We start from the raw sequence: 260,920 nt of genomic DNA on the forward strand, positions 1-260,920 counted from the left end.
AGAATTCTGGGTTCATGGTTCTTTTCTTTCAGTACTTGAAAAATGTGCTATTTCTTTCTGGACTCCATGATTCCTGATGAGAAATCAGGAATTTTTTAGCCCTACTCTATTGTTTTTTCTTTTTTTCAGTTTGTCTTTATTTTTTTTTTTCTTGAGGTCATATTGGCTTTTAACATTGTGTAAATTTCGGGTGTACATTATTATAGTTCAGTTTCTGTATATATTGCATCGTGTTCACCACCAATAGTCTGGTTTTTATCTGTCACCATATACATATGCCCCTTTATCCCTTTCACTCTCCCTCCACCCCCTTTTCCTTTAGTAACCACTTATCTGTTCTACTTATCTATGTGCTTATCTTCCACATATGAGTGAAATCATACAGTATTTGCCTTTCTCTGTCTGATTTATTACACTTAGCATAACACCCTCAAGGTCCATCAACGTTGTTGCAAATGGCATGATTTTGTCTTTTTTATGGCTGAGTAGTATTCCATTATATATATACCACAACATCTTTGTCTATCCATCCATTGATGGGCACTTGGGTTGCTTCCACACTTTGGCTATTATGAATAATGGTGCAATGAACACAGGGGGGCATAACTGTTTTTAAATTGTTGATTTCATGTTCTTTGGATAAATACCCAATAGTAGAATAGCTGGGTCATATGGCATTTCTATTTTTTAGTTTTTTGAGAAATCTCCACACTGTTTTTATAGTGGCTGCACCAGTTTGCATTCCCACCAGCAATGTATAAGGGTTCCCTTTTCTCCACTCTCCTTTTCTCTCCTCTCCAACACTTGTTACTTTTCTTGTCTTGTTAATTATATTCATTATGACTATAACTAATAGAGTGTGAAGTGATGTCTCATTGTAGTTTTGATTTGCATTTCCCTAATAATTAGTGATGTTGAACATCTTTTCATGTGCCTGTTGGCCATTTGTATATCTTCTTTGGAAAAGTGTCTGTTCATATCACTTGCCCATTTTTTGACTGGGTTGTTCATTTTTTTGTTGTTGAGTCATATGAGTTCTTTATATATTTTGGAAATTAACCCCTTGATGGATATATGATTTGCAAATATCCAGTTGGTGGGTTGTCTTTTCATTTTGTTCATGGTTTCCTTTGATTTGCAGAAGGTTTTTAGTCTGATGTAGTCCAATTTGTTGTTTTTTCTTTTGTTTCCCTTGCCTGAGTAGACATGGTATTTGAAAAGATACTGCTAAGACTGACGTCAAAGAGTGTACTGCCTATATTTTCTTCTAAGAATTTTATGGTTTCAGGTCTTACATTCAAGTGGGACTTATTCCAGAGATGCAGGGATGGTTCAACATCCACAAATTAATCAATGTGTTACACCATATTAAAAAAATGAAGAATAAAAATCACGTGATCATCTCAATAGATGCAGAGAAAGCATTTGATAAGATCCAACATCCATTTTTGAGAAAAACTCTAAATAAAATGGGTACATAAGGACAGTACCTCAACATAATAAAGGCCACATATGACAAACCCACAGCCAACATCATACTCAACAGAGAAAAACTGAAAGCCATTCCTCTGAAAACAGCAACAAGACAAGGATACCCACTCTCACCACTCTTATTCAACATAGTACTGGAAGTTTTAGCCAGACCGATTTGGCAAGAAAAAGAAATAAAAGGGATCTAAACTGGAAAGGAAGAAATGCAACTCTCACTATTTGTGGATGACATGATTCTATATATGGAAAACCCTAAAAAAATCTACCAAAAAACTCTTAGAAATAATCAACAAATACTGTAAAGTTGCAGGACACAAAGTCAACATACAAAAATCAGTTGCATTTCTATACACCCATAACAAACTAGCAGAAAGAGAACTCAAGAACGCAATCCCACTTACAATCACAACATAAAGAATAAAATACCTAGGAATAAACTTAACCAAGGAGGTGAAAGACCTACACACAGAAAACTATAAGACATTATTGAAAGAAATTGAAGAAGGCATAAAGAAATGGAAAGATATTCCATGCTCATGGATTGGAAGAATAAACATAGTTAAAATGTCCATATTACCTAAAGCCATCTACAGATTCAATGCAATCCCAATGATATTCTTCACAGAAATAGAACAAAGAATCCTAAAATTTATATGGAACAACAAAAGACCCCAAATAGCCAAAACAATCCTGAAAAAAAAGAACAAAGCTGGAGGTATCACACTCCCTGAATTCAAATTATACTACAAAGCTATAGTAATCAAAACAGCAGAAAAACAGAAACACAGATCAATGGAATAGAATTGAAAGCCCAGAAATAAAACCCCACATCTATGGACAGTTCATCTTTGATGAAGGAGCCAAGAACATACAATGGAGAAAGGAAAGTCTCTTCAATAAATGGTGTCGGAAAAATCAGACAGCCACATGCAAAAGAATGATAGTAGAGCATTATCTTACATCATACACAAAAATTAACTCAAAATGGATTAAAGACTTGAATGTAAGACCTGAAACAGTAAAACTCTTAGCCTCACTCTATTTCTCCTCTCCTTCTAGGACTCTGATGATGTGAATGTTAATCTTTTGTTACAGTCCCATAGGTCCCTGAGGCTCTGTTCATTTTTTTTGCATTTATTTTCTCTCAGTTGTTCAGATTGGGTAATTTCTATTGTTGTAGCTTCCATTTCACTGATTCTTTCCTCTCTTCCCTTAGTACTGCTATTGAATCCATCCATGGAGCTTTTTATTCATTTTTTGTATCTTGATACAAAAGATACCTTATAAATCCAAAATTTCCATTTGCTTCTTCTTTATGTTTTTGCTTGCTGAGACTTTCTATTTCTATATGAGGCTTTCTGTTTTTCATTATTTCAAACATGTTTGTAATTAGTGATTGAAGCATTTTTATCATGCCACTTTAAAATCTTTGTCAGGTAATTCTAACATCTCTGTCATATCAGTGTTGGTATCTATTGATTGTCTTTTTTCATTTAGTTTGATATCTTACAGTTTCTTGATATGATGAGTAATTTTCTATTGAAACCTGGACATATTTCTATTATGTTATGAGACTCTGAATCTTATTTTATTTAAACTTTCTCTTCTAGCTGGCTTTCTCTGACAGTGTTCCTGCAGAGGAAAGGGAGGAGCACCACCTTGTAATTGCCAAATGGAAATTGAAGTTTGGATCCCCCAGGGGAGGTTGGCTCTTTGTTATTGTTGGGTGGGGGTGGAAGTTCCACTCTCCCATGTGGTCTTCACTGACACCACAAGGGGGCCTTATTATCAGCTGATGAGAATTAAAGTCCAAGCTCCCTACTTTGTTTTCTGACACCCCCCAACAGGGATGTTGGGGCGCCTCTTTATACTCCGGTAGGAGAGGAAATCTCCGCTTGGCCTATGCTGGCATGGGTGTGGGTGGAGTCTCAGTTTTTCTGTGGTATTGGCTGGAGTAGAGCAGTCACTGTCTAAAAGTTTTCTGTTTTGCTGGGTTGACTCTTTCTTGGTCCTTTGGCTGGAGAGAGCAGCCTTTTGTTGGCACTATTTTTTTTTTCTGTTCCCATTGGCATTTCTGGTTTGCAAGCTTCTTCACCTCCAAGTCTGGAATATATGAGGCAAAAAAAAATCCAAGGAACTCACCACTGTGTCATCCCTTGGGTCCTGAAATCCCAAGCCAGTCTGCCTCCATCTCTCCACCTTTCAGAGTGTTCTTATCTTCATTTTAAACATAACATTCAGAGTTTTTAGTTGTCCTTAGTGGGAGGACCAGGGAAAAGTGCATCTTCTCCGTCTTCTCACAGGTGGAAGATTACTCACTTTTATTTGGATTGTTTATGTGCCACTTACAAAATTTTTAGGTAAATGTTTTATTGAAACAAGATATATCTACAGAAAAACACACAAATTGTTAATGTATAGCTCAAGGAGTCACCACCACTAAAGGTGAGGCAGTGGAACTCTCCTGGCACCCTAGAAAGCCATAGTGCTTCTTCCCAGTCATACACTGTCCTTCTTCCCCAAAGATAACCATTGTCTGAGAACTTTATATAAATTACATAATATAATATGTACTCTTCTGCATCTGGCTTCTTTTACTCTATGTTTGTGACAGTATCCAAATGTCCAATAAACATATGATAAGGTGCTCAACTTTATTAGTCATCAGGGAGATGCAAATAAAGCCAACAATGATAAAATTAAAAATAATGCAGTATCCACGTTGGAGAAAACAACTAGAGCCCATAATTCATGCTTCTGCATTAGCACTAAAAGTCATATACAAGAATGTTCAAAGCAGCACTATTCACGATAGGCAAAAAATGAAAACAACCTAACAGTCCATCAACAGATAATGGATTAAATAAACTACGGCAGATTCATACAATTGAATTCTATACAACAATACAAGAGAATACACTCAACAACATGAATCTTCATCCATTTTCAATTATCTTTGCATATTTTACTTTTAATATAGTTAAAAAAATCAAACTATGTTTCCTGGAATAAGTTAGAGAGAGGAAATATGCTATAGTGCAATATGTTTTATGCAATTTAAAACACTTATACACACAAATTAACTCCACATATTTTTCAAATATGCACACATGCCTAAGATATATATTTTAAAAACATTATAGTGGGTGTCATTGAGGGAAGGGAATTTTGAGTGAGAATTGGGTTATATTTGGGACAATTACTAAAACAAATTAAAATGAGAAGAGGGAATTGCAAAGATTGATGATAACAATTCTAGGTCCCTTCACTACCCCCAAAGTAACAATAATAAGATAAATAGCTACAGAAAACATAAGTAGAGAAGTATACTCATCTTAAGATGCCAAGAATGACCTTCCTCTTCTCCTTTTGGAAAACTGCTACTTACCTTTCTATATTAACTTTTTTTCTTTGGTGAATCTTCCCCTAGCTCCTCAGTGGAATTAACTCTTCCCTCTGCTGGTTCCTACGGCTCTCTCTTCATACGCGTGGTTATTATTTGTCCCAGTTCTGCCTTCCTCATTACACTGAATTTCCTTTGAGTCAGGGAATATGCATATACCTTTCTATATCCCTGGAACTAATAAAGTACCTGGTACAAAGCAGGTCTAAGCAACTATTGATAAATAAATCAGTGAGTAAAATAAGGACTCCATTTATTTAGACATGTCTATCTAATTTTGTAATGATCTTAAATATCTTAAGCTGGATAATAACTCCTTACCCCCACGACTACACAAGAGGTTGAAGCAAGAAGACATGGTGACTCACTAAATAAGGGGGGTTGAGGAAAAGCAAATGGTGAAATAGAGAAAATTTTATTTAAAATCTGGGTGTTTATCTCATTACATACATTAGCAGTTTTACCTGCATTCTAAGGAACTCAGTGATTCCATGAAGCACAAAGTTACTAGCCAGGCTGGGCTTCCTCAAAGTACTGGGCCAGTGCTTGGTAGTCTTTGGAATTTCGGCAGCTTGCATTTCAGGGAGGAAACAGGAGACTAAGGTGCAGTCAACAACCACCCTCAAAGGCTTGTCTGAATAACAACTCCATAGCGACTGTCTCCCACTGTACCCTGCATATGACATTATTATTAACTAAGGAGACAAAAATCCCCATTTTTATGGCCAACTGCAAGAATAAAGACAGAGGAAACATAGGTATGTTTCCTAAATCCAGGCTCTATGGGTGAGTCTGCATCAGCCATGGAGAGAAGAAAGTGGCATTTAAGGCTGAGTCATCTTTTCCAGGCCAATTGTCAAGTGCCTGATGGATGGCCCAGGGCTGCCAAGTGAGTTACTGGAGGAACATAGAGGGTTACAGAAGGCAGAAGGACAAGGCGGTAATATAACCCCTCCCTGAAAAACATTGTAAAGAGGATTTTTGAGATTCATTTGCCCCCAGTGTGACTCTACAAGCTTTTGGAACATATTTCAAAGTAAGTGCAAAGCTTTATGGATAAAGAGCAAGAACTATTATCCACTCTTGCTGGAGTTTCTGTTCTTTGTTTTGAATGTCAGTCCTACCACTCACTTCTAGGCATGTCATTTAAGATATATAATGATTAGCAGAACATAAGTTGAATATTCATAGTCCTTTAGAGGTTGTTAATGTGTAAGCTACACATGTGTTTGAATTTTAAGGCCCCACATACGGAGTGGGGTTTCTGCCTCTGAGGGAGCCAGAGCTCTCTGTGTCTGGCTTCCAGGCATGAAGATTGTGTGTGTGTCTCTCAGAACCCTGAATGCTGCTGTTTCTCACTCTGTGACCCATTTAACCCTCCAGAAAGCCTTATGATGCTTTTTTCCCTCCCTCTCATACTAACCAATACTGTTCCTCCTAGGTTGACTGAGATCCAACTTCTTCATGGGCCATTTGTAAAAGTACTTAAAACTATTATTCAAAGAATTTTTCCAGCCTTTCCCTTTTTTGAGCATTGTTTACGTGATCAGTAAATGTTACTCACAAAGAGAAAAAGCTGTGGTTTTTTTTAAGAACCAAATCTGAACAACCCCTGCACAAGCAGACTTCCATGTCTGTATTGATCCTGTACATTCTGCTCAAGATTCCTTCCAGAAAAATTGTAGTTACTTTTCAAATTCCAGTGGAATCTTCCAGAACATCCTTTCCCCTTGGTGGACATCATTCTTCCCCTCTTGCGCTCTCAAATCATGTTGTACAGGCCTCTCACACAGCAGTGATGACACAGAGTTTTAGTGTTTGCTTACATGTTGAGAGGAGCCTCAGGTTTAGAGTCGGAAGATATGGGTTGGAATCTCTACTCTGCACTTACCATATCCCATTAGAGAAGTCATAAAGCCTCTCAGGCTTCCAATTACCTCATCCACAAAATGGGCCTAATAGTACCTACCTTGCCAGGTTGATGTTTAGGAATAAAAGAGACAACGAGTTTTTAATTGCCCTCTAACAGTTCCAAGCAAGAAGCATAAAAAATCCTTCATAAATAAATTATGGTGCATCTATACAGCAGAATACACACTTATTGAAAAAGGATAATATATACTTATATTTACTGACACAGAACTATCCCTATAACGTATTATCGAAGGGAAAGGAAGTTACAAAAACAATCAGTGTCCTGAGATCATTTTTATGTAAATATAGATAAATTTAGAATATACCCATACATGCATGTGCCTCTAGAAGGAGGCTCACCTGCTGATAGTTATTACCAATAGGTGGTGGAATTTTGGAAGATTTTTAATTTCTTCAGTGTTCTTTTTGAACAATGGTAAACCTATTGTTCTGGAAAAGAGTTTTTAGAAATACTATGCATAATGTCATAATAAATTTGAAAACTCAGAAAAGAAATTTGTGCAGCTTGTGTAGTTAGGTCATATATTCCAAAGATGAATAAAGCAATGACCACTGGGATTGGTGAGCAAATAAACAGACATTGGTTCATTGTGTCACATATTAACTGACTTTGCACAAGTTTTTAACCTATGTGAGTTTCAATTTTCCCCTCTACAAAATAGTTTCTCATTAGACCTACCAGTTCCTCTCCCGCACTGACATCTCATCTTCCATTCATTTAACAAATATTCACTGAGCACCTATGATGTGGGCCGTGATGGTGCTCAGGGCAAGCTACCCCAGGAGGCACCACTCTGGTATGCAGATTATTTCGAGCTGAAGACAATAACGACTCAGAGAACTCAGGAAGAATATTTGAGTTTCCCCTCCCAAACTGCCTAAAGAATTTAAAACAAAAGATCTGTTTCAAGAAGGAGTTATTATCATGATAGCTGTAAAGATAATGTAGGATAGAGGTTACAATAGGAAAGGCACCAAGCCTCTTTTATCAAAAACTCTGTCTCTCCCTGACCACATTATCTATAGATGACCCTGAAAAGAATTGTCTTCCTGCCCTCTGAAGTCCCAGTCCACTACCCACCCCCAACACGCTCCTTGCCTTTAGCTGCAATACTTAAGCAAGCAGCTTAGACAGTTGCTCATTTCTGAGTTTCTCCCATGTATACATGTTATTAAACTTGGTATTATTTTCTCCTGCTAACCTGTCTTGTTGTTTATTTGGCCAGCCATAAGAACCTTAAGGAAAAGGGCAGAGGGAGATTCTCCCTCTTCCCCCGACAGCCCCTAAGCACCAGAGATATATGAGGAAGAGGAGAGACAAGCTCCTCAACCTCATGGAGGTTACCTCCCAAAGGACACTGAAATAGAAAAGAAAGAAACAGGATGTCTTCAAATGGTAGGCACTGAGGTCTGAAGTGCAAGGAGAGCTGCCATGGGGAGTAACGGTGCGGGATTCTCAGAGGCAAGGAACGGGGACAGCACCAAAGCTGGGAGAGGGAACAGACCAGGCATTTGTGAGGAGCAAAAAGGCCAAGGTCAGCTGGATCACGTGCCTCTTAAACTGTTACCCTAACTCATAGAAGGGGATGTGTCAATTTAAATGCTAATTACTAGTCAAAGGACCAAAATCTATAAGAAATTTTAGATATTTGCTGCATCTGAACTCTCCAGATAGAAGCTACTAACAATTTTAGAAATGCAGACAAGATCCACTTTTGATATGGTATGTGCATTTGGCTGTAACGAACAGAAAACCCAACTTAAAGCAAATATATTTGACCAAAATCATATGACTAATGATAATAACAATAATAGTAATAATAATAATATTATTAGGCACATTTTGACCAGGCATTTAATCCTCTAATCTTTGTAAAAACCCTGTGAAGTAAGAATTATCATCTCATTTTAGACTTGAGGAATCTGAGGCTGAGAAAGATCAAATCAATTGTCTAAGATCTTGTTGCTTCTAAAAGGAAGAGCTGGGATATTTGGACTTGAGATTCATGGCCCTTCTACTAAACGTAGAATAAAGATTCAAGTCCCCCTCTATCTCGCAGAGCTTATGGCCAACTAGAAGCAGCCCATGCATCCTCTCTTTAGAGAAGAGAGGTAGATCTTAACCAGAAAGCAGCTCTATGAGGCTTGGGCCTTGCCACCCTTTTCTAGGAATCTCTAGTGGGAGATCGTTCCAATGCAGTCAAACAGTGCTATCCAAATACGATCTACTATTGCTGTTGCTGTTATTCCTATTAATTGGCACTTAGAAAAACAAGTTAAGGATGCTTAAGCTGGATCTCATTTGTCCTGACAATACGAGTCTCCAAACTAAATGATTAGCTTTGATGCTGAGGAGAGACCAGTCATGAGTTCCTATGAGCATTGCAGTCTGGCATTAACAGTTGTTCAAAGTAGGGGCTGATGTTGTTGACTGTAAGACTTCGGGCAAAGCATTTGGTTTCTCTGGGCTTGAAGGCAGGTCCATCAGGCAAGGTAGGCAGAGGTGACAACTAATGCTGGGATTCCCAGCACTCCTTTAAAGGCTAAATGGCAATGGTTGGTGCCTCCTGTCTAGTTCATCTTGACTTCTTGGCTATCACCTTCTAAGTGTAGATCTGGTGATTATTTACTTTTAAGGTAAAAGAATGGAGTAAACAACTCTTCATTCTCTGAGGACTCTCCCTGTGTCTTCTATTATGCTTCTGGCTCTCAAATTTGCATCACTCCTTCCCTTTAAGGCCTGCTGACTCTTCATCAGATCTGGGTTCTGCCATTGTCTAGGGGGCAGCCATTGTCCAGAGTGGCCAAAACTTGGTGCAGGAGCAGGATATAGCTGAGTCTGAGTCCTCGTTCCCACATTCACTGTGGAACCCAGCACAATTATCTTGTTAAGGTTTTGTAAAGATTAAATGAAATAACATATAGAAAATGTCTATAACATAGTAGAAGCCCAATACATGTTAGATATTATTATTATCAACAATCTAAGTGTCAAACTCCATGTGCATCTCATGTATCACATTGCCCATGATGACTCTGATGCATCAGACATTGAGAACCAATCTTTTACCGAGACCCTCTCTCCTTTCTCCTTATCAGTGCTCCAGCCCCTGGTCATTCTGATTATTTTCTTTCTTCTTTTTCTTGCTATTCTCTTTTCTACCCCTCATAAATATGGTTGTTTTATCTAAATAACCTTGATTAGTAAATAGTACCTTTAAATAAATAAATAAATAGTGCCTTTTTACCAAATGGTTCTAGAAGAAGCCAAAGTGTATAGCATGAAAGTCCAGTCTCTTTCTCCAAACTTGGAGCAGAGCAATGGGAGAAGGTAGAAAGCATTACACACTCTGCTACTTAGCAGTGTTACTGCAAAAGGCAGTTGTATGCAATCAGGAAGAGGGCTTTGCCCCCTTTACAAATTAATGAATGAGTAAACGAACCAAGAGTGGGAGGTTCCAGTTCAAGTTTGTGGAGATAAATTTCTGCACATCTCACATTTCTGCTGGCTTGATATTTAACCAGAAACCAGAGTGAAATGGACCATGAAGGGAATCTACAAAAATCACTGGGTCCTGCTACAATTATTTGCAACCTGAATTTCCCCAGACTTCACCAGCCTTCAGTAGAAATGAGGTCATCTTGACAGCCATAGCTAAATGTCACTGCAGCTTCTAATGCAGGACCTTCAGTCTTCTGTGAGGTCTCACCCCAGTATAACTGGGAGTCCCAAGGGGGTATCTCACACAGGGCCATGAACAAGTACACTTCTGCTCAGGAATCATTGCTTTGCCAGGTGTCCTCAGGGAATCACTTTGCTGGTCTCCTATGCACTGACCTCCAGGACATGGAGGCCATCAGTCCTCTCCACTGTCCTCTGGGCATCACTATCAATAAATCAATGTCCCCTCAGTACCAGGTCAGGGCTGGCTGTCATGACAACGTGGGAGGACTCTCATGACTCCAGGACTTGGAATCAGGCATAGTCATCTAGTCCCAAAGCAGCAGCGCCTGTGACCCAAACCTCAAGGCATCCTACATGAATACGGTGCCATGCATTTCTGCCAGCAGCCCTCTCCCCACAGACTCAGACAAAGCAGCATCTGTCCACCTCCATGCCTGTTCCCAGAGACGAGCTATGAACCTAATTTCCTTTTTGCATACCGCTTACCTCCATGCAAACCAATGAATCCCACATTCACAGACAGCCATGGCACTCAGTTTAAGATCCTCTCTTGAGCCAATAAAGACAGAATCCTCAATGTCAAGGAGCTTATTTGATTTTAAATCCCACTGTTTTCTATAAGCATCCAGGGTCTTTCTCCATTCACTGTGTGGAGGGCACTTGGAGTAACTAATGTCTAGGCCATCTTAGAGCTCAGGGGGCAACAAGGGCAGTAGCCTTTCCTTCTTTAACCGTCTTGTTAATGAACACTGTGCCAGGGGCTGAGGAAACAAGACGAACATGACCTGGTCCCTGACCTAGTAGAGCTTATAGCCCTGTGGGAAGACAGGCAGCTTTGTCATTGATTACTTAGGGAAGGATGCTGTGAGAACATGGCATTGGTTTGGGAATCTAAACCAGACTAAAGAGGCCAAGGAAGGAGATTTCAAGAGTAATAAATGTTTGGAGATGTTTTTTGAAGAATAAGAGAAGTTAGCTAGATTATAAAAAAACGGGATGGAAAGGGATTTATGGGAAAGAAACACATGAGGAAAGGCTTGATTAGTTTTGGCAATTACAGGTAATTCTACAATTTCCCGGGAAAGATAGCTATTATTTGTCAGACCAAGGATTTCTGTTACTAGGACGGGGTGGAGTGAGGAGGAAGGATGCAAAGCTTCTTTAAAATTTCCTTCGGGGGGACAACATTGAACTTACACTATTGGAGAATTACTATTGTTACTCAGAGCTAAGCATTTTCTAAAATGAAGGATGACATCTTATAGCTGCTCTTCAATTCTTAAAAAAGCAAAATCAAAAGATGAAAAATTTTTTGTTGTAAACCACAATTTGCTTGCCCACTGGGATTGGAATTGTCCATAGACCCTGGGGGTCTTTACTTCCTCAGAAAACCCTTCGCTGGCCCCTCACTAGTTCAGACCTCACATTTGTGCACATTCATTTGAATGAATGTACATTTCCTTATCACAGTTCATGAAAAATGTGTGCGTGTGTATGTGTATGTTTTAATTAATCTCTATTTCTCTAACCAGGCTATCAATTCCAGGAGAACAGACTTAACCTATGTTTTCTCTCTGCTGTATCATTAGTTTCCAGCAGAATGTCTGGTACGCAATAGATGCTTGATAAAGCATCTGTGTCGATACTGCTGCTCCTGTCATTGTGTGCGGTGGTTGCTACTGTTATGACTTTGGCTGTTAGAATTTTGTCTCTATTGAGCAATCAGGAATTGTGTTTTGAGGAAGAAAAAGCTGTAGTCATTTGAGTTAGCCAATCTGCCTGGTCATATGGGAGGCTAAGGGTCACTATGGTATTTAGAGCACTCTGAGAGCCAAATGCCAAGTAAGACAAATGCCTGTCACTTAGAACAGGAGCTTTCAATTGATGTCTGGGATGGAAAGACTGATAGGTTCTTTCCAAAGGACATGAGCTAGGGCAAACATGCAGGACCAAATACATAATTCACAGGGTCCAGTGCAAAATGAAAATGAAGGGCCTCTTCTTCAAAAATTATTAAGAATTTCAAGATAGAGACAGAAGATTATTAAACCAAGTGCAGGGCCTTACGTGAATGCACAAGTTGCATACCCATGAAGCTGGCCTTGCAAACATTTACAGTTAAAGAAAATCTGACCATAAGTTTATAATTTTCTGTTAGAAAATTAAGGGAGAAGTTTTGTATTCATGAAAAAAAAAGCCCGTTAAATTTCCGAATGTATTTGCTTTCCCTGCACACTAAGGTTGTAACCTCAAAAGATACTGGATCCTTCTTTCTCTTTCTCCAGTGGGGCCATCTCTATGTATCCAAAAGACTTAAGGCAGATTGGTTTGCCCCGCTGTGAAGAGCCCTGAACTCCTTGCTATACGGCAACCCCTAGTTGCTCTTCAGCTAGCCATGAAGATCTGGCCCAGATTTGAGACTCCACAGTCCAAAAAGCATGGATTTTGAAGCCAAAATGGGTTCAAATACCACCTCCACCATTTACAGTTCAGTGACTTAAAGCAAATTACTCAGCCTCCCTAAAACCTCAGTTTTCTCATCTATAATGGAAGTGACAGTGCCTGGCCCAATAGGGTAGCTCTGGGGCTTAAATAAGGGAAAAGGTGTAAAAGGCGTAGCACATAAATGCACAACACAATGAGGACAGACACACTGCATTCTCTCTCTGTTTTAGTCCACTGCTGAATAGGGGAGAGGGGAGTGCCCTCCAGCCAGGGAACCCCAGCTCTGGTCCCTGCTCTCCGTCACTGAACACTATAAATAACTTAGCTAAGTCACTGTGTCCCTTAGAGTCGCTGTTTCTTGGGGTGAAGAATGAGGGAGTTGTTGCAGGTGGTCCCTCCTGATTGTATCATTCACGGGTTTTCTATTCATTCCGGGTTTGGTCTGAAGTGTCACTATCCCTTCCAAAGAATCACCCCCGACCGGCTACGGCGCGCGCCCAGCCTCCCAGCGGAGCCTCTCGTGGGCGCGGCCCCCCGCCTGCCCTCGCTACTCCCTGCGTTGGTCGCGCAGCCCCGCCCAGGAGCCGCCTCCCGCCCCACCCCCCACCCCTTCTCCCGCGGGCTAGCGAGCCCGAGCCCGAGCCCGCTCGCCCACTGCCGGGTGGCAGTCACGACTGTGCGGTGGCCGGCGAGGTGGCCGTGAGCGCGGCGGGGCGGGGCGCGCTCTCCCCCTGCCCGCGGGAGTGCGGGGGAGGTGGGCAGGGCCGGGGCGGGGGCGAGGCCGGAGGAGGGCCGTCGGCGCCTCGGTGAGGATGGGAGTCCCCAGGACCCGGAGCTGAGCGACGTAGCGCACGGCGGGAGGGCGAGCCCGAGGAAGGCGAGCCTCGCTGTTCCTCCAGGAGCCCAACACCGTTCCCGCGCCGCCACGATGATCCCTCCGAGCGGCGCCCGCGAGGACGGCGTGGACGGGCTGCCCAAGGAGGCGGCGAGCGCCGAGCAGCCGCCCTCTCCTGCATCCACCAGCAGCCAGGAATCCAAGGTACCGCGCACACTTGCCCCAAGAGAAAACAAACTCCCTCTCCTTCTCTCGCTCTCTGTCCACCTTTGTTTCCTCCGAACTAGCGCTGGCCCCAGAGGCTGAGACGCGTCCCTAGTTCCACCAGGGCTCAAGGACTGTACCTCTCTTGAGTCTCGAATGTCCGGCAGGACTCGCTGCTAACGATGCTGGACCACGTCCCTGTGGACCCAGCCTCCTCGCCCACACAGACCCGAGGCTTTGCGCTGGGCTTTACCTGCAAGTACGCGCAATTCACATTGACTCCGGGTTCAGAGATCGCTTTCTTGGGGGGTGGGGAGGGTGGCGGCTTGGTGGTTCTCTGCTTTGAACCTACTTGTGCCCGCAGCGCGTGTGGGTATTAGGCGGCTTCTGGTGGCTGAAGGATAGACCGCCCAGGGATACTCCAGAAAAGCTAGGGTACTTGCGGGCCAGCAAAGAGTTGTCTGTATTCCAAGGGTCTCAGAGACCCTTTGCTTAACAGGGCGCATCCCTAACTTCAGATACCGCTCATTTCAGGAAAACCAGGCAAAGGGAAATGCCGCGTTCGCGGGAAAGTTGATGCTCCTCTTGTGGAAGTTAATACTGGAAGAACTTACACTTGCTTTTATGAGAGTTACACTAACACACATACACAAAACCAACCCCACAGCACTTCTGTCGCTGTTACACTTCTTGTGAAACTCTCGTGGGTGCCAGGCACATGTTTGGAAATCTTGGAAGAGGATCAAGTAAAATGGGGCTGCTAGCAGTGAGATGCCAAATGGCATCTCAGCCAGGAGTGAAAATCGTAAGATGGAGTTTGTAGTTGTATGGGGTTTTTTTAAGTGCAGGGTTCCTGGCTCTTTATACACATCTCCTTGTGAGTTCCCCAGGCATCTTTGGAATGCCGGGCAGTCCCTGTGTAGGAGTGAAGGAAAGGGGATGCCAGTTTGGAGGGCAGGTCAGATGGGGCAAAGAAAAGTCTAGTCCCTGTCTCCCTTCACACACATACCTGAAAGCCATTGACAAACCAGCAGGATCCAAGTCACAGCTAAGTGGCCGGCTGTCAGTTTCCATGTTGCTGGACACTCTACATATCCCAGCCTCTGGAAGTTAACCATCAAAGATGGTAATCCAAGACAGAGAGCTTTGCATTATTTTTATTTTAATTTTTTTTCTGATAAGTGTCTGACTTGGGCATGTGGGTCAGTTTTTCATAAACTCAGTTGAAAATGGAGGCAAAAGCCCCGCCTTCCAGAATCCTTGTGAGAAATACATGAGATGACCTAAAGTCCATTCCGGTACAGTGGAAGACTCAATCAATGTTTATCCTTTTCTTCCTGAGATAAGGGGATGGGACCCATCTCACCACAGATGATCCACTCCAAAGCAGTCTCACAGCCCACACCCAGGTACCACCTCTCCTCTGACTGGAAGTTTCTGGGTGTCTCATGATTGTCCATCGTTGACCATCAGTCAGCTTAGTGGCCATTTCACAGGTGATCTAGAATACTGTAAATGGATGTGTCTAAACTCAACAGTGAAACTGGTATTAAACTTTATGAGTTGGGCCTGTTGCTCTGCAGTAGATGTGTTCTGGGAAGGGCTTAGTGTTTGGGTATACAGCAATATGATTCAAACACTCTCTATGGGTTTGCTATTTATAGATATCCTAATGTAAATTCTTTGGCAAAGCAAAAACTACATATGTAATACCCATAATTATCCACCGATTTGTCTGGCTTATGGTTTTGAATTTGTACATGTGAATTTTTCACCAAGTAGTCTACACACCTGAAGTGTGTTTGTATATTCCTAAATTTGTTGTCATGGCTTAGGTGTTCTTAATCAGTGCTGATGGGCTATGGGGGGGCCTAAGAACCCCAGGAAATTGAAGGCAAAAGAGTGTGCCTGAGTGTGAATCTTTCTTGGCATAGCATTTGTAACATTCTCAAAGTGGTCCAGGCTCCTCAAAAAGGCTAAACTGCTGGTATGGAGGATTGTGTGGTAAGGGGGCAGTATGGCATGATACAGGAGCAGAGGAAGGCTCTATTCGTTCTACACCAGGAATGCCACATTTGAAAGCTCACTGGCATTTACAAGAATCTTCCACCCTGATGATGAGAGCCTACTGAGGAAAATGTGAACAAGGCATTACTAGTCATTCCATCTTACTCTCCTCTCAAGTGGTCTGTTTGTCGAATATCATGTGGGGCAAGCATGATTTAGGCCCCTATGGGCATTAAACTTTCTCCAGAAGGACTTTTAAAATTACTTTTTCAAAGAACTTTTTTCTGGGGCTGCCCAGTGGCATAGTGGTTAAGTGCACACGCTCTGTTTCAGTGGCCCAGCGGTTCGCAGGTTCAGATCCCAGGCACGGACATACGCACCACTTATCAAGCCATGCTGTGGCAGGCGTCCCACATATAAAGTAGAGGAAGATGGGCACGGATGTTAGCTCAGGGCCAATCTTCCTCAGCAAAAAGAGGAGGATTGGCAACAGATGTTAGCTCAGGGCCAATCTTCCTCAGCAAAAAAAAAAAACAAAAACACTTTTTTCTCTGATTATAAGAGTAACAAATACTCTTTGTAGAAATTTAGAAATCCAGACAAAAATAAAGAAAAGACAATAATCACCCATTGGTCACAGTCCAGAGGCAAGCTAATAGCATTTTAATCTGTCTTGCATCTTTTTAAATCTATTTTTATATTTACGCAATTGAGAGAACAAAGGTGAGCGTCTGCTGAATGCTTCCTATGTTCAGGCACAGCTTGACTCTTCACAATAACCCTATGGGGGGGATTATGCTGTTATTTCCATTTTGTGGATAGGGAAGCGGAAGCTCAGAAAGGTTAGGTGACTTACCCAAGCTCACAGAGCTAGTCGAGTGAAACAGCCAGGACAGGGACCCAGGCGACATGGCTCTGGAATGCAAGCTCTCAAGCCCCGTGCGACGCCCTCAGGTTTGCGTACTCTTTCACGTCCTCAAATTTGACCCAGCATCCTGACCAAGTGTTTTGTATGCCATAAAAGTCATTTGCAACAGTAATTGGGTCTTTTCGCCTTAAAAAATCTTTGTAAATAAATTGAGCCACATTATCATGTGACGTGATTAAAGACCAATTCTTGTCCAGCTCCTTTGTGCTTGGTTTTGCAACTCTTTCCCCCAAAAATATATTTCAGTAAGTAATTAAATGGGATATCACAGAATCATCTGGAAAACGGGGCCACAACAAACTCTCTAGCCCAGAGGGTCTATTAGGAGAGGAAGGATGATGATTCAACACCCTGAGCACATACAATGTTTCCAGAAGTCCATTTTCTTTGCAAATTCTTTGGAATGCTAGAATCATAGAATATTAGAATTGGAAACAGAGATCATCTATTCAAGGTATTTTTTAAAATCATGGGTAACTTTTATTATGTCAATTTATTTTATTATGGAAAATTTCAATATACGCAAAAGTAGAGAAAACAATATTAAAGAACCATAGTGTACCTAATTGCCTGGCTTCACCAATTATCAGTTCATGGATGATCTTGTTTCATCTGTTACCTCCCACCAGCACTCCTCCCCACACACTGGATCATTTTAAAGCAAATTTCAGACATCAAATCATTTCATCCATAAATATTTCAGATTGCATCTCTAAAAGATGAGGACTTTTTTTGGTAAACATGACTACAGTCCCATTATCTCATATTCTCATTGTTTGAAGATCCGTGAACAACCAGAACCAGCATTCAAAATTGTGCATGTACATGCATATGTGCATTGTCTGGGGAAAGAATCCATAGCTTATATCAGATTAATAAGGTATCTATAGGCTTCAAAGGTTATTTAAATGTCCTCTTTTTTTTCTCTTGAGGAAATCAAGGCCCAAAGAGAGGCAGTGAATTGCCTGAAATCACACAGATAGTTACTGGCAATACCCCTGTGTAAGAACCCTGTCTGGGACCTTGGGTACCCAGTACAATTTCCTCAGAGCAAATTCCTGTGAGCACAGTGGTAATGCAGTCTATGTGGTTTTCTTTTTCATAAAATTAGTTGGGTTGATAGAGTTTGAAAGCCACTGATGAACCTCACCCATCTATCTTTCCACCAACTATTCCAGAAAGACCACAACCTAGTTTATTTTATAAAAAACCATTTGAATACGAAGAAAGACCATTGAATACTGAGAAAAATGTCGTATATTTTAGCATCTCTTATTTCAGTGAATGTCTTTTCTCCTACTGACTTATTGACAACCTAGAAATTTTACTAGGGTCTAATATGAAGGTTTGGTTTGGATGCCCTTTGCCATCATTTAGATGACCCAAGGTTACATTTTGATGATGTGGAGAGATAATAGGTTTTGAGGTCAAATAGACCAGAGTTCAGATCTCTTCTCCTCAATTGCCACCTCTGTGATTGTGGGCAAGTTGCCTAACCTCTCTGAGCCTCAGTTTCCTAATCTCTGAATGGGGATGCTAATACCTAGTTGGAGTGGTTTTTTCTAAGGCCTGAGAATATATAAAACACCTAATATGTTGTAAGCATTGTAAGCGTAAAATATTGTTTATTTCTCTTCCTGCTTCATATTAGATGACTTCTCTCACTAGCCAACCCCAAATGTCATCACTGGAACAATTTCAGTAATCAAAACTGACATTCGGATAATATAACTGAGTTTTCCTCCCTTTGGACTCTTTGTTGTGCTATTGACTGCAGTGAGATTTCACCTTAGCTATTTTGCATCCCCAAGAAAATAATCCATAGACTCATCAGCATGTGACTTCAATTTTGAAAGGCTGTCATAAGCACCTAGTGCCCCAGTGGAGCCATGGATCAAGATGCCCCCTCATTCCTGGATGGCCTTCTCTGAATCTGGACCACCATCCAACCTAGGGAGAAGAAATCCCTAACCATGAGGACGTGCCATGCATCTCCCAAAAAGGTTTCTGTGGCATCAATCAGCAACTATCTATTGAATGCCTATTTTGTGCCCGGGGCATCCCATACATATATATGAAGCTATTATTGATAAAGAATTTAACTTCTACAGGGGAGAACATGAAAGAAAATGTAACTTTGGCTTTGCATTCACATCCCCTAGGGAGTCCAGGCCACAGGCTAAACCTACTAAATTGAAATCTCTGAGTGAGGGTCCCAGGTATCAGTATTTGCTTAGAGCTTCCTTAGTGATTTCATTGTGCAGCCAAGTTTGGGAAACACTGGTCTAGACTATAAGGGTTTTAGAATGTCAAAGAAGGCAAGATTCTTTCCCTTCCAACCAAGGTACTGGAAGGAATCATTTGTATTTACTCTCTCTTCTGCTTCAATTCCCATTTACATTTCAGTCCAAAGAAATGGCTCTGGCAAAGGTGACATGCTTTTGTTCTCCACATTGCCAAAGAGTCTTAAGCTTTACTCTGATGCAGCTGGATTTACAAGGTTGATTATGCCCTTATTAAGTTATTTTCAGGATTATAAAAGTAATAGGTACTTAAGGTAGAAAACTGAAAAACACAGAAAAGTATAGAGAAAAAATTCATTTAACACAACCACCTAGAGATATGAATTGTCAAAATTTTTGCTGTATTTCTTTCATGTTTCCATTTTTAAACACATGCATACTTGAAACAGAACTGGACTAGGGTGTACATAAAGGCACATTATGTTTTTTCTCCCACCAATGTTGTATATAAACAGTTTTCCCATACTCTTAGATAACCAATAACATGATTATTAAAAATGGTATAATATTCTATGTCATTATTATACCACACCTACTTCATCACTCCCTTCTGACTGCATGTTTAGGTTCTTTCTTGGCTTTCACACACTTAAAAATATTAAAATGTACATCTTGATCCATAAACATATTTATATATTTCTGCTTACTTTCATGGGAAGTAAAATTGGTAGGTCTGGGTATAAACACTTCTAAGGTCTCTTATTCTCATTGACACAGTGCCCTCCAGAAAATTTAAATCATAGCTTTTTCTTTTCTTAGTAAACTTTTAATTGAAGTATGACTTCATACTAAAAAGTGCACACATTATAGATTAGAGCTTAATGAATTTTCAAAAAATAAACTCTTGATTTGTGTGAAACCACCATGTAAATCCAGAAATAGAATATTACCAACATCCCAGAATCTCCCTCAAACCCTCTTCTGCCACTACCCTCACGAAAGGTAAACAATATCCTGACTTCTAACAACATAAATTAATTTCATTTGTTTTCAAACTTTATATAAATGGAATCATACAATGTGTATTCTTTCATTCCTGGCTTCTTTCACTTAGCATTATATTGTGAGATTCGTCTATGCCATTACACGTAGCAATAGTTTTCATTTTCGTTGCTGAGTAGCATTCCACTGTAGGAAGAGACCACAATTGATTTATCCACTCTACGGATGATGGAACTTTGGATTGTTTCTTGTTTTGGGCTGCTATAAGCAGTACTGCTATGATCATTCTTGTACATATCCTTTGTGGCGGATATGAAGCACTTCTGTTGGGTATATACTTAAGAGCAACATTGCTGGGTTGTAGGATATACATGTGTTCAGCTTTTGTAGATATTGTCAACTTTCTGAACTAGCTGTATCAATTCATGCTCCCACCAGCAATGTTTAAGAGTTCCATCTGCTCCTCATCCTACCAACACTTGGTATTGTCTGTCTTTCTCATTTTAGCCATTCTCATAGGTGATCTGTGGTATCCACTATGGTTTGAATTTGTATTTCCCCAATGACTAATGAATTTTGCAGTGTTTTATACTTATTATCATTTGAATATCCTCTTTTGTGAAGTAGTTGTTCAGATCCATTGTCTATTTTTCTGCTAGGCTGTCTTTTTCTTTTTAATTTGTAGGAATCTTTTACATGTTCTGGATACAAGTACTTTGAGAGAGAAATGTATTCAAATATCTTCTCCTACTCTGTGCTTACCTCTTCTTTCCTTAACAGAAATTCTTACTTAATGTAGTCAATTTATAAATTTTCTCCTTTATGGTTGTTAGTGCTTTTTGTGTTCTGCTTATGAAATCTTTGCTTACCCCAAAGGCATGAAGGTATTCTCCTATATTATTTCCTAGAAACATTATTGTTTTGCCTTTCACGCATAGGTCTATAATCCATTTGGAAATGCTTTTTTGGTATGGCGTGAGGTGGGGGTCAAGATTCATATTGCACTGTATTGCCGCCTTTGCCGTAAATCAGGTGACTATATTTGCAATTTATGTGGAGGTTTCTAGTCTGTCCCATTGGTCTATCTATCTATCCTTGTACCGATACAGCACCATCTTAAATGTGATGGCTTTATTAAAACAGTCTTAATATTTGGCAGAGTAAAGCTTCCAGCTTTGCTCTTCTTTTTCAAAACTATTTTTATTATTTTTAACTCTTGGCATTTCCATATGCATTTTAGAATCAGCTAATCAGTTTCCACAAAAACACTTGCTAGGATTTTGATTGGGATTACATTAAATCTACAAATCCATTTGGAGACAATGGACATGTTTATACTATTAGGATTTCCAATAATATATCCTACTCCAGAGTGTTTGCTTCTGCCAGGTCTCCCAGGGTATCATTAGCTGAGAACCAAATTTTATGTTACTTTTTCAGTTTGGGGATTCCCAGAGCACGCTGTTTTGTGTAAAACTGAGCCCCAAATCTATGTCAAGGCAGATCTGTGATTATGACTTCACAGGAAATATTGAAACTATTGATTGGTTGATTGTTCGCCTTATGTCATGTTAAGGTTTCTTTATCATCAACCTGAGTTGGTGAGAAATTTGTTTCTAGTTCATTCTTTCTTTTTCAGATCTCTACTCCATATAGGCATCAAAATTCAATCCCCTTAGGTATTTTTTATTTGTGGTAAAATGTACATAGTATAAAATTTACCATTTTAAGCATTTTTAAGTGCACGGTTCTGTGGCATTAAAATACATTCACATCGTTGTGCAATGTCACCACTGTCCATCTCCAGAACTTTTTCATCTTACCAAACTAAAACTTTGTACCCATTAAACAGTAATTCTCCATCCCAGCCCCCAGCCCTGCCAAGCACCATTCTACTTTCTATCTCTATAAATTTGACTGCTCTAGGTACCTCACAGAAGAGGAATCATAAAAGATTTGTCCCTTTGTGACTGACTTATTTCACTTACTATAAATCTTCAGTGTCCACCCATGTTGTGGTATGTGTTAGAATTTCCTTCTTTTTTAAGGCTGAATAATATTCTATCGTATGTATATACCACATTTTACTTATCCATTCATCCATCAGTGGACATTTGAGTTGCTTCTACTTTTTGGCTATCGTGAATAATGCTTCTATGAATTTGGGTGTACAAATATCTGTTCAAGTCTCTACTGTCATTTCTTTTGGATATATAATCGGAAGTGGAATTGCTCAATTATATAGTAATTCTATGTTTAATTTTTTTGAGGAATCAACTTACTGTTTTCCGTGGTGTCTGGACCATTTTAGATTCCCACCAGCAATGCACAGTGGTTCCAATTTCTCCACATCCTCACCAACGCTTGTTATTTTCTGTTTTTTTTTTTTTTATCCTAATGTGTGTGAAATGGTATCTCATTATGGTTTTGATTTGCATTTCCCTAATGATTAGTGATGTTGAGGACCATTTCATGTGCTTATTGGCCATTCGTATATCTTCTTTGGAGATATGTCTATTCAAGTCCCTTGCTCATTGGTTAATCAGGTTGTTTGGTTTTTTGTTGTTGAGGTATATAGTATCATAGCCTTTTAAATGAGCAAATTTGAAGGACAAAGATGTATTGAATTTTCTTATTGTTTTAGTTACGTTTATTCACTAGGGAATGGTTATTTTTCACATTTATTATTATTTATCTTTTTTCCTTTTGTGAATTGTCTATTCATTTCCTTACCCATTTTAATAGAGCATTCATCCATTTCTTTTTTTTTTCTTTTTTTTTTTTTTAATTTTTTGTTTATTGCAGTAACATTGGTTTATAACATTGTAAAAATTTCAGGTGTACATCATTGTACTTCTATTTCTGCATAGATCATCCATTTCTTATTGCTTTTTAAAAAATATTTTATAAATATTAAAACCATGATCTTTCGTATATGTTGCTAATATTTTCTCAGATTGAAGTTTGTTTTTTGATTTCATTACATTCTCAACAAAGTTTTCTTTTTCTATGTTTTTAAATGTCTCACATTTATTTAGCTGTGGTTTCTTCTTTCTTTTATATTTAGAAAGGTCTTCACCACGCTGGGAGCAAATAAATATTAACCTATATGTTTCTCTAGATACTTAACATATACTTTTATCACTTTGCTCCATCTGGAATTTATGTTGTTATGTGGTATGGAAGAAATCTAATTCTTTTCCAAATGATTAATAAGTATTTCTAAAACCATTTGTTGAATAATTCATTCTTTTTTCACTGATATGAAATGTTACATTTATTATGTAATAAATGGTAATATGTACTAGATTCTCTTTCAGAGTCATCTCTTACATTCTAATGATTTTGCGTTTATCACTATACTGTACGTTGGCATCACTGTTATAATGTTTTAATTATTTCAGCTTTATAATAGACTGATCAGTGATAATACAAGTACCCTCCTGGAAGTTTTATTTATTTATTTGGTTGCACTCACCTTTTTGTTTTTCCATTAAGTTATAAAAATAATATTTTGAAAGTAATTGCATGCAACTTTTAAGACCATTTTAGTGAAATCTTTACAAGTAATGGAATTTCTCATCCAGGAACGTAGTATACATCTTTAGCTATTGAAATGTCTTTTATGCCACTCTTAAATGCTTGGGAATTTTCTTCAAATATTTCCTGCCCAATTCTCTGCTAGCTATTTCCTGGATATTTTATACTCTGGGTTACTATTTTGAACCACATCTTTTATATTTTCTAACTGGTGATAGCTGGCATATGGCAAATTTGTTTTTACATTAATTTAGCAATCTAAGATCTTTTAGATTCCATTTCTTATTAATAAAGAAATACAGTGTTGCTTACTGTTCAGAGCGGGGACCCTGGAGTCAGACACAGCTGTGTTAATCCCACTGTGCCACTTTGGGATGCCACTTAGCAAGCCTCCTTGTCCTTCACTTTCCTGAGCTTCACTGTTCTTTCTGTAAAATGAGCATAATAATGCCCTTCTGCAGCATTGTGATTGGGGTTAAATTAATTACTGTATGAATTAGTATGCTAAGTGCTGAATACAGTGCCTGGCACATAGTAAGTAAATGTGATTATTAGATTATCATAATATCTACAATAATAATGTTGCCTCTCTAACTCTAATTCTCTCTTTTTGGGGGGAGGTGTGGAGGAGTGGGGTGGGTACGGACAGGAGCTTATTGCATTAGAACTCCCAAAATATGGTAAATATTACTTGAGGTGTTGGGCTAGTACCTGACTTGCTTTAAATGCCACCAGTGATTTGCTATAAGTGTACATTGTCTATAAGTGTATATTGTACAGTGTTGGCGCTAAGGGGTGGCCTTAGCTTTCTTGTATCTCAAGCCACTCTGGAAGCCACTGCAAATCTACACATTTAGCGTGAGAAACAGAAGGTGATGCTTTGCAAATTTGACTTCAAGACAAATCCATTTCCACTAAATCATTCCTTAAGACCTCCTTCTACACATATTCCAGACTTCCCAGTCATGTTCACAGTTAAACTCAGACAGTCTTTCTTGTGTTAAAGATGGGTAATGTTCTTAGTTTACTAAGAATTTCCATCAGGAATGGATGTAGAATTGTTTCAAATGACTTTTTGGCAAGAATCAAGGTAATCATGTGATTTTCTTTTTGTCCTTTGGCCTCTTTATATGATGGATTATATTAATAGATAGCCTATTATTAAACTCTTCTTACATTCCTGGAAAAGATCCTACTTGGCCATGGGGATTTTCTTTTAATAAACTGCTGGGTTTTGATTGCCAATACTTTATTCTTTTTACATCTATATACATATGGAGATTGTTCTATAACTGTCACTTTGCGTCCTTGGTCAGATTTTAGTTTTAAGGATATGCCAAGTTTTAAAAAATGATTTGGGAGATGTCTATGAGTGTTTTTGTTTGTTTCGGTTTTGTTTTTTCTGTGGAATAATTTATAGAATCCAGATCTCCTCTTTGAATGTTTGAAAAAAACTGCCAATAATATCTAAACCTAGCACCTATTTAAAATAAATTTTGAAAATATTTTTTCCACTTTTTTATTCTATTCTTTTTTTCTAAATTGGCTTGAGTCAGATTTGTTAACTTGTATTTTGCCAGAAAATTATCCATTTCATTTAAATCTTCATAACGTCTCTGGATGAGTTATTGTAGGACAGCCCTGGGACCTTCCTTCCATCTTGTCCCATCTTCACTCTCTCTAGCAGGATTGCTATGTGCTTCTATCCTGTGAACACCCCTTTTTGTAGTTCTCTATGTTTATATAACATTGGTTTCTTAGATCTGGATTGGAATCAGGAGAGTTAAATACCAGTGCTCACGCTTCCACCTTACCAAGAGAAAGTATTCCTTACTCCATCCTTAAATTTCTCATGAGCCTTTGATTCCCTTCCTACACCTGTAACAGTTCCTCTCTGGTCGTATTGGCTATGACTTCCTCCTCCTCCATCATTCAAATGTTGGTCTTCCCCAGCATTCTATTCTCAGCCCTCAGCCCTTCTCACTCTCCATAATCTCTCTAGGTCTGTACTGGCACATCTTCCCTGTTCTTTTTATTTCCTCCACCAGCTGACAACTCCTAAATCTGAATCCAACCCAGACATCTCTCTTCTGAGCTCCAGACCAATATATCCAGCTGCCTTCTGGACAACCTGTCTTAATGCCCTCCATACATTTTAAAGTCAACCTATCCTCAACTAAATTCATCATTCTTGACTCAAATGCCACCCAGTTCCTCTTGTGTGTTCTTCTTCTTGTGTTTGCATCCATAGATGAGCATCATCCATGGAGTCAATGAAGCCAGAAATCCAGAAGTCATCCTCAGTGACCCCCAGGGGACCTGAACAGAGAGGTTTTGGCAGCAAGTTGACAGGAGACAAGATGTCTGTTAGCCCCCAGAGGGTGCCTCATTTGTCTGAAAATGAAACTTGTACCTGTTGCCTGTTCCTAATGGCCCCCATAGCTGAAGTTTCAGTAAGCATGTTTTCCTCAGATATGGGAGCAGCTGTGACCACAGCATGAAGGACTGAGGTCGGACACAAGAGAAAGAGTAAAGAGGAGGTATCCAGAACACTCTGGGCTCCCAGAAATGCCACTACTCCCATGCCCTCCAAACTGACATGAGGGAAGGTGAAAAGAGGCACCAGAGTTCTGTGTGCCCCTGAGAAGATCCCTAAATTCCTTCCCCCTACCTCCAACACTCTCAGTTGTATCAGAACAAGGTAGCATGGAGACCTTGGAAAAGAATCCCATCACACCACTTTTCCCAATATGTCAATCACCAGAAGAATATTGGAGAGCCCCTTTCCTCTCTCATAATTTAATCTCCATACAGGTCTGCACATCTAATCCGACGCCATCTGCCACCCTCCCCAGCTGTCAGTATCCTCCACTCTCCCCTCTGGAATTCATTCTTCAGCAAAATTCTCTCTTTCTTCAACTTCTTCTCTGATGTGTCCTTCACTTCTTACTCTGACTCCCAGTCCTTTCCCTGCAGGCTTCTCAAATGGTGACTCTTTTCTTCTTCATCAGGCCTGATGATTGGGGAGGCACCCTCACTGCTGCTTCCAGAGTCTTGTCTCTCCTCTCCTCAACCTCATAGCTTTAAAATCCATGCACTCAGGCCCTTCTATCCACTGCTAACATCAGTAGTCACTTACCAACCCCGAGTAGGTCTCTCCATTCTCCATGATGGTAGAGCCAGGCTCATTCTCACTCATTCCAACACTACTCCTGTCATAATCCTTGGTGATTTTCATATACTGCAGATCACCCTTCCAAATACCCTGACTTCTTCAATCCCTAAAGTTTTCTCCTCCTATGATCTTGTCTTCCATTCTCTTCCACGTCACCACCCACTTCTGTGGCCATTCTCAAGACGTTGTCTGTATAATGATTGCTACATCTCCAGAATCTCCCTTCCAAGCTTCCCATTCTGTGACCACCACCTGGTATCTTTCCATCTAATTCCCTCTAACACTTCTATTCTGATACTGTTTTAACTCCACCAGAGCATAAAATCCATTAAACTGGTAAGCTTATCCTCTTTTCTCCATCTCTCACCCATTTTAGGTTCTCAGATTCCTTTTTTCTGTCATTGTAATTACTCCTCTGCAAACACTCTGAACTCCCTTGCCCCTCTGGCCATTTGTTCAGAATCACCTAGAGAAACTTCAACTCTGCCTAAAGCCAATTTCCCACCTACTGCATACCTACACTTCTGAAGAAAGTAGAGAAGACAGATGATAAACAAGGTGGAAAAAAGGCATGGTATGATTTCAGGCAGTGATCAAGCTAAGTAGAAAAGTATAGTGCAGAAAGGGGTAGGGTGAGGAGCTATTTTACATAGAGTGACCAGGGAAGGATTCTATGAAAAAGTGACTTTTGAGTCAGAGACTGGAATGGAGTGAAGGCATGAACCTTTTGAAAATCTGGGGTAAGAAGTGAGGGGAAGAGGGATCTGAGCAAAGGCCCTGAGGTGGGAACAACCTTGCATTTTTGAGGAGCAGCAAGAAATTTTGGATCCTTATTGCTGAATGAACAAAAGGAAAAATGTCAGGAGGCGAGTCCAGAAAACTGTGAGTCCAAGGGCTAGATATGTACTGTCCAATTAACCACATGTAGCTAGTTAAATTTAAATTTAAATTAATTAAAATTAAAAATTCAGTCCTTTAGTCATACTAGCCACATTTCAAGTACATGGTAATCACCTGTGGCTAATGGTTACTGTATTGGACACCACAGATTATGGAACATTTCCATCACTGCAGAACATTCTAATGGACAGTGCTAGCTATATCCTATGGGCATTAACAGCCATGCTAAGGAATCTGGATTTTGTTCTAAGTTTGAGAGACCACCATTTGAGATTCAGGGAAGAAGAGGATCTGCACAGTACATGATTGACATTTTCCAAAGATTACTCTGGCTGCTATATGCAGTGGCATAGCTAGGGTGGAGAGAAGGAGGCCAGTTAGAAAGCTGTAGTCATCCAGATTAGGGAGAATGGTGTGTTAGACCAGGTATTAGTTAGTGGAAGATGAAGAAATGATGAGTTTTAGGATATAATTTGAAAGTAGAATCAGCAAGATTTGATATAAATGTGTTGTGAGGTGTGAGAGAGAAAGAGGAACCAAGGATGACTCCTAAAGCATTAATGGGAGGATCAAAATGGATGTGTATATCAAAACCTTTTATGATCCATGAGGCCCTGTGCAAACATAAATTGGTAGCAGTCATGGTAAATTTCAAGAAGATGGGACATGAACTTAATCTATGGATAGCCTTTCAAAGATGGGTACAATGATTGGCTTGACTGAAACTGTATACCAGAAAGAAATAGTCAAGAAAGTTGAAGAGGCCAGAGGAAGATCTTAGAAGCTGTGCAGAGGGATTTAGATTTGAAGAGTGAGGATGAGAGGAGTCGTTAATGTTGTAATAGTGAAGTGAAAGATGGACTGGCGTGGAGAGAACCTAAAGCCGGGGAGGTGAACAATCCGGTCTTAGGAGAATGACAGAAGGGAAATGCAAAGGGAGAGAAAAGAGCATGCATGAGACGACTTGCAAAGACAAGTAAAAGTGTCTGGTTCCTCCACAGGGAGCCATCTTCACAGAGATTGCACAAGGGGTGGAGGCTAGGTTCAACCATGAGGACCGTTATCTGACCAGAGACCACACAGAGTGAATGGCCAGAATAACTGAGTAGCAATTGCAATATCAGAGCCGGAAACATGGGGACAGGAAAAATTCCAAAGGGTGGGGTAAGAAGGCAAGAGAGCATAAGAGCTAATGTTAGCAGTGAAGAAAATAAGAAGCAGGACGGAATGAGGCTCGAACAAAGTCATCAAGAATTAAGATTGTGAATTTCACCCCTTGACTGAAGTTCTCTGCTATGTTGCTTGGTCCACGTGGGTTATCAGACGACCCTCAGTTATAAGGATTGGTTGTTAGTCGCAAAATCTACATTCACATCTCCTCATCCAACAGGAAAATACTTTGATTTTTGGCTTCCATAAGCACAGGCCATCTCTCCACAGAATTACAGACCAGGTAAGGGTCAAGAAGAAAGACTTTAAGTTGGAATAATTTCCCTTAGTCAGGGAGACTTTCTGGTAAATAATAGTTATTATCTCTATAATAGAAAAACCCCTCTGATCGTAGTTTTGGCAGAAGTCTGTTTCCTCCTCCCTTAATTAATCTTATTTTAAAGGCACAATGGAAGTCCCCACCCTGGAGTTTAACAAGCTTAGAGAAATATTCAGACTTATTTCTTTTGCTACATTTTTTTAGCAGATATTGAACCAAAGTTTCATCAAGTGGAGTATATATGACTTAGATATACATTGAAAAGGTCAATTATAAATTGGATGTCTGTTTATTGAACAATATTTTCCTACTGTGTTTCATTAAGAAATTTGAGATGTTCCTTGGAAAAATAACAATAAAAACCACATGGTACAAATGCAATAAATTGTCTAAATTAGATTTATAATTTAAAAATGCTAGGGATTATTTTCTGATAATATATTATTACTACTCAGGCAAGGATGCTCAGGAAAAGAGTCATCCCAGAGAGTCAAGCCTTCCTGATAACAGAAAACATGTCCTTTTATGTCCCAAGCATTTCCCTGTTAAGAATTTTGCTTGCAAATCTTTCTATAATCTGGTTCACATTTCCTTACTTTCAAAAGCAGAATATGTCACGTAGAATTTTATTGACGTGGCAGAGTTGCAAATGCTTTGTACATTTCAAAGCAATGTTTTTTTTTGTAATTTCCTTTTCCAAATTACCCTAAATCGCCATTTTGATCACCAGTTATTGAACTTTTTGTGTTTAAGAGAGTTGGTGCTCTCCTAGTTCTTGTTTCTAACATTTTTCACTGTCTTCCCACACAAAGACCATTCCCCTCTCCTGGCTGGTATGAGGCTTCTAACTTGCTTCTTTTAATTTGCTTTTGTATTGAAAAATAAATCATCAAACTAGTTAGAATTTCATGTTCCTTAAAACAAAATAGACACTGAATCTAATAGACATCAGAGAAGTAAATAGACGATTTTTGTTTTTTAGTGTTTTTGTTTTTTGCTTGTTTTTACGTAGTGATTGGTAAGTCAGTTGCTGAGTTTCTGATAGGTTTGATATTTCTTAATTCTTGTTTAAAAGGCAGATTGATTAAGCTGTAGTTGCTGGTATCCATTTGTTTAATTAAAACATTTTTACTGGCTGCCTAATGTGTTGATCAGTTTGCTAGTGATCATCCCCAATTGACCTGACTTTCCAGTTAACATTTGGCAAGATAAATCCCTAAATATAAAGTTTCATTATTGTCAAATTCTATGGAGTGGATTTTTTCTAACTGCTATATTGGACTCTCTCTCTTCTACTGAGGTATATAGGCAGGAAGTGAAAATGATCAAAATAAATATTCCATGAATAAATTGCATATGGCCAAAAAAAAAAAAAAAAAAAACCAGAAGGAAGAAAAATCCAGCTTACAAAATTAAAACACACAGCTTATGATTCTTCCCATGAATACAAGAAAGAACACGATGGAAAATCAGGAGGCTCATGTCAGACCACAACTCAACCCGCTGAGGCCTCTCAAATGCACAGATACCTAATCACTGTGAATGCTCTTTCTTCCAGAAGGAATAACTTCAATCTGGTTCTGATAACCCAGTTCTCTAGAATTTCGTGGATTTTATGAACTTCTCTAAGAAAGCAATATACATTGTTTCATATGTGATTTGTTTGTTCTTGTGGTTAGAATTATCTTGGGAAAGTTCCTTTCACAGACTGCCTGTAGGGTGACTTTTGCTGACAGCGGACAGTGAAAAAACCTGATACTCTAATTTGTAGTAAATCACAGGGTTGAAGATGGGAGATAGTTTAAATTTTTATATCAGGAGCCAAGAACAAAATGCCAAGCCATCTAGCTTCATGGCAGGACTCTTCCTGGTTCTTAATTGGACCTTCACTTGTGAGTTTGTCCACAGCCTGGTTGGCCAGCTGCGCAGAGATCCCGAATCTCACTCTTACAGCCTGTGCACCTGGTTCCCAGGCTCTAGACAGCAGCCGTGAGACAGACGGAGGCCCATGAGGAGGGCAACAGCTTTAACCTCATCCCCCACGGTCAGACAAAATGTCACCTGCCAGTTTATGAGCTTTGTAATAAGACTATTCTAGTACCATCTATGAAGATATGTTAAAATAAAAAAAGGAAGGGAGGGAGGGAGGGAAGGAAGGAAGAGAGAGAGAAACAGTCATACTCATCAAACCCTATAGAACCACCTTTGAGGAAGCCTGCTTCCAACATATAAAGTTGCTGTAGCTGTAGAAGGTACTGAGTTTATATATTTTATTATTCTTTTATCTCTCACCTTAGGTTGGGGTCTCTAGAAGCAGAGCCTGAGGTTCAGAAGCATGTAATTTATTGAGGGTGTGCTTGCATGAGAAACCTACCAGGAGGAAGGGAAGCAGAATAGGACAGGAGAAGGGGCCGAACCAGAACGTGGTCTCAGGTAGGGTCTTGGCCTGACCCACATGGCGGCTCTGGAGCATAGACTGTGCCACAGAATTGTCCCTGCCTGAGGCAATACGGCAGGACTGTTTTATTCTGTATCAGTCTTTGGCCCCAGAGGTGGGGAGGTGGCAGGTTTTGCATAATCTCCCACGGAAGACAGTTCCCATTAGCTAAGGGCAATTCTCTGAAGAAAGAGCAATCTGCACACCCAAACAGCTGGGTGATGAGTACAAGGGATCTGGGTGGCACCAACAGCACCCACTACCTCGGGTTTCTACCTGCGCCACATCGAACACAGCAGTCGTTTCTTTTCCGTACTCTACAATTAGGAATTTTGCTAAAATTTTTGGTCAAAAAAAGAGTGCTACATTTGAAAAAAGTTTGATAGACACCTGGGGAAAGCATATAAGAGCTGTTGGCCGTGGGAACTGGCTGCTTACCCCCCACCACACCCCGTATCCTAGAGCAGGAGAGTAAACTAGGGGTTTTGGGGGGTGGGGAGGGGCACCAATGGCGTCTTCTGCACCCCTGCCACCACAAAACACATTTTGAGGAGAGGGGTGCTACTTGGTGAGATTTCAGTTGGCCGATTTAAAGTGCAGAAATGGTTGGAGGACAGGTGGCCCAGCTGCCTTGCTTCTCCACAACGCTAGTGATCTTGTCCTCTCACGCGGCCATCCTTTAACCTCAGAACAATTGGACCCCTGAGAACCTGCTGCTATGTGGTAACTAACTCAGGACTCCTGGAAAGAGATCACCCTGGTTTGACTCAGCCTCGCTCCCCCTCCCACACTCCTGCCTCCTTCCCCAGCTGTGGACTTGGATAAAGGAGGCAAAGGACTTCGGCTTCATATGGCTGAGAGTAACGTGCTCAAACCTCCAGGTAACCTTTTGTGTCCGTCTTGAAACAACTGGGAAATCAAGCCTCTTAAAAGGTTGCTGTCCCTACGTTTTAGGGTCATATTGGCTTGTGAAAACTAGTCTGTGCCCTCTGGAAATAAAGGAACAGATGAGCAACTGAAGGTTCATGAAGGAGGCAGGGGAAGCTCCCAGCCACGCCCTGTCTTGGCAGGGCTTTCACATTGGAGGACACACTCCAGTCCATGCACAGCATGAGCCAGCCTCTCCCAGCATATTCTTAGAGGTTTTCTTGTGCTCAAAAAATGCTTATTCTTTTAAAAGTCATTAACAAAAAGGCAGTAAGTTGCATCACTTCCAAAACCTTGCAGAGAGCTACCTTAAAGACCTGGATAGAAAATAGCAAGTGTGTCAAATTGGAGCTGTATCTAGAACTGCTGCAGGGAACCCAAGGAAGCCCGCACTGGCTGTTTTAGTAACTTGGATAGAAATGACGCTGGGAGAGCTGCAGCCGCAGGATTCCGTAGCTGCTGCCTTCAGGCACCTGGGAACCTGCTTCCTCTCTGTCAGGTGGGAGGACAGAAATATGGATTCTTCCGTGCATTGTGTCACAGCAAGCAAAGCCAGCTACCTAATTTATGGGGTCTAGTGCAAAATAAAAATAGGAGTACCTTGTTCAAACATTATTAAGGATTTCAAGACAAAAACAGCAGAAAATTAAAGCAAACGCAGGACCCTTCTAAGTGCAGGGCCTTGTGCAATGACACATTGGTCAGGCACCCATGAGGCTGGCCCTGCAGTGTGATCCCCACTGCAGAGTTTGGCAGAGCAAGAGAAGGGGGAAAGGAGAGGGGACGGACATTTCTCTAGGACTTGCTGTGCGAGGTGATCTCTGTACATCATTTCATTTAATCCTCATTTTACAGATGAGGGAACTATAGAGGCCCAGACACAGGAAAGTGAAGAGGCCTGACCCGGGGTGCATGGCTGATATGGGTCTACACTCAAATCCCTCTCCATTTTTTTTGTTTGTTTGTTTTGTTTTGTTTTGTTTTTGTGAGGAAGATCAGTCCTGAGCTAACATCCATGCCAATCCTCCTCTTTTTGCTGAGGAAGACTGGCCCTGAGCTAACATCCATGCCCATCTTCCTCCACTTTATATGGGACGCCGCCACAGCACGGCCTGACAAGCAGCGCGTCGGTGTGCGCCTGGGATCCGAACCCGGGCCGCCAGCAGCAGAGCGGGCTTTAACTGCTACGCCATGGGGCTGGCCCCATCCCTCTCCATTTCTGGCTCTAAGTCCCTGTTTGTTTGCTTGTTTTGCCTCTTCCACCTCCACATTCCTAAAGCAGTAACGACTTGTAGGGAAAGCACTTACGTCTGTTTTCAAATTTTATTCCCTACAAGGCCAAAGAAAGAGTGAGCATTCAATAAAAAGTTTTTAATAAATAAAAGAATTAATAAATGGCCTAGATCCTGGTTCAATAACAACAACTACAACAATAGTAATAATAATAATAACAAAGGAAGAGAAGAGGAAGGAAAGGAGGAGATGGAGGGAGTGAGTCAGAAGAGGGGGTAAGGATGGCAGGAGGAAGGAGGAACGCCAGCGTGTACTGCCCAGTCACTACAGACATTTCCCATGCCTTATCCAAGCTTCACAACAATCTTCCCAAACAGATCTTGTCTTTATGCCCCTTTACAGAGGAGGAACCAGAAGCTCACAGCAGGTTGGTTACCTTGCCCGAGCCCCCCAAGTGTGTATGCAGCTGAGGCTGAAGGCTGCTTGCTCTTGCTCCTCTATGAGGAAAGCGATGCAGGCTGTGTGTCCCATCTCAGGACGAGTCTCACAGCCCGTCTAGGGGCACTTATGGCATTCCCCTCCAGTGAGGCACAGTGAAACAACTTTAGGGCAAATAGTAACAGCAGGTCTGTTTACTGAGTCCCTGCTTACCGATTGCCTGCTACTCACTCAGGCACTTTAAATCTCGTTTCTAGTCCTTACAACAGTCCCTTTATGGTAGGTTAATATTCGACCCAAATAACAGGTGAGCAAACTGAGGCTGAGCGGTCAGCCCTGCTTTAAAGATCATTAAAGACTCGTCATTCAGAATCCAGACCAGGTATAGGTATTTAGTTGACTTTACTCACAAAACCCCATTGATATAACTGAAAATATATGATAAAAGATTACATCAATAACAGGGTGAGAACACAAGAAAAGACACCATCAGCAAGTCAGAATTTGTGAGGAAATTGTGAAAGTTTTGAAGCAGAGAGCATTGAAGTAATGGAGAAACCAGATGAGAGAAAAGTGTTGTCCAAAGCAGGTTCCGGAGTTAGTTACTGACATGAGAGCAGATGTTTCCAGTGGAGCTCCAGAGACCCACCCACCCCACCCCAAGCTAAGAGTTAGCAGATGCAAAGAGTAAGGGTGGTCTGAGCAGTTACCCAGGTGAGTAATCAAGAGCTGCCCGCAGTACAGAGGTCCTGTCACTCCTCTTCATTCCCCAAGGATGGAAAGAGCTAGAAGCACAGGCTCCTGTCTGAGGCTAACACCCCAGGATTTCTGTCTAAACAACCTAAAGCATTAGCTTAGGAGGTCACCCAAAATGGATTCAGGGGCCAGACAGAGGAACAGAGCCCAAGATAATCCCAGCCTTCAAAAATCATAACTACAGGAAAATAATAAACAGAAGGCAGCTCTAACCAGGAATAAAATACATGAAAATACAGTCAAATCTCAAAGTAAAACCCTCCATACTTTGGCATTTGTGAGGGTCTCCATCCTGCCTGCTTGATTGCCACCTATATATCGGAAAGCACCAGCCTTCCCAACTCAGATGGATTCAGAAGTGGTCTACTCAGAGCCTCATCTGCAGAGGAGAGTCACCCCAGCTACACCTATATGATCAAGCTAGTTCTTCACGCATAAATAGGAACAGACAACTGAAGCATGAATGAGAAGGACCAGTGTGCACAAACCACACAAACTAACCCAGAAAATGAGAGAACACAAGGATTAGGACTACATTTAAAAATTTTCTAATTGGTATTTTCAGAGAGATTCAAGAAGTATTGTGACCATATCAAAAGAACTGTTTTCTATTTTTTTTAAAACAGGGACAATCAATGCATAAAAACGAATTTTTGAAAAAATGAGATTTCCAATAAAAAAAAAGTGAATGCAAGGCCTGAAAAGTATAATGAACAAATTTGAAGACTGAATCAGTAAAATGGAAGATAAAGTAAGGTAATCTCCCAAAAAATATAGCAAAGGAAAGGTAATTTATGAGAGAAAGGTCTGGAGATATTGAAAGTAGAAATAGGAGGCCAGCCAGTCATCTCCCATAGAAGACAACAGCTAAAATGGAGGTGAGGATATAAGTAAATTAAAAAAATAGAAGAAAAAAATTTAATATAAAAAGAAAATGAAAAAAATTAATAGGAAATTAAATAGAAGAAAATTGGATTTATATGTTCAAATTTAAAGGCCCCATAAGTGCTGAGCAATAAAAGTAAAATATAAATAACTGTCAAGCAGTAAAAGCAAAAATATAAAAATGATATGGAAAATGAAAAATAAAATTGAAAGAACCGTACATACAATTAGCAGAATCATGATGACATTTCTAAACTTTAAGAATAGAGAAAAATCGGTCAATATTTCCAGAAATTAAAAAACAGGTGACCTTCTCATAATGAGAATCAGAGGGGCATCAGACTAAGAGTAAAAGTCAAGGGCACCGTGGCTTCAGATTCTGAGGGAAAAGTATATCCTACCTGGAATCCAGTATCAAGTCATTAGGATGACTCTGAAAAAGAAAGCACCAACATGTCTCTCGAAAGAGCAGAGATACAAATTAAAGCCTGGATAAAGCATTCGCAAAGCCATCAGTATATTAAAGAATGAATTTCTCATAACCAAGGAGAGTGTACCCCAAAAAAGCAAAACATAATAAAATGTATGTAATCCCCTACTTTGACAGAAAATTGCTTTGACTCCACTGATGCAGAATCAATTGGAATTCTTGATTATTAAAAAGATTCCCGGTAAGCTAGGATTAGTTACTTGTTAAGAGTATCCACCAGAAAACAGCAACCACCCCTCACTGCAGTGACTCGTGAGTCCCCGTAAAGTGAGGAACAAGACAAGCACTCTCTTGTCCGTGTGACTTTGTTACATTGCTCTGGAAATTCCAGGATGGGAAAAGTAAGCAAGAGGAACAAATATTAGACATGAAGAGAAAGAATTGTCATTATTAGCGGTTGATATGAAAATTTATCTGTTTAAAATAATCAGTTGAACTCTTATGACTAATAAGAAAATTCTGTATGCCACAAGCTCGAAATGCAAAACACAAAATCCATTAATTTTCTTTACACTAGTAACAACAGCTATGGCATATCTAGGAATATCTTTATCAAGAAACATGCAAAGAATGTGAAAACATAAATAAGGAGATCTCAATAAATGGAAAGACATGATATCTTTTCAATAAGAATCACTATTGTAAAGATGTCAATCCACTCTAAATAAATATGTCAACTCAAGGTAATTGCAATCATATAACAACAGAACATTTTTAAAAAATGAAAATTCGCAAGTCCATTCCACCATCCTTCTTGGGGAATTAGTGGCAGGTCTCAAACTCTCTAAGCCATAGGCTCTTCATTTGTAGTGTTGGGATCAGAATGAAACCTACTTCAAGGGGTAATTGTGAGAATTAAATGAGTAACACATGTCAGGTACTTAGCACCATCCCCGACCCCTAGCAGCACCCACAAATGCTCGTTTTTATTATATTACTCTTATTAAATGCACTTGTGCATGCAAATATATGTATGATAGTGTTCGCTGCAGCAGTGCTTGCGATAGCAAAAATTAGGACAGCCTCAAATTTCCATCAATGTTAAAATGATTAAGTACAATACACTCTATCCATAGCATGGAAGAATATTAGTAAAACTTGTTATGTGTATGTATGTCTGTAATCTGATATGGAAAAAGCAAGTCACAGACCAAAATGTGTAGGATAATTCATTTATGTAAAAAGTATTGAAACAATAGGTAAGTAGATAGATAAGAGAAATTTTTGTAGATAGATAAGAGAAATTTTTAAGTATATGTTAGCAAATTCACAGAAATTGTTCTGGAATTATGCACAACAAACTGTTCCCAGTTGTGGTTTGTATGTAGAGTACTAAGACTCGTGATAGAAATGATATAAGGTCATTTTCTTTCTTTATTAAAAATACGTCTATATTATTTTAATTTTAAAAGATCATATATTACTTGTTTATTTTTAAAACTATGAAATAGGAAAGCCTAGACAGTGTTTTGAGAGTCTGGATGGGCTTCAGGAGATCCTGGTGCCAGAAGAGCAGCTCATGCAGGTCCTTTCCTTCCTTGTGTGTCCCTATCCACACCCCCCAATACCCACTCTCCTCCCTCTTGGCTCATAAAGCCCTCATGCATTTAACTGTGACTGCCCTGGTGGAGACACAGTGCTCACACAACAGGCCACCAACAGAGAGAATTGCAAGTTCCCCAACTCTGATTGAGACCCTGTCTGGGCCCTCACTGGAGAAGCAACCTCATCCCAAGCTGTAGGCCTCACTTCAGTGCCATCCTTGCTTAACCTCAAGTGCAAGCCCCTCCAGCCACCTATTCTCCCTTCTAGGTTCTCTCCCTTCTGATCTGAGCCTGCTATCCCTGTCTTCCTCTGCCAAACTCTCTGAGCCCCCAGCCTTCCTTCCACTGTGTCCTCTGAAACCTTGAGGCATGGTAACCATACTTTTATATTCTGAGAGCCTTCACAGTTCCTCCATCTGGTGAGTCCCTGAGGCCAGACTCTCCCCAAGACCCAAGCTCTCTGCAGCCCTCTCCAGTGGAAGGTGCTCCAGGCACTGTACCCCCTTTCTCATGGTCGGAAGGTAGAGAAGTGTTCTACCACCACCCAGAGCTTCCTCTAGGCCATTACTCCATCCTCAGATGTAAAACAGCTTGCTCTTCCAAGGCCTTGAATGATCTAGGCTTTGCCTCCCTCTCAGCCTCATATTTAGCTAATTCTTCAGCCACACATCACACTGCAGCTTCTATGAACCACATATGGTTCCCTGAATCCATCATGTGTTTTTTGCTTCCATGTCTTTGCCCTTGCCCTTCCTTCTAACCAGAAGACTCTTTCATACTTCTCCTACTTCTTGCCCCTTCCACTGGCATGGTCCTAGTAGTTCTTTGAGACACAACTTTGTTCAGAAAGCCTTCCGTCTCGACCCTCAGCCCCTCCCCACAGGCAGGCTAGGTTAAATGACCTGCTTATGTCTGCTTCGCTGCACACAGACTCTGAGATAGAGAATCACATGCAGGGAGTTTACCGTGCTCTTGAGAACTAACCCTGGAAGGGACTGAGGAAAGCAGGAGTGAGCAGAGACAGATGTTAAATTTCAGTGCAGTCACAGCAAAGTCCTCAGCCCATTCCATGGGGAGCTCTGAAGCTAGGGTGGCCCATCAGAGTTATTCCAAATTGAGGAAAGAGCATGGAACCTATACCCTCAGTCCATCAGCCATGCCTCCAGGGAGAAGGTTTGCCCTTAGATGAAATAGATCCCTTCACTGGGAGCCTGCACCCACCATCGTTCCCATCTCAGGGAGAGTGAGGCAGGTAATCTGAGCTGTGCACCACAGCTTCTGCTGTGGGGTCTTTCTCTGTGTTCCTGTGTGCATATTTCTCTGCACTTACCAGGATATGTTATATTGTGTCAGTCTTCCCTCTAGACCAGGGGTCAGCAAACTACAGCCTGCAAGCCAAATCCAGCCCACTGCCTGTTTTATAAATAAAGTTTTATTGGAACACAGCCATGCTCATTTATTTACATATTGTCTATGGCCGTTTTCACACTATATCATGGAGTTAAATAGTTGTAACAGAGACCATATGGCCCTCAAATCCTAAAATAGTTAGACTTTTTACAGAAAAAGTTTACCAACCCCTGCTTTATCATCTTATATATCATTCCATAACTGGTGCCTGGAAATGGAATTTTGGATGAATGACAAATGAATTCATATATGAATGAATGAATCACATGGACTTGGGTTTGATTCTTGCCTCTGCCATTCAAAAGCTGTGATCTTGGGCACATTGTTTAACCTCTCTAAGCCTCAAGTTCCTCATCAATAAAATGGGATTTATATTACTTTCTTTCTTTTTTTTTTTTTGTGAGGAAGATCAGCCCTGAGCTAACATCTATGCCAATCCTCCTCTTTTTTTTGCTGGCCCTGGGCGAACATCTGTGCCTATCTTCCTCCACTTTATATGGGACACCGCCACAGCGTGGCCTCACAAGTGGTGCCTCGGTGTGCACCTGGAATCCGAACCCGGGCCGCCAGTAGCGGAGCACACGCACTTAACCACTACGCCACAGGGCCGGCCCCTATATTACTTTCTTTTCGGGGTTGTAGTAAACATTGAATAAGAAAGCATATGTAGATTACTGGCACAATATGTGGTATGTACTATATGTTCACTTAAATGAGAGCCATTGGGTCTATTCAGAAAGTTATATGACATTTTAAGGCTGAAAAAGCCTGGAATCCTCCTTCCCTACTTGGGTAGACTAGACAGTAGTGTGCTTGTTTTATAAAAATCAAAACAAAAGAAAAACCCTGCCAGAAATACAAGACCTTTGCTACTGCATAAATGTGACAGACAGTCCTGATGGTTCTCAGAGGTATCATGCTTTATGTATCTGGCCCAGATTCTAATTAATTGGAGCAAGCCAGATCCCATAAATGAAAAGTGCTGTAATTTGGGGGTGACAACTAATAAGTCATAGCTGTTCAGAATTCCATTTCATTAGCAGGTACAGCCATGCTGAGGGCCAGCCCCAAGAGACCATATCCACAAGATTTCCAGAGGAGACAGTTCCCACATGTTTGATGGGCTTTTACTCCCTTTATATGAGCAAACTTGTTAATACCATTGTATTTAATTCAGGTAACACTAGCTGCTATGAATCACCAAAGTTTAATGGCTTAACACAAAGAATAAATTTATTTCTCACTCATCCAATAGTCCAAAGTGGGTGTATTAGTTTCTATTGCTGCATAACAAAATACCAGAAATTTACCAGCTTAAAATAACACATATTTGTTATCTCACAATTTCTGTGGGTCAGGAGTCCAGGTACAGTCCAGCGGGCTCCTTTGCTTAACATCTCACCAGGACAAAACTGAGGTGTCAGCCAGTGCTGAAGTCTCATCTGAGGTTTGGGGTACTCTTCTAAGCTCTCTAGTTGTTGGAAGAGTTCATTTCCTTGCAGCTGTATGGCTGGGGTCCCCATTTTCCTGCTAACTGCAGGCCAGGGATTCTCTCAGTAGCTAGAGGCCACCTCAGACCCTTGCCACATGGCACCTTCTCTCACAGCATGGAAGCTTCTTCAGGCCAGCAGGACGGTTTCACTCCAGTCTGCTAGGATGGAGTTTTATACAACATAGTGTAGTAATCCCCGCCCAGAGTGACTATCCCATCACCTTTCTCACATAATGTAACCTACCCAAGGGAGTGACAATCCCATCATCTTCACAGGTCCTGCCCACTCTCTAATTATGTACTCTTGATCCCTAAGTCCTTCTTACCTTCTTCTTCCACTTCTCCACTTCTTGCTCCTCCATCTCCTCCTTCGCCTACCGCTAGTCCAGTCATTCTCCACCAGGGGTCTCTGCATGTTTAGGAGACACAGTTGGTTGCCTACCCCATAGCCATTTACTCCTCTTTCTCCTTTGTAATGAAATGCTAATATTGTCCTGATATTCACCCTTCTCTGTATAGCCATGTTCTTCAGGAAACACTGTCCTCAGCGCATGCACCAAAGAGGTAAATCCTGGTTGATCTAAGCCAATCATGGTGGTTTCATTCTCCTGGCCAGTGATTGGTTTAGGAATCACAACAAAGTGTGTTACAGTTCTGGCCAATGAGAGGAGGGAAGTCTGGTGGTGAGCTTCTGGGAAAGGTTCTACAGGCTGATAAGAACAGACATAAGGGAGGATGCCATCTCTCTTCTGCTACATAATATTTGCAAACAGGCAGCCACTTTAGACCATGAGGGAAGCCAACTTGTAGTCTGGGATGAGGAAAGCAAAGTGTTAGAAAGAACCGAGTCCTCTGTGACATCATTCTGCTGTTGAATTAGCCATCTCTAGTGGCCTCCCTGCATTATGACTGCTTGTTTTATGAGGCAGTATCCTTATTTTTTAAGCCAGGTTGAATCTGGGTTTCCTGACACTTGCAGTTGTAGGTACCTAAATCATTGTGTGTGTGTGCGTGTGTGTGTGTGAATCTTAAATTGTGGGACCCTCCTTGGAGCACAGTGAATCAGTGAAAAATATTATGATTCCCTTACTTCACATATAGTTGGAAATATTAATAATAATGATAATGATGACAATAATGATAATGATAATAACAGCAGGAACATAGAGAGGAACTACATCTGTCCAGGGAGTGATGTCAAAGTCATTAGTATAAAATTTGCAAAATCCATTGCCCCTGATTTTACTGAATGGCATCTAGAAGGATATAAATATAGATTTGACATATTTCCTGTAGTCTTTCAGAGTCAGTGCTCCCTGGTGTGAAAATCCAGAGTAAGTGTTCCAAGACAGACTTTAGAGGAGCTGTTAATCATTTGGTATTAAGATCTTGATTGAATGCCTCTTTCTAATCCAAGTCAGGGGAGCAGGGTGATCCAAATCAGAATTTAGTTGGTTTATGCATATTAAGGTTGTAAGGAGGTAGATAGAATTCATGCTCAGGCTCTGTTAGCGTTGGGCCAATGGTGTTGATTTTCCGAATATAAAATGCATTCTTAAGTGTTGTTGTATTTTGATTTTTTTGTTTTTGTATTTGCCGTAAACATGCATCCCCAGTAGTATGCATGAGTGAACTGAGTCATCCTTGACCCAGGAAGCCAAGTGAACTCCTGGGGAATCATGTCCATCAAAAGTTTAGTTGGCTTATAGTGCTGAAGGCCACTCATCTGCTTCTGCACAGGGACTGTGACTTGAAAGCTATCTTGTATCCACTCAATCAATTCACTTGCATCTGGAGGAAGAAATAGAGAAGGCAAGTCATGCATTAAATTATCAAGATAAAATACTCCAGGTAAATAGTTCCATAAAGCCAAACAGAATGAACATTCAACTGGAAGAATATGGAGAAATCTGTCAGCCTTACATTTATATTTTATATAAATCCAATAAACACATGAAGCAAAACTAGGCCTTTTGCAAGACATGAGAGATTTGTTAATTTTCATTGAATCACTTTGCTTGAGATAGATTAGCAGTAAGTCTCTAGAAAGAATGGAATTTTTCTTTTCTTTTCAAGGTTTATGGAAATAAGAATTGAAGCTAAAGATCATCTGAGGTGGTCTATTTTTAGAGAAAGTGATTTGCTGAGGGTATTTGTCATTCATTCAGAACGACAGCCAGCCATGAGCCATGGCAGGCATTGCTGGTAACATCCAGCTTTTGGAAGAAAGAGAAAATAATCTTTCCATTCTTGAAAAGCGTTAAAAAGGAATGTTATCAAGTACAAAGGCAGGCGAGACAGGCAGTGAGGGAATGAGAAAATTTAAGGCATTTTCTGTATATATGTGTGCATGAACTATAGATGTAGGTTTATGAGTGTGTTTATCATGGGTATGAAGATATGTGTTCAATGGGTTATGTATGTCTGCATTGTAAGTAATAATAGGTAATAATTGGGTTGATATCATGTCCCAGACTCTGTGCTAAGAGCTTTATGGGGATTATCTCTTTGAATTATCTCAAAAGCCTATTTTTCCCTTCATGAAGAGGTTAATGGAGCTATTAGGAATCAAAACCAGGATTCAGACTCAGGCAGCTTGACCATTAGGGCAATCAGCTTCCTAGAGCCCTTTGCCACTGATTGCATTACCATGCTGCATAACCACCATGTTGATATGTGTGTTTGTATGTTTTTTGTTTGTTTTAGAGAAAATCTTAAAGGGAAGCAGTTCTCCCTATTGTCTGCATTAAAATAGAATCAGTGCATTTCTCAGGGTGAGACAATTAACCAAACAAACAAACATACCCATCTTCTTGGTAACATTGATGAGTTCAGCAGCAAATTGGGATTGAAAAGCTAAAATCTCAGGATGTTTTTTTGTAATTCCTGATTGATCTTTGTCTTCATCTTCAAACACATCTCATAACCCATGTGGTTCACTCTGGGGCCTTGCCACCTGGCCTCAGGCTTATAAAAAACGTTTGGTGTGATGTTTGGGACTGTAAACCTAGGGGATTTGAACTCTTTTTACACGACATCTTCACAGGGCTCTAACAGTCATCTCAAAATTAACCCATCAAAAATGATTGGCTAGTATCTGCATCTCCCCCCCGCCGAATCCGACTTCTTTTCTCTGTCCCTCATCTCAGTAAATGGCTGCTTCTCCAATGGCAGCTGCTCAAGCCAAAAACCGTGGACTCATCCTTGCTACTCTCTTTTCCTCACACCCCACATCTAACCCACTGAGAAATCCTGTCAATTCTATTTCAGAATATGTCCAGAACACACCACTTCTTACTGTTTCCACTGCCATGGAAATCACTTAAACCACCTTCTGTCTATACAAATGATGGTCCTTTTTCCACGCATAAGCCAGTGCAATCCTTTATTAATATTCAAATCACTCAAAGTCAAGCAGTGACTTTCCATAACACTGAGAATAAATCCAAAGTCCCTACCAAAGCCTCTCTAGGATCCAGCCTCCTTATCTTTATCCTTTGCCTCTTCCTCGCCCCCTCTCGGTTTGTTCCAGTCATTGATGCTCAAGCTCCTTGGCATTCCTCAAATGAAAGAAAGATTCCCATCTCAGGTTGGGAGGATGACTAGGATCAAAGGGTGCTGGTGGGGGAATGTTCTAAAATGGCTCTTAAAGAAGTATCCAGGAAAGACAGGGACTATCTTGCCAGCAAAGTGGCACCCCCATCATAGGAAGTGAGACCAAGGCAGCTAAGCCCAGGAGAGAGTGTTCCTCCTCCAGGGTGAGGTCTTTGAGGGGCAGTGATCAGCGGTCCCCACATCTCCATTAGACCAAGGTGTGTGGGCTTTGCAGGCAGCACACACACCCTGTGATGAGGCAACACAGGGGGGACACAAGCATGGATTTTGCAGTCTTGAGAGATCTGGATTTGATTCCTGATTCCACTGCTTACTATCAGCATGACTGTGGGCAGACACTTAACCTCTCCTCATATTTCAAAATTTTGCATTGATTTACTTTCCTGCAATAATATTTTTGGTTTGTCAAAAATCTGCATATACCCATGGGAGTGTAGCATATATATAATGTAGCAGTTAAAGATATCAGCTGGATGAGTTAAAGATAATTTTGGCTAAAAGTGACAAAAAAAAAAACAACACCCTAACTTACAATAATTTAAACAAGTATGGATTTGTTTTTCTCACATAGCAAGAAGTCTGGAGATAGGAAATCGCTGGCCTTGGCTCAGCTACTCAGCAAAGCTATCAGAATCTTCCTTTTCTCTGCTCTGCCACCTTGGCCTGTTGGCTTATGTTCTCTTGCTTAGTGTCTTGGGATGGCAAGAGGCTGCTGTAGCTTTAGTCGTCGTGTCTGTGTTTAACACAAGAAGGAAAGAGAGAAAGGCAGGACCAACCGAGTCTTCCATGTTTTATCAGGAAAGCAACTCTCTGGAGAAATCTACACTGGATGTACATTTCATTGGCCAGAACTGTGCCAAACGGCCATTTCCAGCTGTCGGGAAAGCTGGAGACATTGCTGTTCCAAGCACAATGGAGATATTGTAAGAAAAATAGAAATAAGGATTGGTAACTGGGTAGAGAGATAACAGAGTCTACAGTAGGGCAGGGGAGCCACAGAGTCCTACAGGGGAGAAAAGGCTGTGAACTGCCTTGAGGGAGATACAAATTTAATTGAAACCTAGTCCAATCTATGAGGAATTTATAAACTTGGAATGCGGAGACAGGCAAAAAGAGAGCTAATAGTAATATGATGCAAATTGAAATGAGAATCAAACTTGGGGTACAAGCATTATGATATGTTAGCCCCAAGGAGCAGTTAGTTCTGATTGGAATGATGGAGGCATTTCCACTGACCCAGGAAGCAATCATCTATTGAGCACTTCCTGTGTACGGGGCATTTCAACACTAGTTACCAAGGTCTCTCCAGTAAACAGACAGAAAACCTGCCCGCCCTCACAGAGTTCCTATTGTAAGAGGGACGTAGACAAAAAACAATTAAGCAAACAAAAAAATAAAATAAATGCCAATTGTAACAAGTCCTGACATTTCAGGTGGCTTTGTGAAAGGCCGAGAGTATTTCCAGGTAGAGGAACAGCATGAACAAAGGCTCAGAGGCAAGAACACGCACCCTGCAAGTCCATTATGGCTGAAATAAGGAGTGTGGGGGTGGAGGTACACAGCCAGATTGGGCTGGCTGCAGTTGTCTGGCGTGGTCAGAGTAAGCAGGACTGATTCCTGTTTTTTACCACCCTGATCCTCAGTATCATCATTTATAAATTGGAATAATAATCCCCTATAGAGTTGTAGGGTGGGTTTTATGAGAGAGTGTGTGTGAAGTGTCTGCCGCACACTAACTGCTCCATTAATGAAGTCTGCTTTCAAACAATAGTGCTCTGTTCATTGTTCCTCTTCCTTTGGAAACTGCTAAATTAGCACCCCCTCCCACTAAAGCCACCCTTTTCTCAGTTGATAGAATATTTTCTGTTATACTTCAGGATATAAGACTGAACAATAACTGGAGAAAATGAACCCACATGCTGATTAAAAGAGTCATTTGACTTATTTCACTTAGCATGATACCCTCAAGGTCCATCCATCTTGTCGCAAATGGCGAGATTTCATCTCTTTTGCGGCTGAGTAGTATTCTATTGTGTATATATACCATGTCCTCTTTATCCATTCATCCATTGATGGGCACTTCGGTTGTTTCCACATCTTGGCTATTGTGGATAATGCTGCAATGAACATAGGGGTGCAAATATCTTTTTAACTTAGTGTTTTCATGTTCTTTGGTTAAATAGCTGGAAATGGAATAGCTGGATTGTATGGTAGTTCTATTCTTATTTTTTTTGAGCGTCTCCGTACTGTTTTACTTAGTGGCTACACCAGTTTGCACTCCCACCAGCTGTGTATGAGGGTTTCCTTTTCTCCACATCCTCTCCAACACTTGTTATTTCTTGTCTTGTTAATGATAGCCATTCTGACAGGCATGAGGTGATATATCATTGTAGTTTTGATTTGCATTTCCCTAATAATTAGTGATGTACACCTGAAGTTTATGTAGTATTATAAACCAATGTTACCTCATAAAAAAATTAATGCTTTAAAAAATGTCATTGGAACTAATTCACTCATTCATTCTTTCATTCAACATCTTTCAGCACCTATAATAATCTAGTCATTACTCTAGGAAGACTCTAGACAAGCACTGTCCAATAAAAATATAATGCAAGGCACACATGTAATTTTAAGTTTTCTAGTTGCCACATCAATAAAAGTAAAAAGAAGCAGGTGATGTTAATTTTAAAGGTATATTTTATTTAACCCAATTTTTGCAAAATATTATCATTGCAATATGTAATCAATATAAAAAATCATTGTTGCAATATTTTGCTTTTTTTTTTTTTTGCACCAAGTGTTCCAAATCAATTGTGTATTTCACCTTGTAGCACAACTCAGTTCAGACCAGCCACTTCCTAAGAGCTCCACCGCCACAAGTGACAGAGGGCTCCATAATGGGCAGCACTGCTCTACACCCTGGGCAAACAGGAGTGAACAAAACAGGCAAAACTCTGCTCTCAAGGACTTTACATTCTAGTGAGAATAATCAAACTTGCTCTCTGGATTTTTTATTAATTGGGGTGCAGAATTTACGCCTGGCTTTTGGTATGGAGATGCTAAAGCTACATGACAAAGAACACTTTCATTATCTCCTACTATTTCTAGGAGAGTAACCTGCTCAATTTTAATTAAAATTCTAAATATTGATCCACCATTTCACTATTAGACATTTACAGTTCTATTGTACAAACAGAAATCCTCAGCCTCTTGCCAGACCCCCTCCAATCAACACCAGATGTAAGCCACACTAACCTTCTCCATTTCAATTTGCTAGTTGTATTGGTCAGTTGTGTAACTGCTATAACAAACAATCCCCAATTCTCAGTGGCTTATCATCACAAATGTTTCTTTCTCACTCATGTCACAGATCGGCATCAAGCACTTGCCAGAAATTCTTATTTTAATGTTTTAAAGTCCAATGTTTTCCAATATTTTTCTTTACGGTTTATGATTACTGGGTCTGTTCAAGAAATTTTCCCTACCTAGGATGCCAAGATATTCTTCTGCATTTTCATTTGTTAGCTTTATTCTTTCACATTTAGATTTTTAATTCAACTGTAAATGTGTGGGTGGTACAAGGAGAGGAAGGAATCTAATTCGTCTGTCTCTGTATAGTGATAATGTTGCCCTGACAAATCATTCTTATACTTACACAATTCTACACACATCCACACACCTGTTTCAGGGTTCTATGTTTAATTTGATTCCTTTGATCTGTATAGTTCGACATATATATCATGTATCCTTTTATTCCTATGGCTTTGTAGTGTGTCTTAAAATCTGCTTGGGATATCACCATCTTTATTCTTCTTTATAATAGTGCCTTCACTCTTTATTCTGGTCTTTTATTCTGTAAGGTAATTTTTATATTCAGACATTAATTTGTTCAAAATATCCTATTGGAATTACGTTGAATTTTTTTAGTAATTTGGAGAGAATTAACTCAGTAAAAAATGTTAGGTTATGCCATCCATAAACATGGTATATCTTTCTATTTATTCAGGTCTTTTTACATGTCCTTTAATAAAACATTTAAATTGCCTACATAAAAGTAGCCTTGCTGCCACTCAACCTTTCTCGAGTTCTTTATATCAACTCATATTTTTTATATTCAGCATTTCTGCATCTCTGGTTCTCTGTGAAAGCTTGCTTATTCCTGCATCAATCTTCTTAACGTTGTGCCTTAATTCTTGAGGATATTTATTTTGCCGGTGTTAAATTCACATTCTGTTCTGGTCCATTAATTGTCTTCTTCGTGTCATGTTATATTTCCCTGTGAGCTAATATTATGCTGAGAATATTCACTGCCTTGGCTGGTGATTTGTGCCTGATGGGAAGCAAAAGCTCAGGCTGTAGAGCATGTGCCTGGTGAATTTTAGGGTGAAGAATGCCCCGCAGAGCAGACAGCCTCTGGTATTGTTATCTGGATTCAACCTCTCCCCGTTTGCAATCCCCCTCCTCCCCACCAGGTAACCCTGCTCTTCAGGAAACTTCCCTGCATCTCCACATTGGGCACTTCTTTTATACCAAGAGCCCCCATATAGCCTACATATGGAGAACTTTGGGGCAAGTCTTTGGCCTGCCCCTGATATATCTGTCCCCCATGGTACCAGGCATCCAGAGATTCCCTGATGCTCCCCACAGCCCCAGCTTGCCCTAAGCTGGCATTGCTGCTTAAATGCTCTGCAGGGACAAGAGTTTGGGGGCGATGAGCTTCCTAAAGCCATATGGGAGAGGAAAGGGACCAACAAAAAATGTTTCTCCTTGTATCCCATGGTGCTCAACTCTCTTCTAAGTTGAAGCTGTTTTTTCCAGGAACCCCAAGACCTACTGGTTTCTCTGTGTTCCTATGTTCTGGGAGTCTTCCTCCTCCTTCCTGTGTATGTGGCATATCCAGGGATTGAGTCAAGGGAATCAGTTAGCACAGTCCATGTTTAGTCTTCATTCCGTCAGGAAGAGTATAATCTATGCACACACACAGACACACACCAACACACACAGACACTCACACATATGCCTGTAAAATTTTCTATTGTTTGCTTTACTGTTTACGGCCAGAATTTTCAGAACAATGTAAATAATAGTCTTTGTTCCTAGAATAAACCCTATTTGACCACAGAATATAATTTTTTTCAATACATAGATTTATTTGATTTCCTAGTATTTTATTTAGAACGTTTCCCTCTGTATTCAGAAATGAAATTAGTTTGTAGAATGTGGATGTTTGTACACTTTTGGGCACATTCTCTTCATCAGGTTCTAGCAATGGTATTTATATTGGGTTGAAAAAAAGAATGAATTGGAAAGTCACCCATTTGTATCTATGGAACAACTTATAAAGTATAGAATTTCTGTGTTCCTTAAATTTAGGGGGGAACTTGCCCATAAAACACTGAGTCCAGCCACCTTTTTGCAGATAATTATTTAGAAATCATTTCCCATATTTTCTGTAGTAATTGAGATAATCAGCTATTATACCATCTCTAAATTAATCTTGGTAATTTATGTTTTCTTAGAAAGTTATCTTTTTAAACCAAATTTTCAAAGATATTAGTGAAGGATCTGAAATCACTTACATTTGTGATTATACCTCCTTTCTCATTCTACATTGGGTGTATTTAGTGGAGATATTTTCCTTTCCTCTCAATTAGACTAGGCAAAGTTTTCTCAATTTTAATATGTTTTTCAATAAATTACTTTTTTTTTTTTAAATAATTTTATTTATTTATTTTTCCCCCAAAGCCCCAGTAGATAGTTGTATGTCGTATTTGCACATCCTTCTAGTTGCTGTATGTGGGACGCGGCCTCAGCATGGCCAGAGAAGCAGTGCGTCAGTGCGCGCCCGGGATCCGAACCCCAGGCCGCCAGCAGCGGAGCGCGCTCAGTTAACCGCTAAGCCATGGGGCCAGGCCTTGAATTGATCTATTCTTTGATTTTTCTTTAATTTCTGCTTTATCTATTAAACACATGTCCTGATTTCCTGTACTCACTTTGTTCCTCATTTTATACCTTTTTTAGTTACATTCTTAGTTCACTAATTTTTATTCTTTCATTTGTAACAATGAAACCTTCTATGGCTTTGGAATCACTCCTGAATACAACTGTGAATATATCTCTTAAATTTTTACAATTATTATTCTCGTCATTATTTTCCAAGTACTCTAAAACAGACCAGGTGTGTGTGAGTACTCTAAAACGTGCAAGCTAAAGAGAAGGTGGGAATTAGTTGCCAATTGGCTAAGTGTTTTCCTGTTGTTGTTTACCTTTGGTTATTAAATTTTTGTTCTGTAGCTCTGTGCTCATAGCATATGGCCTGTCTAATAGTCTAGTTTGAGGAACTCACTGAGGATTCCTTTGCGGTTGCTTATAAGGTAATTTTTTGTGGGTGTTTCATAGGCTCTGGAAAAGAAAATGTATTTACTGAAGTGTAAAGAGCTTAATGCTCTCGACTAAATCAACATTATAAATTCAACTGGTCATATATTTTCTACGTTCTCTTACAATGTTAGATTTATCATGGATTGTAGGAGATCAGTTAAAGTATTTCACTACTGATTCATTTCTTTCTATTTCTTTTTACAGTTTAAAAGTTTTATATATTCTAATGCCATGTTATTTGGTGCATAGCAGCTCACAGCTGTTTCAACTTCATTATGGATTGCACCATTCACCACTAACTTCCCACTTCTGCCCTACTAACTTCTTTTAACTTAAATTCTACTCTGTGTAATATTAAATCCTGCAAAGCCCTCTCCTTTGCCAGCATTTGTCATTCTCTTTGCTCATTCTCTTATTTAATCTCTAGGAGTTGTTTTGGTTTAGTAGGGCTCTTCTAGACTACATTTTAAATTTATTTAATGAGGAACATAACCATTAACATTTACTGTCAGCTGTTTGATTTTACCTCTGTCATTTTATTTTCTGTTTCTGGAGGTTTTCATGCTCTTTGCTCTTTTATTTTCTTTTTTTTAACTATTCTTTGCCATATCAACTTTTTTGTCTAAGAAGTTGAAGGCAATCCAATTTTTAAAATATACTAATGGCTACTTTTAAAATTTTACTAACACCTATTACAACAATGTGCTTCTAACTATTAATGTTGAGAATGGAATAGCACATCAGTTTCCTGTATCCTGAATGAGGATAATAATAATAGGACCTACCTGATAGGGTGGATTGGAGGATTAAAAGAGACCATTCATGTAAAGTTTTATGAACAGTATGTGACACATAGTAAGTATTCAAATGTCAGCTGTAACTAATACCATTGTTGTTGTCTTCCTTGTTACTTTTCCTCCATATACAATGAGGAAATTAACAAAACCCGACTTCCTCCTCCATTCCACAACCACTCCCCTCACCCCTGGCCGCCCAACCTCCACTGCTTGTGTTTTCTTAGTACAAATCATGCAATTTTTATTACTGTTAAAACACTTCTAAATTACGTGTCATCTGTTTCATTAAGCATTTATAATAGGTGAATTTTCTTTGTGAACTGTTTATACCAGTCATTTTAACTTACCCCTGTTTAAATTATTTCAAGCACAAGTCCTTTTATGCCTCGTGCTTTCCATATTTTCCAATCTTTTGTTTTCTCTGCACATGAATGGTAATTGTCCAGGTTAAGAATACTTGGGTTATAACTTTGTCTTACATTACTTCATATTGTAGAAGAGAAATGGAGTCTGAGGTTTCTTTCTTCATGGATGACCCGTTTCCTGCCTGTATGCTTGGATGTCCTTCTTCAATTTTGACACCTTAACATTCTGACAGGATACTTTAACATGCTGGCAGGAAAAGAGATATCTCTTTTCACTACGCTGACCCAACCATGGTGATTCCCTCATTGACAGATTTTGGTCTTCTTTCCTCATTTAGCCAGAGCACTCTCTCTTATCCTTGAATAACGCTTCCACTCTAGTCATTCTGAAATCTTCTTCAGGATTTAATGATTTCTTTATATCTTCTCTAATGATTTTCAACTTATTGTATCTTTACTTCACATTCTATAGGAGCTTCTCAAACATACTCCCCCACCACTGGATCACCTTTCTACAGAGCTAGTCTTTCTGGCTTTTATCTTCCCTATTGTTTTAAATCTTACCATGGTATTACTGGTTGCTACAAATTCTTTCCTTAACTCTTCCAGATCCTTCCCTCTGTTGTCTAGTTTGATCTTCTCGGCTTTCATATCTTATTTTGCAGAGATTGTATTTCTTCAAATTTATTGCAAGCACAAAGTAGAGAGTATATAAAATTTACTCTTCATTCCAATAGGAAGCATTTTCATAATTATGTTCTTCCTTTACTACCTGTGTGTTATAATCTTTACTCATTCTATGTTTTAGAAGTTTTCACAGGCACCATGTTATTGGTTTGTGTTTTATGTTCTTTCATTTCTAAATGAAAAGAATTTTTCAAGATCTGGAATTTGTGCCTAAATATAGTGAGAAAGTCTCCTGTGATCACTTTAGTGTTCATGTGGATGTTCTTAGAGTCCTTGTATTGTATCTTCATCCAGGAGGGAGGTCAGTGTACATATACAGCATTAGTTGAGTGATATGGCAGCCTTAGGGATCACACAGAATAAGCACATAGTAAGTCCTCAATAAATTTTAGCCATCAGCAGCAGCAGCACTGTTGATAAATTTGACTCCAAAAAAATTTTTAATTCATCCACTGTAAACATATTCAGTGAATAAAGTCAAAGATGAATGATGACAAGCTGATAAAAATATTTGCCACACAAACGGCAAAGTTTTTATAAATCTATAAAACATTTACGTGTCAATAAAAAGTCTATAACCTACTAGAAAAATTGATTAAAATTTGAGCGGTTACTTTCTGCCCATATAAGCCACATAAATTGGCTTACAAACGTGTAAAAAGAAAGTTAGCTCTACTGATAATTAAGAAATAGAAAGTTTTTAAATTTGTGTACCATTTTTTACCTATGAAATTGGCAAATATTTTAAACATTAATTACAACAAGTATTGACCAAGGTTTGGAGGAAAAGACTCTTATACCAACCAGTGGGACTGTGAATTTAAAAATATGTATTTGGCCAAGCAAATCCACTTCTAGCACTATAGCTCTTAGATATCTTTGCCTGTGTGTGCAAAGATGTGTATACAAAATATTCATTCCAGTATTATTCATAATAGAAAATATGTTAGTGAGGGTAAGGATTTGCTGCTGTAACAAAGAAGCCCAAAAATATTTAGTGGCTTAAAAAATGTAGACATTTCTTTCTCCCTCACATAGGTTTCGAGGTAAACTATTTAGGTTAGCAAGGCAGCTCTGCTTATTGTGGTCATTCAAGGACTCATTTCCTTCTGAGACATTGCTCTGCCATCCCCTAAAGCACTGCCGTAATCTTATGGTTGAAGCAGGATCAGCAGCACATCCATATTGCAGCTGATGTGAAAGAGGAAGAGAGGATGGAGCAGGCGTGCACACAGCCTTAAGGCCTGGTCTCAGAAATGATACATATCATTTCATTATATTCCATTAGCAAGAATGCAGTACCATTTCTGCATTTTTCTGCCAAAAGCTTTGGGAAATGTAATCTAACCGTATACCGAGGAAGAAAGTGAAAATGGATTTTGGTGAACAAATGCAGGTCTCTGCCTCAAGAAAATACTAGAAACAATCAAATGTCCATCAAAAGAGAAACAATTCATTAATCTGGAACCTGCATTCGATGGAATATTAGACTGCAGTTAAAGAATGAATTAAATCTCCATTCTGTTAGATACGTATAATAGAAAGATCCCAACATCTATTGTGAAATGGAAAAGCAAGATACAGAAAAATGTGCATAATATATTCACATTTGTGTTTTTTAAAAAAGGATATACACATATGCAAGTATATGCGCAGAACATTTCTGGAAGAAGAAGCTGTTAATGGAGGTTTAACTCTGAGTTGAACTAGGAGTCTGATGTGAGAAGTTCCCTTTTTGTATTGTATGATTCTTTTTTTACCACATGTATGTATCATTATTAATAGTATTGTAAAATGTAATTATATAAATATGAAAAGTTCTTCCCTTGCTTAATACTCTTCAGCAATTATCTGTTGCTGTGAGAGAGTGTCCAGCCTTATTGACACATCTTACAAGCTCCTTTCCTTTCAGGTCCCTGTCTACCCTCTTATGCCTTGAAGTTGAAGCTCCCTTCCTGTGCTGCTCCTCATTTTCCTTCCTTTGCTCATAAATAGTCTGTCGGCCTAAAGTACTCCTCCAAAAACCTTGGTACCCTTTATTTTACTTTATTCCCTTCTTTTTCTTCTCACAAGACTGAGTTTAGTGCCATAAAATTAGTGTCATGGATCTGTCCATGTATCTCCCCACGTGAGAAGAAAACTTGAGGACAAGGGGTGTGTTGCTCCTCCTCGTCTCTAGCAGAATGGATGACAAATAGCAAGTAAAACAAAAAGGACGTTGATGCCAACCTGAAGGAGCTCCCAATGACCAAACCTGGGACAAGTTGAGCAAAAGATAAATACTATTAGTAGTAAATTGTAATTCATAGAATAAAGCAAATATCCATCAGTCCATACTAATAGAAATGAACAATTGAATGAATAAATAAATAAATGGAGGATAATTCTACAGTAGAATGCTAATTATTCAATATAGAAGTACTAATGGAAATAGAATATTACCATTAGGCAAGCACCAGGTAATAAGTTTTGCAGGCAAGAATCATCAATGGAGGTTGAAACTAGAAGGCAAATGTATGATGAGAAACAGGATATTTGCATAGTCTCAAAGTATTTCCCCTACATGAAACTCGTTCCTTACAAAGAGAAAAATAGTACCTTTACAGTGGAGCGACCTGGCAAATATCATCTTAACCCAGTGACCAAAGTTAATATCACCAGTAATGAGGCATGTGGACATCAGGTACCTCCTAATGTGCTGCACTGAGAACAACACATCACTTTTGTCCTGTTCTTACCAAAAATGTATAACCTCAATCTAATAGTGAGAAACATCAGACAAACCCAAATTGAAGGACATTCTACAAAATACTGGCTAGTAGTTATGAAAGACAAAGAAAGGTTATGAAAGACAAAGAAAGACTGAAGACCTGATATAGATTGAAGAGACTAAGGAAAACACAACTAAATGTAATATGGAATCCTGGGTTGGATCCTGGAGAAAAAAGACATTTTGGGGACAACTGGCAAAATTCTAATAAGGTCTGTAGATTTGTTAATAGTTTTATATCAATGTTAATTTCCTGACTGTAACCAATATACTATGGTTGTGTAAGATTTAACATTAGGGAAAAGAGAGTGAAAGGTATGTGGGGACTCTTCTATTTTGCAATTTTTCTTTATGACTAAAATTATTTTCAAATAAAAAGTTGAAAAAAAATAGGTCATGCAATTTATCACTGGGTTGCTCTTTCACAGATTAGCAATCCAGAGCCCTGCTGAATTGAGAAGTTCAGAGTAATTCTCCAACACCTATTAGCTAATGTTTAAAATCAGTAGTTTTTTTCCTCATTTGGTATAATCTAACTCTGGGTTTTTTTCTGAATTATCTGGAAGAAGCAAAGTCTTCGATGTTCATTTGGCAAAGGAAACTGCCCTTATCATTAGCTAGATAGATCGTTAAAAATGGAGAAAGCAGCAGATGAGGCTTTAAACAGGGTTGGGCTTCTACCTACTGCTCTGATTCTCCAAGCTGCCTTTAAAGTTGCAAGCTGTTGAATTGAAAACCATTTACTAGGTGCCTGTAAATCTAACATGCAGCTTTAGAGGTCTTCTGCAGTGGTTTGAAAATGAAAAGTCAAGGATCATACACACTATATGAAATACACAAAGGATTCAGCATATAAATTGACTTCATCTATTAGCCACTTTTTTCAAGACATAAGTCAGTCTTTCTTGAGTTAATACAATACAAAATAGCAGAACCAGGCTGTAGGAAATGTCTCCAGATGTGGACTCAGAAGCTTGGGTTCAAGTTCTGATCCTGCCACTTTACACTATAATATATACACTATACACTATAATGTGTATGAAATAAGTTTTAAATAGCAATAGAGACACCAGATTATTGAGTGGGCTGAACCCAGTGGGGTGCGCTCAGCTATTAGCTTCGTTTTTCTCCGCTCACACTCTTCTACATCGTTGGTTGGGATTCTGTTAATTGCCTCTTGACAACATTTTGGGCGGATGTCATGATTTTTGTTGTTGGTCAAAAGGTCTCACTTTCGAGTATTAAAAGTTCAGTTCACCTAAAGCAGAATGTAAGTCTGATAGTTCATTCACTGCTCTTCCCCTCCTCTGCACCACCAAACTCTTCCTTGCCTCCATCCACAAACTCTCCAGCTACAGCCTAACACGTGGGTTGAGAACCTGCATTGGGAAAATGAGCTGTGGTTAGTTATGTCGGTCACCCTCCACCTTGCTTGTCCTCTCCACCTTTCACACTCACTCTCCCACATCTGAATAAATAGGGAATTTTACAAACAAAAGCTCTAGGAGACCTCAGTCATGTCCCACTCTGGACAGATGATGAGTAGAGCTGAACCTTCCTAATGCTCTAAGGGCTAATGTGACATGTTGAGAAGTCTGGGAGGCTGTGAAACAACTCATCCTTCCTGCACATTCCAATGAGCATCATCTGGCATGATTTCCTGCCTGTACAACCTTGAAGGTTCTCTCCCAACCAGCAATGCTGCAGGTCCCTGTTCTGCACAGCCTTCAGTTGCCTGCTGCAACATTCCCTCTGGGGCAGCCTTGGAAATATGTGCCTGAGAGTCCCAAGGAGGCATTTACAGGCCTTGTCTTGTCTGCTCAAGGTGTCTTTAGGCTGCCTGGCATGCTGTAACTGCTCAAGAGTATGTAGGATAGGGAAAATTTTCTGGAATTCTGTGGAGGATGCTTGGTGAGCAGTTTTTCTGGTGGTTAAGTGTACCTGAGCTTTAGAATCAGTCACACCTGGATTTATTCTTTCAATACTTATTGAGCACCTATTATGTGCAGGGCTTTGTTCGAAGTTCTGAGACACAAAAGTTAATAGAACAGCGAAAATTCTCTGCCCTCATGGAGACTACATTCTAGTTTGGGTGCAGATAATCAACAAGCAAATAAATGAGTATATAAGATACAAAGTCATAAATCAATGTCGTATGCCTTCCAATATGATACACTGAGAAGGCTACACCATCACTCTTGTGATATTTCTGCCAAAAATGTATAACCCGAATCTAATTATGAAGACACATCAGACAAGGCTATATTGAAGGACATTCTACAAGACAATTGTTCTATACTCTTTAAAATAAAAATTTCACAAAGACAAAAGGTGAGACGCTATTCCAGATTAAATTAGACTTAAAAATAAATGAAAACTAAAAGCAATGCATAATCCAAGATTAGATCCTGAAGCCAATTTTTTAATACTATGAAGGAAATTATTAGTATAATTTTCAAAATTTGAATGAGTTGCATATTAGATAATAATATTACACCACTGTTAATTTATTGTATTGTATTTATGTAACAAAATATCTTTGTTCTTGGGAGGTACAGGGAAGTATTTAGGGATAAAGAGTTATGATATCTGCAGCTTATTCTGAAATAGTTCAAGCATGGTAGCAATGACAACAACAATCACAGTAATACCTATATTTTAGAGAGAATAATAAAAGGCAAATATTGCAAAATGTTAATAATTGGCAAATCTGAGTGAAGAGCATTATCAGCATTCATGAAACTATTCTTGCCGATTATAAATGAGTTTAAATGTTTTCAAAATAAAAAGTTTAAAAGGATAAAATAAAATAGTAATAAGTGCTCTGAAGAGGGTAGTGGAGATAGAGCATGGGGGTCAGGGAATGTCTCTTGTGAAATGACCTTTGAGTAGAGACCTGATGGAAATGAGAAGTTAGCAAACTATGAAAAGGAAAGAGCATTACAGGGAGACAGAACAGGAGGAAAGGCCCTGACATGGCCATGTTCCTGGTGTGTTTGTGGAACAGCAAGGAGGCCAGAGAGACTGGAGCAGAGTAAGTGATGAAGGACAGTGGTAAGAATGGTCAGAGCTCAGATCATGTAGGGCCTTAGAGGCTGTTGAAAGAATGTTAGATATGTTATAAGTGTGATGAGAAACTATTATAAGGTTTTGAGCAGAGTAGCAAAATGGCCTGACTTCCATCTTAAATAATCACTTTTGTCCACTTTGTAGCAAGTAGAGTATATAATGGAGCAAGAAATTGAATATAATTGATATATTTGTCAGAGAGACCTTGAGGAAGCAGTTGTCTAGGTGAGATAAGATGTCAGATTGGACTGCAGTGATGGTGGTGGAAGTGATGTAAAGTGGGTGGATTCTGCATATATTTTGAAAGTCTTTTGACTAAAGTATTGGCTAATGGACTGGATATGAAGTATGAGGGAGAAATTGGAGTCAAGGATAATTCCAAGAATTAAGGAGTAAAATGGATAAAATTGTATGCCATTTACTGACTTGGAGTCTGGAAAATGAGACAACAAGCTGGAGGAGTGCTCCCTAGGGCCCCTCAAAGGCACAAAGGTCATCGGTTGAGGGGTCTTTTTCTATAAGTATCCAACTCTTCCATATGACCTGTCAAGGTCCACCATAAACCTAGGGTCACAGTGCCATCTCCATAGAACACGTAAGAGGAAACCAGAGCAGGAGACGGGCTCAAGATGGCAGTGTAGGAAGACCCTGAACTCACCTCCTCCCGTGGACACACCAAATGTACACCTATATATAGAGAAGTTCCTGCTGAAGAAGAACTGAGGGCTGATTGAATAGCTTCTACACATCAAATGATAGAAGGACAACGTAGAGACAGGTGAGAGAGACAGAGACAGTATTAATGAGAACCCAACACATGATGCAGCAGCCTTCAGGAGGGAGGGATATCACCGAGGGGCCTGCATGCAGGTTTACCTGCTGTGGGGCACAGCAAAAAAGCAGCAGTTTAAACGGCACCTAGACTATACAGGAAAGAAATCCATATACTAACCCTAGAGTATCTGCCAAATGGGCGGGGAAGCGCTGGAACTCTTTCCAGGGTGAGAGGCACCAGAAAGCACCATTTTTTTGCATTCTCCCTCCACCTTGATAACATAGGCAGGAGCACAGTTCAGGTGCTCTAGTCGGCCTACTAAAGCCACTCCAGTGGGCCCAAGCCCCTGGCCCGCACAGGCTCTAGCTGTCCCCCAAAGGCAGTGCCAGCATGGTACTCCCTCAGCCCCTCACCTGTACATGCCCCAGCTCCAGCCATCCCACGAGGGTGGCCCCAGTGTGGCATGCCCCAGGACCCCCCATCCCGTGCCCACTCCAGCTCCAGCCATCCCACTAGGGTGGCCCCGGCAAAGCGCACCCTGAGACTTCCCCAACCCACATTGGCTGCAGCTCCAGCTGGCCTGCCAAAGCCATCCAGCACACATAGTCTATACAGGGGGTGCTCCTATATAAGGCCATTCCTTCAAGACCAGGAGAGGTAGCTTTTTGGCCTAATTCATAGAAACAAACACAGAAATAAAATGAAGAGACAAACAAAATGAAGAGACAGAGGAATATGTTCCAAGCAAAAGAATAAGATAAAACCCCAGGAAAAAACCCTAATGAAATGGAGATAAGTAATTTACCTGATAAAGAGTTAAAAGTAGTGGTCATAAAAATACTCACTGAACTCAGGAGAAAAGGGAGGAACACAGTGAAAACTTTAACAAAGAGTTATAAAATATAACAGAGAACCAATCAGAGCTGAAGAATATAATAACTGAAATGAAAAATACATGAGAGGGAATCAACAGCAGATTAGACGACACAGAACGAATCAGTGATCTGGAAGACAAAATAATGGAAATCACCTAATCAGAACAGTAAAAAGAAAAAATAACTTTAAAAAATGAGGATAGTTTAAGGGACCTCTGGGTCAACATCAAGCTTACTAACATTCACATTATGGGGGTCCCAGAAAGAGAAGAGAGAGAGAAAGGGGCAGAAAACTTATTTGAAGAAATAATGGCTGAAAACTTCCCTAACCTGGAGAAGGGAACGGATATCCAGGTCTACGAAGAACAGAGAGTCCCAAACAAGATCAACCCAAAGAGATCCACACCAAAACATATTATAATTAAAATGACAAAAGTTAAAGATAAAGAGAGAATCTTAAAGGCAGCAAGAGAAAAACAACAAGTCACATACCCAGAGAACCCCCCCACATCCCCATAAGACTACCAGCTGATTTTTCAACTGAAATTTTGCAAGCCAGAAAGGAGTAGTATGATATATTTAAGGTACTGAAAGGAAAAAAATTACAACCAAGAATACTCTGCCTGGCAAAGTTATCATTCAGAATTGAAAGAGAGACAAAGAGTTTCCCAGGCAAGCAAAAACTAAAGGAGTTCATCATCGCTAAACCAGCCTTACAAAAAAATGTTAAAGGATCTTCTTTAAGTGAAAAAGAAAAGGCCATAACTAGAAATAAGAAAATATATGAAAGAAAAAATCTCCCTGGTAAAGGCAAATACTTAGTAAAGTCAATGGATCAGCCACTTAAAATGCTAGTATGAAGGTTAAAAGACAAAGTAGTAAAATCAACTTTAACTACAATTAGTAGTTAAGGGATACAAAAAATAAAAAGATGTATAATATGACATCAAAAACATAAAACATGAAGTGGGGAGTAAAAATGTAGTGCTTTTAGAATGCATTTGAACTTAAGCAATTATCACCTTAAAATAGACTGCTATATATATAAATCAATATATATGAACCTCATGGTAACTACAAACCAAAAACCTACAATAGATACACAAAAAATAAAGAGAAAGAAACCCAAACATAACACTAAAGAAAATCATCAAACCACAAGGGAAGAGATCAAGAAGAAAAAGAAGAAAGGAACACAGAAGAACTACAAAAACATCCAGAAAACAACTAACAAAAAGACAGTAAGTACAATCAACAATTACTTTAAATGTAAATGGACTAAATGCTCCAATCAAAAAATATAGTGTGGCTGAATGGATAAAAAAAAACAAGACCCATGTACATGCTACCTACAAGAGACTCACTTCAGATCTAAAGACAAGCACAGACTGAAAGTGAAGGTATGAAAAAAGATATTCCATGAAAGTGGAAATGAAAAGAAAGTTGGGGTTGCAATACTAATATCAGACAAAATAGAGTTTAAAACAAAGACTATAACAAAAGACAAAGAAGGGCATTACTAATGATAAAGGGGCCAATCCAAGAAGAGGATATGACATTTGTAAATACTTATACGCTCAACATAGGAGCACCTAAATATGAAAAGCAGATATTAACAGACATAAAGGGAGAAGACAGTAATACTATAATAGGAGACTTTAATACCCCCCACATACATCAATGGTTAGATCATCCAGACCGAAAATCAATAAGGAAACATTGGCCTTAAATGACGCATTAGACCAGCCGGACTCAATAGATATATACAGAACATTCCATCCCAAAACTGCAGAATACTCATTCTTTTCAAGTGCACATCGAACATTCTCCAGGATAGATCACATGTTAGGCAATAAAACAAGTCTCAATAAATTTAAGAAGATTGAAATCACCTCAAGCATCTTTTCTGACCACAATGGTATGAAACTAGAAGAAATAAATCAATTACAAGAAGAAAACTAGAAAAAACACAAACACACGGAGACTAAACATGCTACTAAACAACCAATAAGTCAATGAAGAAATCAAAGAGGAAATAAAAAAATAGCTTGAGACAAATGAAAATGGAAACACAACATTCCAAAATCTATGGGACTCAGCAAAAGCAGTTCTAAGAGGGAAGTTCATTGCAATACAGGCCTACCTCAAGAAACAAGAAAAATCTCAAATAAACGATCTAACTTTATACCTCAAAGAACTAGAAAAAGAAGAACAGGCAAAGCCCAAAGTTAGTAGAAAGAAAAAAATAATAAAGATCAGAGTGAAAATAAATAAGAGACTAAAAAAAAAAATAGAAAAGATCAATGAAATGAAAAGCTCGTTCTTTAAAAAGATAAACAAAATCAATAAACCTTTAGCTAGACTCATCAAGAAAAAAAGAGGGGGCCCAAATATATAAAATCAGAAATGAAAGAGGAGAAGTTACAACAGATACCACAGTATAATACAAAGGATCATAAGAGACTACTACAAACAATTGTACACCAACAAATTGGGAAACTTAGAAGAAATGGATAAATTCCTAGAAAAACACAAAATTCCAAGACTGAATCATGAAGAAATAGAACATCTGAATAGACTCATTACAAGTAATGAAATAGAATCAGTAATTTAAAAACTCCCCAAAAAACAAAAGTCCAGGACCAGATGGCTTCACAAGTGAATTCTACCCAACATTTAAAAGAGAGTTAATAGGGGCCAGCACCATGGCTTCGTGGTTAAGTGCGCACACTCCTCTACTAGCGGCCAAGGATCGGATCCCGGGTGCGCACCGACGCACCGCTTCTCCAGCCATGCTGAGGCCGTGTCCCACATACAGCAACTAGAAGGATGTGCAACTATGACATACAACTATCTACTGGGGCTTTGGGGAAAAAAAAAAAAGGAGGAGGATTGGCAATAGATGTTAGCTCAGAGCTGGTCTTCCTCAGCAAAAACGGGAGGATTAGCACGGATGTTAGCTCAGGGCTGATCTTCCTCACAAAAAATAAATAAATAAAATAAAAGAGAGTTAATACCTATATTTCTCAATTTATTCCAAAAAATTGAATAGGAAGGAACACTTTCAAACTCATTTTGTGAGGCCAGCATTACCCTGATATCAAAACCAGATAAAGACATCACAAAAAAAAAATTACAGGCCAATAATCTTGATGAACATAGATGCAGAAATCCTTAAAAAAATATTAGCAAACGAAATTCAACAATACATTAAAAGGAACATGCACTACAATCAAGTGGGATTTATTTCAGGGATGCAAGGATAGTTCAACCTCTGCAAATCAATCAATGTGATACACCACATTAATACAACAATGGATAAAAATCATATGATCATCTTAATAGACGCAGAAAAAGCATTTGACAAAATTCGACATCCATTTGTGATAAAAACTCTCAACAAACTGGATATAGAAGTAACATACCTCAACATAATAAAGGTCATATAAGACAGACCCACAGCTAACATCATACTCAATGGTGAAAAGCTGAAAGCTTTTCCTCTAAGATCATCCCTGTCTTTTACAGGAATGCCCACTCTTGCCACTTTTATTCATCATAGTACTGGAAGTCCTAGCCACAGCAATTAGGCAAGAAAAAGAAATAAAAGGCATCCAAATTAGAAAGGAAGAAGTAAAACTGTCACTATTTGCAGATGACATGATACCATATAGAAATCCCTAAAGACTCCACCAAAAACCTATAAAAACTAATAAATGAATTCAGTAAAGTTGCAGAATACAAAATTAATATACAGAAATCAGTTGCATTTCTATACACTAATAACAAGTTATCAGAAAGAGAAATTAAGAAAACAATCCCATTTATAATTGCTTCAAAAAGAATGCAATACCTAGGAATAAATTTAACCAAGGAGATGAAAGGTCTGTATTCTGAAAACTATAAGACATTGATGAAAGAAATTGAAGATAACACAAATAAATGGAAAGATACATACTGTGCTCATGGATAGGAAGGGTTAATAGTGTTAAAATGTCCATACCACCCAAAGCAATTTACAGATTCAGTGCAATTGCCATCAAAATACCAATACCATTTTTCATAGAACTAGAACAAAGAATCCTAAAATTTGTATAGAACCAAAAAAGACCTTGAATGGCCAAAGCAATCTTGAGAAAGAAGAACAAACCTGGAAGTATTACACTCCCTGATTTCAAACTATACTACAAAGCTATAGTAATCAAAATAGTATAGTACTGACATGAAAACAGACACATAGATCAATGGAATGGAATAAAGAGCTCAGAAATAAACCCCCTCATATATGGTCAATTAATCTATGACAAAGGAGGCAAGAATATATAATGAGGAAAAGACAGTCTCTTCAATAAATGTTGTTGGGAAAACTGGACAGCTACATGCAAAAGAATGAAACTGAACCACTATTTTACACCATACACAAAAATAAATTCAAAATAGATTAAAGACCAGAATATAAGACCCAAAACCATAAAACTCCTAGAAGAAAACATAGGCAGTCAGCTCTTTGGCATTGGTTTTAGCAATATGTTTTTGAACCAGTCTCCTCATGCAACGGCAACAAAAGCAAAAATAAACAAATGGGATAACATCAAACTAAAAAGCTTTTGCACAGCAAAGGAAACCATCAATAAAATGAAAAGGCAACCTCCTGAATGGGAGAAGATATTTGCAAATCATACACCCAATAAAGGTTAATATATAAAATAAAGAACTTCCACAACTTAGTTTCAAAAAAATAAACAACCTAATTAAAAATGGACAGAAGACTTGAATCGACATTTTTCTGAAGAAGAGATACAGGTGGCCAACAGGCACATGAAAAGATGTTCAACATCACTAATCATCATGGAAATGCAAATAAAAACCACAATGAGATACCACCTCACACCTGTCAGAATGGCTATTATCAAGAAGACAAAAAAATAACAAGTCTGGCGAGGATGTGGAGAAAAGGGAACACTTGTGCACTGTTGGTGGGAATGTAAATTGGTGCAGCCACTATGGAAAACAGTATGGAGGTTCCTCAAAAAATTAAAAATAGCACTACTATATGATCCAGCAATTCCACTTCTGGGTATTTATCCAAAGAAAACAAAAACACTAATTCAAAGAGATATATGTACCCCTATGTTAATTGCAGCATTATTTATAATAGCCAAGATGTGGAAGCAACCTAGGTGTCCATTGATAAGTGAATGGATAAAGAATATGTGGTATATGTGTGTGTGTGTGTGCATATATATATATACACACAATGGAATATTGCTCAGCTATAAAAAAGAATGAACTCTTGCCATTTGCAGCAACATGGGGGGACCCAGAGGGTATTAAGCTAAGTGAAATAAGTCAGACAGAGAAAGATAAATACCATATGATTTCACTCATGTGTGGAATCTAAAAAACAACACAATCAAACAAATAAAACAAAACAGAAACAGACTCATAGATACAGGAAACAAACTGGTGGTTACCAGAGGCAGGAGGAGTTGGGGGGCGGTGAAATAGGTAAAGGAGATTAAGAGGTACAAACTTCCAGTTATAAAATAAATAAGTCATGGGGATGTAAAGTACAGCATAGGGAATATAATCAATAATATTATAATAACTTTGTATGGTACCTAGACTTATCGTGATGATCATTTCATAATGTATATAAATATTGAACACTATGATGTACACCTGAAACTAATAGGATATTGTATGTCAATTATACTTCAGTTTAAAAAAAAAGAGATAATCAGAGCAGATAGATGCTCCTTGTGACCTGCCAAGGTCCCACCATGCACCTACTCTGGCTTCATCCACCTGCAGGGGGAAGTCTTGAAGTGGTGTAGTACATTTTAGAACCTGCTCAGAGCCTTCACATCTCCCTTTCTCTCTCTATCTGTCCCTGAGGGCCGACATATGTACTCTAGAAGATGCTCCCTCCCCTTGCATATCCTCAGGTCACATTAGGGCTGTACCCTAGTTTTATGGGTTTAACCCTCTCATCAGTCTTGCTTGACCACTATTGCAGCTCTTCAGCCTTGAATGTGTGCCCCCACCTCTCCCTGCCCCGTTTGAATTTAAGGGGTGGAACTTTTGCTTTGGTTTCAAGACTCAGGGTCAACAGGAACACATTCATCTGTTTCCCTCTGTTCCAAACCCTCACACTGCAGACTGGCCCAATACACTCATGTGCCCATTCTGGTTTCTTGAACCCAGCCCCTGCCTAACCCAGGCAGATAATCCTGCCTAACTCCTGGAAGATAAGCGTATAAGAATAGGTTATAAAGGGAGAAACTAGGAGCCTTAACACAGAGGAAAAGGGTCAAAGTTGTTATGGTTTGGAGAGGAGAGAGGAACACAGGAGACATTTTCAAAGGAAAGGGGATTGGCCTTGGTTATAGGCAGAAAATGGGGTTCAAGATTAGAAACAGGAAAACTCAGAGTCTTCTTCCAGAAGATTGTTCAAGGCCCAAAAGACTGAAAGGATGATCCTTCTTTAATTTTCTTACCACTAAATGTGGAGAATTCAAACACGTAAGGTAGGTAATCCTTCATTCAATCACTTACTCAACATAAAATGCCTAGCCCGTGCCAAGACCTATACCTGTGTGTCAGAGATACAAAGATGAAAAGAATAGTCCTTGACCTCAGTGTGAAAAATAAAAAGATGCAAAATGTTAATTGTAGTGATGTACTGCTACAGGTTATGATAGACTGATGATAACACACCTGGAAGCACAGAATATTGAACTCTATGTAGAGAAGTCAGGGAAAGCTTGGAGCAGGGCGTCAGAAGCAATATTGGAGCTGAGACTTAGATAGTGAGCAGAAGGTCTCCAGGAAAAAATGTGAGGAAGGACATTCCAGGCAAAACAGCATGGACAAGCCAATGTACCCAAGTTTCCATTCTTATTACCCAGCGTAATCCACGGCCAGGCCTTTTCATCGTGTGAGACATTAGAAACACTACAGAAATCTCCTCAGTGCAGCTCTTTCTGATTGGAATTGATAGCTCTAGGAGCACAATGTTTCACTCAGCAAGCTTTTACTGAGCGTTGTGTTAATTTGCTAGGGCTGCCATAACAAAACACTACAGACTGAGTGGCTTACACATTTATCTTCTCAGAGCTCTGGAGACTAGAAGTCCAAGATCAAGGTGCTGATTTCTCCTGCAGCTTGCAAATGGCCACCTTCTCACTGTGTCTTCACGTGGCCTTTTCTCTGGTGCGTGCATCCCTGGTGTCTCTTTATATGTCCAAATTTCCTCTTCTTATACACCAGTCAGATTGAATTAGGGCCCACTCTAAAGGCCTCATTTTACCTTAATAACCTACTTAAAGGCCCTGTCCCCAAATACAGTCACCTTCTGAGGCATTGGGGGTTAGGGCTTCAATATATGTATTTGGGGGGCACAGTGCAGCCCATAATAAGTACTTACTATTTGCAAGGCATTATGGGAGGTGGTGTTAATAAATGAAGCCTAGCATACGACTTAAGTGTAAACACTTTTGTTCCTTGGTTCATCACTTAATCAATGGAACCATTTAATATATGAATCAGAATCAAGAAGGGTCCACACTTTAAACTCCTCATTTGCCCTTGAAACAGTTTTTCCACCTTTTAGACAGCCATCATTTTTTCATTTTCCCTGTTTTTCATTGGTCTTCCTAGGGCCCAGCCCTCTCTCTGCTCATGGGAAGAAAAAACAATAATGTGGTCCCTGGGGCTGGATCCTTCCTCCCAGGCTGTCCCAACAACAACAGCAGCAACAACACGCAGAGAGGGACTGGCCACTGCTGGACATGCTGAGGAATGGCAGCCACAGCGTCAGACAGCCCGGTGTGACTTCCTCTTGATGGGCCAGATGGTTCAGTTCCAGCCTCTGTGCCTCTTGGTCAGGCAGGCCCTCAATAACAGGATTCCAAGGATGAGTAGTATACTCTGAAATGTGCCGTATAATCCAGGTGCTGAGTCCTCAAGCCCTCTTCATCATTCTCCCTGAAAAAGAACCCTCTCACCAAAAAGTTAGTGAGCAATACAGACTTTACTAAAGATTTTAAGAGGAGGTTTACAATGCACACCCCATTCAGTAGTTCTCTTACTCAAAAATCTGTTACCACCCTTAAATCCATACCCCTCCTAATTTATTTCCTCTCAGCCCTTTCCCACACAGCTCCCTATGGCAGCCTGCCCCACCCCCCATTCACCTCTACAATACATTGTAGTGCAGCTCCATCCCTCAACCTGCAAACCTTGCTCTTCTCAGTAGCCCCCAGAACAAAGGGCTCTATTTTGTTGTTATTATTATTATTATTATTATTATTATTGAGTTTGGTCCTTGAGGTACCATCTTCCCTCGCCAGGTGTCTTCTCAAAGTATTTCTTCTGAGCACGTGTAGTACTCTTTCCCAAGAGGAATCTTGACCCCTCTCTGAGGGTGATACAATCACCCCTGTATTGTTGCACTGGCATCCACACACAGGGGAAAGGATAAAATCAGTTCCTTCCAGCCTCATGCTAACCAGAAATGTCAGTGGTGTGGTGTATTTCAAGATGTTAAGAGTTGTGGAGAGGCCCCTGAGTGCCAGGACTGTGCCAGGGACTTTAGGTGCTTTATCTCACTTACTCCTGATGACAAACCTGCAAGGGAAGTGTTATTGTCCCCATTTCATAGATGGGGAAGCTAGAGCTCAGAGAAGTTAAATAACTTTCCTGTGCTCACACTGCTGGACCCCCACAAAGCTGGGAAGGGCAGCGAAGTCGTTCTGACCCATAGCCTCAAGCTCTCCACTGTGTCTCATCCTTAGGTTTGAAAGGCTCCTCTGTCCCTGTACATAAGACGATCCTTAAAATTTTTCCTCCCCATTACGCATCTCATCTTCTGTAGTCCTTGAGCATGTCACTTAACATTTTTTGTCCCATTTTCTTCAACTGTAAAATGGAGATATTTGCCCTGCTGCACTCACGGGGCTGTTTTATGGAAAGGTATATTAAATAAAAATTGTACACGGGTGTATGTATATTGCTGTACTGAGAAAGTGAAGTGTTACCATCTTGAGGGTTGCCATTGAACAAGATCTAGCCAATGTCACAACTCAAGCTTAAACAGGACTGTTTTTAGGACAAGACAAAAATCCCACAACATCTAGGATTTTCGGAAGGGAAGATGATGGTGCCTGAGGAAATTGGTGATCTTGAATTCTCTAGTGAAGAAGAATAGGTGAGAAGTAGCCAGGACTTCCATGATAGTGCATTCTTCCTGTCCCAGCAACTGTGACCTTGGGAGCTACATAGAAACTTCTTTGGAGAAAGTATGGCAGCCAGCCTTAGGGCACAGAGAGAGCAGACTGTTAATTTGTCCTTCCCAGGGTATCTCTCTGATGGTACTCTCTTCACTCTAATGCACCCAGATCCTACCCCAGCTTGATCTTCTTTATACACTGCTTTCATCAAGGCTACTGCTGCCTTATAGAAAGTCTGCACTGAGTCTTTGTGGGTTACCATACTGTCTACACTCTTTCTACCTGGCCGCCATCATTACCTGGAACACCCCCCCACACACGCCCATGCACACTTCCTTAATTGCTGCTATTTCCCCCTCTTGGCCAACATACTCAGATTACCAGTGAGGCCAGGCTTTTCAGTAAGGGTTTACTGGACAACTAGTATGTTTGCAGCCCTATTGTAAGCACCGCTGAAATCCTGTGGGGACCCCAGAACACTTGCTCATCTATACTCACTCCTGCTTCCATATCTAAATCTCCCATCTGGCTATATTTCCTCCTGTTCATTCAGTCAGTCCATCAGTCTGCCAGGCAGTCACTTAACAAATGTGTACAGAAGTTAAGAGCTTGACTCTGAAGTCAAACTGGTGCCTGGTTCTAGTCTTGACTCTACCACATTTGCTGAGTACATTTGGGCACATTACTTCACTTTTCTCTGCCTCCACCTCCTTATCCATAAAATAGAGATAGTATTCTTTCTCGTAGGGTTAGCATGAAGATCAAAAGATAGCCCATGTAAATCCTTAGGATGGAGTCTGGTGTATAATAAGAGTGCAATAATTATTTCCTGGCATAATTAATATCATTACTATGTGCCAGGCACTGTGCTACATATTGGAAGCAGTCTCGTGTTCTGGAGGAGAACCCAGAGCAGAAGGACAGTGACTCATCTCCATGCTGCACACTGGGATCACACAGGAGAGAAGGTCCCGATCTTCCTGCAGGGAAGGCCAGGCAAGATGCCAGAGACAAGTTAAGCAGTCGAGGAGAATCTGGCATTTTCCAGGTAGACTGAAAGCCCCTTCGAGACAGAACAAAGGCACTGAAGGCTTTCACATCGTTGAAAATCTTTGGGCTGCTCTTAGTGTGTCTGTGTGCCTGGGGTGAAGGAGGGGTGACTAGAGATAATGCTGGGCAGGTGAATGGCCCCCATCCATCAGGAAGGGTCTTGTATCCCACAGTAAGGATCCTGGATATAATCTAGAAGTGAGGGGGGCCACTGAAGCACTTAGTTGAATTGTATGTTTTAAAGTTGATTCATCCTTCAAGATTTGAAAGAGTGTCTGACTATTCCAGCCTCCATTGATAGCTCCTTTTCTGACATATTAGAGTAGGCCATGATCAAAATACTCTACTTATCACTTAATAATATAAATATAGGGTCTTGTGGGACCAGCCCTGTGGCGCAAGTGGTTAAGTGCGCACATTCCGCTGTGTCGGCCCGGGATCCGCCGGTTCGGATCCCGGGCGCGCACCGACGCACTGCTTGGCAAGCCATGCTGTGGCGGCATCCCATGTAAAGTGGAGGAAGATGGGCACGGATGTTAGCGCAGGGCCAGTCTTCCTCAGCAAAAAAGAGGAGGATTGGCAGATGTTAGCACAGGGCTGATCTCCTCACAAAAAAAAAAAATATATATATATATATATATAGGGTCTTGTGTCACCCTCGGATAGTTTTAAGCATTTCTACTTGTCTCCAGAGTTAGATCTTAGACTTCCTGTAAGTAGAGACTATTCAAAGTCTTTTGTATTCCCTCACTGTGCTGACTTGCCAGAGCTGGAAGGGAACTTGGCAGCCACTGAGCTCATCCCCTCCATTTATTGATAGAACCCAAGCCAAGGACCTTGAGGGACCTGCCCAAGCTACACAGCTCATTGGTGGCCGAGCATGCAATTGGTCATACTCAATAACTGCTGCTTACTGATATATTCATTAACTGGTTTTTGCAGCTGGTTGTGACAGAGTCAGGTGGATGTAAGAAGACTATTTCCGACTTTGAAGTCGCCACTCAAACTAAAGCAAATCAGGACCTAGAACATATTGTGCTTGCCTTAAAGGGAATCTGTGGATGGGTAAAAATGTGGATGCAAGTTAATCCTCATCGTGAGCATTACGTTTCTCAAGACCCCATTACTCACTCTCTACCGGTAGCGCCCTGGATAAAATGTTAGGGGCGAGTGTGGGAAGAGCTCTGACAAACTATAGCATCAGCCGAAATTGGAATAAATGTAGTGAATCTGCATGGCTGATGGAGTGTGAAGGGAGCGGAGTTTCACAGGCAACGCACAGGGGCTGCTACGCCACAGCGTGACAAATAACTTATTTCCTCAATTCTTAGATGTCATCAATTGCTTTAATAATATCTCTTCAAGAAAAAAAAGAAAAGAAAGAGCATTTCAATTGAAGACATATTCCTATTTTAGAAAAGTTAAAATGTGAAAAAGAAAAAAAGTGTTTATCTTAAAATCAAAGGTGTAGATCACATATGAGCATCAAGGATGAGACATTTGCCTGTGGAAAGTTCTCCGATGACCTCATTTCAATTCAGAAGCAAAAGCCAGTGCATGATTGGTGTGGTCTTAAATAGCGAAAGAAATGTCTGTAGAGGGAACTTTATGGTTAAATGTAAACAGGCAGGAAACTGAGCTGACGTGATGACTGTGCCTCCTGATTTATGCCTGTGTGGACAGAGACTTGTTTGCTCCAGAACCACCCCTTTCCCACATAGTGTGGACTTCAGATCCTGGCTGAAATGATCAAGCGTGTGCTGGTTAATTAACTTTTTGTGCCACTGCAGAACAGACTGGTAAATCAATACGCATGTCGCGCAGTCACCTTCAGGCTGTAATTCTGTGTTCCATTGCTCTAATGACGCCTGATTTCTGCCTTCCCTAATTAATTGCCATGGGTGTGTTGCTCGACATGGCAACCACATAGATTATTACTAAAATTCCAGCTGCACCAGGAAGATAACGCACGTTAAGCAGAGGAATTTTACTAAGAAGAGGTCAAGGGTGGGAGACATTCTCATGAAAGTCCATTTGGCTTAAGGGGCTTTGGAGTTAGAGAGACCTGTACACGGATCTTCATTCTGCAACTTAATAGCCATTTAACTTTGGGTTTTGGTTGTCTCAGCCGTAGAATAAGGTAATAACCTGAAACAGACCCTCTCTGCCGCCCTCCCGTCCTTCAGCGGTGCCTTGCTCTAGTCCTTTCACTCTCTACTCTCTGATACAGCTATTCTACATCTTCTCTCACTTCCAGCTTCCAACATCTCCTCCCTCTACCTCCCCTTTCCACTCACTCAGGAGATAGACTTGTTTCTGTCTTCACTGAGAAAATAGAAGCAATGAAAAAATAAGATCCATTTCCAACCAGCACCATCTTTACCAACCTGTCTGCATCTCTCTCTTTATGGATAAACTACTTCATTCCAATCTAAAGTCAACTCTTCCTCCAGTGTACTGCATCTCACCTCCTCTCATCTACTCCAGGACATCCCTCCAGCATTTCCCTCCTCTCTCTTCTACAGCATCAGATTAAGAACATGCTGAAATAATCTTCCGTATTGAAACAAAACAAAACAAAAAACCACCTTTGATGCTACATCCCCCTCCTCTTTTCACTGATCTCCTCTATAACAAAACTGCCCATGCTCACTACCTCCACTCACTCCCCTCCAGCCATTCTTTCCTGAAATCTTGTCAGTGGTTTTCACCCCACTAATTCACTGGATCTGCTGCTGTTAAGGCCCCCCAAAGACATTCCCTTAGCCAACCCCTAAACCTCACATTACTTAACATATAAGCATCATTTGATGCTGCTGGGTATTCTCTCTTTCTTGAATCATTTTCTTCCCTTAGCTTCAAAACATCCATCTCTTTTGTCCTTCTCTTTCCTCACCAGCCTCTCCTCAGATTTCTTTGTTTGTCCTCTTAATCTTCTTGACCTCTAAATATTAGAGCACTCCAGGTCTCTGTGCTCGCATTACTTCTCTTCACTGTCTGCACTAACAGCGTAGTGATCTTATCTAGTCTCATCGCTTTAAATACCGTATTTAATTGATATGCTCATGACTCCCAAATGTATTACTCCAGCTTGGACCTCTCCACCGAATCCTGGAATCATATATCCAGCTGCCTACTTGGTAGCTCCACTTGAATCCCAAATAACCATTTCAAACTTAACTTATCTGAAACTCAACTCTGATTCCCACCGCACTTCCTTACACCAACTTGCTTCTTCTCCAGTATCTTCCTTTCAGTAAATGGCCCCTCCATTCACCCAGTTGCTCAAGCCGAAAACCTTGAAATCATTCTTGACTCTCCTCTTTCCTTCATGCTCCATATCCAATCCCTCAACAAACCCAGTGGGTTCTACCTTCAAAATGTACCCCAAATTCAACAGAAGCCAGAGTAACCCTTTTAAAATAAAAGTCAGAACTTGTCACTTCCCTGCTCAAAACCATCATCCTTAGCAAAATTCTAAAGCCCTTGCAGTGATCTGTAAGGCCTAGCATGAAGTTGGCCCTTGACCTCTCTGCCCTTTCTCTCCCTCATCGTCTGCTCCAGACACGCTGACCTCCTGGTATTCCTCAAACACACCCACCTTGCGCTCTTGTCGGGGCCTTTGGCCTTGGTTTCCCCACTACCCAGAATGCTCTTCTCCAGAGGATCTCATACCCTCACTTCCTTCATGTCTCTGCTCCAATGTCACCTGTAGAGAAGCCTTACTTGTCACTTTCTAAATCCTGGCTCTGCTTTTATTTTCTTCACAGCCCTTATCTTTATCCAAATTTATATTATATACATCTTTGATTATTTGTTTATTTTCTATCTCCACCCACTAGACCTTAAAACCTTAAGGGGAAGGATTTTACTTTTTTGACCGCTGGATCCCCAAAGCCAAGGGCTTTGCCGGGCTCATAGTGGTGGCACAGTAAATATTCACTGAATGAATTATTTAAAGAATGAATGAATGATCTCTTACTCATAGGGTTGCTAGGATGATTACATGAAGTAAACTATATAGAGTAGTTTCTAGCACATGGTAAAGTACTCAAGAATATCTGTTCCTTCTACTATTACTATTATTTTAAAAATGGAGCTGGGCTGTGGCAGTGGTGTGTGGAAGCTAATCATTTTGTGACATCTGCTATTATCAAGGTTTGCTTCTATTTCTGCATTTCATATGTTCCCATCTGGCCTCTGCTCTTTTAGGGATAATTGGAGAAAGCATGTTCCTTTGAGCTCACTGCTCAGACTTTGTTTAACTTGTAGGCATTACTTTTAAGCTGTCCACTTGAATAAGAAATGTCACATTGGCTTCCAAGGCAAATTCTCCAGCTCTGCAGGCTGGCAAGCTCCAAAGGTCTCACACAATTTTCAGCCATATCCCACAGGCCGAGAAAAATGCTACAGATTTCTTGGCATCATACTTAACTTCTGGGGAACAAAGAATACCACATATAACGGAAGGGTTTTAAGGAAGAAATAAAGCACCTGACCACAGGAGGGAGACCAGACTGGACGTCTGTCTGTGTGTAGGCGTCACTCCGTTGCTTTCCCTATCCTGGCAGCAGAAGGCCATACAGTGACATCTGATGCTCCCCTTTGATAAACAAGGCATGCTCCTTTATTATTTTTCAGAAATTTGAAATATATAAAATAAAGGAAGCAGCTCCCAAAAAGCAGATTTGCTTTCCCACTCTTCATCCCTTCTCATCCTCGCTGACCACCAGAAGTAGTTCCATCCCCCTAGGGGTGAGGCGTAGCTCTCCTCCATCCCCCAATCCATCCTCTGTCAACTCACCACTCACCAGCATGGGGTTTAGAGGAAGGCAGATTTAATTTTGAACCCTGGTCTTGACTCTCATAAGCTGTCTGACCATGGGTAAGTTCCTTAACCTCTCTCAGCCTCCATTTCTTCAGGGGTAAAATAACAATGTCTTCAATGAATGGTTGGAAAGATGAAGAAGAATCACCTTGTGAAGCACTTGGCCCAGCTCCATACTCCCAGCTCCCTGCTCCCGTGTTCTGCCCCATCATCCTCCTTCCATTTGTACCGTGGAGAATTCTCAGCTGTCTCTGAGATGTTATCCTCTGAGACCTTCACAGCTGTGCCCTGATATAATCAGGGTAGGTGTGATTGTTCTATTTTTGAGACAAGGCTAGCCAATTTATTGAACCATCTGAACTCCATGGGGGAAAAACAGAAGGTGAATTTACTTTTTTATGTAACGGTATTTGCTTTGATAAACCTCCCTCCCCCTGGGTTGCACAGCCTGTGACCAAATGTTGGCAGATTCCTCAACTCCCTGGTCACCTTAATTTATTAAAATCAGTCTAAAATAAAACTCCAATCTCATCTCCTTTAAGTCTCCTTTCCTCCAGCACCAGTCCAGTTTATAGCTGGAAGCACTTGAAGTGAAGAACGTCTGTTCTTCTCCTTTGCTGCTTCCAGGTCCTCACCTTGGTGTGGCTCAGTCTCAATGAGTGACTGTTTCATAACCTCCTCTCACCTAGTTTTGCCAGAGATGGAGAGTCCTCTTCAAAACAAGTGCTGTGCTCCCAAGGGCTTATGGTTTCATTCCCCTATATCAGTCAGGATGTGCTAGGTTATGATACAGTAACAAACAACTCCAAAGGAAATCCAGAGCACCTCCTTCCTTCTCCTTCTTCGGCAACTCCAGCTCCTCTGGTGGGTTTGGGCTGTAGGGCAGAGGGAAGAGATAAGAGTCTTTGCTGGCCCACTGTTTCTGACCTTTCTAGGGAGGTCGTTGCTGCTTCTCTGGCTAGCCCTTTCTGGCTGATGATGCCCCGTTGTTGGCCTTAGTGGTGCTTCTCTAGAGGGTCCTGCAGTGCCTCCTGCTGCGTGGCTCCCTGAAGTGTGGAGCTGGCTTCACACGACCACTGCCAACTTCAAATGGGCAATGAAGTCCAATCCCACTTCATGCGGAGAAGGTGGGGAGAACAGCATTGTAGGCTGTGTACACATACTAGATACCCAGCTTAATGGTTTAAAACACTAGCCATCTCTAGTTGATGATTCTGTGGGTTGACAATTTGAGCGTGACTCAGCTGGACAGTTCCTCCGGTGTCATCTAGACTCCTTTATTCCCTGCAGAGAAGCGGGGTGGCTCTGTTCTGGAGTCTTATTCGAGTGATGGGAGGTAACTGGACCATGTGTCTCTCATCATGCTTCAGGTTGGGTTTGTTCATATGGCAGTTTGGCAGGTTTCCAAGAGGGACAACAGAAGCATGCAAGGTATCTTGAGTTCTGGGCTTGGAACTGGGTTAAAGTTGCTTCTGCCACCTTCTATTGGTCAAATTCTCAAAATCAACAAAACTCAAGGAGTGGGGAAACATGCTCCACCTGTGATAGGAGGAGCTGCACAGTCCATTCCAAAGGGGAATGGGGAAGGGGAAGGGTAGAGAACTGTGACATTTTTGCAGTCTACCCCAAGCATTAATGACCACCGCATATTTCTGGTCTTCTGACTGAGAGGTTAGAGGGTTGATGCAGAGGTGACTAGGCTTGGCAAAGCCAGGTCAACTCATCTTCTATGTCCGTTAAGGGTGTTTGACCACACTTGATGGATGCCTTTATTAGAAGAGTGTGTTTAGCACCTTTTTATCTGCAGCTTTGGGCCATAGACATTAATTCCAGGCAATAGGCAGAGTCCTCATGGATATTCAATTACAAAAGGAAACTAGCTTAAAGGTGAAGTGACCTATTGCAGTTCATGCAGCTACTATGTGTTTCATTTCTTTTGTCTGGGCGGAGAGAAAACTGTGTAGTAAGGGCTGGTGATAAAAAAGCAGAGTAAATACCAGAGACTTTTAAAAGGCCACTTGGCTGGGATGAACAGAGCAAGGTAGCTGGTGGTGCAAGCTGTCATCAGGATCCGGAATCTGCCAGTCCCTGGAGCGCATGACAAGGAGCTTTTCTTTAAATTTAAGAACAAAGGAGGGCCCCCCTCCGGTGGCATAGTGGTTAAGTTTGCATGCTCCACTTTGGCGGCCCAGGGTTCACCGGTTCGAATCCTGGGCGCGGACCTACTCACTGCTCATCAAGCCATGCTGAGGTGACGTCCCACATAGAAGAACTAGAAGGACCTACAACTAGGATATACAACTATGTACTGGGACTTTGGGGAGAAAAAAGAAAAGAAAAAGAGGAAAATTGGCAACAGATTTAGCTCAGGGCCAATCTTCCTCAAAAAAAATCTTTAATTAAAAAAAATAAAGAAAACAAGAAAGTTGTTTAAAAAAAAAAGAAAACAAAGGACACCGTGAAGGATCCTAAACAACAGGCTCACGTGCTCACATCTGTGTTTCCAAAAGATCTCTTTAGCTCCAGTGTGAAGACTGGATTGGAAGTGAAGACTGGACCAAACCCAGACCTTTCTTTCAGAAGTTAGTGCTTTTTCAAACCCGTTTTGGTGCCTTTTCATAAGTCCCAAAGGCAAAGGAGAAATGGTCTGGTTTGCCGTGGCCAAAAACAAGTGACAGGGCTGGGGGAAGAGCAGAGAAAGTCGAACAGATAATCGCACACTGTGTCCTCCTCAAACACTCACACACACACACACTCACACACGCACACGTTACTTATCCATATGCTTCAGACCCAAGCAGGCTTGAGAGTTTCTGGTTTGTGTTCTGTGGATAGTTTAGCCAGACTGATTCTGAGTCAGACAGTGGCTGCTAAGTGACCATAAGAGAAAAAGGCCAACAGTATCACAGACCCAGGCTTTGAGCCCAGGAAATCGTACACTTAAAATTTCCAGTGATTCAAATTCAAAAGGCAAATGATGTTAACAACCCAATGTCATGAGACATTTTGACAGCACATTGGTGGGACCTCAAAGAGGCAAGGAGGAGGAGCAGGGGCAGAAGCAAAAGCTACATGGGACCTCTTTCTGGCTTGGCAGTGAGTGGGGGCCTGCTGAATTCCCTCTAGGCAGTGACACCACCCCACCCGCACAGGGACCTATATGAGCTCCTGGGGCCTGAGGGTGTCAGTAGGAACAGTGCAGTGCATGGAACAGACCTCACCCCCACAGCGTGAGTCTGCATGATCGATCGTAAGAGAGTCTGTTCTGTCGTTGCATTGCAGCTCCAGAAACTAAAACGATCACTTTCTTTCAAGACCAAGAGTTTACGGAGCAAGAGTGCTGACAACTTCTTCCAGCGAACCAGCAGCGACGTGAAGCTGCAGCCGGACATGCTGGCTGAGGTCAGCCCCAGCTCCAGCCCACTCCCTGCTCCCGGAAGCCTGACGTCCACGCCCACCAGGGCTGGCCTGCACCCAGGCGGCGGCGGCAAGGCCCATGCCTTTCAGGAACACATCTTCAAGAAGCCCACCTTCTGTGATGTCTGCAACCATATGATCGTGGGTAAGGCCTTCCCCTGCCCCTTCCTCCAGGTCCCAGCATCCCCTGAGAGCCAAGCGACCGTGGAGTAGCGCGGTCCAGGTCCCGCGTACGGACTCTGAGCCACGGAGATTTACATGCAGGAGGATTGTACGGGAGCATTTGGGGGACAGTGTTTGTGAAAAGGTAAGAGAAGCAGGACTGGGCAGAGGAGAAGTTGGGTTGTGATATAGTCATAACAAAACCTTCAGCTGATCCCCCAGGGAGCTCTAAAGCCCTTTACAGTCACGTTGCATCGAGACTAGAGGTCTGGGACTTTGCACCCCTGCATCACCTTACTGTATATGGGCAGCCCCTGAGGAGGGGGCATAGTCTTGAACAAAGCAGCTCTTTTTAGCCAAGGGAAATTAGCAGAGAGGGAATCAGGGGAGGCAACCAAGACACTGGGCAGTTGGGGATCGGATTCTTCGGTTCCACAGGGGGATCGGAGTGAGCATCACAGCATCCACTACAGTGTGCGTGGTGATGTCTAGCTGGCGTAGCCTGGGGAGGGGTCTATTCCTTGATGAGTTTCAGGTGAATGACCCAGACAGGCGGGTGTGGGAGGGATGATTCTGGGTCTAGGGGACCTCGGGGAGGCACTGAACCAGGCAGGAAAGGTGATTCAGCCACCACTACAACTCGACCCCAAAAGGGCCCACTCATGGTACCTCAGAGAAATGGTGGTAGCCTGAGAGTCTTAGGGTTTGTTCCTAGATGAGGAGAATGACCTATAAAATGTTCCAGCTGGAAGGAAAACATAGGCCATTCAGAGCCACATGCATAGATTCCACAGTTCACACTCTTCTGCATCTCCCACATCAGAAACTCAGTGACCAAACGGATGGAGGAACTCATAAAGGGAATTTGGATGGGACTTGGAGTGGATTTAAATCAGCTGTTTAAAGAACAGCAGTATATCCAGGTAGTTGACCAGTCACGAAGAACAAGAGAAAAGGGGAAAGCAGACAGGCCCTTGTTTGCTCTCAGGGGGCATGAGGGCATGATTTACTCCCGGCTAGGAGAAGTTAAAGGGTGGAAGGCTGGAATCAAGAGAGGAAAATGAGGCTGAAAACCAAAGGTGCCAGGCTGATCCAGCTGTGGACTGTCTTCCTGAGATGGTGCTGAAACCCCAGACATGTAGCCAATCAAATGCCTGGAGTGCCTGGAGGAACACTGGGGAAAATGGGTATGGGAGAGAGGCCTTGCCCACCCTCTGGTCTGATGCCAGGCCTATGCTGTGGCTCCTAATCACTTACAGCCTGGATGCCCCAGCATCCAGCTTGGCAATGAATGCTTCAGGGAAGTACGCTTTTAAGATCAAGAGCCTCAGATTCCCCAGCTGGCAGCCAGGGCCCAGTGTGGCCCTAGGCAAAAAGCTAATATGATGCTTCATCTTACCTTCCAGCTCCTCTCCCCTGACGCATGCCCCTCCTTCCCAACCCCACCGTCAGCGCCAATTTCTGGCAGCCTGGCATCTCTTCTGAGTATGACAGTTGTCTTAGATCAGACTCCCTAGAAGCAGAGACAGGCATTCAAGTGTGCATAATTTATTGAAGGGGTGCTCTCAGGAGAAGGGAGAGGGAGTAGATGGGGCAGGGAAAGAGCTAAACAAGGAAGTGGCCTTAGGTGGATCTCTCTTCCCCCTGATCTCGAGGGAGCTCTGACACATGAATTGCATGAGTTGGTCCTACCTTGAGGCAATGAGCCGGCCTTTTGTATCCTGCTGTCAATGGGCTTCCCTCCTCCTCCCAGGACGGTGGTTTCATAACCGTCTGGGCAAAGTGACTCGTGTTCTGCTGAAGGCAATTTTCTGGAGAAAGGGGTAGCTGGGAGTCATTAGCAGCCAGCACATATACCGCCAGTGTATTAGTGGCTTTTTGCTGCTGTAGCAAATTACCACAAACTTAGTATCTTAAAACAACACAAATTTATTATCTTACAGTTCTAGAGGTCAGAAGTCTGCAATGGGCTTCTGGGCTAAAATCAAAGTGTCAGTAGGGCTGCATTCCTTTCTGGAGGCTCTAGGGGAGAATCCGTGTTCTTGCCTTTTCCGGCTTCTGGAGGCTGCCCACTCCTTGGCTTGTGGCCCCTTTCCATGTTCAAAGTTGGCGATGGTAGGTCGCATCTTTCTCACCCTGCCATCTTTTTGGTCGTGACTCTCCTCTTTCTCAAGGACCCTTGTAATTACACTGGACCCACCTGAATAAACCAGGATAATCTTCCCATCTCAAGGTCACCTAATCAACAACCTTACTTCCATCTGCAACCTTGATTTTCCCTTGCCCTATAACATAACATATTCACCAATTCTGAGGATTAGGATGTGGACATCTTTGGGAGGCCATTATTCTGCCTCTGCACACCCAGGAAAGGGTATCTGGGCAGGGCCTCAACAGTGTCCACCACAACAGTAGAAGAAAACCTTGGCTGAAGGTCACAAGACTGGCTTTTGTTGATTTTTTTTCCCTCTGGCTCTGAGGCCAATCATGTGATTGTTGTATTCCAGCTGATGGCTTTGCGATGTCACATGATGAGAGGCCATTTTCATTCAAAGTGGGCAGAGAGGTACCTTTCTGTCTGGTGCACAAAGTAGGGAGAACGCTGACCCACATTTTGCTCCTGACTATTCCCATGACATAACTAGCCCTTTCCCTTCCCAGCAAAAATGAGATGAGGAAGTGAGGATGGTAGAAAGACCATGAACATGGAATCAGACGGCCTGGATTTGAGCCCCAGGCAGCTGTGTGACCTAGTGCCAGTGACTCACCTTCTCTCAACCTGTGTCCTCATTTTATATGGAGATGATAATACCACCCTCAGGGTTTTGTATGGATTAATGAACTGGCAGAGGGGAAGTACCAGGCGTCTAATAGGCTCTCAGTAACGGGAGCCCATTGGAGTTGGTATTATTGTCATTATAAATAAAGGGGAAAGTAATCATTACTCTGCTGAGGCAGAGAAAGATATTTGGAGAGTAAACTAATTAGTTTAACAAAAAAATTTTTAAACTTAATAGACATAAATAATTGAAAAAGATAATATCCAGATAACAAGAAGTAATTAGCCCCTCATCTACGCAGCAATGTTTAGTGTACACCTTAAGGATTGTCTCTAATTCTGCATTTCATATTTTATGAGGGATATGGACAAGGAAGCAAGTGAGCAAAGAGAGTAATTGAAATGGTGAGTGGTATGTCAAAATAAAATTGTGAGGAAACTCTTTTGAGTTTGGTGTGGAAAGGACTTAGGATTTGCAGCTGTATTTTAAAATACCATGTTGGAGGAGTCAAGAGCCTCATTCTATGTGGCTTTAGAGGTAAGGGTTGAGAACAAGGGGTAAATCTGAAAGGCAAATTTCAGCGAGAATCTAACCATTTAACTGATGCACTTGACCTGTAATTGAATGGGCTGCCTTGTGAGTGGCAAGTAGTTTAACTTCTGTCAGTTATAGGTCTTCTTGAAGGTCGTTTCTTACTTAATTATCTGATATTCTTTGAAGTGAAACTTGGAATGTGTGTTGCTTTCCAAAGAGGCCAATGTCTGTCATCATTGACCTTTGACGTATCAGTGGTTTCCAATATGGCCAGGGAGGCCGGGTTCTGCAAATCACTTCACCCTTGGCCAAGACCCACTTGGGATATTCAGAATGGGTGGCAATATCAGCCCCTCTTGTGACCATATACACAAGGCCTGTCCTCATCTTCGGAAAACTGTTATCTACTCACAGTCTCATATCCTAGTCACTATTATTCATTTTCTTCATTTAAACAGGCCACATTTAGGAATAGTGCTTGTATCAGTAAAGGATTTCCACAATAATGCTGTGTAACAAGAATTCTAAAACTCCAGCGCTTAAAGTAGCTTTTCTCTCTATCAGGAGTCTTCACGTCAGCTTGGGTTTGACTGATCCAGACTCAGCTCAGTTATTGCATCTTCTCTCTATTTCTTATCTCCTTTCCTTGGACCAGTAGGCTTGCCATGTCCTCTTCTTCTCATGGCAAAGACAAATGGAAACATACAAAGCTTCTTAAGGCCTTGGACTAGAGGTGACACACTGTCACTTCTGCTTTTATTCCACCAGAATGTGGGCCAACGCCACGTCAAGGGGTGGAGAAGTGCACGCTGCCTCTAGTAGCAGAAACTGCAAAGACGCCTGGCAAAGGTCACGGGTAAAGGGAGGAACGAAGAATGGGGTCAATAATCCAGTCTACCACAGTGCTTAGGATGGCCTCTGCATTACTGAACCCTTTTTGTTTGGTAGATTCTGCTAAGTCACCCTTCCACTTCACTTCTCCATCTGGAAGTGATGCCTGGCAACTGACTGTTAGCATGGTGGGGAGGGGTCTCAGCATGTTCCATGCTCAGAATCCTTAGGCAATCAGTCCTCCAACTTAGTTTTTGTGTCTGCCTCGCTAGCTTTTGAATCTGATGCGTCATGTTCAGTTTCCACGCAAATTTCCACCAGGCTTTTTCAAGGCAGTGCTATTCATAACCCTTACTTAGGTGATGATGAGTCTCCATTTTAAATCTCATTGTGACGAGCATGAAAAGACAAACGGAACGTGTGTTTTTAAAATGAGTAACGGAAATGAGTTCACCTCTGAGGAATGTCATAATCATTATCCTGAAGAAGATTCTAGGTACACCTCAAGTACAGCAACAGTTTTGATACACTCTATTTTGAAAATAAAAAACAACATGCCCTGGGCTAAAGAGAATTGCACTATACTTTTGGCTTCTCAGAATTAAATTTATATCGTAGCTACCTTTTTATCTTAAAAAAGGAAAGAGGAAAAAAATAGTCAACAAGGCACACTGCTGTTTTCAAAGATGAAATCGAAGTAAACCAGGCAGTAGTCTCCTTCTAGGAAAGAAGAAGGGGATTAGAAAGACAATGGGAGACAGGAGGGGAAGGGGAGAGAGAAAAGGCAGGAGGTGAGGAGAGGAAGAAAAGTCAGGTGAAATAGAGGCTGATGAAGTTTTAACTTCCTGAAACAATGCATAGGGCTTTGTAATCTGTGAAAATGGAGCACAATTGATCTGCCCTCTTTTTCTTTCTTTACTCTTCAAATCTAGTCTTCTGTATTTACACATATTACCTGAAGACGTGTTTCCTGTAAGCCATAGATCGTCTTCATAGTCTAAATTCTAGAGAAAGACCACCTGCTGTTATCTCCTTAGAATGACATTTTAAAAGATATTACAGAGGTTTTTTTTTTTCCCTCTCAACTGAGAACCAAAAGTGATGGCCAAGAGAAATCAAATCTCATTTGTGCAGTTTCTAGCCGATGGATATTTGTATAAAACTAAAAGGAATCTGGCATCCTCACTGTCTCAGATTTCTAAGCTGGAATGGACACTCAGAGTTGGATTTACAAAGCCTCACATTTGTGCCTTGCCTGACTGCCTGTGCCTTAACGCTGGAAAGGCTACATATTTGCCACAAGAAAGTGATCAATAGAATAGGTGGGCAGCTTCCTTTCCTGCCCATCTATTTCTAATTTCCTTAGCTCCTTCATTCCATAATTCATTTTCTATTGCCAGCTTTGCCCTTGCCCTTGGACTTGACACCTGAGACTCCTCCTCCCCTACTGACCTGGCTCCCCAGCCCCTTGGGCTAAGCAGGCACCGTGGCATGCCCTCTGGCTAATCTAATCTTGCCTCCAGGACCCTGCTACCCCTTATGATCACCTCCTTAGGCTATCTCTTTCCAAAAAAGTTGGTCACCTATGCAAGCCAAAGATGATCAACCCAGCCTTTCATGGAGATGTGAGAGAAATGGCAGTCAGGTGTGCCTGTCAGCCCCAATGCTGAATACCCCAGCCTTTGACGACTCAAGACCCAGTCTTGGACTAGGAGAATTCTGAGCTGCCTTTTGTACTTGGCTAGAAAAACATACTTCCTCCACCAAGCAGATCCTCTCTTGCCATCCTTAGGCCTTGGCGATGGGAGATAGGGATGGGAGACTCATCCTCACTGTGCATCACCTAAATGTATTCCATCTATGCCACTCTGTCTTTACATTGAATCAGCTGTCTACAATGACTCCTTTCAAGAGAGCGTTGAAAGTTCTTGTGGTAATCTGCATCTCATTGAAATTTCAAAGACTTGAACAAGTCAACATGCACTGTTAACATGACTAACTCAATGCATGAGTCTACTCCATCAGTTAAGGAGGTTTTTTTCCAAGGAACTCCATTCTGCTATTTACTGACAGATACCTTGTTTCCAAAGCTATTTTTAAATTAACTAAACGTTTTTAGTTGGCATCCACTTAGAAGACACAGCATATTAAAAGAGCTCATATTTTTTAAACAAATATTTAGCAAAATGGTTGGATTTCATTGCCTAGAATTTCAAGTTTCCTTATACAGTCACTGCACAGTCAAAGAGTCATTCACTTTCAAGCTGTCCTAGTGGCAACCACTGGGGAAAATAATAATGGCTTTGTCTTAGGTAAGAATCCCTAAAACAGGATCTGAGATAGAGATTCTGTGAAAGTGGTGTATTGTGGGGAATGTCTTCAGGAGAAGGGGAATCAGAGAAGCAGGAGGGAAAAGAGAAGGAGCTAAGCAAGGATGTGGTCTCAGCTGGAGTTGGCTGCAGACTGATCCCACCACAGGGAGCTCTAGAACACAGATTGCATCACCTAGTGGTCCCACCTTGAGACAAGGGGGCTGCCCTTTGTATACTCCTGTCACTCAGTCATTGGCCATGGGTGCCCCAGGAGGCAGTGAGGATGTGACATCCCTGGCAAGCAGGATCTCATTTGGCTAAGAACAATTCTCTGAAAAAAAGGCCCCTGTGAGCCCTTAGTAGCCAATACTCACAGCGTCAGCATGATAAATAAAATCTGGACGAGGCACCAACAGCATCACTATGTCTGTAAACATACTTTAATGCTATAAGATGCACTATAAAAACATCCTCCACTAGGAATGAATTTAAAATGCAGATGGAGGGGCCGGCCCGGTGGTACAAGTGATTAAGTGTGCGTGCTCCACTTTGGCGGCCCGGGGTTTGCAGGTTCGGATCCCAGGTGCGCACCGACGCACTGCTTGTCAAGCCATGCTGTGGCGGTGTCCCATATAAAGTAGAGGAAGATAGGCATGGATGTTAGCTCAGGGCCAACCTTCCTCAGCAAAAAAAAAAAAAAAAAGAGGAGGATTGGCATAGGATGTTAGCTCAGGGCTGATCTTCCTCACAAAAAATAAGATAAATAAAATAAAATAAAATAAATAAAATGCAGATGGATCTTGGCATTGTTGTACCTATAATATTGTGTTACCATTATAATGAATAATATAACATGAGGAAATATTACATTAAACCCAGTCCACGACCTTTCTGCTATGCTCTTGTTTGACCATTAGTTTGTTTCCTGACCTCTTCTGACCTCATCTGATTGCTCAAAAAAGCGATAAACCATTAACCAAACTTTGAATGGAAAAAAAAAGGATATATATATACATATACACATAAAACTGAAAACTAAAAAGACAAAACAGTGTTCACTCACCAATGAAGTTGTCTCTTGGTGGGAAAGACCAAGCAGAAATCAAGGGGAAAATTAAAAAGCAAATGTCAAATCTGTGTATTCTCAGAATGGAATTGAAACTCTGAGGCGCCATCATTTATTTAACTGCATAATTGTTTTAGGAGCTGTACAGCTTATTAATAATAAAATGCAAATGCTCTCTAAAACGTTTTTCTTTAGTTTCAAATAGATACTTTCTTTTGGGCCACGGTATGTGTCCATCTTAAAATGCAGTACCAGACCTCAGTGGTTTGTCCAATGGGATTGTTAGTCTCTGGTGTCCATAATTTAACTGCTACTTTTCTACTAGGGGACAAAAATGCAATGTAATGCCCAGTCCAACAGATGTAATTTCTTTGTATTTGCTCATAAAGCCCCCTTGAGAGAATTCTGTTGATTCTGGGCACATAATTTTAAGTGAAAGGAAGTAAAACCAGAGCACAGTTGGGGTAAGGAGATGGTGACCCTACCAGATGAGGAATGTTTGCAGGAGGTGCCAATGCTTGGCCTGGAGAAGACTTAGGGGAGCATGATCATTGTCTTCAAATAGCCGAAAAGATCTCATCTGGAAGAGGGTTTAAACTCACTTGGGGTCCTAAATGCACAATGATGGCTGATACAGGGAGGCAGAGTTCAAGACACTGAAAGGAAGAGCTTCTTAAAGTAATTCCAGAAATAGGCACCATTGGTTTGGAGAGGGGGGATTTTCCACGATAAAATATATGTTTGGAAAATGCTGTGCACTATACTCCCTTTGGATATTCATGGCACACATTAGCATTTTGAAGTCCTGCCATCCTGAAAACAAACAGGTGTTATCAATGGAGAACAGAGACAGTGGAGCAAATGGATTATAACTAAGGAGTTCTCTCTCTAGCGTCTACTTTTCCCTAGTTCCACTTGGCTGCTATTGAACACTATTTGGCATGTATCTCTTTAATGACACAATTCAGAGAGTCTTTCCAATGCCTGCAATGGAAATTCAGTAACTTGATTTTAGTATCAGGGCCGATGTTCTCATAGAACATACCTAGCACCTTACAACTAAAGGGGCAGAAAATACTTTTAAGCTAGTGTCTTCTGTTAGTTTCCTGAAATTTTATGCCTACTGCCAAGTACTATGTATTTTAAGAAATTTTTCATTGAAAATTAAATAAAAGAGTAAACCACATCCCTTCCAGCAAAGATTGAGCAGACATTATGTTAGTGGACTCCAAGGACGAAGGTATCTTAGAGTCTTACACAGACATGGAAACAATACCCATTAGGGGCTAGTATTATGCTCTGGGGCGTCATATGGGACCTGCATATCATCACTTTGAAACTGTAAATATTCTTAACCTGCTGCCAAAAGAGAAGACAGTGTGAGAGGAGGTGGAGGACTACCCATATTACCATATTTCTCACCAGTCTCCCTCAGACATCCTATTCCCTGTGGAAGGTCCTAATATTGTTTTCTGAGCCCATTTTCAATTCCCTAGCATTTTGCTGTTCCTTCTGAAACATCTGAAATTCCCTTCCTTCCTGCTCCATCTTTCCATCTATTCTAATCCTAAATCTATTAAGACCCCATTAAAAGCTTTCTCCAGTTCTTTGGTGACCATTTATTTTTTCTGAACTGTCATGTCATTTCTCAAACAGACTAGACTTTGGTAAGCTCCTTGAAGACATGATCAGGTCTAACTTATGTGCCTCTTCCCAAAGCAGCTAGCACAGCACACTCCTGACACATAGTATTTAAGAAATAGTAGTTAGTGAGTGGGAGAAGATAGTCTGCCTTCCAATACCAACCAACAGAAATAGAAGCGAATTTAATACTTTTGTCATGAATCCCACTGTTATAACAACACTTCCATCTTCATTTTTTTGTATTTGCCTGATATGCCTTTATCTACCTTCAACTTTAAACCTTTTTTGTCATGTTATCTAAGTGCTTCTTTTGAAAATAAACATAATTAGATTTTAGATTTCTTTTTTGCCCAACTTGAAGTTTTATTCTTAAATAGAAGAGGTTTATGGATTTGCGTTCATTGTTATGAATGAAATGTTTGGCTTTCCTTCTGTCTATTACTATATGATTTCTATTTTGTGTTTCTCATTTCCTTCCATTTCGTGTGTGTGTGTGTGTGTGTGTGCATGTGTTAGCCACGTGTGGTTTATGTGTTCTTTCCTTTTATAACCTCCCGTGTTTTGGAAGATATATAATATATTCTTCTCATAATGATTACCTCTGAGGTTTCCAAGAAACACTCCTTATTTTACATTTCTCAAGTTATTAAAAAGTAAAAATAAGTGTGGTATTTTGATTCCTCTACTATTCCAGATAAGCTTACCAAACTTTTAATCCCAACTCTCATCCCACCAGCAATAGTATTTCCACTTCTTATTTTTGCAAATTAAGTATGGCACTGTTGTCAATCCAGATTTTTATTGTTATTCCAATGTTTTGCAATTCATACCTTTGAGAATAAATCTCAAGATATACGTACATTTTATAACAAGATTTATACTTCTATTTAGACGTTTCTAGTTTTAACTGATTTCAATATTTACCTCCAGTTCTGTTATTACATAATGTCTCCATTCTTGAGCTTTTATTTTTGTTTTGTTTCTCAGTTGTTCAGTGGGTATTTTCAGTAATATTGTTCAAGAAGAGAACATGAGTACCTAACACATAAGGGAGTGAATTGCCACGGGTCCCATTGCTTGGCTAATGAATCTCTTGCAGATGGGGGCAGATTGGTGAGCAGAGTCCAACTTGTGACTTCTTGCACAATGTCCCTCACCATATTCTGTGGCTCCATTTCTCTGCCCACTCTGCTTTCATTGAAGCAAGTAACACACTTTCCCCTTTTATATTAGTCCATGAAACCCAATAATCTGGGAACTGCTGCTTTATGATAGTAATTAAATCATCTGTAGTGTCAGTTCTGTCCTTCACTGCCTCTAATAAGGATTTCAATTGTGAAATTTTATTTTTTGCTTTCCTATATTCCCCACACATTCTTCTTTTGACTCCTTTATCATAACATCTGGTTCTCTTGCATTTTATTGTCAACCAAAAGCAGATGCTGTCTATAATTGTCTTTTGTTTAATATTGTATAACCCTTCAAAATATGTCTTTCCTTACGGCATTGTTGAAAGGAGTAAAGGAGATAGGTTATGTAATGCAGTCACATAAACTAGGCAAATGGCAAATGTGACAGCATAAACTCCAGAGGGCAGGGGCTGTTGTGTGTCGTGTTCACTGTAATATTAGCGCGTAGCACTAAGCCTTGCACCTAGGAGTAGTTGTTCCTGTAATAGTTATTCAATGTGAATTTGTTAAGTGAACAACTGAATAGATGAGTGCTCAACCAATGAGAAATATTAGTATCAGAATTATGGTTATGATTATTTTTGTTATACACAGAGAAAAATATTCAGAATTAAGAAGGGAGAACTGCAGATAACCATTTATCCATCAAACATTGAGTGCCAACTGTGTGCCAAGCCCTGTGCTAATATCTAACACCTTCATAAATTCAAGTGAGGAGACTCAGAGGTAGCAAAGGAAAAGGAAATCTAAGTTATGTAGAAACTGGAAGAAGTAAGGAGGAGCCCCTGCCACTTTAAGCTGAAGACCTGTTGGGCCTCCCTCCATGACAGACTTTTCTGTATTCAGTGGACAAGATGGGTTTAACTGGCTTCATGATGCTCCCACTGGCCCTCCAAAGCCATCCCACCCCTTACCCCCATCCAGGTGATCAAACTGGATGTCCTGAAGCCAAAACACTGATGGAAGGATATCTCAAGCCCATTTGGGATACCAGTTTGGGGAAGATAGGAAGCCAAAGGAACTGATAGAGTCTAGTTCTTCTCAACGATGTTGGTCATACTTCTACCTATGTTCCTAAATCTCCTTGTCTTAACGTACACGTATGCTGATATTAGGAACATATGGACTCTGGCATCCCCCTCCACCCCATCCTTAAGCATCTCATGACTATTAAGAATGAGAAAGGGATCAAGTGGGGAAGAGAGAGTCTTTATATGCATACAGCTCTCCAGAAAATGAAAATTTCCCAAGTTGCCAGATAATGCTGCTCTCTTATCAATGTAAAAAGGAAAATGTAGAACTTCCTTCCTCTGAACTGTTTATTTTACTGGTAATTGGCCAAAGTCTTAAATGGTCAAATTTATGGAAAAAATAATAAAAAATATAAAATCAGCCAAAGGAAAGAGACTGTCCCTCTCAAATTATAGATCATGATGTTTGCAAGTGTTTTGGTAATTTTTTGAATCATGGCATGAAGATGATCTTTCAGAAAATAGTGTTTCTCCTCCCCCAAAGAAGATGTTTGTATTTTAGGAGACTTTTAAGATCATACCTTAGCAGAAAGAAGGGACAATACAGCAAAGTGTTTTCACTGCAGAAGAACTAACCAGAGAGGGGAGAATGTCTGATAATTTAAGGCGGTCTTTTGTTAAATGTTTAATCACTTCCTATAGGTCACCAGCTAGATGCTTTTTAGTAATATCACAGCAGATATATTCTGAATAGATATTTCCATGTTCTTCCAAGACCCACCGTGCTTCATATATTTTCTCCTTGCCCCATCAAGAAGGAAATAAAAAAGGTGCCCAGGGGAGAGAGAAAGGAGGAGAAATCATTCAAGGCAGAGTTTGGGTGGACAGAAGGTAGACACTACTGTGATTCCTGGATACACTTTGAGAGTTTTCTAAACTTGAAGCTCAAAACCTTTTCCTGGCTGTGCCATTGCTGATTCATGCCTTCCTGCTTGAGGTTCGGACCACCCATGACAAACAAATGTAGAGAGGCTGCCTGCCTTTGGACCCAGGATTAATTCCATGTTTGGAGGCTGAGGATCTACACAAATAGGCCACCTCCAGTTATAAACACAGGGAGATAGAGACCTGTTGGAAAATGTGTATTCTGTACTTCCATTCAGCTGCCATAACAGAAAACGCTCCACTGACCTGCTTTAGAATGGTCCCCTTAGTTGTGCAGCCACAGTGGATACCACATCATAAAATGACAGAACTGGGATAGTAATAAAAAGTAGGACAGACCTCTGTGTGTATCTGGGGCTCATAGCATCAGGCACGCGTGTGTGTGTGCGTGCATGTGTGTGTGTGTGTGTATCTGTGGGAGACACCTGTACATTGTGACCCAGCTATTAAGGACAGAGGATGGGGGGAAGAGAAATACATGGCTAATTGCTGCTAAAGCACTTGCTTTGTAGCTTATCAAACACTGCATGGTTGCTAAACCAGGAAAATAAAGCGTAGATTATTCTATCACATGCTAAGCTTAGCTGGAAAGAAAATCCAGAAGCCTATAGCTACCCTGCACTCCCCACCCCAGCAACATGACAACAAACAAGCAGTGCCGGAGTGCACACGCTTATACATGTGTGCACATGTGCTCACTGCACACACTCCCACCTCCAGTCAGGGAAATGTGTGTTTCCATTGACACAGCAAGAGCGTGGTTTAAAGAGTTAACATCCACGTCAGCCTGTACCTGATCCCTTACCATCTAAGATCCAAGCACCATCTTCACCCTGCATATAATGCCATAAAAAGAAACAACAAGAATCACTTATTAAAACTGAGGAGGGACAATGAACCAGCCTGACTCTGTTGGACCCAGAAGGACTGTATCACTTTGCATGTGATCAGCCTGATATCCCTGTTTGAAAAGGAGATTTCAAGGACCATTTTCTGAGCATCCATTTTCTCATTTTTAAGATATAAATATAAATAAATAAATAAATATTAAAAAATAGAAATAAAAACTATCTATCTGATAGATTGGGTACAAAGATTAAATGAGACAGTAGCTAAAAGCAGTAGTGGTCAGTTAGTAACTTTCAAGGCTCTTTGCTTCTCCCTGTTGCCACAGGGGGCATGCACTGCTGCTGGCCTGCCCTCTCTCCCAAGGCTTAGTCTCTCACTTCAGCTGCCAGAACTTGGATGCCCAGATGCAGAAGTGCTTAAAGATGTCTGTGGTGGAAAAAAGCATCTCCTTCCCCCATAAAATCTGCCACTTTACTGCAGTCCTCTCTTGCTGGGGCAGATGACACCTGCGTGCTCTCAGCTACCTGGCCAGAACCTCAAGGCCATCTTGGACTCCTCCTTGCCCCCTTTCTCCAGAAATCCCATCCACGAGCACACTTTGTCAATTCTACTTCTGTGACTTCTCTGTGGTCAGGCCTCACCTCTCTTCCCCACTGCTCCTGCCCCAGTCCAGGCTTCAGCACATCTCAGATGAATTGTTTCAAGAACTTCCCAAATTATGTTCTTTCTATCCATCTCTACCTTCTCATCTGCTTTACACACTGCTGCCAAATCTCTTCTGAAAGCAAAATGACATTGAATTTCTGCTTTTCTCAGGAAGGCTTACAGTACCTCATTGCCTAACGAATTACACTCAAGCCCCATAGCTTGACACTTATTCTAAAACCTCCAATAGCTAACAAAGGCAAAGAAGTAAGATTTTGTCCCATCAGATTTACAGAAGGTGGAACTTTGTTCACTACCCCTGACAGTCATCATCATGGCACTACTGAACATCTATATGTGGGTCATTGCAAACAAACCTAAAATACAGACCTGCAAGAGAAAGACAGAATGGTGCAGAGGGGTGAGGGGGTGGGTATTTGCATTCTGGCTCTGTGCTTAGTAGATTGAGTGACCATGGACAACTGATTTACCTTCTTTTAATCCCAGTGTCTTTCAAATGAGATTGAAAATAACAATGCCTACTTCATGAATTCACTGATAACTAAATAAAGTGTTACATGTGAATGTTCTTTATGGACTATAAAACTCAACAACTGTTCACTATTATTAATACTGTCTTTATGTACAAAAGATTGATATTAATAGTATGCTAAATTCTTAGGAAAGTGCTTTGGGGGTGGAGGGAAAAGGTAGAGCCTAGACTGGCCAATCCATTCTTGGGAGACCTGAGGATAAATACAAATTCTTGAGCTAGGGAACAGTTCTGAAGAAAGCAAATGAGATTATGAAAACTGCAGACCTCAGAGAAGAGGAGAAGACAGAGCAGCAGAGATTATTAATACCAAGGGGTGTCAGGTCCAGATATTTCCCAGATGGTCGTGACAAAGTGATCATTCAGGAGGATGTCTCCTCTCAAAACTTTAAGCCAAACTCACGTAGCAGAAGGAAAGCTTGGCACCCGTGGTCTTACAATGTGAACTGATGACCCAGAGGGCAAAGGCTATGGACTCCAAACACAAAGCCCTGAGCCAACCCGACTCCCGTTGCTATTTTTAAAGCTCCATGCGGGTGAGGGGCGGGGGACGTAGGGAGAGTTTTTCCACTAGTAGTCAGGAACCTAAATAGGAAAGATCAACAGAGGCATTTATAAACAATGAATGCCATTAATTTTTTTAAGCTAAGAAGGGGTTAGAAAAGATGTAGTATAGCAAGGAGTGGGGAATATAGGCAGGGAAAAATGGCCCAGGGGTCGCCACATTTTTTAGTGGTCCTTTCTTCTTGCTTAATGGCATTTCAAGTCACTGCTGAATTATTATATGAGTGAATTTCCTGGAAAACTTGGAAACCTTCTTGTTCAATTGATCTCATAGTAGGGGAGAGATAGAATGGGTTATTTTTAATCAAGGTCCCATGACTAGAGTTCAGCTGTGATGGAAAATATGTTCCCTTTTCTCCCCTTTAGCAGAAAACTTTCTAACTATTGAGTGATATCTAAAGTTTGGAGGCAGTTTAAGCTGTATTGCTGTAGTTCCAAAGCCCGAGTTCTTTCTAGTACACTGCACTACGAGGAGAGTGACAGGTAATCTAGGGCTCCTTTGGGGATGGTGAGAAAGAGGTCATTGTAAGTCCTGGTTTGAGCTATGTCTGCTTAATTTCCCAGCATGGTGCAACAAGAAGACCATTAGACCAGGAGGCTGGACACTAGTGTTTTCATACCAGCTCTGCCATGAAGGAGCAGTGTAATGTTTGTCAAATCACTTTGTTTCCTCAGCCTCAGTTTCTTTATCTGTAAAATGAGAAGGTTGGCTATATCTGGGAGGGGAAATTGGTTTCCTCTAGTGATTGTCTAGAGGAGCTTCTAAAGCTGCACTACAACTCAATGAGAAAATTATTGTGATTGATTAGTGATGTCTGCCATGTACGCAAAATGAAGCGCTTCTCCAACACATATACTATGTATTTGCTATCCCTAGGCTACTTATCTCTAAGGCTAGACTCCTTAAAAATTGAATATACATGCAAATCACCTGGAAATCGTGGTGAAATGCATATACTGGTTTAGTAGGTCTGGGTTGGGTCCTGAGATTCTGCGTTCCTTACAGAGTCTCAGATGACACCACTGATGCTAGTCCATGGGCTACACTTTAAGTTGCAAAGTGCTAAGGTATCTTCCTGACTAAATTCTGTGACACTGTTAACTTAGCAAGCTACTAGAGTTATGTGGAAGGCCTTAGGTATCTTGGAAAGAGAAAATGAAGTACAGAAATAATAGAGAGAAGAGCAAATTTAAAACTTTCATAAGATTTCTAACTTTGTCTCTTGCATAGAAATTTGTCTCATTCTTTCTTTCCCCAGATACTTCATAAATATGAAGTGCTTAATAAATAATTGAGGATACACATGTAAATATCTGAACCAGAAATATACAGAGTGCTATGGAAACTCAAGTGAGGGAACAGTAGTTCTACCCGAGGAGGAAGAGGTCAACAAAAGTTCCATAAAGAATGTGGCATTTGGGTTGGGCACTGAAGGATGAATAGGAGTTCACCACTCCCTACCAAACACAATATAATTCTTAGACACACCTTCCTGTTGAGTATAAAGAACCAATACATGCCATATTTTCTTTAAAAGAAAAATGTAACAGAGTCACCTCTTAATTTCTCAGAAGCTGATGATATAGCCTACAGATTTAGCCAGGTTAACCACTGCCTCTCTGTTCTTTTGGTAGACTCCTCACATGGGAGACACCTATATCCAAAAGGTAAAACAAGTGGTTACACTACTTGGTTTTGGTCTGAAATGGTATTTAAAAAGAGTTCTGGCCCAATTCATCCTTTATCCCTAGTTTCCAAATGTGATGGATCAAAGATCTGGTACCTTGATGCAACCAGAAAATATAGCTAAAAGGTTTCAGTCAAACCTAGTTGATTGAGGGGAAGAAATAAATAAGCAAAGGACGCCAGCCAGAGAGGCAATGCCAAGTGTGGATTAAGTCAGACCTGTTTTAGGATTCCAGCTCTACCACTTACTAGCTAAATAATCTTGGGTAAATTGTTTAAACTCTCTGATTCTCAATTTTCCATCTGTTAAGTGTGGAATAATAACTAACTTCAAGAAATTGTTGTATTAGAATGAACGTATGGAAAGTCCCCAATTCTTGGCTATCCTGAGCGCAGTCCCCATATCAAGTGGCCTTATCCCAATGGACTCTCAGTTTTAAACCTTAACTTTCAATTTCATTTCTTTTATAAATTGTCAGTTTATGTCCTTGGACCATATATCATTTGGCTTATTTCCTTTTTCTTTTTAATATGTGAGAGATGCTCATAAATCCCGTATAATACAGTATAATACCCTTAATTATATAAGCCAAATATTTTCCTCAATTTATCTGCCTTTCAGTTTGTACTAGTGAAATATATTTTTATGGAATCAAATTTCTTAATCTTTTGCTAAGTTGTTTTCTCTCATAAAATCATGCTTAGAAAGAACTTCTCTACCTAAGAATAAATGAACTAGCATTTATATTTTCTTCAATTAATTTAATAGTTTCAACTTTTACATAAATTTCTTAACCCATCCAAACTATTTCAGAGTATGCTATGAACTATCTGGTATCTTTGTCAAATAATTTACTAGGTGACTCAAAAATATTTATTGAATAATTCCTCTTTTCACTGCTGATTTGAAAGTCACTTTTATCAAACACTAAATTCTTAGAGATACTTATTTCAATTCACTTTATTGGTTATTTTTTGTTTGTTCAGCACCAGTAGCTCTCTGGTTCAATTATTGTTGCAGCTTACAATAGATTCTTTTTCAAAAATGTTTTGCTATTCTCAAGCATTTACTCTTCATGATTAATGTTAGAATCATTGTGTGAAGTCCCCCACCCAAATCTCATTGAGATTTCAACTGGAATTCTGGTAAATTTGCAGAACTGTTTGGAGAAAATTGGTATCCTTTCAACACATTGTCTTCTTCTTACTTTATAATAGTATGCTGACTAATAATAACATCAGACATCTTTGTTTTCTTTCAAACTTAAATATGCATTCATTCAACACGTATTTAGGGAATATCTCCTCGGTACCAGATTCTGTTCTAAGCACTTGGGATGCATCAAGGAACAAACCAGGCAAAGATCTTTGCCCTTGCAGAGTTGACATTTTAGTTGGGAGATGATGGATAGATGGATCTATGGACGGACTGATGGATGGATGGATGGATAGATCGATGAATGGGTGAATTTTCTAAGATGATAAGTGATATGGAAAGAAGAACAATGTCAAGCAGGGTGAGAAAGATCAAGAATGAAGAGGCAGGGGTCAGGTTGCAGTATCACCTGAGGCGGTCAGGGGAAGCATTGTTGAGAAGATGAGATCTGAGCAAGACTTGCAGAAGGTGAGAGAACTCTGGAGACAGAGCATTCCAAGTGAAGGAAACAACTAGAGCAAAAGCCTGAGGCAGGAGCATGCCTGGTGTGTTTAAGTAACAGTCAGGTAGCCAGTGTGGGCTGCAGCAGAGTGAATGAGGAGCAGAGAGGAAAGGAGAGCAAAGATTTGTGCAACTCTATAGGCCATGGTAAGGACTTTTGCTTTTCTCTGCAATTACAGGACTTTAATTATATTTGCAAAGGCTCAGTCTGCCTACTATGTGAAGAATAGACTTTGGTAGAAGTGGCAAGGATTGAAGCAGAAAACAGTTAGGAGGTGATTACACTAATTCAGGTAAGAGATTAAGGTACAGCAGGAAGAAATGAGAAGGGTCGAGATTCTCCATATACTTTGAAGGAAGTGCCCAGCCAGGTTTTCTGCATGTAGCTGTGTGGGAAAAATGTAGCTAAAGATGTTTCCAGGGTTTCTGGCCCAAGTAACCGGAAGAATGACATTGCCATCAACTGAAATGGGAAACTGTAGGTTGAATAGTTTCTGGGGTATGTGTTGGGGGAAAGATCACTAATTCAGTTTCAGACATGTTAACTTTGAAATGTTTACTTGACAACCAAGCAGAAAAATGTCAAGTAGTCAAGTATATAAGTAGATCTGGAGTTTGAGAGTCTCGTCTAGATAAGAGATATAAATATTGGCGTCATCAGCATATAAATAGTATTTAAAGGGATAACATCTGATAAAATGATCAAGGGAGTAAGTATAGACAGAAAAGAGAAGAGGACCAAGGACTGATCCCTGGGCATCTCTAATGTTAAAAAATTGGCTAGAAGAGGAGGAATTAGCAAAGAGACTGACAAGTAGTGACCAGTGTGGTGGAGGTAAGCCAAGAAAATGTATTGTCATGGAAGCCAAGAAAGAAAATATGTTAAAGAGGAGAGAATGATCAGCCTTGTCAAACACTACTGGTAGATCAATTAGGGGAAGAACTTAGACCATTGGATTTAGCGAGTAATGGCATCTGGTATCCTTGATGAGAGCAGTTTTGGTGGACTGGCAAGAGACAGCTTCTAATGTTTCCTCATTAAGTATCAGAAAGACTCATTTCAGATGTGTATCCTTTATTATATTATGAAAGTATCCTTGTCCCACATTTACTAATAGTTTAAATCAGAAAGAGAAGTCTATTTATCTGACTAATTAGATTAATAGCTATTTCAAATGATGAGCTATAATATATATATTAGGAATATTATTCAGCCATAAAAAGGAATGAAATATTGATACATGCTACAATGTGGATAAACCTCAAAAACATACTAAGTTAAAGAAGCCAGACACAAAAAGTCACATGTGGTGTGATTCCATTTATATGAAATATCCAGAATAGGTAACTCCATAGAGACAGAAAGCAAATTGCTGGTTTCCAGGAGCTGGGGAGAGGGAAGAATGGGAAATAATTGCTTAATGAATATAAGGTTTCCTTTTGGGGTGATGAAAATGTTTTAGAATTAGATAGAGGTGGTGGTTGCCTAACATTGTGAGTGTATCAAATGCTACTGAATTGTTCACTTTAAAATGGTTAATTTCATATTATGTTAATTCCACCTCAATAAAAAAACTACTGGGGAAAGAAAGTATGGCCCACAGGACAAAGCTGCCCACCACCTATTTTTACACAGCCCTGAGCTAAGAATAGTTTTTACGTTTTTTAATTGTTGAAAGAAAATCCAAAGAAGAATAATATTTCATGACACATGAAAATTATATGAATTCAAATTTCAGTGTCTTAAAATACAGTTTTAAAAGCCATGCCCATTTGTTTACATATTATTTATGTCTGTTTTCATGCTACAATGGCAGAGTCGAGTAGATGCAATAGAAACCGTGTGGCCTGCAAAGCCTAAAATATTTACTGTCTTGCTCTTTACAGAGAAGCTTTGCTGGACCCTAGTCTAACTCCTCAGAGGGAAAAAAAAAAAAAAAAAAGCCATTCTAACTTTGCAGCCAAGCTTGGCATTGTTGAAGGGTTTTCTTCTGGAGAGATCCTCTATTCTGCTGCCAAAATCTTCAGATTATTGGAATTTAAGTGTTTTTCAAAGAAGGCATTGGGAGCTATCTGCCTTCCTCCTGGTAGTTATATCTTCACTTTATTAGCCTCCAAACTATATTTAAAAATACTACACTAGATGACAAGAAAGCATTTCTAATGCTGCGGTGAATGTCGTAAAAATATCGCTGGTGGCGTGCTCAGTGTGGGAGAGACGAGTACCAGAAAGAAGCACAGGAGAGGAATTCCATCCCTTCTCCCTCCAGAGGGAGTAAACTTCAGAGAAGGCCAAACTCCATGGTCCTCTCCAACCCTCAGTCTCTTCTTTCCCCCCATTTCCCTAAAATCAATGTGGTGAATGAGGGCCAGGGAGGAACCCACCAATCTCAGCAGAACTGACGTTCTCAGTTCTGACAGCTTCTCCACTACCCTTGCCAGAGCTTCCAAATCTGAGTCTGATCTGAAATGTGAATTCTGATGTCTCAGTTGCCTGTTTTCCTAGAGTGTAAATGAGAGTATGTACCCATTCATTTTTGTTTTGCTTTGTTGTTTTGTTTTGTTTTGTTTAATAGTCTCTCCTTACTGTCAGTCCTTTCTCAGTATAGCCCTTTGATTCAGATCTCTGGAGGATCTCTCCAGAAGGCCCAACTTTACACTGTAGACATATTCCTAGAAAGCTGAGGGATGGATCTCATGCACACTGACAGTTCGTGCATGCTTTAACCACTAATTCTAATTCTCTTTGTTTGGCCATGGCTCTTAAAACTTTTAGCAATTTGGTCGGCCTCAGGTTGTTAGAGGCCCTTAATTAATTTATCACATTAATACATAAATAAAATATAATTATGTGTTATTATTATATATAAATGGTTAAATATTATTTAAATAAAAATATAAATATATTTGATAAATAAGAATCTTACTTATAAAAGAACTACAGAGTGAATTCTTCTATAAATGAAACATTTAATATTTTATGCCATATTCATGTTCAAAAAGTATTTGAGGTAACGTTTTGCAAAGCAAGGATCAACTTGCTTATTTGTAAATTGAGGTGTAAGGGAGGAATTTGGGTGTAGTACACATAGGAGAGTAGAATGATATGTGTAGACTGTGCTCTATCTGAGTCGTGCCTGGTCATATCCTGAGTTTGGAATGTCTAGTTCAGCCTTAAGGAATCTGGAAATGATAACCTCAGGGAAAGCCACTAGTCAGCGTTGCAGATGACACACCTTCTAGTCAGATCACCAATTACTTTGGCACCATGAGTTGTGCTTACCAAAGAGAGGGTTCCTTGGTTTTCTCATTTTGTGCTCATGACACCCCTTCTCAGATGGGGAGACTGAGGCTCAGAGATCAAGTACCTTGTCCAAGGTCTTAGAGCTAAGGACTAATATCTAACCTTTTAATGCCTTAGGCCCAACTTTTTCCTCCCCGCCATGATGTCTTTATATATTAAATATGCATATACAAACATACATATCCAGATATGAATATACAAATATAATAATTTGCATAATAAATGCATAGAAGTTTTATAGGTTGTAAAACAGCTGTCCTGCTTTTGTACTTTTGTATTCTTACATTTGTACTTCTCCACCCTGGCTCCACTCTTCCTTTTAAAAGAATCAACCCATAGGAGAACACTTTTTCTTAAAGGCATTTATGACATCAATGTCATTTTCAAAACAAAAAATAAGTCCCTGAATAAGTGCATATAAAACTAGAAACAGCAGTGTACACTTATATTGGCTAATGCATTTGCAGACTTGACTCCTAATGCATTATTAATTGTGTAAGTAATCACCAGCTTAGAGGACTTGGCAATAAAGTCTGCAATGGGAAGGACTCTCTGTTTCCCACGGTTTGTTTCTGCATGTTTTCAAGGGCCTGCGCTGGGCTCTCTTAGTGTGTCTATTACACAGACACACGTGTCTACAGTGGCTGGCTCATCCTGAAAATTCCTGTTCACATTTGTCAACTGAGAGCCTCTTTGTAAACCACCACAAATGGGATCAGAATGCCTCTTCTACAGAGGGTGTTAGGACAGGAACAGTTGCAGCCCCAGAATCTTCTTGGGAAAACTTTTGGTGCCTAGAAACTCCTTGTTCCTTCCCCTCCAACTCCATCCTCATTGACCCTGGTTACATACTCATATTTTTATTTTATCATTATCAGAGACAGTCACAGCTGAGAGGGCCATAGATGCCCTTATAATTTCAATTTCAGTGTAAGAAATTCAGACCAGATTGGGGTAGAAGTCTGCTGATGTGCAGATGGCTGGCAGGAGGCATTGGGGAGAAGGGAAGAGCTGGGCTTCCAAGTTGTGTAGACCCGGACCTTGGTCCCGCCTCTTCTTCACTAGCTGCATATCCCTGGGCCTCAGTTTGCTATCTGTAAAAACAAGAGAACAAAAACCCTTACCTCACAGTACCGTAGGAATGACAGGGAGAAAAAGTTCCAATACAGAGCTCCACAGCTACTGAGTTACTACTCACCCAACATAACATCTGTTCATTCTTTTCCAGTGAAGTTATCAGTTACCCCTGCCTCCCCTAGTTAAAATCATGTTTTGCATATAACAGGTAACATTTATTAATAAAATGAAGAAACATCCAGGAAATTGCCTAACACAGTGTACAAGAGCTCAATCATTTTTAATTCCCACATGCCTTCTTTCCTTCCTGCAGAATCAGGATGAAAAAATCAAGTTTCTGATTTCTAGTACGATGTTCTTTCATCTCAAATGTGTGTGTGTGCCTCTGTGTGTATGTATGTTTATTCACTGACAAATTCCTTAAATCTTAGTTCTACTCATTGTTTCCTCATTTATTTATTTTTCTTTCAAATCACCCGTTGTCCACCTGAGAAGGGATAGAATCATGCCCACTGACTCCATTTGGCTTAGCTGCCTTCATGTGACCAGAATCTTAGAAATTGTCTCCATATCTTTACTTGGCGTCAAAGAGTAGCAATGTATAAAAGTAATGGGAATACATCCCATGTTATGTATGTATTATTTTTAATTAGACTGTGGAGCATTGACTTCTCCCAGTCTTTCTATGATTATTGAGAGTTTTAAGCCACAAGTTTTTAATAATGGCACTAAAGATATGGAATTTCTGCATTCCTGTCCCAGAAATTGAAATTCCACATGTGATCATTTGGGCCGTCATTTATATGTGTGAAGTCAGTTGGTTTTTCGTTGCACCAGTACATGAAACCACAGCTAAATTGTTATGCTTACACACTCCAATAATCAAGTGTATTTGGTTATAGAGTGGCAGACACTTCTGAGTTATATATGTGAAGTAAATGCAGTAATGGCAATCTGAGGCGTCTCTCTGTCAGAGTAACAAAGCATTCACAGAAGCTGTAGTAGGTCATCTGGCAGGCATGATGGGAACTCATACCAGAAGGAGGAAGGAGAGGACAGTGTAAGGTGGTAGCTGGGAGGAATGCACAACCAAAATGACAAAAGTCAAGAGGCATAGCCAACATGATTCTGGTCCAGATAGTTGTCAACGACTGCTTTGAGGAGGGTATGAAAAGCCAGTAACAGAGATGGAGGGAGTGATTCCTAGAATGAGCTTTCAGCCCACTTCCTAGGTCAAGCAGACATCTGATGGAACAGTATCTGGCCTGGAATGTAGGGTCACCCGGGAGCTTGGACAGTTCTGAGAGCCAGCAAACCAGGATGCAGTCACATTAAAACACTGGTGTGAAAAGCAAGACCAGTCAGGTGGGAGCCCATACAGTAGAGATCTGCAGGCAGGCTAGAACCCAGTGCTCGCACAAGCCCTCAAGGGTTGGGGAGCCACAAAAAGAAATCTAGCTCTTTCCAAGGGATGATTAGGGTGGAGCCCCAGCATTCGTTTAGCCTGAGCACTTCTCTGACCCAGGCCTGGGTAGGCTGATCATTCCTGATGGACAGTAACGTACTTTGTGCCAAGCACTTTCCTGCACACAGGTTCCAGAGGCAAATAAACCACTGTTCCACATCAAGGGCCTGTTGTGACAGGTACTCTGGGAATGGTGAGAGAACAGAGTGGTGGGTCGTGTAGTTGTAGAAGGAGGGAGGGTGTGTGTGCAGGCAGCTTTGGAAAATACTTATGGGCGATATAAGATGAGAAGCTATTTAGCAGTGGAACAAGAAAGACAGCAGAAGCAGTATGAGCAACCCTCAAGAGGCCTGATCCAGCCACCTTTGCCAGGAACCACAAATGATCTGGTAAAACAAAGGAGACCAAGGTGGACCATGTGGAAAATGAAGCAAGGGAAGAAGGCAGGGGTCCCATCATGGAGGGCTTCTTAACTGAGTCCCACATAATTCTGTTTCATTCCTTGTGTTAGTGTATATTCGAGGGTAAGTAGTCCATGAATAATGCTAGTTGCATTAGAATGCCTGTTTTTATTATCCAGTAGAGGTTTTGTTATAGCCCTTAGTTTAAAAATACTAACTCTGCCATCTTCACTACTGTTCGCATAGTCCCTAGCCCTTAAATGCGTCTGGTCTGCCCAGGCACCAAAAACTTACCCACTGCTTTTGCTCTCATCTCTCTGGCTTTGAGACCCTTCTGTGACATGGGCTTCTAGCCCTTTCTAGGCTCTGCCTCTCTTGAGGCAGGCATCCCTTAAGGTCTCCTCTCCCAGCCACAACCTTTACTGGTAGAGGTTGAGGGGAATCTAGTAGCTAAACCTACAAGAACAGGGACCTGGAAAGTCTTTGGACTATCTTACCTGTGTTTACCTTTGTATCATTTACAGATATTTTATATAATCCAAGAAATATTTATTGATATTCATATTGTTATAATATAGTTCTAGATTTTTTTAAAGTGTTTTTCCCAAATCATTTTAAAGAGTCTTTTTTATTGTCTAATTTACATTAATTTTAATCAAATAAATTGCAGGAGTAATTCTATAGTTGTACAATCTGGAAGCAAACTAATTATTGGTAACACTTATAACCATTGTCCACTGCTGATATAAGTACCATACTATGATTACATTTCTTTTCTTATACAAGTTTATTTTTTACTCATTCTCCATATTATTTTTGTAGGTAAGTGATCTCAATTGTAAACCATTGTTTTATCCTGTTTTATCATTAACTCTGATAATATATGAAATTTGACTAAGGGTTAAGCAAAGCCTCGATGACAAAATCTTATCAAAATGAGTCTGGCCAATTGTTTTACAGATATATATGTAATCAATTTCATTTTAAAATAAAAAGAGCCTAGGCCGGCCCCGTGGCTTAGCGGTTAAGTGCATGCCCTCCGCTATTGGCAGCCCGGGGTTCAGATCCTGGGCGCGCACCGACGCACCGCTTGTCCAGCCCTGCTGAGGCCGTGTCCCACATAGAGCAACTAGAAGGATGTGCAACTATGACATAAAACTATCTACTGGGGCTTTGGGGGAAAAAAAAAGAAAAAAGGAGGAGGATTGGCAATAGATGTTAGCTCAGAGCCGGTCTTCCTCAGCAAAAAGAGGAGAATTAGCATGGATGTTAGCTCAGGACTGATCTTCCTCACAAAAAAATTAAAAAATAAAAAATAAATAAAATAAAAAGAGCCTGTCACCCAATGCAGTTGATTCAGCTACCTCCATTGAGAAAAATTCCTTCAATATTTTCTCCCCACATCTGTGTATAGACTTCTTTATTCATTAGAGCCTCAACTGGGTTTTCTATGGACAACTCACTTATCCATAGTGGTAAACGACACATGCTCATAAAACATCCCAGTGCCTGACAGTTAATCAGTGTTGTATTGGCTTGCATTGATCCATTCCAAACTCTATTTGAATATCATAACTAACATTCTTGACAATTTTCAACTGTAACTCATAAAGCTATCTTAGATTTATCCCAGAAGTTCAAATCCCAGGGGAGAACTGATGGCTTATGTGATGAGCTGGCCCCATGTTTTCCATACATCTACACATACCAAGGACCACATCATTTCAAGGTGCTGACTTGACCCAGTTTTCAGCAACTTCATTTTGTATTCACTTTTTGTCACAGTTCAACATGAGAATAGTTTAAACATCGTATTGATGGTACTGAAAATACTACAGTGGAAACTGTCTTGCTTCAGAAAGGCAACCACTTTCATCCTCTTTAATTGTTTCTTCTGACATTTATTTCAATATTTATAAATGCTGTGCTTCTCCTACTATTTATTGATTAATAAAACATTTATCAGCTTCCTGCTATAAAAGATGAGGATTCAGCTCTTGCACCTCCAACATCTGCTTGTTCCCTTCTTCCTTGCTCTCTCCTTCCCAAAAGAGTTATATGCAATCTTTGCTCCCTTGCTTTCATCTTTCCAAGTAATTTTATTATAATTTTGTGTTAACTAGATGGTCAATTTGTACACTGTTTTGCTATTGCTAACTTTTGATTCAAGTATCATACTACAATTACATTTCTTTCCTTACACAAGTTTTATATTTCCTCAAATTATAAATTGCCTTTTTCATTTCCTTAACTTTCCATGCACCGATAATTGTTTTTTTCAAATGCTCCCACATATCTGTCAAATGCCATGTCTGTTATAATATCCAAATCTCAAAAGCAGTGATAAACTTTTAATTTCCATTTTTTCTCAATTCTCCTGCCTTACTTCATCTTGCAGTTCCTGTCTAGGGCTATTTCAGAGGTGTCATATGGGCGTATCATTTACCTCTCTGTGTCAGTTCTTCTGTTGTGCACTGGATCTGATATTTTCCTCTTCTTTGATTTATTCCCTCATCTTTCTAAGGCAGCTCTTCAGTAGTGTTCTAAGAAAGGGTATGTGGAAAGTAAATATTTTGAATCCCTGAAGATCTGAAAATGTATTTATTCTGCCTTCATACTTTTTGGTAATTTGACTAGGTATAAAATTCTGGGTTGGAAATTATTTTTTGTCTCAGAATTTTTAAATTCCACAATTTTTGAAGCTCCATGGCTTTCTAGTTTCCAAGTTGCTTTTGGGAAATCCATTCTTCCTCTCTTCTGCTAAATTCCTCACCATACCTTCAGTTTCTTTCTACCTTCCAAATATGTGTTGAACACTCTTCTACTCTTGCCACTTCTCCTAGTAACCTTGTTATTTGGGGTTTATACCATTTTTTAATTCTTGGACTGTAATTTTGGTAGGATTTTGGTATGATTCAGTGGGAAACTCATGTGACCGGTCTACCATGTTTACACAAAGTCCAGTGATGTCTTTATGTTTCCGAGTATTTAAACCCATGCAATCCCTTTTGCATATATTTTAACACTTTTACTATTAGCAACCCTGGGAGTAGTTAGTACTATTCCATTTGATGATAGGACGGCTGAGGATCCAGGAAGGTTAGTAGCTTTTTTAAGTTTAAAGAGCCGGCATGAGACAGATTCAAATTTAAAATCATGTTTTTCCCACTCTATTGAAGCATTAGGGTCACATTCAGTGATGCCTTTGTGAAGTTGGTCACTAGTAATAGAACAAGTCAGACCATAGCTTCCCCATAGCTTGCTACAGTGAACTAACAACACTGCTGTGATGTGAATTATTCCTTTAAACTATTCTCTGAGCCACAGAATACAAGCTTTCTTCTTCGGTCCCTCTTGTTATTCCCCAGTAGAAATTGGAACACCTAAAACCAAATAATTGCTGGTGGTCTGACTCATACAAAACAGTGGAGTGTATTAGAGCAGACAAGGAAAAATGAAATTATGGTGTTCAAGTCTGAAGGAAAATATACCTTAATATATAATGGTGCTATTTCAGAGTCCAGCACACAATGAAATAACTTTCCTCTTTGAAGCTTTTACTTACATTCTCACATAGGGCACAAACAGCATTCTCTAATTTGAAAACAAAAAATAAGTGATTGCTTTCTAAATCCACTCTTTTGAAGGCATTGCAGCCTTTCAGCTAAGTAGTTATTCTCAAAAAGGAAAAGAGACTTTCCAACTGGTATTTATGAACAAGCACACATACTCTGTAATTCGTGGTGTGTTTATATGTCACTTTGACTTTCTGTGGTTATAATAGCAGACATGCTTTGTGTAAATGATGCCTTCCTGAAGGGAGTTTTCAGGTAATACCTCCTGAAGGGTTTCTAGGTCCTTGTCCAATCAAGAGTTTGCCTCTTGCTTCTCCTAGGTAAGTGTCAGGTTTCTGTACTCCCTTATTTTATTATCTAATTACCCCCAACTGCATCTTCATGTAGGTTAAACAACCCAAATAAAAGGAGGAAATGTTTGAGTCAACTAGTGAAGGAGTGAAACTAGGCAGGCCCTCCTCTCATCTGGGGCAAATCATTCTACTGCTTGGACCCTCAGGCTTCTCATCTATAAAATAAAACTATACAGATGGATGATTGTCAAGTCCTCTTTCAGCTCTTGAATGCCATTTCTACACCATCAATGAATCAACCTCAATTAATTATCTAAAGTAGTCACCACTGTTTCAATACATATGTGATTAGGAAAGAATTTGTTTATTAGTTTATTTAATACTAATTCATTGGACATCATACTCAGAGCTGGGTATACAGTGACAAATGAACAGACTCAGTCTTTAGGCTCATTGAGTTCATAGTCCAGAGAGGGAAAAGCAGACAAAAACAAACTCTTAAATAAATATAAATTGTAATAAATGCTATGAAAGACAACAACAGAATGCTGTGAAAAAGAGTAATAGGAAAAAGATAATTTAGATGAGGATAGGGAATGTTTCCAGGAAAGCTTCATTGAACAAATGACAAGAGATCCGAAGGGTGAGGAGTAGCTAGCCAAGTGAAGAGTGATAGAAACAGCATTCCAGGCACACAGGGCAGCATGCATAAAGACCCTGAGGAATTAAAGAGCTTGTGCATTCAAGGAACTTGAAGAAGGCCATGTGGCAGAGCATAGCAAACAAGAGGGGGTGCCCTGAGATAAATATAGAAATGGGCTCACACCAAATCATACAAAGCCTCACCACCATGGTGAGAATTTTGTATAACATCAGAAAGACAGAGAGAATCTACTGGAAGATGGTTAAGCAAGAGAAGGAGGTGACTCAAGTACACTTGTAAAAGATTACTCTAGTCACTGTGCACACATGGAGGAAGGCAAAAACACATAAAGGCAATTCAATTAGGAATTAGTCCAGACAAGGGATGATGGCGGTTTGGATGAGGAGGCGATGGTGGAGAAGAGGGTGGGTTTTATATATCTTAGGATATCCTCATTTTGCATCTATGGTCAGCTGTAATCTATAGTGGGATACCTGTGGCCTCATGTCTCATGGTATATGGACATATTAATTCCTATACCTCCACTGAGGTATAGGGAGTCCCATTGCCTCTCCTAGCACTCTTCTTGGGCAGCATTCCACATGATCCAAATCTGATCCACGGGAAGTACTCATGTATCCTTTTCCTGACAAGCTTTTAAAGTGTAGGCCTTTCCTACATGGCTGTCTCTCCTCAGTAAGCTGACAGGACCACTCGTCATCCACATCTCTCACCTTAACACTTTCCCAGGCATAGGTATGGCCACAGCCGTGTGTCCCACAGACTCCAGGGGACATAGGCAAAGCTTTTAAAATAGTCTCCTTGAAGCCCCTCTCCATAGGACTGAAGAGAGAAGAAAACACCCCCATCCTTCTCATTACGTTAGAGGAGTTAGGATGAACCTAATCGTACCTCAGCAACTCTACAAAGAAATCTTCTCTCCAATCTCCCACCTCTCTTCCTCTTTTCTAATATATACTTGATATACGTGGTCATCTAAGAACTGTAAAATCCATTTTGGAACCCCATTTTTGAGGCCTGCTTGGGAGCCTACCACCTCACTTCCATATGTCAGAGCAGATGACATCTGTTATGCCATATACTCTTGTTCTGGCTTAAATGGAGACAGAAAACATCCCACATTAACATCCCCTCCTAGCCTCCATCCAAACACTTTCTAAAACATTGGATGCAGGTGTCCAACACGACTTCCATCTTTCTGAAGCTCCCACACCCCACCCTTTTCTTTGTCCTCCCAGTGCCTCTCCACTGCTGCTTCCTTGGGTCTTGGTGCAGCAGTGCAGTTGCCAAGATGCCTCTCTGCCTCTCCTCTCCTCCTCTGCCTTCTTTCTTCTCACCCTGTTATGGCGCCTTGTCCCAGGAAGCTAAATGACTCACTGCAGCAGTGGTTTCATTGCCGCCTACTTCCTCTTCTTCTGCCCCCAGGCAGGGGCTCGTGTCTGATCGAGACTTCTCTCCCCCACTTTAGGGCACCCTCAGCCCCACGTCCACACAGACCATGCTGTTCCTCCTTTATCAGTCATTTTCCTGAGTTTGTCCAACAGCTCAGACTCTGTGATGGGAATTCAGGTAAAAATGGGCAAAATTTCAGGACTTGCCCTACTCAGCAAGACATATAGAAGAGCAGAAATGGGTGATCTATATGCAGAGCAAGGAAGTGGAATTTGCTAGCTTGAATTGAGGGAACAATGAAAGTGGAGGAGGCTGAGATTTTCTGGAGTAATGAATTGGAAAGGGGTGAGGGTAAACCAGAGCTGATACCTTAGGTAGAAAATGTGGGAGAAGGTAAAAGAGTCTCCCATAATATTTTGTCCATTTTGAAAGCTTATGCAAAAGTCACAGAAAAAAATTACTTGGATTATGGGAATAACAACTTTTTCAGGGATTTCATACTAGTCACCAGGAAAGGGTTGGTTGTATCCTAACCAAGGCTCACCATATATCTGACAGGAACAAACGCTAAGCATGGACTGCGCTGCAAGGCCTGTAAGATGAGCATCCACCACAAGTGCATGGATGGCCTGGCATCCCAGCGGTGCATGGGCAAGCTGGTAAGGGCTTGTGCCAGGAGTGAGCCCCAGAACTCCCTGCACAGGGCACTTGCCTCCCTGATGAGATCATCCAAACTCCTTTCCTGCAGGGCACTGAGAACTGGGCACCAGGAAAGTAGCCCCAGAATCCCTGGCTGACCAACTTGGCTTCCTAGTTGACATAATGATAGAGCAGAGGAGGAGCTTTGTCAACCTAAGAGACGAATGCCCCACATGTGAAAAGGACTCAGTGTCCTTAAATAGGGTGACCAACTTGTCCTGGGTTAGAACTTTCTCAGTTTTAGTACAGGAAGACCCACATCCTGAGACTGTCCAGGTTTTAAGAGTGAAAGTCAAGCATCCCAGGAACCCCCTCAGCCCCATGCAAACTAGGATGGTTGGTCACCCTAGTGCTTAATTGGCTGACAGCTCAATAGCTGTCCAGAATGGGATAGAGATTAACCACCCCCACAAAAGTGGAGAGAGTAATAAAAATCTTTACCACTTTAACAGATCATGGTGGCCAAACCAAGGGAGATTGGATAGCCCATTCTGGGCTGATCATACCATCTCAGGAGTGTGGGCTTTAGTACTGGTCCCACACATTGATAAAAAGCAGCCCAGAGCACTTTTGTGGATAGTTGAAACTAGGATGGCCAGAGAATTGTAGAAGGGACCAAGAATATCTACCCTAGAGATACTTAGGACATGATAGCTGTCTTTAAAAAAATTTAAGACCTGTCACACAGAAGAGAAATTTAATTGTCCTCTGTGGCTCCAGAGAAAAGATCTAGGATCAGTCAGAGATAATGTCACTGAAGATCTGCCTGCTACCAGGGTTAGTGAGAGCACCTCCCACCCTCCAACCCCCCATCACTGGCAGTGTTCAAAGGAGGATACCACTTGCCAAGAACATTGGAGAGGATTCTTTAGTTGTAATAGGGGCTGGGCCACTAAGTTTCCTTCCAACCCTGTGATATGGTAAGGTAAGATTCTTAGAGAGTTCATCTCCTTACTCTGAATGGCAATGTCCTCTTCTCTAAAACCCATGCCTCACTTGTTCCCTTCCTCCTCCAATGGCGATTCCCCAAGCCAAGGCAAAGACCATGGAGGAGAGGTCAGAAAAACAGAATGACATCTAGAACACAAAGAAAATGATTCTGGGTAGAGCTGATCAGACAGAGAAGGGCCTTAAGGCCTACCTCTGAGGTCTGCTTTCCCATGCCCAGGCCTTTTATGATTTTAATAAACCACAGTAGTAAACTGTAGTGAAATAAATGCATGCTGGTCCATTTGTATCCTGGGAGATAATGAGGAGCCTGGACACAAGGGAGGCTACAGTGGGCTGCAGAAGGAGGAGAAGGACAGGGAGGGGCAAGGCTGGGGACTTGCTTTCTGGATGGAGTGTAGCTTGTTTATTGGCACCTGTACCTCCCCGCCCCCAGGGATAAATTATAGGACAAGTCAGCATTTTATTTATTTTTTGTGTGTGTGAGGAAGATCAGCCCTGAGCTAACATCCATGCCAATCCTCCTCTTTTTGCTGAGGAAGACTGGCCCTGGGCTAACATCCATGCCCATCTTCCTCCACTCTATGTGGGACACCGCCACAGCATGGCCTGACAAGCAGTGCATTGGTGCGCACCGGGGATCTGAACCCGGGCCGCCAGCAGCGGAGCACACGCACTTAAGTGCTGTGCCACGGGGCCGGCCCCCAAGTCAGCATTTTAAAGGGAGTCAGGGAGGTGCCCCTGGAGAAACCAACCGGTTTCATTTTTAGAGCTCTTTTGTGATTTTCTCCGTGACATTAGGCCCTTCTCTTTCTCATTCTCTCTCCAGCCAAAAGGGTTTCGGCGTTACTACAGCTCCCCCTTGCTCACTCATGAACAGTTTGGATGCATTAAAGAAGTTATGCCCATTGGTGAGTTGGAACATTGGTGGGTTGAGCTGGGTTTTGAGCAGCGATGTCAGCATTCATGGCTGCTATTCTCCCACGGCTTCAAAACCAGTGGGGTGTGTTTGTGTATTTGTTTGGTGGCTGATGGGGTTATGATTGTTTGTTTGTTTTGCTGGAGGGGAAACACAGAGTGGACGAAATTCTCTAGGAATTTTCATCCTCTCCCTGATGAAGCTCAAAAAGCACCCAAGTCCCAAAGGCTGCTGATTTACCACCCCCCCATCAGCGGTGTGGGAGAGTGAAAAGAGCATGGAGTGTGGCATCCCACAGACCCGGCTCAAAGCCCACCCACCTTCCCCATTGACCAGATGTGTGTCTGAAGAGTTACTCGACCTGTCAGACCCTATAAAATGAGAACAGCAATGGCTGCTTTTCATAATTGTTGTAAAAAGTCAATATAAATTATAGACCATTGCTTAGGAGGAACTCAGTGAGTATCAGCTATGCTTTAATGAGGACCAAAAAAGTCTTATATTTATAGATATTTCTGGCTTGAATTTATTCTTTAACAGTATCTTTCAGTTCTATTTTTCCTCTCTCTCTGAAAATCTCTACATATTTTTTTGCCTTTTTTGGAGGAGAGGGCAAGTTTTAAACTAGAAACTTATGAACTAGAAAGCTTTTAATTAGAAATTCATGAAGCCTGGTAATGTCAAATTCTTTCAAAAATACTTGCTTCCTACTGCAAACTTTGTGTCTCGGGCTTTTTACCTTGGTGAGCAGAGCCTCACGCTAGAGGAAGGAAAGCTGGTCTCTGGGAAGAACCTTGAAATTGGAGTCCTGGAGATGGAAACAAAAGAGGAAAACCAATCAATCAGGAAGTATTTGGGAGCAGAGAGTGCTGGGTGCAGTGGAGGGACCTGATAAATGGGCACATGTCATGGGGAGCACATCTCTGAGGAAAACTTGACCACAAAAAGCCCCATTTTCTCAGGCTCAGCAGACCCACTTCTTGGTTGCTGTTAACCCAGGAGATGTGACAGGTGGTTGGCTGTGTTCCTGACAGTGAGTTGAGGAAACCTTTATCTCAGATGAGCTTTCTCTTCTGTTGCAGCCTGTGGCAATAAGGTGGACCCTGTCTACGAGACCCTTCGCTTCGGCACCTCCCTGGCCCAGAGAACAAAGAAGGGCAGCTCCGGCAGTGGCTCCGACTCGCCTCACAGAACCTCTGTAATTGTCCTCTTCCTCCCTCAGTCCACCCACAGTGCTCTTGGGCAGGGCAGGCCTCAGGCACTGCAGTGTGAGAGGTGCCACCTAAATGAGGGCGGGTCTTTAGGGAGTCAGGCAACCTCCAAAGGGAATCCTAAAGTGCCTTGGGCACTAAAGGCCAATTTTCTGTTGCCAACACCCAGAGATCATTTGACTTTTCTCTTCGGAGACCATGCTTTTGTCATTTTGCTCCTTGACTCTTCCCACATCCTCCCGCTCCCTCACCCTCGCACCAATATTAGATAACATGTCAGTGAACACATACAGAGGTTTGACCCAAACAATGGGTAGAAGCAGGGAAGTCCCAGTTGTGTCTGGTTCTCCTTCCAGCTACATCCCAGTTCAAGAACACAGCCACTTCTCACATTTTATCAGTCCTTTCTCTCTAAGACAAGGTACGTCCCGTGGTTTCACACAGAGGCACTTGACCTGTGACTTTGTGGGGCTTCTCTCTATGGGACACTCACCCTCCCAAACACCTCTCCTATATTTTAGCCGATCTAAAATGAGTGTTCCATAGATCTCTGTGACCTACTATCATCATCCTGTCCTGGTTGTCCCAACTAGAATTTCTATAAATGCCCCAAGACGCCACACAACTCTGCAGCTCATGCTGAAAGCCACCATTTCTCCTGCAAAGAGATGAGGACCTTCTAATTCACATTTCCCATTAGACTAGCTTGCATTCAGTTATCGGTTCCATTGTTGCAGCCTCTGCTGGACTGGGGACTTTCGGGCAAGACACAGATGAACCTTCAAATCATCTGCCCTACTGGGTCTTCTCAATATGAAGTGATTAAGGTGGATTGTGTGAGATGGGCAGGGCATACCCACTGGGAGGGGCTGTCAGGGGCTGAGTTGAAGCAGCTCTCTCATTGGGTGTGGGTCAACCCACAAGATAACTGAGATTGTAGTGTATAGATAGGTATGTAGGTCAGGTAGGTGAATAGGTAGGTATGTAGGTCCTCTGACCCATACCACGTGGTTATCCTGGAGGCCATCTTTAAACTCACTGAAAACCCTGTTCTTCATGGATCCTACTGGATTCTAAAGGGAAGAACTAAAAATAATTTTTACTCCTTTTCTTTGTTATACGTAAAATTGATGTCAATTAGTTTTTTCTTTTACTCAGCGAACATGAATTAAGTGCCTATGATTTGCTAGCATTGTAGAGGACACAAAAGAAGTAGAAGACATGGCTCCTTACCCTTAGAATTCACAACTTATTCCCAAAGACAAAACCAATAGAGAAGAAAGCTGATGATGGTGGCATTATTTGGCATTTTTTTTTAAATACACTTTTATATGTCTTATCCTATTTTTATTAAGAAGAACAGAACATATTTGTGTTAAGGGTATTATAATAACTATATCATATGAATGCTGAAGGATTTCATAATAAAGATCGAAAATGTTTAGCTTCAGTAAGCATTGCCTCAAAGCAGTGAGGGCATAATTTGTGAAATTTTAAGATACTTGATCCTGATGATCTTCTTAGGGAGGCTATAAATCAAATTGGCAGTCCCAATGATAATGTCAATTAATTTACTGAAAGAAGCCTAGAAATGGTGTCAAATGTGATGATAACATACAAAGTGCATATGGATAGGATTTACATTATATACAAATATGTTCTGGCTGCATGGATTGGATAATAACAATAGTATAAGTAGAGTTTCTAGCACAGGGCCTGGCATAATTGGCACTCAATACATAGAAATTGTTGCTGTTTTATTTTCATTAAGCATCTAGGCCTTACCTGGATTTTCTTTAAACTTGAATTATTATGAAACGAAACAAGAGTGTAATCCATCAGAAAGGCAAATACGTTATCTGAGAAGAGCATTTCCCAGAGCCACCCTTTAACAGGGCCCATTCTCAGGCTCTGTAGGAAACCCCTGACTCAGTCAAGGGCTCCACTCTGTTCTTCTGCTCAGCCTGTCTTTCCTGATGTGTCCTCTAGTCATTCCTTAAGTTGGGGTGTTCCCAGTGGTCTGCTTTGGCTTGATCTTCTTGTTCTACATGCTCTTTCCAGTTATCTTCTTCACATTCCTCTTGTCCAACCACTGTCTCTAAGCTAATGACTCCCTTAGATATTTCTAGTCCTAAGCTCTTGCACAAGTGCCAGCCCAGTCCTACTGATATCTCAAAATCAGCATGTCCAAACTAAACTCATGCTCCATTGGTGATTAGGTCCCATAATTCAGAACTCAGACATGTGTTTCAAAAGGCCCTTCCTCTCTATCACCAATGCTGGAGGTTTGAACCTTATCATCTCTCACCCAAATCATTATAAAGGAATAACTGTGCTTCCTGCTTCCTTTTCAGTCTACTCTTAGCAATACCTCCAGATTTATCATCTTTTAAAGAAAGGCCTTGTGCAATTTTCCTAATTAAAACACTCTATTGACTTGCCCAAACTCTTTAGCATGGCACATAAGGCCTGTCCCTACCTGAAAGACCCACCATCCCCTGAACTTGCCGAGCTCTTTGACATCTCCATACCGTAGAACATGCTGTTCCCCCAGTTGAATTTCTTTAAGACCAAGGTTGGTTTTCACACAAACTATGAAGAGTTCTCAGACTCCCCTAAACATGGTGAGTTGCTCCTCCCAGGAGCCTTCAAAAATTCCTTTCTTAAAGGATATAGATAATTGCATTGTAATTATCTGCTTTTGCATCTCTTTCCTGAACTAGATACTGAGAGACTATACATCAGGGCCCCATTCCTTATCCGTCTCATTACACCAAGCCTGGCACATAGTGGGCCCTCGAGAAATGCTAGAAGAATGAGGAAGAATTAACAAGGGATTCTTGAAGGGATTCTCAGAACCCTCAGGGATCCACACAACACTTCTTTGCTCACACCCTCAGCTCCAAGCACAGTTTGCTGCTCTCTGGATAGCCGTGCTCAATCCAGTTGCTGGGCCTTGCCCACAGCTTCTCTCTGCCTCTATGCAGACAACAGCTCTCTTCCTGGTTTGGGTTGGGTGCCTCCTCTCTGGGCACCCATAGCAACCAATTTATTAATCATAGTGATTTGCATATTGCTTGGTAATTTTCACTTTTTTGTTTCATTTTTCTCTTCTCCAGTCCCTTCCTCATCTAGACTAAGCTGCTTAAATGCAAGGACTTTTTGTCCACTTCTTTTTATTTCCATTACTTTATACTAGTCATTCTTAAACTTTGATGGCTATCGGAATCCACTGAAGAGCTTCGTAGAAGTATAAAGGCAAAGGCCGTGTCCTACTTCAACAAGCCTAGGCCTCTGTGCACTTTTTTAGTTCTCCAGGTGATTCTGATACCCTCCCAAGTTTGAGAACCACTGATTTACACTGTGCCAGGCCGTTGTAGATTCTCACTAAATATGTGGTGAATGAATGAATGAACACTCTCCTCAGGGAAACTCCTTAGACTTCTAAGAAGGGCCTAAAGCTGGCGATGAGTTAAATCAGTGGTTCTCAATGTCTCTGGGAACGTTACCTGGGAACTTGTTAGAAAGACAAATTTGTATTTTCCTCTCAGACTTACAGAATCAAAAAATCTGAGGATGGAGCCCAACAATCTGGGTTTTAACAAACCCTCCAGGTGATTCTGACGCACATGAGAGGTTGAGAATCACTGAGTTAAATTATGACATACATTTACTTCCAAGAAACCAGTCCTGCCAGCCTCTCCTCTTTCATTTTCATATTCTTTCTTGTTTGCTCACACTTGCTCTTGCTCCCTCTCTATGTGAACAGCTCTTGAATCACACATTCACAGTGGCTACCAGGCTGGATCTGAAGTTGGGAACAGAGATTCAAGAATGCTAACGGTGTCCCTAAGCCCACGTACCACGTTGCATCTCCTTCCTCAGGACAGTGACGAAGGCCATTGCTGTCGATGAGTTGGTTCCCCCAATGCCGCGTAGAGCTGGCTCGCAGCCTGTAGCCATCCCCCGTACAAGTTGAGACTTTTTTAGATACCACCCAGGAATCCAAAAGAAAAACACAAACAGCACTGGCCAGAGCAGAGAGACCGCTGTCCACTTTGAGCTGCATGCTGAAGGGGCCTTTCTCACGCCTCTGATGAGAGCCAGTATGTCCTCATCCCACTCCCAGTGCATGCATCTCCCATGCTTGTCTGAGGCTGGCATCGGTGGAAGGGCAAACGGAAAGCCAGCCAAGGGAGGCAAGAGCAGAGAGGAGGCCCCCAGAGACAGCCGGAACCTATCCGCATCAGCAGCAGATGGCTGCTCCCGTGGTTCTGAGCTCTGCTGAACTCATGACACAGGGGCATCCTCAGAAACACAGGGTCAGCAATGAACACTTTAGCCTCCACATTTTTGGCTTATGCTAAGAAGCAGCAAGAACATCACAGAGACAATTTAAGGATGTCCAGTATGCTTTCCTGTCTAAAATAGTTTTGTTTCTAGTAATGTCTGCAGACTGGTTTCAGGGGCAAAAAGCATAGTTTTCTGAATGTCAGTAAGGTGTCCATTCATCATAGTCCACTCATGCTTCCTGGCACTGATTCTATCCGTAAATATTTCTTGAAATTTTGCTCTGTGAGGGCATTGTTCTGAAAGCCGCAAGGAGACAAAGACAAATCAAATTATTCTTAAATATCTGCCACATCACTCTTCCCCCAGAGTCCAACTTGCCTCGGTGGAAGAAAACAGGAACAATTGGTTGGTACTTTAAATTGATTTTGCTTCCTTCCTGCAGGGTCAAATGATAATGAACTTCAGCTTCTTGCCGTTCTCGGTATTGTTATGTCCTACAGCTAACATATTCCCACATAGCAAAGCTCTGGCCCACAGGTTTACTTTCTTCCAGGGCTGTAAAAGCATTTGCTTTACATTGTTGGGAAGTCACTGCCTGGCTGTTTCGAAATCGTGATGTTTCCTTTAATGTGCTTTCAAATGTTCTAGAATACAAAAGGCTTGATGGCTTTGGGACGAAACCAAATTCAAAAAACTTTCTGGGGGTTGGTTGGCTAGTTTATGAGTAATCTTCAGTTTCATAAGGTTAAATTAACATCATAATAGCAACTTTTGTTCAGAAATAGTGAGCTTCAAAGAAGCAGGGTACGAGCAGCTTAAAGACCCTGTGACATTTGTTTTTTTCTCATTTCTGATGTGGCGTGAAAGTAAGAATAGCTGAAAAAAGTCTGAAAGCTGAATTGTAACAAAAATCAGTCTTCGGAGGGTGATGCTAAAGTGCTCCAGAGCTGACTAGGAGAGCTAGGAAGGCAAACTTGTTCCTCTCTGATAAGATATAAATAAATTGTTTTTAAAAGTGTGACTCTCCTCTGAGGCCCCCTAAATTCCTCTTTGCAAGAAGCTGGAGCCAAGCTGGTAGAAGTGGGTACATCTGGCCCTTTGAACGAGGCTGTTGGAAATCAGTGGTGTGCTGGTAAATGTTTAACCACTGGGTGGGGCTAGAGCCTAATCTGTAGCATTTGCCCATTTCCATGGTGTAAATACTCCCACCATGGCCAATTTCAAGCTACCAATGTGATGACCCTGAGGACTCTCACCAACAAGTGAGTGGCTCCAGTACACCACTGGATGAAGCACAGTGCTTAAGAACATGAGTTCTGGGGCTGGCCCAGTGGTGTAGCAGTTAAGTGCACGCACTCCACTTCAGCGGCAGCCCGGGGTTCGCAGGTTCGGATCCTGGGTGCGCACCGACACACTGCTTGTCAAACCATGCTGTGGCAGCGTCCTATATAAAGTAGAGGAAGATGGGCATGGATGTTAGCCCAGGGCCAGTCTTCCTCAGCAAAAAAAGAGGAGGATTGGCATCGGATGTTAGCTCAGATCTAATCTTCCTCACAAAAAAAAAAAACAGAAGAAGAACATGAGTTCTGAAGACAATGCCTGGGGTTTGAACCCCAGATCCACCAAATATTAGCTGTGGGACCTCGAACAGAGTTGCTGTTTCTCTCTGGGCTTCAGATTCCTATCTGAAAAATAGAGCTAACATCGGATTAAATGAAACATAAATGAGATGATACATATGAAGTACATGATGAATAATCGTTAACCATTACTATTTAGAGTGCAGTTATTGTTGTTGATATTGTTGTTGTTTCTGTAACCTAAGTGGGAGAATGACTATGACTTCTCTTCTTTAAAAAAAAAAGGCAGAATAAGCATAGTCACATGCCACATAACCTGTCAGTCAATGATGGACCCCATATACAATGGTGGTCCCATAAGATTAGTACCATGTAGCCTAGGTGTGTAGTAGGCTATACCATCTAGGTTTGTGTAAGTACACTCTATGATGTTCGCACAACCATGAAATCTCCTAACAACACATTTCTCAGAACGTATCCCCATCGTTAAGCAACACATGACTGTATTACAAAAACAGTTGATTTTTGCAGCAATGGAACGGCATTTAGCTCATACCTAGGTAATGCATCCCTCAATAGAGCATCTTATTCTTTATAATTAATATTTAAAACTCACCTATAGAAAGAGCTATAGTTCTATTGAAACTTTTAAGTGACAAGGTATGTGCAGGAATTTTGATTTCTCTCTGTTGTCACTTCCTTGGAAGAAGCCTAACTGTGACCTGTGCATCTAGGCTTTCGTTCAACATTCATTGAGTATCTATCATGTGACAAGTCCTGAGCCTGCCACAGACACCTGAAGGGAGGGACAGTGTCTGCGAGGGACCACACAGCCTCTCTAACATTAGCCAAACAGACAGGACAGCAATGATTGGATTCTTAAAACAATGTCATGCAAATTCCACCTTAGTTCTACTGACATCAAAATCTCTGCTCAATTGGCCCACTGATATGACATTGCTCATTCCGTGCTGTTCCTTCTTTTCTCCAAGACTTCAGATCTTGTGGAGGTTCCAGAAGAAGCTGACGGAGGGTATGACCTACGGAAACGCAGCAACAGTGGTAAGTGAGGGAGTGGGGAATCAGGCATCGCCCCCCCACAAATGTGAATCACATTGGTCATCCAGGTCAGCAGGTAGGGAAAGGTGAATGGAAGTCACCTCTCCTTCTCTGCCAGCTCTGGAATTCAATCTGGGCAAGTGTTCAATATTCTGGAAGGAAACTGGGCATAATTACTGGTGGATTTCAGTGATTTGTCTGTTATATTCCCTGAGTCCTATCTCCTAAATTCTCATGCCTTACGGACTTAGCCATATTGGGGTTTAGGAGTCGCTTCCAGACCTTTTTGTTACCATGTCATTTCCCCCACTGATCTACATTAGATTAGCAAACCGTACCAGAAAGAAGCTACTCCAGGCTACATCTGAAGTACCTCAAACCAGCTGAGTTGGGGTGCGGGGAGGGTGCCTCACACTTGGCTCCTCCCCAGCAGAGGTAACTAAGACTCAAAAACTGATATGTACAATCTAGCGAAACATTCTTTATTAATATAATTTAATTTTCTAATAGCTTAAGCCCTTGTTACAATAATTTCTAAAATATTTATTAAAGGCTAACTACGTTCTATTACTTGGTAACATTCAGAAAGAACTGCCTCTTAAACCAGAGCTTAAAGAAACATAACCAGCCGCTTCTGGATTAATCTTGCCAAGCCTCTTTCATGTCAACAACTACATAATCTCCACTCATTCATCCAAAAAATATTTATGAAGCATTTACTATCACCAGCAAAAGTACGTAAGTCACAAAGCTGCCCTCAGGTTCTTCATAATCTAGCAAGAGTGCAGGTCCTGACTTGCGTTAACTTGGGCTGAATGCCCCATTTTCATAGCAGAGGTTACCCCTCCGACTCTAATCCCTGCGTGTGAAGCATGGGGATGTGCCGCCTTGGAGAGATTTTCCACTTGACTAGTCGTCCCTGCCTTTTCCAGACTGGAAGCAGAAGTTCTGCATTCAATACCCCGTAGCTGCTTTGTCAGCAGCTGTCGCTTCCACTTTCCTAGCTCTAGGGTTTCATTTGCATCTTCTCTAGTTAGGACGGTGTCTCTGTGATTCCCACAGGCAGCACGTGCTTAGCTTCCCCCGTGACTCTCCTCCCTAAATAGCGTCAGCGTTCACCAGGATCCCCCTTGCCAAGCCCACACACATCTGCTGGGGTAAGGATTCTTTGGCGTCACGTGGGGAAAACTGTACTTTCAGATCAATGCAAACAATCACTGAGCACTTAGCAGTGCCGTTAGAGAGACAAATGAGATTGCCGGCTGCCAGGGGGACCTCACAGTGGGGCAGTAACACAGCAGGACCACCCAGCCCAAGTCTGTCCAGCAGTACAGATCCAGCAACTGAATTTAGTCAGCAACCCCAGAAATCTTCAGCATCTGAGAACGAACTCACCAGAGACTGGCGCATAAACCAGACCTGCATTTTAAGGCTTCTAGTCTGGTCAGCTGCTCTGTCCCCTAAGTCTGACTTCTGCCTGCATCCTTCCCTTGACACTTCTCGCCAAATCACTGATGGCCTCCTCATTGCTAACTGCACTGGACATATTTGGTCCTTGGCCCCTGCTTGCTCTGAGGTTGACCGCTGGACTTCACTTAGTGACCATGTGGCCTTCAAGCAGTGACCTCGACTCTGTCTACCCCAATTGCCTCATCTTTAAAATGAAGATAATAATAACACCAAATCCATATGGGATTGTGATCTTTAAGTGAGATAATGAATATAAATACTATTCATGCATTGATGACTCTGAAACTTCATATCTAGCATTAGGCTTCTTGGTGCCACCAGATGCCGATAGCCTACTGGACATGACCATCTGGATATGGAATAGGCATCTTAAAGTTAACACATGCAAACTGGACTCCTGATTCCCTCATCCACCCACCCACCCAAACTGGATCTTCCCCAGTTGTCCCTGCTCGGTGAATAGGAACTCCATTCTACTAGTTGATCAGGCCAAAACTTTTGGCATCGGCCTTGACTCCCTCTTCTTCTCACACCTCATCTCCAATCTGTCAGCAGATCTTATCTTCTGCTCTTCAAAATCATGCTCAGCATGTGTCCACCACTTACCTCTCTGCCTCAGCCATCCTGGTCCAGCTTTATTGATGCTGTTGCTCACCCATCCTCTCGTAGTTAAGTTTTCTGCTTGCTCTGGAGGTTTCTTTACTCAAAAAGTGGTCTTCATAGAATTTTATAGTGTGAAGAGCTATATTTAGGAATCATCAACATGAAGTGTGGTTGCTACTCATAAAGTCATCATAAGGTCATAAAGTGTCAGAGATGCAGCTTAGAGCCTCACTTCTCCAAGTGTGATCCATCGACCAGCAGCCTGGGCATCACTTGAGAACCTGTTAGAAATGCAGAATCTGGAGCCAACCCAGGACTGCAGAATCAGAATTTGCATATGAATCTGTGATACGAATCTTGTTAAAGTTTGAGAAGCAGGATCAGAAGTCATTTAGTCCAACCCCCCCACTCCGATACACACACATACACACACACACACAACACACACTGTATAGATAAGGAAACCGAGGGCTGGAGTAATACACTCAAAGACACAAAGTTAGTTATTCACCATCTCTTTTATGTTAAGGGGCAATTTCACAGCCTTATTCAAAGAAATCTGTTGAAAGAACTTAGCAAGCAGCAAACCTCTAAAAAGCTTTGGAGATCTATTAACTATTCCTTTGATCAGCAATAGCTTTCTTTACAATGCACCCTGGGAAGCTAGAGGGATTAATTATGCAGCAGTTTGCTTCAAAACATTTTCTTTTGATTGGATTTAACCCCCTGTCCGTGCAGTTGGAGAAACAGCATAGAGAAAACTCCCTGCTTATGTGATCCAAGTTCCCACTCGTCTTCTCACAGTCATGGCGAGGAGGGTGCTGGCTTTTCAGAAGCAGTGTTTGGGCTTCCAGGCACAAGCAGTTCTGCATTATGTGTTTCATTTATGTTCCAAAAAGTACACAGTGCTCACAGGTATTATTTCTGCCGGCCAGGTGTTATGTCAAAAAATATTTCCAAAGGAGTATTTCCAAACCTACCTTAGAATAGGGTACAATTCCTACCCATTCCTTTACTGCTAAGAGTGTAGTCCCTGCTTTCTCTCTTACAAGTCTCATTGTTGTTTGCAATACTGTTCCTGAATGCATCAGAAATATAAATGGGGAGAGTTGTTGGTCTTCACCTTTAGCTTAACTGCCAGAAACTCCGCTCAAAGCAAGGTAATGAGCAAAGGGAGAAGTGAAATCTGGGTTGCGTATTTCAGCTTGAAATGCTAAATAATGACGTTACTGGCTGCCTTCAATAATTGCATTGCCTTATGACTATATGTGATCATAACTTGCCTGGAAGAGAAGCAGGGCGAACAGAACAAAAGCAAGACAAATTCCTAGAAATATTCTTCAAAAAGGTCTGGGTTAATCACATCCACTTGAGGATATTACAAAGCCCAATATTATCTTACTTTTTGCCAAAGCAGAGATATTTTGCCCAGAAAGGAAAAAGGCAAGATCAGATTTGGAAAATTTATCCTTGCCTTTAGCATGCACTGTTTCTATATCTCAAACTTTCATTTGTCACCATAAAAATGAAGCAAATATTTTAATGGCTCCTTTAGCAGATGCCCCTGGTTTTGGTCCCCCTCCAGTGGACAGTTCCCAAATTACAGATGCAAATATTTATGTTGTGTTTCTGCAACACACATTTAATATCTAGACAAGGTAAAGATCTCTTTAAAAGCATAGAAGTTTCTCTTTTCAGCCATGTGGCCCAGGTGTGATAAAATCACTAGACATTTGGCAGAAGCAAATACAAACTCTCTCTGGAGGAAGAGAATTTAAACCAAGACCTCAAAAATTTCCACAAATGAACTTTCAAAAAATATGAGCTAAGAATCAAAATTCACCAAACATACAAGAAAATGAGCCACCATGATTGAGAGTTGGCCAAAACAACTAATTTCATGATCAGACTCTCAAAGACTATACATGTTGGAATTATCAAATACAGTCATGTATCGCCTAATGACAGGGATATGTTCTGAGAAATATATCATCAGGCAGTTCCATTGTTGTGCAAACATAGAGTGTACTTACACAAACCTAGATGATATAGCTTATTACGCACCTAAGCTATATGGTACTAATCTTAGGGAACCACCATCATATATGTGGTTCATCATTGACCAAAACAATCATTATGCAGTGTATGACTGTAAAGAAATATATAACTATATAGTTATGTATGTTTAAAGATCAAAAAAATGGACTAGAAAATATAACAAAGGAACAAGAAACTGTCAAAATTGAACAGGCAAATTTTAAGAAAAACCAAATAGAACTTTTAGAAATAAAAATAAAAAGAAATTTGGTTGATGGATTTAATAGCATATTAGATATAGCTGAAGAGAGAATTAGTACCCTGGAATATAGAGTCAAAGAAATTGCTGGGAGTATAGCCAAGGAGACAAAGCAATGGAATTCCTGAAAGTAAAAGAGACATGGAGGATGAGTGAGAAAGTCCAACATGAATCTAATTGATATTTTAGAAGTACATAAAGAGAAAATGGGTGACAGATGATATTCTATAAGATACTAGCTAAAGACATTAATCCTTAAATTCAGAATCTATACCTAAACCCATCTTGGTGAAACTGCAGAATTTCAAAGACAGAAGAAAATAGTAAATGCAGGCTGAAAGACAGATTACCTACAAAGGAGTGAAAATTAGACTGATAGCTACTTCTTATAAGGTACAGTAGAATGATATCTTCAATATGCTGAAAGAGAAATAACTCAACTCAGAATTATAAATGACGCAAAAGCAAAACTATCTTTCAAGAATATATTTTCAGACAAAAACTACGTCTTCAGTGCAATTAATAAAGACCCACACTCAAGAAATTTCAAAAAGTACCTCAAAGAGGAAAATGTGATCTCAAAGGAAGGATCAAGAAGCAAGGAATGAAGAGCAAAGAAAGTGGTAAACATGTACCTAAATCTAAGCAAACATTGACTACATTAAAAAAAAACAATAATGTTAATAAAATAATAAAAATTTGTGAATAAAACATTAAGATATATATTCTAAACTTGCATCTACCTAATACGTAGCCTCAAAATGACAGAAACTCAAGGAGGAATTGACAGAATATTAGGAAAATTGATATGCCTCTTTGTAGTGAGAGATTTTAACACATCTCTCAGTCATTGGCAAATCAGGGAGACAAAATGATTCAATATGGACATAAAGGATTTGAGGACACGTGTGACAATCTTAATCTAATTGATTTAAAAAGGACACTCCACCTAACAAATGGAAAATTCACGTTCTTTTTAAGAACACATGGAAGAGTTATAAAAATGGATCACCTGCTAGACCAGGAAGCCAGCTTCATACATTTCAAAGAATTAATATTATATAGAACACATCTTTCTGACTATAGTGCACTAAGATAGAAATCAATGGTCAAAAGATACCTAGGAAAGCCCATAATTTGGGAAATTAAAACACACTTTTAAAAAGCTCGTGTATCAAAAAAGCATTTCTAAGGAAAATTGGAATATATATAAAACTAAGTAATAAGGACAACACTATGTATAAAAATTTGTGATACAGCTAACATTGTGACTAGAATATTTAGCTTTAAAAATTATTGTATTAGAAAATAAAAAAGGCTGAAAAGTAATAATCTAAGCACCATACTTAAGTCAGAAAAAAGAAGTAGAACAAACCCAAAGAAAGCAGTAGGAAGGCAATAATAAGAGCAGAAATTATTAAATTACAAAGATAGATCAATAAATCCTAAGAGTGGTTCTAAAAATAAAATTTACAATCTCCAATAATTTTTTAAGACGAAGAGAGATGAAGCAAAAAGCAATAATTAAAAAAAGGATGAATATAACAGAGATTGACAGGAAAATAAAAGACTCTCATGGCCAACTTCATGCCAATAAATTTTTAAAAATTTTTTAAATGGACAAATACAAAGATATCAATGACCAAAGTGTGACTCAAGAAGAAATAGGAATAGAGAACTTAAATTTGCTTCTGATCATAATGGAAACTGAATTAATATTTTAAATTTCTGCAGAAGGAAAATACGAGGCCCAGACAATTTTGTAAGCACATTCTACCAAAGATTTAAGGAATAAAAAATTTCCAGATTACATCAACTCTTCCAGAAAAACAAAAAGTGACAAGGAGGAAGGACAGCAGCGTGCTCTAACTTAGTTTATGAGGCTAATACTCACCTCAAAACCAAATGATGATGGTGTGAGAAAGGGAAATCACAGGCTAATCTCCCTCTTGAATGTGGATGCAGGAATCTGAAGCAAAATCTTATTAAACTGAATCCAATAACATATTTCAAAAAGGTAATGCATAATTAGCAAGTTGGACTTATTCCAGGGATGCAAGTTTGGGTCAATGTCAGATAAGCTAGTAATGTAACTTGTGCGTTATCAGGTTAAAGAAGAAAAAACAGATAATCATGTCATTAGAAAACACAGTGGTGGGCCGGCCCCGTGGCTTAGCGGTTAAGTGCGTGCGCTCCGCTGCCGGCGGCCCGGGTTCGGATCCCGGGTGCGCGCCGAGGCACCACTCCTCCAGCCATGCTGAGGCCGCGTCCCACATACAGCAACTAGAAGGATGTGCAGCTATGACAGACAACTATGTACTGGGGCTTTGGGGGAAAAATAAATAAATAAAATCTTTAAAAAAAAAAAAAAAAAAAAAAAGAAAACACAGTGGTGGACATGGGCCTCACAGGACTGCAAAGTAAAAAAGAAAGACAGACTATGAAAAAGGAAAAGAGGAAAGTTTTGGGGGGATGTAGCAAAAACTAAAGATTCATTTTGCATCTGTAACATTAGAAAATATGCCTGCATAATGGACATATTCTTTGAATACTTGTCATGGGTGAAATGAACAACCAAATTATTTTTAATACAATGAATTTAAAGCACCAAGCATACAGGGTATATGACATATTTTTGGTAAAATATTTACCTTTGTTATTCCTTTCCCTTCAAATCAAAGTCTTAGAAGTAGCCAGAAGGAATGGATTTTAAAAATCATTTTTTTGCACTGTTCCAGCTCTGCTTGCAACCATATAGCTGAAAACACATTTGGGGTAACTTCAAATAATTTTCAGCATAGTTCACAAAAATGGTACACATTTCATACCAGATGGCTAATGGATATCAATAAAAAGCTAAAATAATAGGAAATGACAAAATTGTAAAATCAGTCCAAACTGATCATTGCATATGCACCTAATGCAGTCCCCCTTCTTTGCTCCAATCAAGAATTTTCTAGGAAGATTCTCTTTGCATGTTTTTATTCAAATATTCTTTTAGAAGTGTTCAGTTTTATACTTACAGAATCAAGTATTTATAGCAGGATTTCAGATAATCACGTAATACAGAGAAGAGTGTTGCTGGTCTCTAATCTTTTTAAACTGATGTTGAGTAGCCAAAGATTGAGGCAGACAAGATCCATAGAATTGGGCCTTCGTTTTCTACTTACTACAGACCAGAGCTCCTCCATTGACAGCAAATGGCTTCCTAGCAATAATGGAATTGCGTCCACAGGCTCTGGAACTATAAACTGGAGAACAGATGTTTACTAAGCATCAATACGTTTACAGGGGCTCTTGTTCTGCAGTGTGTTCTCTACATCATGGTTATTGAGTCCATTCTAAGGACAATGAAGGTTGTCAATGCACTAACTGAAATAGGTTTTAGAGCTTTCTGTGGTGTGTTCCCTTCCTCTGCTGATTAATTCCTTGATAATCTGAAGGGAAAACAAAGGAAAGACTAAAGCAGCAGCGTGTTATTTGTAAATGGCAAGTCATCTAAATGGTAGGTTAATTTTGACACCACACTTTATTGTGTAAACTTTTGCCACATTTTTGTTTAAGGAAGATACACATGGTGAGAATAAGACCATGACATTGGTCACCAGGGTAAATTTGCCTGTTCAAACCAGCTAAGGCAGAGGCCCCCATACCCGTCAGGGACCTCCCACAGCTGTGTATGTGGACAGTGAAAACGCCTGCCCATTTTGAGAAGCCTTGTTGTTTATTGAAGGCCACAGAATGGCTGCTTAAATGCAAAAGAAGGAGAAGTATACATTCCAAGAGGAAACTAAGAGAGAAACCACTATTTTATTTTTTTATTCCCAATAATAGCCCCAACACATTGACAATACGAGATCGAGGAAATATTTTGAACTTTAAAACTAAAGCTTTAATCTGCAAAATAGAATATAGATATCATTAAGGAACTAGAATCAAGACATTGAAAAATAGATAAAAGAATCTGGTATTTAGAAAAGATAATTCGAATATAATTAAATTGGGCCATACCTCACCCACCACGCCATTAATAAACGATTGGATACATTCAACAAAGATGAAGGACATGGTCTCTGCTCATGAGATGAGCACTGCCAAATGAGACCAAGTTGTGAACACACAATTGCCAAGCAATCTAGAGGATTTGCGCTTGCTGGAGGCATGTACAAGGGTGTGGGCTTGCAGAGGAAGTGGTGCAGAATGCTACATGGGGAGGCAGGGGAAGCGTCACGTGGAAGATGACATGAAAGTTGGGTCACTAAGGTTGAGAAAGAGGCAGTGAGAAGTAAAGTAGAAGCTATGGTGCAGGAAATAAATAAAGCCACAGCTTTCAAGCATGTTTCCAAAACGTGGCGACTGGATCCTAAACCTCCTGCTTTCTCTTGTCTCCTTCAGTGTTTACGTATCCAGAAAATGGCACTGACGATTTTGGAGACCAAGCAAAGAACATAAGCCATCAGGTATTTATGGATGTCACAGAAGACAGACCAGACAGAGTCCTTGGATCATACTATGGATCACCACCCAAATGGGTCATGAAATCAGTGGGTCCCAGATCAGCATCTTTAGAGAATAGAATAGAATAATGTAGCATAATGTGCCATAGCATAGATAGCATGGAGTAAAACAGAAACATCACAGTGCACCAAAGGTAAAAAGGATAAGTATTTTTTGTATACTTTCGTTTCTGTTATATATGTTATAGACAGGTTGATACATATCTGTAGTGTGTAACATATAATTACTTAATATATCATGACTATATTTTATAGTATACAAGTATATATTTATATCTTCATTTTTAAATATAATAAGAATAGAATAGAATAGTATAGCATAAGGTACTTGAACTTTGGAGTAGCAGAGTGAATCACAGGTAAAAATGATATAGTTGTGTGCATCTTTTGTTTATGTTTTATATATATGGCATATGTTTATTATACTATTATATACTTAAATATATTATACAATTATATTAGATATATATTTTATATAATATACATAATTAAATAGTATATAATATACAATTGTTACATATTATATAATTTTTAATTTACTATATATTATAAAGTGTAAAAATTTATATAGCATTAACATTTATTTGGTTAACAATAATAGCTGATATTTATATAACACTTGTAAGACTCTTGTAGAGTCTGTAAATTGGGGACAACAATAGAATACCTCACAGAGCTGTTGTGAGGTTCATATATGCTAATGCTTGTAACATAATGCCTGGCACACAGTACGCTATCAAAAACGGTAGATTTATTGTCATTATTGCAAGGTTTCATAGCCAGTAGATGGTGATTCCGTGATATAAACTGAGTTAGTCTGATGCCAGAATCTATGTTTTTTCACAACATGAATGAACTAATTGCCAGTTGAATATACCTGGTTCCCCTTAGTATGCTAGATACCAAATTTTAGGCTACCTGATAAAAAGGCAATTTTAGGAAGTGGAAGTTGTTTACCACTAGTCATATGTCCCTCTTTCTATAGAGAGAATATTCCCATTCCTGGGGCCAAGCTTGTGTCACCTCTCATGAACAACTATATCAAAGAAAAAATTTATTTGAAGAAAATTGCAGTATTTCTGTCAAAGACTTCCACATCGTTTTCAGATGGTTTGTAATGAAATCAAACTCAGCTAAGAAATTAAAAATAAGCCTCTTGTTGAAACAAAGTCTTTAATAATGGTTAGCTGTTTTGACACTTAAGATCCATACACTGGAATTACATTGCATTCACTTCTCCATTTCCTATTTTCTTTCTTTCTTGTCTCTGTTTTTTCCTCCTTCCTTTTCTCATTTCTCTTTTATTTTCTCTTTCAGGGACCTCTTTGCAAAGACCCATTACAGACGACCACCTATGTTGCCTTGTACAAATTTGTACCACAGGAGAATGAAGATTTGGAAATGAGGTAACAACATTTTTTAAAGGAAAAAAAAAGAAGGAAGGAAAAAAAGAAAAATTTAAAGTCAGTATTTTTCCATGTGAAAAAATAATTGAATTTGTGCTACCTCCTAATGCTTTAAAGCAGTGATTCTCAAACTTTGGTGTGCCTCCAATGACCTGCAGGGCTGGTAACAGATAGATTACTGGAACCCATCCCTGGAGTTCCTGATTCAGCAGGTCTGGGGTGGGGCATAAGAATTTGCATTTCTGATGGGCCTGCAGGTGGTTCTGATGCTGCTGATGCAGGGACCACCCTTTAAGAAGCACGGTTTTAGTACATCATGAACAGAACTGCTAATGGGAGTTTCATGAAGGTTGAACATCAGATGCACTTGGCATCCTGTGGGGTCTAATAGAGAATCACAAATGTATTTAATGCTCAAATTGATTGAAGAATCAAACTAAAACTCTTTGCTTACCCTGTGGGAGGCTTGCAAGTCCCCCTGGCTCACACCCTGAAGTCTGCTTTTGTTTTAGGAACCCTTTCACTTCATGGTAACTGAAACACTGGAGAGCATAGGGGGAGCTTTGGGACCCTCAGGAAATCTGAACCTTTCTCTTGACCACGGGTTAAGGTTTCCTCATGTTTCAGGGATAATTAACCTGGAGTCAGTTCTGTGTTCACATCCTCCTTATTGTGTGACTTTAAGCAATTCATAAACATCTTATTACTCTGATTTCCTTATTTTAAAAGAATAATAATGAGATCTTTCCTCTAAGGTATTTGTGAGGATGAAATGAATAATGTTCATAAAGCATATAGCACAGTGCCTAGTCATTGTAAACACTCAGTAACTAGTAGTTATTACAATTTTCGTAGTGTGGTGTTCACTGGCCTGTCTCAAAAATAAGGTTTTACTCCTTTCCTCCATTCATGAACCCAAAACATAAGTAATCTCGGGAGAAGGCTTTGGTGTTTTCCATTCCCAGAGCGGGATAGAAGGGGCTGCTTTTCCAGTCAAATAGGCACTTGGAGATTGGTCCTTTCCTCTTCAGAAGAGAATGGAGAGATAAATTAGCACTGAAAACTACTGAAACGTCAGAGCATTAAGAGAATGGCCTCCGGCCCAGTGGCACAGTGGTTAAGTGCGCACGCTCCGCTGCGGTAGCCCGGGTTCGCTGGTTTGGATCCCGGGCGTGCGCTGACGCACTGCGTGGCAAGCCAGGCTGTGGCAGCGTCCCATATAAAGTAGAGGAAGATGGGCATGGATGTTAGCCCAGGGCCAAAAGCCCCTGCAAAAAGAGGAGGATTGGCAGATGTTAGCTCAGAGTGGATCTTCCTCACAAAAAAAAAAAAAAGGAAAGGAAAGAAAATGGCCTCCGTTTTGGGGTGGACTCCCCTTGTCTGAATGCCATGCAGGCCAAGTTACCAGTCACTGGTCATTCCCTGCAGATGGCTTCCAGAAGACCTTGTCTTTCCACCCTGGAGCAAAGTGAGCTTCTCCACATCCTCAGGCTTGTGCCATTTCCCAGGCATGATCCCTCTCGCACTTGTCTGAATATGGTTTCCCACCTCAGTGAAATCTGCCTCTCCTCTTCCACTTTCCTGAAAGCCCCTTAAAAGGAGAGAGCTCCCAAAAAGGCTCCAGTTAGACCCTGTTTCCCAGGTTCCATACGCTGCTGGGTCAACCTCAGCAGCTCGGCTGCCCCTCGTGGTGCAACATCTAACAAGGCTCCGTAGCGGATATGTGCACTGCCGGGATCTGGTAACTCCCTCTGGCTCTCACCCAAGGTCAACTCTGTTTCAATATTCATTTCCAGTCTGCTTCCAAGTGATTCTTGGGGCTTCCCAGAACAGAGTTCAGGGCTCAGATCCTGGTTCCTTAAATTTGTTCAAACAATTAGGCTCTTGAACATCTGAGTTTTCTCCATTGTTGAATAAGAATCGTCATGCTGAATTCACTGGCTGGAGTTGTAAACACTACCTGAACAGTCTGCCATCAGTGCAGGAGGAGGAGATGGTATTTATCAAGTGAAGCCCTGTTATATCAGAGTTATAACAAGCCCTGAAGGTTAGAGCCTGCCTAGGATTCATCGCTGGAGTGTGGTGCCTTGCCTTCAGTTGACGGTCCACAATTAACTATCTGCTAATGAAGACAAGGATGGCATAGATTTACTTTGTAATAAATACAGTATAGTATTGGGTCCTTCTTCAGATTGTCATTTGGGTATGTAGAAGTTAAAATTTAACAACTTCCTATTGTGTGGGTCCCACCATTTTATATTAGAAGATTATTCTGAAGTCGTCAGATGAAAAAAACAATTCCAGAGAAATATAGAATGTTATTGGGGAACTGAGGAATGACGTCTAGCTGCCTGGGGGTGGTCATAACTTTTAGTGCTTATTTTAGTTGGTCGCAGGCCATTAAAAGTCAAGTTATCTGGTCACGCGTCAAACCTTTTCAGTCTGCTTCGAGGCAAAGAGGACTATTCATTCCCAGGAGTGAAATGTCTGCATTACATAGACTGCAAGATTGGAGTGATAAATCATACTTTTTTTTTTTTTTTCCCAAAGAGATTGTAGGTTCCCATTTTAAAAGCCGGGTGCTTGATTTAGGATATGTAAGGCAGTGCTTTGAGGATTTGGTATAATTCCTTGAAGCAACTGGGGCTTTGTGAATTATCTTCTTCTCCTTAAACCATAAGGTAGAAGAAAATTCCTTTTAACCAAATATCATTCTTATCCACCTGTGCTCTGATCCAAGGGAGCACACTGGGTATTGTCCTCAGGAAAGAGAACAAAGGGGGTGAGAGTCGAGGGAATGTTAGGAGCGTGAGCTTGAGGTAAAGAAGGCCCAGCTGGCAAAGCCAACAGTCCCAGATCAGAGCAGATGAATCATGGCTTCAGCAAGCATTTGTGTATATCTGCGCAATAAGAAGGAAAGCTTTCTCTGCCCACAGCCAGCAGTCCCGACCTCTCTACAGACCTCCAGATTCACGTCCCTACCTGCCTGCCTTAGGAGTCGATGGCACCCAGAGGCTCCACCCCCCCTCCCACAAACCTGCTTCTTAGAGTGAATTATGTCACCACCTGCCCAGGCTTCAAGCCAGCCCCTAGAGGCTTCCCTTTACTTTGTGCCCAAAATGTATTTAATTTTCAAGTCCTACTGGTTCTCTTTGCCTAAAATCTGCCGTATCCATCCCCACCTTCATCTCTCCCCTGGACTGGTATAGCAGACCCTACCTGGTCTTTGTGTCTATAGTCTTGCCCCCTTCTCCTCCCTTCCCATCTGTTTTGGGTGGAGAGGACACTAAGGTGACAGTACAGTGTACTGAGTGTCGTCTAAACCTTGGATTCAGATAGAATGGATTCACATCCTAGCTCCTCTGCTTTCTAACAATAGAGCATATTGCCTAACTTTCTGAACCTCTGTTTTCTCATCTTGAAAATAGGGGTAGTAAGGCCTGCCCTTATAAAATGGTTGTGATTAAATAAGACAACAATATCTGGTACATAGTAGGAGCTTAATAATGTTAGTTCCAATCAGTTCTATTCATGCTACAGAAGTAGATCTTCCTTTTCAGGCTGAAGAAATGAGAGAGAGAGAATGAGCATATCAACATGGTTTCACTGAATGTTTAAGAATAAAAAGTATGGGCATCACTTGACCTGGGTTTAAGTCCTAGCCTAGCCACTCACTAGCTGTGTGACCCTCATGAAGCCCAGAAAAGTTACACAAGCCATCCAAGCCTCTGCTTCTTCACGTGTAAAAGGAGATAATCATTATGCCTGCCTTAGGTCTGCTCATGACACGTATCTTTGCTTAAAACTCTCCAATGTCCTCCCGTTACCCTTGGGAAGCCAGAATATTTACAGGGACCTTGAGGACCTGCACAGTCTTATTCCTGGTGACTTCTCTGCTTTGTCTCGCACCACCGTTCCGCTCACCTCTCCGTTCCATCCACACTGGCCTTCTTTTATTCACCAAAAGGACCACACTACCACCTGCCAAGGAATTTTTCTTCCAGAAGTCTGCTCTTCCCGTCTCATCCTCCTATCCACCCACTACCACCACTATCACACACACACACACACACACACACACACTCTCTCTCTCTCTCTCTCTCTCTCTTCCAGTTGACTGTTACGCACCTACTAGATCTCAGCTCAGATTTTGCGTCCTTGGTGTAGCTTTTCCTGATACTCCCAATCTGAGTGAGATTCCCCTGTTATAGAATTTTATGACACCATGTTTCTTGTCTTGAAAGCACTTATCTCAACTTGTATTTATATATTTCTGGAATTATTTGGTTCAAACTTCCATCTGCCTTGTAAACTCCATGAGAACAAATCTGTAATTGCCAACCCTTATATCCCTGGAGTGTAGTACAGTTCTTAAAACATAGTAGATGCTTAATAAATATTTGATGAATGAATGAATGAGTATTGTAGAGAATAAGTGAACTAATGCTGTGCCTGGCATAGACAGTTAATGGACAAATCAAGTCCATGGTAATATAATGGAAACTATAAAAGAGGAAGCAAACCAAGCTCAGAGGGGTTAGCAACCCTGATTCCTAGAGGAGATGGGCCTTGAGCCCACGATGAGTATTATTTGTCAAGAAGAAATTATAGAAAGGAGACCAAAAGTGGCCCATGGTCGTATTCACAAAGAACAAAGAGTTTAAGAGAATTTGGAAGAATCGCTGTTAAGCCTTTACTGAAGCACTCGTGGTTGGGCGATGGGAGAGCAGGCCTCAGAGAGGAGAAGCTGGGTGCTGCCCCCTCATTCTTAGGGCAGTAAGTACTCCTCTTAGAAGTGCTGTGGTCCCGTCACTAGTCTCCAAATGCTGTCTAAAGGCAGAGTCTTCACACAGTCTGCTTTACTACAGTTTCAAAATAAACTTCCTCCATAAATTCCTCACCTACCCAAATCTCTGCTCCCATAGCATGATAATGCTCTATCTTTCACCATCATAGGCAGAGCGTAGGAGAGAACAAGGATGCAGGGCAGAAAAGAGCAGTATCTGGGAGTCAGATAGACCTGGGTCTGCCTTCCAACTCTGACCTTCACCAGCAGCATCAATTTGAGCAAACTGTTTAATCTCTTGGAGCCTGAGTTTTCTCCTTCCTACGAAGACTGAGTGTTTAATGAGACGATATAAATAAAATATGGGATTTCATGCCCAGTACAAAGTGAAGTATACGGTATATTTTGGATACCTTCTCTTTGTAATTTGCATCTTTTCACAATATGTTTTATTTCCTAGTCTTCTGAACACCCTCGTTAACACTACCCTAAGGATATATAGTAGAGAAAACACAGTTAAAGGCTCTGTCTGACCTTTGAGCACATCCAATGAGACTTTATCTCATTGGTCCGGTGATAAGGAGGCTGTAACACCCTGTCCCTCATCTCCTGAGTAGGTTTTGCAGTTGCTGACACAACATGCTATAGGTATGGAATTTTACCACTGACGTGCAAGATATGATGCCATCGTGCGTGCGATCTCCAGACCATTGCTGACAATTTGAGGTCTGATAACATTAGAGAGCACCCAGATTTCTCTGTCTGAGTGTAATGAGCTTGTATAGTAACCTACTATAATTAAAGGTCTTAGACAATTTCCAACAATAACTCTTATTATCAAGTTTTTTGAAGAGCTCTGAAAATTACACTTTATGGACTGCCAGCTTAATTCTTGAGCAAAGCTTTTTAAAATGCTTCTTGTAATACAAACTGGAGAACCCCATTATAATCAGCACTGACATTATCATCACACACTGCCTCGTGAACTCACATCAGCCATGTGTCAAATCATCCTCCTGGCCAAGTAGGGGAGTGTGTGTGTGTGATATACTCACATATGCACATGCACTTCCATACACTCATAGTCAGATATACACAAACTCACACACAGCAACACACACACTTACATTCACATTCACACACTCATGCATCCTCAAATACACATTCATTCACACACGCACAAACATACACACATCATTAGCAAAAGCTTAATAACTCATGCTTAGCTTTTGGATGAAAGTGAATCTTGCCCTCCACATTTACCACGTAACCAGTCCCATTATCCTCACTGTTTTTGGGTTCAGAAGTCTGCAAAACATAGTCTTGAAGCCATCACGTATTATTCACACCAACACACTTTTCTAAAATCAATAAGAATGACTTTTATGGCTTTGCTAACTTGATATGATCATGTAAATAATGAGCAGATGTAAATAACTCCAAGTTAGCACAAACTCCTAAAGCATATTAGGAATTCTGAAATAAAAGATCGAGAGTAAATAAAGACTTAACAGGTTCAAATGCATATTTTAGTGACCATACAATGCCTATTCCAAAGAATCCATTTTGGTTTCCCACATCTAAGTCATTTTCATTTTTATTAGTTCTCCCCAAACACATTTATATGATAATGACCATGTTTCATAAGGTGAGGGGAGGGGAGAGGAAAAAAATGCTTATGAGCCAAGAGAGGGAATGAGGGGACTGCTTTTTCAATATTATTAAATTCTAAGAGAGAGACAAATTAATTGCCACTCAGTGTGTGTCAAAACACCTAAATTTGGGGGCCTCAAAGAACAACATATCTTCTTTTGTAACCCCAAATAAGGATTTAAATTCTTGCATTACCAGACTCTTTCTTGAAGCAGCAAGTCTTGGATTTTTCCATGAGTGAGTCTGAATGAAACCAGGCAATCATTTGTCTCCTTTAGCTAATATTCACAAAAACCTCTGGAGATGGGATGGCCTGAATTCATCTCTTTCTGATTCTTTTCAAAGTACCACTTGAAATCAAGTTAAAAGTGATTTTAACCCTTGTGTGGCTGTTTCCAGGATTTGTTTCATCTATCTACCACTCATCATGAGGTGAATGAGCATCTAGTCTCTGCTGGGTGAACAAATTACAGGCCCTGTTCTCAAAGAGCTCATATGATCATAGGGTTAGGAGGTGGGAGAAGAGTAGACAAGAAGGTACAATCCAGTGTGAGGTCATGTGGGTGAAGACGTGGTCCAGGATGCTAAAACAACACCTCAAAGGGAAATCAAAGCAGACTTCCCTTTGGAGGTCAGGGAAGACTTAGCAAGGAGGTGGCATCACAGCCAAACTAAGGCTTCCAGAAAGAGGGGACATAGGTGCCTGTACAGCTTGGTTAGTGAGTAGTCATTCTTTCTTTCCAATGAGGAAAGGATAAGGGGAGAATAGGTTAAACAACAGAACAAGAGAATTACTTCAAGAGGTTCCAAATGGGAGGCAAATGCAAACTCCATTATAAAGAGAAGTGGTGGAAATTCATTGCAGGAGCAGAAGCACATTTAGATAACTACATTCATTCCAGTCTTCGTTCTGGCAAGACTATTTTAAAATTCAGTAAAGCTTAGTGAGTGGACACCTAGCTGTTTAGTTCATATTTCGATGAGACAATTTATGGTTCTTTACCCTTTTGAGGATAGGGAGGGAGAACCAAGCCCAAGAACTCACAGGTAGAAAGCAGAGGCTCGGGTCTGGAACCCTGGAAGGCAGACTTCCAGTCCACTGGTCTTCTCCTACCCCAAACTTTCCATCCTACATTGATTGTGATAGATTTCCTCTCTGATAAGATTGAAAATTACATTTTAATCAGCAGATTCAAACAATATATTAATTTATCCCATGTTGGCCACTCACATCACTTCTTACAAGTCTATTAGGATTGTTAATTCTGGTCCAAAAAACTGGGCATCTTGTGATCTATAGAGTGTGTTCATGAAATGTCACTCCTGTTCAAGGATAATTTTTAAAAATTAAGATAAAATCGTGACTCTCATACAAATATAAAATGCACACATGTAAAAATTTGTATTCGACTCATTAATTAATGAGAGAACCCAGTGCTGTGTCACATCTGGTTCAAAGGAGAATTCACACATCACACATAAGTAGGCCGTCAGGAGTGCTGATGTGAGTTTACAAATAGATGCAAAATTGGTCAGTACTCATGGAGTAATAACTGATTACATTCCATCAGACACAACCTGCTTGCATTTTTATGGATAAGAATCATTTGCATTATTATCAATCTTACACAACTTTCAGTGATTTAAAATAGCTCAAAGACAGGGGGAGATGACCTGGAAGGGATACTCAGATCAGTAATCTATTTCACCCATTTCAAACTCTTTCACAATTTTCCCTGCCACCCCCTTGAATTATTTTAGCAAATCTGTGAGGTTACCCAGGCAAGTAGTAGTTTACAGAGAAAAATACTATGGTTAGGAGGCTAAATCACTTGTTACAAGCCAAAGAATCTCTTGGAAAATATTATTAAAATAGAAATTCCTGGGCTCTGCTCAGGCCTGGAGAGTCAAATCCCACTTGGCAATCTGTATGGTTAGATGTTCCCCTGGATTCTGATTATCTGCCAGATTTGAGAACAACTGGGACTTATCCAATGATATGCAGTGGCCAGTGGCAGACCCAAGCATGCAGGTTTCCTGATTCTCAGTCGATGCTCAGTACACTGGTCTGCATTGGATTTTTGGCCTATGACTTATGTAGTGATGTCCCTCACCCTGTAAAGTTTTATGAGCCCTCCATAAAATAAGAAAAGGAGAGCCCTTGAGACAGAATAAGACTCCCTTGGTGTCTCGTTTTCATTCTCTAAGTACATTACTGCTTGGCAAATGCATCAACTTAATTAAAACTAAATGTAATTCTAATGCACCAATTTGATTTAAAAATAATCTTCACAGTCACCAGGACATCAAAATGCAATTAAGGCTATTTGAGGAAAGTCTCGGATGCATATTATGTTCTGATGCTGCACTATGTCAAGAAATCCAGATCTTCCCGAATGTCACTAATGTGTTTAGCAGCCTCCCTCTCACTCAAATGCCTCTTTCAATTAGGTTCTGGAGAGCGTGATCCATGACAGTTCAGGAACATTTACCAAATCCCATCCAAATGGCCCTTTAGCTGAATGCTTTTCCTCTGAGCTGCTGTATGGACGTGGGAAAGCGCAGGCAGTCTTGTGGATGCCAGGCTTAAGACAAAATCAAACTGCAAAGTTCAGGAGTTCCTTGTTACCTACCCATGTGCTCAGACTGTTAAAGGCTCTGGACCAGGATTACGGAAATTAAGAAATGGGTCTAGTGAAAAATTAAGCAGTAGATCTAAAATTAATGGAGCAGTTTGGCTGGCTCCTTTTTCTGTTCCCGTTAGCCTGGTTTTTCCAGGACATCTGTTTTGGCTGAGTGACTATGGTTGCTGTAAGCTTGGTTTAGGGGTTTTTTGCCTAATGAATGGGAAAGTATAAGAAATATAAAAATATCCCAAAATACTTACAGAGTCAAATGGGCAGTTCTGATAAGTTTTCACAAGGTTTGGGTGGTGCAAGAGGCAGCTTGATTCAGTGGCATTATTAGTAGTGGATTCAAACCCTGCCTATAAGTGGGAAAGTCACTCTGAACCTTCTCACTTGTGTGAAAATGCAACAGGTCATCCCCACTTCATTCAGTGAACATTGCTATCCCTCTCCGGGCTAGTTGGCTATCCTCCTCGCCCCTTCCAACCTCTCCATTGCAATCAGCCCCTTGGCCAATGGAATACTAGCTCCAGCCCCCAGGCCCTGCCACACCTTTGTGGTCACTACCTGGAGTGGAGGGGCAGGAGGGATGGGGGTGAGTAAAGAGAGGGAAAAGCTTTTCTAAAACTCTGAATCACACCAAAGGTCGGTGTCTGAAGCCATTAAGACAAGGGCTCAAAGACTATTTCATTAACTAACTGTTCCTGCCAAAAACCTATAGAGACACTCACTTAAAAGGTATTGACCACTAGATCTTCTCATTTCCAAGTGAAAGATTACATTTTTAGGAGGAAATTAGAATTTTTAAGCTCTTATTGTATATCAATCACAGTGCTAAAGACTCACATATGCTTTCTCATTTAATCCACACAGCAACTTTGCAAAGTAAATATATTTCATTATATATATTTTATGCATAATAAGTAATTATATAAAGGTAGCTGAGTCTCAAAAAGACATTTATGTTTGGATTTTTGTTTGGGGTCAATTCCATACATTTTTGTGGCCTCCTAGCATATTTCTTCTCCTTCAGCAATGACACTTGCTGTAAATTACCAGTTTATATCTCTTTCCCCTTTGAGATTACCAACATCTTGAGGGCAGTAACTGTGTCTTAACAACAGTAATATCCAGCATCTATCGTGGGCTTTTCTAAATGTGCTTTACAAGAATTACCTTATATAATCCTCAAAAATATTGATGAGGTAGGTATTATTATTATCCTCACCTGACAGATAAGAAAACTTATGCTTATAAAAATCGTTTCATCTTGTACCCTCAGTGCTCACCTAAGACCTAACATGACATAAGTATTCAAAAAATACTTGAACGTCATATAATTTCCTTTGGCTCAATAGATGGAGATGGAGGAATAAAGACAGACAAATTTCCTATGTATTCCAAAATATTCAGTATATCCAAAACATTATAAAAGCAAAGAAGGCCCAAAGCATCCTGCCTTGTCCAGATATTTCCCAAAGGAGGGCCAATCTGAGGTCTCAGGTTGTCTCAGACAATGGAGAGGTGTTTCTGGGAAGCAGTGACCTCATCAGGTAGCTGTCAGTGTCTCCACCCCTAGGAATCTGTGCTCTACATGGGGAATGGAGAGAGGCTGGGCACAGGGCCTCAGGACAACTCACACTCTACTCTCCAGGAGCCCCCACCCATAGAGACTAGACCATCTTCATAACACCTTGCAGAAGTGTTCCCTGTGGCTGGCTGGGCTCAGCTTGCATCATTCATACGCTCTGTGCACACCGTGCCTTCTGAGGCCCTGAAGCCAGTTTACCTGCTAGTGGAAAAGATGGATTCCTATGTCCAAGTGGAAAATTGAGAAATGAGGCAGGCAGAAGACTACTAAGAATGAACCCAGATAACAACTATCAATCTCACATACGCATAAATGTAAACACACACACACACACACACACACACACACTTACAAGTAAACTCTGTCCTCCTCACCATTAAGCCATAATTCTATAGTTAGCTTTTGTTATTTTATTCTTAATCTTGTTGATAGCCCACAGTTCCCTCATCATTTCAAGACTTTCCATAAATCATAATATAACCGACCTGAAAATCTTCCTCTGGACCTAAGACAAAAAGAAAAGGCCAGCTGTGGTGCTCTGATCAATCTGCTCCAAATAGGAGACTGGTGCTTTAACTGTTTATGAATTGCATTATGCTTTGTATCATGGTATATAATTCTGGGTTATAGTACAAACAGAATATTTACCTGAACTCAGGATGGTCTGATAGAATTAAGCAAAGAGAACCTTTTTTCACTATTTGGGGGCCTGATAAGTTCATCCCCAAGAATGTGGAAACATAGAGTTAAGTTAGAAAATCTACACATAATAGCTCAATAACATAAGTCATCTGAAAGAAACAGAATAGCTGTTTGGCCAGAGCAGGACTTTCTTTGAACATGCCTAGGGTGTGATGATCTGAATAAAGAAAGGATTGTTCCAGAAAGGGGCCTGGTCAACCACAGAAGCATGAAACAAGTGGAGGCAGAGAGTCTTGCACTCACGATGTCCATGCCAGGACCAACCAGGGGAAGGAGAATTTTAGGCCTTGGGCCTCCATTCCTCCTGGACCAATGTCAAGGCTCTCTCTATGTAGAGCTGTTGGGCAGAATGTTTGAATTTAGTTCTTTGATGGCAGGACATAGGACACCAACACCATGGGTAGAAGAGAACTAAGTTGAGAATGGGTTAAGAAGAGAGCACAGTTGAAAGTGAAGGGCTGCCACACAGGGTTGCACCTGGGAGGCAGGGAAAGAGCAAGGTGGAGCTGTAGGGGCAGCTTGTGTATGGCCAGCAGCTGGGTTTATCAGGCCTCCCAGGTTCCCTGTGGATTAGCTCATTTGAATAATTTCTCCAACTCCAGGGCATGTTCTATCCCTAGTTTTCTGGTATCCCAGAGCAATCAAGGCTGAGGCTGATGCACAGTGGCCCTCAGAGTACGAGAGCCCCGATAAGGGAAGTGGTTGGGGGTGTTGACTTAATCAGCTGCTTAGGAAGGAGAACTGACTAACCTCTAGCTAGGGTTTCAAAACTGGGTCAAAACACGTTTTTTTAAAAAAATAAAAAATGTTATATTACACAGAGTGGTTTTATCTTGCATGCCTACTCAGATCCACTGCCTGGAGCCCGGTGTTGAAAAGGATTCTAAATCTGAGTGCAGGCTCGGGGGAAAGGAAGCTGAGCTTCATCGGTGATGCCAGGCAGGGGGACGAGGGCAGTACAAATCCCACAAGCCATGGGTTTGCTGACCCACATGTTAGAGAGCTGCTGTCTTAGGTTCAAGTGCTGCTCTAGAGCAGGATCCTCCCTACAGTGAGAAAGAGGCGTTAGCTGTCTCTGCCAGATGATGAGTACTTGACTAGTATCAATACTTATTCTTTATGACTGCATCCTCTTTATTTCCTTCATAGGCCTTAAGATGATTTACAATTGTATATTTATTAGTTATATGTACACATTATATATTTATTACTAGTTATATGTATATTTAATGTTTTATTATATATCTGCTTGTTTATTATCCGTCTTTCTCACTAGAATATTAGCTCCAATGAGGGCTTTATTCACTGAAGTATACCCAGTGCCTAGTAAAATGGCTCTTTTAGGGTTGGCATTCTGGAATATTTGTTGAATAAGTGAGAAAACAAAAAAACAAAAAATAAATGGATGAATGTAATTCTCTTCACTCAACAAACAATTTTCTGATCCTGGCAGAGCTCTTTTACAGGAAAAGACAGAATCCCCATCACATTGTCAGGAGTATGTCTGGAATTTCTCATAAAATTATAGCTTATATTCCCGTGAATGCCTTATTCTCATGTGTGGTTTGCTTAACATGGGTCATGCACCAGGGACTGTCCATCTCTGGGCGTGGTAAAGAGTGAGTCTCCATATAGACTACAAAAATAGAGGTCAGATTCACCCTTAGGAAAAGGTGCCTCCCCCAATCTCCAGCTTTATTCCCAACTTACAATTTCTACCAAACTATCAACCAAGTCATTGTATTTGATACTAACACATGGTTTCTTAGGTTATTAGGTTAAATAAAATCTGCTGGAGGTAGAAAGATTTTTCTATGTCGACTTTCATCCTTGCTGCTTAATTAAATCCCTCACCTGGGAAAAGAGTGATTTTCAGCCATCTCACTTTCTGTAGCATCAGCATGAAACTGTGACTGTTAAAATACCAAAATGCCAGTTGTGTTTAATGCTTCAGGTGCAACAAGACTGTTATATTTGGAATCCCCTACAAAGACAGATATTAACTGAGAATTGAAAATGACAGCAGAGGAGATTGGATCAGAATAGCTAAATGAGCACACGAATCTACTTCCCTCTTGCTCCAATCCCTTAAAATGTCAGAAAATATATATATTTTTAAGAATATGTCCATAATGGTACTAGAAAAGAAGACATAATGCTATCAGAGACCCAATAACCTTGGGAATTTCCCGAAAGACTACAGCAAATAGAATGGAGTTGAGAAGAATGAAGATGACCAGCGACCAAAGAATGCTCAGGAAAAAACAACATTAGATGTAGGAGCACATTCAAAGAGACACTGAACTCACAGCAAATTCATTGAGAAGCAGGAGGGTATCTCCAGTGACTTAATTGCATTAATGGCCCAAATTCTTCACCTCTCCCTGTATTCATGGACCTTTGCCATGAGACTTTGCAATTCCTCTTACCACAGAGGTGGAACCTATTACCCCATCCCTTGAGTCTGGACTGGCCTTGTGGCTTGCTTTGCCCAATAAAATGAGGCAGAAGTGACAATGTGTCAATTCTAGGCCTAAGTCTTAGAGGCGTTATGTATTTTGCATGTTTCCATTTGCTTCTCTTAAACCTCTGGCATTGCCATGAACATCCAAACTAGCTTTCTGGGGTATGAGAAACATGGAATAAGGCAAAGTCACCAGTCATCCCAGCCAACAGCCAGCCAACACCCAGGCATATGAGCGAGCCACTGAGGTTTTGTGGCTGTCTGTTACACAGCATTATCATGGGAATATGTAACTGATACAGAGCCCCAACTGTCTTCATAACACCACATTACTGCTTATAATGAGCAATAAGGCAGCAATGGTATTTGACTCTAGAATGAAACCATAACCTGTACTTGAAAGAAAGGGAACCCATGCCTAAGGAGGGCTGCTGTGAGGGCACAGTGGTCTGAGAAAGAAAAAGAATTGTGTTGAGATAGCTCTGGACCTCCAGACCTTGGAGAGAGCAGGGGGAAAGGAAAAAGCAGCTCTAGGAGGAAAATAAACTGACCTTCTCTCTCTCTTAACCAGGGTTAAGAAAGCCTTCCTTGTTTTAGCCATGGGGGTAGTAGTAGGAGGCCCCAGACTGATTGCCTGCTGTACTTTCAAACACCTAAAAATGAGATGCATCAATTGACACACTCTGCTCTCTTAAATAGAGCCTGAAATTAGCCCTCACACTTGGGAGAGGACCCATTGCTGATACAGATGTATGCAATAGCACAGAAACTCACCCAGCTATCCACACCCATCTACTCTGTTTTCAGTCATTAATATAAAGAAACAACCAAGGAACACAGATGTTGGAGAAAATCCCCTGATATGAAGGAGAAGTAATGAGATAAAGAACAGGCTACCTAATCTTAGCAGAATCAAATCATTCAATAAAGGGAAGAAATATTGCTTTAAGAATATAATAATATCCTCAGAAAGATCCATTATAATGTTGCATCCATAACAGAAAGTGGCAAATGTGAAGGGAAATTTTCAGAAAATAATATAGAACCCTTGGAAATTAAATTTTTTTCTTAAAAATTCTTAGTATTATAATAAACAATATAAGACACAAACCTAAACACAAAATAAGCAATTAGGAAGATAAAGTTCAGAAAAATTTTAAGAACAGAGCAGAAAAAGAAGATGGGAAATGTATAAGAAAGAGAAAAGGTGTGGACAATTGATCCAGGAGGTCCAACATGTGTTGACTAGAAGTTCCAGAAAGAAAGAACAGAGTAAATTGATGGGAGAAAGCAATAAAAGAAATAGTGGACAAAATTTCTGCAAGATGAAAAATAATGAGTCTTCAGATTGCACAATCTCTGTGAGTGCTGAGTAGAAAGAATTAAAACGCACATCCACACACTTACATGCACACATGGATGTGAAAATCAAACAAAAAGTGGCAGATCACCACCACATCAACAATAGTACCAACAACAAAAAACATGTATGTCTTCAGTTAAACCCAAGTAATTCTTGATGAATGATGTAAAAAACACACATACATGAGCCTAGAACAGAATTCCAAATTATAAGAACAAAAAAGGTAGCAGGCAGGGAACGTGGAACTAAGCAAAATTGTACTAGGTTTCAAGAAGGTACTGAGAAGATATAGATAATGATGAAGATAATGACAATTCTAGATGTCAGTAGTAAACAAGAAAAAATCCAAAATACATGTAATCTCTACATATGAATGTAAGTGCATGGAAAAGGGTCTAGAAGAAGACACAGGAAGCCTTTTACAGTGGTCAATGGGCAGTAGGAACAGGATTGTGGGGCAGAATATAAAGGGAGACTTGCACCTTGAAACTTATCAACTTCCAAATTTTGGAGTTTTTTACAATGCAACAGTGATCGTCTATGTATAAAAATAAAGCTAAAGATTGTTTCAAAAATATAGCAGAGAAATCACACTTGCTTTCAATGTCTAGCAAAGCTATTTTCATGGGTGGGAAGAACTGGTAAAAGTCATGTTTATTTTATTTCTATTTATTTTAGGATTATTTGTATAAATGGAAAACTATTACTTCTAATTTAAAGTACCATCTTTTTCTTTTTTCCCCCCTTTTCTTCCCCACCCAACTCATTCACTCGTCATTTTAGGCCAGGAGACATGATTACTCTTCTAGAAGACTCCAATGAAGACTGGTGGAAAGTAAGTATTTCTTTCTTTAAAAAAAAAATCATTTGGTAACTACAATTACAATGAATGCTACAATGTGGATGCATGCCTCCTTTTTCCTTTCAGGGGAAAATTCGAGACAGGATTGGCTTCTTTCCAGCCAACTTTGTTCAGAGAGTACAACAAAATGAGAAGATTTTTAGATGTGTTAGAACCTTCATTGGGTGTAAGGAACAGGGGCAGATAACACTGAAAGAGAATCAGGTGAGTAAAGCACACAAACACATACCAAGTATGACCAAAATAGAGTCACGGTCATATTAACAACATAGCAATACATATAAATTTAAATGAGTGGGATCACATTCAAAGTTTTCATTTTGAGAAAAGATATACTTACTCCAATAATATTAGTGTAGTAGGATCTAAACATGCAAAACCGAAATGTAGGGAAGCTCACTTGGCGGTGTCTGTTCACAAGAGGAAATGTATAGAACATCATGGCAGCAGGGCGAGAACATCTGGTCCCATACTTTTCTCTAAGGACCACTGGTCTCTGATATGAGCAGCTACTCCAGTTTGGGCCCTGTGCTGGTCTCCACCAACGCCTGGTTAATTTTTCATAGTCTCTTGGGAATACTTTGTTGTTACTTGCTGCTGTGTTCCATGGTTCATTGTAATTGACTCCAGTCACAAAGACTCTTCTTAGGTCTCCTTGTCCAGACTTCTAGCTTCTGCCTGCTCACTGGAACCCAAAACACCTTTGCTTCACTCCATAAAACATAGGCAAGACATAGATAACCAGGGACTATCTCAGGCCCATGCCCTGGATGTCTCCCTACATCTAAACTAGAAGTGTCTGGAGCCATCTTGCTGCAGTTCCATGTTGAATGTGGAGTTCACTATGATGCTGTCCATTTCCTAAGAAGTGAAGCGTGAACCCCCTGCACCTGTGTGTCTTCAACCTCCTTGCATCATGCTTTCCCATCGCACTCCTGGAATGCTGATAGGGACAAAGAGACAAGACATGCACAGCTCAGCTTTGTCCTACTCTGCCTGTCTTTGTCTTCTTCCAGAAGAGAGAGCTACCTATTGCCCCTTCTTCTATGACTGCAGCTCCCCTCATGTCATACCCTGCATCCTCACTATAGAGTAAAATAATATGCTTAGACCTCCAAGTTTGCTTTTAATGTGTTTAGGGATGATTTTGGAAATTAGACATTAGAAATTTCTCTTCCCACCTAATAAAGTCTCATAATTAACTCTAATTTCCAATTTTGAAAGTCAAAACCTTGCCTCTCTTTCTGTCTGCATTCTTGGTGTAACAATTCTAATATTTCCTGAGGCAATCAATGCCTCTAGTTGAAAATGATGAGACTCACCCTACAAAGAAGTACAAACTAAGAAATGCATTTTAATACTATCCCTGTTCAATAGAGTTACCCAAAAGACAACTTGAATGGAATTGCCTTCAAAGATAGTTTCTAAGCCCCAAAAATAAGTCATTACTTTATAATTGTATCTGATTTGTAATTTTAAAAAATTGTTTTACCTAACTTGATCAACCATTTTATATGCCTCACATGGCTCCAAATGACTTATTTTCAAATAAACAAATGCACCTTCAAAGAATATGATTCACCTTTTCTTTATGGCTGTTCAAAACAATCTCTAAAAGAAAAATCTAAAGAAAAATTATAATATAGAGGAACAGCTTTTTAAAAAGTGTTAAACATCCCCTTTCTTTATATTCAAATAAATAAAAGTTAGTGAGAGTGAGAGACTGATAATTCTGAGTATCATTTTTCCCTATATATTTTAACAAAGGTCAGGGTGGAAATCAGTGAAATTGGCATCTTCATAAATACTAGGATCCATTGGTCCATTCATTTTGGATAGTTATTTGGTGCCATGTATTAAGAGCCATGAAATTGCTCGAGTTCATGAATGCAGTAACTCCATTTTCTATAGTATAGCCAAGAAAGTAATCTAAAATACAGAGGGGAAAACTTTATGCAAAAAAGGTAATCATCACAGTGGTGTTCATAGTGATGAGAATTAGAAACAATTCCATAACAATGGAGTAATTAAGTCAACAATATTACTTTAGTGGCTAGTGTTAGGAAGCAAGATAGTTTTGATGGTGTTACAATAATTTTATGGAAAGAACACTAGAATCCAGACCCAGATCCCAGTCACCACTCCCCCAACGTAAACACAAAGGGAGAGATGAAAGTAGGGCCTGATGCCATTTTTATAATTGGAAACATAGTGAACCAGACATGACCTAGGGGCCCAATAGGCCTCCTCACCACTGCTACCACCACCACCGTGGGCCAGTCTGCATCTCAGAATCCTCTAGCACCAGATGACCCATGGGAGAGCAGTGGATCAGAAAAGAGTGCGGCAAAACTGGCATAGGAGACAAGATGGCCTGATGATGCCCCAGGAGGAACCAGAAAGGAGAAGCTTTACTAGATGATGATAAAGCCCTGAACATGTGGCCTGATCAGATCTTCTCCGGAGAAGTAAGGACAGCCCTAGGAGAGAGGACAGAGGTCTTCAAATATTGTGTCACCATCTCAGATGACAGTTTATAAACAATGAAGGAATAAGTTAAATATTAATGATTCAATGGTAATGAAAAATTAATATAAACATAAGAGAAAAAAGAAAAAATTAGAAGGTTTAAGGGATTTTTTTCCTTTCCATTGAAATTACTTTCATAGTGTAAATTTTTAAAAACTAAATTTAAAAAGAAGCAAAATTAAAAATAGTCAATCTTATCTTTTGAATTTAATAATGTAAAAGTACACGGTGTTGCTGTGACTTTCCTGGGCCTCAATCTTGCACGTGCACACACACACACACACATACCCCACCACATCCTACCATTGCTGTATCTAATTGTAGTAGCTGCTGCTTCTATAAATGCACGTACCCCCAGAGGTGTATGCCATCTAATGATTTTTGGTTATTAAAATCTCTAATAACCTTAGGGAATTGGGTCATTGGGCTCTATGGTTTCACTCCAGTTGTACAGTTTTACTTCAAATTGGCATTCTTCTCGCCTATAAAAATTGCTTACAAGGTATGACCACTTTAGGACAGACTGCATTTTGAAAATTACACAACCTCTCCTTTCCTTGGTTCCTTGTGAACAGAATATATGTTGAAAGAGATCAAAAGCCATCAATGCGCTGACATGAAATACACCTCTCTTAAGATCTTCTGCTCCTTCATTTTCTGCCCAAAGTTGCTCATTCTCCCTGGAGCTGGTGTTTGCCCAACACATTGCTTGCCCAAGTGCTCCCCAGAGATAGAAGAAGCCATCATCTGCCTACAAAGAACAGTGGCGTCTGAGGGACTCCCCTTAACAGCACCCCTGGGGAACCCCACCATCCCCCCTACTCCTGACAGATTGCACAGACCACTCTGTCTCCCATAAAAATATATGCAAAACTCTCATGGATATTCCTTTTTGGATTGTGATGACCTGTTTTGGGGTCTGCTCCGTGAAACAGAACCTTTTCTCCAGCCTCTGGTTCACAGAGAAGGAAAGAGCAAGTTAATACTGTCCTAGACATTGTCACAATACTAATTGTTGCCTCATCGTTATTATTAGTCATTATTTAACAGTGTTATATGTATATATTACATAATATTTGTAAAGCTTACATACCTACATCTTATTTGAGGTTCCACACATGCCCTATGAATTTTATAAATTAATTATTCACTATTTATATGAGGAAACAAAGGCTGATAGAAATTACATGCCTTGCTTAAGGGGGCAAAAACCTGGAAAGTAACCAGGCTGAAACTTGAACATAAGTCTGCAAGCTCCAAGCCAGTGCCTTCCGCTGAGCCACGTGCCCTGGACCATGTAGAACAAATGCTCAACAGTAAAGCACCATTTACATAGTCTGGCCCCCAGGGAAGGCAAGTGTCACAAAGGCAAGCATCCTAGGACAAGAGGGCCCTTTGAAAACAAATTCTTGCTCACGTGGGCACCCTACTGAGTCACTCTTGATTCCAGGCAATGGAATCATCCTCCTCAGACTGAGACCCCGTCTCTTAATGCCACACACATCCCACAAAGCAAACAGGCACTTTTCCCAGCTGGATTCCACGCCAATGTTTCAAACTTCTCCAAGTTTACCCAAATGTATCCTTCCTGTTCCAAAAACTTGGGAAAGTCTTTTGAATGAAATAAATTTGGGAAGGATGTTCATCTTTATTGGCAAAGTGTTATTAAATAATTTTGCCAGAATGTTTGATTCTTTTTCTCAGAATAATCTTGTGCTTCCCCATTTGAGATTAACATTGTTTTTATGTTATTGAAATACAAATCAGTGAGATCAGAAGGCAAATTAAAATTTTCTCGAGTTGATCAATCTCCAGAAGCAGAACATCTGTTCAATGACTCCTACCAATTCCTTGGCCATATTCCCCAAAAAAATATTTTCTGGGAATGGGCTCTCACCTGCGTTCTCCCCTCTCATGGTTGAACTGACAATCTGCTGGTGTGGCGGTGAGGCAGACAACAATTAGCCATGTTCAAGACACAATATAGCATTTGAGCCTGAAACTGGAACCACATGGATTTTCCCAGAATTCTTTAGGAAAGTGCAGTAACCCTCAATATTTGCCCAGCCGGGTGTTTCTCAAGATGTGACCTCCGAACCACAAGAATCAGATTCTCCTGGGAGTTTGTTGAAAATGCAGATTCCTGACTCCACCCCAGACCTGCTGAAGCAGAACCTTTCAGGGTAAAGGCAGGGAGTCAGTCTCTTTTACAAACTCCCTGGGTATTCTGATCAAAGCTAAAGTTTGAGAATGACTTTCATTTCCGTTATCTCCCTTCTAAGTCCTATAGTAGTTCGGTGACAACTGAAGGCATTTTTATTTACGATTACATATGAGTCGACAGTAGGCATTGAGGTCTCTTTACCCCTACACAAATTCTCTATTTTCAATCTTTGTCATCAACATGGCAACCAATTTCTGAAAAATGTCAGCCACCTGAAAGAAAATTTACATTTTAAAAATCTGTTCTTGAGAAATAATTTTGAAATTTGTCTCTGCCTAAGTGTCTGAAATTGTTTTAGGTGTAAAATTTCAAAACATACCTGTTAATTGAGGGGAGTACTGTAATGTAGTAGCAAAAACATGGATTCTAGTGTCATAAAGAAATAGATCCATATCCTGTGTGATTTTTGGCAAAGTCACCTCTGAATGTCAACGCTCCCATCTGTAAAATCGGCATAGCAGCATCTCCCGCTTGACGTGGAGGTGAGGGTTAAATGTCATCTCCCATGTAAAACAACGACACAGTGCCTGGCCACCATGGGTGCTTAGCAAGGTCATTTCCCTTGCTGCCGTCATCATTAACAGTAAAGCCCAAATGAGGAATTCATCTGCAGTAACCAATGCCACCTAAAATTACCTGGTCAACATCAGAAAATAGTCAGCATGATATTTATAGCTCTAAAAATATAAAGAGACAAATAGTCATTAGCAGGGAAATAGAAGAAATTTGATTCTGAAAATAAATTCAGTGCATCTCTTTGATTAAATCACATTTCTGCCTCTGGGGTTAATTTATCTCACAATTATTATATTATTTTTTCACAGAACTCTTGTTGCAAATAGAATTAAGTTACCCTTTTGTTGTGAACACAACTAGAGTTTGCATTGACACAAGAGTATGCTTTCTTTATTTTTGAAATTTAAAAAATATTCTTATTAAATCAACTTTAAACACCATAAAAATATTTCTTTAAATTCATCCATAGTTCTGTCATCCCTATAGAACTATTTTCACAGATTCGTTGTATTCTGTCAAAGCTTTAAAGAAAAATGGATAAATTATTTTTACATTATAAAACTGAAATGCATTTATTGTGGAGAAAATTTGGAAAATACCCCCCAAAATTATAAAGAAGAAAATAAAGAGCACAGGTAATTCAGCCATCAAGCTATTATCAACCTAAACATTTTTGTGTATTTCCCACCAAACTGTCCTTCTAATTCATTTTTTGATATCATATTCTATTTTGTTTTCCAACTTTTTTTTTAACTGAGTCACTAAATGTTGATCAAAACACAGTTTTTAACAGTTTTGTAACATTTCATCATATAGATCTGAGGTTGGGAAACTGTGACCCACGGGTCAAATCTGGACCTGTTTTTTAAAGAAAGTTTATTAGAACAAAGCTATATTCATTCATATGTGTATTGTCTGTGGCTGCTTCCACATGACAACAGCTGGGCTGAGTCGTTGCAACAGTGACCATATGCTTGCAAAGCCTAAAATATTTACTATTTGGTCTTTTACAGAAAAAGTTTGCCAACTCCTAATCTAGATGTACAAGAATGTATTTAAGTATTCCCCTACTGTTGGATATTCAGAGTTTTTATTTTTTAAATTATTATCGATAACTGCAATGAACATCTTTAAACCTAAAGCTTTCTCCATAACTCTGATTACTTCCTTAGGATATACTTTAAAATTTATAGAAAAGCAGATAAAGATTTTTACAGTTCTTGATACAAACTGCCAAATTGCTCCAAACGCATTGTGCCAATTTGTACCCACACCAGTTGTTTATGAGAATATTCAGGGCATCACGTACTTGCCAGAACTGAACTTTAATATTTTTTGATATCTGTCATTTTGATAGATGAATAATATTTCATGTTAATCTGCATTTCCTGAATAGTTAGTGAGGTTGAAATTTTATCATGTATGTGATTGGACATTTGCATTTTTTTATTAATAATCTGTTTAGGTACTTGGCCTGTTTTCTTACACTATTGAAAAATTTTTCTATCTTTTAAGAATACTTGCACCTGGTCTACCATATGTGGCCAACATTTTCCTCAGTTTATCATTTGCCTTTTGATCTTAATGCTTCTTCCTTCAGGAACTTAATAATTCTTTCCTTGGATCATCTCTGTTTTACGATATTTCCCTTATAATAAGTTTTAATCTCTTTATTGCTTTCCACTTTATCAGTCTCCGCTTCCTCCTAAGAGAATATTTCAAGATAGTGCCCCACTTCATTTTAATTTCCTGAAGTTTTAATTCAATCTTTCATTACTTCTAACATAGATTTTAATTTAGTGTTTATTTCCTTGTAGTTTTCTTCTCAATCGGCCCCCTTTCCTTCGCAGCATATTTTATTTGCATCTCATTACATCATCTCTTCACTCCAAGAGATTCTCTCCTTAAGACATCACGGCCAGGTCTTCCTTCAACCTACCGCATTCAATATGTCTGAAATACATATGCACATATTTCCTGCAATATTTTTAATGTTTTATAGTAACAATCTTGATCCTTTCATCTTGTGGTAAGTAGAATAAGAGCCCTACGTCCTCATCCCCAAAACTTTGAATATGTTACCTTACATGGTAAAAGGGACTCTGTGGATATGGTTAAGTTAAGGATCTTGAGATGGGAGATTATCCTGAATATCCAGATGAGACAAGTGTAATCACAGGGTTCCTTATAAGAGAAAGACAGGAGGGTCAGAGTCAGAGAAGGAGATGTGACAACAGAAGCAGAGGTCAGAGAGAGAGAGAGATTTGAAGATGTTATGCTACTGGCCTTGAAGATGGAGGAAGGGCCAGAAGCCAGGGAATGTAGTTGGCATTTAAAAGCTGAAGACAAGGAAACCAATTCTCTCTTAGAGCCTCCAGAAGAAATGCAGCCCAGCCAACATCTTGATTTTAGGACTTGTGATCTCCAGAACTGCAAGAGAATAAATTTATGCTGTTTTAAGCCACCAAATTTGTGGTAATTTATTACAGCAACCATAGGAAACTAATACAGATTTCATGCACAAGGGACTTTGCAGATGTGATTAAGATTATGGACCCTGTGACAGGGAGATAGCCTAGATTTCTAGGCTGGCCAAATCTAATCACCTGAGCCCTTAAAATCAGTGAAATGTATCTGACTGGACTCAGAGAGATGCAGCAGAAGAGGTCAGAAGAGAGATGAGGCAGAAGGATAGGTCAGGGGAAGATTAAGTATGAGAAGGACTCAACCCATCCTTACTGGATTTGAAGATGCAGGAAGGACCCATAAGTCAGGGAATGCAGGTGACCTCTAGAAACTGAAAATGACCCCTGGCTGTCAACCACCAAGGAAACAGGGACTCAGTCCTACAACCACAAGGAACTGAATTTGGCCATAACCTAAGCAAGCCTGGAATTGAAAGGAAAGAAAAGAATAGGTCCTTGTTGACTCCTTGATTTTGGCCTTGTGAAATCCAGAGCAGAGAAAACTAGCCAAGCCCACCAGATATAATACCTACAGAACTGCAATGTGATAAATTGTGTTGTTTAAAGCCACGAAGTTTGTGGTAATTTGTTACAACAGCAATGGTAAACTAATGCACATCTCAATTTACGAAACTCAAATTGAGTCAACCTCAAAAGGTATATTTTACTCACATAATAAGAGGTCTGGATACAGGGAAGTTCTTGGATTCATCATTCAGCAGCTTAATCCCATGGTCAGAGATCTAGATTCTTCCACCCTTCTGCTCTGCCATCATTGAAATATTAGCCACTTCCCCTACTGGTCACAGATGGCTGCAGCCACTCCAAGAAACCCTTCCAGGTGAGGAAAGAGGTTTCCTTCCTAGTGCATTTCTTTTAAGAGGAAAAGAGACCTTCCTAGAAGCTTCCTAGCAGATATTCCATCCTGTTTCATTGGCTGGAACTGAGTCCCATGGGAGCCACTAAGAGAATCACTAGCAAGGACAATAGAAACAGACTTGGGCCAATTAGAATTCACCTGCATCACATAGGGTAGGGATGGACAACAGAACAAAAGTCAGGACTCTGCTGCATAGGAAAAGGGCAGAAGTGACTATGATAGCACCAATGGTGTCTGCCTCAAGCGATTTACTTACCCTATAACAAGGAGTAATCAGTGCCGACCTGAGGTTTCCCAGCTGAAAAGATGAGTGGCCCAGTGTGGGTCCAGTGTCCCCCCAGGGGTCTCCAGGTATACTCAGTTGGAGGAGCAGGTAAGTATGCGTGGCTCTTACACTAGCTTCTGGTATCTAAGAGGCATTCATTCAGTGTTGGTCTGCTGGGTTGAGTTAGGATTTGCTTCTGTCACCACTGCTTTTTTCCTCAACGTTCTAAACTCCAGAAGTACATGAAAAACTACTTTCTCCTTCATGCAAGACCCCACAGTCTTTCTCTCTTCATTCCTACCCACTGTGTTTTGTTTCCTGAGACCTCGCCTCACAGGAGACACTTGTGCCACCTCTAATTTGCCCCTACTTCCTGTCATTTCCTCTTCTTGAGGGACCACAGTTTCCCCATAAATGTAGAAAGAAAAGCATTGATGGGGAGGAGGATAGTATGGGAAGGAAAAAGTAAATTTGACTACCTCAGAAAGTAGAGCCCATAGTATCGAGAAACGGCTGCCCAGTTTTCTGCTCAGGGAAGATGCTGCATCTCTGAGCCGGGGACAGACCATGGAGGAGGAGTCATCTTTTAGGCTCATAGTCTTATCTGTGATCCAGCAGCACAACTTGCTTCTGTCATCAATTGAGTTCCACTCCAAAGGTCTTATGGAAGTTCCAATCAGCTTCTGGAATGGCTACCAGTCTTGGCATTCAGTGTTATAACATTTCTTCCCCACTCCACTCCTTATTATTCATAGATATTTTGAGAGGAAGACTGAATCCAGGACTGCTAGACAAGAGATATTTTTAAATAAAATGACTGCTCGTCAGTTATAAGAGGCAGCACATTTGAATGTTAACGAGTTTGGAGGCAATGCAGGGGAAAACCTTAGATGTTATTAGCATATGTGCTCCCAGAAGTGGGTTAGATAGAATGAGTTTCCATCATTGTACCTTAAAAGTGTGTGTGTGTGTGTTTGTGTGTGTATTTATATGAAGAAATATATAATTTTCTGTTATTCTTCCAGGTAAAAATCTATGTTTATCAATTACAAATGCCTTTTGGGGCTGGCCTGGTGGCGCAAGAGGTTAAGTGTGCATGCTCCACTGCGTGGCCTGGGGTTCACCGGTTCGGATCCCAGGCGCACACCGATGCACCGCTTGGCTAGCCATGCTGTGGCGGCGTCCCATATAAAGTGGAGGAAGATGGGCACAGATGTTAGCCCAGGGCCAGTCTTCCTCAGCAAAAAAAAAAAGAAAGAAGAGGATTGACAGATGTTAGCACAGGGCTGATCTTCCTCACCAAAAAAAAAAAAAATGCCTTTTGACGATTATTGAAGTGAACTTATAAATGAATTAGGGAGAATTAACATTGTTACATTTAATCTTAGCATCCAGGAATATGATATTGTTCTTTCACGTATTCAAGCTTTTGTATCAAAGTTCTGTAGTTTTCTTCTCAAAAAAAAAATAAAAACTGTAGGACTTTAGCCAGGTAGGACCAAAATGGGACTGAGCCAAGAGGGGCACTTAACCAGCAGGTAGCAGAATTTGGGGCAACATAGGAGAAGAAGCAGAGGTCCTAGGAGTGAGTCAGCAATTAGATATCAAGTAGAGACGAGAGCGTGGAAAATCCAGTCCACTCTAACAGTTTTGAAGAATTGGGGGAAGTGAGAGCAGGAGAGTGGATGAACTACAAATTCAGAAACCAGAGCAGAAACATGGATGAGCGGTGTCAAAATAATAATAATAATAATGACTAAGAGACCAAAGATTGAACGCTGAGTGTTAAAGTTTAAAACTACCAAGATGGACCTGCAACGCAGCAAAGAGTCTAGGCTTTGAGGCATGAGATTGGAAAAGACATGGGGTAAGTCTTTTAAAGCCGAAAGACCATAAACTGTATTTGTCTCATATTAGAAATGCAGTCTCTGAGGGGCTGGTGGTAGCTGGGTTTGATAGTTAGGTAAGCACTGGGCTGGCTGGAGAAGGTTTGCTGTGTGCAAGGTGCCTCTGCTCTGTGTGTGCTGCTCCCACCTTGGTCCTGAGCTGCCCAGCTCACACCTGCTGCACACATGATGTACCCGAGTCAGGTCTGCACCATGGTCAGCAAGCTGGGTGGACAGGTCGGGATTCCTCAGCAGTGGGAAGAAAATTGCTCCAACCTTCGGAAGTCTCCTGGCTGGAGAGAGAAGAGAGAGAGGAGAAAGGAAGAGAAAGTGAGAAGGAGGGAGAGTGGAAAGGGAGACAATAGTTAACAAGAGAAGAGGGAGAGGAGAGGTGAGCAGAGAAGACAGGAGAGGGAGGAAAAAGAACTGCTTTAAATAAATCTGACCATCTCCTTTCTCCACTTAAAATCCTTAACAATTGGTAGATACCACTAGTCATTTTTGTCCTTTTCCCTTCGCGGCAAAGCTCTGATTTTTGTTCTCTTGTCCATCTCTGTCATCCATGACTCAGGTAAGCCCTAAGTGAATTCATTGAGTTGGTCCCATTCCCCTTGCTGGTGATTATTTTAGTGGTTGGCTTGTGTGACTCAGTTCCAGTCAATGAGATAAGTCAGAAGGTCAACTAGGGGACTTAGCAGGGCTTGCATTTCCTGCATATTCATAGCCCTGCCAGCCTTTCTGGCTTTCATCTCATACCATTCACCACCTCCATCTCGCTGTTCCAGCGAGTCGCTCTAAAGTGCCACAGTCTCTTGATCCTGGAATTTGTTCCTATTCTACTCTTTTCCCGTCCTCCCACAACACCTCCCTCTCTTTGCTTAAATGTCACTTCTTCAGGGGCGTCTTTCTTACCCCCAGGGCTAGATCAGATTGCCATGTATATTCGCATCAGCACCCTTTTCTTCACTTGTTAATTCATTGAAAAAATCTTAATGATTTACATTGTCAGTGGGTTTATTAAGTGTTGTTCACTGGAAAATCGGATTAAAACAGGCACGGCCCTTGCACTCATCACACATGTAGTTACTCAATGAAGTTCTGTCTTCCCTGTTCTGCTCAGCAGCCTCTATGAGAGCAGGGATTTGTCTGTGTTTTGTTTTTTTTTTTTTTTTTTTTTGCTGGTTCCTCAGCTTCTGGAATGGCATCTAGCACATAGTAGGAGCCCAATAAAAATTTGTTTAATGAATGAATGTAGAAAGCAGGGAATTAAGGGTCCCTCGACAACTGAAGTATGTCTGACTTGGCCTGATGTGTAAAACATTTGCTAGAATAATCAGCTGTTCAGCTTGTCTGGGACTGAGGAATATCCCAGGATGTGGGACTTTCAGTGCTAAAATTGAGAAAGTCGTGGCAAACCAAGACAAGTTGGTCACCCTATTCATGGCCCTCCAACCCAAAGTAGTTCCTCTGGTTTTCACCCCCCTCCCACCCTTTTCTACCCATAATTAATCTTCTGGGCTGATCTTTCCATTCTACCTCTAATGAAAGGAAATGTTTCCAACTCTCCTATTGCTTCCTAAAATGCTAGATTCTCAAGCTTGGAAAGTTATGTATTTGTACCATCAGAACTTCAAATTCCAGACCTTCATTTCTGGGTAGAGTAAAAGCTGCGGAAGCCTGTTTTCAGTCATTTGTACTCATTTTTTTCAGCTTTCTTTAACTTCTCCATTTATTTACCCATTGTCTGCTCCCAAGCCTGTCCAAGCTGTACATAGAGGGTGCAGAACTCCTCATCCTTACAGAGGTCTCCCAAAATCAAATAACTCTAGAGATGCCAACCAGAAGGTGCAAAATAAGTCAATACATTCAGCAAAGCAGAAACGTTTGTGCTTCTTGGCCTCCTATTGCTGAGACACCTCCAAACAACTCTTCTGCTGCCTCTATCAGGCAATGTTTCTCTTCCACACTGAAATCCTAAGAAAGAGAAGGAAAAACAAAGCTTTATCTTATATACAGGCATGCATCTGACCCATCAGTGGTGTTTTGCTAGAGAGACTGAAATTTACTGTTCATATAAATGATGGAAAACTCTGAAAATGACCTAAAAGCTGATGGAGACCCAAACTGCAATCCATTTTTTGGTTGTTCTAAGGCGTAAGGTAATGGTTTAAAGCCCCTAGCTCTGTCCAGGATTTCGGTTTTCTGATTCCTTGCCAAATGTTCTCTCTATTCAACATCAACACAATTCAACATCTATGTGTCCGTGTGTCAGTTGTTTTCAAATTTAATTTCCTTATTTAAATATTTCCATTGAACATGTATTAAATAAGCGTCTAGAACAAACTTGCGCAAGGGGGCAGGTGTTCAGCTATTCATTGATGCTGACTGGCTGGACTTCTATTAAGGATTGCTGAATTTTTGGCACATTACAATAAAGAAGAAAACTCACTCTTTAACAGGTTTTAAAGGTAAATCCTTCTCTCAAGGCATTTCTTTGGGTTCTTGGAAGATTTATACTCCCTGCCCATCACTGGGGTCTCTCACCTGTGGTGTTTCTCTCATGGGCAATGGCAGGTCTCAGCTTTTGAAAGTCAAGTAGCGCACCCTCTTTTTGGGGGTCACTTTACCACTATCAGCTCTAGTAAGATCTAACGTGACTCCTGGGCTGTTACTGTCTCATAAGTGACCCGCGTCTGGTCATCGTGACACAGTCAACACATCCTCTGCTTTTATAAATTAATTCCTCTTTACTTCACTGCCTGAGCCCTTTTCCATTTACATTTCTCACAGTAGATTTCTGAAACGTAATTCAGATACGAGTTCATTATGTTCCCCAAGCCCCAAGAGTCACAAATCAAGCTCTTTAAGTGTCCTATTAAAGCCCCTTATTCTGTGTGAAAGAAGAGCCCAGTGTAGTGGTTTCTCTTGGTGCCCTGCGCACACCCCCTTCACTAAGTGGGTGCACCCATCTCCCAGTTGCCATGTTGGCTACTAACAACTCACAGCTTCTCCTTCTCCAGTGAATCCCCCTTCGTGGAACAAGAGCTGCCTCACCTGAGAGGTTATGCCTCTCACGCCCCAGGTCAGCCAGTGGCCAGTGACTGACATGGGGTCCAGAAGGCCAGATCCTTTCCTTCAAAGTGGGACAACTCCGTGGTGTACTTCATGCTCCAGAGCTCTCATAGGATCAGACTGAGGCTCATCTCCAGCTGAGACCACACCCTTGCTTAGCTCCTTCCCTTGCCCCATCCTGCTTCCCTTACCTCCCACCTCCTGAGACACCCTCAATAAGTCACTTGCACAAGAATTCTTGTCTGAGACTCTGTTTCTAGGGAATCCAACCTAAGACATAACCCACCACCCATGGAAGCAGGTCAAGTGAGAGAAACTCACAACACTCTTCAAAAACCTCTTCTCATTTACATCTGGCCACATCCACCTTTATATGCCCTTCAGTGTCCTATAAGTGGTAAGTGACGAGGGTACCCAAGTGGATTTTAACCACTTCATTTTTAAGTGCAGCATAGGTGGTCTTACTCTGGAATATGGGAGATGGCGTCTCTTTGCTTGGAGCCAGGAATGAAATAGCCTCCTTTGACTTCCTGATATTATATATATATAAACTTCCAAGCACATGACAGGAGCCTGCTAAATGGTAACTATTATTTTGGATCTTTAAATAACACATTGAGGACGGATTGCATGCCACGAGCTAGGCTCTGTGATAAGCACTATCTCATTCTGTCCTCATAGTGACTCTTCAGAGGGACAGTATTATCAATCTCATTTTATTGACCCTCATTCGTAAAACTGAATCTCAGAAAACATTCAACGCTTGGACCTAGTTCCAAACCCAGTGTTCTGCCTAATTTTTGATTAAACCTTTTTCTCACAGAGCCACAGTTTCCCACCCTGAACCTGCTCTCCTTTTTCCAATTTGGTGCTCCGCTGACCTCGGCGAGCAGTGATTCAAGCTCAAGTTCTAGCCTCTTTCTGGTTGACACTTTTGGTTTTGTCTTCCTTGGCATTCAGATCTGCGTGACTTCTGAAGAAGAACAAGACGGCTTTATCAGAGTCCTCAGTGGAAAGAAGAGAGGCCTCGTCCCCCTCGATGTCCTAGAAAACATCTGATTGCTGGCCGCTCCTCCCTTTGCAGTGGGCAAGCTCTGCTGCGGTGCCTCATCTCACACTGTGTCAACCCAGAGGAGCTGCCGCACTCACCCGGCCACCCAGGAAACAGTAGGACAAGACTCAAGGATCTGAGACTGTGGACGAACAGCCACAAGACAGAGGGCCCATCGCACAGCATATCCAGGCTGCCCGAGGTGGGGACGAAGCTGAGAGAGTCGGCTGCAGAGCGGAGTGCCGTACCTGGCAGCGGAAGCAGGGCAGTAACCACAGCTGTCCTCCACGACTCAACTCCCTCCCTGTACGCAGGGTGTAAGTTATCCCACTGGAGTGAGCTCCAGTTTGCAGTGTGGCCCCAGTGCGAGGCTCAGATCCGTGCAGCCAAATGTGATTCTGCTTCCAGACCTTTGTCCCCAGTACTGACCAATCAGTGTCATCATATCTGAGACCCTAAACAGTCTCACTGCAGAGCATCAGGAAGTCCTGCTTCCTAGCCCCCAACATTCCAGTGCACCCCTCAGGCCCCCTCACTTTGCGACTGTGCTCTCTTCTGTCCTCTGAGTAAGTCCTGGTAGTGTGCATTAGAGGTGAGGGCTAAGGTGACATGGCACCAACAGAAAGACCTGATCTGCCCCAAAGATGGCTGACAGGCAGTCCCTCCTGCTACTCTAGTTACCTACAGAGGTGACAGAGCGGGAAACAAGGCATTGATACAAAGGGCCAAGTGGGGTTAAGGTGGGACAAAGAGCCCTTATGTATCAAAGGTTATACAGCCCCTTCAGTCATGAAGTCCTTTCCCCAAGGAGATGGAGCTGGGGAAGAGAATGTGGCAAAAAGTCTCGAAGATGAGCTCTATTTTCATGTTACATCCTCGATACTGGGGGACAGCATTTTTCTCTCATGCCATCCTATAGGACTCCCTTTTGGAAGTTGAACCCACCTCACAGGGAACCAGAAACATGGAGGAGAACAAAAAACTTTTCTTAGGAGAAAAGTAGCCAAATTGGAATCCATTCTTCTTAGGGCAGTATATTATACCCTAGCAGATATAAAAGGGAAAAGAATCCTTAATGCTTCATCCCTCTGAAACAGAAGAACTTAGGGCTTATTTAGCATCAACTAGGGGAATCTCTATTACTCTGTACTTATACTAATGTTTACAAGAATGCGATATACTGTGATGCCTTCCTCCTCAAGCCTCCTAGCATTCAAACTTGCTTCCTATTAGTCATTAATACAGGTAAACTCCAATTCACAATGACCTTGGAATCAGTGACAGTTTGGTTTATTTTGTTACAGAGCAATAAAATCAATAGAACAATTGGTTTTTAAAAGACTTAAGTGGATGCATCTGTGCATGTAAGCATATTGCCCAAACCAAAGCATCATTAGTCGTCATTTATTTCTTTTGTTACTGCTCAGCGTGAAGTTGGGAGCTGAGATGGGTTGGCTGCTGGTTTCACAGTAGTTTGGATGCCTTATTCTCATTTGAAAGCCAGCATCCAGAATTTCCTCCCTCTCTGATACAACATGCAAAACTGAATGTACAGAGTCAAGATGGATTCTTTGAGAGCCAGGGTGGAAAATATGACTGCTACTCTATAAAATGTAATGCCAGAGTACCAACCTCTTTGCCTCTAATTCAATATTCCATTTAATAAAGACAGCACAGTGGCTGAAAGAAGCATAGAAAACATGTCTGGATCTCTTCTTTCTGGTGGAATAGCCACTGAAGCTTTTGGGTACAGTGGTGTCACATCCTATGCAAATTTAATTTGCATTAAAAAATCAGTTTGCCTTTTGAAGTTGAACAGGAGCCAGCCTCCAATTTGGTCCTCCAATGAACCCTGCCTCCTAATGTTCTTGCCTTTGTGTAGCTCCCTCCCACATTGAGTCAGGGCTGGTCTCATGTGACCAATAGAATACAGCATCTGAGGCTAGGTCAGAAAAGTTCTTGCAACTTCTGCCTTGATCGCTTGGAACACTCACCCTTGGAACCCTGAGCCACCATGTAAGTTTATCTACGCTGAGGCCACCACGTGGGAGAGACCCAGTGGAGAGACCACACATTTCTGCAGCTGAGATCTCAGACGTCACAGAGCAGCAGTCATCCTGCTGAATCTTGCCCAAGTTATAGATTTATTAGAAGATAAGTATGTTTTTTCTTTTAAATCACTAAGTTTTGGAGTGATTTGTTATACAGAAATAGATAACTGGAATGGGGACTTTGTAATCTGAGCCAGTATTAGAAAAGAAAAAATACTCTTTCTGCACAACGAGGCCCCAAAGTTTTTGCGAACATCAAGTATTGGTGGGTGGTTCACCCTCCAAATGCAAGGGTATGGTGTTCCTTAAAGATCTGGAGTCATCTAGATAGCAGAGAAAAGCAAGAAATTCCTCAAAACACAGATTGCCACGGATGGCAATACACACACGCACACGCACACGCACACACACACCCCGATTTTAGGAGCCATAGCTTTGCTTCTCCTCCTGCCTGTCTGCAGAAAGGGCAAGAACAAGGATTGCTATTACCTACCAAAGGCTTGAAGGTTTCCAAGACTCAAGAAATGGCTTGAAGAAGTGCTTGCAGAATGGGAATGAGATGAAGACCTCAGGAGACAGACTTTAGTGAGGGGACAGAGAAGGAGGGGAAAGTGCTATATGAAGAAGAAAAAAGGGGTCTGGGGGGATATTCTTCATAGTGTGAGGAACAGTCTTGTACTCCCTCACCTCCTGCCCCTGCCTCTAGCTAAGGGACAGCACATATCTAGCTAAACCAGGGGATCCGTGCCCAATACTTCACCACCAATGCTGTAGGACTTGGATTCTATCATGGTGATTTTGAAATGAAGAACCCATTGAACCTTCCTCAGGGCTCCAGAAGGTGAAGAATAGAACTTCTTTCACCCCATCACTAGCAGACATTTGAATCACCTTTGATGTGAGCAGAGGGGCTGCAAAGAGAGCCTATGTGTAGAGGTCCAACTGGCTACCAGTAGGGTTGTTTTCACAGACCACTTTTCCTGCCCAACTCTACACCCCAAACACACACCCCCCACACAAACACACACACACACTCCCATCAAGAGGAAGAGTCCAGCATCTGGGTTACATATTGAAAGCAGCTAATGGGATGGCACGTGGTGGGAGCTTATCAGAGTTAGTATTCTTTGCTCTTAAAGGGGGAAAAATAAAATCAGTGGGAGGATCACAACACATGTGAATAGCCAGGTGCCAAGTACTGCAGAAAGTGTCATGGAAGTCCAAAAGCTGGTCCAGGCTGCCCCAAGGAGAAGAAAGCCAGGAAGGAAACCTACTGTCAGCCCCAGCCTAAAGCCAGCCCCAGGCAGCTGTGAAATAGTGCTGTGTGCTCAAATAGAAGCTTATTTAAATAAAGTGAGCCAAACTTCTTCACTCAGGACTTCTCAGAGGCTTTAATTTGCTAATTTTTAAGGTAAATCTATAAAGGGGGATTTAGAACTACGGAACACCTATTAGCATCAACTAGAACATTCCAAGTAACGTAGTTTTGAAAATGCTGCAGTAGAGAATTCTCGTATAATATTGGGTCCACCTAATAGCCCCAAAGCTCCCTAATAGCCCCCCTCTTCCTACATTTCACTAAAATGCCTATGAAGTATTGAAAAGGACAAACGTGCACAATCATAGTAAAAATGAAGCCTGAAAGACAATCTACTCTTGAATCTGTAGGGAGTAGGAGAAAGTGGAATCTCTGTCCCCAAAAATGGAAAACTCAGGAGCAAGAGTAGCTTTATCATGCTCTGATGGCAAATATTGACTAGCCGGGCATAGGCTGGTATAAATCTGGGAATAAAAGAAAGTTGCCCAAAATAGCATCCCCAAGAAACTGAGTGAGCAGGTGTGCTCCACAGATTTATCCCAAAACAAAAACGCTTACAAACAACTCGGACAAAAAATTAAAACTAGTTTAATGACATAATCTCTTTGATTTTGCTCAGTTGCCATTCTGTTGTGTGTTTTGTACAACACCTGGTGTTTTTGACCCATAGAACATGTTTTTCTTAGCTTCCAATAAGGAGTTTTAAATAGTCCTCAATCTTCCTGTGGGTAATAGAAACTTTTAACTGTACCTTGAAATTTTGACAAGATAATACCAATTTATTTCATAGTTCCTTTTTAAAAATGAAAAAGTGGCAGATTTTTTAATCATCTTATCATCAAGTTTAAACAGCTATTGAATATCTTCCACGTCTTGATGGAAGTCAGGATGTACTGAAGTCCTGAAAATACACCCTAGAAAAGTACAATACCTATTTCCAAGAAAAGTCGTGGATCATCTTTAGATTTCCTCCACTGGCCTCATTTACTCAGGTTCTCAGGTTACCCGCTTGATCCCATCTTTTTCTATGTATGGTAATATTTTTCTTTGTCTATCTTCTCTATTTAAACCAGCTTCTTGAAAATTATGTGCTTAGTACTTTCATTCTTTTTTAAGGTAAAAAAAATCATCCAAGATTATTACTTTTCCTGAGTTCAGCTTTGACTGTATTGAAGTGTTCCCATTTTCATTCATTTCTAAGTACTCTGTAATTACAGTTTTGATTTTTTTCTTAGATGTTTTATTTTGCTTGCTTGTGCGTGTATGTATGTGTGTAATTAAAACCATTGTGGTCAGAAAATATGGGTCATATGGCTTCTGCTTGAGAAATTAATTGACATTGTATTTTGTGCTCCAATACATGAGTAATTGTTATAAATGTTCAATGAATGCTGGCAAAAAAGAAAAGTCATGTCTGCAGTGTATCAAGTTCAATGTGTATCTACTAAATAAATGCTTAAAGTATTCAGGTCATCTGTGTTCTCATTTATTTTTGCTAATGTGGTCTCTCAAAGACAAGGAAATCAAGAGCAAGAAACGGTGGGACTGAAATGAGAGACACCTTGAAAGGACCTCCAATGGCTTCTTTAATGCCAGCCCTTGGAGGGAGGAAATGCCACTGCTCTCCACCACAGCTTGCCCCTCTACATTTAGGATGAGTCACTAAGGTCATTCCTAAGTAAACATTTTCTTTAACTCCATGGATAAAACTGTAAAGGAACCACTTTTAAGGGAAGAGTTTCCAAAAATATTCTTAGCAAACTTCAATATTGGGTCAGGGAGTTTTGACAGAGAGAAAAATTACGATGAAATCAGCAACCACTGTTGGGTGAGAACGACATCACAGCTCCAGTGTGTGCCCGCTATGAGACCGGTGAGGGCGAACACCACATAACTGATAAAATGTATTCCTACCTGACAGTCTAAATCTAGGTGTGGTGAATCACAAGCTGCTGGTTTCAAGACATGGATTTTCCTTTGGTCGTTATGATGGATGTTATTTTTGCAGTGAAATCAACAAATATTTTTGGAGTTTACTAGGAAAGACTATAATCAAACAAGTAATACTGAAAATGTATGATTAATGCTAGAATAGGGAAAGGACAGTAAATCACAAGAATATGCTGGAACTATGCTGATTCCATTAGGCAAAGGAAAAAGTTCAAACCTTTCATGCCAAAAATGTCCTCACTTTCCAAAAGGGCAATTTCAGATTGGAAGTGGAAAGATGTCTTTTCAGCTCTCTCTTTTATAATTTCTCAGCACTTGAAGCACTTTAGTTTCACTAGAGTTTATGGATGAGGGAGGGTATTTGATGGAGATGAGGTGGATTTAGATTTTGTGGAGACGAGGCAATTCTGTTTAACTTTTGAGTATAAATGTTTCCAAAAGCGTGCTGCCTTCATGCTGTAACATTGCATGTTTGAGCAATATCGGAAGTATTAGTACAAGATTGGGTGAGGAGTAGAGGAGCTGATGAGGAGAAGGGGGTGGGGTTGGGTGAGGGCATGGTGTGGGGATAGAAGGAGGAGGTTGCTTACTTGTCTATGCCACATCTCGTTCCAAAGAGGGTTTAAGTTCATATCTTCTCTCTAGACAAATGCCCTGAGGAGAGCGATCCATCCAAGTAAGACCTCATCCATTCCACATCAATTCTGATGTTTAGGAGCCTAGAAAAAATTAATTCATAGGATAATAAAGGTTAAACACCATCAAAATGGAAACAAATATACAGACTTCTTCACAACAGGGGGAATTAGAGTTTAAAAAAATCACAGACATCTTGTCATTTGGGCCAGATTCTGATCATATTCACGGCAGACTTCACAAGAGCCTTCCTGCTATAGAGAGATCAAGAACACAAAACTGCTCACCCCTAGTGCTGCAAAAGTGGCTTTTCCTCCTGTCAATCACAGAGAAAACAAGTTAAAACCTTAAATATTCAGAAATCAGTTTTATAGAATCCATAACTCTTGCAGACTTGTGATATATTAAAACTATAAAATTCAATGCAATGAAGCAGTGCAAGGCAAATCTTCTTGATTCAGTGCTGGAAACACAGAAATCTGTGGACTTTTGGGACCGAGAAATGCTACTTGTACTTACAGGAAGATCAGCCATCTGAAGAGTACTATGTACTCTGAGGAAACGGAAGTGGGACAATGAGGGTGCGAGGACTGGGCCAGGAGGGCAGTCATAGGAAGCAGAGCTGGGCTCAGATGATATTCCAGACAGGGCAATCTGTGGGGTGGGGATGGAGCAGCACCAGGCACTGAAGAATCACTAGCGCAGTAGCGAGACTGAGCAGGCTATGTTTCTCACAACTCTCAGGGATAGATCTATGTCTGCTGAAGAAAGAAATATTTAAGAGCCCTTGGTTTCAAGTGTGAGACCCTGAAGGGACCAGCTGAAGTAACATCAGATTGATGCTAACCTGACTTTTAGGAAGGGTGGGTCCTGTAACCTGCAGGGCTTTAGTTTTGCTGATGGAGCCTGCAAGCCAGAGTCTCCTTGAACCCTAGAAAAGAGCCCTTGGGACCTAGCTTAATGAGACCCATTTAGGACTTCTGACCTCCACTACTGTAAGATAATAAATTTGTATCTTTAAGCCGTTTGTGATCATCTGTTATAGCAACAATGGGAAACACACAGCATCACACTGCCACTTGGGAAGGTGGAGAGGTGATGGCCGAAATCTAACTGAACCTTATTGTTGTGCCTTAACGACATTGTCAAGGAGGACCAAAGCCTACAAACACAGATTAGGAACAAAGAAAGAGTTCCCAAAACCCAGAAAAAGCCAACCAAAGAGAAGAGGAAACATCCAACAGCGTGGTAGAAATGTGTAACCAGAGTGGGAAGCTATTATTTCCCTCCCCAGGAAATAACAGGCAGAGCTAGCCTCTGGGGATGAGCAAAGAGAGGGAAGATGCCTCAGTTTGGCCAGTAGGACTGTATCCCAGGGCAAACTGCCCCTGCCACTGCAGCCTACACCGAGGACTCTTCTGCAGCCCTTGTCCTAATTAGAAGGCAAAGAATTACAGGACATGTGTGTGTGCACGCATGCACGCATACATTCTCAGATGTAATTTACGCTGGGACCTGGTAAAGATTTAAGTAATTACTTGTTCTTTGATTCAGTTGATTGATCTCAAAGCTATTCATTACTCATTTTTTACACAAGAAGCAAAGTGTCATTGCGTAGGCTTCTGGAAGCTGTCTCCCATGGACCACTCTCTTCTTGCATCTCTTTTTAACCCTTCCTCTTCCACTGTCCCCATCACCACCACCACTCGAGACTACAACTCAGTCCCTATACAAATAATCCAGCCTCCTCAAAGAAAGAACACTTCTCTTGTATCTTGTAAATTTCATAGCCTCAGGAGATGAATGTGAAAGATTTTTTTCCATCTCCCAATTTCTATTTCTCTCAGTGGGGAAGGGTGGATTTTGGTCTCAGTGACCTCCGGCTTTGTGTGATAAGGGGATAGCAAGAGCAGAGTCAAAGATGAGCTCTGGTGCAATGATAAGGGGATGGTTAGATGATGAGCACGTCCACCCCTGGCTGCAATTTGGTTTCAAATACTCTTCATATTTATATTTCAAGATAGACCAATCATTATGCAGTGATAAGTAACTGATAAAGCAAAGGGGAAAGAGGGTCTAATCAAGAGAGGATTGTGGGAAATAAGGAGATATAACATGCTTGGGATGGTTCAGATAGGTGAAAAAAACCCAAGAAGAGGTTTGTGGGACATTGTGAAATCTATATTCTGTAGGGGTTGGGGTGGAAACAGAGCTGGTATTGAAAGAGCTGAAACAGAGAGAAGACGCTCTTAGGAACTAGAGAGGGAGCAGGCTAGAAATGAGGGAGGCCTGTGCCTGAGTGGCAGAGTCTATAGCCATATAGGGCAAGAACAGGGGACCCATGGCAGCGCCGCAAGGTCAGCCAGCCTGCTTGGCAGCATCATCCTGGCACCATGTCCTCACACCTCCTTCACCATTGCAAAGCTTTTTTTGGTGGTGGTTCTTCTTCAGAGTCAACCTCAAAGCCAGAATCGCCTTCCTAAAGCATCACTTTGATCCTGTTGTCTCCCTGCTCAAAACTCTCCAGTGCCTCCTCTAGGTCTGCAGAGGCAAGCCCAGCCCCTGCAGTGGAGTCTTCTCTGGTGGCCCCAGACCAAGCTCAGCATCTCTGAAAACGCAGAGCCCTGAGCAGAACCACTCACTCAGCATCTACCACTTCATGTTTGACTGGTGGTAATTTTTAAAATTTATTTCAGTGAATAGACTCTAATGCCTTGAAGGTAGAATGTTAGGCTGGATTGCCTTGGAGAAGGAAATGACTATCCTTGTGATAAGTTCAGAGTATCATGGAGTATTGGCTTCATCAGAAAAATCCCCAGCCCTTCCCATCATGAACAGCACACCTCTCGCCTCTTAGCACATCTGGGTGGTGGCACTAGATGACCATGACCTCTGCCTATAGCAGGTCAAATCAGTCAGCAAAGCCCACCAAGACAGAGGTCAAGTTCAAGACCAGACTAGAGCTTTGGTTTTGTCCTGTTCCTTGGCAGGGAATGCAGCTCCAGCTCCAGTCACAAGGTGAGGATGTGCTGTTGCAGATCTGTCACCACCTCTGGAAAAACAACTTAAAGAGCACTTGCTGACAGGGCTGCCTCCACAAGGCCCCTTTGTGCATCTACCTCTCTCCATCTCTATTGCTTTTAGAGACAGCTCAGGTTGTTGGGGAGGTGGGGGGAAGAATAGGAATTGTTTGCATTTTATGATTTCTAAGTCTCAAGTTATGAGTGATGTTAAAAGTGAAGTGTATTGAGGAAGCCTGTGTCTTAGATTAACTACAACTTGCATTACACCCAGGAGGAACTGCGAGCCTTTCACCCAGATGGTCCCACAAATTGTCCTCATGCAGTGTAGTGACAGATGTGAGCTCTGCACTCGACTAGCTGGGATCCAGTCTGGCTCAACACTCACCAGCTGTGTGAACTTAACAACCCATTTCCTCAGCCCTAAAATAAATACCAAATAATGCCCATCTCATGAGGTTGTTTAGAGAATTAAATAGAAAGATCTCAGCATAGGTTGTGGTACATAGTAAGTACTCAATAAAATGTCTCTATAAATATACATCATGCATGTGGCAAGAATAACCTCTCTGAACCTACTACCCATTATAGTTGATTGCTCTCTCGCTCTCTATGCCCCGCCAGGACTTCCTACCTCGTTCTGCTTTGAAACTAGGAGCTTGCTTGTCCCTCTCTGTTACTTGATTATAAGCAATTTAAGGGAAGGGACTGATCTTTCTTTTCGTTTCAGCAGCACACATCTATGGAATGTTTAGCTGAATCCTATTTTCCTTGCACCCAGCACAGTTCTCTACATATAGTGAATGTTCAATAACTGTTATTTGAATTAAACTGAATTTTTCTCCAAAACACAGATGCCATCTGGGATCTTTTTAACACTTGAAATCTAGAGAGGATTCCTTGGCACTCTCACAGCCTGGAATAGTCTAAAGCCCCTGTCACTGGGAATGTAAATTGGTGCAGCCACTGTGAAAATAGTATGGAGGTTCCTCAAAAAATTAAAAATAGAACTACCATATGACCCAGCAATATGTATCCAGAGGAAATGAAATCAGGATCTCAAAGAGATATCTGCATTCTCATGTTTATTGAAGCATTATTCATAATAGCCAGGATATGGAAACAACCCAAGTGTCCATCAATGGATGAATATATAAGGAAGATGTGATATATATACAATGGAATATTATTCAGCCATAAAAAAGAAAGAAACCCTGCTGTTTGCAACAACATGGATGGACCTTTATGGAATCATTATGCTAAGTGAAATAAGCCAGACAAATACTGCATGGTATCACCTGTATTTGGAATCTTAAAAAAAAATAGTCAGACTCATAGAAACAGAGAGCAGAAAAGTGCTTGCCAGGGGCTAGGGGTGGGGGGAAAGGGGAGAGGTTGGTAAAAGGATCCAAACTTTCAGCCATAAGATGAATAAAGTCTGAGGATCTAATGTGTAGCATGATGACTATAGTTGATAACACTGTATTGTATAATTGAAATATGCTGAGAGAGTAGAACTTACATGTTCTCACAAAAAAAAAAAAGATAAATATGTGAGGGGATGGATGTGTTAATTAACTAGATAGAATCATTTCACAATGTATACATATATCAAATCATCACAATGTGCACTTTAAATATCTTACAGTTTTGTCAATTATGGCTGAATAAAGCTGAAAAAAATAAAACAATTTTTAAAAAAATTATGTAGCCAGTCCTGATTATTATGTTTTAATCATCTTATCCACTTATAAACTCCAATCAGTAATTAATCAATTAATAAAGCCTCCATCACAATCTCTAGAAATTCTCAGTCTTATGTTTTTCTGGACCTCCTTTGCTTCCCTGTTCCTATTTCCTTGCAAGCTCTTTCTGTTTCTGCACTACCTCAGGCTGGCTGCAAAACTCAGTCTTCTGACCATTGTTTACAAGAAATTCACTCCCATAAATCATGTGCTGAGTTTAGCAGACTTGACCTGAGGATGTCAGCAAGAGATCCAGGGAAGAGTCCCAGCCCATGACTTTCCATCAACTCACTGCCCCCCAACCTGCTTCCCTGCTCCTCTCTGCTTTCTCCTGCCTTGCCCCCAGAAGCTTCAAATTTGTCTCATTCTTTTAAGGAGAGCAAAGTATTTCTCTCCAGCTCTTTCTTTCACTTTGCACATCCAAATGCACCCAAATGCTCAACAGGGCAAGGGGTTTTCTTTTTGACAAGAGCTACTCTCTGTAGACTTAGATGACAGTGAAAATTATAAATAATAAAAATACCATCTTTAGTTACCAAGGAAAGCCCCCATTTAGAACACTACATTAGAGCAGCTCCAAGGGTTTCTCCCCTCCAGTCCCTCGTCCTGGTACCTGCCCTAGAGGACACAACTCCATCCTCAGCATCTCCGAAGGACATTTCTTCAAACGCTCTCAATTTGTGCAACACGGCCAAGCCAACTGGAATTTCTCTTCACTGTATTTATGTCATCTTTTTAACACCTACTTCTGAAAGTTTCACTATTTCACCTCAGCTGACTGTCGAGGTGAGTGAAATGCATGTTCATTTATTTATTAACATCTTCCTTTCATGTGGAAAATTTTTTAAAAATGATTTTTATTGGGTTTCTCATTTGAAATTTGGATAATTACAGCAAATAGGCGACTGTTGGAAAGTCACCTTTCCCACATACCACAGACAAGAAACAATGAGGGATTCTTGGTGATGGTTCACTCCCGGAGAAATAGAAATCATACCCCTGACCAAATGGCAGAAATGGAATGGCCTGAAACACCATGATTTTACTGCACAAGTAGGCTTTTTTTAATAGTGCTTCTGGTTACCATATGTATTCTTCAATTCCCTGGCGCTTCCTTCCCAGAACTGGATGAATTTGGCCTTCCCTTCACAAGAATTCCGCTCTTATTGGTTTCCCACTTACACAATCTTCCTCCCAAGGAGTATAATCTGTTTCACAAATGCACAAGAATAGTGACAACATTATTTGCTCTTTTATAAGTCTAGGTGTACCACCAATCTAGTTGTGTACTCTAAAATATCATAGCTATAATCCTTAAAAGATTGTTTTATCTTTACTTATATTACCACTTCATCACAAAAAGAACATAAATAGTAAATGCTTAATAATATAGCTGTTGACCTAGAAGCTAACTATTAGTGTTCAATAATATAGTGAGAAGAGCATGGATTTTTGTGTGTGTGTGTGGTGAGGGAGATTGGCCCTGAGCTAACACTTGTTGCCAATCTTCCTCTTTTTGCTTGAGGAAGCTTGGCCCTGAGCTAACATCTGTGCCAATCTTTCCTCTATTTTGTATGTGGGTCTCCACCACAGCATGGCTTGAGGAGTGGTATAGGTCCACGCCTGGGATCCGAACCCACGAACCCAGGCCACAGAAGCAGAGCAAGCTGAACTTAACCACTACACCACTGGGATGGCCCCTAGGTTTTCTGGGTTTTTTTTAATACAAACAACCTAGGTTGGAACCCTGATTTAGTTCCTTACTAAGTTGTGGCCTTGGACAAATTCCTTAATCTTTCTGAGCCTTGGGGATAATAATCCCTACCTGGAAGAATTGTTGAGAGAATTAAAGGAGATATTTACATGAAAAGGTAACTGGCAGATAGAAGGTGCAAAAATGTTTACTGTTGTCCCCAAGAGTGGTGTTATCCTATTAAGAGGCTGTTGTCCTATTGTAACCAGTTGACTAAAAGGATGCTGTTCTATTATATGGGAAATATTTTTGGAATATATTTATTCAGTATGTGAATAGTTAATAGTTAATAAGCCAGCAAGTATATACTGATATCCTCTGATTCTCCACTTAAATTTGTCTAGACACAACTGTAAACAGAACACCAAGGACTGGCCCACGCCCCTGTTGACTGACTACCGCCTCCTTCAAGAGTTATGGGCAAAATTCTTTACGCTTATATGGTCCCTATGTCTGAAACACTCCAAGAATTTTTCCAGAGATTAAATCAGGGCTTTCATAAGACCCTGGTTAATAAATGTCAAGTCTCCAATGTGAAACCTCAGAATATCCTTTTGAGGAAGGTGGCTGATGCCCTTATCTTCCATACAAATAAACTGAGGCATGGAGGGGATAAATCAGAGGGCTTGTTACAGATTCTTACTCCTTATGTACACTTTTAGTTTATATGCTAAGACCAGTGTCTCACAGGAGTGCACGAAGTGTCAGCAGGGATCCCAGAGAGCATGGTTGTGGTTTCTTGGAGAAAGACAGCCCATCATTCCCCTAACATGGCTGGGAGGGTTACAGGACATGGGGAGAGGGACAGTCCTGAGGCAGAGGTTGCCCTAATTGGGTAAAGAGTCTGAGTCAGTGATGTCAGCGCAAGCAGATAAGCCAGAACTCCAAAGGTGGGCCGTTGCGGCACCTGTCGTGGAAAACCCCAAGTTCCCATTTTGAGCTAAGTTTCTGTGGCTACAGTAAGCCTCTTCTCAGGAGAAGAGCTCAAGAGGGGCTAAGAAGGAGGGCCTTTGTGCAGAAAGACAGAGTGCTCTGATCAGCAGCTGTGAGAGGATAGAGGTCCACCCTGCCGGCTTGAGACAGTGTCGGCAACTATGAGAGGAAGAACCAGGACGATTTCTACCTCACAGAGTGACCACCTCCACCTCAAACATGTACCTCCAGTGGACCCTTGGGGACCACCACCCTTCTTCTCATTGCTGGTTTTATCAGACCAGAAACCATCTGCCTCTTTCATAATTCAACCATACCAATAGTTAACATTCATTAATGTTACTATATGCCCAGTCACGTACGGTGGCTTTGTAGGCTTTGCGCTATGACAACATAGCTAAGCTGGAACTACATCTCCCAGAATTCCCTGCCCTGAATGGTTCCATGTCAGTGTAGCTCACAATAGGAATTTTACATGAGACTTGAAAAGCAGAAGTAAAACATCCACCATATTTTTTATGCTCTGAAGGTCAGTATGAGGCACCAGGCACTATGACAGCTGGCTCACGTTGTCATTGTCAGTTCCTCCAACTCCTGCTCTGTCTCCTGCTGCAACTTCTCCACGCACATGTATGGCATCTTGGTGAAGGATGTCAGCTTCTCCTGCATGTCAGCCGTGGCGTGGAGTTTGCAGGTGAGTTCCAATTCATCCTCATGGGTTCCAATTTGTCTTTGCTCTCGACTACACTCAACTTTCTTATCTTACTGCGGGCCTGGTTAACCTAATGCTACTGTAGGCTCAACACTAGATGCAGAGAAAACAGCCTGCAGAGACTGCTCCCCCAGTTTCTACAATTGCAGAGTCTAATCCTTAATTATAAATTGTGTTTTCTCTATTACTTAGAGTAGCTCTGCTTCTCTAATCGAACCCTGAGTGATATACATGAATTGTCTCATTGAAGCCTCACAACAGTGCGAGAAGATGGGCACTATTATTATCTCTATTTCACAGGGGAAAACTTGAGAAACAAGGAGTTTGTCCTTTGTCACTTAGCTAGTATGTGGTGATGCTGGGATTTGAGCCCAGATGGTCTGAGTTTCAACTCTTTGCTCATTTTTTCCTTAATTCCATGAAATCTGGCTTCTGTCTTCATCACTTTTTTTTTCTTAAGAAAAGTGAGTGTTCTCAACACTTATAAAGCTTATCTTCAGAAAACTTTCCTCTGTCCTTCTTCTTCTGGACCTCTCTAAAGCCCCTGATATTTTTCTTTATTCCTTTCCTTTGACTACCCAAAGTTTTCCTTCATGTTTACTTTACTAGCTCTTTTACTGCTTTCTATACACACACACAGCTGTGTCCACGCCACTCTGGCTCCAAATTGCACGCTCATCTCTTTAGACTGCCTGCCCAACAGTGACCCAACAGCCCCTTTTGCTAACCTGACCTCTGCCATCTCCCACTGGGAGCTGCCAGAAACCCTACCCCTGCTGCCCTCTAATAGTTAAACAGAAGCGATCAAATGTATAGCACAGAGAAGAACACAGACAAGATGGGAAAGAGACAGGGAAGGGAAGAGGGGGAGCTGAGAAAATCAGCCAAAGAAAAGGTACCAGAGGAGCAGGGCAGAACCCAGTGAAATCTTCTAGGACAGAAATAAACTCCCACAGGAAAAATAAACATGTCAAGGATGCTTTTATGGCTTTTATAAAGAGAGAAGAGACCAAGTCATAAACCATGGACACAAAGAAGGAAAAATATAGATTTCCCAGAGAAGAAGAACCAAAAGGACCACAGCAGGATTGTTGGTGGGATCAACTGAGTGGTAAGAACAGTTGTAATGTGAAGCTAATGACAGATATATGACTAAGAGTGGAGAAGGTCTTACTCATTCTGAAGCTACCATCTGGAGCTGGGCAGAGCCAGAAATCCAAGGGATAGATTTAGTGTCTGGACCTGTGAACTCAAGAGAGGCCATCACCCAGGAAGGAATTGTTAAAGTTCTTTGAAACTTTCCTAAGTCAAGAAGCATGAACTGCCTGTACAAATGACCTCAACAACCCCTGAGAACAGAGTCAGGGACCACTGACCCAGGGATCTGCGGTTTATTGGAAAATCTCCCCTGCCACCCCATTCCCCCCTGGGAAAGGGAAACTGCAATTTTCCAATGATGAGACAGGGTCTTGTGTCTGTTTTGCCACATACACACCAATATGAGAGTCATAAACACCAAGAAGTAAACAATGAAATTCGAACTAGGAATAAAACTTGACTTTTTTGACTCAGTAAATTCAGTAAAGCTTTGCAGAGGAAAACTTAGCTGACAAAAAACTTATGAAGACATCCAAAAAAGAGGCAAGAGGGGAAAACAAGAAACTTGCAGGCCTTAATTAAACCCAGTGATCTTGGATCCAGGAATTGTATTTCTGAATCTCATAAATGGAAAAATACTAAACAGAGAAACAGCTTTTTGCCCCAAGCTGTTTAACTGTTGCTTATAATAGCATAAAACTGGAAACAGTCTATATATGGGGCAAAAGGGAATGGTCCTCTAATAACATACATAAACAATACAGCACATCCCTGCTATGAAATATAACAAAGGCATTTAAAAAACATGAAAAGAGTGTGTGTGCATGTGTGTAAAGGGGTGGGAGGAGAAACAGAGATAGAGAACAATAGAAAGAAACGTAGGTAAGTGAAAAGAGAAAGTTTCATGATGCTATGTAGGGCACGTGCTCATTTTGATGAGTCTCTCTGTGGGGGTCTATTTATCTATGATTACATATACTTAGAAAAAGTCTGAAAGAAATATTACAAACCATTAACAGTGGTGACCTCTAGGGGTAGGGAGAATAGAACAATAATGCCAGCGCATTTATTTTCTTCATTTTTATACTTCCGAATTACTTGAGATTTTTTAGATTTCAAGCAGAAACCTGTCCACTAAAATCTGTTCATCCCATCCATAGTTGTATCTCAGAAGCTGCTTTCTCCACAAAGGCTACATTTCTTTGTCATCCTTGGAGCTAGACGTGGGCACATATACTGCAGAGTGTAAGCAGAAATGTGAGCCATTTCCATGTCAAGGTTTTTAGAGATGGTGAGCCACCTCCATGCATTCTTTCTCCTTCCACAGCGTTACCCTGGATATTGCAACCCAGCCTCAATCATTTATAACAAGGCACTAGTGGAGGGTGGAGCCACAAAACAGATGGAACTGTGTTTCTAATTATCATGTGGGCAAGAACCCACCTGGGGCTGCTACATGAATGAGAAAGTAACTTCTATTATGTTTGAGCCACTACATTTGGGTCTATGTCCTTTCAACTTAGATTAACCTAGTGAAAATTTCCAGTAGTAGTTTTTTGATGGATTTTTTCATTAAACTTTTTATTTTGAACTAATTATAGATTCATATGCAGTTGTAAGAAATAATACAGAAAAATCCCATGTACCCTTCATCCAGTTTCCCCCAGTGGTAACATCTTGCAAAACCATAACCCCATATCCCAACCAGAATGTTGACATTGACAGAGTCAAGACAGAAAATATTTCCATCATGTCAAGGATCCTTCATATTGCCCTTTTATAGCTACACCAACTTCCCTCTGGCCCCAATCCCCACGTTAACTCCTAGCAACCACTAATCTGTTGTTCATTTGTAAAATTTTGTCATATAGATAATGTTATATAAATGGAATCATAGAGCATGTAAGCTTTTTGGGTTGGTTTTTTTGACTCAGCATAATCCTCTGGGGATTCATCCAGGTGGTTGCATGTATCAGTAGTTTGTTCCTTTCTATTGCTGAGTAGTATGCTATGGTATGGATGTACCACAGCTTGTTTATCATTTGTCCATTGAAAGACATCTGAGTTGTTTCCAGTTTTTAGCTATTGTGAATAACGCTTCTATAAACATCCATGTTCAGGCTTTTGTGAGACCATAAGTTTTTATTTCTCTGGGATAAATACCCAGGAGTGTAATTGCTGGGTCATATGGTAGTTGCATTTTTAGTTTTTTAAGAAACTGCCAAATTGTTTTCCAGAGTGGCATACCATTTTACATTCCCAATAGCAACTTATGAGTGAATAGAGTTTCTCTGCATCCTTGTCAGCATTTGATGTGGTCACTACTTCTTATTTTAGCCATTCTAATAGGTGTCTAGTGGTATTTCATTGTGGTTTTTAATGGCATTTCCTTAACAGCTGAACATCTCTTCATATATTTATTTGCCATCTGTATATCCTCTTTGATGAAATGTCTCTTCATGTCTTTTGCCTAGATTCTAATTGGATTGTTTGCTTTTTTACTGTCGAGTTTTGAGAGGTTTTGTATATTTTAGTTATACAAAGATATTCTTACCCATGTAACTTTTAGAATAATCTTGTCTATATCTACAAAAAAATTTTCTGGGGTTTTTATAAGAATTTCATTAAGCCAGTATATCAATTTCAAGAGAATTGACATCTTTACTATGTTGTCTTCCAATCTATGAACATGATATGTCTCTCCACTTATTCAGATCATCTTTGATTTCTTTCACCAGTGTTGTGTAGTTTCCAAGCTGTGTCTTAGATATCTTTTTCATTTCACTGACCTAATATCTCTAATTATTTCATAGAGGATGCCAAATGTTATGATTTCTTTTTGCACATGCAACAGTGTCTTAATTTTTCCCTTAGAGTTAATTGATGTTTGTTTCTGACTAGAGCATTTTGAGTTCAAAATATTTTCTTCTACTCAGAAATTTTTTAACTTTTAATTTTTATAATATTTAAAAGTTACAAAAAATTTGCAATGATGGTGCAAAGAACTCCTATATATCAGTTATGCATATTCAGTAATTAATATTTTGCTGCATTTGTTTATTTATTTTATCCCTATTTTTTTAATCCATTTGAGAGTAGGCTACAGGCAAAATGCTCCTTCATTCCTAAATATTTCAGTTGTATTTCCTAAAAACAAGAGTATTTACTTACATCACCACTGTACTATTATCAAGATGAAGAAATTTAACATTGACATAATTCTATTATCTAACCATCAGGTCTTATTTAAATTTGACCATGTGCCCCTATAATGATTTTTATAGCAATTTGTCTCTTAGCACTTAGTGTTCTTAATGCAAAGCCTGATGTCAGTCTATTTTTTCAAAATTCCTTTTTAGTTTTTTTTTTCTCTCTGGAAGGTTTTAGGATTCTCTCTTTCCTCTTAAATGTATAAAGTTTCACCAGACTGACTAGATTAAATTTATCTTCCTTAGCACCAGGTAGGAAAATATAGTCTGAAAACTTGTGCCTTTCTTCAGCCAGATAAATGTTTTACTTTCATTTCTTTTATTATTTCCTCTCCTCCACTTTCTCTGAAACTTCTGTTCTCTCATTCTTTCAACCAGGATTTATTTGGTGCCTCTGTGTGCCAAACACTGCTCAGGAAAAAGAAAAAATAATTTAGCCTCAGACTAAGCAACTGGCTGAACTGATCATTCACCCACAAGGACACAACATTTGGAAAATTGCAAGGCAGGACACCCATCCTTCCAGGGAGTCCTGCTCTTAGAACAGAGGCAGTTTGCCTCCAGACAGAGGAGAGGCCATTCAAATTCCCATGCAACTAAGGACATTTTGAAACCTGAAGGCTGAAGATCCGGAACATTTGGCCAGTGCTCTAACCACTCAAAATAAACCACTTATATTTATCCACATTAAATAAAGAGAGCCTGGACATCAGGAACTTCTCTCAAGGACATGCCTTGGCATTATCCATGAAAAAAATGTATTATGTTTTGTGGTGTAGATTGTCAAATCTCTAAAAATAAATAGTTACATTCTAAACTTGGAGTTTTTGTGGATTTGAGGACAAATAACATTTTTTTCTTACAAAACTTCCACTAAACCACTTGTTATTTGCCACGGGGGAACTACAAACACATTCCCATGGTGATTTTCTTCCTTGCCTGCTATAGCTCCCCCTGGAGGTGTGTGATGTTAAAGCTGTAGGAAGAGGGCAAGGCTGGAATTTCTTCTGATAAAGATGGAGGCTGGGGCAGGTGGAGAGTTTGGCAGGATCATCTGTCCAGACCCCACGTCTCAGCTTTTCAGATTCAGAAACTCAGCTTTGTCCCGATCCCCAGAGTTGGTCAATCTCTCACAGACTTACTCAGACTAATCAACTTCACCAGTGTATGAGAAAGAAACTAGGATAATTACTTCACAACGAAAGATCAGAGTACCAAAATGTGAAGAGTTCAGACTTTGAAGACAAACAGACCTGATTTCAACTCTCAGCTCTACCTCTTACAAAAATGTGATCCTGGGCAGTGATTTAACTCTTGTGAACCTTGATGTCCTCTTCTGTGAAATGGGGACAGTAAAACTACCTACCTCACAAGGCTGATGTGGGATAAATTAGGATAATGTGTATTAAATGCTTGACGTAATACTGGCACAATGGTAGGCATTCTATAAATGGTGACTGCTAAAAAAAATTAATATTCACATTCACAGGTAGACACATTTTCCTACACAGGAAAATTCACAAGGTAATATAAATTATAATCATAAGGCTGTGTAATTCACAGAAAAACAGGGAAAAGAGGAGTTTGTGGCAAATCCCAATGCCTGATGCTCCCATCCCCCAAGAGAAGCATGGCAGCCAAGCCAACTAGAACACTTGTGCTTATGACAAAGCTTTCTCCTGGAACTCCCTTCCCAAACTTCGTGGATGCTCTTCTCATCCCTTGTTGTCTCTTTAGATCTGTTAATAGTGGCAGATAGGCCAATGTTTATGCTGACATTTGTAGAGGGCTCATTACATGCATGCCCTGCTGGTTTACTCTGATACTTCAAAGGATCACCATGTTTTGGGGTTGCAAAGACTCCTCACTGACTCTACTGAGTCACCAATGCCAAGGGGTTATTTTTGTCCACTACCCAAATTTTCATTTCTCTATCTGATCAACCCATAATTTTGAAAAGAATTAATCAATCATTGGGAACAATAATAGGTAATTTAAAAATAGATGTCTCATAACTCATTCCCTGGTGTAAAGGAACCCACCAGAATACATTTGTACCATGAATGATTTTATAGCATCATGGAAGTGTGAAGGTGAGCTTGCTGAGTAGTTAAGATAAAAATTCAAAAAGTTTGGGCTTTTTCCCTTTTCTTCTTAGATTTCTGAAATACCCTTAACTCCTCTTAGAAAAGATTGATTACTTGCTCCTTTGGATGAATTACAATGTATGCCAAATGCTTAGAAAAACAAACTGATTTCCTCTATTTCATAACTAATGTAGCTAATGAAGGAAAAGTGTAGATTCATAATATGAAAACACTTACAATAAAACCTAACTCTTTTTTATTAATTTGGAATCTCCCCCAAAATACTATAAAGTATATAATGCATAGTACAAGTTCAATACATATAATATATTACAATTATTAATCATTAAAAATGAGTCTTCTATAAGCATTTTGTCAGGAGTTAGTATACAAAATTATGTATTTCAGAAGAGGTAAAGTGGGTATTTTTAAAGTGAAACTTTACGGGGCCAGCCCAGTGGCGCAAGCGGTTAAGTGCACGTACTTTGCTGCTACGGCCCAGGGTTCGCCAGTTCGGATCCGGGGCGTGCACCGATGCACCGCTTGGATAGCCATGCTGTGGCGGCGTCTCATGTAAAGTGGAGGAAGATGGGCACGGATGTTAGCCCAGGGCCAGTCTTCCTCAGCAAAAAAAAATGAGGGGGATTGGCAGGTGTTAGCACAGGGCTGATCTTCCTCACAAAAAATAAATAAATAAATAAATAAAAATAAAATAAAACTTTACAACAATTTTCAGCAATTCACATATAACTCTCCCACACTTGCAACACAATCTGTTTGTTTCAAAAGGTATAATCATGTGATAACCTGGGTAGTAAACACAGAGAAATGTCTGTCCTGCCATTGGCTTTTGGAAGTTTATTTTTCTAGAACAGTTTAAGGCTGTATAGAAATTGAGAGCCAGTAAACAGATTGCATTTCTGCTTTCTTTTCTAAAAGTTGTAATATACAATTCAAGAACATTTTTTATGCTGTAACTGATGATTTCTCTCTTCCTGCCTTTAAAAAGTGTTGTATGCATAGATGTAAAATCACTCTTATGTTCCCATTTGTATTTATTTTTCTTCATTTGGACTTCCTAAAATAGAAGTTACTTCTTTTTCTATATTTCTATAAACAGAAATATAGCATAATGTTTAAATTTGCTTCAACTTTGAGCTAAGATGAAAGAATATTCAAGCCAGAAGGGAGAACACTCTGGGCTGTGGGGGAAGAAGGAGGTGACTGGGGGAAAAGGGCAGAAAGATGGAGTTCTCTTTCCAGTTGTACCATTAAAAACTGGAGCCTCATTTTCCTATCCATAAATAAGATTTTACTAAGGTTTCCTTCAACTCATTCTAATGTTCTATGACTCTAAATTTCTTACATTTAAATTATTAAAATTAAATTCTTAAAATTAAGTTCTTAAATTTCTTAAAATAGATTCATCCAAATCTGGAACCCTTGCCACAACATTCTTTGGATAGAGATGATGCCCATAAAAGAAAAAATATATATATCCTGACTGATTCTTCCAGTTGGGACTGAAACTCCCAACCAAAAGCAGAAGTTTCCAGACAACTGTTTACAATGCTGGGGACCCTGGCCTGGACAGGATGATGCCTGTCATATAGGCCATCCATACCAAGAGCTTTTTATGATGGGCAAATTCCATTCCATTCCTATTCACTATGTGCCATCACATCAAGAGGGAGCATTGTCTTAAATATTTACCTTCTGTTTCGAGTGTAAGCTCCTCTCATGTTATAAAGCAATGAAGTCGTTACTGGGCCAACTCTCTGAAGTTAAGTGGTTTCCTTAGAATGAAAGGAATGGTAGGGTTTCCTGTGGTACCATGTTGGAAACCAGTGTCATGTTTCATCTCCACTTCAACTCCCAGTTGGCCCTCTGAAAGGAGCGGGAAGGGACGGGGATACCAGGAGCTGTTCTGGACAGCTTGTAGTAAGTTACTTATGTTGAAGCCATTTCTTCAATAAGAAAATACTGACTACATAAGTGTCCACGATTTTCTAAATAAGGAAGTTCCACTATCATTGTGGGGCCAGCTGACTTATGGGCTAATGATCTCACTCAATCTCTAGGGCCCACTTAGCACAGTACCCTATTCTGCTGTTTTGCTGACTGGATGTAAAAACCACAACCTACTCACACGTGACTACCAGTTCTGCTCTCAAACACGGCCCAGCACAATCTGCAGCAAACCTGCCAATTCACACAAGCAGGTGTCCAGCCCGACGTCTGTTTCCCTGCAGAATGCTGAGTCTTGTTCTTACACTTCACAACAGGGTTTCTCTAACCTTCAACATTTTCATACAATCTAACTACAATGATGAAAGGAAAAAATATACCAAACCTTGACCTTTTAAAAAGTCCAGCTGCCCCCAAATAAGATATTATAAAAGTTATTTGCTAGTGATATTTCTTCAGAAAATAAGATGATACTCTTTTGACATGAAAGTTACATTCTTATAGAAATAAAAACCTCTGAATGACTGAATGTATGCAAGAGCCCTCAACCTTATAGAGATGTAATTCTTTTTTAAACAATCCCCTAAGAAACCCTAATTGGGGCTTATCACCATGGATAAAAAGAACTCCAGGCAATTTGTTCAACAAATTGGTGCCTTAGACCTGATGTTCATGTCTCCATCAACATTTTTGGCTTGAAATTGTTGCTGTTCTACATTCAAATGGGTTCAACATTCCATTTCAATTCTTTGTGTTAAATACGAAGGTAGAAGGGACCTTTAATATTATGAAAAAGCATAGACTGAACTTTCTTTCAGCTCCTCACACTAACTGAAACCTGGCCGAACCCAAGGACACTGTTTCTCTTACAGTCCTCTTAGGGAGTGGCCATGTTTTTCTCCCATACCTCAAGCTCCGCTGTTCCAGGAGAATGAGGTAGGTAGGTGTCCCTCCAGCTCCTCATTGCATCTTCTAGACCTTTTATTCTCCCTTCACTTCCATAAATCTCAGCTCCTTTGCAATGCATGCCCGAAAGCCTACACCACCTGCTGCTCCAATTTCCTGCAACCACCTCCTGACTTCTCAGACATCCTCTCTCATTCATCTTCCTTTTCTCAATTCTTGTCATTGTTCTTGGTTATTTCAACAACCATATAGATAATCTAGTCAACATTATGGCCACACAGTTCTTTGCCTTATTTTCAGTGATCTTTTCCTCCACCCTACCTCAGCTACTCATTTCTTGTCATCCCCAGAATGTCTATGTCAATCTTTCCATTCTGTACACATCACCTCAGTTATCCTCACTGGGGATGACCAGCTAAGTCTGCTGGCCAACCAAGATTTGTTACAAGAATGTCCTCAAGAAGAAGGCGTGGGTTAGAAGAATAGAAGTGAAGAAGGATGAAAGGTAGTAATGTGAATCAGAACTGACTTCAAGATACAAAGAGAAAACCATAAGAAGAAAAAACCAAGATGGAAGATGGTAGCAAAAAAATCAGATTTCCCTCTCCAGACACGCCCTCCTGGACAACAGATGTCATATACGTGAGTTTTGGTCAAGAGTTGACTAGGCAGACACTGGTCAAAGGAGGGAGAGGATCAAAATAGCAGGTCACCTGAGACTACTGTGGGGTTCTCTTCCTATCTTTAATATCCAGTGGGCTGGGAGCAAGGACTAGTAGTGGGGTAAAAAGTGCCCATATGAGTGCAAGAAGGAACAGGGTATGACCATGGGACACTGAAAATACTCCCCTAAACATAGATGTCCCTTCAGGGACACGTCATACATGCCAGCTGGGGAAGAGGTTGAACATCAGTGACTGACAGTGAGGAGTTATTAGTGTCCACATGCCACCCCTAATATTCAGAATATGTTATCTATTTTCCCTACAAATTTCTTATTATGCTCCTGTCACAAGAGTACTTTTTAAAAATTTTTTGATAATTAAAATGAACCATTTTAAAGTGTACAATTCAGTGGCATTTATTGTACAATTTAGTGGCACAATATTGTGCAACCACCTCCTCTATCAAGTTCCATTTTCTCACCCCAAAAGAAAGTTTCACACTATTAAGCAATATTCCATAGTTACCTAGAGAAGTGATGTAAAAATGCATGGACTGAATAAATGAGCAATCTACATAGGAAGGGCATGTAGCAATGGGTCCCGGTCTACAGAACCTAGTAAATGTTCACTGTCATCACTACTTTTATTATTGGGTGGTAATTTTTATGATCATTTGACTAGATTTCATTCCCCAAAGTCTGCTAATCCTAATTTGAGGTTGGTTTATCTCTTTAATCCTCTGTGATGGCTAATTTTATGTGTCAACTTGGCTAGCCTATGGTGTCCAGTTGTTTTGTCAAATACTAGTCTAGATGTTGCTATGAAGGTACTTTTTAGATAAAATTTGAGTGAAGATTAACATTTAAATCAGTAGACTTTAAGTAGGCAGTTTACCCTCCATGATGTGAGTGGGCTTTATCCGATCAGTTGAAAGCCTTAGGAGCAAAGATTGAGAGTTCCATAAGAAGAGGGAATTCTACCTCAAGACTGTAACATGAAAACCCTGGTGAGTTTCCTGCCTTCTGGCCTGCCTTACGGATTTCAGACTTGCCAGCCCCCACAGTCATGTGAACCAGTTCCTAAATACACATACACACACACATACATATGTGTGTGTGTATGCGTGTATGTATGTGTGTAGTGGCATATGGGTGTGATATATATATCCTATTGGTTTGGTTTTTCTGGAGAACCCTAACTAATACATCCTACATTTATCAAAAAAGTGTATCCATCCCACATTTTATAGTCCTTTATCTTCCAACATTGAACAGCCTCCCATACAAGGCTTATTCAAGCAGCTTCTCTTTCTCTCCCAACAGTCTTTAGATCTACTTCATCTTGTCTAGTTCACACAACAGCACTTGATGTCAGCGTCATAGATGATGAAGCTGAGGCTCAGAAAAGGTCAGCAACCTCCCTAGACTCCTGCAATTAGTCGAATTAGTCGGTTACAGTGCCAAATATGAATCCATAGTTATGTAAGTGTGACACTCATCCTCTTTCTAATTACTTTGCATCTATCCATCTTTGTAAGGCATGCAGTGCCTGGCACAATGCTTGACAACTATTAGACATTCAATATGTGTACCTTTTGGATTGTATCAAAACTATAGTGTTAATTTCTTCATTGTAGTGTCATTATAAAAACTTATCTTTATGATTTCTTGATCTTCTTAAGCTGCTGAGTGAGTTTGAAAACTATCCTCAGATAATTTCCACTGAGTGATCACATCATTGTCACATGATTCTCTGACACTTTGTAATTGTGAACAAACCAAGCTTTAATGTCCAAGCCTTGGTGATAATGATCTACTGTACTTATTCACCCCCAAAGAAACAGCCACCAATATGTTACATCGTAAACTTCAGGAATTAAAAAATTAAATGAGAAAATTGTTCACTTATCTATTGACCTTTGTCCTATGTTATTTTATAAGTTTGGATTTTGAATATATTCTCTTTGTCTTTCCTCTGAAGCAATGATGCAAACTCTTCTAAGAGTTACATTTAATTGGAAAATATGTTCCCTCATCTGGTAAGTTTTACGAGTTTGTGGACATGTATTTAATAAAGATGTAATTCATAATTGGTTTTCCATGAAATGATCCAGTTTGAGTTTTCAGTCCACTTCAATTCACGGTTTCCTCTTGCAAATCATTGTTTGCAATGGAAAAAATTTTTTTTCAAATCCCCACTGGCAAAGTAGTGTGTGTTTCTTGTTTGTGGGTCAACTGGAATCCCATCTTCTTTATTTCAACTTCAATTGTGAAACCATGTTTCGTGCCTGTGATTCTTTGGATTGTGACTTTCTGCCTAGTTGTGGGTTACACAGTCAAGAGAAGCTCCAAAGGAGTTCTTATATATCTGGAAAACAGTGAAGCCTTAGGGGTCTATAGAGATTATTTATCTAGTCCAGATCATTAATGGTTCATTATGATTAAAACCTTCTATGTGCCAGAAACTAAACTCTGTGGCTACAGAGAAGTATATGGTCCTCTTCCTCAGTGAGTATGAAATCTAGCTGGAGAGAAAGATACTGTTTCTAAAAGATAAGTAAAAACAAAGACAGGAAGTATAAAATTGTCATATGGGTGGTGTAGAAAAGTATGGCAAACATAGGACCACTCCCATCACTGATATCCATGGCTGACATTGCTAATCATACCTCCTCTGCCCAGTGAGCCTGGATGAAGCCTCATTTTATTATCTTCTCAAAACAGTGTACCTGGTAGCCACTATCAATCAGTCAGAGTAGGCATATGCAGTGACATCTATTTGCCACTTTTATAAAGATAATGCTCTAGGAGTTCTGAAAGAGGGTGAAGCCACATAAGAATGGAAGAGTTAGAGAAGACTTCTTGAGGATAGTGGGACATGAGCTTGAAATATGGCTGAGCTGTATCTTGTGGAAAGGAGAGTTTAAAGCATTCAAGCAGAGGGACTGGTATGAGCAAAGGCATGTCAGTGAGAAATGGCTCAGTGGGTTTGGGATGGTGAAGAGATATTGCAAATAAGAAGTAAAACTTTACCAGCCCCTTGCCTAGCTCAATGATTGCTTCCTACGAGAAAGTAGATAGAATAGACATTAATTTCCTATCCTCCTCACTTCCCGTCCTTCAAGGATTTTATGAATCAGAAAGGCACATTCAGAAGGAAAACTGACTTAAAACATAAAAGAGCAACATTCTCAGAAATCTGCAAACTTCAAAAAATGTGTACCAAACTAAATCATTTACTGCAAGTATATCAAACATGAAGCAGCTCAACAGTTGGACCCTCTAATCTGCAACGAGAATGAATGTTTAATGATGTTACACAGGAATTGTCAGAGTGCCCTGATTCAACCCCAAAAGGCATCAGTTTTCAGCTTAGACTCCAAGCAAGATCATTTCAGAAAAACGGTGTGTCTAATGCAGAACAAAATGGCAAAGCTGTAGCACACATAGTTGCCGGCCCCAGGCAGATAGCAAAGGCCCCCAAAGCAGAGAAAGAAACTTCTCCCCAACAGCAACAACGATTTAGCACTAAGCATTCTCTCAATCACTTGACAGTGTTCAAAATAAACTTTAAACAAGTATATAAGGCGAGACTAAGACTCAGCATTCTGATATGAAAACTCTGCTTCCCTTGTATACCTGCAAAAGACAAAAATGGCGTGGGCCAAGAGAAGCAATTTACACTAGGCGGAACATGGACAAAGGAAGAAAAGCTAATCAGACTGGATGACAAGACAGAATATGCCCTTGGAAAAATCTAGCTGGTCAAGGATTGTAACCAAAGTTTAAGTGAAAACGGAATTAGGAATTGGTATCTGAGCCCCATTACAAAGTATCCATAGTTGTTGCATGTACTTATGTGTAAATCAACTTTTTTGCAAAAATCTATTTGATTGTTATTCTATAAATGATTTCCATTGTTCTCAAATAGTCTTTTTAACATCTCCTAAAATCCATTAAATAATTCCTTCAGACACTATTAGGAGTGGCTAATTAGAATAAGATAGACCTTGCTCAGCTATTGCATTCAAGATTCTGTGCTCAGAGTGGACCAAACAGGTAAGCAGCCTATCTTAGGCCAATGTCCCTAGAAGCAAAGCCTGAGACAAGGATCCGGGCACACATAGTTTCCTGGGAAAGCACTCGCAGAAAAAATCTGTGAAGGAAGGAGGGTAGCAGGATAGGGCAAGAGGAGGAGACTGAGCAAGGATGTGGTCTCAGGTATAGAATGGCCTTTTTCTAATTTACAGAGGGGCTATGGAGCAAAATCCACACCCCAGAAGTGTCTCTTCTTAAAGTAAAGGAGCTTATACTCTCATATTAGTCACTTCCAATTAGCAGTCAACATTCACAGAAGCTGGGAAAATGAGTGCACCAGCTCAATACAGGGGATTTGGAAAGGGCCCCACAGTCCCCTTGAGAGTATTATCTTACTTGACCTTGTTTTGTCAAGCAAAACTTTGTAAAGAGCAATGCTGGCAAACCTTATTCCAGCACCTTCAGACTCCTGTAAACCCTTTGGGAATAGCTCCTCTACATTGAGCTAGCCTCCAAAACCCAATATCTGAAATGCGTTCCAAAGTAGAAATAACAACAGCAACACAGCAGTATAAATTATTGCTATCAGATTAGTCTTTGATATGCTAGAGGATCACACTGGGACTTGTCCCTGAGCACTGGGGACCAGGAAAAAGGAATCCAAGGGAAAATGGGACAGGAAGACAAATTCTGGCAATTCCAAAATGAGTCAGGCTATCATCAGAAAAATCACATCTTCTGGAGTCAGACATATTCAGTGGCATTCCATGGTCTGGAAAGTTACTGAAACTCTCAGACCCATAGTCTCCCCATTGGTTAAAATGCAATAATAATATGTGCCTTGCAAATCTGTTGGAGAAAAAATATTTCAGAAGGCCCCTAATACAGTATTGGCTCAATTGTGTTTACAGCTCAATAAATGGTATTTTATTGCAATAGCATATATCTATGCTCCCCACTCCCACCACTGAACTACTTCATTCCCCAAGTCCAAATAGCTGGATTGGATTTATCCATTGCAGAACCCAAACAAAAACCACAAACACTCAAATACTAACCAAAAATGCCATGGGCCAGAGCACAGATCATAAATGTATAGTTGCATTCTTATAGAGCAACTTTCTCTGTCTGGAAAATAATATTAAAAGACAACAAGCACTGGGGAAAGGAGGGACGAGACAACCCTGGTGGAACAAAGAGGGTAAAATAGAGAATTTGCAAACCAAGGCCTGGGCTTGAATCAGCTCAGCATTGTAACACCAGCATTGAAGAGTTTTTAGTAAATCAAGATGGTGCTAAGTTGTTGTCCTTCCCGTTGCCTTCTGATAATGACCATGAATTGCGAGCAGCCAACCCATTACTCTTTGTCATCTAGCGTGGAGTAACACTTGTGTGATCCTGGAGATTCTCTCCAGCCCCTATCCAAACAATCCCACATGAACAACCACCATCTGATGACAGGGTCCCTCATAAGTTTTGATCACTCCCATCCCCAGCATGGATGGCGAGAATGGATACTGCGGACCATGGAGGCATGAATGAGAAGAATGAAATACACTTCCCCCACATGTACTTCTGTCTTGCTTACGGTTGGTCCTTTTGAGTTTTACATTTACCCAACAAGACTCCAAGAAGCACCAGATGCTGTTAAGGCTGCACAAGTCTGCTACCCAGAGGGAGCTTGCCAAGGTGCCAATTCTATCTGCCTGCAGAGTTGTTTGGGACAAAAGTGGTGGGATGTAACAATTTACTCTTGGATTTTTCTTTTATTTGTTCAGAATTTGGTGTCCCTTTCCATTTCTCCCCCCTCTCCTTTCACCCCAGTTCCAATTAGAAAATTCCATTGTATAAAATTCCACTCCACAGGAACCTTCGTCAAATTTAGGAAGCCACTGGTATATAAAGAACCCTCATTTCAAGAGGGTAGGACAGAGTGTGCCATGTAATCAAAGGCAATTAAAAACATTCATGCAATTTTGAATATATATCCTTTGCATAGCCAATTATGGAGACTTGTTCAGAAAGCTTACCCACTGTGGCACTGGGTGGTGTCCAAAAGGCACTTAAGGCATAAGAAGCACTTATTTGGGGCTTGCAAACATGAGTTTTGTTTGTGTTCTTATGCATGTTTGGCAAATACAATGCAGGCTCTGCTTTCAGAACCTTTGGCCCTAAATAAAAAGAAATGTGCCAGCAAATCCACCAAGAATTACACTAAACCTAAAAGTTCTTCTGTTGGATCCAGAGAGAGGCTGAAGTAGACTCTGTTTGTTTTCCAGCTAAAGGCAACATCTGGATTCAATTGCCAAGATTTCTGGCTGATTTGGCCACATCTATCAGAGAGGCAGAAAGCCTTACCAAAGGCCCAGTACATTCATTGCAAAGCTGCCCGATGCTTAAAGCACACCTGGAGTCAGTTAAGAGGGCAGACTGTCCATGTGAGCAGGATGATCTCACCCTGCGTCTCTCAGCAACCTCAAACATTTGCCACCTACTCCAGGACATGCGAAGTACCACCTACGTGCATACTGGATTTCTTAGGGAGGGTTCAGGAGAGGAGGGAGAAGGACATGTTTTTATCATCTTCATTTAGTAAATAAGAAATAAGCCAAGACTTTACAGTCCATCTGCTAGGCTGAAGTACCAACTCTGTGACTAAGCAAGTTATGTAACATCGGCCTCACTGTCCTCATTGGTAAAACAAAGATAACTAGTACCTGCTTCATGAAGCTGTTGAAGACTGATTAGATGACGAATGTAAAGTGGCCACACACAGTAACCTCTCAAAGAATGTAGGCTAAAAGGATTAAATTATTTTATTATATTCTTCCTATGTCTTCTCTTTGACTTCTATGCAGAAAATTCTCCATTTAAAAAAAAAAAAACCTTGATTTACCACTCACCTTCACAATTGACCACGTCGCCATTTCCTTAAGTGTCAAGCTCCTTGAAAGACAAATCTGCATGTGTCGTCCTGCCCTCACTCCCATTCACTCTTACCTCCTGCCCCCTCTCCTACAATAAGTGCTGAGGATCACTCATCAACAGCCTTTGCCACATGACTTGGAGTGTATCCCAGGATACCTCACTAACATGCTGACCACATGACTGGAGTGGGTCAAACGTGATATTTGCCACTTCTGAGCAGAAACTTTAATCGTGCTCACTCCCTTCATTTTGGCCTCTTGCATTCTTCCATGAGAACAGTATGGAAAGTAGAGATACTCCTCTAGCCTGAGTCCTAGAATGAGAAGATTATTTGAGCCCAGGAAAGCCCGCCAGAATCACAGCCAACTTGCAGCCTTCATTTAATGTCAGAAAGAAATAAGTGTTTGGTTTTATTCTGTTGATAATTGGGTTGTTTGTTACTGCTGCAAGAGCTGACTAATACTTAGCATCTTTCCTCCTGCCTACCTAAAAGTATCCCCACTATAATGATCAATAAGGGATAGTCTGCCAAGGACCATCTCCCCACCACTCTGTATACATGATTCCCCTGGTTATTGCCGTGTTTATAACTGTTACCTCCCCTATCGCTAATTATTGACTCACGAGTGGGTATCAGACCCAGTCTGCAGTGGGAGAAAAGCATGAAGCGATCACACACACAGAAGCAGAACGAGAGGGAGCATCCAAGGGGGTTTGAGCCACTGGTTAAGGTTGTTCATTTTCTGTTGCTAAATGTCCATGCACAGGAAACAGGTCCTAGCTAAGAGGGGTGGGGCCGGGATGATCACACGTAAGGACAGGAAGAAGAGAAGTCCTCTGTTCAGACAGGAGGGACTTACTGTGAGCCACATGGTGACTGATGTACAGTAGCTTGAAGAGTCAGGTCCAGACAGAACAGGTTGATGTTGAAGTGGTTCAGAGCCAAGTCTTTCAGTTCAGACATGGTCTTGACCAAAGACTTGAGGAGCCATCCTAATTCCTCGTGTGGCAAAGCTGAATCTAAAGGAAGAATACAAGAGCCTGAACAAAGCTGACTGAACCTTGGGGTTGGGAAGAACACCAGGCAGACCTGGGACACTGCAGGGAGGATCAGAGCATGAGGTTTCTGACAAGTCATCCCAGGAGTGTGAATAAGAGACTTTCCCACCCTAAATAGCAGCGTCTAGAGCCAGCCTGGGGCCCGGCCTTCAACTTATTTACAGCATAGCTAGTCTAATCACAATCTGAATTGCTGTGCCCTCCCAGACACCACTCAGATAGTTCACAGGAAGAGATTCCAGAGCAAACACAAGAGTGTTCTGGGCTTTAGGGGATAAACAGTCCTTCACCCCACACCCCAATGGTGTTTTCAATTGTGATAGAAAGAGCAGTCTGCACCAACAAAGAGAAGGACTCCACAAACCCTCCATCTTTCTCATTTTACAAAGATAGAGAGGCTAAAGTGGGCAAGGCACCCATCAGTACTTGCCCTTCTCAAGGTATCGTGTTCAGAAACCTATGGGTTGTTGAGCTGAGGGTTGGAACAACGGTGACAGGAGACTGACTTGGGAGTGCTCCTGTTGGCTCAGTCCGTGCTGACTCATGTGAGGCTGCAGTGTACCCCATGACAGTTACCACCCCCAGAGACCCCTCCTAAGGCTCCTGGAGACCTTGGACTTACACAGGGGATGGCTGTGTTTGTCAGAGAAGGTGACCTTCTGGGAGAGGGGTGAACCCTGACGGGCATCTGAAGAACCAGGTGAATAAAGGCAATGATGAGTACAGCTGGGTGGGATTACAAATTATAAAGTTTGGCAATAAAATAATAATATCCAACACCTCATGGGTGATAAATAAGTGCTAGGCAATGTCTAAACATGAACACAGATTTATTTTAATCCTCATAACATCTCCATGAGATAGATGCTATTAAAAGTCCCATTTTACAGACAAGAAAACTGAAGCATGAGAGAGTTTAATGAACTTCTCTAAAATTTATTAAGAGAGATTTGTTAAGAGAGTGTGTAAAGATTTAGACACAGGAATGTTCCTATAGCACTATTTTTAATAATGGTAAAGTTTTCATAGTGACATTGAGACAAACTTACATGTCCAACAATAAGGAATGAATTAAATAGGTTACGATACACCCTTACTACGTTAAAAATAACCCTGTAGGTGTGTGGTTTGGAAATTAAAATCTGTTTATCATGTATTATTCAGTGAAAAACGAGGGCACGAAATAAATTAAGGCATAATCCCATATTTTAGTAATTATAAATATACATGTATTTTTCTCAAGTTCTGAAAGAATGTGCCTCAAGGTGTTAGTAGTGATCTGCAAAAAGTAAGCTTGTGGAAGCTTTTGGTCACTTTTTCATTTATGTAAATATTCTAATAAAAATGATTTGCTTTTTCATAAAAAGAAAAGTTATATTAATTTTAAAAATACTAAAATAGAGTGGAGGATTATCTAGACATCAAGATCAGGTCTATGGAAGGCTCTTGATTCCATGTACATTGAAGGCAAGGCCTCGGCGCAAGAGGAATTAGTGTAATCCAGCATTTCCCAAGAGTGTGGGAAAACAGTGTTTTGTGATCAAATAAATTGGAAAATTCTGCCTAGTCCCCTCAATGATTCACAATGCATAAATTCTGTTAAAAAATAAACAAGAAAGAAAAACTTATTTTACTTAGTTTAATCCAACATTTTCCAGTCTTTCTTAATCACAGAGCTCCTTTACACATTCGTACTTATTTATAGTTTAAGAAATGCTCACATATTTTGGAAGCAGTGGTATTATTTATCCCCCCGCCCAATGCTAATACACTCCCTTCTTTCCAGATGTTGTTCCCAAGAGAATCCCCCAGAAAACCTCTTACATTCAAATCCCTACTTCAGAGTCTGTTCCAGACAACATTTGAAAGGATTAAATAAAAAGAAGAAAAGACAGGTATGGAGAGTCAGAAAAAACAAGAATCATGATTATTTATTATTTGCATATTCTTTAAAAATCAAATTTTAAAAATTAATTTTTTTAGCAAGATAGCTAATTTTTTGAAATGCATGAGAGGAAACAACATAGAATGGCCCCAGAACTGGATCAGGACTTATTCACTCAGTTTTCCCATAACTGAGGCTTTAGGTGACCTTATTGGGATTCACTGTATTTTCTATATTTGTGGTTTTTCAGCATCTTTTGAACACCCTTCCTATACTTTGGCAATTTTCCACATTGTGAGACCCACCTGTGCAACATGGAAACCAGGGAACTTCCTTTCCCAGCCTCTCTTGCAATTAGGGCACAAGGAAGTAAACCAGAAACGCCCTCACAGATTTCAGTGAAGAAAACAAGACAAGGAAGGCTGCAACACAGAATCCATTTTTTTTTGGAAAGGGAGAGGGAGCTTGGGAGAGAAATATCAATATTCCAGAATCTGGAATGTCAGAGGCTTTCACAGCAGTGTCTCAGGTCACTGTCCTCAAGGACAACTGCAGGGCGAGTATCCAGCCATCCTGGGACTGTACCTGTGAGGAGGCCTGGAGAATGTAATTTTGGTTTTCTTCCTGACTGCAGAGCCTCTAAGCCTGATTTTCTGAGTATTCAATAACTTCCTTTTCTATTTAAACTAATTAGAATGGGTGAGCAATGCATTGTTCCAGAATCAGAGGTTTAGACACACTATGAAGTCTCTTAAACACATATGTCAACTGTGCTGCCCTTCATTCTAATACCCTTATGCTACTTGTTCTCACAAGATGAATGAGGGATGCTAGAAAGTAGGCAGGTTGATTTTTTCCTGATATTCCAAATGTTAACTAGATGGTTGTTCACTTTATTCCGTCCAATTCATGATCAATTTTATATTTGGCTGGGTGAATTTTACTTACTTTAGCAAATCTAGATTGTCTAAATGGCTAATTTAATGCTCAAATAAACCAATAAGAGTAGCCTTTAGCACTTTCCTTTCTTGGATTCTGTAATGTATCATCTCCCGGTTTTCCTTGTACATAATTGGCTCTTTCTCTGCTTCTTTGTACACTCTTCCTCCTTACCAAAATCCTAAATGTTGGCGTTCCTCAGGACAGGGTCTTTTCTTCTTTCTTTTATACCCTCACTGGATAAATTCAGGAGTCCTGTAGTTTTAAATAAGACCTATATATAGGTGACAACTACATTTACATCTCCAATTTCAAACTCTCTCATGAGTTTTAAACTTAATATATCACGAGAGGATTATCTAAGAGATATCTCAAACTTAACATATCTGAAATGGGATACCCAAATGGCGTTGTCATCCACCTGCGTGCTCACACCAAACACCCAGGAGCCAGCCTTCCTTTGCCTTTTCACCCTTCTTCCTACATGATTCAGAGAAAAAGCAAACATTTGAAAGAAGCTGCCGTGAGACACAAAAGAAATTCTTATAATGGATCTAATTTGTGCTCTCATTAAAATACAAAAACATGTCAACTCTGTTTTTAAAATGTAAAATAAACTAGAAAATTAACAAGCTAAAATATGGAGTAGGATTAAAAGCTCACTAGAAAAAAATGAAGAAATAATAGAGAAACGGTGCAAGGAACTCAAAACACAAAATCCGAATCGAATTCTGTTTTGATGTTCATAAAGAACAGAATCAAAACTACAGATATGTAGTGTAAGGAAAATGATTCAACAGTAATAAGAGTCTAGATTATAATCCCAAATTAAGGTATCAAAGATCAGGAAACGGTGTGGTGAGGGGGAAATACAAGCAATCTAAATCCCATAATGACATAAGGAGGACCTTTAATCATTGAATTGATCTTAAATTTAAAAATTGGAGAAATAGAGATTAGTGTTTCAGAAAAATTGAACAATAACAGAAAAATTGAAAGCAAGACATACACTTAACAAATGACAGAAAAGAAAAAGGAAAGTATGTAGACAAGTAAACAGATAAGAAAGTTGTCTAAAAGCAAAATATTTCAATTAGAACACAAATGACACGAGTGAAATTCCCCTATCAAAACGGGAAAATTCACAGATTGGGTTGAAAAGTAAACCCAACTGTGTCCTGCATATGAGGACTCCTAAAATAAAATGGTACAGAGAGGTAAAACTATTGACAAGAAAACAAATTTAATAAAGAAAAAATACCCATGATGGTAATATAAACATCAAATTAAACAGAACTAAAGGCATGAAAGGGTCATTTTATAGGGTACAATCTATAATTAAAATTAAACAAAATTGTGAAACTTTATTTGCTAATAGACTCAAGGTTTATAAAACAAAACTTCTGTTGTTGCTCTTGCTGGTGGTTGGCACTCAGAACGCTGTACACCCACCTCCCTCAGAATCTTCCTTTCTACATCTGATTGCATCCTGCAACTCCAAGAAAGAAGAGAGGGGGTACTGGCAGTCTGTTGAGGCAAGGTCCCCAAAAAGGAAAGCCCTGTATGCTCTAACTGCAGTAGACAATGGGGACTAAAGATTGTCATGATCTCCACTTGTTTAAGGAAGAAAAAAGACAGTGGAGATTTAAAAAAATAAATTCCATTTTCCCCTGCCAAGGGATCCAGACGAACTGGGCTAGGACTTATTCACCTCAGCCTCCAAAGGGAATTCAGGCAGAAGCTGCATGGACTTAGAACAGGACCAAGGGCAGCAAACCCCACCCCTGACAGGTGGTAAGGACCAAAGCCAGAGAGGGCTCCCCTTATTCCAACAGCAAAAAGAAACAAAGTGGGCAAAAAACTACTGAAGATCTATACGACAGGCGTAAGTGAATGCTTACCAAAAACAAAAACAAAATCCCATGACATCTCCTGAAAAGGAAAAGAAAGAAAAGTGTGTGTGTGTGTGTTTATTTATTTATTTATCCTGAAACAAATAAAGTTACAACTTCATTCTGCCAACACTGAAGTATATCATCTGGGCCTTCTGTAGATTCAGCAGATTGAACTAAATGAAAAAGACAGCCCTGGGAGCTGAAGCTCAGCTCTCCGGCTCCTGAGCACAAGGCAGTGGGTCAGATGATTTGAACTCCACGACGAAGGTCCCTCCAATTTTCCCCTGCAGTTGGTGCCTTTTGGGAGCAGGAAACAGGACTTGGGAATGGGAAATGAAAGGGACAATAAATAAAATAATAAAAGGGAGGCTGTGCAGGGAGTAAGGATAATCATGTGCTATAAACTGAGGGGCAGGTATGATTATTCCAATTCTCCATACTGAGGCAGAAAAAATGCATCATTGAAAGCCAGGAAAATGTCCCTTTTAATCATTACAACACTCTGAGGTACACATTATCCTCATTTTACAAGGGAGCAAAAGAGGTGAACTTAAGATACATATCCAACAGTGCTCAAGTTCACTCCACTAATAGGAATTAAGACCCACCCCTGCTTAACTCCACGGCCTGTCTCAACCATGACACGTTTTCTTTCTCTGACGTTTATGCTGGGCCTGGCTTTCTATGGATATGTCCTTTCCTTAGATGCACAATATCGTGGTTATGCTGTATAAAGGGCTCTTCCCACAGGCCACATACATTCCATTTCTTCTCTGTATCTTTGTTAAATCCTCTTCATTCTAGAGGTAGATTGCATATATGTGTCTTTGGGAGCTAGAAAGAGGCTTCTTGGTTGAGACCTTTTTGGCAAAGTCTACATAAACACACAGAAAAAATATAACTAAGGTTTACATCCCTCAAAAAAAAAATCTAGATAATTCAAGTGACTGTGTTATAACTTTCACATTCTACCTCACCTTGGTGTATGTAAACAGATGCAGAAATCCTAAATACAAGGTCTTTGTCAAAAATCTATGTCTTCTTTCAACTCACCATGGTTCTTCCAAGACCTTTGAAAAGTCTTTGGGTAAACCACAGTAATCAAGCCCGACACTCCCTCATAAATCATGCTATTGTTTACTGATGCACCATCAAGACGGGCCACATTTATCTCCCCAAAGCAAGCCTGGCGAGAATATGTTCTGAAAATATTGGTCATGTTATCTTTCCAAAAGGTTAAGAGAAGGATTTGCTTATCTGTAATGATTTATGGAACTGACAAGTGGGTGCACAAATGCAGCCAGGAAATGCATAAGAATAGACAGAACGGCTTAGAACAAAATTATGGTGTCAGGGCAAGAAGCCGATAGCTCCATTCTATAATGGGACAAAAGAACTGGGATTCATAAATCACATTTGTCAAGAATAAATAAAAAGAGAACCAGACAAGGCCAGTGCTCCTTGTTGTTGCTAGCTCTATCATAATCTGTTGGCCTACCCTGCCGTGCCTCTGTCAGAGATAAGGGCTTCTATTGCTTTCTTGCTATCTCCAGATTAGGTCTAAACACCAATAAATAAGGCTTCTGTTAGTGTGTCCTGTCCATATCTGACTTGCCTAGTGACAAGTAAATGATTTTCTGTGACTTGATGATTTAAACAGTGAACAAGTGCATCTGAGCAAGACCCCACGTTGATCCCATCCAGTGAATCAGCCCTCAGTGGCTACAACAAGAATGCCTGAATTCCAGTTCCAGCTCTGCCAATACCTGCCCAAGTGACTTTGGACACGTTTTCTGTTTTCACTTCTTTCATTTGCAATAGTATTAAAAATACATCATCTATCAGTTTGAAAAGCTGAGATAATAATCCAGATGGACCAAAAGAAACTATGTGAAGTCATGCCAGTGCCCCGGACCCCATGGCTATGTCATTCCCAAGCATTTAGTTGGGGATGAAAAGCAGGTAAATATTTATAAAATTGGCTTGAAAGATACATCTCATATCTCTAAACGAAGAAAAGGAATAGATGTATACTGAACTTGTCATTCTTTTTAATTCTGAAATTGCATCATTGAACTTCTAAAGAAGACAGCTAACCATCTGCTGATTTAATTGACATTTTAGCACCAACCAAACTGTTTTGGAATAAAAATATTTTATAACTTCCTGGTTTTTGTAAACATTCCCTCCTTGTGTTTCATTGTGGCCCTTAGAAATAATTTAAAGACAAAAAAACTTCAATACAACCCCCCTTCTACCTCCAAGAGTCCCTTGCGCTATTTTAAGCTCTAACTGCACCATAGGTAGCAATGGGTATAAGCATCTTGCCAGAAAACCTTTATTTTCATTCCCTAGAGAAGACAGCTAACCTCCAGGTGTCCTATTCAATGAACAATGTGCATGCTGCAATGAGTATGCACTTGTTTTTATCCATTTTGAAGCCTGAGCTTGGAACAAATATCATGCTAAGACCGTTTGCAGGATTAAAATATGGAACATATCACTAGGTCAGGTTCTTGTCCCCTGCTCCCTTTCCCCAGCTCTTCTCCATTCATGGGCCCACATACCTACAAGGAGGCAGCACTGGATGCCCCACTCCTCACCCTCGTGCTTCACCTCGATCCTCGCCCCCAGCTTCATCCCTGCTCTGACCTGGCTCCTGACTTGCTGGCTTTATCTCCCATTTCCAGACGAGTACTCACCGCCTAGACCAGATTCAGTCACTCCCATTTGGACTTTGTTGCTCTTCCTGAGACAAAGGCTTGTAATTGCTCTGCAGGTCCACCCGATTTTCAGTGAGGCCACGGAGTCGAGGCCTGGCTCTCTTGGCCTAGGTTACGTGGTCCTCCCCACCTTACCAGGAGGTGAGAGGAGACAGATTAATTATATGTCACTGGGCATCCATGCTCAGCTACCTCAGCATATGGACACAGACTCTTCTACTTCCTCAGTTGCTTAAGCAAGAAAACACAAAAGAGTCAGAGTCAGAAGAGTTACCCCAGGTCAGGGAAAACCCAACACATATGGCAGCCTATGCTTTTTTTAAATAATCTTTTTAATCGAACTATAGCATATGTACAGAGGAGTTCAAAATTCTACATGTGCAGGTGGATGGCTCATCAAAAAGAATACACTCATCTACCAAAAACCCAGATTCAGAAATACAACATTACCAGTGTACCGGAAGCCACCCTCATGTGCCCCCAATCAGAAGCCCCTCTTTTCTTCTCAAAAGCAGCCAATGCCATGGTTTCTGTGCCCAGATACTGGTTTACCAATGTTTGAATTTTATGTAAATGGAATTATACTGAATAGTCTTTTGGGGTCCACATTGTTTGTGAGATTTATCCGTATTGTTGCATGTGATCATTCATTTTCATCATTGTGGAGTATTCCATTGAATGAGTGAATATCCCACAGTTTATTTATCCATTCTAATGTTCACGGACTTTTGAGTTTGTTTGCAGGTTTGGAGCTACTATGAACAATGCTGATATGAACATTCTTGTACTGATTTTCACTACATCTATATGCACATTTCTGTTGTAGAGCAGAATTTCTTTCATAGATTTCAGCAGATGCTGCCAAATAATTCTCCAAAGTATTTATATCAATTTACACACAATTTATTACCAGCAGTGCTTGAGTTCCAGAAGCCCTGCTTTCTCCTGCATACCTAGCATTGTCAGCCTTTTTAATTTTAACTCTTCTGATGTGTGTGTAATAACAGTGCTATCCTAGACCCAGGCAAGAGTGGAACTTACTCGAGGCTTCAGAAGGCCCTGCTCTGGCCCTCCTGTGGTCATACAACCCCCAACAAATCTGCTGGGCCAAAGGCGAATGTGGCAACAAAGGCCTGACAGGAGAATTAACATGGTAGACCAGTGATAGTGTACTGACATACACTAAGCTATGTACTCTGAAGACAGAAAATGCATCTTTTTTTTCCCAAAACAATGTATTAAAAACTTTTTTTAAAAACTTTACTATAAAAACGTTTTGTTACCAAAAAAAAATAAAGAATAAAAGTTAATGGTAAATAACTAAAGAAAGAGATACAATTTAAAGAATAACACTAGACTACATTACTCGAGACTATTAAAAATTGGATGAAATGTATTTTTTCCTAAAAGAGTGTAATTTACCAAAACTGATGCTGGGAAAGATAGAAACTCTAAGTGGACTTATTTCCACAGGAAAAAAAAAAAAACTATCAACTTACCAACTTCCAAAAAAGTGCCAGGTCCAGACCATTTCACAAGGAAATTTTGCTTCAGAATATAGAAAAGACAAAAAAAGAAAGAAAACGTACACATTTTTTAAATTATGTGATTATAATATTGATATCAAACCCTGACAAAGATCACCCAAAATAGAAAATCTTAAACAACATTTACTTTCACATATTAATGTAAAAATCTTTATTAAACTATTAGGAAAGAAAATCCAGTGGCACATTTAAAGAATAATATATAATGACCAGGTAGGTTTGTTCCAAGATGGCTCAGTATTAGGAAACCTATTATTATAAGCCATCATATTTATGTATGTAAAGAGAAAAGGCATGTAATTCTATCTATAGACAACAAAATGACATTTGACAAAATTCAACAACCGTTCTTGATATGAATAAATAACAAAAATATTCATCACATGCATATACATGGATAATGGATATTACTCTAACATAATGAAAGATATTGTCAGTCCAAATGTCAGCCTCATGCTGGTAGAGAAAGACCAGAAGCATTGTCACTAAAATCAGGAATAAGATGAGGATACCCACTATTACCATTATTATTTAACGTTATATTCCAGGTACTACCCAATGTCATCAAACAACACAAAGATATTGCAGGATTAAAATTGGAAAGAATGATGTAACACATTCACTGTTTATAGATAATATTATTGTACACTTGGACACCTCCTCCCCTAAATTAACCAAAAAACTGCAACAAACAATTAGAGATTTCACCAAGTTATCGAGGGAAAAACTTAAAATACAGAAATCAATGGCTTTCAGGTAGTATATAAACACCCAACAGCTAGAAGATATAATGGAAGAAAAGATCTTATATGCACGAGAAGTACATAACATAAAATAACTAATATTAGTCTTAACAAGCAATATTCAAGGAGTATCAAAAGAAAAATTTCACATACTGGTAACTAACCCAAAAGAAGGTTTAAAAAAATATAAAGACATCGTACCATGTTCCTGAATAGGGATCATTCAACATCGTAATGATGTCAAACCCAAGTTAATTTATAACTTTAACAAGGTTTCCATAAAAATATCGATGGGTGCTTTTAGAAGTAGATATGCTAACTCTAATGTTAATATAGGAAAAAATAGCCAGGAAACTTCTAAAGAATGAAGAGCAATAAGAGAAGACTACCTTCCAGATATTAAAACAGATTGTAAAGTCACTGTAATTAAAACTGTGTTATTGATGCATGGATATATAGGCAGACCACTGAAACATAACGGAAAGTATAAAAATAGAGCCAAATGATTTTAAGAATCTGACATATGATAAATGAAGCATCTCAAATCAGTAAGGTGAAAGTGGACCACTCAATAAATGATTTTAGAGTCGAGTTTCTCATCTTTGGCACTATTGACGTTTTGAGTTGGAAAATTCTTCATTGTGAGAGGCTGTCTTGTGCATTGCAGGATGTTCTGTGGCTCTCTGGACTCTACCCACTAGATGCTAATAATAGCCCCCCAACATGTGACAACGAAAAACGTCTCCAGGCGTTGCCAGATGACCTTCACGTGGAAAAATTGCCCACGTTTGAGGACAACTACTTGAGAGCAACCAGGTAGCCCTCCGGGGGAATAAATTGAGCTATGTTTCACAAAAAAATAAACTCCCAATATATCAAAGATAAAATAAAAAGAATAATATGATATAAATGCACTAGAAGGAAACATGGATGAGTTACTTTATACCCTTAAATTTTGGGGGAAGACTTTTCTGATTTTGACTCCAAATTCAGAATCCTCTTCTCCATCTCCCCACAAAATTTTAAGCGAAATGTTCAATTCTCATGAGCATCTTGTAGAATCAGATCTGTTTGGAGGATGCAAGGAGGTGAGGGTAATGGCCTCAAGATTGTCACTAGGAGACAACCATGGGACATCAAGCCACAAGACATATTTTGAGGTTCACTCCAAAATAAAATTCTGAAAAATACTGAGCTAGGAGACCACTACACTGATCCAAGGATGGAGCAAAGATTTTTTTCAATATAAAAATGAGAAAATTGAGAAGAGGGCCCAGATGTGGAGGAGGGGAGATTTGATTAAATTCAGTTTCAAATATATTTCCTTATTCCTTAATAGTTGACTGTCAAAAAAGCCACAAGAGGGGCATAGTGTGGATTTGATTCAGTCATTGAGATTGTCAAGGCAAACAAGCCAATCCTGTTAATAAATACATTACATTGCCCACGTGCATTCTCATCTATTACTTGGCAATTAACCTGACAAACGTCCATCGTAATGGGACATTTAGCAGTATCCACAGTCACAAAAATCAAACTGAAAGATAATGGTTTGGGACAATGTCCTGTTGGGCACCATCCAGGATTCTATTCTTGTCTAGAGTTTGAAAATGGCCTTATGATCAGTTCTGGGTAAAGCAGTGGGGGATGGATGTGGTACTTCCAAGACAATTCTGCTTTCCTTAGTACACCCAGCCCTCCAAAAAATCCTAAAATACAAGAGTACCTAGTGCAGTGCTCATAGTCTAGTAAAGGCTGATGTTATAGTCAGGTCTTTCCCAAATTTAAGTGAGATTCAGAATACCCTGGGCAGCTTGTTTAAAGGCTTGTACTCAACCCTGTCCCAAGATATTCTGCATTAATATCCCCTAAGAGATTTGGATGTATGTGTTCCATGGACCCCATTTTGAGAAATACTACTGTAGAATTGTTTCTCTACATATGTGTGGTAAAGAACCACTTTTTCTTTAATTTCCAATCCACCACAGACTTACAGTTTTATAAAATATAATAAAAATGAATTACTAGAAAAATAAAAAAAACAGAAACTTATATTCAAATGTAAGACCAAATTTTTTATTATTAGATTCAGCATGTACAAAATTACGTATCAATAAATGTATCAATTCATCGATAAATATAATCAGAACAAATATGACACAGAAAAAGAACAAAATCTGTGCATCTTATTCATTGAAAGTGTGCATAGAGGCAATGAACATAGAGAATCATTATTATAGTAATAACTTTATCACTTCACACTCATAACTAAACTAAAAATTATGAGATAGTAATTCCCCACATTAAACACTTATGTGCACATTTTGAGCAAACACCATGTATGTGAGCATTTAAAGGCTTTAATGTGACAAATGCATTTGCTATCCTAAACTGGATTGACAACGCTATTCTCAGGGAATAAGGTATATCTAAACGATTTCTATGTTTTGTTTTAATAGCGCTCATAGACTCATAGCAGATAAATGTGTCCCACAGAGATATGTTGACAGAAATAGGAGAATAAATTTTAAAGCAATTTCAGCAAGCTCAAGATACCCATTTCTAACTTTTAACATGGCCCTGCTGGGCATGACTGGTTTGCAGGTCGTGCCACATGTGACTCATGTGACACTTACCACCAGAACTGGGCTATATTTCATCAAAGACAAAGGAACTGATCATTTCTTGGATGGCAGCATAGTCAAATTGCTATCAAAATTCTAAACACACCCTCTCCATTTCCGTACTCATCTTCTCATGGCCAGTCACAAACAGTTAGCCAACTAGCATGGTCTTCAGACCACACTGAATAACACTGGCCCACAGGATCTGAAAAATTGGCCTATCAGTATTTTATTCTTAAAAAACTCAAGGTAAACAGACACAGCCTCTTTTAAACATCAGAGATTCACTCAAAGGTCTGTGAAAAGTTAGCATATTTGGGGCAGTGCATTTAACTGCTTAATGCCTCCAAAACCATGAAGATGGCAAAAGAGCTGATGGGCATTCGTGTCTTCTTTTTTAAAATTATGCCTTTTCCGTACAACGTTAACTTACAATCATTTATAAGAAGTATGTTTTTGTTTGAAATTCTTGTAAATAATACCTGTCATTTTACATTCATAATGACAGCAGAAAATAGTTTCAGCCAGAAAAATCCAATTAACATGAATACATTGTGCTTTCACCAGCAAACAAAAGAGAGAGAAACCACAAGGATAAATTCTGGTGCCCCAGAGGAGGAGCAGAAGTGAATTCTAAAGACTCATGATTCAATTCATGCCCTACCTGAAACCAGAGCTACTAACTCTATAGAAAGCTCCAGCATTGTTGTGACAACCCAGCTAATGAGCGGGTGTATAGAGTCAGTCCACACATGGGACATACCCTCCTACCCCGTGAGATATCAGGGAAGCAAGACATGGAGGCCCTAACTTGGCTTGGGAATTATTTGCAACCACTGACTCCTGTGAAAAAGGCTTTCATGGAAATGTTTTGCTCTTTCACAGCACTGAATGGTGCCCCATCTGTCTCTGTCCTGTTCAGCTCCCACTTTGGGGCTCTGCATGTCTCTCTCACCCCCATTTGTCTATGCCAACAGCTCTCAACTGCGGCGCCCCAGAAAACAGTTGCTACACAAGTGTTCCCCCAGCTGTTGATCACTGTGTGAAACCTGGTCTTCCTGCAACAGGGGACACACTCCGGTCTTTCAGTTGACACTCTCAGCTACGCAGGACAATGAGGTGGGGAACAAAACTTGCTGGGAATAAGAGGTAGGAGGCACAGCAACCAGTAAGCAAAGGAAGAATGACAGAATTGTTTCCCCTGGGTATAGTCAAGAGGGTGGTCAGAGCAGTAACTGTTCAGCTCAAACAGAAGCATGATTCTGAGGGGTAAACCAGACTAGTGGGGTGATGGGTGCTTTAAAGGCAGCATGAGATGTTGTTATACAGTGGGGGGGATTATTGCTGGCTTGCTAGTGCCAGATTGATTCCTATGATCCTTCACAGTGTGCTGCCGAAAATTCAAAGGGGTGCTACAAACACAAGAAGGTAAGAACCCTGCTCCATACCTCTCTCCTCCTACCTCCCTGGAGAGTGTTTCTCAGAGGTGGAAGGGAGGTCATAGGAAAGGGGCAAATGATGCTGTAAAATGTAGATTCTCCGTCTCACCCTAATCAAACAAGCAGAGTCTCTGAGAGGGAATCCAAAAAAATTCGGTGGTTCTGGCTGGAATATGGAGGAAGTCTTAGTCCCAAGTGAGGCAGGCCCCTCCTGCTGGCCTGGACCCTGAAGCCCTGCTCTTTATAGCTGCTTTGCCAAGCCCCTGACAATGCAGAGAATGAACGCTTCCACCCGCAGGCTCAGCTGCCTGGACCATGGGTCTCTTCTCTCCAAGGCAGTGAGGGCCATTGCACAATGCTTCATACTTCTATTAGGGACATTTGGGATTTTACCCCACTGCCATGAAACCTGGCTGCTACTCAGCTCAGGAGCTGACCCTTCTCCCTGCCCTTGCCTGAGTCCGATTTCCTGATTAGCTCTCCAGTGTTCAGCTGGAACCAGAACTCTACCCTGTAATGATTATAACAACCACTACTGTATGTTAAAGACCTATAGTGTGCTAGATGCCATACTGGGTGCTTTAAATACCTTGTATCACATTATCCTCACAGCATCACTCTAAAGTAGGAATTATTATCCCATTTTACAGATTTGATAAATGAGGACCTGAGAAGTTATCCTACAGTTAGGGAATAGTAAAACTGGTTGTCTTATCCCCCCTACACAAAGTTGGACTGTGGTTGAGACCCTGGAATGCCATCTAGTTCTTTGTCATCCCCCTCCTCCTGCCTTTGATCCCATTTCTGAATCCCCAGCTGTCCAAGGCCCTGCCCCAAATCAGACAGAATACCCAGAACCGTGCTGGGGCCCTCTCTGGTCTGTTGGGCCTACTTGCCTGACAGAATGCCTAGGATGTCAACCTGGGCCAGGATCACGCTAGACTGTGTTTTCTTTTGGAGCCTGTTTAAACTGGTCACACCAGCAGAGAGTCCAGTTAGATATATGGGTTAGACTCCTTGGACCCTGCCATTTTCCCCTTTTACTACTGCTGAAGTCTCAGGAAACCCAGTGGAAAAACTACATATTTCTGGGATCTTGGACCCTCAACCAAGTCTTTCTATTTAGTAATAGGGCAGTAATTTTCAATGTGCAGCCCATGTACTACCTGCATCAGAATCACCCGGGATGTTCTAAAAATGGACATTCCCAGGTGCCTCGAGACCTCCCAAACTAGACTGAGAGATGGTTATTTTCCTCTAGGTGCCCTATGCATACTTCCTGAATTCCATTTGAATCTTCAATCTAGAAACAGCTTGCCACCGTGTCTTCAACTCTGAAATGGGTATATATTTGCTTTTCTGACATAATTTATAAAAATACTCATAAGGACTTCTTCAGTTCACTCATGTCAAATGCAAGACAGAGTAAAAGGAAATTAACACTACAGAGCTGCTATAAGGGATCAGGCACCTTGTATTCTTACCGCAGTTAATCCTCCTAGCAACCTTGGAGGATGGTTTGTTTGCATTGTCACTTCAAGACGCTGAGACTCTATAAGGTTAAATGACTTGTCCAAAGTCACACATCTAGACCAAGGGCAGTGCAGATACAAACCCAAGTCTATCCGATCCCAGTCCCCAAGCTAGTCCTTCTACACCACTCTAGCCTTCCCCCAATTATCACTCACAGCATGTCCTGCATGTCGCTGGCTGTTTTGGCTCACTTTAATACTTAGTTACTTGGTTGTTTTGCCATAATATAGAAATTACTGACTGTGTTCATAACTGCTCCCCCAGCTTCCCCTCCCCTGCCTTCAAGGAGCTCGGGGCCAAATTTTAGGCTGGGGAGTCTCACCTACTTTAGAGGGAAAGCATGCAGAGCAGCATTGCTCAGAAACAAAACAAAAAAAGAAAGAAAATACTCATACCTTTTGCACACAGGAAGTTGACAATCATTACTTGGCAAACAAATGAATGAACTCTGTGTAGCCTTTTAAACCTATAACAAAATCGTATATTTCAAACTGTCATGCAAGAAATCTGCAAAAAACTGTTTATTTAAACTCTAAAATTTGACCCTTTTTATCATCACAAATCAGGGAGTTGGCAAACTATGGAATGTGAGTCAAATCCGACCCACAGCCTGTTTTTGTGCAGCCAGCAAGCTAGGAATGGTTTTTATATTTTTAAAGAGTCGTTAAAAAAAAGAAAGAAAAGAACATGTGACAGAGACCAGAGACAATATATGGCCTGCAAAGCCTAAAATATTTACTATCTAGCCCTTTACACAAAAAAATTGCTGAGCTCCACTATAGATGATAAAAATATTATGCTAAGACCACACATTCTCAACAGGGGTGCCATCACAATAAAATTGATTCTTACGGGAGTGAAAAAAATTTTACTCATTTTATGTATAAACAAAGATGCACAGCACATAAACAGATACACAATATATCTGTGGTTTGAAATTTCATGGGGTAGAAGCAATTAGGAAAAAATGTCTAAACAGGCTCCTTAAGGTGACAATAATGAATAAGAGATTGAGAAACTCTGAGCTAAACAAGAGCTGAGAGCAGAGGGGGAATGGCTTCATGTGTGAGATGTACAGTGTTCTCAGGTTCCATCTTTGTGGCCAAGCCAAGAGGCTTTCCTCCAGGATCAGACACACCCATTAGCACACACCTATTCAGAGCCATAACATTGCTGCCCAGCCCTGCCAGGACAGCCCAATGGGGCTCACACACCAGCCATTTCTGTTATTAAAAATAAAGTCAAGAAATTCATTTTTCGAACTGAGCAGCTCACATGTGTTGTCCCCATTTTTAGCATTGGAGGCTGCTCACAGCCAAAGACAAGCATCCCTATGTTCTGTTGTAACAAGTCCAAGGAGATCAAGTGCCAAGCCAGAGAAGTAACTGACAGCCAGAGAGCTAACTCCTCTGTGTCCCTTTGTAGCAGACATTCATGAAAGAGTTGTTTTCAATTTTTTTTCAACCCACTCCAATCCACATCTTTCCCATAAAGCTGCTCTTACTATGGTCATCAGAGAGCTCTGTGCTGACAAATCCAGTGGGGATAGTTTTCTCCTCTAATATTACTCGACTTCTCGTAATCCCTTAAAACATCCTCTCCTTCTTGTTATATTCCTCTCTTGTTTTCAGCAACTCCACACTTTGTTGATTTTCCTCTTAACTCCATGGACAATCCTTTCAAATTTCCTTTTGCAGATTCCTCTTCTTTCACTTGAATTTTGAATGTCAAAATTCCCCAGGGAAGTCCTACATCCTTTCTCTTCTTTCTCTATGTTCTCTCCCTAGGGTACATAATCCATCCCCAGCTTTAAGTGCCATCTATAAGCTAACGAGCCCCAAATTTGTATCTCTTCACCTCTCCCCTGAATTCTGGGTTCATATCCAGCCATCTTCTTGATATCTCCACTTTCACATCAAAAAGATACCTCAAATGTCAGGAAACTCTTTATTTTCCCTTCTCCTTCTAACCAACCTAGTCCTAACCCAGGTGTATCAGTTAGAGCCCAGTCAGGAAAACAGAATCACTCTAGGTCTTTCCAACAGAGAGGATTTAATATCAGGAATTGGTAACACAGGTGATAGAAACAGGAGATGGTAGAGCAACCCATAGATTAGCCACTGTAGGAAGTCACCATCACCTGCAGGGCTGGAAGGAAAGGAGAGGTGGAGGAGTCATCAGAGTCCAGAAGCCTGTGCCACTTAGGGAGAATTGGGACCAGGAAGGCTGACAGAAGCTAGAGCCACAGAAGAGACAAAACCTCTGCTGGAGATACTTGAGGCAGAATGAGAGGGAGAAATACCCTTGGCTTCTCCCTTTCTGCTGCTAATCAGTCTTCTGCCATTGCCTCCATTGGCCAAAGATCAGCTGACAACGGAGCCCGGGAAATAAGGGGTCTTATGACGTAGAGCATAACATATGTAGGATGGGGAAAGGATATGAGGACAAACAGGAAGTGACCAGTCTCTCCTTTCTTGGTAAATGGCACAATCTCCACTGAGCTACTAAAGCCAAATTATAGAAGTCGTCCTTGAAGCTACCCTTATCCTTATCACTCGTTTATAGTCTAATATAAATTCCTGTCAGTTCTATCTCATAAATAAATCTGTCTACTTCTATCCATCTCACCCATCCTAGTCCAAATCACCTTTATCTCTCATCTAGTCAACTACAAGAACTTCTTACTGTCTGCTGCCACTCTTGCCCTGTTTCCAACATCCACACAAGAGCCAAGCTGATATTTTTAAATCTGATACCAAATTATGTCATCTCCTGCTCAAAAACCTTGAATAGGGGTTTTCGCTTCTTGTAACGGAAGTATAAGTGATTCAGACCCATTCTCCCACTAAAGATGTCTAAAAATCTAGGCAATTTATTCCTTTTTAAGAAAAGAGGTATTATCAAACAAAAAAAAAAGAGGAAAACCTCTCTTGAGGAAGAGAACTAGCATACTAGGCATCAAATTATTCCTTAAAAAATTTTACGTGCAGTGTACAACACACAGCCAAAGAAAACTAGGCACACAAGAAAACAAGTCACTAAGACCAAGAACCAGCAGAAACAGAACATAGATTCTCAAAGATTTCATATATTGTAATTATCTGTCATAGGCTACTAGTTTACTGGTTCAAAGACACAAAAGCCAAGTTTCAAAGTTTTGGAAAATAACTGAAAACTATAAAAAGTGACATAGATTTTGTGAAGCACTAAATACAAATTAAGAATAAAAAATTCAAGAAACAAAAATTTAATGGCAGGTGCCAGCCCAGTGACATAGCGGTTAAGTTCGCGAGGTCCTCTTTGGTGGCCCGGAGTTTGCCAGTTCGGATCCTGGGAGTGGACCCATGCACCACTTAGCAAGCCATGCTGAAGCAGCGTCCCACATAGAGCAACTAGAAGGATGTACAACTGTGACAAATGACTATCTACTGGGGCTTTGGGGAGAAAAAAAAGGAAAAGAGGAGGAAGATTGGCAACACATGTTAGCTCAGGGCCAATATTCCTCAAAAGAAAAACAATTTCATGACAGATTTGACTTTGCCAAAAAGGGAACAGCAACTTGGTTTATAGGGAAAATATATTATATAAAATACAACACATAGAGACAATAAGATGGAAAATAATAGAAGAGATACAGAAGATACAATAAGAAGATCTAATACATATTTACTTGAAATTTGATGAGGAAAAAAGAGAAAGAGAAAGAGTGGAGCAGAGACAATTTGTGAAGAAAATAGCTAAGAATATTCCAGAACTGACTAAAAACATCAAGTCACAGAATCAGGAAGCTGAAGGAATCCTAAACATAATAAGTTAAAAAGAGGCTCGTACATGGACATATCACAGCAAAACCACAGAAAAACAGAGGCCAAAAACAAAAGGTTACAACAGCAGACAGACAAAGGAAAAAAACCAATGACAGTCATTGGCAGGTGACTTCTTACCAGCAACAATAGAAAACAGAAGTGGAATGATATCTTCAATGTGTTTACAGAAAATAACTGTCAGCCTAAAATTTCATACCCAGAAAAACAAATTCTCTAAGAGCGAAGGTAAAATAAAAATATTTTCAGACAAAGCTCAGGGACTGTATTGCCAGCAGCCCCATTCCAGGTATAAAGAAGGGACTTCAAGTAGAAGGGAAGTTATTTCACAGGGAATGTTAGGTGTGCAGAAAGGAATGAAGAGCAAAGAAACAGATAAATATATAAGGTTAAGATATATAATTAAAGACACAGTGTCAGCCTGGATCCCCTGGAAAGCGGAACCTGAGACAAAGACGTGCATGCAATTTATTTTAAGTAAAAATTCCAGGGGAGAGGAATAGGGGACTGGGAGGGAAAAACAGGAAAGGGGGGAAAGCCAATAAAAGGAATTATTATTGAGCAGATCTCTTCTGGGGAGGGCCTGGAGTTCAATCTCACCAGGGATTGAGAAACCAGATAAAATTTCCTACCTGAAGGCCAAAAGAGAGGAGTACTTATTCACCAGCTTCTGTCCCCAGTTCGTCATTAACCTCCTCACACTTCCAGGCCATGGATGCAGGAGATCTGGGCATGTTCTTGCAGACAGGAGGTGAAAAGGTTGAGAAAATGTGATATGGGGCAAAGAAGTGCTCAATATTTTTTTGTGTTATCCATGACTTTCATGAGAAGACTTCTAAAGCATCACCACTAAGTATGATGATTGTAGTATGTTTTTGATAAATACCCTTATTTTTTAATTGAGGTAGAAGTGTTCAATATTTCTTATAAGATTATCAGTCAAGTAAACAGTGCTAAAATGTTCTCAGATTCTTGTATTTTCTGGAATGAGAATAAAAGTATGGTTTAGACTTTGATAAGGTAATGATTTCTAGAGTAATTTCTAGAGTAACCACCAAAAGAATATAAATGCTATGTATAACTTACAAATGGGGGAAAATAGAATTTTAAAAATATTTAAACAAAGAATAAGGTGAGAAAAAAAGGCTACAAATAAATAACAAAAAGCGCAAAATAAAATGGTACATTTAAACACAGATACATCTATATTTATATTAAATATAAATGTATTAAATTTCCAGTTAAAAGATAAATATTATCAATCTGAAGAGCAAAATAAATAAATAGTAAAACTTCACCATGGGATATAAAAGAAGACTTGTTAAAGTGATCAACATATCAGGTTATCAAATTAAAACACCTATTATGGTCAAGATGTCAATCCTTCCCAAATTCATATATAAATTTAATGCAATTAAAATTAAAAGAGCAAAAAAGTATTTTGGAAAATTTAACCAAATAATTCCAAATTAATCCAAGAACATTCCTTAAAAGTAGAATAATAAGAGATGTTGAGCTATCTATAAAACTACAAGAGTAGATAGACATAATCAGACCTACTCACATGTGAATACTATTTGACAGTTTTCTGAATGCATTTACATTTATTATCTCATTTGATCCATGTGATAAACTTTATAAACCAAGTAGACATTATATAGAGGAAGAAACTGAAGCTCAGAAAGATTAACTTGTGCAAAATTACCTAGTAAATGAATGAGCTAAAGCTCAATTCCAGCTCAAACTCACTCCTGGTGTGGTGCTCTGGTCCATCTCATCTTTAAAGATGACTATAATCATTAATCAGCTATACTTTTGGAATCAGGTCATGATTTTATATGTATAAGAGCAGGTAAAATGGAGATTGAAGTGTGATAAAAGTCCTTGGTTTATTAAAAGATTGCTTTCCGTTGAGCATAGAAATGGCAAGATGTTGACATAATAAAAATGCAATCAACAATCTCAGGCAGAATTCTCCCTTGGGTTTCCAAAATATAATATTAATCAACTACTTAGCACAAGCTTTCAGAGTTGTTTTTCCCCCAGACATCATAAAACTGTAATCTTTCCTATCTATCTTAGAACCCCCAGGATTTTTTGTACATCTTTTGCTTTACTATAATTTTTGTTTGTGTATAATATCAGCTTATTTTAGAAAGCATTTGAGCTGGCTCAAGGCATGTACCTGGCACCAACCATATTCTGCTTGGTGTCCTTGCAGACTTACCTGACACTTCCATCTTCCCTACAGTGTTGGCAACTACTGAAAGCTGATTCTGTGACTGTCCAATATCTAGATAGTACTACATCAATATATAAATATGTGAGGAAACAAATATGTCAAGTCTTTAAAATAATGATGATGACGATGATGATGACACCTCCCTCCACAATAACAGAGTATAGTAAATTGTTTTACCAGCTTCCTACAGAGAGAAAACACAGGAAACTCTATAATATAGCCTTTCTTCAGGTAGTGTGCTTCCTATTCTCCAAACTTAAGCCAGCCCTGAAAGAGATGAGACGGAAAGTCTATATAGCCAGCAGACATCTCTTGAAGAGTATAGAATGTAAGCTCTGCTTCAGAACCATCAAATATTTCTGCTCAATAGGTCCCATAAAGGTTACAGTATTCATCCTGGAATTAGTTGTTAGACTTTCAGTGAAAATGAAAATGAAGGAGAGAATTATTCATTTAGACATTCACAGTGAGTGTCAAGAAACCTAGTTACATACAAATATTTTTTCATGCTTATCTCAAAAATATCCCATTTTTAACTAAATAAATCTTTTAAAGGATTTTTAGGTGCAGAATATAGTCATTTTCACACAGTATTACACATAATCTTGAATGTTTATTTTATATCCAAAACAAAGAGTTACTATACTTACTTGTATAGTCAGTTTTATTATGGAAAATTGACAGATGTAGTTATGTGACTTCAAAGGAATTTCATCAAGTCATAAATTCCCAAGCCTCTGCCTACCTATCTCATGCATCCTACTTTTTTCTCACCGTTAGTTGTCTAACTATGTTTTATGTTAAAAATAATGACAATGAGAGAAGGGAACCAGACCTTCTGTACAAAAACAAACCCATATTTCTCCTCTCATAAAAAAAAAAATGAGGAATTGTCTATCTCCTTGGGAGTCCAAGCCATTCTAATGAGTTATGAAACTCTGAAGAGTTCTGAACCTCTTTCAACCTCAAGTTGATCATCTGTGTGTGACTCACTCACAGTAAATCCATGCCTGAACATTTTTAGTCTTAACCAACTGTTGCCTCATTATCCCCAAGCCGAAGCTATGCTAAAAGCTCAGCCAACCTCTCGCTTTCCTTCAGCAACACACTGCCAGAAATATAGTCACTTCTGAGTAATCTTTTTATTTATCCTTGGCTAGTGATTACTCTCAAACTCTTCTGCCTTTGAGGTTGTCTCCTTGCTTTTAATATTTGTTCTCCTTTCCTCATCTTCCCCGTTCTGCAAGCCTTCGTTAGCTCTTGCACACAGCATCAATTCGTGGTCTTGGTCATAGTGCTATGGTTGATACCTCCTCCAAAACTCAGACAAGTCCAGGGGCTGCCAATGAAGTTGGGAGGCCAGCTTTTTCAGCTCTTCATTGTAAAGTAGGAAGCCCCTGATTTTAGGCAAAGGCTGAAAGGAATACCCTCTCCCATCAAAGGTCAGCCTATCCATCTGCCCCCCTCTTCAAGGGTCTCTTGAGTACTTGAGTTGTTCTATCCCATCTAGGTGTCTGGAACCAAGAGGGAAATTCTGTTCTGGCCCCAAGTGACCGACAGACTGAGCTCTGTTTTCCCACCTCCTTCAAGACAGCCCAGTACCTAGACTAGGTCCTATTGCTCCTCATTCCAGCTGTGACTACAGCCAGAACAATTAACTGATCCTCACATTTTATCTGAACAACTAACTAATCCTCACATTTTATCTGCGCTGCACCTGCCTCATTCCCCAGAATCAGACCCTCTTCCTATGGCCATGCCTGACTACAAGAAGAGTGGCTACATTCTTGCTGAAACACAGCTAAGACAGCTGACCCTCACCAGGACCCAGGCCATTTCTGTGTGCCAGGTTGTCTCTGTGCTTCTCCTGAGAGCACCCCCACCATCTGCCCTCTTCATCTGCTCTTTGGGGCTCCCCTTTGCTCCTGACGTGCTCCATAGCTGGCATTACTACCTCACTAAGAGTTACCACTGCCTCAGAGACCATAAGAGCAGCTATTTCTAAGATAGGGTGTCGGAGAATATGTCTAATAAAGGAGAAATTGCACCAAACTTCAGGCTTTAAACTAGGGTAGCTGGCCCTTGGCAGAATGCCGTGGGTGCCTCAAAGCCCAGGATAAATATGGCGTAGCTTCTTGGGGCATAAATTTTATTTAATAGCAATAACTTCAAACTTCTTAAATATTAAAATAAAGTATAGATTATTGTGGAGTCAAATACAGAATGTATATTAGTTTTTAAAGATAAAACCTAAGACTTCTAGGAAACTGAAATTCAGGTGGAAAATATCAGCATGATTCCAGACCACTCTCCCTCATACCACCCCATCAACCGCCTGGTATAGGCATTCACTCTTCTGATTTATTACAGAGAACACTGGGGAGACATGGCTCTCTGATTGTTTCCCATTGTTTAAGGTGGTTCCTGTTGGCAAGAGTAAATTTTGTATTTTATGGATATGGCCCTTTCCCCTCTGGCCCTGTCATTGACCAATTTCTTGAAGCCATTCTAGATGTTGTGCTTGAGAAGAGTTTGCAGGACTAAAGTGGCTTTAGAGTTTTCTTCTGGACTGACGTTTGAAGTGGAGTTATTTTTTGTGAGGGTTACAATGAAAATGATAATTTCAATAATTATGAATAATTATAATCCTCTTTGGTTTGTTATTATAAACAGAGCTGCAATGAACATTCTTATCGTCATATCTGTGTAAGTGTTGTTAATTATTTCTCTAAGAATAATGAGGGAGGTGGTTCTTTCTAAAAAATATAACTTGGCCTAATATTTCTATATTTCTATTTTTATAAACCCCAGGACTAGGTTGTGAGTATGAAACAATCTTTTGATGCCAGAAAGTGGTGTATCTGTGAATACTGAGGTTGTACTAAGGTTTGTAAAGTGTTATCTTCAGGTTCCCTGGCCACATCTGACTGCAGGCCAAATCATGCAAGCATCTCAAATATAATGAGAAACAAAAGTGGGGAGGAGGGCCAGCCTGGTGGCGTAGTGGTTAAGTTCACGTGCTCTGCTTTGGCAACCCGAGGTTCGCAGGTTCAGATCCCAGGCGCGGACATACACACCACTTATCAAGCCATGCTGTGGCAGGCATCCTACATATAAATTAGAGGAAGATGGGCACAGTTGTTAGCTCAAGGACAAACTTCCTCAGCAAAAAAAAATGTGGGGAGGAGACAGATGTAATGGAAACCTAGAACTAGATTCCAATGCCAAGCCACTACCCCTGTGAATTCCAGCTACTCATAGAAAGCATTTTTAGCATATGTATCTTACCTCTAACACTAAAATCTGGCAGAATTGTATAGATAAAATGCTACTGCAGAGAGTAATGGACTTGAGAGCCATAAGAGTAGCTGAAATTTAACAGGCAAAATTGTACCTTTCTTCCTCAAAATGTGGGTGTTAAAGAATATGGAATAGCAAGAGAAAATGTGTATGTAACCCATGCAACAAGGACATGCAGCCAATACTTGTCTGGTTCTTTCAGTGCTCATCCTACAAGCTCACAGTCTTGGTTTGATTAGCTCTGGGCATCACCCTATACCCATAAAAACCAAGAGAGCAAGTAGTTATAGCCCAGCACCCTTTCCCTGGCCTGGGAGAACCTGTTGAACACGTGTACTGGTGGAGGGAAGGCACTCAAACTGACATGGATTGAGCAACAGTGTGCTGGTGCTTCATGCTTGCTGACCATTTCATCCTCATGACCACCATAAAAATTAATATTATCATCACCTTCCACATAAAGATGCCAAAGGTCATGGTAGGCACAGATTTGCTGAATATATGTTATATTTGACCCGCAGTCCCAAAAACAACACAGATATGTGACTGTGGAGGCTGAAGTATGGGGCCTTTCCAAGGTGATATAAAGGAATAAATAGCTGTGAGCACAGTTAATGACCCATTGAAATAGAGATCAGTGCACCCAGAGTTCAGAGAGGGGTTGCATTCCACTACAGAAAATGATGAAAAACCCCAGAGTCCATAGAAATCTCACAGAGGCTCTGTCTGCAGTCTTGTTTAGGGCCAAATTACAGCTCTCAATTTATCTGATGAAAGGTAACGCAAGTAATTTTTCAAGGTCAATACAAGCAGCACCCTCAAAGTCACAGTTCTGTAGCCCCTGAGTTCGAACGGAAAATAATTGCACCACATCTGTAGCATCTTTGGAAAATAAAAAATTTATAATCAGCAAAACTGAAAAGAGTGTTCCCCCCTCTGCTTCCTAAACCCCTCAGAACATGCTAGGGACCAGAGGAACACATTGCACAGAACAGTGAAATAACTCAAATAGTGTGATTTTTGTATTCGGGTTGATTAAAGATGTCACCTTGCCTCAATAAGCTTCAAGAACTGCCCAGATGGATCCTTTTTTCTCAGGACTCATAAATTACACAGTTTGCTGAATCTGTAATTCACAGAAACATATCATGATGTCAGCCTTGTAAATGCCAATGCCAAGCCACCAGCCCCTTTAATGATTATGGATTAAATGATTTCATAAACATATTGGTTGTTTCACATTTGGCATGAGGAGTCTTAGAGCCCCTACAATCTGTCATCGCTATTAATGAGATATCGACCTCCTTTTAACCCAAGCAAAAAAGCTCCCCTTTGAATGTCAGCCAAGAAAAAAAAGCCTCCAGAATTTCATCAAACTCCTCTCAAAGAGCATATCTGGAAGGGCCTCGGGAAAAGGGCCAGCAGCATGACCAGATGACAAAGGCCACATCTGTACAATATGAAATGCAGGCATTAATGATGCCTGGGATCCTTTCTCTCCCCACGGCAACAAGGACCACCTTAAACAGGTAAAGCCCTCAGAGCAAGTTTCTCACACATTTCCCTGAAGACTCCCTACTAGCAGAAAATGGTGAACTCAACGCCCAGCGGTCCTGGAGGCATGGCTGCTGGATCCTACCACAATCTCAAAATTTCCTAGAAGTCTTGTGTGATATATTTAAAATTTTATTATTTATCTTATATCCTATTCCACAATATGTCCAGGCTTATTTAATATTTAACTGAAATTGATATTCTAGGAAGTGGAACCATGTTTATCCTGGACGTTGAGTACGCTATGGCCTTTGCCCACGCAAAAGCCCCAGGGGTCTTCATACCCCACTTCAAGGTTCTCAGTCTTAGGGAGTTTTCTAAATGGAGCTAGTCTCATTTAATATCAAAAATGGGGAAACTGATAAGATTGAACATAGTTTGCAGTTACAGAATATTCTAAATGTCTCCTTTCCAAGGTAAATTAGGCCATTCCCCTATATTCTTCCCAGATTTCATAAGAAATGTTGCCTTTGTGTTACTGTTAGTAGATTATGGGAAAAAGATATAGACAACTGGAGTTTTATATATATCTCTTTCTTAATAATGAAAGTACAGGTTGGATGGGACATCGTGAAGCAAGCCCAGAGAGCAGATCAGATGCACCAACCTTCATACATAGAACAATGCTTGGACTTGGGACTTGAGGGTATTTAAGGGTCTTTGTACTAACAGGTTTTTAAGATACCCTCCAGTTGTATCTATCTGTGGTGGTGGTCTTCAAACCTCTTGTTATCATATGCTCTAAGAGAAATGTGAAAAACAGTGTACCTAATCACACATTTTTATTCATAAATTTAAATAATTGCAAAGGATATAATATTCAGCGTATAATGAGTATTGATATTTTTGAAATCAGACTATTATATCACTCATTTAAATATTTCCAATGGAAATTACATATCATGTGATTTGATATCAACTATCATCTCATTTTTTTTAAATACATAAAAAAGCTCTCCTCATATTTTGATGACTTCTTTTTCTTGAACTTGTGTTTTCATTCTATTTTCTCCACAGAGTTTTATCCAAATGCGATTTTATATTTTATTCTTGAAAGTCTTTTACTGATTACACTAAATTATTCTCTACAAAAAAACAGGTGTACAAATAGAAGTTTTAATTTATTTTTTTCATTTGGCAGACATATCTAAGTTCATTAGACAGATTTTACTATAATAATGCTGCATAACAAACAGCCCCAGAATCTCAGTGGCCATAACAACAAATATTTAGTTTTCTTACTCCAGAGTCTCTGTGTCAGTGAAGGTGACTTTGCTCAGGCAGCAAGTCAGCTAGTCTTGGCTCCAGACTTTGGGCTGGTTCAGATCTGTTCTCTATCATTCTTAGACAAGGGCCGTACTGGGCATTTTCTTATCAGAGTGGATGACATAAGTTCAAGAGGTGAGATCAAATCACACAAGCGTATTTAAGCCTCTGCTTGCATCACACCTGCTAAGATTCTGTTGGTCAAAGCAAGTTACATGGTCAAGTCCAACATCAATGGAGTGGGGAAATGTACTCCTTTTACTGCAAAGGTAATGAGTGAAGACTTGAGAACATAAATCCAATTGATCCTTTAAGGATTAAAAATTTTCTTCTGATTGAATTACCATTATAATTATTATTGAAAACCAATATCAAAACAACAAAAATATATTACAATTTTTGAAAAATAATTATTAAACATAAAAAGTAAATTTTTATGGGAAACATCTCTTAATGATATGAAACTTTTAAAATTAGATCCTATGTCTGTGGATAAACATTATAAACACAAAAACTAGGCAGAATTCATCATTAATTTCTCTAACTAATTTTCATTTTTATCAATAAAAGCTTTGAGAGATTTTGTTGACATAAATATGTAAAAATAAAGAGATTTCTAAAGGAATATACTCAATTCTTTGAACTTCTTTGTTATATACCAAAAATCACATGGTGATCCACCATTGAAAACTAACTTTAATCACCTATATGCTGACAACTTGATTCAGTCCTTCTTAAATTTTGCTGAAAGCAAAGAATAGGAAACCGTTTTGCAAAAGATTTTATTACACAGACATTCTGTTTATTCACTTTTTCAATTTCTAAGATGTATGAGACTTTACCAAAGTCTTTTCTTTACATGTAAGAGACTTTACCAAAACCTATGAAATGACTATTAATTATACCTGGTTATACCTGATACTCTTATTTAAGGGCTTAATATGATATACTTAAAAGGATTGGGAAAATATAATATGGCTAATTTTAACTCAACTGTGCTAACAATATTTTTTGGGTAGAGGAAGGAATGCTTTTACTTTATTTTTAAATGTGGAGCAGCAGATAAATTATGGTAAATTATTTTCAGATAACCTAATGACAATGCCAGTTCTAACATCAAACCAATCAACTCATCAGAGTTCCTTTCTATCCAAAGAATCTAACTTCATTTTTCAATTCAAATAAACATGTTAATATAGGACCCTATGACTTCCATCTCAATTTAGGATGCAACAATAGTCTAGAATATTTTTAGCCTAATTCTTCAAAGATCAATTTAAGAAGACATGAGTTGAACATCCTGGATTTATTAATATGACCATTTTAATGACATCATCCAATGGTACATGCAAACTGTGACTTAACTTTTTGAAAACCAAAGTCTTTTTGTGAGTAAAATTGGTGTTCCCAAGTCCAAGGAGGATTTAAAACACAGATATGAAGAATAAAATGGTGTTTGCCCAGGCATTGAAACAGCTCATAAGCAGAGAAACTTACATGCTAGTCCCAACATAAACCCAAACCAATTCAGTTATAGGATTGGGTGTGTGCCAATCCAGATTAACAGAAGGGGACAACTCAAATCACACTGAGAAAAGACACACTGACTCTGTAAACATAAAAATGGTATACAGGAATTTTGCTAAGCATCTATTGGCAGTGTAAAACTCTGATTATCTTACCAGAAAAGTATTGTCTTTCATCCCTTTCCCTACCTTCATGGAACTTGGGCCTTTAGACTTCCATTCAAAAAAAAAGAAAGACAATTGAACAAAATGGAATGATTGACAGCTGGCAAGGGGGATAAGAAAGCAGAGAATTTAAAAAACTGAATAATCTGAAAGGAGTGTGAAGAGAGTGGGACTCTTGAGGAGAGAGGCTCCCCTAGGGCTGAGGGAAATCTAGTTAAAAGGTGGACAAAAGGAGGGAAAGCTGAAGGCCACCACTTCTCCCCATTCTCCACTCAATGAGGATTCTGTGCAGATGATAGAAAGTGATTCAAGTCTGAATTGATTAACTGCTCAGAACGTTTTTCTAGAGGCCTTGTTAGTCACTGTGGACCTTCAAGAAAATCTTCTTCCTCTACTGAACTTTGCTGTCCTGCTCGTCAGATGCGTATGGCTTTGTAAATAGACTTGCATTTAGGTTCTGCTTACAACGTAACTGTGATTTGGAAAAAGAAGAAAAATTCAATCAGGTTCAAGGTTTTCACTTTTCCAGATGGAAGAGGGAGAGTGACCTGCCATCCATGGAAGCTGCCTGAGATCCAACAATAGTCCAGAGGGACAGTCAGCTTCCTGGACTGGGTAAGACTCTGAAAGGAAGCACAACACACATCTGTTAAATACCAACCATGCAGCTTCCACTTTGCACAAGTGAGTGGATCCTTCAGATCTCAATCACATCCAAGTTCCTATATCTTAGAGTGAGACGGGCCCTCAAGGTTGCTTGTCTTTAGGAAAGTGCACCATGGTTATCTTCATCAACCAAATGAAGCCCAGAGACTTTCTAGGGTCACATAGTTAGGGAGTGAAAGCAGAGACTAAAATTCAAGTCACCTGTCTTTCAGCTCAAAGAGATAAGCACAAAGAATACAAAGTAGACATCCATTATTTTTGTTAAGCTCCAAGAGCATAAAATTAATATGGAAGAATAAATTTGCAGTTTATCACTCCTTCAGCAATTTCCTTCTTTTTTCTTTCTTCCATCTTCCCTATTATTCTCTCTTTTTTCTACAAGGGGGATATGATTGTGCTATAGCTTTTCTATTTTATAAAAATTGAACATTTTTATTTTTATTCCTATTATTGTATTCTGTGCAGCTAAACATGAGATTCAAGACTCAAGAGATCTTCTTTTCAATGCAGAGAGAAACTGATCACCACACTTAATCATTATTATCAACTGTGTTTGGTAGAATTCTAAGATGACTCTGAAATGACATTTGTCCATATATAAGCCCTGCCTTTGTGAGTGAACCTGTGAATATAAAGAAAAATTAGTCTCAAGAGTAGGTTATTTTATATGGCACAGTTGACCTTAAGAAAGGGAGATGATCCAGATGGGCCTAACTTAATCACACAAGTCATTTAAAAGCAGAGTTTTCTCTGGCTGATGGCAGAAGTCAGAGACTCAAATATGAGAAGGATTCACCTTGTCACTGCTGGCTTGAGGATGAAGGAGGCTGTGTGAAAAGGACCTCAGAGCAATCTCTAGCTGCTGAAAGTGACCTCCAGCTGACAGCCAGCAAGAAAACAAGACCTCAGTCCTACAAGCACAAGGAACTGGATTCTACCAACAACCTGAATAAGCTTGGGAACTGAATCTTCCTCCAGTGGGTCCACATGAAAACATGCCTTTGAGATCCTGAGCAGAGACTCCAGCCATGCCTTGCTACAGAACCTACAGAACTGTGAGCTAATAAATGGGTATTGTTTTAAACTTCTAAGTTTGCGAAAATTTGTTATCCAGCGGTAGAAAACCAAAATGTCAATCTTGGATTTAAAATAAGGATATTCACACAAAGAGAACAAGACCAAGGGAAAAAATTTCAAAGAAAGTTTGTTTCTTCTAGTAGGTAAATGACCGGACGTGGACTTATGTACCTGGACATGCTAGGATTGGCTTGGCAAGGGGGTTATCTATTGAGAAAACACAGTTGCTTTCAAATAGTACTTGTAGTTAATGATTACTCCTCTGTGATTCTTACAGTTACAAATGTTGAACTTTTGAGAAGAGAAAAAAAGCTTCAAAAAGGAGTAGTAAATGCTTCTAGAGTCAAAGAGGACAAAAGAAAGGTTTTTTCTGTGTATCATATTTGCATTTGAAAAACAGGAGTCATTAGGAGCATTCATCTTGTCATGCTTACATCCAAAACTCATACACCATCCCCCCTGAAAGGTGCTTATTACTAAAAGAGAAAGTTAAATATGTAAAAACTAGAAAAATAAGATGCCAGATGTAAATCTACAATTTTAGGAGGTCGGCAGTGAATGACAGGGAAGAAGGGTGAATATCTCCTGAAAAAACATCTTTAACTGTCACTACTGGAATAATAAATTCAACTAACTGTAAAAATGTGCCCCTTACAGAAATGGCTTTGTGAAATTATTCTCTAGGAAATGTGAAAATTTATACATTAATTCCATAAGAGGAGAATTTAAAACCACTCATATGTTACCAGTTTACAGATAATGAGAAATGAAGGTTCTGTGTCAATAACAGATTTGCTGCTAAGGTCAAGATGCTTTTACAGCAACAGTGCAAAGAAGGAGCCCTGTGCCAGCTTCCCAGATCCAAAAACACAACAATAGGGAGGTTGCTGGTTCACAAGGCAGACAACCACAGCTGTGCCTGCCTAACAGGCAGGGGAGAAGATATTTATCAGTGAGATTGAAGACTCTTCCAAAACCTTCATTCTAATCTTCATTGGTCTTAACTTCCTTCTACTAGAGCTACCCAGTTATAAAATACCAGCAGAGATCTATGTCTTTATACCACATCGTTATATTTATATTTAAATTTGGTTCAAGTAAAGAGCAAAAATATATCATGCTACATTGAACGAATATGACAAATATATCAAGGCACATTGAATGACCATAATGAGTTAAACTTTCCTAAATATTTCCAGATTCATGTCCCCTTACGAGTAAGCCAGTTTTTTTGTTTGTTTGTTTTTTGTTTTTTGTGGTTTTTTTTGCCTGAATTGAATCTATTAGGCCTGAAAAGAGAGCAGGGCAAATGCTGTCTCAGCCAAGAGGAGGATGTGATGGAGGGGAGATCATGCCCAACAAGAGAGAAAGGAAGAGCCAGGCATTTCATAGTACCTAGCAGGAGAGGGGGCTCTGGAGGAAAGTCGGATCTGTAATAAGAGAAACAAAGAAGTTAACTTTTCTTTCCACATCTGAATATGGTGTGAGTAAATTTGGAACCCTCTCCTACAAAGGTTTCACAGTAGTTTGAACAGAGGAAAGTAGAGGGAAGAATTGAGTCATCCAATGGCCCACAGCAGTAGAGTCAGAATGAACTCTGAAACCTGCATCTTAGTGTTAGGGTTAGTGCCTAGTTTGCATTGTAAGTCAATGTGTTGAGTGATCCAGCTTGACCAACTAGTCCTGGTTTGCCTGGGAATTTTCTGGTTTCAGCACTGAGAGTCCCATGCCTCAGGAAACCCCTCAGTCCTGCATGAATCCTGTCTCTGTGTATATCAGCTTGCAATCATTCATTACAAGTAACTATAATAGTAAATGTAAGACAGAGAAATTTGATTGAATTAGATATCCCCTTAACATAGATTTTAATAATGTGGCACCGCTAACCTTATCTTCAAAGAAACAGCAAAGCTTAATATTTTTCAATGGACGCTCATTTAAGCTTCCTTTTGAGAATTGCTTATTGGCAGAGCTTTGGCATGAGGTCTGATTTTCTAAAGAAGAAAAAAAAAAAGTCTTAAACTGACCCATGTTGTCTTGGACAAGTCCTTAAGAGAACAGTCATTCTTTGCATTAGAACTGTGCCAGGATAACACATACGTATGTTAATTTGTGTTTGCTTTAGCTGCTGCACGACACCTGAAACATCTAGAATGGTGGGGACCAGCAAGGTGTAATGCCACAAAGGCAGTGGCTACAAATGCATCCTGGCGTCAACTATGTTGGGCAGGAGGGGAGCATGGGATGGATGGATGGGGAGGGTGGGGAGGATGACAGCAGCCACCTCTGTCAATGTCCTGTCTACATGCAGGAAGGAAGAGCAGATGGGAGGTACGAATGGATGAAGGCCTGAAAGTCCCGCCTCCTCCTTACCCTCACTCCAGAAGAGAAGAAGTCACATATCCACTGCCTTCAGCTAGTAATTTTAGCTTTGAGAATTGATCAATAATGTCCCTTTGCTCTCATCATCCAAAATCAATAATAAACTTACCAATGACATCACTGCAAATTATGACTGCTTTTAGGGAAATATGTCCTGTTTAAATGAGTCACATTAATGCAAACACTGTGTAAAAGAGGTCAACATATAATGATAAGGAGCCCCTTATTAATAAAGCTCACTTGAATTTTAGGCCCTTTTGAGTTTTAGCTTCTCTCTTTTCACCTCCCAGTCCCCTGATGGATATAATAATTAAAAGCAAAATGGTATCAAACTGCATGGATAATTGAAAAAGTAAATCAGCACCTTCCAGTGAAAATATATTTTTTGTAAATATATTTTGTATATCTTTCCAGTAATATATATATTTTGAAACAAGAAATATACTCATCTGCTACAGTCTTGGGCTCTGACACAGTGAGAGGTGAAATGGGCAGCCCTTTGACCTTGTAAATAGAAGGAAGCAGTGGGCTGATAGTGTCTCTTCAGAGCAAACATGCAAAGTACTGTAAGGTAAATATGTCTTTTCTATATGAAGTGTGGGGAGGAGAGGGGCTGTGGGCACAACCTCAGATCAGGAGAGAGAAATGAAAATGGAAAGGACTATTTCAATGTTAAACTCTGCTATAGTTGCCTCTAACCACTGTGCACCCTCAATACCTAAGACTCTAAGGGGACATTTGCTGTCAGTGCTCCACCCAGATCCCCTGGATCTTCTCACTAGTTAGGCATGTCCCTCCCCCAGCCTCTGCATTCCTCACTCCTAACACTTTACACCCGGGGATCTCTTCAGAGAACTACCCTTGGGCTACTGGAGCTGCACTGCCACATATAAGTAGAGAAAGCCCAGAGGCTCCCAGGAGTTTACATCCTCCTCCTCCCCATGTGGTCCATGGCCAGTGACTGACTGACTATGTGGGTATAAAAGCCTACCTCCCTGCCCTGACAGTGGACAAACTCTGCTGTGTGGTTTACACCCCAAAGCTCCCCTCAGAATTAGGCTTAGGCAGGGACTTCCTCTAAAATCGCACCTTTGCTTGGCTTCCCCCACTCCCTCTTCTGCTTCTCCTGGGAAAAGTTCCTTCATAAATCATTGCACACGAATCCTTGTCTTCAGGTCTGTTTCTGGGGAATCTTACCCAAGACTCCCTTCCAATTTTTTTTTTAGAGAAAATAATCTACAGTTAAATGTTATAAGCCTACATAAGCCTCAGTGGCACTTCCAGTGGAAAGTTAAGCTGACTGAATTTTGCCTGCAACATTTGGGGCCTAAGAAGAAAACCCAGACATAGCCAACAAGCCAGCTTCTACCTTCCATGTAGAGCTAAAGGTTTGTATTATTCATAAATATTAAGGGGAAAAAATACCTCTACAAGTCCAGATCGTAAGGTGATAAAAGAACCAATCCTCTACAAAGGTGAACTCAAGGTCCAAAGTCAGGCTGCCTTCCAAAAGCTCAGAGAAGGAAGGTGCCAGCATTTCCCTTGCCCAACAACATTGAAAATATCGAATGTTATCTTCACACCTAAGAACATAGGCTCTTTTGCCCCCTGGTGCTGTCTAAAGATAGCAAGATTCAATGGGAAAAACATGGTATGGGCTGGAATCAAAATCCATATTGTATACCAGCAATGAACAATTGGAATTTGAAAATCAGTAAACAACACTATTATATTAGCACACAAAAAAATGAAATACTTTGGTTTAAATCTAACAAACTAGGTACTGCATATGCAAAACTTATGAAACTTTGATGAAAGAAATCAAAGAAGATCTAAATAAATGGTGAGAAATTCTAGTTCATGCATTGGAAGACTCAATATTGTTAAGATGTCAATTCTTCCCAACTTGTTTTGTAGTTCGATGCAATCCCAATCAAAATCCCAGCAAGCTTTTTGGTAGATATCAACAAACTCATTCTAGAGTGTATATGGAAAAGCAAAACACCTAGAATAGCAATACTATCTTGAAGAAGAAGGAAAAAAAGAAGAAGGAGAAGGAGAAGAAGGAGAGGAAGAAAAAGAAAGTTGGGGGGGGCCAGCCTGGTGGCACAGCAATTAAGTGTGTGCGCTCCGCTGCGGCGGCCTGGGGTTCACCAGTTCAGATCCCGGGCATGCAACGATGCACCACTTGGCAAGCCATGCTGTGGCAGCATCCCATATAAAATGGAGGAAGATGGGCACGGATGTTAGCCCAGGGCCAGTCTTCCTCAGCAAAAAAAAAAAAAAAATGAGGATTGGCAGATGTTAGCACAGGGCTGATCTTCCTCACAAAAAAAAAAAAAAGTTGGGGAACTCACACCACTAAACTGCAAGATGTACTATAAAGCTATGATAATCAAGACAGCAGGATATTGGTAAAAAGAATACAGATATAGATTCTTGGAAAATAATAGAGAGTTCAGAAACAGATTCACACAAATATGATCATATTGTGAGGAGGGATGAATAGGTGAAGCACAGGCAAATTTTAGGGTGCGGAAACTATTCTGTATAATTCTGTAATGGTGTTATTTTACTGTAATGTAAAATACTGTCTATGCATTTGTCAAAATCCATTAAACTTTACAGCATAAAGAGTGAAATTTAATGTATGCGAATTTAAAAAGAACAATCATTTGGGATTTGGGGAGGTCAAGAAAATCCTAGAATGGAGAGCAGAATATACTAAAATAATCTGACTGTATTTACAAATGTAAGAAAAAACTTCACTAAAGGAGTTGGGGGAAAAAAAGATGTTGAGCCAAGTATCTTTGGAAATGAGCAAAGTTTGTAAAATTAAAGGCAAAAAAACTGTACATAAGTGCTACACTCTGGTTGATAAAGTAGTTTCCTATGGGAGTAATGGGTTAACAATTCTGATACTAGTATACATATATACTGGAATTGAGCAGTTAAGTAAATGAATGGCAGATGGTGGGAGACAGGTTTCTCACTATTGGAGTGGGAAGTTACAGTTAAAAAAGGAAAGGAGAGGAGCCGGCCCTATGCCATAGTGGTTGGGTCTGGCATGCTCCACTTTGGTGGCGGGGGTTCACAGTTCAGAACCCAGGCACGAACCTATACCACTCATCAGCCATACTTTGGCAGCAACCTACTTTCCTACAAAATGGAGGAAGACTGGCAGAGATGTTAGCTCAGGGCTAATCTTCTTCAAGCAAAAAAAGAGGAAGATTGGCAACAGATGTTAGCTGTGAATCTTCCTCAGCAAAAAAAAAGGAAAGGAGGTATTGGGGAAGAGGGAAAATACCCCTCTGCCCTTTCCCTTAAGGTTCTTATCGCTGGCCAAATAATTAAAAGACAGGTTAGCAGGAGAAAATAATACCAAGTTTAATAGCATGTATACATGGAAGAAACCAGGGAAACTGAGTTTCTCGACAAAATGGCAGAGATTCTCATCTTAAATACCATCTTCAGCTGAAGACAAAGGAGGATGTTGGGGGTGGGGGGAGTCAGTTATAGGAGATTACCAGAAAAGCACAGTAAACAAGAGTATGCAGATTTAAGGCCTCACCTTCCACATTGATAAGTTCCTAGAGATGAAGTCATCCCCCTCCTCCCAGTACAGAGAGGAAGATACATTTACAAATGGAGATTTCCCTTATAAATGTAAATGTTTGTTTGGCAACTCTTTCCAGGGCCACCTAGAGAATGTGCCCAGGAAGAGACAGAATTTTTGATAAGAGGGGCTTGGTGCCTTTCCTATTGTAGCATCAATCTTACATTATATTACAGCCATCATATGATAGTGGCTCCTTCCTGAAACAGGTCTTCTATGTTAAATTCTTTAGGCAGTTTGGGGTTGGTCAAATGTCCATCAGAGAAAATAACCAAGGTAAAGAGACATATTTCAGGGTGGCTAATTTTGACCTCCCACAGAGGCTAGAATGATCCATATGGTAATAGATTAGAGTTGGCAACATCAGTATGAACTTACGTTTAGCTTAATATAGATACAGATCGTTACATATAGAAATATTTATGGATATGTGTATATATATGAGTTAGTATATACACATGTATTTTCTTGCTTTGTCAGCTTAGAAGACCTAGCAATGATACTCCAGTAGCAACAAGAACACCTAGTGCCCAGATCTTGGTTCCTAATGCCATTCTCCGATAAAAGGAACCAGTGCTCCTTGGAGAAATGGCTGATTCTAGGACTGAGGCAGGAAATATACAAGAGGATCCTGGAGTATCTTGTAGTGCCAGAAAGTAATGCAGTACTTAAAACAAACAAGCTCACAATGATGGGAGCATGTGAAAGGGACGCAGAAGTCAACTGAAAGACCTCACAATAGCCAAAGCTGGAACAATTGGAGCAACAAAATTAAGTAGTGTTAGATTATAATCCAAAGCATGAAGTAACTATGCTTTGAAAATGATTTTACTATCCTTTGGAAATGAAGTAAAAATAAAGATTTTCCCTGATAAACAAAAGCTGAGGGAGTTCGTCACTACTACACCTGCCTTAAAAGAAATGGTAAAAGAAGTCCTGTAAGTTGAAATGAAAGGACACTAAATAGCAACACAAAAGCATATAAAAGTTAAAGCTCATTGGTAAAGCTCATTGTCTATAGAGAATACTGTTATACTGTAATGGTGGTGCATAAAGCACTTTTACTTCTGGTATAGAATTTGAAAGACAAAAGCAGGGGCCAGCCCAGTGGCGCAAGCAACTAAGTGCACGTGCTCCGCTGCAGCAGCCCGGGGTTCGCTGGTTCGGATCCCGGGCGCGCACCGACGCACTGCTTGGGGGGCCGTGCTGTGGCGGCATCCCATGTAAAGTGGAGGAAGATGGGCATGGATGTTAGCCCAGGGCCAGTCTTCCTCAGCAAAAAAAGAGGAGGACTGGCGATGTTAGCACAGGGCTGATCTCCTCACAGAGAGAATAAAAATAAAAAAATAAAAGACAAAAGCACAAAAAATAACTATAACTAAAACTATGTTAATGGACACACAAGATATAAAGATGTAATTTGTGACATCAATAACATAAAGTGGGGGTGTAAAAGAGTAGAGTTTTTGTATACGATTAGAGTTGAGTTGTTATCAGCTTAAAATAGATTGTAATAGCTATAAGATGTTTTATGTAAGCCCCATGGTAACCACAAAGAAAATACTTACAGAAGATACACGAAAGGAAGTGAGAAAGAAATCAAAGTATGTCAGTACAAAAAAATCAATGGGACGTAAAGGAAGGCAGCAAGAGAGGAAAAGAGGGACAAAATAGTTACAAGACATACAAAAAATAATTAACAAAATGACAGAGCCAGCCCTGATGGCCTAGTGGTTAAAGTTTGGCACTCTCACTGCTTTGGCAGCCCAGGTTCGCTTCCTGGTCATGGAACCACACCACCCATCTGTCAGATGCCATGTTGTGGTGGCAGCTCACATATAAGAACTAGAAGGACTTGTAACTAGGATATACAACCATGCACTGGGGCTTTGGGGAGGGGAAAAAAAAGAGGAAGATTGGCAACAGATGTTAGCTCAGGTGAGTCCTTCTCTGCAAAAATTAAAAAAATGTCTGTGATAAGTCCTACCCTATCAGTAATTGCTTTAGATGTAAATGGATTAAAGTCCCAAATTAAAGACATAAAGTGGCTGAATGGATAAGAAAACAAGATGAAACTATATGCCACCTACAAGAGATTCATATTAGATGTAAAGACACAGATAGGCTGAAAATGAAAAGATGGAAAAAGATATTCTATGCAAATGGTAACCAAAAGAGAACAGGAGTGGTCACACTTATATCAGACAAAATAGACTTTAAGTCAAAACATGTCACAAGAGACAAAGAAGGACATTATATAATGATAAAAGGGCCAACTGACCAGGAAAATAACAATTATAAATATATATGCACCTAACATCAGAGGCCCCAAATATATGAAGAAAACATTGACAAAAGTGAAAGAAGAAATAGACAGTAACATGATAATAGTAGGAGATTTCAGTGCCCTACTTTCAATAATGGATAGAACAACCACAAAGAAGATCAATAAGGAAACAGAAGACTTAACAACGCTAATTGGATCTACAGACATAAACAGAACACTCTATCCATCAGCAGCAGAATATACATTCTTCTCAAATGCATACAGAACATTCTTCAGATAGATTACATGTTAGGACACAAAATAAGTCTTCTCAAATTTAAGAAGATTGAAATCATACCAAGTATCTTTCCAACCACAGTGGAATAAAACTAGAAATCAATAGAAGTAGGAAAACTGGAAATTTCACAAATATGTGGAAATTAAATGGCACATTTCTTCAGAGAAGAAATCACCAGGGAAATTAGAAAATATCTGAAACAAATGAAAATGAAAACATAATATATCAACATTTAGGGAATACAGCAAAAGCAGTTCAAAGAGGGAAATTTATAGTGGTAAACACCTGTATTAAAAAGCATGAAAGATCTCAGCTCAAAAACCTAATGTCATACGTCAAGGAACCAGAAAAAAAGAACAAACTAAACTCAAAGTTAGCAGAAAGAAGGAAATTAAAAAGATTAGAGCAAAATAAACAAAATAGAGATAGAAAAAAAAAATCAATGAAACCAAGAGTTGGTTTTTTGAAAAGATCAACGAAATTGGCAAGTCATTAGCTAGATCAACTAACAACAAAGAGAGAAGACTCAAATAACTAAAATCAGAAGTGAAAGAGGAGACATTGATACCACAGAAATAAAAAGGATTATGAGACTACTTCGAACAAGTATAAGCCAACAAATTGGGTAACCCAGTAGAAATGGATAAATTCTAGAAACATACAGCCTACCAAGACTGAATCCTGAAGAAATGGAAAATCTGTACAGATCTGTAACTAGTAAGGAGATCTAATCAGTAATCAAAAATCTCCTACAAGGAAAAGTCCATGAAAAGATGGCTTCACTGGAGAATTCTAAACATTTAAAGAAGAATTAACACTAATTCTTTTCAACCTTTTTCAAAAATTGAAGACAGAATACTTCTAAACTCATTTTATGAGGCCAGCATTACCCTGATAACCAAAGCCAAAGATACAAGAAAACTACAGCCTAATATCCCTGATGAACATTAGTGCAAAAATTATCAACAAAATGCTAGCAAACTGAATTCAACAGCACATTAAAAGGATCATACACCATGACCAAGTCAGATTTATCCCTGAGATGCAAGTGTGATTCAACATACGCAAATCAATCAGTATAATACATCACATAACAGAATGAAGGATCAAAATCACATGGTCATCTCAATTATGCAGAAAAAGCATTCGACAAAAATTCAACATCCTTTCGTGATAAAAGCAGTCAACAAACTACGAATAGAAGAAATTTATCTCAACATAATAAAGGCCATACATGAAAAACCCATAGCTAACATCCTACTCAATAGTGAAAAACTGAAAGCTTTTCTTCTAAGATCAGGAACAAAGCAAGGATGCCCACTCTCACTATTTCTATTCAACATAGTACTGGAAATCCTAACCAGAGCAATTAGGTAAGAAAAGAAATAAAAGACATCCAAATTGGAAAGGAAGAAGTAAAATTATCTCTGTGCTTAGATTATATATGCTATAACATGGATGAACCTTCAGGTCATGATGCTAAGTGAAATAAGCTACTCACAAAAAGACAAATACTACATGATTCTACGTACATGAAGTACCTAGAATAGTCAAATTCATAGAAAGAGAAAATAGAATGGTGGTTGCCAGGGGTTGGGGGGACCAGGAAATGGGGAGTGCTGTTCAATGGGTATAGAGTTTCATCACGCAAAATGAAGAAGTTCTAGAGATCTGTTGTACAACAATGTGCATATAGTTAACAATACTGTACTGTACACTTACAAATTGTTAACAGGGTAAATTTATGTTACGTATTTTTTACCACAATAAAAAAAGTAATTATTATTTCAGGGGCAATGGGGTGGAGGTAGTGAAGAGGTAGGGCTTTGAGAATTTTAGATTCATGAGTTATTTTTCCTGTAGATATTTTAGTAAGAGTTTTTCTTCATAGTTTATCCCATAGTTGCAAAATCAAACATCTTGAGCACATGTAGGATTTTATTTCACATGGCTGTTGCACAAGACTAATGCCTATGCTTCCCTTTCACCACCAGCACGTTTATTAGCTCTGGTCTCCTCACACATTCTTATCACCTTTATCCTCCTGATAATCTGCTTGTGCTGGGTCCTCTCCACTTGCTGGCTGTTCTCCAGCTCTTGTCCACACTTCCCTGCCCTACCCTGGGCCACGGAAGGCTGACCTTTGTGGAATTCATCACTCAGGCTCTTTTGTCCTCTGGCTTCTGGTTGGATTTGGCAAGCGGAGGTACCATCAAGCAGCCGAAAGGCAGGAGAGAGAAGTCACTTCTTTATTCTGTGGCTCCCTCCCTACTAGACAACACTTTGACAGTGTCTTTGTTTTTCCATCCAAGGTCACAGCTCCTCTCAGGGAAGGCCCTCTCTGACAGCTACAGCTCCTGCAGAGTTCCCATTACCATTCCCACTGCTTGCCCATCACGGGAGGCAATGGCTTCTCACTGATTTCGGTCCTACAGTGCCTGACCATTCCTTGCTGGTGCCTTTCACCGTGTCTACACCTTTGCAAACAGCTCCTCATTAAAACTCTCCCAGATTACATTTGCATGCACTTTCTGTTCCCTGCTGGAACAGACCCATGCACCACTGTTGGGATGGACCGAATCAAGAGGCACTCCTACAAAGTATTTGAGCAGTAAGCAACAACTTTTTTCCTATGTTCATGGGGCAAGCTCCCTGTTAGAACCAATATCTGTCTCTACCTTGCAAACCAAGCTTCCTCATGAATCTATTACATCATTTCCAATTTGCATTATGAAAGGTTGTGCTAAAGAGAAATTGTGTTGTGAAATCCCACCACAGAGGACTGAGTCTGCATCAAGGAAGAAGTATTCGAACTCAGAGGAGAACAGGCGTGGCAGGGGTTGGGGGGAGCCTTACTGGAGGGAGCCTTACTGGAGGGAGCCTTCAGAAGGTGGTGTCAGGGTGGGTCAGAACCAATTATCAGGGGTTAATTTGGGTTGTTCTGAATGGCCAGCCCCAAGAAGAGAGTACAGGACAGGTGACACTCACAAGCAATTGGGCAGCAGAGGATTCTCGTAGTGATTAATGAAAGTCTTGGCCTCTGACTTCCTTAAACTCACAAAGAAAATTAAATTTCCGGTCAGATCTCTCCCCTGCCTGGGGCCAGGGAAGCCTGTTGTTCATACCCTCAGGATGCAGGCAGGGAAAAGAGCTATGATGAGAAAATATAATACCTAGGTTTCCATCATTCTCTCCAACTGCCAAACCTTAGCTAACCCACAGTGGAGGCCAGGGGAAGAGAGATAATCTGTAAGGAGACTCCCACCATGTGCTGGACACTTGGCACACTGTCTCATTTAGGATGACTCTCCACCTAACCCTGCAGGACAGCTATAGACAGAGGGAGCCCTTCTGGCTTTCCTGATGAAACAGAAGTCAAGAAGCAAAGCTGCTCTGGTTAATGTTCCAGGGTCGTAGACTATTATCCTGCCTTTCCTAATCCGTTTATCAAAACAGAGCCGGGGGTTTGGCGGAGGCAGGAGGGAAGGGAGGTACGAATAGGTGAAGCACAGGAGATGTTTAGGGTGATGAAATCACTCTGTATAAAACTGCAATGGTAGGTATATGTCTGCATGCATTTGTCAAAACCCATAGATCCATACAACACAAAGAATGAACCTTAATGTAAACTATGGATTGTAGTTAATAGTAATGTATCGAGATTGGTTCATTGATTGTAACAAATGTACCGCACTAACACGAGATATTAATAATAGAAAAACTGTGTGCTTGCGATGGGGGGAATGTTGAAGGATGGGTGTATGGAGCTCTCTCTGTACTATCCAATCACTTATTCTGTAAATCTAGAACTGTACTAAAAAAAATAAAGTCTATTAATTATAAAAAATTATAATAATCCCACCCACTGAGCACCTGCCCTTCCTATTGCTTTGGAGGGCATCGGCCTTTCTCCCAATGGAGTATTAGGCTATATTGCAACTGGGACTACACAGCTGATCTATATACACTGGACATGGGGGATGGCCCAACACTAAAGTGTACGGCTGTGACTGAGTGTCACAAGATACTAAGAACTCAGTGGGGAAAAGTGGGAGGAACCTCCTGGTTAAACATTTCTGAACTAAGGACTAAGGTCATAGTGGTAGGAGGACTCATCCCTAATAATACTCCTTGCAGGTGGCAGAGAATAGGGAAGGGCTGTGAAATACAGCCACCCCTGTGGCTATGTTTGGTTTAGCTTTTTAATTCATGTGTGCTTCATTCATGAGTGAATATTTCTGAGGTAGGGAGGAGATAACTGTGTCCAGGTTCCCATAATGTATCAGGTATTGTGGTATTGTTTTTAAAAAACCTTAAGATTCTAGGAGCCAGACCTGCCTCTGGATTTTTAAAGCTATTCCAGGAACCCAAGGAGTCCAGTTACTCAAAAAGAGTGTTGGTTACTTTGGGTTCTCAGGAGGGCAGTGCCTGAGACTTGGTGTAGGCAGTTTATTAAAGAGGTGACTCCCAGGAAGAAGTGAGGGAGTGAGGACAGACAGCGAAGGGAGGAAAGCTGGTCCAGGTGGACTAAAGGACTTGAGAGCTGGCACCTGGTAACTGACAATGAGAAATTTCCATAGAATATCAAAAATAAGCATACAAAGCCACTTACGGTAGAACAAGAAAGACCACTCCATAATCATGACTGAACACAAAGATAACAAAAATAATCCAATATCTCCTTCTTTCTACCACAAGTCCTGCTTTTTTATCAACAACAATTCAAGCTCCACTTTGTTAGTCCTGCCCCTTAGATAAAAATTATGAAAATAAATTAAAATAATAAAATTATTTAAAAATTATTAAAATTATTAATAAAATATCAAATTGCCCCAGCATCCAATTCAGCACTCGATTCAGAAAAAAATTCACTTCCTACAATCTTCTTCAAAATTACCCAGCACAAGTCCACACCCTTAACTCTTTCCTAAAGTTGCCCAGGGTGTGTGTGCTCCCTGTTGCAACAAACCAGTCCACCTCACTTTTTTTTTAATCTTTTTTTTTTTTTTTTGAGGAAGATCAGCCCTGAGCTAACATCCAATGCCAATCCTCCTCTTTTTACCAAGGAAGATTGGCCCTGGGCTAACATCTGTGCCCATCTTCCTCTACTTTATATGGGATGCCACCACAGCATGACTTGACAATCCGTGCGTCCTTCCGCGCCCGGGATTGGAACCTGCGAACCCTGGGACACCAAAGCAGAGTTCACGCTCTTAACTGCTGCGCCACCAGGACGGCCCCTCAATCAACCTCACTTTGACTTCAGGTAGGGTCCCGAGGTCCTTGGCTAATGGACATGGACACCAGTAAAAGGTGTTTTAACGAGTTAATTACCATTGTGGGCAACTGGAATTCAATCCCACCGTGGACGCTGCAGAATTGCATAGAACACCTCTCAGAATTGTACCACCAGAAGATGGAGAGACTAGAGAATTAATGGGGGACTCTCATTCTCCTATACTTGAGAGTCATCCCCGGGGAGTGAACTCCTCTGCATTTTTGGATTGTGCCTGCGTGAGGTTGAGAAACCTTGCACAGCATCTGAGGAATCCCAGGGACAGGAAAGCAGAGAGACACGTTGAGTTGTGCTCTCAAATGTGCTCATTGTGGGACCCTGATGAAGTGTGAACTGTCCACAAGAGATGTGCGGATACCAGGCGGTCCAAGGGGTTGTGGTGCATCACACTGCACTACTAGCGATGATCCTCATTTCACAGATGCAGAAACTGAGACTTGGAGAGGTTAGAAGTGTTGAACTGGGGTCACATAATCATTCTCTCAATGCTGAAAAACAGCATTGCTAAAATTTTCCTGTCAGAGACACATCTCTTCTCATCTCTTCTGGATGTGTTTCTATGATATTGTAAACAAAAGAGAATGTGCTAAGTCCTACTTCTCACTTTATCAAATTGCAGAATGGGGTTTGGGGATTATCTGCTACTACAGACCACTTTGAGGAATATGCAGAATCCCGTGGAGCAGTGGTTTGCAAACTCCTGTTAATCACGGAACCCTTTTATTCTTCAGAGGAAATTTTATGGGGAACATAGACCATAGATGAGGTCCAGAGCCTCCCCTACTTGGGACCTAATTCATGGCCTCATTCAGCCTCTGAGGCTCCTCTGAGAAGCCCAAACTCTACAGAGCACAGAAGTAAATCAAGAATAAAAGGCAGAGTATTGGAGATTCGGGCGCCTACACCAGCCTGACCTCTATCAGCTTGTTATCCCCTGACCTACGGGATGTGGCTCCTTTGGCCCTGGGATTCTGTTTCTCACTTACATTGGAGAGCTACCTCATTTATCAACCAACAATTGAGGGCTAAGTAAGCTGATCAACAGGCCAACCCTGCTGGCATAATTCACAGCTAATCTTGTTCATTCTCTAAGTACAAATCCAGCTGTTTGATCCTCACCACGCATCAGTGGTATCTGCTGTGGCGCCTCCCCTCCTTTATTATTTATTTGTTCAAACAGTGTCTCATGCCTCCGTGATTATTATCACAATAGGTACATAGCTGAACACAGAGGCAAGGCCAAAAAAAATTCTCTATCTCTTGTTTGCAACTTCCCTTAGGAAACAAAGGAATAGCATGGCAAAGTTAAGTGATCAGGTGCTAAATATACTGAGCAGAAACAAGAGGGCTTTGGGAGCCCAGAGGATGGAAAAGATAAAAGACAGGGGAACACTTATCAATAAGCTGCTACATGTATTTAAGGGTGAAAAGATATGACGTTTGGAATTTGCTTTAAAATTTCCAACAAAATAAAAAGTGGCAGGACAAATTAAACAAGATTGGCAAAATGTTGCTGTTAAAGCTGGGTCCTGGGTACATGCAAGTGTGTTTCTTTCTCTGAAATTTAGTATGTCTGAAATTTTCCATAATAAAAGGGCGTTGTCTTTTTCAGGTTCAGTATGTGTGATGCCCACCCTAAACACTTTGCACATTATCTCATTTAATCTTTTAAAAAGCCGATTCATTTTATAGATGCAGAATCTAAGAGTCAAAACAATGAAGTAATTGACCCAGAGAGTGCCGGAGCCAGGATTTCCCTTGAGCTCTCTGCCCCTAAGGAAGCTCTCACGAAGAGGTTGACTTGGAATTGGACCTTGACTTCTAGGAATGTAACGGCATTCCAGGGGAGGGACCAACGTGAACAAGCCACCTGAAATGAGACCCACAGGATGGGACCAACACTCTGAGAAGATGGTTGCACAACTCAGAAATACATATTTTATTACCCAGTTAATAGGAGCCGATTATCACGTCGCCTCATTAACCCTGAGTGAACTAGTAGAGGAAGATCAGTTAGGCTGAGAATCAGCTATTGAAACAGAAGACTGATGGATCTGAGGTACCCAGGGTGAGGAGAGGACTTGAGAAAATCCAATGACTTGCTCTGTCTCAGCTGTGTCCTAACTCCAATGTGAGAATGGAGGAGAGAGGGACTCTTCTGGCAGAAGCTCTGGCTGCTGCCAGCTTTTGGAAGACTAACTTTCCTTTCTCCCTCCTTTTTCACTCCCAGCTCCCGGCCAAAAAATAAATATTTACTGAGCACACCTACTGCCTGCCGGGCACCATGCGGGCTGAATGTTGGAGATTCAGAGGCGCACTAGATCTGTGCCTCCCTCCAAGGTTTCCAAGCCCAGGTCAGCAGCCAAGAAAGGTGAATGATAATGTAAATCAGAAGGAAAGGTCTGCCCAGGAGTGGGGCTGCTTGGAGGAAGCAGATCCTGCATTCCACCATGAAGTAAGGGTAGGGCTTAGTCCTTGAGAGGGCTATCTAGGCAAAGGTAGGCCTGTTTAAGATGTGTCTGTCTGGGGGAGGGGGAGGGGAGGGCTATAAGAAGTTAGAGAGAGGTAAAGGAAAGAGTCCCTTTAGACTTGAGTGCCAGGCTAAAGGTAATGCAGAGCCATTGATGTTTTCTGAGCAATGCAAAAAAGTGTCTTATACAAACTATGAATTACACTTTGGGGACCAATTTCTTACCCCTCTGTATAGCCACACTCTTTCCCATCTGACTTTGCAGTTCCCCCACGTACACATGAGTGAGTGTATTTCCCCACCCCTTGACTTTGGGATCAGCCATAAAACTTGCTTTGGCCAATGGGATCTTAGCAGATGTGACACTGAGCCGGCCTTTGCAGTGGGGCCTTCTCTCATGTACTTCTGCCACTACCATGACAAAGACATGCCCTGGGTAGGCTGCTGGTCCAGAAGGATGAGACACACTGCCCAAGAGACCCACAGGCTTGCAGCGAGACGTGAAGCTTTCCCAGACACTGCAGTCAAAGCAGAACCAAGCGGTTCTGCCATGCCCCGCTTAGATCAATACCTCCAGCCAACTCATGATGCATAAACTAGCTGAGATCAAGAGGCATGTAGCCGACCTGCAGATGCATGAGCTAAATAAATACATTTTGTTTTACCCCATGGAGATTTCTTTTATGGTTGCTTGTTATATAGCAATAGCTGACTGATATATTTACCATATGTCTCAAGGAGGCTAGTCAATTCACGGACAATCATAGGCACCCGTGAAGTTAAGGTTAGGGAGTATTTCTCTCTTCTTCTCATGGAAGGAAGGGCAGGACAGTGATGGGAACAACTGTGAAAAAGGCATGGCTCTGGGTAAGATAATATGCACACATTCCTCCTACATATTTGAACTGGCCTAACTCTTCCTAACCTTCTAGAAGAAATAATATTTCTTTCTAGAAGTTCTGGGAAACTTCGTAGAAGCATTCCAGAAGGTTCTGGGAAACTTTCAGCCAATTCTGGGAGTTGGCAAGCAAACTGCTCTAGAAAAGTAAACATTCTAAGTCCCAAAACGTTAGACTCTCTACACACACAGACACGCACACCTTCTGAACCTAAATATTTCTAAGGTTTTGTGGTGTGAAAACACATTTTCATCCTATAAAGAGAACTTCTTTTATAACAAATCAATCTTCTTCAACATATGAAAACTCATGTTTCTGAGGCCATAACCAATGGTGTGTCTTGGGCATGATTAACACAATTGAGTCCTCTGATCTTAAAATGTTGGCTGACCCTGAACTAGTTTAACAGGTCAAAGTGGTGTAGGCCTCACAACTGTCAGCAACTCTGTTATTAGAAAAAAAATTGTACAATTTGTACAACTGAGATCTCATCTCCTATTCATGACAGCTAGTTCCAGGCAAGCTTGGGCAGAGCAGCCTGAGCATTAATTGCTTCCCTGAGCGGGGAATGAGGGCTGTGAGCTGTTGAGAGAGAGAGAGAGCTAGCTGTCCCCAGGACTGACATTCAAGCCCTAACAAACTTTCTCTTTCTCAAAGACAGAGATTTGGGCAGAAATGAAGCCAGAGTGCTTTGCACCCTCAAGTGTGGCCACAGCCCCCCAGCTGGCTCCATGCCCCCAGCCCACCAACCACCAGAGATTCCATTCCAGCAGATGCTGCTCAGCTTGTGTCCTGGATAATCCCAGAAGAGATGCTCCACACTGCTGGAGCCACCCATCAGATGAAGCAAGACATTTCAAAGCAGCAATTTGACAAGACTCTTCTCTACCCATCACGACATTGTTTTTTCCAGTCTTTTGTAACATCTACAGTCATCCATCACTTAACAACTAGGAAATGCATCGTTAGGTGATTTTGTCATTGTGCAAACATCATAGAGAGTACTTACACAAACCTAGATGGTATAGCCTACTACACACCTAGGTTACATGGTACTAATCTTATGGGGCTGCTGTTGTATGTACAGTCCCTCGTTGACTGAAACGTCCTCATGAGACGCATGACTGTGTAGCAACAAGGACCTTATCAGAGTGTAAGAGCACTCTTTTTACACGTTGTGAAGTGTGTGCATAAGCCTCTCCCACAGCCTCACTCCAGCCTTCAGCATTGCCTGCATCTGAGCCTTTTCCCACTAATAACCACGTCCTCTGACCACCCAGCAGCCTCAGCTCATCCCACTCCCCATCCCTCATCCAAGCTCCAGCCCATCCCTGGGCCTGGGTCATCCACACTCTCTCTCACCCTGATCTCTGGGATGGGGTAAAGTTCAGTCAGGAGACTAGATGAGGATCGGGCAGGGCTGCACACTTTACAGCTTATCCATGAAGCTTTTCATTGCCGGGAGCAAAAACATCTTGTTACAATGATACAGTCCTTATCTTGTCCAACAGAAATATCCCATTTTGAGAGACTAAACCTAGCAGGGGGGAAAATGAGAAAGATACCAAACCCAGATTGTGGAGGAAAGCATTTATCAGAAGCCAGTACAACTCAAATCCCTCGGGCACAGGGTCAGAGAGCAGGAGCCAGGCCCAGGCATTGCTGTGCCTTGTGAAACTCTCTGTGTCACTCCCTGATCAGAGCCCAGCATGCTCCCCAGGCCCCAGCACAGTGCCCTAGAGACAAGGGCTGATCCCCAGATAATCTCTGCCTCACTTGGGAGAGACTGGGAGTGACGCTGCTGAGGGCGCCATCTGGTGGCTCCTCGATGATGTGCCAGCTTGCGGAGCCTAAAGACACCAGCAAAATCTGAACCAAAAGGGTTCAGAAAAGTCAAAGCTTGGCTCTACTTTCAGTGCTTTCATGAAAACACTAATTCGAAAAGACAAAGTTCAGTGCAGCATTATTCACAATAGCCAAGACTTGGAAGCAACCTAAGTGTCCATCAATGGATGAATGAATGAAGAAGGTGTGACGATTAAACAAGAGTGAGCAGGTGGGACGGCAGGGTCACCTGATCCTTTGAATGGGATCTCTGAGGTCTGTCCTCAGCCCAGAACGAAAATCTACGACTGCCAAATTATTCAGCCGGCAGTGGCACAACTCAGAGGCCTCTTTTTGCCTTTTTCAAACCTCTTTCAAGTACATCAGAGCAAACCTCTCCTTACAATTAATGCTCATCTCAATGTTAAAACGCCATGAGGAGACAATATCCAGCTCTCCTCTAAAAATCTTAATGCAAATGCAAGAATAAGGGTGAGAGATCAGAACAATAACGCCCCTGAAGACGTGCCTCAGAAATGATTAATGGGGGGCCGTCCCCGTGGCTTAGCGGTTAAGTGCACGCGATCCACTGCTGGCGGCCCGGGTTCGGATCCCGGGTTCCCACTGACGCACCACTTCTCCGGCCATGCTGAGGCCGCGTCCCACATACAGCAACTAGAAGAATGTGCAACTATGACATACAACTATCTACTGGGGCTTTGGGGGAAAAATAAATAAATAAATAAATAATTATTTAAAAAAAAAAAGATTTAAAAAAAAAAAAAGAAATGATTAATGGGGCTGCGAGGACGTGTTCTTGCAGCTCAACTGGGTACAGGAAGGGACTATTTCCAGGTAAAAATACTCACTAAGCCCCCGCCATGATAATCCTGATCATGCCAGAGAAATCACAGCAGACAAAGAGGATACAGAATGTTCTGGATAGTGAGCAAGAAAGAGAACTGTGGAGCATCATAAGCAGAGCAGGGATTTTAATATTGTAAACATTTGGCAGAATACTTTTTTTGAGATATTAACCTATGTTTTGCTAGGTGCTGTTTTTATCTCCTTGGGTTTCATGCAAGTAGCCTTTGTATTTCTTTACCTCGGGGTATTTTTTGCAGAGCAGGATGCAGAAATGACTTGAGGTCAGAAGCTTGTCCTTCTCCTGCCCTCTGTAATGCTCCCTGAGGAGGAAATACTAAGTGTCCCAGAGACCGAGTGGAGAGAGGAGAGCCCATGCCAGCAAGGAGACAGTGCAGGGCAGAGTTGGGAATACCCGTGAGTCTCATGTCTGTGATATTGAGAATGTCTGTGAGTCCTTGAGTCATGGGGACAGCACTCCGGAGTGGGTCACCAGACCTCAAGGGGATACTAGGGTGGGGAGGGCTAGACCCAGTGACCCAAAACCCCTGGCCTCACCAAAGATTCTGGTGCTCCAAGCTGCATCTGAATGGCTTGATGGGCTGGGACAACGGATGTGTCTCAGTATCAACCAATGTGGACCCAATCATGACTAGGGGGGCCTCCCCTTTGCTTTATCTCTGTGAATGACCTCAGGACCTTGGCACAACCCCGGGGTGGAGAGATGCCCACAGCAACACCTGAGGTGAAATTTCCTGTCAACCCAGCAGAATAAGGCTTCAGCATTAGAAAATAAGAAAGATGACCCTCCCTGCACATCCTAGAATAAAGACTCAGATTCACACCATCCCAAACATATTGGCAGGAACAAACTTTGCAGAAAACTGCCACTAGAATTAGAGGGACCCAGGAGCAAATATAAAATGGAGACTGAAGACAAAGATTCAGAAGTAAGGAATTAAAATACAGGCATTTAAAGCCCAGAGCCACACACCATCCCCACAGTGCACATAGACAGGCCTAGTGTTTGACTATGTCAGTGAAGGGTGACTCCCAGATCATTAGCGAGGGCCACCTGGAAGCAGAAATCAGATCCCAGGGTTCGTAGCTATAGCTCTTGTGTGTGCTCATCTTGTCTTTTGAGATCTCAATAAAATTGGTCTGAGCATCTTCTCCCACGAGCTGTAGGAGGTCCGGTGAATTCTTAGGGAGGCCCTCAGGGGTTCTCTCTCTCAAGAATCCCAGGAGAACCAACACAGTCTCTGAGATGTCAGTCTTTCTCCCTTTCCAGACAGGCCTTAAGAAAGTGATTTTCTTTCCCTCAGATACAAATTGTGTTACTCCATCCCCCTTAAGACTTAGGTCTGTAGATCAAACTGAACACTTCAGAGCAGTGCATTCTATTGTATTACATAGCCCTTGACCCAAAAAACAAGAAAAAAAAAGAGCAATCCTTGCTATGGGCGTCCCAAAAATCTGGAAACATAGACAAATATATACGTCATCAAAAACATCTTCAATCTGTAAAAAGTGATATACTATTAGCTATACTTGCACACTTTAGGACACCCTAGATTCGGGTTAGGTTAATGAAGACTGAATATATGCAGTTATGTACAGCGTAATGACATCTTGGTCGACAATAGACCACATATGTGATGGTGGTCCCATAAGATTAGTACCACATGGCCTAAGTGTGGTAGGCTATACCATCTAGATTTGTGTAAGTACACTCTATGATGTTCACACGACAAACTCACCTAACAACACATTTCTCAGAACATATCCCCATTGGTAAGTGACACATGACTGTTTAATATTCTCATTCCAGAGTGTGGACTCAGTCATTCTCAACACTAGAAATTACCTGCACAAGACAGACCCAGGTGAGCAGCCTCCAACACTGTGCTGGCATGGCAGCATGCACAGAGTTGGTGCTATGGGGGGAAAAATAGCCATTGCGGTTTTTTTAAAGCTGGATTGGGAGAGAAAAGATCTCAGCTCTGTTACACACCCACCATGCTCCCTTCAGCAAGTTTATTCCCCCTCCCTGGGCATTAAGTGTTCAGCTATAAAAGGAGTAAGATGGGCCGGCCCCGTGGCTTAGTGGTTAAGTGCGCGCGCTCCGCTGCTGGCGGCCCGGGCCTGGATCCCGGGCATGCACCAAGGCACCGCTTCTCTGGCCATGCTGAGGCCGCGTCCCACATACAGCAACTAGAAGGATGGGCAGCTATGACATACAACTATCTACTGCGGCTTTGGGGGAAAATAAATAAAATTATTAAAAAAAAAAGGAGTAAGATGGACAAGGTAATCTCTACATCTTAAATTTTATGATTGCTTCTGTATTTTATCTATCCTGAAGCACTCAGGGCAACTTTCATTATAAATCATATAAGTGAGGCATCTTTTCAGTGACCATCCTGGGAAGATGCTGCTACTGCAAGCATCTGAATGGAAAACCAAGGCTTAGAGTGGTTGAGGCCACACAGCAAATTGAAAATAAATTGTCTTATGATCTCCACACCATTGAAGGGAAATGCCTGCTGGATTTCCATGTTGCTAAGGGTAAAATCACCATAATTGTACTTTTGGAGACCCCTTAGACTGGTCAAGGACCAGAGCAGAAGGGACTCACACCCCTGCCTTGGCACCAGAATTAACCCACCAGCCTGCAGGTATGAGGCTCAGGAGTAGATCAGCTTGGAGAAAACTACTGCCTGTGTCCAGGGAGGGTACAAAAGTCTCCCAGCAAACCATCAGCTGCGAGGCTGAGGCAGTGCTGCTTTCACAGCCTGGAAAAAAATAGAATATAGCCCAAGCACCAAACCACAGCTCAGTCACCTGCCTGTGCTGCATTGGGCTAAACTTGGCTGACTCGGCCCAGATAAGGTCATTGCAGAGGGGGTGTTTTAGAAAGATTTAAAAACAACAAACCCACTGCAATGCAACACTAGCAAATTGCATCCAAAGCCAACCAACGCTCCCAGCACAGCAAGTCCCAGAGTGATTCCCAATGTCAAGAGCATCCCCTGCTGCCCAGACTGCGAAAAGTCTGCTTTGTCTCTTCCTTTCTCTCCAGCAAAATCAATGCAGTGGGTCTTCAACTGGATGAGTAAGCTGAGCACCCAAAGTTCTCTCCAAGATCCGTGAGCTGGTTGTATGTTTTTGTTTTTGTGATAGCCTGAAAAAGTTAGTACGAATATGTGCCAGATCATTGGACTGCCAAAGGAAAGGAAAATCATCAAACCAGATTCCATGCCATTATTTTGCATTTGTTAGGACAGTGCTAGGAAGTTTTGTCAAGTGCTACTATTTTAATTGTTAATGAAACAGAACAGAGATGGACTAACTTCTTAAGGAAGCATTTGTTCTAAGTAAAAATCAAAGGACTCAGCTTCGAGCTCCACAGTGACTGGAGAAAAGAGCTGTCAGGAGTGAGTCGTCACAGGGCTCACAATGGCTCGAGCACACAACTCAGAAGAAGCCAAGACAGAACAGTAAGGATCATATTTGCAGTCCAAGAGACCACTTAGTGGAAGCAAAACATTATCCATCCCACTGAATTGATGTAGATTATTGATGTCGCCTTATTTGAAGTTAAGTTGTAATTTTGTTTTGCTTTTATGATTGAGTATGAATTACAAGGATAAGAAATGTATACCTCGTATTGTTTGAAATATCGAAGTTACATTATATAAAATGATTTATTTCTAACTGATCTCCCTATTTCCATCTCTCCCCCCATACACACACATGCAGTATTGTTTGTTGAATGAATAAATATCAACACAGAGAGTTTGCTAGAATTTCCTTCCTCTAAAAGGGGTCCATATATGATTCAATATTAGTCGGGTTTTGGCTGCGATAGTGGTGTGCTGCGTAAGAAACAACCCCTGTAAGCTATGGCTTACAATAGCAACCATTTGTTTTTCTCACCCACAGGTGTGCAGGTCAGTTAGGGCTGCTCTGCTTTGGTCAACAGGCCAGGTTCGAATCTGCTCCATGTGTCTCTCATCTTTGAACCAGGGCATGCTCTTTTTGTAGCAGATGGCAGAAGCACAAGAGGCCAAACTAAACAGGAAATACATTTAAAGCCTCTGCTTACGTCATATTTGCTCATGTTCTATTGGCCAAAGCAAGTCACGTGGCCATCATCAATGGAGTCAGGACGTACATTCCTCCCGCAGAGGTTGAGAGAAACCAGCACAAGGGCGAGGAGGGCAGGCAGAGTTGTGGACAAGTCATACAATCCATTAGAGACCCATGTTTTAGAAACACCACCTTTAAGGAAAGGGATCATTCCCATTGCTCCCTTAAAAAATTATAGACCCTCCAATCCAAGTGGTAATTAAGCCTATGCATTTTATTCTCTTCTCCCGTTTCTGAAATCTCCATTAAATAACTAGATGAACTCAGGGGCAAAAATTCTAAATCATAGCAAGAAACCAGAAGGGTAGCAACCACATGCCTAAAATTTATAAACTGAAAGATTGCAGACAAAGGAGACCCTAGAAGAAGTGCCAGCCTTTTCACTGTCTGCTACAAAAACTTCTAAGAAGGAAACTATGTGATGGGATCCCAGGAACCTGGTTTTCACCCCAGCTCTGAGCCATAGTGGCTAGAAATGGGGATGGGTGGCGTTGCAGTCATCCAAAAGCAAAATCCTACAGGAATGGCCTCTTAACCTGCTGCCAAAGCTGGATGGAATGAGGTGACCTCACTTCTCCTCAGAGCTCACCCATGAGCTATGCCTGTGGGAAGTGAGCTGCATGGTGCATGGGCCCTGCTGAGAACAGCTCCTGCCATGGGTGGCTGGGCTGCTTGGTGAGGGGACCTTGAATCTGGCAGCTTTGGTCTGCTGAAGTGGACATGGAGGGCAAATGCCCAACACAAAATAGGCACTCCCACAGTAAGGTGCCTCCCTCTGTGGAGAGGAAGACCTCCGCTGACTTTCATGGGACCAGTCCAATGTCTGATATCATACAAATGAGACAAGTCTGGTCTATGAGGATGAGCAATCAGAATACTCAGAGGATGTACAAAATGACTCTACCAGGTAAAAGAAGCAACCCATAGTAATTTAAAGATGGTAGTTCTGGCACATGGGTTAACAGGTTACTGAAACAGAATATAGTCTAGACACAGACTTAATGCATAAGAAAATTTAGCATATAATAAATAAGATATTCTTTAAAGTGAAAAAAGTGAATAAGTAAAAATAATGTGTCAGGACAACCAGGAAAAAAAATAAAACTGAATTCCCTACCCAACACCTTGTACCAAAATAAATTCTGAATGGACGAAATATTTACTGTTTAAATGTTTAATAAAGGTATGCATATGAAAAATTTTTAAAACTTAATCTTGATGTAGGGAAGCCCTCTCTAAGCAACATATAACATCAGAACCCAAAACAAAGAGTCAGACCATCAGAAGAGGATCATGGTTCCTTAAAAGGGAAGTTTACCAGAGTGTACCCCAGAGCAACGGACAGTAAGCAGAAAGTGGCACGTAGGGATGACACTAGAGATGCTAATTATCTCCTGCCCAGCCCATACCCTCCTCTTCTTAGACCATCTACCCTCAACTCATTCTCCTCAGAAAGGGACAGCCCCTGTACCATGTGACCTTCCACCATCATCAGACAGAGCTGATTGGGTTAGAGGTGGACACCTGGCCCAAGCTGAGCCAATCCGTGTTTCTTTCTCAGGAATTTGGAAGTGGATCCCGAGAGATGGAGCCATTTAGCTCTGAGGAGTCAGGCTACAAGGTAACAGAGAATCAGGAGCCAGAGTGGGCACCATGAGACCCAAAAATATGGGAGAGCAAGACCCACACAGTTGGTGTAAGGCAAGCTGGTGTGCAGGGGAGGTAAAGGAGAGGTCACCCAGTTCAAGACTTAGCTGAGGGCCCACTGGGCCTCAAGGGATAACGAGGCTGGAGAGTCAGTACAGGTGACCTCTGGTTCTCATGAAACCTTTTCCGTAAGATGCCCCCATGCCATTGCAATAAGCCCCCCTCTACCTGAGGAGTTTGGGCTTCTCTTCCTTGCAGCTTCATGATTCCTGATGAAGATGCACCTTATCCGGATACACACATTGAGAAAAGTGTCTTAAGAAGGAAGGAACAAAGCAGAGGTAAGGGGAGGTGTGTGTGGAGGAGATGTCACTGCTGGCTCTGTTCATTGTGAATGTGATGTGACAGAGCAATGGAAACACAACCCTGGAAAACAAAATGAGTGGAAACAACGTCCAGTCACACAGAGCCCATGGAAGGGAAGCCTGTGTTGGAAAGCTTGCAAAAGAAAACCCACAGAAGCGGCCAGTGTGGGACAAAGTGTCCCATGGCGCTTCTATTATTTTCAAGGGAGTAGGCAAAGCAGAAAAAAAACATGTTGAGCCCTTGAACATTTTTCTGAGGGCTGAAAAAGCCACGCCAGGCAGCTTGACAGCGGCTGCCTCCTGGGTACAAAGGCCCCAGACCCTTCTGATTCCAGGCAGGGGAATAGCTCAGCTGACTTTTCACAACCTTATATTGTTTCCCTGGTGTTGATTTTTACCCCTGAGGGCAAGTTTGAAGAAAGAAACACAGTAAAAGGAATTGCTCTCCGATTTGAAGACTCGGCTCTCCCTCCTTAATAAGAGTGCTGTGTGGTGCCATTGGCAAAAGTTGGGCCTTTTATAAAAATAGGATCAAGCTTATCTGATTGCATTTTGGGGAATGAAAGCTCTTCTTGAAAAAGTGTTTTTGGTTGTGTTTTTTAATGAGTGCAAAAGCGCGGAACAGCCCAGGGCCACAGCTGAAAGTAAGCAGTTGAGCCTCAAAGAAATGAGGAAAAAGAAACTGAGAGACATCCGGCAGGTCATGGACCACTATCATCTCTGTTGTGATTTTTCCAACTAGTGAGGCCTTGTCGATTGGCCCATCTCCATAGCCAAGAATCTGAGCTGAAAGCTGTTTTAATTGCTGCTGATGGCTGAGGTGGATGAGGGAATAGGTACCTTACTTTTTGCACATCTATCCATGAGCCACAGTCTCGTTGTTTCCATGGTATTAGAAGCACAGACGTGAGAGCTGGAACAAGGCTTTGAGATAGAGCCCAACCCTCTACTTCTGTATGGCTAGATATGTCTTGATGTATTAATTCACGGTTTGTCCTCCCTGCATTTCCCCTCTCTCTCTCCCTCAATTCAAACTGGTTTCAGGGTACACAGCAGGACAGAAAAGAGAAGTAAGCCGTGGGGTCTTCTGTTTTTGTTTCCAAAATCCATGGCTGGGATTAGGGTGAGGCAGGTGAGGCACTATCTTTGGCTGTAAAATCTAAGGAGCCACCAAAAAACTCAGTAATCAGGATAAATAATATTTTAATGCAATATTTAAATAAATACAAAAACAATAAATACAAAATCCGTGATTTTTAAGGTGCATCCTTAAATTTAGTGGCTGAGGATTCCTCATTCACCTCTCCCTAATCCCAGCCCTACCCAGGGGAAAATTTGGAGGATCTATGGAAGAGTGTAGGAAGGGAGAAAGGAGCTTACAGAGAGAAAAGGAAGAAGAAGGAATTCTCCTCCAAACCAAAGAGATTCTTCCTGGCTTAAGGAAATAGAATTCTATGAGCTCTGGGAGCCCCAGGGATCCAAGTGGAGGCCCAGCGAGAGGTCTCCAAAGAGGAATCATCAGTGTGACCATGGAGATAGGACTATGGAAAGTTGTACAAAGGATTCCCAAGCCCTAGAGGCAAGGGAGCAGCAGAGAAGTGGGCTGGGACAGTGCATGTGTCAGCAGTAACCCCATGGGAACTGATCACTAAAGGATTGCTCCCCACGACTTGGTACTTTGCAAGACCCCAGAACTGTGGTCCAGTGTGGAGCAGATGGCTGAGACCACTGCCCACCAGCCAGCAGGATGGGGGAACACAGTCAAAACGTAATTCAATTGATAGAAAATAAAATTATGCAATAATTGTTGCACACCTGTTGTTTCAGACTAATGTTAATACCTGCCATGTCCAGATAGGAAAACTGAAGTCGAAAAGTGAATTAAGCAACTTGCATTAAGATTAGATTAAAAAAAAAAAAAAAAGACTGAGTGACTCTACATCTATTGGACAAACATCAATTTCAACATGTCAATTTAAAATGACATCCTTAGTTTTAGGAAGAATGCTTACTAAAATCGTATTTTCTGTTTCCAGAGTTACCTCCATGATGCTCTGCGTAAACTTCTCTCTGTCAAATGCCTGGGAGCCTTTGGTGATGGCTGATGTGAAATGAGAGCAATCTGAGCACCATCTGTCTTCCCCTACCCCCACCTCCCACCAAAGTTCTTTTGAAAATTTGGAGCTGAGAATTTATACAGCATCCTTCCTTCTATCAGATGGGGAGAGAGCCCAAGATCTCTCGAGTGAAATAAACTTTCAGATCATGATGAAGTTATTGGCTTTCTGTTGACATAAATTACACAGGTACCACAATAGACAAAGCATCATTTCCTCTGTGCTGCATGGTTTTTGTAATAGCAGCTGGATTTCTCAACGTAATTTTTCTTAAGGTCAAATTTTCTTCTCCAAGTATATTCAGTGATATGAAAATTGTCAGAACAAATCTAGATAAATCTTTATGTTCTTGTATTATTCAAATCACAGATTCTATCAGAAAGATAGACAAGGAGAAAAATAATATAACATTAAAAACAAAATAAATATCTGACCCTACTCTGTATAGTATCTATGAAAACAGAAAGAATACAACCCAAGGGAAAGAGAGAAATTTCCACTCTTTATTCCTAGTACCGCTGCTTTCTGGAAAACAATTACAGAGTTTTCCCTGCAATCTGTTTCCAGATTCTAGGATATCATCACTGTAGGGTATACCCTAGGTTCAACAAGAGCCTTCAAGGGGAAAAGGAGACTATATTATAATGTACTCATCAGTTGTAAAATGCACTCCAATGGAAGAAATGCTAAATAGGAAAACGTTTCCATCTTAGAATGAAAGAAAACAGCTATGGAGATTCTGTCTCATAGCAACTCAGCTATTAGTGTTTGCCATAGAGGGATGGCCATAGTGATCCCACACTGGGACAAAAGGCAAGGTCATAACATTTGCGATCAAGATACAAAAAAGGGGAGAGGGATGCTTTTCCAGGTTCCCTGGGCAAGATGGCATGGAGGGAAGCACCATAGCCTTTGATAATTATGGTTTCAGATCCCAGCTCTGCCATTTACTACCTGTGTGGTCTGGGTCCTCAGTGTCCTCAACAGTAAATCAGGAATTTCTTCATTCATACAACAAGTGTTTATTATGAGCCTAAAATTTTCCAGGCACTGTTCTAGACACAGATGATACAAGACTGAGAAGGTCCCTGCCCTCTTGGAGTTTATATTCTAGCAGTGGGGGGAGAGGGAGGTGCAGACAAATAAACAAACAAAATAAGCAAGATCGTTTCAAATACTGAGAAGTTCTTCGAAGGAAATTAAACAGGGGGATGGTACAGCATCTCAGGAAGGCACCTGCTGGGAGGAGGTAGCATTTGAGCTGAGACCTCAAAGAGCTGGAGGAAAATCATTCCAGAGAAAGGAGACAGCCAGTGCAAATGCCCCCAAAGAAGGAGTTGACTGTGCTTGAGAAGCCACAGAAGTGTTTGTATTATGACGGCAGAGCTAGCCAAGGGGAGAGGGGTGGGAGATGAAATCCAGGAAGTAGGGAGGGCCAGCTCATTGAGTTTCTGTAGGCCACGGTGAGGAGTTCGGTTGTGTTCTCAACGTAAAAGGCAGTCATTTTTTCTTTTTTTTTTTTTTTGGTGAGGAAGATTAGCCCTGAGCTAATATCTGTTGCCAATCCTCCTCTTTTGCTGAGGAATATTAGCCCTGAGCTAACATCCCTGCCCATCTTCCTCTATTTTATGTGGGATGCCTACCACAGCATGGCTTATGAGCAGTGCGTAGGTCCACGCCCAGGATCCGAAACTGTGAACCCCGTACCACTGAAACAGAGCATGCGAACTTAACCACTACGCCACCAGGCCAGCCCCTAAGAAGTCATTTTAAACTGAGGTGACATGATTAAATTTTAGTTTTAAAAATTCACACTGGCCATAGCCATTCATGCAAGAAACACTGGGGTGGAATGATAATGCCTATATCATGAAGTTGTCTGGAGATTAGCTGAGAAAATTTTAAGAACCTGGCACAGGGCCTGGCCCTGCATATGTGCTCCTAAATGACCACTATTAATTATAATAAATATGAAACTCTACGCATATCTCTTTCATTCCATTTAATACATTGCATCAAATTATCAACCTCAGGCCTGTTTCCCCCACAAGATGGAGCTTCTTGACAGCAGATACCATGCCATATCCATCATTGTATTCTCCGGGCCTTGTACGGGGCCTGACTCATGACAAGCACTGGGTCATATTTGCTGAGTAAAGAGCTGAATGCATGAACGAGTTTTTTCTGATGACTGAGGAAGGAACCTGGCACAGTTTCTGCTCCTCCAGCATGAGTGTGAAGAGATGGAGATTCAGGTTCGGAAAGGCCGATGAGTTAGTAAAGAGGGTGGTTGATCCTCCTTACCAAGCAAGGTAGATGTGGTAGAATGCCAAAACGGCCACAAATTCTCCTCCCATCAGGCTCTTCCTATGGAGAGTTGGAGACTGCTTCCCCACTCCTTGAATCTGAGCTGTGTGTGAATTGCGTTAGCCAATAATGTGGTGGAAGCCGTGTTATACTTGTTCCAGGGCTAAGCCTCAAAGGACCTTGCAGCTACCAATCTCATGCTGGGAACCCTTCCACCACCCTGTTATCAAGCCCGAGCTAGCCTGTCGGAGGGTGAGCAGCCACATGGAGTGAGACCCCAGCCATCCCACCTATTCCAGCCAAGAACAACAAAGCACCACCTAGACCAGGACTGCCCAGCGGAGCCCAGCCCACAATCCCAATGCACAGGTTCATGAGAAATAATGACCTAGTATTGTTCTTAAACCATTAAATTTGGTTGTAATGCAGCAAGAGGTAACTAATACAGCAGACCTAGAGTAGAAATCCAATCCACAGACAAGTCAGCATGGAAAGAAAGACCAATAAAAAAAGAGGAGAAAATACAAAAGACTGCGAACTCCAAAGCACAATTTAAGACCAAGTCTCCTCTTTTGCTCCTAAAATCTAACAGCACACCACCCTAAACAATTTTAGAATGGAGAGGGTCCTCATATTCTGCTGCTTTGCTGAGACGGCTGAATCTTCTTCTATCAGTGCCTGCGACTGGTTCAATTTGCCGACCTGTCCTTCTTCAGCCAAGTGCCTGCCAGCCCCCTCCTACCTACCTGTCCTTCTATAACAGGCTGAGCTCTGTCAATCCTAAGGTGTCAGTGATGGTACTTTCCTTTGTTCCCCTTCACAATGAGTAAAGCTCCCCTGCCTGGCTGAGTTGGAAGAGATAGAAGCCATCATTTTTCCGGTTTCTTTCTCCAAAGAGCATCTAGTCTCTCTGGGCCATTTAAAAGCTGTCACCAAAACGGTTCACTTCCAGGGATTCCACGTGCCTCTGACACCAAACATCTGTGGAAATAGTTTGCCAACCCCAGCAGAGGACAATCCCAGCCGGAGAATAACTTAACAGCATCCAGGGGCAAGCCCCAAATGCCACAACCCCCATTGTAACTCCACAATCCTCGTTGTAATTCAATGAAGAACCCTAAACTCTCTCCAGAGCTACTTTGATCGAGTTTTTTGTCATCTTTGTCATCTTTACAATGCCCCTGCCCTGCCCCCATGACTCTGGGGTACAGAAGGGAAATCTCAGTCTAGTGCAAGTAGGACAAGTGTAGTAGCTCCACTTTTCCCAACCTCACGGCAACACCGTGCTTGTCTGCCTTGAATCCTGGAAGTCCTGACTCCCAGGTTACCCATGTGCAGCAGTACCCCACAGTATCCCGTCAGCCACTCCAGAGGCTACCAGCAATAGCTGCTCCAGCTGCCCACAGCTTGCTCTGACTCTCTGCTTAAAGGCATCCCCAGCTACAGAAGCTTTAGATGAAAACAAGCCAGAGTGGCAGGGAGTTAACGCACCAGGAAAATCCCTCCACCAATGAAGGAGGGGAGTTCGTGCACAAAGCCCCAGCTTTCTTGCCTGGAAGTGGGATGATTCTGAGGTGTACTCTACACAGTGTCTCAGAGGGCTCCGAGTGGGAGCAAGCCTCAGTTGCCCAGCGGTCTCCCTGCATGAATGCACCATTTCTTGCCTTTCCTCCCTTCCTGGACTCATGTGCCCACTCTCTCACGGCATTTCCTGGGATTGCCTCCCAAAGAAACTATCCACTCAAGTCCTTGTCTCAGGGTCTGCTTTGGGAACACCATGTCCCCAGAACTGTCCCAGGTGGGCTTAGCTTCCTCGCCTCCCGGCCAGTAGCATCCAGCACTGCCTGCTTGAGCTTCCCTCCACTTCCCAGCACAGCTCCAGGGTGGAGCCCAGTTACACACACAGGCCCTGCAAGTCTTGCTGACATGCTGGAACTAATTCTAATCTCCCCCTTGGAATAAAGGAAATCATAATTAATTCTGCAACCCCTCTCTGAGTTTGCTCGTCCCTGGATTATACGACCCACCACAGCATCCCCAAAGTCACCAGGGCCCACTCACTCAGGAGCCTTGGAACCAGAGCCATTCTGTGCCCTGGTCCCCTGGGATTGGCCTCAGCCTGGAAGAGCCAAGCATTAGGGGGTCCATTCCAGGTATGGAGGGGCCCAGGGAAGAGAGGCTGGAGAAGGTCCCCCAGGTGCAGCTGCCTCCTGCTGATATTAAATGGATGTGAGAAATTCACAGGTTGGTTTCCCTGGGAAGCAGACTCTGAGATCAAGATCTGTGTGCAGAAAGTTTACTGGGGACTGTTTTCAGAATTGACATCTGTTGGGGAAGGAGGTATAAATTACACAGGACTGGGTAGAAGAAGTGAATTGTGTTATAGTTGAAGCAAAGGCCGTGTTTGGTCTCATAAGGAGATATCGGATGGCCTGCAGAGCTGCCCAAGGTGAAGCAAGAAGCCCAGAACTTTGCAACCCACATGGACTAGACATTGGATGTGAGCTGCCCCAGACATGCCTGAATAAGTGTAAGGAGACTCAATTCAGCCAAAAGCAAGTCCAAGAGAGCAGGTGCTTCAGTCCTGGAGCAGAACTCTATAAGGCAACCACAGCATCCGTCACATCAAGGTTATGAGTTTTCAGGGGGAGAAATGAACAGAAACTCCTCTGCCGCCTGGAGCAGATGAGGAATACAGAGCAACTGCCCCATGATAACTCGAGAAGAGTTGGAGCTGAGCCCTAAGGAAAGAACGCAAGTCACTTGACACTCACTCCTGGAGCTTCTGCACTGGAGGCGTCTCCCCTGGAAGGACGAACCAGGGCTCTTAAGCCATCTCCAGACTCACCATCAACTCCCAAACAACCTGCAGGTGAGAGGGTTGCATGAGATGCCCCAGGTCCCACAGTACCAGCCACTAGTTTCAAACAACCTTTAGCTTTCATGAAGCAGGACTGGGAGGGAGTCAATGGAGGCTCTGGATAAACACCTCTGTTACAGAAAGTCTGTTTGGAATCCCTCATCCACAGGGAGATCTGGCCCTGCAGGAGCAGAAGCAGAGCAGAGGCTGGGAACTAAAGAGATGGTGCCTCTCTATGCACTGGGGTCCATACTGGCAGATGGCATTTTTGGTAAGCCAAGTGACAATGGGCAAGGCAGATCACTTCTCTGAGCCTCAGTCTCCCCATCTGTAAAGTGAGGCTGAGAATCATACTTCCTGGCGCCATTGTTTTAAGGTGGAAATGAAATACTTACAGGAGTTCACTCCAAGAGCTATAAAGTGCTACACAATTGCTAAAGTTTAGAAAGCAGCTTCAGTGTTGTTACTGTTCGATTACGTCCAGATAGTAACATTTTAGTAATTAAAAAACAAAACCATGTGGGAAACCATGAGGGAAAAGAGGAAACTTGCACAGCTCTTTGTGAGAAGGTAAATTAATTCAAAATAAAGTTGGCAATATCTGGTCAAGTTGCAATTTTTCTATGTCTAAGAGGAATTCTCCCATATGTGCACAAGGAAATGCATATAGGATGGCAAATTCAACATGTTTGTAAAAATAAAGAATTAGTGGAAAACAACCTTAATGCCCATCAGGAAGGACACTAAGGAAGTTAAGTGGATAGATTCAAGCAACACTGAGGAAGTGAACCAATGGGGATGGGCTGGATGCAAGGTGGGGGACAGAGGTATCAGAGCTGGGGGACCGGAGGTATCAAGGATGATGCCTGTGTTTTGAACTTGCTCAGCAGAACCATTCCATGAGATAGAGAGCAATGGAGAAGGGCCAGGTTTGGGGGTGATGATTGCACCTTCTACCCTAGAGGAACTTCTGATGCTTACACATGGATGCGTCACGTATCTCATATGGCCAGTTGGAAACATGGTCTGAGCTTAAAGGAGAAGCCTGGGCTTGACACATAAATGGGGAGAAGGAGGAAGAGGATCATCTGCAAATAGATAGTGAGTGTAGGTGCAAGTGCCAAGGGAGAGTAGAGGGTAAAATAAGAGGATCTAGGACTGGTCTTGAAGGAACTGCATGTAAATTTTTTAATAGCTTTATTGATGTATAATTGACACACAATAAACTTTTAATGAACAATTAAAAGTGTACAATTTGATAAGTTTTGACATATATACACCCATGGATCCATTATTACTTTCAAGATAATGAATATATCCATCACCTCCGAAGTTACCTGGTGTTCCTTTGTAATCCCTCGCTCCCTCCCTCCTCTCCCCAGGCAACCCCTGATCTGCTTTCCGTCGCTATAGATTATTTTACATTTTCTAGAATTACATAAAAATGGAATCATATAGAATGTAATCTTTTTTGGTCTGTCTTCTTTCATTCAGTCTAATTATTTTTAGTTTCATCCATGTTGTTACATGTATCAAGAGTTCATTCCTTTTTATTGCTGAATAGTATTCACTGTGTGGATGTACCACAATTTGTTTATACATTCACCAATTTATAGACATTCAGATTGTTTACACTTTTGGGCTACAAGTAAAGCACCTATGAATATTTGTGTATAAGTCTTTGTGTGGACATATATTTCAATCTCTCTTGTAAATACCTAGGAGTGATATGGCTGGATCATATGGTAGGTATACGTTTAACTTTGAAAGGAACTGCCAAATTGTACTCCAAAGGGGGAGTACCATTTTGCATCCCCACCAGCAATGCACAAGAGTTCCAGTTGCTCCAAATCCTTGCCAATACTTGGTTATGGTCAGTCTTTTCATTGCAGCCATTAAATTTTATCCATTCTCATAAGCAGATATTCTTATTTCATTGTGGTTTTAATTTGCATTTCCCTAGTGACTAATGATGGAACTACAACTTTTAGCAACTGGAAGAAGACTGAACCTGTACAGGAGACCCAAAGGAGTAGACAGAGATACAGGAGGAAAACCAGAAAAATGTGGCATCCCAGTCAACAGGAGAAATGACTCAAAGAGAGAGTGAGTGGTCAGTAGAATCAGACGATGCTAATACGAGGACTGAAAATTCTCTTTTGGATTTAGTGCCTTTGGTGACTTTATCAAAAGATATTCCAACAGCAATTGATTCCAGCCTCCAGCCTCTTTCCGCATTTTCAGAATGAGTCTCATTGTACTGCCCGCTGGGCAGCACCCTCTCCTCGGGTGTCTGGGTCCCAGCTCCACAGAGCCCATCCTGGGAGCCCCTGAGGTGAAAGCACCAGCTGGTACCTCTTTGCAGCAGTTCCAAGTTTCTGGGGGTGTCACAGTCTCTGTTCGCTGGGAAGCCAACTCTGAGACTGAGATTAGCATACAAAAGGTTTATTGGGGAGTGGACCCAGGATCATCACCTCTAGAAGAGAAGAGAAAGAAGCAGGACTGGGTGAGGGAGAAGTTGGGCTGCGATGCAGTCTCAACCCAGGGCTCAGCCAACCCTCAAAAGGAGCCCTGAAGCTGGGACGGCCCTTCAGCATTGTCCTCACTGGGGGCAAAGGGACCAAGCCTTCGTACTTTACATGAACCAATTATTGGATGCAGCCTACCCCAGGAGGGAGGTGTGATCCTGGGTGAGGTGACTCGGCCCAGTTAAGTGCGATTCCCATAGATGGTGACTACTGAGGGCTGTCAGCCAGTAGCATCCCGGGAGCTTATTCCCGTCGGTCTTGAAGGGGAATCTGGGTGGCACACTTAGCGTCCACTGCAAGACATTTCTCCTCCAAGCTTCTGGGTTCTAATCACCCCAACCTCTCCCCTTGGCTCTCCACCTAGAATGGGAAGCCACTTCCTGCAGTTACTCTCTCTCAATTCCTTCAGAGCCTCCTTTGTGCTTTTGCTTTCTCCAACATCTGTTTCAGCAGTTCCTTATACCAAACTCTCTCGTGCTGTTCCTGTTTTCCTGACTGATACTCCCCTCTACCCAGATGCCCCCAACACTGTTAGGGAAGGGAGGGGGGTGGTGAGAAACCCACACTGTTGACTCTGTGTCCTATTGACCAGGTTACATATAACCCAGAAAGGTCAATTTGGGAACTATCAGGATTATGTTTTGCTTTCAGCTCAGGCATACTCCCAGAGTCATCTGCAAAAATCAATGTTTCAGTACAGAAATCTGGAATGAGGTCATCAGTGAACAGGCATCATGAGCCCTCCGCGTGTC

At 40.8% G+C, this 260,920-nt stretch overlaps 1 protein-coding gene across 3 annotated transcripts; it reads left to right on the forward strand.

Moving 5' to 3' along the window:
* The first annotated feature begins 13,752 nt into the window (after nucleotides 1–13,752).
* On the forward strand, nucleotides 13,753–166,088 carry STAC (SH3 and cysteine rich domain). 3 transcript variants are annotated; one of them, XM_004419483.3, is made up of 11 exons: nucleotides 13,753–13,998; nucleotides 78,622–78,901; nucleotides 109,876–109,976; nucleotides 111,794–111,875; nucleotides 112,966–113,081; nucleotides 119,960–120,029; nucleotides 128,791–128,855; nucleotides 130,230–130,318; nucleotides 146,288–146,339; nucleotides 146,433–146,570; nucleotides 161,164–166,088. In XM_004419483.3, the coding sequence occupies exons 1-11, from the start codon at nucleotides 13,888–13,890 to the stop codon at nucleotides 161,260–161,262; spliced, it is 1,203 nt and encodes a 400-aa protein (XP_004419540.1). In that variant the 5' UTR covers nucleotides 13,753–13,887; the 3' UTR covers nucleotides 161,263–166,088. The 3 variants fall into 3 exon arrangements, with proteins under 3 accessions (XP_004419540.1, XP_087286814.1, XP_014645944.1); XM_087430688.1 differs by having other exon boundaries at nucleotides 78,655–78,901; XM_014790458.2 differs by lacking the exon at nucleotides 146,433–146,570.
* Nucleotides 166,089–260,920: the final 94,832 nt, after the last annotated feature.

This window comes from Ceratotherium simum, chromosome 5 (assembly GCF_057802395.1).
Source record: "Ceratotherium simum simum isolate JZ-2026a chromosome 5, ASM5780239v1, whole genome shotgun sequence".
NCBI classification, from domain to species: domain Eukaryota; kingdom Metazoa; phylum Chordata; class Mammalia; order Perissodactyla; family Rhinocerotidae; genus Ceratotherium; species Ceratotherium simum.

Coding starts and splice junctions, on each gene's coding strand:
- STAC (XM_004419483.3), top strand. CDS start 13,888: ATGATCCCTCCGAGCGGCGCCCGCGAGGACGGCGTGGACGGGCTGCCC. Junction 113,082..119,959: donor ACTCGCCTCACAGAACCTCT/GTAATTGTCCTC, acceptor CTTTTCTCCAAG/ACTTCAGATCTTGTGGAGGT. Junction 128,856..130,229: donor CAAAGAACATAAGCCATCAG/GTATTTATGGAT, acceptor TTTCTCTTTCAG/GGACCTCTTTGCAAAGACCC.